Source organism: Camelus ferus, chromosome 2 (assembly GCF_009834535.1).
Source record: "Camelus ferus isolate YT-003-E chromosome 2, BCGSAC_Cfer_1.0, whole genome shotgun sequence".
NCBI lineage: Eukaryota > Metazoa > Chordata > Mammalia > Artiodactyla > Camelidae > Camelus > Camelus ferus.
The window spans coordinates 21595790-21878649 of NC_045697.1; the positions used below are offsets into that span (position 1 = coordinate 21595790).

The 282860-nt window shown below is 34.4% G+C and overlaps 1 long non-coding RNA gene across 1 annotated transcript; it reads right to left on the reverse strand.

Moving 5' to 3' along the window:
• Window positions 1-30625: 30625 nt before the first annotated feature.
• On the reverse strand, window positions 30626-209255 carry LOC116668287. Its single transcript, XR_004325406.1, has 6 exons — window positions 209090-209255; window positions 157077-157143; window positions 135628-135662; window positions 51098-51152; window positions 32384-32442; window positions 30626-31137 (listed from the first exon to the last, which is right to left on the reverse strand). It is a non-coding gene; the product is annotated as an uncharacterized LOC116668287 (long non-coding RNA).
• Between the last annotated feature and the right edge of the window lie 73605 nt (window positions 209256-282860).

Genomic DNA, 282860 nt, shown 5'->3' on the forward strand with positions numbered 1-282860 from the left:
TGAAAACAAATTAGAGTGTAACTTGTTAAGAGAAAATAGAATGGATGTATGAAATGGGAGAGGGTTTTTATTTAAAGAGGAAGATACATGCACCCCAATGTTCACAGCATCACCATATACAATAGTCAAGACATGGAAGCAACCTAAGTGTCCATCAACAGATGACTGGATAAAGAAGTTGTGGTATATTTATATAATGGAATACTACTCAGTGGTGAAAAAAGAATAAAATAATGCCATCTGCAGCAACATGGAAGAACCTGGAGATTGCCATTCTAAATGAAATAAGCCAGAAAGAGAAAGAAAAATACCATATGATATCACTCATATGTGTAATCTTAAAAAAAAAAAAAGAAAAAGAAAAAAAGAGGACACTAATGAACTCATCTACAAAACAGAAACAGACTCCCACATAGTAAATAATCTTATGGTTACCAAGGGATGGGGGTGGGAAGGGATAAATTTGGGAGACTGAGATTTGCAAATGTTAACCACGATATATAAAAATAGATTGAAAAAAACAAATTTCTTCTGTATAGCACAGGGAACTATATTCAATATCTTGTAATAACCTTTAGTGAAAAAAGAATATGAAAATGAATATACATATGTATGCATAACTGGGACATGATGCTGTACACCAGAAACTGATACATTGTAACTGACTATACTTCAATTAAAATAATGAAATAAAATAAAAAATAGGAGAGCCTCAATGAGAAGATAAGGGAGTTAGCCAAGTAACTAGATGAGAAAGAACTTCAAAGGGGTCTGCAAAGGTAAAGCCTTACTGTGGGATGTGCTTCCTGTGTTCAGGGCATAATCAAGAAAACACCTTGGATGATCTGCAGATGGCGGATGAGTCAACAGAGTGAGAAATGACCAGATCATGTCAGACTTTTGATTGCAGTATATTTTTTATGAGTAATGAAAACATTTTGAGGAACTCTGAGCAACTAAGTAGCACATTCAGATGAAAAGGATTAGTTAGCCTGGGAAATACCATATAGGCACTAAAAGTGAAAGAAGAAGAATCAATAAATATTTGAGCTTTAACAGCAGAGGTGGTGAATGGTGGTCAGTTTTTTTTATATTTGTATCACAATTTCCTGGACACTGGATATGAGGGGTGGAAATAGCCTAGAGTTAAGTCTGACTTCAAGTTTTTTGACCTTAGCCCACAGGCAAATGACAGTGCCAGGTACTGTAGTCGGGAAGCCTAGGAGAGAAGCAGATTTGAGGGTAGGGTAAACATGCAATTTGTGAATCTGTAACTTTGAGACACCTGTTTTTCCTACATTGTTTTATGTGGTAGCCTCTGGTACTTAGCAGAGACCAAATTTTACATTTTATTTAATCTACTGAAGTTAAACTTAAATTTAAAGCTGCTACTCAACTCACTGAAAAATTTTCCTTGTATTTGGATCAACTTAGCTTGTGACTCTACTTTCTGAACTGCAAATTTTATAAAATCCAAATACAGATCAAGTAATTGATGAAAATCTAGTATCTGAATTGGGATATCTTTTAAGTGTAAAATACATGCTAGTTTTCAAAGATTTGAGTTGAGTACCCCATAAAATATATTGTCTTCCATTCATTAGAGATATTGAGATTGGAGATACACATTTTGAAAGCATCAGTAAAAACATGGTGTTGAAGCTTTGGAAATTAATCATTTGATTAAAGAGTGTGTTTGGTTAGCAAGGAGTAACATCTTCCTATGGGTTGACAATGTGATCATGGTGAGCACCTGGCTTCTTCAGAGGAGGTCTGGTTTGCTTATTAGTGTTCAGGAGTTGGGGGATGGGTGGGGAAGGAAGGGAGAGGAAGGAGAGCTTTTATCCTCTTTGTTTTCATACAATCTTAGAAAAATAGCTAGATGCTTAGATTTCAGTCCTTTTCACCCACCATTCTTCAGTACATCTAGACCAATTTTGGCAAGATAAAACTAACCCTCAAATCATTTAGCTAATTTTCAAAAATTTTCCCAGAAAAGTAGTGATTAATTAAGATTAGGATTTAAATACATTTCAATGTATAATTCAGCAATGATTCCATTATCCTCAGGGTGACCAGATGCCCAGGTTTTCACAAGCCTGCTCTAGTTAGAAGCTTCTTGTTTGATTTAATTATCAATAGTGTTCCTTTTCACCCTAAACTGTTTCCTGATTCAGATGATAAATTATATATTCACCCAAATTATTCTACTGTTTTTCTTTAGTCTGATGAATCAAGGGTTTTTTTGTTAGTTTATTTCATCTGGTTTTCTGTTTTTGCTTTTATTTTGTTTTTTGGTTTTGTGCTTTACTTTGTTTAATTTCATATTTTTATTTTATATTTCCTAATACCTGTCTTATTGTTTTCTGTTCATCTCCACCACATTACTTTAATTAATTATCAGGTCAGCATCAATTCTTACTTGGATTATGCAATCAGATTCTTAACTAGTGTTCCTGCCTCCTCATCTCATTACTCTAATCCTATCAACACTGCAGGACTGATCTTTCTAAACTACTATAAAGGAAGTAAATGTGAAGGATTCAGAATGGCAGAAAAGGAAGAGATTGATAAAAGAAAGACAGAACTGGAGGTGAGACCAGCCTCACAATGTGCTGACATTTAAATTTGACCTTGATAAAGAGACAGACATTTCCCCATGGGGGTAAAAAATGAAAAGAAAAGGCAGAGACTCTGATAAAGAAGAAAAGAAGGTAAAACCAGGAGAAGGTTGTAGACCTCCCTGACATAGGACTGTTCAGTTTATGCTTTCCTGCTACAAAGCTCTTAAACTTTTTTTAATCTCTTCTCAGAAAACATTTTTTGCAGAATAATGTTTATTTTCTACATAAATGCATACTGAATGCACTATAAAATGTGATAATTCAACAATATGATTCCAAACAAAGACACACTCAAAAATGAAAAGAGGTTTCTAGTGACAAATTGTCTAGCTTGTACAATGTCACATGGGGCATCTTTGAGTCACCTGCCATGTTTTGATGGACCCCAAGCAATTTACATTCCCCTACCTATGCCAATCAAGACAAGTAAAAATGTAGCATTTTCTGCAACTCCTCTATCTGTTTTGCATATGCAATATTTCCAAGTATTTTAAAATCCTCTCTAATATAGCCTTTATCTTTTCCTAAGCATGTTTTCTGTGTTGTAACAATATTTAAGGGCTGCTTGTTTGTTTGCCAGAATAACTGGCACACTAAAAGACTGGAAACATAAACAAAGAATAATGTAACTTTCTAAGAATGATCCCTTTGCTGCTTTTATCTACCAACCACAAGTCATTTATTCTTTTTTTAGTGAGGCCAGCACACATTCAGTAGAATACATGTTATGGAAATAATTTTCTAATTAATAATTTGAGTGTTTTAAATAATTACTTTTAGGACCAGAGATTCTTAGCATGTTAAAATGCTAAATGTAGCCACTTCTTCCAAAAATACACACCAGGCTCATGGCATCAGTGAGGTCACTTTCACTAGGGCATGGGTGTAATGAGGTAGGCAGAGTAATTGGGAATTGGGAAATCAGAACAAGAATCTTAATTCTGCTAAGAAGATCCCCAGAATAGGGACTTTCTTTTATTTACTGCTGTGTTCTAGCATCTAGACCAAAGCCTGACTTTCATTAGCACTAAATAAACACTGATGAATGAACTCAAGGATACCAAGCACAGCAGTTCTTCAGTTTTCTCATCTGATGTTAAAGGGTCATATCAAAGAATTCTGATGTTTCTGTTGCATCCTATATTCTATAGTTTAGCTAACAAAACAATGTTAAATGTTATTTTTGTTGCCTATCATTTTCCCTATATCATTCTTCCTTCCTTCCTTTCCTTTCTTTCCTTCTCTTCTCTTTGCTTATTTCTCTTTTGTCCTCTCCATCTTTGTCTTTTTTCTTTTTTTTTCCTTTCTTATTAACACCTTAAAGATAGTAGAACTGAATCTTTTCAAGTTTAAATAGCATGAGTGATCTTTGCTTAGAAGCAGATGATAAGTAGTGGTCCAGAAAAAAGGAAACAAGGAGCCCTTCTCTGCCTTTCAGAGAATGCACAGAACATAGGAAACACTTCTTTTCACATAGAAAAGGAAAAGCTGTCAGCCCTGAGACACAGGGAGGTGCTGAGATACAGGTACCCTTCTGCTTCTCGAAAGTTTGCTTTATGCCACTGAGACAGGAAGGGGGCAAGTCACAGCCATTCCAGGAATGATACAGCAATTAACATCAAAATGGTGGACGGTTCAACCTCCAGAAGGCCTTGAGGCTCAAGATTTGATTTCTAGTAGACCTTGAGCTTCATTATACACTCATGGTAATATATTAGCATGGTAAATAACATGCCCACAGGCACCATGGAAGTCCCAAGGCTAGCCACAAAAGGTCAAAGAGCGGGAAATGACCAACTTCCTAGGAATCCCAGCCCCTTCCCCAGGCTACTTAGACTGGTCCTTCCACTTTTTAGCATATGGAGGCACCAAGCCCATAAAAACTGGCAACATGGTGCTTCACAGCCACTGCCCCCTCCCTCTGCCTCTTCGGAGACGGCCCACACTCTGTCTCTGGGATGTGTACCTACTTTTAATCTGAGCACACAACCCCCACACCTCGTGGCCTTTCTCTTATCTTTCAATGTATCTCTCTGAATAAATCTACCTTTACTCAACTGTGGCTCGCTCTTGAATTCTTTCCCGCACGAAGCCAAGGACCCGCACTTGGCGGGGCACGTCCCAGGGGCTCAGCCGAGAGCTGGGACACGGCCCTCCTCACACCCTACACCCGTTTTCCCGCATCACCACTTTCACTTTCACGGAAGGCCTGCCTTGGTACCCGTTTTCCCCAGCCAAAAGAAACTTGAAGAGGATTTTTGCTTTTTGTAAAAAGGCAAAAGTTGAAAACAGTGTTCAGCATTTGTTTTGCAGGGAGCTGTTACAGAGGCAGCGTACACCCCAGCAGAGAGGGGCACTGCCAAGCTTCTTCCCTGGGACCCACACTCAGCATCTCAGCATCAAGCTGCCATAGCTTTGAACTGTGTCTGAGAGCATCTATGTTCTATCTGGATTTATTTTGTGCATCCCTTAGCAAGATGTGTCCTAAGGTAATTTGTTTGCTTTACGCCATTTCAGCTTAGGAAGGTTTCAAAGGAACACTTTATTTTAGACAGTGGGGGAAACCTGTATTACTTTCTTATATTTTTATGTTATCTATTTTTGTTCTAAAAATCTCTGGCAAGTTTTAGGTCTCTGCCATGAATGCAGACTCTTTCCTGACACATTTTCTGTCTTTGATTCATTCTATTACTACAAAACCATTTACTTCATAGAGAACCCTGCATTTGGGTTCCAGATTATCTTCCTATTTTAGTTTTTATCTAGAATGGAATTTATAGCACATTTCTGTACCTGTTTTCCCTTGCCCACTTCAAAGTCAAGCAGTTGATGGCATGTATACTTATAATAGGCATTCAATTTATAGCAATGTGGTGAAAAATAGTAACTGAAAGAAATTCATTGTTAACAACTGAGTTTTAAATTTTTCATTATTTTTAATTTGGGGAGGTATTTTGGGAGTATTCATTGTATCCCTGAAATCACACTGTGTAGTAAAGGTGTGCCTCTTTGTTTCCTAAAAATGAGTATTGTTTCTGCCCAAATCAGATACGTGGACCAGTTTTTATTTGCAACAGCATCTGATTTCTCTTCTATTCATCTGGTTATAATTACACCTACCAACTTATCTGTGCCTTTTAGTGCACTTAATACCATAGCACACCAACTTAGAAACAGCAAAAACAACAAAATGTTTGAACAGAAGGGCAGACAGGCAGTTGATGAGTAAAGGAAGACTTTAAAAACTCAAATGATGTCTCAGAATAATGGCAAAATAATTCCTTGTAAGTGACTACATGTGACTGACAAGCTCTACACCCATTAATTTCCTGCTCTTTTCTGTAATTTTGAAAAATTGTATGCTTTTTATCCTTACTTCCATTTTTTATTTCAGTAGAAAGTTTCTTCACTGTTTTCTTAGAAACAATTTATACATATAAATCACCACAAAAGATGATTCCTCTGCTCTTTTATGTCATTTAAAAATATATATTCATTTATTCAATGTCTTAATGGTCACTATTGCCCGACCCCTAACATTATCAATTTGCAGCTAAGTCATGTTATTTCCTACTAGCTGTTTTTTCTTTTTTTCACTCCTGTTTCTTTAAGTCTGTTCAGATCCCTATCATCATAATTTACTCAATTGTAATAAATTCCTAGATGTCTTCCTCTCTCTAGTATTCCATATTTTCACTCCATCTTGCAGTCCCCCTCTAAATTCACCTCTTCCCAAAGCCATTCATATTATATCACATTCAAAATTATTTTATTTTTATGCACTGAATAAAGTCCAAATTCTCAGATTGTGTGATAGTGATTAAAGCTATATTTCCAGTCTCTCTTATTCAGTATTCTCAGCAGAGGACCTTGAAACAAAAAGATCCAAGTGCAATGCTTAGGAAGTGATCAAATTAAAAAGAGTAGAGAATGAGACATGGATTCAAATGGAAGGCAGCCAATAAAGTACACATTATCCAGCAAGTTGCCACTGTGTGCACTGGGGCTTATTAATCTGTGTGGAGGTCTTTGGGGATGAGTGTAGGATATTTCTCTCTGTGCGTTTCCATATAAGGGGCAAGTGATGTGATCTTTATCCATCCAATGGATGTAATAAAAATAATGATAAATTTAGTGAGTCTTTACCTCCAGTAAATAGAAAGTAAAAATTACATAAAACCAGTATGGAGATTTCTCACAAAACTAAAAATAAAACTACCATATTCCACTCCTGGGTATATATTCAAAAACAAAAACAAAAGTGCTAATTCAAAAGATACATGTATCCCAATATTCATAGCAACATTATTTACAATTGCCATGGTATGGAAGCAACCTAAATGTCCATCAACAAATATTTGGATACCGAAGATGTGTTACACACACACACACACACACACACACACACACACAATGGAATACTACTCAGTTATAAGAAAGACTGAAATTTTGCCATTTGCAGCAGCATGGATGGACTTGGTGGACATTATGCTAAATGAAATAAGTCAGACAAAGACAAATACTATATGACATCACTTCTATGTGGAATCTAAAAAATAAAACAAACTGGTGAATAAAACAGAAAAGAATATCTATATTTCACAGATATAGAGGATGAACTAGTGGTTACTATTGGGGAGAGGGAAGTGGGGAGAGGCAATATAGGAGTAGGGGCTTTTAAAAAAAGACTTTTGGGATTATATGGACTCATGGTGTGAAACTTTTGAAAATTTTAAAACACTATAGAATTTAAAGAATCATTTAGTTACATTTAAGTTAAAAATAAAAACTAATAATAAAATTAAATTTGCTTTCTTGCAAAAAAAGATAAATTTAGTAGGTATTTAACTTTTTTTAGGCTCTGTGTTAGGTACAGCCATATGCATTAGTTAATTTAATATCACAGAAAGCCTGTGAAGCTGGTATTGTTATTTCTGTCCCCATTTCACAATGTTTACAGGTATTAGGTGATGTTCAAAGTTCAGGCACACATTCAAAATTTGAACTCAGATGTTTGTCAACAATCATGTCAATATTTCATCACTGTTCGCTGTGCACTGCTTTTGATAATGGGCTTTAGCTCTTCACTGGAATCATAGAAAGTACCAAAAGTTTTGTGAATTCATATAACATTCGGTGGCTATGCATGTGATCAAGCAGATGACTTACTGTCTCCTCAATTTCTGGAATTAGTTCATCAGTCTTGGTTTTGTCTATGTGTATTGCAAGCTTCCTTAGGACACTGGCAATTTTTCCATATTATTGACAAGGTACAACAATTTAATATATAATTGTTTTCTAAAATGTTGTTCTATGATATTAATGATAATTTCATATTTCATATGTTACTGAAAAGTTGCATCTAAACCTTTTATATCTGCCACTGTTAATGCAATTTTTTCTAATATTACTATGTCTACTATAACTTTTTAAAATTTCATATCTATTGGATTACATATTTTTTATAACAGTTTTCAACTCAGTGACCCTACACTGTATGTGCACATAAAAATACATGCATCTATAATGTTATGCATCTATTTTATTAAATATATGAAAATTAAATTAGAGTGCCCTCTTAAAAATGCTTATTTTTAAAAAAATTTTTGAAAGCTTTACTAAAGTATACTAATAAAAATATACTATAATAATTCTATGTCAAGGAAGTTCATATTTTATTTTTGGCAGCAATAATTCACTATGTATCTTTGTAGCAGTCATTTATTTTCTACACATATAAAGAAGCAATACAGCAAGAGCATGAAAAGACACAATTGAATGATTAATAGATATGTACAAAATTTTTTAAGAACTTGGCTTCCTTCCTCTGTTTAACAATGCTTATGTTACTTATAAGATAATGCAAATATTCCCACATTAATTCACCACACTATCCTTTAAAATATGAGAAATTGTTAAATGGGGTGAAAAATGCAAGACATTTTAAAATTAAGCTATTATGCTAAGTTTATGCAAATATGAATATTACTAGCTAAAATAATTTTTAAAATATTGCTTTTGAAATGTTCATTTCATTAGCATGCATATTCCTCTAAAAATCCTGCACTTAATATTGTTATTTGGAGATAACACAGTGATTTTTATATATACATGCAGTAAATGCTTCATTTAAGTTGCACTTTAGCACATGAGACAAAAGGGAAATGTTCTCAGATTTGGAGGCATTTTCAAGTAGAAATAAAATATCCATAATATAATTTTCTTTTGTATTTGTTCAGTTTGGATGGTCAGAAAATATTGTGATTTAAATCCTGAAAATAGCAAATAGTGTGGGCTCTCTGGTTTAAATCTATTTTCAAGAAGAAATATTTTAAAGAAAATTACTCACAGTTAATTGCAATGCAGTTGGTATAATATCATTTTACTCCCATCCCCAAATCCTGTTCAGACAGCACAATGATATCATCATAGTGCTGGAGAGAGAGCTAAAATGTTATCACTATCAGACCAGGGATTTTACCTAGTTTGTTCAATGTTGTCTGCTTAATGTCTAAAATACCACCTGGAATACACTAAGTGCCAAATAAATGTTAGTGAATTCTAATTTATTTGAAAAGATACACTCAAATGTATGCTTGATTAATACCACTGGATGCATCTTCTTTTAAAACTGATCCTGTTGCTAAACCATTTGAGACCACTTTTTCCCTCTGCATTCATGCATTTTGAAGCAAACATATTGAACATTTACTTCATGAAATGCACTATTACAAGGCCTGGAGGTATAACATATTGTTACATTGACAAATATCCGAGTTTAAAATCCATTGAAAGTGCATAGAAAACAAAAGCAAAAAACCAAAAAAATGGTGATAATACATCTAGGAAGAAAAATAAATCAGAGAAAGAGAGTTCCGGGGACAGGAGGTTCCATGTAAGGATCTTTGGAAGGCTAGACAAAGTTTCACGAAAAAGGTGAGCACTGAGTAAGTACCTACATGAAATAGATCTATCCACAGTAATATCTTAGCCAAGAGCATTCTAGACAAAGAGAAACAGAAAAATATCAAACTCTCAGGTAGGAACATGTCTAATGTGTTCAGGGATCAACCTGAAAACTCCAATGGCTGGACTAGAATGAAAGGGTTCCGGAAATAGAAGATGACAATTGACTAAGGGTTATACCCTTAACACCAGCTACTGACTTTGGAATTTTAAAAGAATAGGCAATTTAATATGCTTAAGTCTCCAAAAGAGAGAATACCTGTTTGCTTCGCAAGGTGCCGTTAGGTCCGGATGAATACCTGTATACATGAAGAAATTCCAGGCGGCAGAGTTGTAATGGCGATCAGGACTACAGACTTTGAAATCCCAGCCATGCCAGCTGGTAGTCGTGTGACCCTGAATAAGTGATTTAACCTCTCTGGGCTTTAGTTTTCTCAATCCCAAAATGGGGACGATGGCCATGCCTCATAGATTGTTGGAGCATGAAATGAAATATGCACATGCTCTCAACACTATGTCTGGTAAAGAAATGCTCTAAAAATATGTGAGGTTTAGTATTATTTTAGAATTTTAAAAGTGGCAATAATAGAGTAGTAGTTCTGGTAGCATATGATTACAGAATCAGAATGGGCGGTTTTAAGAGTCATAAAAACGATGAAGATGTAAGTCATTTATGCAAATATTCTCTTAGTATTCAGAAAAAACAATGTTAAGTGAATCCCATTAACTACACCTGGAGAAGCACATTGACGATATACAGGGGGTGTGGGCTTTTCAAAGAGACGACAGCGACTCCTAGGCAATGGCAAGGATTGAGGGAGAACAAGCCATGCTAAATGAACCACATAATGGAATTATTTATTACAGAGAAAGTTCTAAGAGATGCTGTAAGAATCACGTATCTTAATTTTATTGAAGTGTTAACAGATCTTTCATAGTATTATCTTTATGAGTGGACAATGTCAGCCTATGAGGAGAGTAAGAGTCACAGAGTTGTTTTAGGTTGGATTATCCCGGAAGCATTCTGAGACAGAGATTTCCTGCGGAGTGTTTAGGGAGAGCAATTGCTGCAGAGTGGAGCCAGCAGGGGCCAGTGGAGGAGAAGGCAGAATTCTGGTAGAGTCGCACCCGGGGCCTCAGCCTGTTTCCACAGGGAGCTTTCAAGCTAGGATGGCCATTCAGGATTGATCTGACTTGAGACGAGAGGGCCAGGCCTTTTTAATCCCACATCAGCCAGCCATGGGTGTGGGCTGCTCAGGAGGGAAGGTCCTAACCCTAGGCCAGGCAGCTCCTTTGGGCAAAGGCAATTCCCAGAGAGGGACTCAGCTCAGTCTGCAGCTGAAAGTCCTGGAAGCTGAGAGAGGAGGGGCTGGTGAGCGCTCAGGTCCTGAAGAGCTTATGGAAGAGACAGTCTCTCCACATCCTCCATTTGGCCTCCTGGATTCTGTCCGGGCCTTTTTCCAACATCTCATTTGGAAAACATTCTCATAATGCAGAATTCAGATAATTAATTAATTAATCAATCCTGGACTTACTGGATAATATTACAAGAAAGCAATTATCTTAGTAGTAAGCTGCTGAAACTAGTCATGTAACCATAAATATGAATGCAAGATATAACATATAGATTGAAAAACTAAATGACAAAAATAAGATAGCTTAATGGCAAAATACACAACAAACCAAAGCAAATCTCCTGTAGAAGTAAGTATAGGATACCAAAATTCCAGACTACAAATTTACAATGCATAATAGCAATATAGCATCCTTGTTAAAGAATGCTCCTCTGCTTATAGACCCTGCCCTCGTCAGAGAACATGGAAAAGCCTGTGTGGTTCAGAAGGAACTGGATCTGAAACTGGAAAAGTCACTCCAGCGCCTGCACATTTAACCCAGACCACACAGCCTTCTCAGTGTGAACAATCCAAATCTGTAAACTTTGCTGATACAACCTTGACCAAATTACCTAAGAACCGGTTTGAGATTTCCTTAAAATTTCTGTTTGTATTCTACCATACTTGTATTTCTTATTTTGATGAAACAATATATGCGCTTTAAGTATATTAAGATTATGTTACTTTTATTTTACATTATAATCCCTATTATGCTAGCAGAGTATAATATAAAGAATATGTGACTTTATGTTATTATTAAATTTGGAGGTGAGTACATATGTTTTCCTTTTGTAATTGTTCGACAGACCATACATGTACATTTTAACTTCTTTTTCATATGAATACTATGTTTAATAATAAAAGAAAATAAAAGAAATACGAACAAGTAAAACAAAGAACATGCAATTTCCCATAACCCCAGGTTGTAGAGATAATCATCACTGGCACTTTGGAATAAATCTTTGTATGTGTGTATCAAAAAATGTGCAGTATTTAGACTTTATAACCTGCTTTTCTTTTTTTTTCCACTTTGCATGTCATGAACCTGTTCTTATGCCAGTAAACATTTGCTAACAGCCTTATCTTAATGACTGAAGCATATTCTACTCTATGAATTTACCATAATATATTCAATAATGGATGTGCCATTTATTCATTCTGCTGGACATTCAACTTATTTCAATTTTTATGTCCACTAGAATGCTTTAAGAAGCAATCTTAAATTTAAAGATTTTTGTGCATCCCTACTATTTTCTTAGGATACACTTCTAGGTATGTTAATTGTTGAGTCAAAGTGGATCAATGTTTTCAGGGCTTCTTTTTAACATCTGTAATTGCTGGTGTTGTTGGTAAAGTCTGATCACTCCTGCATCTCTGTCAGCATTTTAACTCACTCTTACCTAATAGAAGTCCACTTGAACTAGGAGTAAAATAGCAATCCCTAATATGAAACAACTAACATTCATTGAATTCTGTAGTTGGTTGTGTGTAGCATCTCCAAGAACTTCCTCCAGGACTTCAGGATTTTCTCCCTGCTGGGAATGTTGCTAGTAACATCTCACGGCTATCAGCCTGTTCTGGAAATTGGTGGTGCTGAAGGCTGTCTTTGTTCAGTGTCGTATCTATGTCCCAGGAAGAGCTAACCCCTGAGGACTAGCTGATGTTGGAGTATAAAATACCAGTCCTTACTAGCGTGATACACTGAGAACCTTTCTGACTAAAAACCCTTCTCTCACTTCTCCCCTATGTGTTCATCCTCATAGTACTTACTACCCGTCCTGCACATAGTACTTACTACCCATCTTGCATGCTAACCCCTGTCTCAGAGCTGGCTTCCTTGTGAATCCACCTTGCATCATGGACCTACCATGGGCGGGTACAGTGCTGCGTTTCATATCCACTATCTCATTTAATCTATTCAATAATAGATAGACGGTATGATAGGTGAAATCGGCAGTATGATTACTATGTTCACTTTACAGGTAAAATAATCTCCAGCTGTTTAAACAGCTTGTCCTAGGACAAGCCATCCAGCTAGTGAAGCCAGGATTCAACACCAGATATCTGACCCCAAAGCCCATGTACTTCACGGTACTTCCTCTGGACTCACACTGAACAACACAAATTGATAGTCTTAGTACTTCAAGAACAGTGAATAATGTTTGTGCTCCATTGTCCTCCAGGCTAATTTAGAGTCTTTCCTTGCTTTCACATCTCCTCATTTTGATTTACATTTAACTCTTTAAATACCAATCACTCTCACTAAATAGTAAGTTCCATAAGGGCAGTTAGTAACATCACTCATAATACACAGTATGCTCTATGAGTAAACTGCATTTGAATAAAAGAGTGAATGTATTTGCCCATATTCATTTAGATTTATTTATGCTAAATCAGGTCTACAATCTGGTCTAGACAGATTTCTATCTGATTTGGCCACCAAAGAACAGGCTGTTAAATAATTCTTCCTTGATCTCAGCTCAGATAAAAAGTATAATTATCTTACAATTGGAAAAAAAATAATGGATAATAAATTTTATTGTGTTACTAAGTCTTGTGTAGATTAATATTCCACCTTTTCCCTAAACTTCCCACTCTCTAATGTCAATGTAGAGTTCTTTATAAAAATTGGTACATACTGTCTTATCATTTTCCACTTCATATACTTTGATCACATGCCTTTTCAGCTTTTGTCTTTTATCTCAAACATACAACAAATAGATTCCAGCTGTCTGGAAATTGCCAACACAAACTAATGGGAAATTCAAAATTGTAAAAATTATACCATTACTATAAAATATGTTATATTTTCTCTTAAGTTTTTCACTTTTTATTCAAATGATTGTAAATCTACCTTTGCAATAGAATATCATGCCCTATGTGTTGTTTCTGATTTACCACCAAATTTTATTTTGGCGATACTTAGAATATAATTGCTATATTTTCAACAGTACATTTTAAAAATATTATTTTATAGAAACATATAATGATAAGTTAGTCTCACTTTGGTAATATTACTAATTTACTCATAAGACTTTAAAACAACATTAACATTTTTCTGAATGAGTAACTGCTACTCAAAATTTGTAATGACTGCTCAATTGAGGGTGTTTATATATGAAAAAATTATTATTTGACTATCAAGTACAATTTGATTCTAAATAAGATTTCATTTATAAGAGAATTTGAATGTGAGTTTGAGGTAACAGGATTTGAAGCAGGAACAAACTAAGAAGAGACAAAGAATCCAACGCAAATCAGTAATCCAGCAATGGAGTAGGTCATTAGAATTGACCTTGATGGTGAACACTCTTCCAGTTGCATGACTGGAAACAGTGCTGCCATTTCCACAAGGATTTGGTTGCTCAACTTTTCTCTTGATGCCTGATCTCATGACAGAGATTCCACTTTTCCTTATATCCACGTCTATTTTTCTAATAAATGCCCTATTAGTTTTGGTAATTTTAGCACTCTATGTTCCCTGCAATCAAAACAGCCCTACAGAAGAATTCATGTCATAGCAAGTGTATTATTAACAGCTATCACTTTAGAATGTGATCTTTTATTGCAACAGTAGATTTTACATATAAATTATGCTGCAACAGTGGCAATGGTTGCATGCATATTTTCTCCCAAAGGATAAATCTATGTATATGTAAAGCTGGATTCTAATTGGAATCACACGAATTTAACAGCTATAGAGTTATCAGCAATCACGGTTGATGAAGAGCAGTGTATCAGCTTCTTGAGGCTGCTGTAACAAATTACTACAACCTGGGTGTCTTAAAGTAACATTAATGCATTCTTCCACAGTTTTGGAGGCCAGAAGTCTGGAATCAAGGTGTCTGCAGTGTCATGCTCCCTCCATAGTTTCTAAGAGGGCATCCTTGAATCTTCCAGCTTCTAGTGATGGCAGAAGTTTCTTGTTTTGTGGCCATCTCTTTGAAATCCTTGGCTCCATGGCCACATTGCCTCTCTTCTCTCCAAAATTAACTCTGTCCCTTTATTTATAAAGATGCCTATAATTATATTTAGGGTCCGGCTAGATAATACAGAATAAATTGTTCCTCTCAAGATCCTAAACTTAACTCATGTCTTTTGCCATAAGTGATGTGTAAAGTTCACTCTTTTAACAGATAAAATAATATTCACAGGTTCCAGGGATTAAGATGTTGGACGTCTCTCTTTAGTGGCCACTTTTCAGAAATAATAAAAATATCACTTCCATTTAAACTTTGAAGTTATTTTGATCAATGTGATTTGAAAACCTTGTCTCTTGGCAATGTTAACTAAATCACAAAGCTAATTCTGAAAGATGCATGAAGGTTTGTCCACTCACTGCTCAAATCCTTTATTCTCTCCATTTCATGCCACACTTGGACTAAATCCATTAAGCTAAATGACCATAAACTATCTTAGGTTTGAAATATTAATTTGTGATTTAAACTCTCTTTGATATGAAGGATTTCTTCCTAAAGTTAAAATGAACATTTAGAAATATATTTTAGTAATATTGAAGAAATTATTAAAAATACAAAGTGGCATGTCATGATTTGTTAATTACTTTTATATTAGCAAAAATTTAATGTACTGGTCTTAAGATTTTATTTAAAAGATGAGAATTTAAATGCTCACTTTTATTTAAAAATTTTTTTTGATAAAATAACATGATGTTGAACACGATATTGACGATAGCCAACATTTATGGAGTGAAAACAAAGATATTGTTACATATCTGGCTAAAGAATTAAATCCTCACAGCAATTAAGATAGTTACATCCTATGGTTTTCACCATTTTACACACAAAAAAAAATACAGAATAGCGCAATTAAATTATTTGCTAAAGGCTGTGAAGTAGTAAAGTGGTTTGGCGGGGATTTGAAGTCAAGTAGTCTGTTTCTAGTGTCTGTGCTTTTAGCTACTATGTTATGCTGTAAACTGATTTGTTTTCAGACATCTGTACTTGCAGTTCATTTCAATATTCCAGAACTGGTATAGGAAAGTCCATGTGAAAAGGAGTATTTATTCCTTCACAAAGGGATTCATCCTAGAGCATAAATAAGTTATATTAGATATTTTATATATTAATATATATCTGGAACTGATAGCTGGTGTGCGTGCATGTGTGTGTATGCATATAAGTGTGTAAGGACACCGCAGCTGTGTTAAACACTTATGTTTCTCCCTAGAAATCAATTTATGGCTATTTCACCATAGACCATAGCCAGAATAAATCCTAAATCTTTTAAGTAAACTGCTATACATGTATGTATCATTGTTGAGTTTTCAACTGGCCAAACCACATATTGACAAGAAGTTTAATTTTTTTACTTTATGATATATAAGAAATTCTGTTGTATAATTTTATTAATAGCTTATAATTCAATAAATCTAATAAATATGGACCTTTTATATAATGAATTATAAATGTAAGGAGAACATATTGATTCATTATTAGTTCTTGCCAAACCAAGCAGATGCTTTTATGTCAAGAATATCGATAATAGAAAAAAATCAACTTGTGTAGTAGGAAGCAAATATAAAATGATCAGAATAAATAAAAAATTAACATTATCATTGAGAATTTCTCCTTTTTTATATTCCCCACTCTTTACATTGGTTTTATATCTGTATCTTGATCACATTCTCCATTCAATTTTTACTTAAATAAAAATTTTATTAAGTTTAAAAATAAAAAAATAAAAATAGGAAAAAAGTAATTAGTATTAGAAATCTACAGAATGTTATTAGAAATCATTTGCTACATTTATTTAAGAAGACACATCTAATTTCACTTATTCTCAGTGTTAATTTGGTAAATTAATAAAATTATAAAAGTCCCTTTTCTATGTTAAAAAAATCAATCAAGGTATCAATTTATCAAAGAAAGGTTAAATAACAAACATTACATTGTGCAGAAAACTACTTGATCTCAAATCCATTTTTCAGATCTCAGCTGCTGCAAAAAATTATTTTTCAGTCTCTCGAGGAAAATATAGAAAAATTAATTGTGGTGGTTAGTTATTGCATTACAGTTTTGAGTACAATTTGAGGTCAATGAGTAACAATTTCTCAGAAAGATAAATTTCATATTCTTGTTAACAAAAGGATATGTAATATTCCTAAAGTTCTTATGAGAAATATTTGTCCAAAAGTCCTAGCTGTTTAATGTAAGAACAAGAAACAGAGGCAATCAGCCCTTTGAACCCACTGCAATTAATAAGGGAAGTATGCTTTACCTCAGGAAGGGCTGTAAAAGAAATAAACCACTGCCTCACGTGAAGTTACCCCTTTGACGGAAATGCAGATTAACCCTGTTTTTTATATCTTCCAAAGTGGCAAGGGGTCATTCGATGTTGTGAGCCATTTGTAAAAAAGAAATCTCACAATAAAAGGGGTGAAACAGTTATAGCATCATCTGAATATTCTAGTCCTTGGATGTTTTAAATAGGGAAAAGAAAAAAAAAAGTAAGCATCAGAATGACTTGATACCATCTCAAAGTTTCTATGGTAGTAGAATACTAAATTTGCTGTTTAAAAAATATACATCAATAAAACAAGCCTAACCCAATTAGCTAATACACAAAAAATGTAACATTATTAAAAAAATAAAATATTTACAAAAATATAATTACTTGGCAGTTACTGTATCCCAGGAACATGTGTTATCCTGTATTCCTACAACAAACTTCTGAGAAGAGCAGTATTCTTGCTCCGACTTTGTAGCTATAAATCCAGGCACTGTATGATTCATTACTTGCCCAGACTCACTTACTCATTAAATGGGGAAGGTTTTGGGTGGGTGTGCAGAACGTGAACAGACACATCCTATCAATGCACCTGTGCTTTTAACCACTGCATCCTCCAGCAAATGAAAAATAGCCTCACATGCAGATAACACAGAGTACATAGAGGCTGCTGTTGGCTCCCAAAAGTTAGAGGACAAAGACTTTATTGAAGGCAGCTTTATTACATGTTGCTTTTTTTTCTCATGCCTTTTTTTTTTTAAAGAATTATTTTGGTAACTTATAGAATTATTAATTTCAAACTTCTTATGTGGCTTTTTTTTTAACCAAAGGTGCATAATATGTGTCTCCAGTAAATAACACTATTTTTGGAGATTTGAGATGCCTACTGAATTCCATTTTCAGGTTTGTTTTGGGGAGGTAGGGTGATGACAGGTCCTTTGAGGCAGGAAGCAAAGGTTACATTAATCCTAGTTCTACAAACTGTGAAATTAGAAATACCTAATTTTTCAGAATATGTTCTTCAAAATTGTTGAACACTGAGACTAAACTGTTACTCTGTTTATTATTCTACCAAATGGAGGTCTTACTGATCATTCTTCACTTTTAACCAATACCATTTCAATTGACGTCCATATTTACAATCAAGATGAGCTGTAGGACACTGGCACTCATGCTCCCCATCATTAAGGACGGAGTTCTCAGTATGGTTAGATGGGAAACACAAGGTATTGTGATATAAGAAGTAAAAGTGAAAAAATTATGTATGACTTTATTGGTTAGACCAAAGACCTCATATATTTTCAAGCTTCATGACTAAATTTTAGCAGTTATTGGCATTGTCTTAAATAATATACTATTTATCTTAGGCTGATATCTCTGACTGTTAATCCTGGGAAGATGTGTGCAGGAGAATTATTGTAGAGTGCTTTGTGGAAAGAAACCTAAAGGAGAGCAAGGGAAGCAGAACTGAGCTGGGGAAGTGGGGGTTGGATTTGAACCTCACTGAAGTTACAAGGGAGATCTCAGCCAATTCCATCAGATTTGTTCTGAATTGATGCTTTGACAGTGCCTTTTTAGCCAGTATGGACCCAGTCACTGAACGTGAGCTAACCCCAGGGCCAGCAAATAGATGAACTGGAGTTGTCAACTACCAACACTCCTGGCAGCTGGAAAAACGAGAGCATGGGTCTTAAAAAGGAAATCTGGGCAGCACCCAGCAGCATCCACTACTACATTATGTTTTCTTTTAAATCCCCCAAAGATTTTTGTAAACATTTTTATGGACAGGGGCAGCCATATTTCTTTGTCTATAGAACTCAAGAATATGTTAATTTCTAATTACTTCAGGCATTTGAAGTGGGTGTTAGATGGCAGTTAGGAGGAGGTGGGTTGTGAGACGTGGACAGTGCTCAAGACCATGGCCAATTCAAGCAACGAGGAAACTAAACCTATCCTATCCACTAAATACTACACATTCAATGATCTTACAATGTTTGACTTATGATCCATATGTAATGTATGTCCTAGTAGTTTTTGTTTTTAATTAAAAATTAAAGTTATCTAATCCAGCACTCACATTTCTACATGGAGAAAACTGAGACATGGAGAAGCTGAGTCATTTGCCCAAGACCACACTATTGATTGTTGCTAGTGGCAGAAATGGTATCAGACTCTCTAGAACTTCCTAAGTGTGGTCATCACAAACATCCCCCCAGTTTTTCTTTGTCAGTTTTTTTCTGCTTGTGGCAAAATATATCTTCTTAAAAATACAGAGTGAGGCCAGAGAGATCATATAAGTTCCTCAGTCATTAATTTACGTACTTGAAAACTTTATGTCAATACATTTAAGAAACAAGTGAAGAAACCTGTCTTAGAGGATAAAGGCAGCCATTAATTACAAGGTTTCTTTTAATGTCAGTGTGAAAACATCCATTTAAATCTCACTCTCTCTCTTTCATATATGTATGTACATATATGTACACTGGTGTACATACATAGTATATATGTATACACATATAGTAATATACGTAGTGCACTATAATACAAAATATGGAAAATAACAAATGTTGGCAAGAATGTAGAGAAACTGGAACCCTCATACGTTGCTGGTGGAAATGTTAAATGGTGCCTCCCCTATGGAAAGCAGATTGGCAGGTCTTCAGAATATTAACTCTAGCATTATCATATGATCTGATAATTCCACTCCTAAGTATATACCCAAAATAATACAAAATATATACTCAGATACTTATACACCAATGTTCATTGCTCCTTTATTCACAATATTCAAAGGTGTAAAAAACTCAAGTGGCCATTGACAGATGACTAGGTAAACAAAATCTGGTATATACATACAATGGAATATTATTTAGCCATATAAAAGACTGTAATTCTGAAACATGTTGCAACATGGACTTTGAAAACATTATGCCTAAAGAAATGAGCCACACAAAATAGGACTAATATTATATGATTCCACTTACATAAAAGATCTAGAATAGGTAAATTCATAGAAATGGAAAGTAGATTAGAAGTTTTTAGAGAGAGAGGGTATGTGGGAGTTATTGATTAATGAGCACAGAGTTTTTGTTTGGGGTTATGAAGTTCTGGAAATAGATAGTGGAGATAGTTGCATAACATTTTAAATGTAAATAATGCCACTGAACTGTATGCTTAAAAGTAGTTAAAATGGGAAATACTGTTATGTGTATTTACCACAATAAAAAAGTAAGTAACTGTGACTTGCTTTTGAAAGTAGTATATAAGATCCTGAAATTTCTGAGACCACATGCTTGGTATTTAATGTAATAAAAACCTTCCATTATAATTAGATTTGACCCTTTAGTCATTTTGACCCTTTAGTAATTCAGTAAAATATCACATCCTCAGTATATTTTTCTCCTTTATGATGACTATTTTTCTTTATTTTTTTCTCTTTTGTGAATAGGGTCTTAAGAATGCCTTATTGTAAGTACATTATAATGTATCAGGTTTTAAATGTATATACATAAATTTTCTGTCCTAGAACTTCAAATTACAGGCATAAATTGCTGAATACACTTAATATGTGGAAATGTTTTATTTAGATATAAATGTTTTATTTAAATAGAAACCAAGAAGTAGAAAAGCCTAATTTATTTTACAAACTCTGGATATTAGATTTTTCCCCTTCTCCTCACACAGTCTCTGACCAGTCTCTAATCCTATTGTAGATCTTATTTATCCTCTAGCTTTCCCACAACTCTATTCAGCCATCGCCACACATCAGACTTGAAGCTTTCTTGGGCAGCCTTACTGCAGAAGACTTGTCCAGGTCTCCTGCTCCAGAGCTTTCTCCCCTGTGCTCCACTTACAAGTCCATAACTTCTAGTTACACACAGCAATTAGGCAATCCTTTCTTAAATAAAATTTTAGAGTGTCTCCAGTCTTCTGAAAACCTCTCAGGTTTTCCTGTTGCCTCTAGGATTAGATTTCAACTACATAAATTGAAATACAAATCCTTTAGACTCTCAACTAACACTCCAGTCTCATTTCTCTTCCAGCTTCCCTTTAAGTGAGACACTCAGCTGTTTTCAGTACTTGAATGATGTCAAGCTCATTCTCTTCAACAGTCATACTATTCGCTCTCATTAAATACCTTCTCCTAGGGCATTCTTCACATCTCAGGTTAAATAGCTCATCCTCTTAGGTAACTGTGATGCCTGATAGACAGCAGTGTGTGTTTCTGCTTTGTGTTCCCATTTATATTCCATTTTATTGCAATTACTAGTTTAATTGTTTTTCTGATCACTAGGTGGTAAAGTATGTTAGGCCAGATACATAGGCCTAAGTGTAGCCCATGTCTCTTGTTAACCTTTTATACCCATGGCATATAATTCAGTAATTGGGAAATACTGTGTTCAATGAATCTTCGTTTAATGAGAGATTGACAACAGGCAGGCTGGTTTCATACAAATTGGCTTGGTATATTTGACTGAATGATATAAAATTTTAAAATCCTTATAATCCAAAGTTTGTGTCCCCCCTCCCCCCAAAATTCATGCCTTGAATTTCTACTGCCAAGGTGATGGTATCAGGAGGTTGGGTCTTTGGTAGATACATAGGGCATGAGGGTAAAGCCCTTACGAATGAAATTAATGTCATTATAAAAGAGACCCTGCAGAGCTCTCTAGCTCCTTCCGCATGTGAAGACCCAAGGAGAGGGAGAAGTCTACAACCTGGAAGAGGGCCCTCACTTGACCCTGATCTTGAACTTCCAGCCTCCAGAATTGTGAGAAATAGACATTCCTACTGTTTATAAGCCACCCAGGCTGTGATACTTCACTATAGCAGTCCAAACAAAGACAATTTTTAACAGTTTTTGGTTCACAATGAATCTATTTCCATGGTCTGGTACCTGCCTTCTCTTACCTCACTACAACTTCACTACATATCTGTATCCAGGCATACTACAATTATTTCAGGTCTTTCATGGGGCCACATTCACTCTTGACCCCAGGCTTTCCCACAGGCAACTTTTTATACATAGCATGTTCTTCAGTTTCTTTGCTCCTCCAATCTTTTAGCTCTAAAGCATCATTATTTGTCAAGTTCTTAATACTGAACACACTTATAACCACTAGGACACCATATGTCTTCCCATTTATATTGCAGTGCTTACCTATTTTGCTTACCAATATATTTAGTGCCTTCTAACATAGTGGATGGTAGAGAGTAAGACCCCAATGATTATGTATTGATTGGAAGAGAATGAAAAGAATCCTTGAGATAACTATATCCAAAATGTAGAGAGTGATGGACAGCATAGGATGTATATTTTACATGATGGAAAATAAAGACTGTACCACCATGTGGTATCAGTCTCCAATCCCTTCTCACTAAAGACATAGTAATACTGTTTGATAAGTGCAGTTAAGGGCTGATTTCTATAATTGTTAGTTCCAGAGATTCTTTCTAACATTTCTATTTTCCTTTGTGCTATATTGACTGGTATGGTAGGGAACAATTTCTTCCTAATTTGTAGCTCTTGTTATCAATTATATATAATTCTATTTCTTTCCCTTGAGCCCTCAGAATAGTTGTATAATACTCAATTTCTTTTTAAACGGTATAGAATATATTTATATATGTTCAGGGGGTAATTAATTTCCTTCTCAGGATGCTCTAAAATTTTAATGTTGTTTTTGGTGGTATTATTATGGATTTTTTTTTTTTTTGTGGTAGGGGAAGACCCTGTTCTTCACACTGCCTGACTTACAAAATAATGGATTTGCCGTTTTTCCAGATTCATTATAATTCGTATTTACTGCCACTAATTTATTAAGTATTCATTTAATTCATAATGTATTGAATTGACTAACTTTTAAAACCGTTCATTTACTAATTATAAATTTACTAACAGTTTCAAACCAACATAGCAATAACTATTATTTGTTTAGCCTTTTATGTGGAAGCAACATGCTAACTGCTTTACAGCATTATCTTGTTTGTCATCAAATCCAAGTGTCAGATACTATTAATTGTGATATATTACTGATGAGGAACTCCCAATGACGTGATGCAGTGGAAACAAGACTAAAATCTGGATATGCTCATCCTTTTAATCATTGTACTATGTTGTCTCAAAATAAAAGGAAAAATTAATGAAAAAATGTTAATTGTTAAAATAAGATAGATTTGCAAATGTAGTCCTTTCTAAAGTATACAGAACACGTGCTGTGGGCAAGAAAAATCAGGGTCATGCAGATAGAATAAGAGGGCCCCAATGACTAGAAACTCTAGATATGCACTGAAAGGAATTTATTCTCAAAAAATCTTCCTGTTCCTTATATACTGTCAACCTTATGGTGGTTTTTGAATATACATTTTAATAATTGCAAGTAACATATAATTCACTAGGCTTTGAAGCATACAAAGCATATAGTTGGTTTACATTTGCTAAGTATTTTTTTTTTACAGATTGATTTACAAAAAGAGAACTAAATATATTAAGTTCTAAATAAAGTATGACCCTATTTGGATATTCCTTAACTTTTCAATATAATGAATTTCAAAGATCCTTTACTCCTCTTGAATTAACTTACTACATTAAAATCTACTGTTTGTGCTGAAATATTTAGCTTTTCAAATCTCCATCTGTATCTAAGATTCTTAACAATGATGCTTTTGGTAAGAGTAATTATGCATAGTCAAGACAGGAGACCCAAAATCATAAACCAAAGCACACATCCATGCGATATGGATTTATTTTTTAATGTTCTAGACAGGTTGAGGGCAAGTAACACCAAATGGGCTTTGGCTTGGAACACAGATTCTGAATTGAGATGAGTGAAATGATGGCTGGGTTTTAAAACAGAACTTATTAGCTAATGCATACTAATCCACCTAGAATGCTGCCCCATTTCTGATAATGGCTCTGGAAAAATTGCTAGAAGTGTCTTTAATGTTTATGAAAAACATTTCCTTGTTACTGTCATAAAAATCAATATCTTCATTGATAATATTTCTAATGATGTCAAACAATAAATACAAAGATATTGAAAGATTAAAATGATAAACGTTAAGACTTTAGAACTTCCTTTAAAATAACATTTGGTCTCAACTATCAACTTTTGTACTTCAGTAGCTTAAAATATATACTCAAACAGGAAAACCTACACTGGATTTAGCATAGAACATAAAGGATATAGGAAAACTCAACTGGGATATTTGACACAGCATTATGGAAATGCTAGAATTCTTTACTTCATTGTCTCCTTAGATTTTTATTATTTTCCTTTTGTATTCATTTGCTTTTGATGTACTTGGTATTTTTTTTTACTGTTCTGACTAGCTTAAGTGACCTTGTCAACAGTTCAGTTGTTGAATAAGGCAAAGTGTTAGTTATAGTGTGAAAATCTGGTGTGCTGTCAGAGAAGGGCAAGCCATTAACTTTCAGATTTCAACTTCCCGTGTTCCATTGCTCAATGATGGCTGAAAAGCCTCTCATGTGAATTACTACTAAGGGTAACATGGCATATGCACTTACGAAGCTTTGTAATTATGCATGATACAAACCTTCATCATGCAAAATCACGCTTTCTGTTTGCAGTGGTGTTTTTTTTCTTTTAAAAAATATCAAACGCCCTGTTAATTATAAAGTATATGTTATTTTCAGAGATATAATGCAGGACAGGAATGCATCCTATAAGAAATGACCTAAAAATCCCAAGTCAAAGAAGGCTATTTTCAAATTTTTGAAGTCGGGAACAATCAGAGTAAATTGTGTTACTGATACAATCCATCTATGTCAAAACCTTTGTATAAACAAAATACTGGCGTGTATGGAGGTTCACAACCTTGCTTCAGAGTAGAGTGGCTGAAAACAGCACTGCAGTAGTCATGCAAAATATTACGTAAAGACAGAGTGATTATGTGTTATTGTTCTGTCTGTCGAACCAAAGCATTCTCATTAGATTCCGTGGTTATAGGGAAAGTATTCTAAGCACTCTTAGAAACTTTGCAACATCTGTGGAATGTGTAATTTCTGTCATTTTAGTACACTTAGGTATCAAATGTTATGTAGTTTTCAGGATTATTTTGAGATCCTATTTACATAATATGAGAAGGTATGGAAAAAAGATTGTTTCCAAAGAGTTTTGAGTAGAGAAACATAACAATATATAAGTTTTGAATTTAGTATTAGTGGCCTAATGCTGTGTTTCTCAACCTTGGGACTGTTGACATTTTGTGCAGCAAAATTCTTTTTTGTGGGGGCTGTTCTGTGCATTGTAATATTTAGTAACATCCCAGAAATTCATTTACTAGGACCAGTAGTACTGTTCCCTTACAGTTGTGGCAATGATAAATGTCTCTAGACACTGCCAAATGTCCCACTGGGATCAAAACGATGTCAGATGAGAACCACTGGACTAAAGCAATGTGGGATAATTTTGTCTGTAAAGCTGAAAAAGATGTAAAGGAATCTCGATTCTCGTTAACATATGTTCAAATACGATCTCTTTGTCTCTCTCTCTCTTCTGTCTCTCTTTTTGTTGCTTCACCTGGAAGAGAATAACACTGAACTAGAGAATAGTACTGAACATCAACCTGTGTTCTTCATATGTTTAAGTTTCCCACAAATATGATTCAAATTTTTAATATTCTTTAAGTAATACTAAAAGTGTAAAAGCAAAAAGTTTAGAAGAGTTTCTGCTCAACTCTGATATGTGCCAAATACTGACATTTTGTAAACACTCACTTATGCCATCATTTTTGTGCTGACTACAGAAATTAGGCTTCTTCTCCTGATATCTCTGTGCATGTGATACAACTTCTTATAAACATGTAACTGAAAAGAAAGGGTAACATTCTATATTTGGCTTTTTTATAAAGACAGGTGCATGTAGGCCCAATTATATAAACTTGCACTGATCAGCTCAGTACGAAGCACATGAGAGCCGGCTAAACTCAATGGCAGTTAATTCTCAGGGATCTATGCTCTTTGCCACCTAATTGTTAGCTGAAATTAAGAATTTTCTTTACTCTTTTTCTATTGATAATATTAAAATATAATTGGTGTGCTTATTTGTCAGCTTTGAGAATTTTCTGTTATGATTGACCAGGCATGAGAGAAGTTATTGAATCTTGAAATCGAATATAAAAATCTCCTACTTCCATTTCAAACTTCTCTATTTGTTTAAGTCTACAGTGCCTCGAGGGTGCCAAAGGTCCTATGAGAATGATTTCCATTTGCTTTCATTTATCTATGTGGATTCCTATTTTTCAATATTGTGTAACTGGAAAAATAAGAAATAAACTGGATGCTGAAACTGATAGAAAGCTACAATTGTCTGCCATAACAACCACGGTTAACATGTATTCACCAAAACGAGCTCACTGTTTTCATGGATTGATTTCATATGCATATAGTTTAAACTTGAACTTATAAAGTAAACTGATTCTAATGAAGCACCCACTTATCTGTTTTTTGATATTAGAGGACTACTTAAGTTTAATGTGAAAAGTAGTTCCACTTTTAAAAATATTTGAAATTCACATCTTTAGACTGCAAAAGTTCTAAGTTTCTATTATTTCTGTGCCAGGAGTTTATAAACTCTGAAAGGCATTTGAAGAACAAAAATGGTTTTCTAAGATGTTGGTTCTTATATAACTATTTTATTAAAATAACTACCAAGCCATTCATCTGAAATTTTGTGTTGTTGTTTTAAAAAAAAATGGTAAGGAGTACAGATATCGCATTTTTATTCAATCCAGGGTAATGGGTTTTGGGGCATGACTGATACCAGATGGACCAGTGACTTAGGTTATCGTCTCCTTTGCCACAACCTGTAAATACTGACTGTGTGTTCAGAACTTAACTCCCAATTGTAAATAGTTGCCAAAATAAACCATTGTCACATGTTATATTTATATAAAGCTCTAGCCTAAAGCCAAGGATGGTGAGAATTATTTTTCTGCAGGTGTCTTAGCAAGTACAGATGGTGAAATCTACAACTTGCTCCTTACCACTTTCTTTCAAGGGAAACACACCCTAGTGGAGTTTTCACTTTAAGATGTCCTTTAGGAATTGAATAAGTTGAAACCGCCTGAGGGAATGGATTATTGAATGTTTTCTTCACAAGATATTAAAAACAAAAAGAGAGAGTCCTTTCAAGACACTGCAGTAAACAGTTTTGGTCTCTTAATGGAACACCTATTTGCAGCTGTTATCCCCTGCTTTCCTGCAAAAGACACAGGAAAATAAAGAATAGAAGCAGTACAAAAATAGACATATGTGTATGACAAGAGGAAATCACTGTGAGCTGCCTGGAAAATAATGTAGGTCCCATTGTGTGCAATGGTTTAGTGTCTAGGCTTTAGAATTAGACAGATCTGATTTTGAATTCTAGATTTGTTTCTGCTAACCAAGAATAGTGTTATCTGCTTTCTCTGCTGAGTTGTTAATATATGATTGCTAAATTTTTTGAATTTTCTCATTTACCCATACATTCACCAATACCATCGGTGTTATTACTGCCATTTTACAGATGGTGAATCTGAACGAGCCTCAGAGAGGCTGCCTAACATCACAAAACTAGTTAATGGAAAATCTCGGTTAAAGATTAGCTTTGTTACTTTCCCTTTCCCAAGACTTAAGCAAAGAAAGATCAAAATAATTGGAAGAACAAAGCACAAAAAGTTTTATGGTGCAAGCCCCCATTCTGGGGGCATATCCAGCTGTCTGGTACCCTCCCTCCCCACTTCACCTCAACATTTTAAGGCTTGATCTTTTACCTGTTTAATGTACCTCTACTCAAATAATCCCTTTCTAGCATTGCTTTCACTAATTAATTTATTTTAAAAGGCACCACCATCATTAAAGCTTTCCAAATGCTCCATTTCCAAAACCTTAATCAGTTTTAGTGTTTTTTTCCCACAGGAATTTTCACTCCACAGGGAAAAAAACATTTTGTGCCATTTTACTAACACCTAGAACAGTTCCTTCCCTGTTGTTGGTGTGCAATCAATATTTGCAGAATCAATTCTGAGTTCTAAGAATAGTGTGTTCTCGCTATCTCAGAGATCATGCTCATATAAACCATTCAGAATCAACACAGCTAATCGGAGTGCTTTCATTCTACTTAAAAAGAGAATGGGAAGAGTCACGTGGAAGCTGTTTAGTGGGTACAGTATCCCTGGAAAGAAAGAGGTAAGCTGGGGACTGCTTTACTCCCTTAAAGCCAACAGAGTAAAACCTTTAAGAGAATCACTTGTAAAGATTAGTTGTACTTGTAAGAATTAAAGACCAAAGACTGGTATTTGGCTCCTATGTTGTTTATCTATTTAGCCAACAGCCCTTCTGATGTGTCCCTGTAAAATCTATGGAACCCGAGACAAGTGGGGAGACATGCTGGGGCTGACAGGGTGGCAGAGCTGAGCCGCCATGAGGAAGATGATTGGCCACCAACACTGGCTGGGAAATTGTGGGCAGGCGAGGGAATTCAGTGTAGTAGTGCTGAGTTCCAAAATGCAGGGAAACTTACAATGGGAGGGGGCCTACAGAGCCTCTCTGAACCACCCATGCACGTACCATCAAAGAGCTGGCATTTGGGCATTTCTGCCAGGAAGGAAACTGAGTACCAGGGATGATCAAACAGGGGAGAGCTGTCACTTGAACTTGTTTAGTAAAGAAACGTTTGCATTTTACATCATTCCTTCACCACGTCACAATCAATGGAGGAGCCAGAGATTAGAAGAGGGAGTAAAGTCTGTTTTACAGCCCAAGGATCCCTTCTTTCCTCCATTCCAAACAGCAAGGACTTCCACTTTCGGCGTTAGTTGGGGGAGAGAAGGAAATAAAACTTTAGAGATTGAGACTGAAATTAAAAACAAAACACATTTAAATAAGAGGGGTGGGTCTTAATCATCATACTGAGATTTGCGAATTCAATTCAGATGTCATTATAAAGCCACCAATTGTTGCTTTACTAAGGATAGTTGTGATAATGATGGCTATTAGAAGAAATAGACCCTCAATATTTAAAAACTACTGAGTTTAATATTATAGCTACAATGAGATCAACATATTAGTTAGACACCATCTCTCTCAGTAATAAAACAGCTCCTTGCATCTTTGGCAGATATTTTGTTTTGCTTTGTTTTGTTTGTCTTTCAAAGGAGATCTAAAATCACAGCCTGAAACATTGGTTAGAGCTCCAGTCTATTTTATCTCCTTAAAAAGAGAGTAGCATGATCAACACTAGAAATAACTAAGAATTTGTTTTCAATAAACCAGGCTATCACTGTAAAAAAAAAAAAAAAAAAAAAAAAAGAGAGAGAGAGAGAGTAGCCATTTTAATGTTGATGGATAAAAGAAGTTATTTCTTTGTTAGTATGCCTTAGAGGATATAACAAATCAAAAAAAAATCGAATAAAAAATTCAAATACAAGTTGATTCTTCCATGAGCCATGTTGCATTTTAAGATCTGTTATAACTATATTGATGATTTGTATAGACGTAGAAAGACAATTTTATGGGGTATCTCAGTAAATTTTTCTTGAATGAAAGACAGTTCTCCATACCTTTGCATTCTTAATAAAGCAAGAACTGCTTTAATTGAAGAAAAACAAAAACAAAAAAAGCATTGATTTTAGGCTTTATGTTGTCCTATGATTAACATTACTCCCTGTGGTCTCTTTGTCTGCCACTGAGGTCGCTTAAGCCATCAGAATTAGCCCAGAACACCTGGACAGCATGAGGAATGGCCATCCCATCACATTTAAAATGTTTTTTAAAATACAGCAATCATTTAAATGGACACTTTACTCAAAGAATAATTTTAATGCATTAAAAAATAAAATGGGTAGGGAGGAGGAAGTACTGAGTAGTGGTAAGTGGAATGAACTTTTTCTCTTGCATTTATGTGTAACTATCTGACATTTCAGTTTTGAAGTTTCAAAGTGCATGCCTTCTTTCTAACCAAATACTGTTTCTGTTCGAAACAGTAGTGATAATTTCAAAGTTATAAAGTTACTCTTTCATGATGGACATCTTATAATCAATGTGTAGTTAATAATAGTATTTTATACTTGGCAATATTTATCATAAATCATCAAAGTGGTTTAAAGACTTTTATGTATAACATTGAGGGGCAATGGTTGGCATTATAATTCTTTTTTCTTTAACCTTTGGGGAAAAAATTGAAGTTGAAAGATGTTAAATCTTTTTTAGCTTCACAGAAGAAAGGTGGCACGTAAATACAAATTATCAGTGAGTGATTTATTTTTAATTCACAAAATGAATCAGTAGGGAACAGCTGTTAATAGAAATAAAATATCTGACTCAACTCTCCTTACTTTTACGAAATGAGTTGCTCATAGTTATTTCTTTGGTGGCAGGGGTGGTGACAGTGGGAGGGTTGTTCCAATTTGGCAAAGTCAACACTCATAAAAGAAAACATCAACTTCTTTCTCTTCATTTCAATGAGACATCAGTTTCTCAAAGAAACTCAGAGTATTTAGAAAATTTAAATTAGGTTAAATGTTACAGATTTAGTTTCTTTATTCATAATACTAATTTTATAATAGTAAATTTGCATGTTTTAATAAACACATTGCTAAGTTCTAAATTTAATTAGTATTGAGTATAATTAGAATGGGCCTTTTAAAATATATTTATAGGCCATTTTATCCCAACTATCTCCCATCTTGCTAGAAATCATACATTTTGAACCCTTCATTAAGCTTTTGAAGTTTTATTTATTTTTGTAGATTTTCACATTTCAGTAGAATTATACCAAGAATATATTTGATAATAAAAGCTAGAGTTAATTCTCAAATTAGGTGAATTATTGTCATTTAAAGTTGACAAAGGGAAAGAGACTTGTGGGGACATCAGTGAAACTTGAAATGGTGGAAGGGTTCTGAAAGAGAAAAAAGTACATTTCTATGACAAATTTGCCTAAACTCAATTGTAGACTCTAAAGGACATCAGATGATCTTTCTTATTCCCTACTCTATTTGTAGCAATTAGTAAAATATCTGTCACCAAATAAATACTTGTTGTGTAAACTACAAATGAATTCATACATACACTTTGCAATCAGGTCAGTCTCAGTATATGATTTCTTCCTCTAAGTTGTTTATTAAGTCCACAGTGGAATTAAATTTAGTTTAGCATCTAGCTTAATAACTATGTTGAAGTAATCTAATAATGCTAGAACTCAGTTTCTTTATGTCTAACTCTTAATATTCAGAATCTTTGATTCACAAAGAAGATATTAGCACTCCTGTTTGTTTGTAAAGCACATAGAGTTCAAAAATACATGAAACTTATAGGCATTGTAATGTATTCATAGCAGGTTTACTCTTTGGTTAATCTATTTAGAACTCTAGAATACAGGAGAATAGACAATGCTATTTCCATTTTTAAAAAATTAGATACAGTGAAATTGAAAAACATGTTGATTCAGAAAACTTTTCATTTCTTATTTTTACTTTACATTTTGAGATTGAAATTTGTAGTAATACATTTCACAAATTTCCATTTAGTGACAAGGAATTTAAAATTAGTGCAAGGAGCAGATAAAATTACCAAATCTAGAAAACATTATAGGGAATGGATACCCCAAACAGAAAACAGTTCAAGGAATAGAGGCAATTAACATTTACTGCATGAGTATAGTATTTAAGAAGTCTTCACTAACAGGAATAATTAGGTATGTGATGGATCCAACATACTTCCATGAATCAAAATAAGCATCAGAGATTCTACTGTTACAAATAGAATAAATTCCAAAAATAATATTCAATCTTATTTATCCAGAGTTTCTGAAAATTAGTTATTCCATACAATGAATATTCAGTATAACTGAAGAAATTCATTTAAAGGACTAAGGAAACTGTTTTGTAGTAGGTAGAATAATGTTCCCACCCAACCTCATTGGCTCCAAAGTAGAGATCCTAATCCATGGACCTGTGAATCTGTTACCGTACATAACAGAAGGGACTTTCAAGATGCTACTAAACTTAAGGACATTGAGAAGAGAAAAATTATAATGGATTATCTGGGAGGGACCAACCTACTCACATGAGTCCTTAAGAGAGAACTCATTTCTGGATGTAGTCAAAGGAAAAGATGTGACTATACAAAAAAGGTTAGGGGCTTACAGTGTTGCTGGTTTGAAGATGCACGATGAGCTCCATGAGTCAAGGAATGCAGGCTGGCTCTAGAAAAAGGAAAAGACGAGAAAACAAACTGTCCCCTAGGGCCTACACAAAGGAACACAGAACATATTGATCTTAGCCTGAAAAGATCTGTATCAGATCTCTGACCTACCAAATGGAAAAGTAATAAATTTGTGTTTTTCTAAGCCACTAAGTTTGTGGTACTTTGTTACAGCTGCAACAGAAATCTAACACAAATTCCAAAATGGACTGCATAAGTTCTTGCTAGTTATTGATCATTGTTTAATCATTTTGTCAAAGATTCAAGGTCAAATCCATGCTTAGTAATTAAAGCACTAAATAAAAATGTAAGAACAGTTTTTTTTTCCTTATAGTTGGTGATACTAGATGGTATCCCTCAAGAAATTAAAAAAAAGGGGAAAACTTTGATAGTATTTCCTGCTATTTGTTAAACTGAGTACTTGTCAAATGCTACATCATTAAGTGCCATAATGGTATTATGGTTTTCCATTAAACAAATGAGAAAAATAAGTCTTGAAACATTAAGGCCAATTCCCAATCTCCAGAAGATTATTTGTGATACAATTTATATTCTAAGGCAGGTTTCAAACTTACCACCTCATGGCTCTGTAATAATTGCCATTCTGAATGTATTTCTTGAATTCCTTCCTCCCCACTCAATTTGCTGCTTCTAATCATCTATGGAACAGGGGAATCAGAAGAACTAATTTTCTTAGAGTTGGATATGAAAATAGAAGAGTGATAATGAGGACATGAAGGTCAATCTGAGAATGAAATTCATGAGCTTCAGTGGATGAACTTTTTATATCCATATGCATGATATGAGGACTATGCCAGGTTTTAGACTTACGTGCACTATTGCACTATTATTAGTGTACCTGTAATGGCAGAGACAAGTCTGCTGAATAGGCTAAAGGTATGGTGTTATGGGCTTCATGATTTGTCCCCTCTAGATGCATATGTTGAAATCCGAACTTTCAATATGATGGTATTAGGAGGTGGGGCCTTTGGGAGGTATTTAGAATGAAGCCTTCATGAATGGGATTAGTGCCCTTATAAGAAGAAACATAAGACCTTGCTCTCTTTCTCTCTGATCTCTGCTATGTGAAGACACAACAAGAAGAGTCATCTGCAAATCAGGAAGAGTGCCCTCATCAGACAACATATGTCAGCTCCTTAATCTTGGACTTCCCAGCCATCAGAATTGTAAGAAATGAGTATTTGTTGTTTCAGCCACCCAGTCTTTGGTATTTTTGTTACAGAAGCCCAAACTGACTAAGATAGTCATCAAGCTCAAGATAGAGTGTGTATTAATAAAGCCATGCACATTGCCTGGTTGTAGTCAAAGCTTGTTTAGTTTCTTAAGGTTGTCATAACAAGGTACCATAAGCTGGGAAACTTAAAACAACAGAAATTTATTGTATCACATTTCTGCAGGCTAGAAGTCCAATAATAAGGTACTGGCTAACCACACTTCTGAAACCTGTAGGGAAGAATCCTTCCTTGCCTCTTCCACCTACTTGTAGCCCCAGTTTTTCTACTTCTTGTGGCAGTGTAACTCCAATCTCTGCCTCCATCTTCACATGGCCATCTTCCCTGTGTGTGCGTGTTTCCACACAGCATTCTCCTCTCTGTGTATATTTGTGCCCAGTTATGCCTCTTCTTATAAGGACACTTGCTATAGTGGATTAGGGCCCACCCTGATGGTCATATCTTAACTTGATTACATCTGCAAAAAGCTTAGTTTTGAATAAGGTCACATGCACAAGTATGAAAGTTAGGACTTCAACATACCTTATCGGGGGACACAATTCAATCCCTAGAAAGAGTGATGGACAAGTTCCAGGGAAAACTGAGAAGAAATATTCTTAACGTAGAACAGATTCCAAATGACCAATTCCTGAGCAAGAGTTTTGGAAAAAAAATTCCAAAAGAAACCCTTTGGATGGTGTTTGGATATGGTGCTCGCCATGGCTCCTAGATTCCTGATATGGTAGATGTCTGAATGAAAACTTTGGCAGCTCATTTGTATTTTGTATTTTGATGCTGTCCTAGTTTTTGATAGTTGGTTTCATGATCTCTAGATAAGTGAGAATGACATGTATTTCACTGTAACAATAAGAGAAGGATGAGTACACATTGAACTTAGCTCTAAAAAAGAACTTCACAGTTTTCTTAAGGGCTGAGGTTGTAATTAGAAAAAGAAGGATGGTCACAGGTGAAAAACAGGAAGAGTGTATGTATCTTAAGCAAAAAATAAACTCTAAGCAGAGTGAAAGGACCAGAGGCACACATAAAAAATGAAGTTTAGGCAAAAACTATAAGTAAAATCCTACTTTTTAACTTCAACAATGAAGTCATGGATTTTTCACAGAGCACAAATTGTATCTAAGATAATCAGGTATTTAACTACACGATTATGAAAACATCACTCTGAATTCTTAGGCCATTATCTCAGCATGAAATATAATCCCAGAAAGCTATCAAGAATTTATGTACATTTGTCATCTTCAAATCAATAATGATTTCCTAGTGAGTTTTATTTTTTATCAATAAAAGGTATGTGAAAAATCATGGGAGTAAACAAATTCAGAAAAAGAGAAATAAGTGAGTAAGATTTTATGTGTAAACCTTGATCAATATTTAGAATACAAAGGAAGTGATACACAAAAGAATTATTTTGTGATTTTATTTGTAATTCTTAAACAAACAAGTCTAACAAGCGTATTTTTTCTGTAGAGAAACCTCTCAGAAAATAATCAAAATGTTGGCCTCTGGAAAATCCTAAATATTTTTTTCACCTATGAAATTTGCTTCTACAATTAAACATGAGAATTTAGGAGTTACTTATTTCTACATGCTACTAACTATGCACTTGCAAATTCATTGTTCCCAAATTGCACTACCCTTATCAGAAATTTGGAAATTTACAAATTTCCTTTCATATATATTTTCATAAGATTCAGTAAATCTTGTATTTTCTGTTTAGCATAGTAGTTAAAAGCTTAGTAACCGAAGTCAGAATGCAGAGTTTCCATTTGACTTCAGAACCTGTTTTCTCCTGCTATGGAAGAGGATAATAACGTTGCTGAACTCACAGGACCCTGGTAAGGACTCAATGAGGTAATACGTATGAGGCATGTGTACCAGTGCTTATCATATAATCAGCAGAAAATAAATGTCACATATTAAAATTATTGTTAAATACATTTTCAGAATCAATCAAAACTTCAGTTTTAGAATTTATGTTTGAGAAAAACAAGTTGAAAAACAGAAAATCAATAAGAGACCAACAGAAGGAAGGCAAAAATAGATGGAAGCGAATGAGTAAGATTTTTGCAATGGACCATCGTTACTTCCATTATGAGCAACAGCTCTTGCTTCCTCTGGAATACCCTCATGTGATACACGTACTTGAATAGACACAGCCCTACAAATATAACACTTTTTAAAATAACTCTTGTTGGCTTATTTTACTCCATAAATGTAGTACATAGTAATATTTCTTAAAACTCGTCTTTTTCTCTGTCATCTATTTCCTGCACCTGCAACAGCTATACATACACCTCTTTCTTCAAAAACGATCTCACAACACCCTTACTCATACAGTTGAATAGCTCCAGTCCTGCTTTTATCACGGTAAGAAATTAGCTGGCAATAAACAAATCCTCTAGAGGTCAGGGGAGTGGAAGAAACCCAACTGGCTGAGCCAGAAGTCCCTTTATTCCACAGTGAAAACAGAAGATAGACTCAAAACATTACTCATTTTATTCATACTGCGTTCAAAAAAAATTTAGAGTGAGGAAGTAAATGTTTAGGTTGCTGTGTTAATCAGGGTCTAACTAGATAACAGAAACTTCCTGAATACAGAGAATTGGTTCTACAAGTGACAGAAAAGATACAGATCTAAATTAGGAGAGTGGAACAGACCATAAATCAGCAATATCAAGTAGCTGCTATCACCTCTCAGCTGGAGACTCAAGAGAGGAGGGTTATCTTGTGGGGGGAGGGGGAATCTGGACCCAGGGTAGATGGAGGAGGTAGAATACATAGTGAGTTTACCTGGGAGAAATTGCATCCACAGAGGAAAGAGAACCACTCCCTCATAATCCAAGATAAAATAAATTCCATCTATTCATTTCCTGCCCTTGACTATCTCCCAACAACACCTTCCAAGAGTCATAGCCGGAAGTCAGCTGATTAGAATCCTTAGAAAATACGGCACCAGTCACCACCATGATGCATGGCAGAGTAAAGAAAAGAACAAGGGTAGATGCAGAGATTCAAGGACAATCAAATGCTGGAAAAGCACAGTAAATGTTAAGGAGATTGATCATGTGGGTTGAGGAAAAAAAACAATTAAATTATATTATACCAAAATCTTGGATTGAAGGATGGATGAATGGATGGATAGATTAGAGGAGAGAGAGAGAACAGGGCAAGAACGGAAAGAGAAGAGAGAGGAGCAACAAACCCAAATCTATCTTGGGTGATAACTAGCAACCATCAATGTAAGGTTCAAGGAGGAGTTTAATGCTTTGATGTGGGTTTGGTGACTGTAACTGTTATGTTAATTTATAAATGATAAATATCCATTCATTTCATGACATTTGTGTTTGTTACCATTTCTTTCTGAAAACTTTCTGATAAAGAATATTAATCAGCATAACACTTTTTCTCCCCATTTTGGGATGACTTTAGAATTATAGCTATTCTTTCAAGTTTTGTAATGTCTTCCTTTGCAAAAATTGTAGTGTCTTTAAAAATAAACAGTAGCATCAGCTGCAGCTCTTTGGCTCACTTTTAGTTAAAGACCCAATTTGTAATCTATGTTGTTCCATTACAGTGAATGATGTATATTCTTTGTTTACTTGTGGAAGAACATATTCCTGCTTCTCAGTTATTCATTGGACAGCCAGCCCCATTTTCCTTCATACATACATTGTTTATTTATAGCTTTGAAAATCTGGATTATTACAAACCGGACATTGTCATTATCTTTTCTCATAAAGGAACTAGGACGCCAGCTCAGAATCTCTGCTCTATCTAAATGTACGTTTGACTGGGTCAAAGTCATTGGGAGTCCATCCCAACAGTTCGGGATCTCAAACTGATTCTCAAGGTGGTTTTCAAGGTGAAAATAAATGTGCTTTTCAGAGAATATCCTTAGTCCAGCTTGGTCACACAGTAAATAATCCAAACCAATATAAACTATTCTTTTAGCCATTGTCAGCCTCAGTTTTCTCACTTGTAAGGTCATTACGGTCAATATTAAATATAACGCAATACATACGTGCTCACTCAAGACTCGCATCTGTAGAGTCTATCTTTATTAACATTTTCTTAGAGGCTCTGCGTTCTGTTATGGTTTTGACTCTCTTCTTGTGACTGTCACACTTTCATAGCCTCTCTCGACTTTCAACTTATTCTTTCAATTCTATATTGGATTGTGAAATAATTTAAGCATGACAAAAAACATCTAAATAACAGTAGGTTGGTTCTGCCTGAGGAATAAGGTGTTTAAAAAAGAATGTGTTTAATGTGTTTAATGTGTATCAGCTTTACTTCATTGGACTTTATGACATTACTTTTAGCTGGTTAGACTCCATTTTTTTACCTTTCTTTTACTTGGCTGAAGATTGCATAGTTTAGGTTGTCAAGTTAATGATCTCAGTATGTGACAAAATATTGTATTTTCTTTATTATTGCTAAGAAATAATAAAAGTGATTCCATTTCCACACTTGGAAAATAATTTAATTATTAAGATTTTTCTCCTGTTTACACACACTTAATTATAATGGTTCTTTGAATAATTCATGTAGTCCTTAATGATGACTTCCTATAGTTGTATAAATAGTAACAATGCAATTGGAGAGAATGAAGTAAGCATTTAATTATTCTCTCTATTGGTCAGATAATAAGTTTGGGGAAGCTATGAGCAATTCTAAATCTGGTCATTTACATAGGAAAGATGGAGCAAATTAGAAATTATTAAAAACCAATTCCCTGTCCCCTCACAGTATAATCATAAGAATTGCTCCTCTTTCGTGATATAAACTTATTTATTGGCTTTAAATAATGTTTATACACACCAATAAATGCATGATTTAATTACTGCACTCCTTAAATGTTTGGTTGGTGTTATATCCGTGATATTTTCTTAATATATAATCATAATGTGTCAATCTCTAAAAGCAAGAAATAAAAATAAATGCATGATGTTAAAAATGAGGGTGAGGATGATTATAGCTGTGGATTTCACAATTTCTCCCATGGTACCAAGCACTGACTGGGGACAAGTAGGGGTGATTTTTAAAGTATAATAAAGAGTTGTCTACAATAATAGAATGATTTTTTAAACCTGCATTATTCATTGCTTCATTTTACTTCTGTTCAAATACTCTATTTGTTCAGTTGAATGAAATGATCATACAATGCTAATCACCTATCATGTGCAAGGTGTTTGGAGAATAAAAAAGATAAATGATGTTTATAGTAATACTGTTCATAGTAACACTGCAGCCTTACTTAAAAAAAAACAGGCAGATATAGCAGACTATAATACATTCTAGAATTGTAAAATAGTTATTGATTTCCAAAATATGTGATGGAAGCATATGAGAAAAAAATAATTTATTTTAACATTAGGAAAATTTCATGGAGGAGAGAGTAATTGTTTTAAGTGTTTCCGGTGAACGATTTTAAGAACCAGAAAATGAGAAACCAGATCTTCTCAGACTGAAAGATAAGCATGGGTAAAGATATGGGGTGGGAAAAAGACTTTAGCAAGCAGAAAATAACTGAAATATTGGAGAAAAATGCTTGAGGGCAATGAATAATGAGGCTGGAAAAGCAGTTTGGGACAAAGTCATCGAGAGATTGGCATACCGTTGAAAGGGATCTCATCGGTGTTCTCAACTTCTTGCTTCCCAGCACGTAGCTGTGTGCGTAGGAAAGGCTGGCTCTAAGTCTAAGCCATGTAAAGTCAAACTGGGTTCTCAGATTTGTAGCATGATTTGCAAGTGCCCAGATAGAGCCCCTCTGAAGATATGTTTCAACTACAGAAGCGTAGTTACACTTTCACTTTTGCATCTTTTTTTAATCTATGAAAATTGTCAAATGTCGTGGAAGAGTCAAAATTTAATTCATTATTAACAAATGCCTCGATAAATTAATAATAGCTTGAATGTCAAATAGACATCTCATATTAAGGTGTCAAATGCAACTCTAGTTCTCTTCTCTCCCAAATCTGCTTACCTAGTTACTATAGCAAAGCAGATCATGTCAACTCCATTCTTCCATTTTTTAAAAATAAAAACTTTGGCATTGTCCTTGACTTCTTTACTTTTTCAACCCATATCCAAATTCTGTTGGCTCTGTCAATAGATTCAAAATCTATTAAGATTCTTATTACTTCTTACTAGCTCTACAGCTGCCATCCTTGGATTTTTCCTTGGATTTTTTACCTCCCTCCTAAAAGGCCTCCCTGCAACTACCCATACATTTCAGTCATTCTCAACACATCACTAGATCATTTTTTGGCACAGGTGAATCATGCTTTGTTACACCTTGGTCAAAGCCCTGAAAAATGTTTCTGATGGCTAATTATCTATCAACTTGCCAAGGCCATGAGGTGCCCAGACTTTTGGTCAAACATTATTCTAAATGTGTCTGTGAGGGATCTTCTAGACAAAATTAACATTTAAATTGGTAGACTAAGTAAAGCAGAATGCCCTCCCTAATGTGGGAAAGCCTCATCCAATCAATTGAAGACCTAAACAGGAGACAAAGGCCGAACAGGAGGAAATTCTCCTGCCTGACTGCTTGCTTGGAGACATTGGTATTTTTCAAGCTTTTGCACTCAAATTGAAAATGAGCTCTCCTTGGTTCTCCAGCCTATAGGCTTTCAGACTTGAATTGACACCATTGATTCTCCTGGTTCAGAAGACTCTGGACTCAGAATAGATCTATCCCATTAGCTCTCCTGGTTTGCAGCTGGCCAACTGCAGATCTTGGGACTTTGCCACCTCTATCATCTCATGAACCAATTCCTATTTTTATATATGTACACATGTATATGTACACATATATAAAAATAGGAATTATATATATACACACACACATATATAAATTAGGAATATATATATATATGTGTATATATATATATAATCTCATGAATACAAAGCATTTAAACAATGCACTGGAAAACTTAATCAGGCTATATTTCAAAATCTAATCTAAATTAATTTTTATCTCCTGTATGTAAGTTTGGATTAACATTCAAAAAGATATTAACATTATTCTTCCATAAAGTGATTAAAGAGAAAAAACATGTTCAAGTGAATAAAAATAGATAAAGCTAATATATCCCATGGAATTATTTTTTTACTTGAAGTGAACAATAATATTTATTCCAGGGTTGTTTATAATAGGAAGGAACTCATAACAGCCAAAAAGTTTCTAAAGTAAAAGAATGGGCAAAGCAATTCTATATTTATACATTAGAATTAATTACAGGAGTATAAATGAATGAGCCATGGTCAATCAAATCAAAATATATCAGTCTCAGAAATATATGTGACTTAGCAACAGCACCAAAAAAACTGCCTCAGGTATGGCATCCATTACATAAAAACAAAAGTATACAAAAACTAAGGATATATATATAAGTATTTAACAAAACTTCTAAATGTCCATCGACAGATGACTGGATAAAGAAGGTGTGGTATATTTATATGATGGAATACTACTCAGCCATAAAAAAGAATAAAATAATGCCATTTGCAGCAACGTGGGTGGACCTGGCAATTGTCATACAAAATGAAGCAAGCCAGAAAGAGAAAGAAAAATACCATATGATATCACTTACATGTGGAATCTTAAAAAATGACATAAATGAACTTATTTACAAAACAGAAAGAGACTCACAGACATAGAAAACAAACTTATGGTTACCAGGGGTAAAAGAGTTGGGTGCAGGGATAAACTGGGAGTTCAGGATTTGCAGATACTAACTACAATATATAAAACAGATAAACAACAAGGACCTACTGTATAGCATAGGGAACTATAGTCAGTACTTGTAATAGTCTATAATGATAAAGAATATGAAAAGGAATACACACACACACACACACACACACATATCTATATAAAACTGAATCACTATGCTATAGTGATTAACCAGAAATTAACACAACATTGGAAACTGATTATACTTCAATTAAAAAAAAAAGGGTCATAGAGGGAATTTTAACTGTACTGGTAACACTCCTCGATTGCTCATTTTATTATTGTTTTACTATTTATGTCCTATAACATTTATATAACATATAGAATTATATTTATGAGGCATTTCATAATAATAAAAAGTATTTTAAAAGCTCAGTCTGCTTTTGTTCAGTGCTGGATGGGGTCAGTTAACTATGGTTCATGGGTATAGCCACATTCATGTTTCTTTTAGAGCATGACAGTCAAACTATGGCTCATGAACCAAATCCATCTGTTTTTACAAAGTCTTATTAGAGCATAGCCTGCCCATTTGTTTATGTATTTTCTGTGGCTGCTATTGGGCTACAAAAGCAGAATTAAGTAGTTGCAAGAGATACCTTATGGCTTGCAAAGCCTGCAATATTTATTATTTGGTCCTTTACCAAAAATTTTGCAAACCTCTAATTCAGTGCAACATCTTAATATCCACCCTAACTGGTAAGAACAGCTCAGAAGTCACGGCCACAATGAGCTATGGAGAAAAAACCTAGAAGAAATTTTTTTATATATATAACAAAGTGGCATAAGCTTTTGAGATTCTGAGACAGCCATAATACAGCAGGTGTAGGGGATGGGAGCAATATGCCAGCAAACAAAACTAAAACTAAGCCAACAAAAAAACTTGCAAATAGTAACTCATGCAATCCTCTCAATCTCCATGTAAATCAACTGAGGCACAGACAGAGTAAGAAAATCACCCATGTTCACAGATGTTGGATCTAGTGAACCCAGAATTCCATACAAACTGACTTCTTGTATAGAATAATTCATACTCAGAATTACCATAATCTATTATTAAGGTGATCCCCATGGTAAACTATATGCTGTGAGAAAACTCTTCTTTCAATATCTCACAGCTTCTGTAAGTTGTGTTATTTTGGAGAGTGAAGGAGGCAGTGACATATTCAGTATACCTCTTGGGTGGGAATAGAAAGATTCAGTGGACTCCAGATATTAGAAATAAAGAGAAATTTAAGTCTCTTGGTCATCTATAAATTTAGGAGGTACTGGGTTTCCAACCATATGTAATATGGAGATTTGATATTTAATATTTACATACTGAAGGACAGGGAAATTTGCACATAAAGGAATTGAAATCACCAAATTGGCAGATATCCTGGTTATGTTTTACAAATACAATAATCCTTGTTTTGTTTTGTAATTAGTCAATTTACAAAAAATGAGGATGTCATGTTGGGAACATATATTTGCTTGTCTGTCTTTAAAGTAGCCACGCAGAATGATCGTCACGTGGTGAATCGCCACTGACTACAAGGATCAACCCAGTGTGTGGCTCTTAGAAGAGGGGAAAAAAAAAGAATGGCTGTTGAATTCAGCTGCCAACAATGAAGTAAGTAAGATGGGTATTTCCCTGTGTTTTTGTTTAAAATAATTACACATTTATTAGAAAATTAGAATGTATTGAAAAATTTTTAAGATAATTATAATGTCAAAAAGTATTTTTGAAGTATATTGAGATAATGTAATAAATGCTATTTCATATAATATGCAAATATAAGACCTTTTTAAAATTATTTTTTAGTTTAATTGTATGCTATATAAAATCAATTTTGCCCTACTACAAGTGAAAATTCATGGGAAAGATTGTAAGTAATCAGAAAAAAATCTTTTTTATAATTTTATTTTCTTAGTGTCCATAGGTCAAAAAAATATAGGCCATAGAGAGATTTGAGAATTAGGTTAAAAGCCTTCTGTGCCCCCAGATATAATTGATGCTGCACAGCAATTAAAGAAAATTACCTAGAATTCTTATGTATAATGGCTTAATTTATTTTTATCATTATGCTTTTATGTGGAGCAACACATTTATCATACAGACTTGAAGAATTCTGATTTGGATTGAATGAAGCACATATATTACATTGACTCTTTTTTAAATTATCTGAAATTGGAAAACAAAAGCAATTGTTATAGGCTTACACTTTGAAAATATTATTTGAGCAATATGACATTTAATGTTTCATTTAAATTCAATTAAGCTTTGATCTATGGTTTCTGAAAGATATAAAGTCAAAGCAATTGACATAATTTGGATATTTTAATGTAATATATCTTGTTACTTACCGCAGAGGTTGTCACATTTGTCATCCCATTAATTCCTATGTCCTTATATAACCCTTTCAGGATTTCTTGTAGGCAGGGATCTTTCCTTTGTCCCTCACATTTCAGCATGTACTTTTCAGAGCCCATTCACGACATCTGTGTCTGGTACTCATTCCCTATCTTATTAGGATAATGGGCCAGGACACCATTGCAAAACCCTGCTTTGCAGGTCGAAGAAGACTCTTGGTCACTTGCCGTGTGATCATTCTTACTTCTTTAGGGAAGCCCACATTCCTCCTATTGCTGAACTGTCAGTAGGTAAGCATGCTACTTATAGGATTGGGCCCAAGAGACCATTTACATTTTACAAAATACAAAAAAGAAAGTCATGAGAAAATTAGCAGGCCTTATTTTCCATATATTTCAATGACAAGTCATTAAACATCTACTGAGGATTCCCTAGGAAACAGGAAAAATTGTATTTGGAGGTCAGCGCTGGACAGAACTCAGAAGAAAACTTCTGTAAATACAGGCTTTCAGTAGTGTGGTGGTGAGATGGTGAGGCGTGTGGTGGGGAAGTGTTCTATAGTGCTGTGATTAGGTCTCAGTCATTCGGTGAGCCTGTGCTTCTGGGCTGTGAATTTCACATGTGTCTCTCAGGTTTTTTCCCTCCACACTTAGGTGGAACAAGATGGCTAGAGCTGGCTGGAGTTGAGTATTTCTCTTCCCCCAGGTTAGTTAGGGCCTGACAATACCCCAGCAGACTACACTCTGGTTAACTAGTTTCTCTTACGGGCAGGACTTGTTAAGAAAAGAGTGTACAGTTGACTCTTGGGTTTGAACATCAGTTTGTACCTCACGGATCCATTTTTATGCAGATTTTTTCAATAAATTAATAGATATACTGTAAATGTATTTTCTTTTCCTTTGATTTTCTTAATAACAGTTTCTTTTCTCTAGCCTAGTTTACTGTAAGAATATAATGTATTACACGTATAATAAACAAAATATGTGTTAATCGACTCTTTATGTTATTGGTACAGCTTCTGGTCAACAGTAAGTCATAAATAGTTAAGTTTTTGGAAAGTCAAGAGTTATACTCAGATTTTTGAATGCGCGGGAGGTTTGGTTCCCCTTACCCCCTTGTTGTTCAAAGGTCAACTGTATTTCAGATGGGTTCCTTTTCCCCCTATGCAGGAAGCTGGAGGAGATTTTTCTCTGATGTTCACCAGATTAAACTCCTGGAGGAAGCACTCACAAAATTGCGGGGGCATTTCTATGATTGGGGTCACCCAGGAGTTGTTAGCTCTCAGACTTGTCTGCACTGAGCCTCTACCAATTCATCAATTATAGTTCTGGTCTTCCTGCCCCAAACCCAGTTCTCTGAGAGGTTTCTGCTTGTGAGCTCCTGCTCCAGTAAGCTAATGACCTGTATTCATCTGTTGGTCTCTCCAATTTGAGGGTAGCTATTTGATCTGTGTCCTCTCTCTTCTTACAGATCCTAGAAGAGTTGTTGATTTTTTGGTCTGTTCAGCTTTTTACTTGTTAGAACAAAGTCATGACTTCCAAGTTCCTTACATGTGGAATCTGAGATGGGTAGTCAAGGTCATTATTCTAATTTTTTTTCAGTAAAAGAGGGAGAAATATAATTTCAACACAGAGCATATGAGGACCAGATCATGCCACAGAAATTAACCATGAATCAATCTCTTATAACCTCCCCTGAGATAGCATGTGTATTGTGAGTGTGTTTGGGGGAGGAGTAAGGTGGGCAGGGCTTTTCACTCCTTCAGATCATGGAAGAAACTCTAAAAGAAACCTCACAACACAGTTCATGTGAAGGAGAAATAATAAAGTGGCCATATTTAGGCTAACAGATTGCTTATTCTTATGTGTGCCCTTAAAACGGCCAACAAACCTGACCGACAGGTTACTGCTCACAGCTCCAGGCCCCTTGTTGAAACTAAAGCTATTGATCTTACTGTTTCTACTTTATTCCAGTCATCAAAAGCTATAATCATGCTTGGCTTCTGAGTTGTTCTCCAGGAAGAAGGTCACAGAACTGCAACCCTACAAAATAGGCTGAATTATCATAAAGAATCACGCCGCAGGTGTTTGCAAGATGAAAGGATTAAAAAAGTGACAATTGCTAGTCTCTACAGAATTGGTCTTCTGGAGACACCATGACACGATTCTAAAACTTGTAACAAGAAAATGATTTTGCTGATTGTTATTGGTGTTTTATTGTTAAGCTATGACTATGTAATCACCCTACCCCATCCCCAAGGTGGAGTCACAATTTTGAAGGCACTAGCCTGTTGTAGGTCCCCTTTGCCCAGCAAAGCAATAAAGCTGTCTCTTTTCTTCTAAGCTCCAAGACCCTGTCTCTGAGTTATCTGGTTTATCAGGGACAGAGGTCGATCTTTCAGCAACACATGTCATACCTAAGTTTGACTTAGAAGTGTTTTGACTAGAATGAGAAAGGGACATTTTTGAAAAACATTTAAAAAATGTTTGGTGTTCTAATTCTTCAGCTTCCAAAACAACCCAATTAATTAATATAGAACATGATGAGAGAAATTAATCTCCAAAACATCAACAAGGATTCCACTAAATCTAGAGATAATGGCCAAGTTTACTATTATTCCCAAGATAGTTTCTGGTGGAACGAGTATATTAAAAAAAAAAAAAAACAACTGTAGGTTAAGGATAAATATTCATAGCATATGAAGTTGCGCAAATTGCTAATGCCCTGCCTGTATCCCCACGCCCTTCTCCCATTGCCCTGCTCTTTCTCTCTTCTATTAACATTCAAACCATCGCAACATTCGAATAGCTGCTGTTGTAAGAAAAGGATGATCTCATCTCATTGGCTTTACTTCTTCATTTGACATTCACACTCAAGCCAGTGAAATCTTGTTTCATCCTCTACTGCTCAAACTATCACTAGTGTCCTAGTTAAATCTGGTGGATTCTTCACAGAACATTTCTTACCACTGCAGCGTTTGATATTGAAGGCAATTTTCTCCATAGTTTGCATTCTTGAAACTTCTTCCTTGATTTCCGTGACACAACCTTCTCCAGGTGTTTTCTTATCTTTCTAGTTGCTCTTTTATTCTTAAGTGAGCTTTTCCCCCGTCACAGCTCCTAAATTTTGGTGTTCCGCAGAAACCGTGTTTAACCTGGGGAAAACTTCATTTTTTCCCTATGGTATCTCAGTCGCTCTAACAGCTTTATCTATATAGTGAGGACGGACTTTTCCCTTGAGCTCTATATTTATCAGTAAACCCAAATTGCCTTCTAATTATTTCCACATAGGAATTGTTCCATTCCATAGAACAACTGTCAGTTTGTAACTTGGCTTGTTATACCCCTAGCAAACATAGATCTATTTTTTCCATCTCAGAAAGTGGCACTCTTAATCTCCTCCTCCCTGACCCATCATACACTTCTTAGTTGTACTTGTCCCTGCTGGGGTCAGCAAGGGCTAAAATGGTTTTTTCATTGAAAAGCAATCAAAGTAGAAATCTACCGAATTTGCTAAAATCACAAGCGAATTTATAAAGATTCAGGGCCAAGAAAATGAGTTCTAAATCTTCTAGTCTGGCACCACTTAGCAATAATGATGGTCAGACAAGGGAGACTTCATTTAAACTGATCACCTCGTTTGGAATAGCTATTCCCTGTGCACGTGGAGACAGAATAAAGCAGTACCACCCGGGAGAGTCCTGGACGCACCGCTGCTTGTACCAGAAGCCTCTGTGGCCCCACCTCAAGTATCACATTGGACTGCAGCAGCAGCAGCAGCCCTAGTGGACAGCTCCGTGCCGCACTTACTCAATCAGTTCTCTGTATTACACTCTCTCTGTTACAATAGCAGGTGTGGTTTCTGTTTTCCTGCCTGAGCCTAACTGATCCAACCAGCAAAGATGGAGAATAAAGGCACACCCAAGACCAGGGATCTATGCTAGAATGCACACCTGTCTCCTCAAGGCTGTCTTACTTCTCACAGGGGCACACTTGAAGTGCAGAGGCTAGCCGTGTACGTGGCATACGGAGTCCATCAAGTGTAAGAGAATGAAGACAGGTTCACTCTTTACCATGTATCACACAGGGGCGGGGGGTGGGGGTACATGTCAGCACGTGAAGATCCACGTTATTACCATATAAGAAGTTTCTCACTCTGCACCGTTAAATAATCAGGTACAACTTCTTGTAGCTTTAATGGGCCTCTCTTGAAATATTTATATGTCAGGCTTGGCCACCCATGACCCACTTCATCCTGTGTGGTCTGGTCCGATTTTTGTTTTTTGTTGTTTTTTTTTTATTCTGACCTGATACCATCCTCTCTCAAATAGTCTGCAATAAAGCTTTATGACTATTCTTCAAGCACACAGCAGTTTTTCCTGCATCAGAGCTTCTTTCTACCCAAGCAATTTTCTATACCCAAAGTCAACTCCTCTTCCGCCCTGATGCCTTTCATAGTGGTGATCCCTAACTTTTTCCTACCTGGATAACTCACACGTACTTTTCAGGAAACATTTCTTCAGGGCAGTATTTTCTCGTCACCACTCTCTCCCACTAGTCTAGATTGATTTTTTTTTTTTTTCTGGCTTAGACTCTACCACTTTATAGGTCATCATATCCTGTATATCATTGTCAGAAATAACAGAAGGAAAACCGATGAATCACAGAAGGAGCAATTAGTAAAAGTTTATTGTTCAGACAAAGAAAAGACACTCTGTGAACTGGGAGAACTCAAACCAAAACACAGAATGAGGCTCAAGGATGTATTGGTGTAAAACAGCTTATATGGTGAGAGAGTAATGACTATTTATTCGTCACAGTGATTGGTTATACTACTAGAATTTTCTTAAGTGATAGGGAATTGGTTAGTGGTTACCTCATATCATCCTTGGGAAAAGGTTTAGATTTTGCCTGTGATTTCAGGAGGGATAAATAAGAAATGACTCAAGTCCACTCAGTCTTGCATAATAAGCTAAATTAAGCTTTACTTTTATGACTAAACCAGTGTTTCTGCTAAGGGAATTTTCAAGGCTGGTCTTCATTTGCTTTTGATTTTAACAGCATACAGTTTTGGTTGGTTAATATTTTATTTCTGTCTCAATTTCGAGAAGGTAAGCCTGATGAAAGCAGGCACTATTCATTTTACTCATTTCCATACCCTTGGAACTAGAGACAGTGCCTGATACACGACAAGTATTCATTAAAATATCAGTTAATGGCTGCATAAATGGATAAATGATGATTGAATGTTATTGTCTTTATCAGTCCCGTCCAATATAACTTTTTGTGATTTCAGAAATGTTGTATGCCTGAATTATCCAGTATGGAAGACTATAGACACACATGGCTGTTGAACACTCAAAATGTGGCTAGTGTGACTAAAAGAACTGGACTTTTAATTTTATTTAATTTTAATTAAATTTAATTTTAGATAGCTGCATATGTGGATAGTTGCTAACACACTGGGCAGTGTTAAGTCTATGAGACAGAATTCACAGAGGGATGTTTAATGAAAATGTGATTGAAAATATTTGTAAGCAAGAGATACATTTGGAGGAATCATAAATCTTAGACTGAGATTCATATATGGAAAAATATTAAGTTTTTTGATCAGGGAACATGACAACGTAGAACACAGAGAGAACTCTGGTTTGGAACAGAACTCTCCTCTAACATATTAAAGTGCAAGTTTCTTGTACTTGTTAAACTAGAGACATAATGCAACCAATATTTGAAAACACATAAATTATGTTCTGCCTTTTCAGAAAAATACGGAAAGACTAAATCTCATTAAATGTGTACCTCTTAAGTGTGAATATGATCCAGCTTCAATCTTTTATTAAAGTTTTATGCAGTATCTATGAAGTTAACAAAAATGAAAAATTTGGATATATATTTAGTGTAATAATGACTATTTAAGCACTCTGCCATGTTGGCTGTATAATGAAATGAGATAGCCTATTGATTATATTATTAGAAGATACTCATATTCAGATTTTATGATCAAAATTTTACAGTTTGAATACTTTGCATATGTTCATATATACTATATACATTTCAGTCATTAGTTGATTTCCTTCTCATGACAAATTTCATTCATGACAAGTATGTAAGTTTGACCATTTTTATTAATTTCTTGAACTATTCTTATTAGAATAATATATAGCTGTCCTTTGTAATTGTATACTTATCATTTGAATAGAGAGAATATCAAAGGTTAAGAATGGATGAGACATTGTTAATACCTATTTGTATATTCAAATATAAGCCAAATTGATATTTTCATGTAAATATGAATGTATTCTCGTAAACTTGAAAATATCCTACACTTTATCTGTAGAATCAGCTTTAAAAAAATATTTCTAACTCTAATTCTCTTGAGCCATACAAATGGTCCTAAGTTCTCTGAATGTTCTGTTCTGCTTGATTTAATTTTGTTTTTGTGGAGGCTAAACTCACATAATTCCATCTGAATTCAGAGTTACTACTTGAAAATTAAATTGCAGATTCAAGATAATATTTATCCCAGATCTTTGTTTCCTCTGCTTTGGGAGCAGTGATGATTTTATTCATTTCTGGTAAGGTAGTACCATCTTGGTTAAAGATACTTTTGACATATTTTTAATTTCAAGCCATGTAGTCACAAAACACTACCTCTAGTCACTTCATACCATCCCCATCACCCTAGAGATCTTCTCAAACACAATCCAATAAAAAATAAACTCCATTATCTATACAATGGCAAATATATTTTTTGCTAAATATAACATTCTCAAATTAGACCAGTAATTTGTTTTAGAATCCACTTGTGGCCAAATGAAGCACTTAAACATGTTCTTGGGTCCTATTTTCTCCTGAAGACAGATTTCTAGCTCTAGAATAATAACATATACATTTTCAATAGTAGAGAAGAGTGAGGAGTAAACATTAGCAAATCCCACCTTTCAGTTATTCTGAAACCATCTCAGCCTCTCAGAGGGCATTTCGTCATAACTCTCTTCATTTCCCACATGCACAAAAACGCAAATAAATATTACCAAGATCTTTTCTCAAGGCAGGCAAGGAATACAACTCAGCAGTAAGGAGCCAACTCTGCTGTCCTTCCAGACATTCTTCCCCACTCACGTTTCCATTCCTGAGCCATCACAGCAACGAGGGCTTTCCCTCGCGCTAGGATGTTTTCCCACGTAGCCTCCCGTGAAATGTTTACCACCTGAGCACCACCTTCTGTCAGGGTCTATTTGTGCCCCATCTACCACACAGGATGAAGCCCATTTCAACTGCCAGGGGGTGATGAGCCAGTTCCATCTTACCACGTGTTTTCTCAGATCATTCCCAGTGCATCAGACTGCGATGCAAGTCTCTCACCTGTGGAAGGAGAGAGGTAAGGAAGAACGATTAGATAAGGAAAGTATTAAACTGCAGCAAGTTCCAAGAAAGGTGAGACCAGTCTAATGGGCTGTCCTTGGATGAAAGGTGCCTGTTGGAGGAATTCCACATCTCACATGAATAGGCTTTCCTTTTTTTTTTTTTTTTTTTTTTTTGAGGAGGGAAGTAATTAGGTTTATTTATTTATTTATTTATTAATAGCAGTGCTGAGGATTGGACCCCAGACCTTGTGCGTGCTAAGCGTGCACCCTACTGCTGAGCTATGCCCTCCTCCCTTGAATAGGCTTTCTTTTTTACCCTGACATGCTCAGTTACTGGCTAAGAGAACCCCACAGCAAGCATGGCCCTAGTGTAAACACAGTAGTGAATGCAAAGGGCACTGGAAGCTGCCAGACACATTCCTGCAAGAGCAAATCTGTGAAATGCATTTTCACAGCCTCCGCGCTACTCTAACTGCAGTCTGTCCCAGTCATTCCACAAAAGCAACTTTGGAGGTCACCTATAACTTCCATGTTCTCATAACCAATGGTTATTTTTCAGTCCTTCTCTTACTTTGCCATTCAGCCATGCATGGACTAGTCCCGACTATTAGAGTCAGTTAGTTCCTTGAAAAGCTCTGTCTTTGACTTCATTGACACCACCCTTTTCTGAAGGCCCACCTTCCTCTCTGGTTGCTCAGCGCATGTCTCATTTGCATGCTTATTTATCCTCTTCTGCTAAGCTACTAGATATTTTCAGTTTCCCAAACACAGGTCGATATGCTTTTTCTCATCACACTGTGTACTCCTTCCATGGTTTACCTCATTTATATTAAAGGCCTCAGTTTCTACTTAAATGCAGGTGACTCTCAAGTTTATATATACCCAGCTTAGATACATCCCCTGAACTTTAGACTCAGATATCCAGTTAGTTTCTGACATGTCACTGATGTTAAAACACACACCGAAGCCAACAAATAAAAACTAAATTCATGGACTTCAGCCCCTTCAATCCTAGTAAGTTACTTCTTCCACAATAACCTGTTACAACAAATGGCATCACCATCCTCCCAGTAACATAAGTAATAAAACTCCAAGTTATCCTTGTCACATCCTTCTTTCTCACACCCACATATCCAGCTCTCACTCAGTGCTGTGGTATTTACCACATACGTGCCCTTAGAATCTGTCTACACTCTTCTCCTCTTCACCTGGGTAATGTCATTTAATTCCTCAGACCTCAGTACAAACATGATTGGCTCACAGAAGCCTTCCCTAATGTCCTAAACTAAATGAAAAATCACTAGTGAATCTTCAAAATACTCCTTACATATTCAATTAGACTGACTGTTACAATTAGTTGACTAACGTCTATCTTTCCCATTCTAACAAAATATCCATAAGCTCAGATAACCTGTCAGGATTTTCCTCATGTACCTAACATTTATTTTTAAGATATAACTGTTTAGATTTATAATGCTAAACCTGATCCTAAAGAAGCAAAATGTATTTATTAATATTCAATATTAAAGATCACCAAACTATATAAACAAACATATAAATATGACTGAAAAGTAAAATAATCTGATTACCTTTAGTACATATTATGAAAGCTTCAAAACTTTACATTTTCACTATGTTGGATGTTTTCTTTTGTATAATATGAAAATTGCACTGAATACAATAACTAAACCATATGGATAAGACAAATGAGAACTTTTATAAACTTCTATATACAGACATCAGCAATATTAAGTTGGTTAGCTATTTTGTGTGGGGTGGGGAGGGGAGATAGTCCATTTACACTGTAACCAGAATCAAATAGTTTTCTTTATTGTATTTAGGTGGTCCAATAAATACTTTGCTCTTGAGCGTAATATTAAATTATAGCTTAAGAAGGTCTAGGGCAACAGCTAGCTTCTCAGAAGCTTATTACAAGTTAACTAGAATAAGAGTCTTCAGAGCTACATCTAATCCCACAGCCTACAGTTTTGTCACAGGATGCTAAGCTGGAGCTGCTCTGAGATAAAACACTCTTTCTTAGAGGTCCTTCTCCACCTTGTTGTGACACATAATGCATATTTCCTCTGTCACTTCATTCTCTATATGTCTCCTACTTGTTGTGTAGGAGGAGAAGATTGTCTGAGCTGGTATTTGGGTGGAAATAGCTTCATGAGTTATTTGAGACTGTAAAAGAAGCAAGGTTTCCTAAGAAAAGATAAATCTAACTTCACACGTATAGAAGCAATAATCTAAAGTGATGAAATAAGGACTGTTTTCCCCAAGTATCTCCCCTTTCTTTTGAATGAGAGCAGCGTATCATTTTGCCATATTATTTTTCCCATAGAGATAGGAAATGCGTCAGTAATAGCCAGTACAGTTCAACTGGATTTCCCACACTGCACCTGGAAATATGGTAGATGAGTTCTCACGAGTGGTGGGGGAATTGACAATACATATTTACAGTATTATTTAGTTTGTGAAGCCTCTAAACTCCCAAGATGGAAATTTTGTAACTATAACACACCAGTGTAACAAATTGAAGAGTATTACATTCAGGTGGCTTTTAGGCAGGGAGGAGGTGTGAAGTAATTATATTTATTTACTTAATTTTTAATGGTGGTACTGGGTATTGAACCCAGGACCCTGTGGATGCTAGGCATACACTCTACCACTGAGCTATGCCCTCCCTCTGAAAAGTATTACATTCAGTCTAAAGAGGTATTTGGCAATATTTTGACAATAACAGGTTGTTTGCCTGAATTCAACTTTATTTTACTGATCTAAGTATGACAGGTTTTGTGTGTTCGGATGGACTGCCAATATATAATTACGGAAGATTTTGTGTCAACCAGAAACTTACTGATATGTGATTCTATTTTATATTATGAATTGAAAATCACTTCTGCACAAGATCTTTTAGAGGTAACTATAGCTTACCCTTCCTAAAGGGGACTACTTTCTTCATGATCAGAAATGATCTCTTAGCAAATGACTTAAATGATTGTATTCAGTCTTTACTAACCTGACTATCCTGCAGTATAAAATGCAGTTGACCTCTCCCTTCTAATTGAAAAACAACCAACAGACTTTGGTTTCTATGAACTGGCAGTCCCTTGATTTTCCTCTGGCACTAATTGGCCTCAATTGAAACTTGTTTTTCCCTGCCTGGTCCTTTTATGCAGGTTTCTCTCAGGATTCTGTGATCTGTGCTCTGTTCCATTATCACCTTTTGTGCTCTGCTTGAGCAATCAAATTTATTGTGATCTTCCTAAGTACCTCTATGTATTTATGACTTGAAAAGCCTGGATTAATCAGGATTCTCTAGAAAAACAGAATCAATAGAATTTATATAGATACGTAGAAAAATACATATATTATGAGGGATTGGCTCACACAATTATGAAAGCAAAGAAATTCCACAATCTGCTTCCTGTAAGCTGGAGGCCGAGGAAAAGCTGTGGTGTAGTTCCAGTCTAAACCAGAAAACCTGAGGACCAAGGGAGCCAGTGATGTAAGTCCTAGTTCAAGTCTGAAGGACTGAGAACAAGGAGTGCTGATGTACTGAGGCAAGACAAGATGCAGGACCCGGCTCAAGCAATGAGCAAATTAGCCCTTTCATCACCTTTTGGTTCTATTCAAGCCCTCAGTGGATTAGATGATTCCTATGCACATTGTTGAGGGAAATCTTTACTTAATCTATCAATTCAAATGCTAATCTTTCCTAGAAACATACACACACACACACACAGAGAAATATATCTTACCAGCTATTATACCTTAGTCTTGTCAAGTTGACACATAAAATTAACTATCGCAAGCTATAGTACTACCTTAGCAATCATTTCAGAGCTTTCAAATTTTTACATCTATATATTCCACTGCAGATGATACCTGCTGTGCTTCAAGTTGACATAGGCAACATAGGCCCAATTTGAAAATATAATACTTTCAAAATATACTTTACATCCTAAAACATTTATTTTTATTGAGATAGAATATACCTACAATAAAGTATACAAAAGTTACGTAAAAAGCTTGCTAAATTTTTGCTATGTACTTGATATAAATGCCTCAAAGATGAATATACAACAGATTTCCAAATTCCTAAATGTGGATTTACGATCCTAAAGATTCCTAAAGGATCCTCCCTGTTCCTTCCCAGCCAGTACTCCTCAAGGAAGCCATTAGTTAGACTTCTGTCTACATATATAAGTTTTGTTTAATATTTTTAAACATGATATAAAAAGAACCCTATAATATACGTTCTTTTGAGCTTGGCTTCTTTTGTTCATTATTGGACCAGAGATGCACCTGTATTGTTTTGTGTAGCAGCACTTCATTCTTTTGTATTGCTAGATTCATTGTACAAATAGAACAGATTTTATATATCCATTCTCCCCTTGGTGGTCATTTGGTTTATATGTGAGTTATCAGTTGCTGTGTAACAAATTTTCCTAAAACATAGCCACTTAAAACAACATTTGTTATCTCACAGTGTCAGTGGGACAGGAATCCAGGAGTGGTTTAGATGCAGTTTGGCTCAGGTCTCTCATGAGCTTGCTGTCAAGCTGTTAACCAGGACTTCAGTCATCACAAGATTCACTGGGAACAAAGGACCCACATTCAATTTCACTCATGTGGTAATTGGCCGACCTTGTTTTGTCACTGGCTGTTGGCTGGAGACTCCAGTTTTACATATTTCTTTCATCATGTCATACATAGATGTCTATAATTTTATCTGTTATTCCTTACTAGGTGCTATACAAATATCTTTACATTCTTTTTTTTTATCAGAAAGTTTTTAAGAAATGGATCTGCTCCCTGCTTGATTCTTCTATAGCCTCCTCTCTAATTTCTATCTTTCATGCTCAGTTATTCCAGTTACCTGAAGTTGTGAAGGCCCAGCCTATAACTTTCCTTGATATCATTTATCGCTTTTAGTGTTGTATTCTGTGTATAACAGATGCTCAGTATATTAATTTTGAAAAAAATAATAAATGGCCCTAAGACTTTGATATTTTCAACTCCTCTGTGAAAATGACCATGAAATATGAATATCCCCCTCATATATACACCTTGTAATCAAGTAAATATGTGATTTGCTGTGACTAACAGCTTACCAGTTCTGATTTTCTGCCTTCCAATGACCAGGATCCCAAGACAGACCAAGTTAATCTAGTGCTTTAGTATAGTGCTTTAGTCTAGTGTTTTAATACAGTTTTCAAGCAGTGTAAGTTAAATAAAGCTTGTAACTTTGGTGAATTTAATTACAAAGATGCATGGCTATTAACCTATTCAAAATGGTAAAACTCCAATAATTATTAAGTTGATGCTAATAAGTCATTCAAACTCATTGTTTACTTTGATAGCATTTCAGACATTTTAAACTTCCTAAAACTTTCTGTATGCTCACTTTTCTTTTATACCGCTAAGATCAGACTTGCCCATCTTAAAATATTATTTTCTGAAGAGGAATTTTAAAATTGAGAAAATTCAGTGTGCTATTTCAGTAACGTAACTGTGGCAATAGAAAAACAAGTGACAATGAGATTAGAGATTACCTGGCATAAAATATACTATTTGTATCCAATGTGTATCAAGCAAACAAACAAAAGTTTATATAGTAGGATTTTCTATATAAACAAAGTTTTAAGATATATTTTTTCCTATAATTGTCACACAGAAAGGAAAAAAAATGCATAAGCAGAAATTATATTCCTAAATGTGAATCCTAGGGCCAAGTAAATTAAGTAAAACATCAATGATTATTAGTGGATTAATACAGAAATGGTGACATTATTTCTACTGGGATAAAGAAAGATTTTCATTGTTCTTTGCATATAGATAGTATTTTACAAACCCCTTTTCTGTTGTGTTTTTTAAAGAAGTTGATATTGTCAGTATACTTATAAATAAAGAATGTGTTATCCAAACAACCACAGTATTTCTAAATATTTTAATATTAATTATGGTATAATTCCTACATAAAGATTTTCTTCTTACTCTCTAAGGGAACTCTTCTACTACTGTCATGTTAAAACTAGGTCCAAGTTTGTTAATTTAAATTTCAAGAGGTTTTAAAAATTCAATAGTATTGAGTAGTGTGTGGCCTGAACACTAGGTTGATGCATCAGACATTGTTTACCTGATATAGAGATTAATACTTACTCATTTTTAGAAATATAAATAATAGATATTTTAAAATAAATAAACAAATAATGTCACCTAAGACCAGGTGCTATAGAACATTATCAAACACCATTAGTAAGAGTCAATATTACTAACTGCAAAGTTAGTATCCAAAGTTTTTTATTATTATTATTATTTTTATTATTATTGGCATGGCAAGACTAATTCCTTTCCCACATCAGATGAAATGATTTTTTTGAACAAAGTAGCTGGGTTACTAGCTCTGTGAAATTTCAATATCAAATCAGATGTGGAAGGGACATTCAACAATATATAGCCTGATATTTATTGTACATATAAGAAAACTGAGACCCAGAGATTTTAAATGATTCACTTTAAATCACAAGGTCAACCAGTGATAAAGCTGTGACTGGAATCCAAGACCAAACACTTCATTTTAAGAATTCTCCCAGTACTTTTCCATTTGCTTACATTTGGAAAATTTTTGCTTTATTGCCTTGGTTATTCCTTTTTAAGCTGAAATATGTTACTAAATTTACATAAAGATGAAGCATAGAACTGTAATTCACGATAAGCTGTAGAGAACATCTAGTACAGTTCTCAAAATGCCCTTTTGGTTTTTCAGTAACTTCAGTCAGACTTCCTTCAAAGAGCTCTAAGTGTTTGCAGGTTTGCTATACTACAGAGTCTTTCCAACTTAGATAGGGGAACCATTTACCCGTGATAAAAAATATGAACTATTGCAACTACTTTGTGTTGAGCATGATAATCTAACTAAATTTAAAATGAACATATCAGTACTTCTAATTCTAGATGTTTATCAGACTTGCAAAAAAGTATAATAAAAGAAACAGAAGTAGCTTATATATATGAGACTTATAAAATACAAATGAAATAAATTATAAAGTAGCATAGTACATTTGATAAATAGAATACTATACAATTATTAAACACAAAGAAGCTGTTCTAAGTGCCAATTTCAAAAGACTGGATTTAAGGGAAAAATGAAAAGTGTAGAATATTTATAGTATAATCTTATTTAAAATTATAATGTATATAGTATGTTGTATTATGTATATATAAACTATATGTATATTTATCTATGTAAAGATTTTTGTAATGTTGGAAATAAGATTATCCTTATAGTTATCTCTGAATTAGGAAGTGGTTTGGGGACTAGAGGAAGTGAGATTTAAATTTTTAGCAGTTGTAGTTTCATAGCAAAATGAAGCAGAAAGTACAGAGAGGACCCAGATATTTCTGAGATTTAAATTTTAGCTTTTACTTTTTTAAGATGTATTAATTTACATTTTTACTATGTGCACAAAACTTTTTTCTTAAAATCTGGTTGAAAGATGAAAAAGTTTACAAATATGATTAATGGATACCAATTAAAATTCAACTAAAATGTATACAATTAAAGGGCACCAGCATCAACTAAAACAGAATCAGTGCATATATCCTGTTTTGTTTGCTTTATGTATGATATTTGAATCATTATTTTTTGGTAAAAATTCACTGTATTGTCCTTATTTCCATTTCCTCTTCCCATTTGTTTCTACCTCTTATTATTTAAGTTTTACATGTACAAGCACAAAAACCCTTTGATTAAAAAAAAAAAATGAAGCAGATGTCACGTAACTTCCCAGAATAGTGATGATGGTGAAGGTAAGGGGGTGCATGGATTAGAATTAGATATCCCAATACATAAGTATTATGCTCAAAATGCGGGTTTGATGAGTTCCATTCAGCCGAGCTAACTTTTTAACGTAAACTTGCATTCACTTCTAAGATTCATTTCAAATACCACCCTCTCAGTGATGTGTGATCCATTACCTGTGGATGAACTTTATTCACTACTCTCTCATTCTCAGGGCATTTATAATCTCTATCAAAATGTGCTACTTATCTGCTGTTTCTTATTTTTTTTCCTCTGGCTATTTCCTAAGTATAAGCTCAACTATATTTGAAGTTTTCTTCTTCTTCAGTACAGAAATCAGGACTTATATAATTTTCCTCAAAATTGTTAACATTACTATCTTGATTTCCAAAATCAACTCTTGTTTTCTGAGAATGTCACCTATATTTCCTCTTGCCGATCTTCCTGCTTCCCTGTAACCTGTTATTACATGTAGTCTAAATGGGAACTACACTTAACTTGCATGCTCTTCTTCTCTGGTCATCAGAATATATCGAAAGGTGGACATCTGTCTCAAGCTTTCACTTTATGCCATGGACAAGTACAGGTTTTAGCATGTAGCTGCACCCATGCCAAGTAAAGACCTCATCTAATGCTTCTGAACTGAGTTTGTTAAACCTACAAAAATGGTAACCAAGAATTTAGTGTTAAAAAAAAAAAAAGGTATCGGGGGGGGAAACACTGAAAAAGAAGTCATAAGAAGCAGAAAGAGAGGCTAATGATGGCTAACTATTCAGCTCTAGTCCCTGAAATTCTGAGGATTATCTTCCTCAGGCTTCTACCAACTTAGTTGATTGGTCTGCCCTTCAATTCTTTGAATTGCTCCAGTATCTTTCAAACTAATATCTTTTATATTTCCTTCAGTAGTTTAACTTAGATTTTTGTCACTCTGGCCAAATTTGTTCAGTAATGATGTTGCCTAATTCATAACATACACTGCATGACAACAAATGAATTTTCTTTACTTTTTTACTCTTTCATTCATCATAAATGATGTCCTATGAAAGATCATTTTTCAAATGCCATTAAAAGAAATCACTTGGAAATTTTTGGTGCATCAATTCAAGTGTAAGTTAGAAGTTATTGCCAAAAAAAAAAAAAAAAAGAAGTATTTTGACACATCGAGGAATTTGATTTGAGGCTATACATACTTTTTAACAAAGAAATTAATTGCAATACCCTCTTAACTAAAGAGGTTTTTTCCTAGGTAATTTAAAATATATTTTGGTCCACTATTAATATATTAACACAATACTAGACCTGAAAAGTAATATCAAGTTATTTTTAGTTATACTTACTTTCTTTTTAACTGGAACTATTTTCAACAGATTTAGCATTATCAAATAGCAAAATTTATCATAAATTAAGATAACTTTTTCTTTTCACTTCTGTTTTTCTCAAAGTTCTATAGCATGTCAATACATACATTTGAAATACTGTTTTTACATAATGGACAAATTGTATTACATCTTCCCTTTTGCCTAGCAGTATCTTTGAATCAATACCATAGTGATTCCTTCTAAGTAAACATAACTAAGTAGCAGTTTTTGAACATTTTCCTTAACATACACACACACAAAATGATACACTAATTTGACTTTCTTTAACAATATCTTTCTGAAACATGATACAAACATGATATAAATATAGACCACAATGGCTAGTGAGTTTTATACTATTGTTTTTGTACTTTGATTTGTTTTTTATAATTAATATAGAAAGGAGCATGACAAGACATTAGTAATTTTGAATATAACTTTATATATTTTGACTGCGGAAAAATTCCAAGGAACCATAACTTTCTATTTTACTTTGCAAAGGCATAAAATTTGTATTGCTTGATGTTTATTATTTTCATTGATTTTATTCATATTGTTTATAAACTGACATTGAGATGTAAACTTTATAAGTCTCTTTGTCAAGACAGAAACAGTCAGGATTAGAATTAGGGTAAATCAAAAAATACCACTTGGTGTAATACCCAGAGTCTAGCTCCTTTTTTCCTCAAATGTCTAAAACCAAGTGACTTGTACTGTCTGTGATGTAGACTAGAGAATTCTTGAATGTCCTTATGAAAGCAAACAAACAGATAAAAAGCATAAATTGTAAAACCACAGAGAAGTGATGGCGAAATATTATTATAACATAAGAAAAAATCTCAAAGATTTTGTGAACAACAAGAAAGAATTATCCTGTTCGCTTTCATTTAAATTCTGATTGAGACTAATTATTATTGTGCCTTTGCCAATATTAAGGAATTGAATTGAAAAGAACAATTTATTTTTTAAACTTAGTTATTAATTTGAACATTCTTTAGCTTCTCCATGTAATCTTATATTCTATCATATTTATTATAGAAAGGTATATATTTAAATGTTGTAAACAGATATTATGAATTTCTTTATTCCCCTAATTATGACAGTTTAAGGTTATATCTTGAAAGTATTTTGTGATCATATATTTGAAAATTCAAAAGTAATCTCTGCAAAATATAAAATTGTTTCTCTTGTGTTTAGTAAAGTTTGAAAATGAGTAGTTAATGTGGGCACTTGAGTAAAGTGAAAGTTTGGAAACCTGTGGATAAAACCAACTGATGGCAGGCAACTTACTTGGGTAGTTTAATGATGTAGCCTAATGTTCCAATTTTGTGATTTTGTACATCTTCTGAATACTTAACTCTTTTGAATGACATCTTCCTAGTTCTAGCATGACAAGGGAAGCAAAATGAGGCTATTTTGGTTGTAGCACAGTTTGTCTTTTGCCAGAAAAGGGAAGAGTAAGTTCTCCTGCTAGCATCATGAGCACAGGATGTGAATGTTTCATTATAATTAATACAATTTTGCAATTCTGTATAAATTCAAGTAATAGAAATAATGACCCACTAGAGTCAAAATCCTAATGACAAAATTTGTTTTTATGAAAGAAATTTTTATTTAATTCTATTGAATGAATGTAGGGAACATTGTTTCAGTTAAGCATTTTGGTTAAACTAAATATTAAATATATATATATATAACATGGAACTTCCTAAGGTTCTACCTACTTGACTAAAAGAGCCAAACTCATCTTTTTCATACTCTTATATAAGATTAAAAACACATTCAACTTACAGATTTGCTATAGCATTTTTTTTTTATAAGTTATATCTTCCTCACCACCATTGCAGAATCATAGATATGTTAGGGATTTAGAGACAACTTAATACAATTTCAATGCAAATTTAAACACACACACATACACATACATACACACATTTCTGTTAATTCCTTGAGAGCTGATAAGAACTGCTTGATCAATTCTAGTCATGAACAGCCTCCTATTTTTAGACAATGAATTTCATTCTTAAGAATATCTAATTGTTTGAAATTATATACTTACATTGATTAAATATTTGTCTCCCTGTAAATAGTATATTGTTGATCCTAGTCTATGTATGTAGGGAAGAAGAAATAGAGACTTCTTTCACATGAGATATCTTTAAATATTTTAAGACAACAATTTTGCTCATCAGGTCTTTATTCAGGTTAAATCTCCCCCATCGTTAACCCTTGCTATACTGAAAGTACAGTCTGTGATCAGAAGTATTATTAGTATGATCAAGGAGCTTGATAAAAAGGCAAAAAGACCCCACCTCAGAAATACAAATTAGAACCCGCATATCAAGATCTCCAGGTGGTTTATATGCACATTATAGTTTGAGAACCATGATCCTAAATTAATCTTCCTATGTATGTCAGCGTCTTTTGAACTTTCTAAATTCCAGTTAGAGACACACAAATTCCTTTTTTAAAATTTGCATTTGGTATAATTTTCATATGGTTACATGCACAGATCTCAAGTGCACAGTAAAATCAGTTTTGATACATCCATACGCCAATGAAACCCAAGCTTCCACACTCCATATATAGAATGATTCCATCACCAGGGAAAGATCTCCTGCTTCTCAGATGACCACTGAACTGAACTGTCACTGAAAGCTAAGTTTTGACTGTGATAAACTTCATGTAAATGAAATCATTTGGTAATTGGTGCTAGTCTATTTTTACCCAACATAATGTTTTTGATATTCATCCATGTTGATACATTATTGAGTAGTTTGATCATTTATTTCTATTGCTCAGTGGTGTTTCATTATGTCAGTATGACATAATTTGTTTATGCATTCACCTGTTGATGGATACCTGGGCTTTTTTTTCTTGTCTATTATGTATAAGGCTGCTATAAATATTCTTGTGCCGCATTCTTGGTGAACATATGTTTTCATTTCTCTTAGGTAAATAACTAGGAAGAGAATCACTGTGGCAGTGTAAATGTTATGTTTAATTTTTTCAATGTGTTATTATGAAAATATTCAAGCATACAGCAAATTTGAAAAAGAGTCTGCAGTGAACATCAATACCCACCACCTAGATTCTAAATTAATATTTAAAAATACTTGCTTTATCACATATTTCTCCATTTAGGTATGTTCCTATCCCAGCATCAGTTCATTTAAATTTTTAATAAATTTCAAAGTAAATTGCAGACATAAATTCAGTTCTCCTTCAAAACTCAGCATACATATCACTAAATAAAGTCCTTATTTACATTTATTTCTTTTGATATAAAATTTACTCACAATGACACGTGCATGTACATTTGTTGTGTTTTGACATGTCCAACTATCTATGTGACTTAAACCCGTGTGACATTAATATTGCTCCAGAAAATATTCTCATTCTTCTTTCCTATCAAACTTTTTTGGCATCCTAGCAAATGCAATCACTCTTATGTTTTTTTTTTTTCATAGCATCAATGAGATTTTCCAGTTCTGGAAATTCGTATTAAGTGAAACCTTACTGTTACGTCACTATTTTGTGACTGGCCTTATTTATTTTCATTTCATCCATTTCAAGATTCCCCTATAGTGTGTTTGTTCCTTTTTATAGCTAATGTTTTGTTATATGAATAATCATAGATTTTTAGTCATTCTTCTACTGATGGAAACCTAGGTTATTTCCAGTTTTTAGCTATTATGAATAAAGTTACTAAACTTATCCATGTACTAGTTTTTTCATTAGCATGTTTTCATTTTTCCTGAGAAAAGAATTCTTCAAAGTTAGATGTATGCTTAGTTTTTATTAGAAGCTGCTAGAATTTATTTGAAAGCAGCTGCAACATTTTACTTCCTGAAAACCAATTTGAGGGATCAGTTGCTCTACATCCTTACTAACATTTGGTGTTGTCAGTCTCTTTTCTTTTTTGTCTGATGTGAACCATGGGTTGAGGTTCACTTCCTTTCAAAATGAATATCCAGTTTTTCTAGCACCATTTGTTGAAGGGTTTTTTTTTTTTTCCACTCTTGGACTGCTTTGGCTCCTTTGTTGAACATCAATTGAACATATAAATGCATGACATCATCTTGGTTAATTAATAGGCATGTTAAAATAGTCATTGGTAATGGCAACATAACAAACAACCACTACCACAGTAAATATAGTAGAAAATAAATACTTATTAGATTTTTCTTAGTCATCTTCTTATCTTTTAAAACCTCATAATTATAACAAGTAGGTGCTATTTTCACCAGCATGTATTATGTGATTTTTGCACTATGACTCCTATGGGTTGGTTAAAATAAAAAAAACACACAGTCCTGGAATCTGAACGTTATTTTCCAAACACTGCAGGCCACTTGTTTGTGATACGGAAGAGATATGGAAGAGAATAAAGGAAGAGAACACAGGCAGACTCAGAGGTATTGCAGGTTCGGTTCAGGACCACTTCAATAAAGTGAATATCAAAACAAAGGGAGTCACACACATTTTATGGTTTCCCAGTGTATATAAAAGTGATGGTTACTGTTCTGTAGTCTATTAAATGTGTGATAATAGCATTATCTGTTAAAACACAATGTATGTTCCTTAATTTAAAAAACACATTATTGCCAAAAAATGCTTACCATCACCTGAGCAACTCAGTGACTGGTAATCTTTCTGCTAGTGGAGGGTCTTGCCTCAATGTGGATAGCTACTGACTGATAAGATGGTGGCTGCCAAAGGCTGGAGCGCCTGGGGCAGTTTCTTAAAATAAGACAGCAATGAATTTTGCTGCGGTGGTTGACTCTTCCTCTGACTAATGGTTTCTCTGTATCATGTAATGCTGTTTGATAGCATTTTACCCAGAGTAGAACTTTTCTCAAAATTGGAGTCAGTTCTCTCAGATCCTGCCACTGCTTTATCAACTAAATTTTTATAATATTCTACATCCCTTGTTGCCATTTCAACAATCTTCACAGCATCTTCATCAGCAGTAGATTTCATCTCAAGAAACCACTTTCTTTGCTTGTCCATAAGAAGCAACTCTTCAGCCATTAAAGTTCTATAATGAGACTACAGAAATCAGTTACATTTTCAGATTTCACTTCTAATTTTGGTTCTCTTGCTATTTCTACCACATCTGCACTCACTTCCTCCACTGAAGTCTTGAATTCCTCAAAGTCATTCATGAGGGTTGGAATCAGCTTCTTCCAAACTCCTGTTAATGTTGATACTTTGACGTCTTCCCATGGATCACATAAGAACAGTGGATCCTTTCCAGAAGGTTGCAATTGATTTTGCCCAGATAAATCCATGAGAGGAACCATTATCTATGGTAGGTACAGCCTTACGAAATGTATTTCTTGAACAAGACTTGAAAGTTGAAATGATTCCTGGACCCATGGGCTGCAGAATGGATGCTGTGTGAACAGGCATGAAAACACTAATCTCATTGTACATCTCCATCAGAACTCTTGGGTCACCAGGTGCATTGTCAATGAGCAGTCACATTTTGACAGGGATCTTTGTTTCTGAGCAGTAACTCTCAAAAGTGAGCTTAAAATATTCAGTAAATCATGTTGTAAACTGATGTGCTGTCATCAGGGCTTTGTTGTTCCATTTACAGAACATAGGCAGAGTATTTAGCATAATTCTGAAGGGCCCTAGGATTTTCACAATGGTAAATGAGCACTGGCTTCAACTTAAAGTCACCAGCTGCATTAGCCCATAACAAGAGAGTTGTCTGTCCTTTGAAGCTTTGAAGCCAGACATCGACTTCTCCTCTCTAGTTATGAAAGTCCTGGATGGCATCTTCTTCTCATATCTTGTCTTGGTATCAAAGTTTTACTTGCTTTGTAAAATAAACTCCATAGTATTACCTCTTTTTTCAATAAACTGGAATAGTTTATATTTTAGAGGATATATTTTCTTTAAAGATTTAGACAAGATAATTATTAAAATTATCTGACTCTAAGGATTTGTAAAGGAAATGCTGATAAATTTGCATTTTCCATGGTTATTATTTAATTTTATTCAATTATTTATAATTTGTAAGTAAAAAAACAAGGTGTTCAAATTGGTTTCTTATTAAATTAATCATTGATTTTTCTTTTAAAAAACCTCTTCTGATATTACATTCCTTTGATCTGATTTCAGGTTTTTTTATTGATTTGTTTTAGTTTCAGTCTTTTCACCACTTCAGGTGTTTATCTATTTATGCATATACGTATGTATTTATTTATTTTAGTAATAAGAATTGCCTGAAGTTTGCCTATTTTAACTTTTTAACAATTAGGACTTTTTAATATTTAATCTTTATTTCAATAATGCTATTTTATTAATATTTCATAAATTAGTATTTTGTGTTATTGCTTTTAATTTTTATCTTGAATTTAGTTAACCATGCATTTTGCATAATTACTTCATCTTAATTATTTTTATGAATAACCTAGCATGCTTCTCCGTTATTTCTATTTGCTTGCCCTTTTCTTCTTAATGCTGGATAATCTTTTTATGTTTATATGCCAAGTCCTTATTAAATATTCTGCAGTATTATTGCTGTTTCCATTAGTTATTTTTAAATCTATGCTTAACCTAATCCATTTTAATATTACTCTTTTGAGTTTTTTCTCATCCTTTTTTTTTTTTTCAAGGCTTCCTCCTGTTTTAAAGACGCCATTTGCCCTCACATCTATTTCAGACACTAAGCAATATACTTTTTTCCCCCTATTTTATGTAATATCTATTTTGTTGTTATAGGTGTTGTTTAGGTGCTTAGAATTGCTTTGCTTTTTCTTAGTGCTGCAGTATACTTTTTTAATATGCCTTAGGTAGCTCATTATATACTTGAATATATATTGATATAATATATAATGGAGGTATCTGATCTGACCCAGTCTTCCTAGAGTGTGAGGATTGCTCTCACTCTGTGCTTGGTGTTAGTCAAATGCTCTTTCTCAGATCAGTAACTCTGGAGACGTGGGAGTGTGCAGGCCCCAGAGCAATAACTGGCTCCACAGTCTCTCCATAGTGTTGGTACCTTTCACTTCACTCTTTTAAAAAAGTGGTGATCATCTTCCTGCTTTCGTTCTTTTGGCAAATCCTTATTCATTTTTCAAGTATCTTTTTTTTTGAATAATTATTTACCAACATTGGTGAGGCACCAGTTGTAATATATGTCCCTTCACAGTCCCTTTGTACTTTTTTAAAAATTAGTTTTCACTAGTTTTCAAGTAAAGAATATAATTATTTGTATGTTCCCCAGACTGACCATGAGCAATCTGAAGAGCAGGCCTAATCCAGTTCAACAGGCAAGGTCCAGTAGCAAACAGAATGTATGACTTAAGCAGCAGGTCACTTGCATAGATGAGATTTCAGGAAGGGCCCTGGGTCCTGGAAAGATGTGTTTCAACCACAAATGGAAGTGTGTGAGAAACCTATCAGGAAACAGAATAAAGACACAAACTACACTGAGGGGCTACGGAGGATGAGTTAGGATTTAATGGTCTAGTTATAGACAACCTCCTATATGCCTAAAGGATATTCACATGATTGTCTGTAAACTACTTACTGTACTGAAATGCTCCTCATTGTATAAACAGTCTGAGTTCTATAAACATAATTCTTTGAAATTCCTTACTCTCTTCCTCCATCATTTTTTCTCTTTAATGGCAAGAAGAAATTTTTCTTCTTATTTTACTTCATGTTCTGACTATAAAACAAAATAGACAAAGGGCTTTGGGACACTGGCAAGAAAATGAGATTAGGTATTATCATTTTACCTTTACTCAATTACATTATGAATTGCTGTGTTGGAAGTAATCTGAACAGGTCTGCTATTTATAAACGCATATTTCATGAACATTACTTGTTAAAGTTAAATTAATTATTCACAACAATATTTAAAAATAATATTTTGACAGGGATTGCAAATGCACTACCTTGTGAACTGTGGAGAATCTATTTCAGTTTTCATAACTATTCTAATGAGAATTATTATAATGGAGTTAACTCCTGGAAGAATTAGATGTGAAAACTTGCCAACACTGCATCAATCACAATTTTAACTTTAAGCCTGTAAAATTCTCTTTAAAATATATAACAATGAAACTTCTTTAGCTCTAGGGTTGAAAATGAACTCTGGCTGCTAAGTCATAGAGCTTAAATTGAAAACAAGATTTAACCATAATTAGCAAATTCCAGATTTGTTTCAAAGCTATTTTGCATGACTTGAAGAAAGAACCATTGTGTGGTGACTCTCTACACTCCCTTTTATTACCCAGATGGATTGCATAATTATCCCACTCTCTACTTGATTGAGTCCTTCTAGTCATTGAACAATCAAGTAAAAACAACCCAGCTATTTGCATTACGGCCTGTATTTAGAGCTAGAAGTGCCAGGAGGCAACAGACAAAATAAACATTATTACTAGAAAAGTGAAGGGAAAAAGCAGAAAAGATAGCGAGTACTCTATTTAAAAACCACCTTATCATTGCCTACACCTTAATTTAGATTTTATTAAAAATTGAGGGCAGGTTTTTAATTTTTATGGATTGCTTGTCATCCTGACTTTTAATACTATGTATTGCATGTCATTCTAGACATTCCAAATAGGGTGAAAAAAAGAATTAGATATAATTCATGCTCCACAGTACAGATTTTAGAGAGGGAAGAAAACATGTAATCAAATAAATACAAAACAAAATGGCATGTTCTAGAATCAAAAGGTAAAGTCTGGCATGGGAATTACAGAATAGAGGTCAAGTAAATATGGCTATGTAGTTGGGCTGTCTTCAAAGCAAAAGTGAAATAAAACTTCATTCTAAGTGAAGTAACCCAGAAAGAGAAAGAAAAATGCCATATAATATCACTAATATATGGAATCTTATAAAAAAAAAAAAGACAGACTTATTTATAAAAAGAAGGCTCACAGACATAGAAAACAAACTTATGGTTACCAGGGGTAAAAGGGGTGGGAAGGGATAAATTGTGAGTTGGAGATTTGCAGATACTAATTAATATATATAAAATAGATAAACAACAAGTTCATACTGTATAGCACAGGAAACTATATTCAATATCGTATAGTAACTTATGGTAAAAAAGAATATGTAAACAAATATACGTGTGTTCATGTATGACTGAAGTATTGTGCTGTACACCAGAAATCGACACGTTGTAAACTGACTATACTTCACTAAACATATATATACACATATATGCACACACACACACATATGTACCAAAACAAAAACAAAAACAAAAACTTAATGAGTAGAATGTATTCAGTGGTTCATAGATAGAATCAACAGCATGTAAACTTTCAGAGGTTAGTGATTAGAAAAATAACTCATCACCAGAAATTGGCACAACATTGTAAACTGATTATATTTTAATAAAAAAATAAATACACACAACAAAAAAAAAAAACTCATTATTTTAAGGGAAAACTAGAGAGGGCAACACAGATTTCAGTTTAGTTTTGTTTTGTTAGATTAAATTTCCAGAGTACTACCTCTAAAAAACCCTACACCAAAGTATACCAGAAGCATTAGCCAGGTGAGGAGTGGGAGTGACAGCATTCCAAACAGACGGAGGTGGCCACAAATGATGGCAGTACTGGCTTCACTGTAACAACTTTCCATGGACACACTAAAGGATTTTTCTCCAGTATGTATAGGAATGATTTTTCCATGGAGTTTATGTGATACAATATTCATAAGTCTTTCTTATTAAAATACATTATCATTGTAGGGAAAAAACTTGAAGCACATTCAAAAAACTGTAAAATAGGTTGCCCTTAGAAGACATTTTTGGACTTTTAGAAATTATTTTAAAGTTGCAGTCTTTAAAATCCTCTTTTTTATGAATGTTTTAGTCACTGCGCATTAAATGACCAACTACCTTCTGGTTATAACTAACAAAACAGGGAATTAGAATTTTAAAAAATAACTTAACCCTCAATGACTTTTATAACTAAAGACACAATATGACAACTACTCATCTTGTTGAAGAACTGGCATGCTCTTTTTTAAAATTTACAAGAAAAATAATAGTCTCATTAGAGGCTGGACTTTGATACCTAGCCTGCTCCATGCTCAGTCCCAGCTGTTAATACACCTGCTGCTGTAAACTGAAGATTTAGAGTTAGGCATAGACATGATAAAATAAAACTTAGCCTGTGGTGCCCATAATGAGTAAGAAGTCCTTAGCCACATAATTCTGTTTACTGTTCAATAGTGTGAGTTAAAATCATCTTTTGTTCTAATTTCTATATGCATTCATCTCTGTTAAGGCCATCTAGCTGTCTTGTTCTCTTTTCTGTATTTGTCTTGGTTTTCTACTCTTTATATAAGCCAAAAATAAGTAATATCTTATGTGATCCTTGTACCTTCCTGCTTTTATGTTTCCATCCTCTACTGTGTAAATGAACTCTAGGCCATGCTAAGGAAATCTGAGTTCCAGAAACTGTAAACCAGAGGCACCTTCAATGTTTTCTAGGAGGTAATGTTGGTCCCTGATTTCTGTTGGGTCTATTTCAAAAACTATCTTAAAAATAGTTGATTCTCATTATCTGCAGATTATATAATTGTGGATTTGCCTTCTGGAGAAAATTTATTTGTAGCCCCAAGATCAATTCTCAAGGACTTTCACAGATATTCACAAAGAGACGAAAAATTAGAGCCACCCATGTCCATAGCTGAGGTCAAACAAGGCTAAGCTCTGCCTTCTTGTTTCAGGTCTCATCTTGTAAATGAGTATTTTTTTCAGCATCTGGTTAATGTCACATTTTTTGCATTCTGGTGCTTTTTGTCAGCAAATTTGTTGTTTAAAATGGCCCCCAAGGATAATGCTGAAGTGCTGTTTATTGTTTCTAAGCCCAAGAAGGCTGTGATGTGACTTCTGGAGAAAATACAAGTGATAAGATGCATTCAGGCATGAATTGTGCTATTTGAGTTCAATGTTAATGAATCAACAATATGGTGTATCTGGAGAAAGGAAGAGGACTTTAAATAAGACTGCTTTGAAAAGTGTTAAATTAACATGTATAGTTTCTGATGAAGCTATGGAAAAGATGGACACGTGGCTAAATTTGTGGATTCATGAGATGATAACTGATTAAATAAGCGTAGCAGACAGCCCTGTGTGAGGTGAAAAGCCAAATATATTTGTGACCATGTTATCCAGGATCTGTTAAACTGTTAAACTCTTTTCAGCTAATGTTTCCTCACAAAGAAACACAGCACATAATTAATCATTTCTTTGAGATGTGTATTAGGTTGGGCATGTGTAACTAAAGCACACACAAGCAAGCTTATGTTTGATTGGTTGATGAACATCTGATGAGAGGCTCTCAAGAACCTAACCCTGTGTCTCCGCTAGGAACAGTGGCTCTGGATTCACTAAGTCAGCACTCGCTGATACTTAATAAACATAACTACCATGGAAAAAGAGGATTAACTGTATAGAAAATGTGGTCAATTTCATTTTTATGGACAGAAAATTTTAGTTTCTTTACAGTTTCTTCCCTAACACTCCTCTATATAATCAATATTCAAGTATGAAAGAATCTGAAATCATGTAACAGAAAACACAAGATATGAGATCAAATGAAGTTTTACTCCGTGTTCGTAAAACAGGACTTCTAGAAATAGACGTCATTTGCGTGTCTTTAAACTTAGAGAAAATATATTTATCTGTAACAGTATTCATAGTTGACAGATAGTAAGATTTCCTTATTTAATAGATTATTTTACAACTCAGGAAATTCAAAAAGGAATATGATGTAAAAAATGATAAACTGAATAGACATAAATATGAGAAAAAAATGGTATGAATGAAATGACACAGAAAAGTAATAGACCATTTCTTAAAACTAACTTGTTTGGATAAAAATGTGTGCTTATTTCAATTCATGAAAGCAAACATTTTAAACTCTATGAGAACATATACCTTGTACTTCTTTTTTTCATGGCCCACGTCACTATGCTAAATTTCATTCAGAACAACAATACATGTATATACACATTTGAAGAAAGCCAAATAGTTTCCATCTAACTACTGCTTTCATTACCAACTTTCTTTTTCAATGGTAGTTCTTTGAATTCAAATAAATTATTTTAAAATAGGTGGAAAATATATAAGCTATTTTCAGAGGTATTTAATGCTCATTTATATGAAGAAATCCTGTGCTTTGTAACTATGTTTTAGAAAAAACCAAAACGTAGCCTAAAAACAATAAGAAAACAATGTCAAATATTATTTTATGGAACCTAATGCATATTTTCCTGCCCTAACTCATGCTTAATATGTTCTTCAACATATTTCTTTGGGGTCTGTTTCTCATATGAAATTTTGTAGAGATGAAAGGAGAAAGAATGACCTATATTGCTTTAAAGTGGTAACTCGTTTTTTTTAAATTTCAAAGTATGTATCTCTTTTACACAAAAATGTATGAAAATGATTTGCCTCCAGGCAGGGACATCATAAGTCAAGGTTTTGCCATTATGAAATTTTTTCTTTTGAGTTACAAACCTATACAAAAGCTATAAGCCCTGAAATGTGACAGACTTCATAAGTGTAGAACAGGTGGTGCTGTCATACTATAGCAGGCATTTTAGAAGGTACCGTAAAACTAAATTACAGACGCATGTTATTTTCAGTAAATACAATTTCAACAGGAACCATATCCAAAATAGTAATTTTAAATAACTCAACTAAAAAACGTACAGCTGAATTTTGTCTCTCTTAAATAATCTTAGAAGAATAAATATTTCCAGAAGCAATACCCATGAGTAAACCTGCTATTATGTCTGGATCACTCGATGGTACCCAAAAACTACATGAAAATGTTTCACAACTCCACTTTTTTTAATATGGCTAATGCACAAGTAAAAGGCTCCTATTTTTAAAATTTAATTTCAAGTTAATTAAAGTTAAACTCTTACCTTTAGTGAGGAATTTGTTCACTTTAGTATAACAAAATTAGTTATAAAGCTCCCCAAAATGGTTTATCTATCTTTGTAGTAATTTGTTTATTCACAAAAGCAGGTGTGTGTGTGTTTTCTCTAACACCTAGAGTACTGCAGAGTATAGGATACAACTTGAGAAGCTTTCACATAAAAATATTTGATACTTCCAAATGACCATAGAGTGTTTTTTTTCTAATTTTTTTTGTGAAATATTTGAATATAATACCTGAGGAAGTTAGGATGAGTTCATTCAAATAAATGTTTTTAGGAAAATCTGTATTGCAATTTCTTTTGTAAACATTTTGATTTCTTGGTATAAAAAGAAGGAAAAAAATGAAATAAGATATCTAGTATGCATTTGGTGATGAAATTCCCAGTGTGTTGTATAAATATGGATATTGCCTCAAATTGCTTATAATTGAGAACTAGTACGGCTGGTAGTAACAGAAAAATGCTTGGCACAATATGTTAGTGTTCAGTCATCATAAATGATAAATGTTTCTGGTCAGCAAACTCTATGACCATGAGACTTCATTCATTTCATGGCCTATACAAGTAACTTATAGCACAAACTCCATCTCAAAACACAAAGTGTCTAAAACTTATTCTGCTTTCAAGGCACCATTGGTACTGATTGAGATTAGGCTAATATCCATTTGTAACAGGAAACAAAATATTGAATACTATTTCTGAGTTATCAGTATTCACTGAACTAATTTCCAGAAATTTGCACATACATGCTTCATACAAAAATGTGACAGTTTACTGGTAAATATGTAAAAGTATATGTTAACAATACTATTTTATAATTTTATCTGAGAAAGATTACATGTAAGAGTCTGCATTGATTTCATTAATTTAAATTGTATCTGAGGGAGATTTCAGAGTTAATGTTAATCTAAATACAGAGAATGTGTGATAATTTTTAGGATTCTGTATTTACTGTTTGGTCTCAGATCAACTGGAAGTCCATGGAATGATGTGGGTTTTGAGTATGAAATTTAGGTGTCTGTTAAATTAGCCTTGAAATGAAATTGCAGACTCTGAGTACTAACATCTAACACTTTAGCCCTACACATTAACACAGATTCAACATTTTGAAGAAGGCTCAGTATTTTAATAAAGATCTTTATGCAGAGTGAGGAGACTGATCACTAACCAGAACTCAGGTTCTGTCAAAACTAACTTTTTCACACGTTGACGTTGCAGGCTCACTTGTAAACATCCCCACACCTAACTTCATTTCTCTTTCTAAAACAATACATTCAGTATGCTGATGACTAGAGAGGGCCGTGTATTTTCAGATAAACAAAATTCTTCAAAAGGAAAATAAAAATACCTGAAAATATGTTTTTGAAAAGAAGGAGAGTTAGTAATTACTCAGAAGAACAAGGGGAGAAAATCATGGAGAATATTTAAAGGTATCAAGATGACGGTTAAGGGGCTGAAACATTAGGGTATTTATTGTGATTTGAATTGTTTAACAATTAGAATATGTGACATGAAGTTCTGCTGATCTCCTCACCCTATTTCAGACCACCAACTCCCTCACGTTCTCTTCCCGTGCTCTGCACAAAGGAAGTTCAGGGGCTGATCAACAGGTGTTCTTCCTCAGCAGATGGCCCTCCAGGTCACGCGACACTGAGTCTCCTTAGTATAGGCACCTCCACTTTCTGCAAGAGATTATTACAGACCATCCCGCAGTGTGGGTAAGGAGCACCAGAGAAAACATGCACACCTCAGTCTAAAGACTCTGTACACTGAAGTTTCTCCTTGACTTTCTCTGCTCTGCTTAAACAGGCAGGGAGGAAATGGAGGTGGGGCACGGGGGAAGATGCTAATGTGGACCTTTTTGCCCTCTCTTTGCAAGGCCGATGGCAATTCCTTTTAGGACACAGCAGGTACTAATGAGCTACGTTGTTTAGCTTTGGAGCGTTGGCCTCAATTGCAAGGCAACACCTGTCACGTTCCCCAGCACCTGGAAACTAATGACTGACAGTTAACTTGAGATGAAACAAATACCCTTTATCATCTCACAGTGTATTAATATTTCTAATACTCTCATTCGGGGACAATTAGTTCAGGTTAATGTGTTGCTCACTTATTCCTAAAGATTTTTCTGTAAGTGGTAGGTATCACAGTACAATTTTTAAATGATTGCAAATTTTGTGACGTGAAGGGTTTTTCCAGGCATCCAGGAACTATGAGACTTTTTACAGAATTGACCCAGAACTTTCACACCTCAGATTACTCTGCAATTCAAAGACTGTGATTCTTGTCACAAGAAAATTTCACTTGTATACAAGCACTTTAAGATGTATTTTCCTAAGAAACAACCATAGAAAGTTCCTTGAGAATAAGTCAGATCATACTTACAGAGGATTTGATTTGGAAAGCTGAACAGTCTACTGTTGCTTAATTAAATCCATATTAAGCGATACGGTCACTTCTTGATGAGAAAAATTAAACTCAGCATCAGGTATACACTGTATTTTTTTAACAAAAAGCTTTGAAAACTGATTATTGTGTTTCAGTTTGTTCTCTCTGAACAAAGTTAATCTCCCAAGTTCTGTATGAGTAAACAATAAAAAATACAGCAAGTGTAATATTTTAATACAGTACTTAAATTGACCAGTACTTCTGACTATTCCAGTTTCCTAATGCAATTAAAAGACTGTATATTGATATTGTCATCTTCAGTTATATACAAACTATAGCAGCAATATTCACCGTAAGAAAATAAACATCACATTAAACTCCCAAAGCAGTGACGATTTAGTCAGATTATAAAATTGTACAGGAGCAAGTTTTCAGATATTGCCTGTGTTGATAAGCTCATGTGGAGTTAAACTTTCTTATAATTGTATCAACTCACTATACTTCAACCATTACTGTCTAATATAAAAGATTTCCAAGAAGATTGAGCCTTATTTATAAATATGAGTATACACAAAGAAAAATATAAATTCCCTATGATAGAACACACTGCAGTTAATAATAATATATATACATTATGTCTGTTTTTAGTATGTGCACAATCCCAGCCATTAAAGAGTTACAATGTCTCAGAAAAAAGTGAATATTTCAAATTCTAAATAAATTTGATTTGTCATGTTTTCACTAGAAAACAAACGCATTTTGCTGTGAATTTATTACAAGAGCACAGCCTATTTGTTTTCAAGTTCATTTCCCCTGGGATAAAGTGGCAGTAAATGGATAATCCATGGCTTGATTTCGCACAGTTAGGCATCCCAGCATGCACCAGAAAGAGAGCAAATGAAAGAACTGGGACATTTATAAGAAAGCTCCCTGCAGACTCATTATTGGCAGTGCCATGAACCATTACAAACCCACAGCCCTGAGAGCTCCAAAATGCATGCTGTGGTATACCACATTCATTGAAATATAGAATAATATATTTTCTAACTCTTTAATTTATATTTAACCTTTCATTTCTACAGCTAGAGTAATTGAGTTTCACATGTAAACAAAATTTAGATATTTATTATATTTTTGTAAACTAAATCTAGTTGGAAACATGTAATACACACATATATGAATAATTGAAACTTTTAAGAGCCTTCTTATTCCTCCTAATACCATAATATCTGGTACTTCCAGTTTCCAAAAGCACATTTAATATAAATTTTGGTTTTATTTTTTTTAAAGTCAAAGTAAAATGTTACCAAATTTTATATAATAATCAAAAAGTACATACATTCTATCTTTTTTCACAACAAAATATAATTGATGTTAATATGCAGAAACTCAGTTCAGAGCAAAATCATTGTCACTTGTCAGTTCTCCCGGCCAAATAACATACATTTAATTATTTCACTTGAGGAAAAAAATCTCATAAAACATAATGCAAAAACGTTGGAGCACCAAAAAAAATCTGACACTCATTTTGATACATAACTACCATAAATATGGAAATAGTGCATGGGGATTATGCTTTTTACAATGATAACACAACTATAACTACCTGCAGGGTCAAAAAATTAAGATTTGGCATGGTTGATAGTTTATAGCTATCCCTAAAATAAACTGAAAAGCCAGAAGAAACCAACAACTTGAATATTAGAAGAAAGAACAATTTACAACATACACCTACTTATTACCAAGAGATGTCAGAAAACAGATCCACAGATAGATAAGATGACTGTGTGGGTCAGTGTAGATAATCCAAACACTGAGTTCTACAGCTTTTTATGCATATATCTCAGCTCCAGTTTTAAGACTAAATTCACCATGGGTAAGTTCTTCCTCTGTTGATAACTATAACATTAACAATAATAATCATATCTGCCTTTTAAAAATTATCCATAATGTACCAGGCATTAACTGAGGACTTTTATATAATTAGATAAGTATTCAATATAAATCATTTTAATTTTAAGTCATACAGTTTATACGTTGAAGAATGCTTACTTGATAACTGTTTTTTTTCACATTACTCTGTTAAGAAGGTTAACAGAGTTTTGATAAGTAAAGGAAATACTGGGACACGTTAGCAGATGCAGACTTATTGCCTAGAAGGTATTTTGAACATTATGAATCTCACTTCATGGTGAATGTGTGAAAAAACATTTTCAACATTGAAAATAGTCATATACACACAAAAAAATTCCAGAGTCTAGATCATCAGTTGGTGGCATATGGCTAGCTCAGCAAATATAGCTGTTGAGATAGTTTTTAGTAAAGACACTCTGGAAAATCTATGGATAAATGCAAGGATTTATTTCGAGGGAAAAAATTACCAGCCAGCAATGTTGGATTTTTTACGGCTTTTTCATCCTCCAGCTGGTTATGTTCATTTTCTGCATCTTCTTTTAGGGACATCTTTCTAACCAACTTGTTCACTCCCCTAATGCACTCTCTCACTCTCCTATAGTGGGAGTTCCCTCTTCTGGAATCTCTTCTAAGACGTTAACCAGTGGCTAAAGATTTATCTCACTGATAAACTAAGTTAGCCTGGAGTGATAGTTTTAATATAAGCGTCACCTAATTTTTACCTATTCAAATATTTTATTGACCAAAGGATTGGATTAGGAATGAGGTTTCATAATGAGTCTTACAAATCCTTCCCCCCACTGCCTTCGCCCCAAACTTACCTCATATGCCCTCTGCAAGGGCCGTGCTGGCTGCTTCTTCCTGGAACATGCCAGCCACGCTGGATTTTAAAATCCTGATATTTGTTTTTCTTTTTGCCTGGGATACATTTCCTCGATACAGTCACACTCCTTAGGTTTTATTCATGAGTCACTTAGGTGTCCCTCCTGACCAGTTCTGGCAACTGAGATAGGTACGTGATTGTACGTTTAAAGCTTTCTACAACAAGCTTTCTGCATTTCTGCTTGAAATATCTATTTCTATCACTTTTAATCCCAACTGAAACAAATTGGAGGGTAGTACCTCTGATAAATAAATAAAAACCTAACTACCTCCACCCTCCTCCCCAAATATATATATGTTAAAAAAGAAAGAAATTGGGGTAAATCACTTCGTAGAAATTTTCTGTTTTGTATTTCAATTAGAAAATTTCTTAATTTCCATTGATATTCTGATAAAAATTATTGCTCACTATCAATCAAATATTTCCACATCTTTAATTATCCTATTGATAAAAAGTACTGCACCCCAATTCAACCAGCTTTTAATCTCCTTTATGGCAAGGATCATGACCACTTTCTTTTTCCTTGTATGTCTATGTATTCCACCCATTACTCTCTTCTCTGTGCTGGGTTTGGGGTGTACAGGCATGGTGAGTGGACCAGTGCTTTTGAAGAAGGCTGTGTTTATAGAAATAGATTTGTGTTTGTAGTACAACTCTCAGCTCAAAAATAATTAAATGCTATATAGCATACAAACTGCAGGTTACATAGCTGTTAGTAAGGACATTACCATTTCTTTATTTGATAAATATCACTTTGAAATTTTGAACATATATATGTGGAGACTGAGCCTTTGATTAAAGCTTGAGTGCCCAAACTACTTTGTTTTAATCTGAAATCACTTAAGCATAGCTTTTATGCCTTTACAATTTCTAGTGTGCACAGTGAAGAAAATAAAAAGAACCCTGCACAGTTTTAACATGTAAATCAAGTCAACCTAGCCTATCCCTGACTAACCAGAAGCTAATGAAATGAAGCACACTGATATCCTAATGACTCCTACCAAGCCCTGAGGCAAGTTACGTCTTTTGGTCAGAATTCAAAGACATTGCATAAGACTTATATCTAAGCTAAATTTTGTTTAGAAGTGTTAAAAAAGCAGTTGCTCAAAATTCACCTTAAAAGAAAAATTTACAAATTGAGGAAACTGGATCAGAATGATCTACTTTCACACAGCCTTGCTGTTTCCGTATTGTTTGTAACTTTCTGGCAGGAGTCATTTTATGACTTAGTGTCTGTTTATAGAAAATTAGAAGGAACCTCCATCACCTGTGTCTATTCTCTTAGAAGCTTGACTAAAGGAGAAAATACTGGAAACCCCTGTGGCCTGGGCTCAGTAGAGTCATCATTAGTTGATTGCGCAGCTAAGGAGTTTTACATTCATCTAATTTTAAAACATGTAAATAATGCCCATTATGTGACAGACACTCAGTATCTGAGTATGAGGTCTTAAAGATAAGTATCATCAAAGACCCTCACAGAGAATTCCCTCTCATGCAAATTCACACTCAAAAAAAACTACAGGATGTATTAGTTCCTACTATGTCTTTAGATCATACATATTAATTATATTAACTTCTTCCCTTTACTGTAAACTCAAAACTAAAGTCATACATTTCATGTTTTACACATTCATATAAATTAAATTATATTATTACTATAAGATACACCTAAGAAAATATGTAAACACCTCAGTATTGTGTCATTAAATAAAACTGTATTTAAAAGGTTTATCAAGATGGAAATGGTCTAAATGTCCATCAACAGATGACTGGATAAAGAAGATGTGATATATTTATACAATGGAATACTGCTCAGCCATAAAAACCAACAACATAATGCCATTTGCAGCAACATGGATGTTCTTGGAGAATGTCATTCTAAGTGAAGTAAGCCAGAAAGAGAAAGAAAAATACCATATGAGATCGCTCATACGTGGCATCTGGAAAAACAAAAAAAAAAGAACATAAATACAAACCAGAAACAGACTCATAGACATAGAATAGAAACTTGTGGTTGTCAAGAGGCAGGGGATGGGAAGGAACAGAATGGGATTTCAAAATTTGTAGAAACTGACAGGCATATGTATAATAGATAAACAGGATTACACTGTATAGCACAGTGAAAAAAAAATGTGACAGTGAATATATGTATGTTCATGTATAACTGAAAAATTGTGTTCTACACTGGAATTAGACACAACATTGTAAAATGACTATAACTCAATTAAATGTTAAAAATAAATAAATAAATAAATAAATGTTTATCAAGGTTTATTTTCAATAATTTTTTTTATTTACTGATTTATTAATGCTTAATTGTTGTTACCTAACTTTTTTTCATTAAGAGACTATTTAAAAAAGAAAAATGTTAAGATTTTATTAGAAAAATAAGTAAATTCTCATCAGGCTATTTCTTCATGTTTCCATTTGGTCATAAAACACCTCTGGCTGGAGAATTTCTGTCTTTTTCTTCAGAGATAGGGATAATAAAACAGAAATCAAGAAAGGTAATGAAAACCTGTAGACTTGGACAAGGGTATCTCCATGCAGAATACTGAAAATGTGAGGTGTTTACTTGCATATATTTAACTACTACTACTACTACAAAAAAAGATGAGCCTAAAAAACAAACAAACAAAACAGGGAATTTATATTCAGAATTTAGAGGATTAGGACTTTCTAACTTAGGAAACAAATCTATTTCTTACCTCTAACTTCCCTAGCCAGTAGAAGATTCTCAGTTTAGGACACAGCTCAAGGCCAAAGAAAATTCAGATAAGACACAGACTCAGAATAAAGGTCAAATCTGTAATATGGCTGCAACACTGTTATGACCTCTGAAAAGAACATGGTTGTGTGGTCTAGAAAAACTTACAAGTTAGAAAATGGGTTCTAGAAAGCATAAGGGAAAGATGTTTGCTATGTTCAAAGCATCAGTAATCAACTCAAGAGAAAAGACCGTCTTAAAAATGTGTGGTGTAGCTGTTTGCAGAGATAGTAGCTACAAACTGGAATCAAATACATAGAAAGCCTAAAATGTGTTTGAGAGAGCTTTATTAGTAAGAGTACTGTCAGTCTGCACTGCCTGAAATTCAGACTTTATAAAAAGACTTTTAGGACACTAACCTTCCAGAGGCAATGAGATTTGATCAGCTGCCAAAAGAACATATATATCAATGCTCTTTTCTGAATTAGCCAGGGTGAAGGGCAGAAAAAGAAAAACAAATACTGCATGATATCACTTATATATGGAATCTAAAACTTACAACAACTAGTGAATATAGCAAAAAAGAAGCAGACTCACAGATATGGAGAACAAACTAACAGTTACCAGTGGTAAGAGGGAAGGGGCAATTACAGTGGTAGGGAAGTAAGAGGTACAAACTATTCTGTATAAAATAAGCTACAAGGATATATTGTATAACACAAGGGATTATAAACAATATTTTATAGTAACTATAAATGACGTATAAACTTTAATAACTGTGAATCACTATATTGTATACCTACAACTGATATACTATTGTACATCAACCATCTTTCAATTAAAAAAAAAGAAAAAGAAAAAGGTTCTAGAGTGTGTAACTCACATCTAAGCAAACAAAAGTCTGGGAAACCCTCTCAGGGAGCAGAACCAGGATCTACTTAAGGAGCACCCTTTACCCAACAAGTGTGTGGAATTGGCAAAAAATGCCCAGTGGAATATCAAAGTTCACATGTACCAATGGGTATATTTATCGACAGACAGTACCGTTTCCACTGAGACATTAAAACTCATTTCAAGGGGAAATCATCAGATATGCAAAAAGTGTCATGTGACATGTTACAACAACAGTGCCCTGTAAACTAATGGAGGCAAAGAAGGAAGGAAAGATGAGAAAGCAATGACAAGGGAAGTCTATCCTGCAGTATGCAGGCCCAGGAATGGCTGTGTAGGACCTCATCCACTAGGCTGAACCAGAATTGCTGTGAACAGTTGGCCAAGAAAAACTAGTGAAAGATAAGGAAAGAGAGCAAGTTAGAAATGAAGCAAGGAAAGGAAGGCAAAAAACTAAGGGCACAACTATTAAACACTTAATATATGAAACCTACATGCTCAGTTTTCAATACAGAGTTATACATAGGTATCAAATGTCCCGAGTCACATGGTATATATCACTTATATATGCCAGACACTTATGTTCTAGGTACATTACAAATATTAAATCAATTAATAATTACAACAATTATTTGAGGAAGGACCTGTGTAATCCCCATTTTTCAGAGGAGAACCTGATGCCAGAGAGGCTTATTAACTTTTTGATGTTCACTCAGCTAGTAAATGACAAAGCTGCTATATGAGCACATCATCTTATTTTATCTTCTCCATTATCCTGTGCCAAAATGTATTACTATTGTTTTACAGTTAAGAAAACTGATGCCCAGGGAATTTAAATAATTTATGTGAGGAGATAACTAGAATTCATTGTAACTTATATTTGAAGCCAAGTATAGCTAGCTCAGGTACCAATGCTCTCACCACTACATCACTTTCTCTTTGCTTATATAAAGAAAAGAATCAGACAGTGTGTGAGGGAGTGAGAAATGAGTCAAATATAAGGACTACGCTTTACTGAGCAAGAAGTGCAGAACCACAAAGAACAAACTAGAGGTTACCAGTGGGGAGAGGAAAGGAGAGAAGGGTATTGCAGTCGTAGGCGAGAAAGGGTAATGAACTATTAGGTATAAATGAAGCTATAAGGATATATTGTACAATGGGACTATAGCCAATGTTGAATAATAATATAAATGGAGCAAAACCTGTAAAAATTGTGAATCACTATATTGTACACCTGTAACTTATACAGTAAAAATTTAAAAAGAAAAAAAAGAAAGAAATAGGAAGTATTTAGGCAAGTCTTAGACATCCAATTTTTGTTAAATAAATCAAATTATAGTTTAAAAAAGAAATTAAGAAACTTTATAACCTCGATATCCAGGTAATATAATGAATTTTTTGTAAAAGTCAGTCTCATTAGCACAAAATGATGTTAACTTCAAGCACATGGGAGGGGTGGGATGAGAAAAATATGACATTAGACACTTGAGATAATGAAAAAGCAACTGCAAATGCCAAAATTCTATTAAGAACCAGGACATATCTTGCGTAGGTTGAGTTTTTGTTAATAAGAACCATTCAATTTCTTAAGAGGTTAAGCAAAAGTGTGTGTGGTAGCCATGAAACAGAGACTAGACAGAGTGAATGACAGACAGAGACACACAGATAAACAGAGAAAAAGAAATACAGACAGAGAGAGACACAGACAGAAAGAGACAGAGATAGAGAGAGAATGAAAAATAGGGAGAATTCAGATGATAAAAACGTCATAAGCAGAATCTCTAATTGCCAGATCTTTGTGTTAAGAATATTAACAGAAATGATAGTTTTAAAAATGTCCTTATTTTATCCTTTTAATTGATGTATCCTTGATATTTTTCCTTATAATAAAAGTTACTGATTTAGTATACCTTTATGTATAAAATAGTTTGAATGAAATAAAATCATTGACAAGATGTTATTAATCTGAATATATTTTAAATCAATTTACAATGGTAACAGAACTCTGAAGGATGTTCAAGATTTTAAAATAACTGACACCTTGAAATCCTTAGAACCCCTTCCAGAATGAATTGAAATGTTTTAAATAATCAACAATACACCGAAACTGTCAATATGATGCTAACACAGATACCAAGTCAAATTGTTTCTTCTTAAATTTTGTTCTCTAATGAGTAAACAAACAACAAAAATAGATCAAGGAACATTTAAGAAATTGATAGAAAAATGCTTTAGGACAGGGTTATAGTCTGAATATTTTGTCCTCCTAGAAATTCATATATTGGAACTCTAAACCCCAAAGAGGATGACATTAGGAGGGAGAGTGTTTGGGAAATGCTTAAGCCATGAGGGTGGAGCCCTCATGAATGGAATTAGTGCCTTGGGAAAGAGGCTCCAGAAAGCTCCTGGCACCCCCTCACCTTGAGAGGACACAGACAGAATCCAGGAGAGGGCCTTCACAAGAACATAACCAGGCTGGCACCATGATCTTGGATTTCTCGGCCTCCAGAAATGTAAGAAATATTTTCCTGTTGTTTATAAACTACTCAAGCTACCCAGGCTGGTATTTTGATATAGCAGCCTGAATGGACTAAGGCAGACTAATGCCAGTGAAATAAAATTGCTTACTTTCAAGGTTAGCTTTTAACCTTGATACATACACATACACACACACACATGCACACACACACACACATGCTGCATACTGACAGTCATATATACATATGTTTATATACATATATGTTTATATACATATATATAAACGCTGAGGATATCCAGGTCCAGAATACGAACATCAATAGACCTTATAAAATGGCTTCTACACCAAGTGAGCATGGTATTGGTAAAGTGATGGAGGGAGAGAGGGAGGGTTGTTCCACTGGCTTCTCTGATATAATAAACTCAAGTAAATTTTGTTCTTAAATCTTTTAGAAATATAGATCAATATATCATTCTTCATTTATTCTTTTGGAAATGTAATAGTTGTAATAAAATAAAAATCAATTTGTCAAGCAAATCTTGATTGCATCATCCTCAAAGGAAAATGCAATCCAGCAATAAAATATCCTGACAAGAAAATAGTAATAAGCTTAAAGCCTCATCTCATACTTGTTATCCTGACAGCAATATCTCTGGAATATTCTCTTGACAGGAAAATTCCATTTCATTATCTTCAAAAAGAACTATCCAGAAATTTTTCCTCCCAAGGAAATAGTTATTATGCTGACAGAAACATTTCAGTTTCAATGCCCAGAAAACAGCATCACTCTTAACCTGGAATAGAAAGGATTTCAATGAAGGGTAGCTTGTTCCTTTGGCTGCTGGAGATATGGTATGTATTTACTTAAAAGGAAATAAGAAAGACATAAAAATATCAAATCGAAACACAAATTCAGATTGTCATCTTATAATATGATTGGCATATTAAAATTTTAAAGAGACACACAAATAGAGGCATATATTGATCTACCACTTTCAAGCACTCAAACTGTTTTTGTATGGCAACATCGTATACCTGATAGCCATACTATACAAATAGTGTGGTTGGACAAGGAAGGAGATTCTGTATGCAGAAAGGGTTGGGTGGAGGCTGACATACAGTTTCCTTCCATCCCTGGGCATCAAAAGATCTTCCGTAGACTTGCTTACTACATTACTCAATCTTGTGACATAGCCCATGAGCAATTATCACAATTCTAATTCCAGCTAAATCTCATCCTATGTGTGTGATCTTGGAGCAGTTCATTTAGAGATATGAGCCTAATTTGTAAAGTGAGGATAATCAAACTCTTAAACATTTTATTATTTTCCCTAAGGATAGAGTTATAAAAAGTGTGGAGACTGATAACATGGAAACATCTAAAACAGCATGATGTGACATATCCCACCTCCCACCAAAATCCAAAAGAAGATAAAAAAAAGTAGTAAAACTTCAAATGATAGTGAAGAAAATGATGTATTCTTTAACTTTTGCAAATTATTTGGGTGCAGTAACAAAAACACACACTAATCATATCCTATCTTATGTGCCTAAATAGTACCTAAGATAAGAGAAAGCTTCTGACTCATCACTGCTTTCTATTTTATCTTTGGGTTGATGGTTAGAGATAGTCCTCTCAAATTTAATAGTTAGACCAAATTAATTAGGAAAATTTATTTCACAATGAGACTTGTGAGTTTTAACTGGATATTATTTTATCTGCATCTGTTACTGCATTCATAATATATATTACGTATATTTTGTGGTTTGTTTAATTATATTACAGACAAGTGCATTTTAAACACAAACCTAAAATGAGAAACCTAAAAATGACATTGACTGCTAAAAATAGAAACTAGTGTCCAATCCCACTTACGAAGAGAAATGCAAAATCCTTAAATAAAAGAACAGCAAGTTAGTTTGTAGAAAGTTCTCCATCATAATCATATTTGATTTTGTTTTTATTTCATTACTGTGAGGATAGATGAGTGTATTGGAACCAATTTATATTGCACAGACATATATATATATACACATATATACAGATAAATATATATAAACATATAAAATCTCAATGGCTACCCAATAAATTCAACAAAATCTCATATTAAAAAAATAAAATGATATATAGCCTTAAAAAGTTACTGCAGAGAACCTATACTATCATGAAGCAAACATTTACTCTAGAATAATAACAATTATTAAACTTAGTGTGTGTGTGTATATATATATATATATATATATATATATATATATATATATATATATATATAACTGAATCACTATGCTGTACACCAGAAACTAACACAATGTTGTAAATCAGCTATATGTCAATTAAAAAATAAAACTTAAGGATAAATATCTGACAATTTATCCTAAAAAGTTAAGAAAAATCACTAAGAGGAACTAATCTCTACCATAAGTATTTTAGGATGCAATTATTTATTCAAAATATTTGAGACAAAACTATTTGAAATGAGGGGAAATAATTTTGTTGACAGACATATGGATTAATATATATATACATATATTAGATATATATTATATATACAGTGGCCACTTTGTCACCATAGAGAGATTCAGTCTCTGGATGAAATTGACAGTCTGGCAAGGGGAAGAAACTGGATTTGTAATGACATTACAGTGTCTCTGAATTAAAATCAACTTTTAATCGCACTTTTCTCTAGAATTTCAGATGCTACTGTTTTAGAGTTAGAGTTGAGTATTTGTTACCTAAAACTAAAGGTTTCTCATTAATATAATAAATTTCATTAAATCTAAGCATTTTTCTTGGGTTTTTAGGGATAGGTAGATAGACAGAAAAATGATAGATATAGATATTGACATTGATATACATATGTATCATGCTATACACATGAGGTCAAAAGAAAGGAAAATGATGCTCTGCTAGGTTCCAGTCATATTATACCACTAGTCATCAGTGCAATACTTAGTTACAACATGAGAACCATAATAATTGAAAAACAAGTATGCATACAGAATGACTTCAACTTTATCGAACTATATGCACATGAATAGAAATAAGTAACTCTTTTTTGTTTACTGTATGGATAGTGGCATAATTTGTACTTTATAAAGTTGTAGATTTTTTTTTAATTCCCTATATAGATATAGATTAGGAAGAAAACTAGGGTTACTTCAATATATTAAAAATATACACATATAGTTTATATTTGCTGTATAAACATATACATATATAAAAACACTGTGAGATAGATGTGTGTTAGTATGTATACATATATTCCTTTTAGTATTAAATAAAAATAATGAGACATACATAATATATTTATGTGTAGAAAATGTATGTATGGATAGACAGTAGATGGTAGATAGACAGATACAATAATTTACCAGCAGACATTGTTGTTTAAACAAATCATGCAACCATACTACTGTTAAACATTATTCTTTTAGATACTGGAACAGATATAAAGAAAGTCAAATAAAAATATCAATTGTCTATGTAACAATACAATAATAAATATAACAGCATGACATTTTGAATAAATAAATCACTCAAATCAAGCAAAATGCTTAATTTTTGTTAAGGAAGATACATGTGTTACTTCCTTTCAAATGAATTCATTTTAAAGAAAATATAAGAAAAAACAGGACAGCTAACAAATCCTTAATTTGTTTTCTATATTGAACTAATATGAAAAGTAATGTTCCATAATGCCATGTAATAGCTTCAGTAACACTGGGAATATGTGAATGAACCAAAAAAAAAGTGTGTCTGTACTTATATGAAGCACAACAGAATAAGGATTCAAAGGTTAGACTGTATACATAGAACAACATTACTGAAAATTTTAGGTTTTGCCATATTTAAGAAGTGGAATTTTCCAGTACTATTATCTTCTCTTAAACTGAAACTGGCTAAGCATTTATAATTTCAGTCCAAGTATCATGTTTCTGGCATTAGTAGGCCTCCATTTGGAAAACAATGTCATAGGGTTCTTGTAGACAGATGGATAAATGAACAAAAGCAAAATAACATCCTAAGTTTTCTCCCTTTTATTTGATCTTCTGCCAAATGGAACTATATTTCTGTACAAAACAAAAAAAATATATCCTGGCATAAATTTAACTCTTCCTATGTCAGTTTTCTCTCTGAATTTATCTTCTCTGGCATATCTCCATTTAATAGAACGATTATATTAAAAACTTGTTCAGAGTGAACATTTCACCAGATTCTCTCAGTGTATAAATTAGTCCTTGGAATAATTAAATCTGTATTTAACTACGACATTGTTTGTTGGTATGGGCTGAATTGGGTTCCCCCAAGCTTTCTATGCTGAAGAACATCATGACACGCCTATATATGGAGATAAATTGAGATCATTAGGGAAAGCCCTAATCCAATCTGAATGGCCTCCTTGCAAGAAGAGAAGATTAGGACACAGGCACCTACAGAGGGAAGACCACGTAGAGACACAGGGAGCAGAAGGCCATGTCCAAGCCAAGGAGAGAGGCCTCAGAAGAAACCAGGTCTAAAGATATTTTGATCTCAGACTTTCTAGCCTCCAGAATTATGAGAAAATATACTTCTGTTGTGTAAACCAACCAGTCTGAGGTACTTTGTTATGGCAACTTAGGAAATTTATGTATCTACAACAAAGTAAGTTTGCTATTTTGAGCCTTTCTGGTAGCTGTTTTCAATGTGATCAGTCCACTTACCTGTGTGTACTCCTAAACTATGAAGTTTCAGTAACTAGGTCAGCAGTATACCAGTGTTTAGTTAGTTGTATAGACAAAGATGCGCTCAGGGTAAAAGAGACAAACAGATCAGTTGAAAGATATAAGACTTTTATTCCATGAATTAAAAGTACAATACTTCACCATCACATCAAAAAAACTGATTCTCATATCTGACAAAAAAAAATGCATTCTTTTTTGTAAACCAATAGAAATGATACCTACTTCATGAGATTATTGTGAAAATGAAACAAGGTATTTGTGCAAACGTCTAGAAGATTACTGACCACATAATCAGTATCATACTGAATTGATTTGAAAAAGATATTTTCCTATTACCCAGACTACTTAATCAGTAAATGAAAGCTATCAAGAGGGGGATGTTATGAACAGATTCTCTTATACAGGAAATTCACTGAACAATAGCATAGAAAATAGGGTGGAGGAAGTTGATACCAGAACACAAAACCCTAACCCTAACCCTAACCCTGTATAATAAAGGTTTCACTCATAATATGTCCAGGGAGCAGTAAGAAACCTTTATTCTTAGACTGAGAGCCATGTGTTGGGTACTGTTAGGACCTATGGACTAGGTGGTTAGAAGCTAAATTGCAAAGGCAGAAATAGAAGGATTTAGAAACCATGTGGGAGTGCTGGGAAACAAGCCGCTGGAAAACAAGCAACTAGAAAACACGCTGCACCTAAATTTCCATGAGCTTAAAATATTATATTCACACTTACTTGCTTAAAATGCACCTACTTGCTTTGTTTTAATGTTTTACGCAGCAGATGACCTATAACACGTATTATGTTAAAGAAAATTCGTTAAGGGGCAATCCTGAGATTGACCATAAGGGCACGAAGGAAGGCAGATATTTCCTTAGGGTAAAACAATGGATGGTCCTGGAAAGCCAGATCATCCATTGCCAGAACTTTGTTCTGGCGTGAAAGCATGCGATTTAACCCAGGGGAAATATTTGCTATCTCAAGATGTTCCTGAGGCAATAACAGGATAGACTTAGAAATTTTGCATACCCCGAGGAGGGTGATTGTTCCTGGAAGGGATAGGCCTGAAATTAATCAGTTAATCAGCAAGCAGAACTTAGTGCTTATCGCATGGAACATCTAAAGCCCCACTTCTTTGATCACATTCTTTTCTGAGCTGTAATACTTCCAATAAATACGATGTTGACCAGGCTTTCGGCACTCAAGATTTCGGCACGAGATCTTGAGTCCCCTGGTCCCATCTTTGCTCTTTACTTTGTCTCTTTGGTTTCTTAAGTCTTGCGTTGCCAGTCCTCAGACAGGGTCCCAATCTGCACTGGACGCAGCATGGGAGAAAATACTGGGAGAAAATACGAAGGCTCCTGAGAAGGGGAATACGTGTTGAACGTAGTGCTTAAAAAAGATTTGTCTGACAATGCAGGCTCTGCATTTCCTTGATATTTTAGTTTAATGCTTGTAAATCAAGGATAATGAAATACGACTTATGGGGAAATTGGGAGGATTAATTACAGATGCTAATGTTTGTAAAGAGCTTTAATAATGCTGCATTCAAAGTCCTGTTGCATCTCAGTTCAGAGCATTTGCATTCTTTCCGTTGTGAATTTCTATTCACATTGTCTGAAGCTGCTGTAGACTGAGCTCTAACAAAAGTAGTTTCTGAGAGCATTTAATGAAAAAGGCACCCGAGAAGAGCAACTGGCAGGGTCAGACCACCCCAAGCAGCATAAGAAAGGCTGGGTTCCCAAGATGGGAGGTCACTAGGAAGAATTTCTAAGAGAAGCAGACAGCCTTCCGCAGACAGCCTTCCACTGTTCTTCTCATTACTCATTCATCCCCTAACTTTTTTCCTCAGATTTTGAGAATCTCAAGTCACTCCATATGATAATTAACAGTTAACCACAGGGATAATCTATAACTGATACCAAAAATTTTCATTAAGCCTTTTCTATAAATTTGATTATAGTCAAAAGTTATACATTCTTTTGTAGTGACCAAATCATTTCTATGAAGCAATTTAGAAATGTGTGATATAAGGTGTCCACATGAAAAATTCTTTATATACAAAACACATGAGGCCCTAGAAAATCACTACTTATTATTCCTTAGATTTTTGCTTCACTGTCATAGATCATATTTACCAAGAAAATGTTCTCTGGGAGTGCAGAAACTTAAATCCCAGCTCTGCCATTTAATTACTGCTATAATAATACTACCAATAATAAAATTCCTTTAGGCAACTAATATTATGAACATATAGCATTTGTTAGGCAGTATTCTTGGCATGTCTGATAGTGAGTGGATAAGTGAGACTAAACCGGAAATTAAAATTTTTTTCATTTGCACACACGTCTCTTATTTTTTATGTAATATGTTTCTATTACATTTATGACAAAAGCGTTAAATCTGAATTCAATACTCATCATTCTTGGCCTCATTAAGCCATTTTTCTTGGAATTATCCTCTTCTTTCATATCATGGACTCTTCCAACCAAACTACCCCAAAGTATTTATTCTCTTAATTCTTGCCTTTTCATCATTAGCATGTCTCAAAAAGTCATCCTTCTGTCTCTGTCCTATCTCCCACTAATGTAATCAAGGCCCTAAATCAGGCATAACTATGTCAAATGGCTTGGTGAGAGGGCTGTCAACTTTTATTTTCTTTCCTTTATTTCTCATTCTACTCAGTCTGCGTTACTGTGCACTTTGCTAAATGTAAAGAACAGTGGCATGGTGACATTCGATTCCAGGTGTCAGCTCTATCACTTACTGTTTTTGTGACCTTGCTAATGGCACCTAAAAACACTAAGCTTTAGTGTCATCAGCATGAAACGGTAGAGCTATTACCAAGATACCGTTATCTTCTCTCTTACTATAAACATTTTTGAAGTCAATTTTTTAAAATATCTAGACTGAATTCACCACATTATTGCCTCTGGTTCTTTCCCACCACTGCTCCATTAACTGTGTGCTTTGTGCTAAGAGCTCCTTCCCCATAAGACTTTCCTCTAGGTAGGTATTTTTATATATATATATATATATAATTTATATATAAATATATAAATATAACCTCAAGTTCCAACACAATTTTGGCTTTTTTCCTTATAGTCTTCTACAGTGATTCAGATCATTGTTCTCTCTTTAAGAACAAATATTTTTTCCCCCTTAAACCTCTAATTAGAATTCAACCATAGTGAAAAGTGCAGTGTATTCCCATTTCAAAACTACTGAGATGGAGAATGGAATCATCTGGCTGTCTTTACTAACCTTGATTCATAATACTGGGCTAAGGAGGGACATAGCTTCCCCTAAAGCGCAAGACTACTGAGTACCTAAAAGCAAGTATGTGATGTTCTACTAAAGAGGAAGGTGAGGGGATTCAGAATAGGAGTAATATGATCTGTTTATATGGCACCAGATGCTATGTACCACAAGCAGGATCCCAAACACTGTTTTCAAAATTCTAGGGAGCCAGAGGGGAGAAATTGAATTTATATCTGCACAACTGCTTAGTGGAAGGAAAGTTGGGCTACATATAAAAATAAAGGGCTTTGTTTCTGACTCTGTACCTAATGCCTGTCTACAGTATCATTGCATCTCTTTTGGTGTAGTTTCCTTGTGTATTAATAAAGGTCTTGAGGAAAGGGAATTTAGTAACGCATAGGTTTCTGATTTGAGTGTCTGTAGGAGGAGTGAGACTATTCTTCAAGATAGAAAATGTCATGGGAAGGTAAATTTTAGGAGATAAATGAATATGTGAAGAACTACTGGATGTGAAGAACCTACTCAAATGAGAGATTCAGTAGACTGTTGATTGGCCTATGCCAATACTGCCTGGCATAGATACATCTGAAAAGGAAATATTTGGAAGTCATTTATTATATATTACAGATATATAATATTTGAAGCTACAGGGGTGAGGTATTAATCCCTTAACTAATTAATCCCTTAAGAGATTGAATACAGAGCTCCAGCTAACACCAACATAGAGCCATGGGCATAGTTAATGAAGACTACAGACTTTTTTGTTGACTATATTATATATATAGTCAACGATTTTGATATTTTTAACTGTGTTTAATCTTTTTGTTTTATTCATCTCTTGACAAGGGTACACAACTGATACTTGGAGAAATGTTTTATCCTTAATAAATGCCAGAAATGTTTTTGAAAAAAACACTTACATGTCAACAATTTTGCCAATTACATTTCTTAATGTAAATGATCTTTTGATTGTATCTCATATTTTGCTTGCTTTTAGTTTCTGATTCCAGCATCCTTTATTTGAGGTCTCAGTTGCAAAATGTAATAAAGACAATTACACAGTCAGATAATTTTATTGTCACTGAAATAGGCTGCCTCTACAGTACGTAGAATTAGGGGGAAAATGAGTATGAAGACAAATCAAGTAGTTTATAGTGATTGTTATAAATTAAATAAAAAAATTAGAATAAAATTTTGAATTCTATGACTGAAAGAAAATTCCAAAATGTCTACTACTAAATTTTATGGGAACTAAATAGTTATGAGTTAATGATTTCATATTTTAAGTTTGAGCTTTCTGTCATTACCCCTTCATTATTGGAAATACAAAATTTTGTTAAACAACAACAACAAAAAATCCACTTTTCTTCTCTGTAGTGACTACAAAAAATAAAACACTCCATATTCATGAAGAAAGATACTAGGTAGTGGAAATTTGCTAATTAATTCATCCATCTCTCTGGACATTTATTCAAAAACATTATTACAAGTTTACAAGTATTAGGGAGGTGAATTGTTTGTTTTTTCTTTTATTCAAGAATTTTCCAGGAGTCTACTTAACATATAGTTCATACAATAAATGCTTATAGAGTGGAAGGATCAATAAAAATGATAATTAAGAATAAATACACTTTTACACTATTAACTATAATGTAATGTGATCAATAATAAATGTTATAATAAATTACTATGAAAATACTGTTGGTTATAAGGAGGCTTCACAGGAGGATATGACTGCTAAAAGATCAAAAAGTCAGTCATAAAAGGAATACATTATTTAAAGATGTGAACAAGAGTAAATATGATGAATTAATAACTGGATATTAATACTTGATTCAAAATGGTTTGAATAAGAAGTTTTTTTGTATCAACTTTTTATTTTTTAAATGTATATCTGCTTCAATTTTATAAGTCTTGCATTTCATGAAAAAAATCATGAAATGTTTATTAGTCAACAAATTCACTTGGAGAGAAATCTACAACAAATAAAATAGATTTTCTATAAAGGAAAGGATCCAATAAATGTTTCCAACAATACAAAGCACTTTGTAAAGCATAGATGTGTTGCGTAAACAGGAAATAGCATTCATTACTCAAAGGAAATAAATACTTGGAAAATCTTACTACAAGAGGAAGGAAAACCTCTTACTCATCTCATGAATATGCAAATTATCCTTGCAGATACTTGAGTACTGGCGTGGAGGCCTCCCCTTCATTTTCCTTACTTTTAAAAATCTGAGTTGATATTCCTTTGTGTTGTGACTGTACATAAGATATCAACTCACCAACTATGCTTGGATATCATTAAGTAGATTAAATTGAATGATGAAAGCTCTTTCTCATAAAATGAATGTGGTCTCTTTCTTGTTAATTGTATTAAACAAAATCCTCTTTTGGGATTGAGTCATTAAATTTATCCTCTCAACCTATAAAATAGAGCCATTAGACATTCAACTTGATCAATATAAACGTCCAATTAAGGCAATTCAGAACTAAATACTTTTCCTGTTCAAATGCTATTTGGTTTATTTCATCTACCAAGATGGCCATAATAAGAATGGGCACATATTATTTTGCTTTGTATGTACTGCGAAGAGAAGCAAAAGTAAGACTCATAACTATTTCTTAATCCTATTTTGACCTATTTTATTGACATATAACACTATATTAGTTTCAGTTGCACAACATGAGTCAGTATTTGTACAAATTGTGAAGAGATCACCACAATAAGCCTAGTTAAAAATCCGTTACCACACATAGTTACAATTTTGTTTTCTTGTGATGAGAACTTTTTAAGATTTACCCTCTTAGCAACTTTGAAGTGTACAACACAGTATCATTAACTATAGTCACCATAGTGTATATTACAGCCTCAGAGCATATTTATTTCATAACTAGAGGATTCTATCTTTGAGTACCTGCACCCATTTCGCCCACCCCTACCTCCCACCTCTGGCAACCACTAATCTGTTCTCTGTATCTATGTGTTCATTTTGTTTGTTGGTTGGTTTGGTTTTTAGATTTCTTATATGAGTGAGATCATACGGTATTTGTCTTCCTCTGTCTGAATTACTTCACTTAGCATAAGGCCCTCAAGGTCCATCCATGTATTCATGAGTGGGAGGACTTCCTTCTTTTTTATAAATAAATAATAATAATAGATATGAAAACATTTTCTTTATCCATTCATCCATCAATGGAAACCTATGTTGCTTTTATGTATTTTGACTTACTTTACTTTCCCCAAGATGGGTAAAATTGAATGCCTAATCCCCAAGGAACTTAAATATTACTGAATGATGATAAGAAAAAATACAAATATCTACAATCCAGGTAGATAAAATATAAGGTTATAAAGGCTCTGGTGGATCAAAGAAGTGAGTTTTTTGGGGGGGACTGTTTTTTTTGGTGAAAGCAGGGAGAACATGCAAATTGATGGAAGTCACTGTTCAAACTTATTATAAACAATACAATCAAATCTTTACAAAGCATAGCTATTAAAACATGTCCTTGTCCAGTATTTTTTTTTTAAAGAAAAAACTCTATTGTTCCCCATTAACCTCATAACTGAGTGAAAAGCATTTTTAAAAGACATAAATCTGGTGAAAGTTTTCTCAGGCAGGAAAATCTTCCAAGAAAAAGAACCAGGAATGTAGTATTAAATGAGTGATGAATTTTATGCTATTTCAAAGGTAAATCAAAGTGCTTGAAACATTTTTAAAATGTTAGACCACTGCATATATAAGAAATGCACAACAGTAAACTTCCTTCCCTGTGTGCTGTTGTTGCCAGTCATTTTACTTCTACATATTGTCATTAAGACCCACAATACAACTGGTCTTTTTTTAATTAAGCAGTCAAGTAAAATTTAAATAAAAATTTCAAATGAGGAAAAAAATTAAATAAATCCACATAGATACCAGTTCTAGCGCTCTCCATTCCTTTTTGTAGATCAAAATTTCTATCTGAAATGATTTGCCCTCAGCCTGAAAAATATCTTTAAACAGTGTTTGCAGTTTAGTATTGAAAAAAAATCTTACTTTGGTAGTATTCTATTTTCCACTAATTTTTGAAGTATATTTTGAGCAGATATAGAATACTCATTAACAGTTTTTTCTTCAGCACTTTAAATATGCCATTAGATTGTCTTCTGGAATGCATTTTTTGGAGGCAAGGAATCCACACTGATTTGTTTTTATTTCCCTCTATATAATGTGTAATCATTTATTTCCCTCTATATAATGTGTAATGTAACTATGATTCCTTTCATTGCTGTCTTTTTAGTGACTTATTATGTGTTTTGTGTAGTTTTCATGGAATTTGGGAAAAATTTTGGTCATTATTTCTTCAAAACTTTTTCTCCCTAATTTCTTTGTAATTCTGAAACTCGTATTACTCACATACCAAATAACCTGACATTTTCCCATATGTCTCTTAATCTTTATTCGTTTTATTAATCCATTTTTACTCTCACTCTTCCTGAGTTTGCAGTTTCTATTGCTATCTTCTCAAATTCGCTGAACTTCCTACCAAGTGTCTAATCTTCTCTTCAGCCTAACTAGGTGTTTTTCTATTGCAGGTATTTTATTTTTATTTTCATAATATTTATCCAATGACCTAAAAAAAAATCTTTGTAATTGACATTAAAAAAAAACTTATCTGATTATTCTTTTATTTTTCTCAGTTCTAGATCCTTCAAATTGATTGATTTTTTTCTTTTGGTGATAGGTCATACCTTTTGCTTGTCATGTTTAATGATATATAATTGAATGCTATACTTCATAAATATTTTACTTCCAATGTCTGGATTTTTGTTGAAAGAGTGTTGGGTTTTGTCTTTTTGTTTTTAAACCAAATTTCCTAACAGATTGGATGAATCTTTTAAAATTATGTTTTTGTGAGTCTAAAGTAGATTTTAATCTAGACACTCGGGATACATAAACCTTTCTCTTAAGCTGTGGCTTAATTGATGTATCTACTGAATGCATGAGGTGAATCCTTAAGACTTTCCGCTTGTGTAGGTCAGAAATGAAATGTCTCTCGAGCTTGTATCCGCTCTCCAGTAGCCCTTTCCCTGGTAGCTGTCTTTTGCCAAGCTTTATGGAGTCTTAGCTATACATGCACATCTTTGTATTCATCCAAGACACCAAAGGACACTTACACAGATTTACAAGGTTTTTTCATTGTTTGTTTTTTCTGACTAGAGCCCTTATTTCCTGAAACTCTAAATCTTTGATTTATCTTTACATAGCTCAGGAAGGTCATGTTCTTAATTAAATATGCATTAATGGATATATTTACTTCTCCAATGAAATTTATTCTTTCCTGTGTGTTCTTGTTACTAAATAGTGTCCTTTCTTTTCAGCTTAAAAGAAGTGTCTTTAACAAAACAGAAACAGACTCATAGACATAGTAGAAAACAAACTTAAGGTTACCAGTAGGGGAAGGGGGTGGGAAGGGGTAAATTGGGAGTTCGATATTTGCAGACACTAACTACTATATATAAAACAGATAAACAAGTTTCTACCGTATAGCACAGGGAACTAAACTCAGTATCTTGCAGTAACCTATAATGAAAGAGAATATGAAAATGAATAGATGTATGCATACTTACTGAAACATCATGCTGTACATCAGAAATTGACACAACACTGTAAACTGACTATGTTTCAATAAATTTTTTTTAAAAGAAGTACCTTAGTGATGATGAACTTTAGCTTTTGCTTGTCTGGAAAATTATCTTTCTTTTAATTATGAATGGTAACTCTGCAGGCAGAATATTCTTGGTTGGAAGTTGTTTGTTTGTATGTTTGCTTTTCCAGCACTTTGAATATATTATGCCACTCCTTTCTGGCCCACAAAGCTTGTGCTAAAAAATCTGCTGGGTCGTATAGGGGTTCCCTTCTATGTAGCAAGTTGTTTTTCTCTTGCTGCTTCTAATGTTATCTGCTTGTCTTTAACTTTTGCTATTTTAATCATAATATATCTTGGTGTGAACGTCTTTGAGCTCTTTTTTTTTTTTTTTAATTCTTTGAGCTTCCCAGGTCTAGAAGTTTCTTTCTTTCTCCAAGTTAGGGAGTTTTTCGGTCATTTTTTTCACATACAATTTCTGCCCCTTAGTCTCTTTCTTCTACTTTTGGGAGTCCTGTTATTCTGTACCATTTAAGTGATGCTTAGCTTCCTAGAAAGATGTCAATGATTGTGATGAAAATATTTTGAAGGACATACATCCAAAACTAATGCAAAATTTAAAGTTTTGAGAATGTGGTAAAAATTAGGTGATGTGTGTTTGCCATTTTTGAAATATATGCTAAAGTGAAGGTTGTCGTTCAATTTCATTTTTGACATTTTACACACAATAATACAGACTCAGAACATCCAACCTGTATTTTTTTAACCTCCTGTTCATAATGTGAAGAAATTTGACATTATAAATCAAAATTAGTATTCTCTCTTCCATTTGTTTCCAGAAAAGCGTTTAGCTAAAAACATAGAATATTTTCCTTTTCACTTACCAAGTAAAAATAAATAGTTTCACTTATTATTCTTAAAAGGAAGAATATTACCAGTTTAACTTTGCCTAACCTAGCCTAATATTCAAGACTGTCCCAGATATATCATTTAACAAGCCCATGTTTTACTTGTATGTATTTTTATTTATTTAACAAACACATACTACATACGCCAACTAATGACATAGACACTATTATTTTCCACAATTTCAATGTGAGGAAACTAAGGCATGAAAAGTGACATGCTTGCCCAAGGTCACACAGGTAGTAGTTGGTAGAGTTAGCAACTGCATCCCAGCAATCTGGCTGTAAATTAAATCCCCTCAACTATTATACCACACAGGTATGAACTGTCAATCAACCTCTCAAAGCAATCTTTGGTTACACAGGCACACTCTATGTTTGCATATGGAAGAGAAAAATGAGTAAAAAAACTGGATGAGCAATGTTCTCAAAACTTTTTCTAGATTAGATGTGTGTGTGTATGTTGACCATTCAAGGACACTTTCACAGACATACTGTGGTGTGCTTCAAAAGATGTAAGTTCAGACTTCCATTTATTTCTTAAAAAATGTATTGAATTCTATCTCTAAAGATATATTCTCTTCCAACATTTTTTCTTTTCTTCTCTGAGGACTACAAATATTTGTACCTGTTATTCACTTTGTCTATTTTCTCTATATATAGATGTTTATTTTACATATTTCCTTTTACTCTCTAGACCTCATTTGCATATTTATTGTTTTGGGGCAAGGTTAGGCTTTTAAAATGAGTTTTAATATTTATTTGCCCTACCGGCTATCATATATCTTATTTATTAACAACAAAGTAAAGTATTTGGTGAATTTAAATCTCACAAGTCTCATTTCTGGGCAATTAAAATTTAATAAAACAAATATTGAAGTACATTTCAACTTGGTCAAAGACGATTTTAAAACTTTATTTATATTTTGGAAAGTCAATGCATGCTGTTCTATGTAATAGTGTTTATAAATTTGGATTCTCTTTTTATATGATTAATAATCATTCAATCTTTTTCTTATACAGAGTTAAACTGGAGGGACTATTTGAGAAGTAGTATTCAAGATAATTTTATTTTATCAATTTTATGAAATATTTACAATTATAAATACTAGGTCTTTTCTGAATTTATAATACTCAAAGCTTTTATTTTATTTTTATTCAAAATTAATTACTATATTTACTTATTCAAAATCAATATTCTCTAATTTCCACCTTGTTTTTCATATCTACTTCATATATATATATATATATATTAGCCTTTCCTCATTAATCTGTCACTTTAAATTTATAGACATTTACGTTGCCTATTACTTCACCCAATTTGTCATCAACCTTCTGTCATCTCTGATGGATATGAGTGTTTTATTTAAAGTGGTGAATTTTAAAGAAAAAGACTAAGTGGTGCAAAAATGAGTTTAAGGTTCTGCCATAAAATTTTGTTGACGTTTTTCCCCTTGTTATTTTGTAGTTGTGTAGTTTTTTTTGCTAACCTAACATGCAATATAAGTCTCAACTTCTGTTTCAATTTAACATTCAGGATCACTGATATTCTTTCAAATACTCATACTGATAATGTTGGAATTTCAAAAATATTTTTTACATGTTAGCAATATATCTTATATAAAATGGTAACAATTAAGCATACATTATGTGCATAGGGTTTAAACTTTGCATATGCAGAGCTTACAAGTGAAAAATTAATGTCATGTATGGAAGTAAGTAGCAGAACTAATAAGTTTCATCAGAAATATTAAAAAAAGAATCTCAGATTAGAAGTCTCCATGACCTTTAGTCAAAACACCCTACTAATTTAGGCCTCTGCTTGAATACTACTTTTGCTGAGAAGCTGATTGCCTCTTTACCAACTTTTCCTTGACCAGCTTTCAAGAAAATGGTCATGGAGCAATACTGTCAAAATGGCAATGAACAGGATTCAGAACTACAAAGACTATCAAGAACCAAAGCTTGGAAAGCCGACTTTTATCTCTGGATCAATTGTTCATTAGCAAGTGTGTCAGAAAACATCCCTCCACCCGATAAAGCCCTTCAGTGAAATTGTCTGCCAGGAAATTCTCACTGTGTTTTTATTGTAGCCATCCATTCTTATCACCCTTGGTTTATTTCTCTTGAAACAATGATTTAAAACTCATGTAGCAGTGTCTTCAATTGAAAATGTCTTCATTCCCCTTGGGACCAAAAATAGGACCTCAGACCATGTCAGGCTAAATTATGTCCTCACACTATTAAACATCCCAGAACGACCATTGTGAAACATAATTTGACTTGATTAAGCATAAATATCAAAGTTGTGCACAGATACCAACTCTTACAGGGAAAGCCTTATTTACAATTTTTTCTAACCAATCATCAAGCAGCAGAATCTCACAAAAACCTTCAGTATACAATCCCTTTTATTATCAAATTCTCCAGATTAATCTAACAAAATTACTTTTCCCATTGCCCTATCTTACCTTTATTCAATTGTTGTCTTGAACTGTTTATGACAAAAGCTGAAGGTATCTGACCTCTTATTTTAATCATTTTATTTTTTTAACTAATTTTATTTTCAAATTCCACAGAAACACAAAGACCATAAGGAAGTATCAAGAACAAAAAAGTTCACTAGCAAATTGCAGAATCAATAGTTCAAGAAGTTACTATTTTTTTTATTTTCTCATAATGTAGTCATTGCATATGTAAATTGTCTGCAGATGTGCTCCTCTCTAAAAAATGGTAATGCTAAAATTTTTAAATATGTGTTTTGGATGGAATTACGATCTTGAAAGGTCCTTTGTGAATATCAAGTGTCTAGCTTGCTGAATGTAAATCCATAGGAGTAGTTTTTGAGGATTACTGTGAAACACACAAACTGAAAATGAGGTTTACATTTATTTATTTTACATTACTTAAAAAAAAAAGTTTGGCAAGTGAGTATGTTAAAAGGATGTGTTGTGGGTCTGGTGAGAAGAGAGAAGAAAGGTCAGAACCAGATGGATTCAGTTACAGGGAGCAAGTAACACATCTTTAGTTGTCATACGGTAATTCAACTTTTTTACTACTATAGGCAAGAGAGGATAACCTGGATATTTTCTCACTTTATTTTACCAGTCTAAATTACTACACTGTGACAGGTCTTAAACTAGTCAGGTACCTGTGCAGGAATTGATCATGCGGCCCCTACTCCTTGTGTGCACAGCCTCCTCCCCACAATAAAAGACCCTTGGTGCTCACCCAGGCACCTCTCGCCTATGTGGCCTATAGCAGTGTACCTATTAAACTTTCCTAAACTCTTAAAAAATAAATATAAATAAATGACCACACTGTGTTACTTACTCAGTCACAGTGCTTGTGACAGCAACAAGGCTCTACCACTTACTTTTGAATAGAACACTTTGTAATCCAGAACTGTTAGCAAAAGGGCACAGTATCAGACCAAAGCTTCATTTTAAATCAGCTCCTTTTGTAATGTTTCTACAGTTAATTATCATCTAAAGAAATCTGGACAAAGAAATCCATATTTCCAACATGGCTAAATCTTAATCATTGGCTAAAAGCCGTATTATTAATAGATATATTTGACAGAGGAAAACAGTAGCTGAAGAAAACAATAAAAATTATTGTTGGTAAAATGAATCCAAATAAATATTTGATTCAGAATATTATCAGTAATTCAATAGGAAATGTTTGATTTATATCAGTAGTTACAAAAGGTGAACTGCATCTAAGATTCTTCTAAACAGACCAACAATTATTTTCAGTTAGGTTATGGTTACATGAGAGGCCGTAATAATAAAAATAAAAATATGAGATTTCCACTTATTTTTATCTGAGCTGTTAAAATGCTCTATTATTTAAATTCAAATCAAAATTTTACAATTGGGTGAATATTTTATTTGAAAGATTGTGATAGTAAAAATAATCAGACAGTTTTGTGGAGGTTTAAATATTAGAATTGCAGCTTATACCGCAAAATCTATCCAATACATTCTTGTATCATAGTAGATCATGCATTCAATGAGTTTTATTTCAGAATTAAAGTATTTTAACTTAAAATGAAGTATCCATAATTATTTGTATCTTTATTCACAAATATCCCACATAAATTTCTTATAAACTGACTTGTGTCCCCTCCAAATTTATATATTGAAGCCCTAACTTCCAATGTGGCTGTATATGGAGACAGTGTCTACAGAAAGGTAATTAAGGTTAGAAGAGGTCATAAGAGTGGATCCTTAATCCAATATGATTGGTGTCCTTCTAAGAAGATAAGAAGAGGAAGAAACACCAGGAATGTGTGACAGAGGAAAGACTAATTGAGGACATAATGAGAAGGTGGTCATCTCTATGTCATGGAGGGAGCCCTCCTCACACCTTTATCTTGGACGTTCAGCCCCAGAACTGGGAGAAAATAAATTTCCATCATTTAGGCCACTCAGTTCATAGTATTTTTTCACAGCAATGCTAGAAAACAAATACAAAATTCTAAAGACAAGTTTTGTAACTTTGCTAAATAAGTTTTGGGACAAGGCAAACAATACATATAGAAATCTGTAATTTCGTACTTTCGCCTAAAAGTTCAAAACATGTATTTACCTGAAACCTTAATTGGATTAAGTTTAATTTAAAATAAATGGCTGAGATGGGGAAGCCAGATGTTTTAATTCATTCTTCAAAAATGCAGCAGGCTGAGGTATGGGAAATACTGGACAATAACAGAGTTCTATGCGTATTATCAGGGTTGGAAAGTAGAATGCAGGAAAACTTAAAATCACGTGTATGTAGTTCTGAGAGATATCCGTTCCTGTTAGGACAGTGACTGGTCTGAATATAAGGAGGAGAACTGGTCTGGGAAAACATAAGCATCTAAGCAGGATATCAGTAATTTAGACAAACTAATCAGAAACAGACCTCAGGGCCAAGCAGCACAGGAGGCTTTGCAGTAAGCTGGGTTGGGCAAGGTTGAACAGCAGGATCCACCCCTACTATGTTGGGGTGCTTTTCTGCACTGCAAGAGCAGAATGCTGAATACTTTTCCAACATTTCCATGCTCCTACTGGGTGTAAATTAGGTCCTATCGGTTAGATGTACTTATATAAGTCTTTTTAAGGGGATGATTGAAAGGAGGCCATCTTTCTGCTGATGTTTGCTGGTTTGCTGGTATTGTAATCAAGTTGTGAGGTTGTGATTTTGTTCTGTGGCTTTGTTCTTAGAATCCATTCAACAGCTTCATTGGCATTTAAGTAGAGTTCTGGGGTGGCAGCTCCTTCCTGATTCATCAAGACAGTATGTCAGACTCAGTGGTTCAGTGGTGGCCTCCTAATTTTTCACTTTTCTGATTGTGTCAGAGGTCAACCCTTGGTTGATCAATTTGGTATGTAACGGTCTACAATATAGCTCAGAGCCTACTCTTACAATATTTCTCTGGATTAAATCCCATTCTCGTCCTAATATTTAGTGCATTCTGAGTGTTAGAGAAACCAAGAATAAATCATCAATTTTCTGTACTGAATTAATTTTATTGTTGTTTGAAAGTAGTATGCTATCCAAACTCTAAATCTGATTTAATAGAAAATGTATACAATTGTAGCCCATAGATATCTCCAAATGTACATATGAGTAGGTCAACATAACTATCCCTCAAACATGAAAATGCCTCTAAGTTCACACTTTAGGTTTCTTTTTTCCTTAATCTACAGATACTTTCTTACTTTTACTCCACCCTCTCAATGTCATATACATTTATTGAACTATCATGATTAATAATCTAGTAGAAAAAAAAACCTATTTTGTCAACAAAGGAATATCATTGATTTCATTACCAATGAGCCAAAAATTGAGTCAGCACATAACCACAAATGTACATACACAGAAGGTATTAAATCTTATTTTCTCACACCTAGTAACAATAGGAAAAGTTTATGAAAGAAAAGTTATACTATTCTTTGAGACTTTTATTCAATTTGATTACCTCCCTTCTTTCCTCAGAGCCTAAAACTACATTGAGCTACAAACCCTTGGCCTAAGAATATTTACCTGAGCTATATCTTAAGAAATCTTTTAAACAACATTTCTTAAAATTATTTTATTTAATGGGAAGGGAACTGACAGGGAGGGAGGAAAAACTTGAGTTCTCATGGCTGTAGCATTAACTAGTGAAGAGCATTTCATTAGATCCCTCTGGGACTTAGGTTACAACCCAATTAAAAATCAGAGGTGAATGATACAAATTCTATTTACATACCAAAAACAGACTCACGGACACAGAAAACAAACGATGGTTACCAAAGGGGAAAGGGTGGAGAGGGATAAATTAGGGGTTGGGGACTAACAGACACATGTTACTATATACAAAACAGATAAACAACAAGGACCTACTGTATAGCACAGGGGACTATATTCAATGTCTTGTAATAACATATAATGGAAAGGAATCTGAAAAGAAAAAAAAAATATATATGTATGTATCTGTATAACTGAATCACTTTGCTATACACCTGAAACTAACATCATAAATCAACTACACTTCAATAAAAATTTTTTTTTAAATCAGGGGTGACCTAAATAATCCCTACAACTTCCTCTAGGTCTAAGATACGAGGTTTCCCTTCTGGCTATACTATTCCATGAAGAAGTATTTAAACAGTGTTTAAAATGGACTATTAAATTACAGAAGGAAAAATGCTAAATTAGAACCTATTAATTAAATACACAGAGAAGATATAAGGTATTTCCCAAAGGAGAATCCATAATTTAATGCATATATTTAATTAACATAATATCACAAACCATCAATAAATATTATGAAAGGTACGTGTCTCTCCAGCATGCCTACTACCCTCACATATGTCTTGCTACAGTCCCCTGGGAGAAATGCTAGCACATATTGTCCTAAATCTTAAAAATATACTTATCTAGAAGGTTATCTAGATAAAAATATACTTATCTAGAAGTGAAAATATCTGGAAGTTATAATTTTCAAAGTGATTTTTGGAGAAGCACAAGAATGAAGAAATTTTGCCTGTTCAAAGATATGATCTTTGTGATAGCAAATTATCCCTAGGATATTTACTTTTATTAAAACCTGTGGCTTCACTTTCTTAATATCTGGAGGGGTAAGACTGTTAGATGGTAGGAGAAGACAGCAATGGCAAGAATATCTTAGAATTTATCATCGTTTTATCTAAAAGGCCTTTATTTTCCTTGAATTTATTGCACAAAGACTATCTACATAGTATGGTACTTTTGAATACTAGAGAGCTGAAAGACAGAGTTTCCAAGCCAAGAAGGTTTTTAAATACAAGGAGCGTAGAGGTATTGGATAGCCTTGTTAGTATTTGCCTTGTGTAGAGATAAATCACACACACACACTCAGCAGCACAGAGGAAAGCACACTGGCTTTGGGTCTAACAGAGCCCCTCATCACATTTCAACCTTTTTTACTGCATTTGACCCCACAACAAATCATGTGTGGTATAAAGGTAGGATGTCTTCCTCACATGGGATAAGGAAACTCACACACAGAATAAATAAGTGACTTGCCAATGATTACATAAGTAATAAATATCAGAGCTAGGACTAGTACCCAGATGTTCTTACTCTTAATTCATCGCTTCTATTTCTATTACACAATATTAAATCTTACATATTTCAGTTGCAAATGACCAAAGTGTCAACTGTAACAAAAATAAGCCCCATGCCCCAAATGAAGGTAAATGGAAGATTTACTGGTTTTACACCACCAGGAGGTCCAGAGGTAGAGAGAGGTGACTTCAGGTATTGCTGGGTCCAGAAATTCAAAACAATAATCTGCTTGGGTATACAACCTCTCTCTGACTCACTCCCTCTCTCATCATATTTACTGGCTCTTCCTTCTTTCTTTCTTCCTCTGATTCTGTCCCTATATTGGCCTCATTCTTTTTTACTTCAGATAAGGTCTCTTTATCTTCCTACAATGATAATAATTTCAAAGTAATATTTTATTCTTTCCAGGACTGTGATTCTCCTCCATTTCTTCCTCTTTCTCCTTCTTCTTTGTCACTGTTTGATTCCTGACTTGGATCACAGATCAATCTGCAGACTCATCATTGCTTACAGGGCTCTGAGACATTTTTATTTCCCAGACCTGAGTCATATTTAATCTCCCAGCTGAAGATAATTTGACCAGCAGTCTTTTGGAAATCACATGAGGAGGTTAGGTGACTCTGTCCAGTCTGAGGCTGTCTAAGGTCTTGGTCTCTCTTCAGCAAGGATCCTGTTAGGTCAGTTTAGCAAGAGCTCTCTACCCTTGATGCCTCCTCTTAGAAGTTTTCCATCATCTGACCCCTTCACTCTGCTCTTTGGCTATAAATCACCACTTGTCTTTGCCGTATTTGGAATTGAGCCTGATCTCTCTCCCTTATTGCAACAGTCTAAATTAATGAAGTCTAAATTTACCATTTTGGCAAGTGTAACACACAGTCATATAGAAACAATCATATATAAAACAAAATCCTAACTGCAACACTAAAGAATCATCTTGTTTTCATTCACTAATTTAAAACATCTGAATCTCTTCCACCATTCATTCCAGTCGCTCACTTACACTCGAGTTACTGCAAGCTGCTTAAGACAACACCATGTGTCCTGTTTTTTGCAGTACCCAGAAAGGCAGTGCAGGGGATTTAACAACACAAACACACTGGACAAACAATCATATGTAAAACCAAGTCTCTGCCCTTGAGGAGCTTACACTGTTACAAAGGAGACTGGAAATAAATAACCGTACAGGTACTATACTGTCAAGCGGAAATGGACGCTATAATCAAAATAAAGCATGCTGGAGGGAGAGCGTTGGGAGTGTGAGTGTAGCTCGGAAACATGGGGGAGAGCCTTCTGAAAAGCTGACATATAAGCAGAAACTTGTCTGAAATGAGAAGAGCAAAAATTGTAAATATTTCAGGAAAGACAGTCCAAGGCTTAGCATCAAAATTGGTAAGGCCTTGAGGTGGGTGAGTACCACAGAAGTTCAAAGGGTAGCAAGAAGATCAGTGTGGCTGCAGTGGAGTGAGCAAAGAAGTCAAGAGGAGAAGATGAAAAACAGAAATGTAGACAGAAGCAGATGACACAAGGTATTTTCAGTTAAAGGAAGGACTTTGAACATAGTGCATGTGCTTTGTGAAACCATTAGCATGTATGAGGATGTTTTGGTGGGAATTGATGTCATCAAGAATTCACAATCCTCATGTCACACTGGACAAACTGTGTGGGGCCAAGAGTTGAAACGAGAAGCGTTGTGTGAAAGGGGAGCAGTCAGAAAGTTGCTGCAACACTCCAGGCAGGAAAAGAGGGTGACATGAACTAGTGAAGCGATACAGGGGTAGTTAAAAAGGTCAAATTCAAGAGTTTTACAACTCAGAAGCAGTAATATTGGTTGATAGATTGTATGAGGGGCATAAACAGATTGTGTCTGTTAAATGTGACTCCAGGTTTTGGTTGGAATTACTAAAGTATAATGTGGCCTCATTCACTAAAATGGTGATTGACAGAGAAGATTTTGAAAAAAAAAGTCAAGATTAAGAAGACACAAAATGCTGTTACTATTTTAAAAAGATTGATTTCCACAGGCAACTTTGTGTGTATTGGAAACAGCAGCACACCCTCTGGGAAGGCTCAGTTCCCACACTAGGCTACCAAGCTGAGCTAAAAGAATTCCAGCTGAATTGTAGCTCCCAGAAACCCCTTTGCCTGAGCTCCTTTGTGTAGCACCTGAGCTGCACAATCATAGAAGACAACCCTGCAGGTCTCTACCCAAAATTAGACAAAAAATTAACATCTTCGGTGTGACCATCATTACCGATAAAGCAGAAACAGTATTCTCCCATGAGGTAAATAATAAACTTGACAGATTAATGTAAATATGAAATTAATCTGATCTATTGAAAAATTACACATTTCCCCTGCTTTTAATAACATTTGGTATTTTGGAAAAAAATAAACTATAGCTCTTTGTGTTTACTTGGATAATCTTAGTATGCAAATATCTGAATGTTCCTGTATTACCTAGTTCAGTCAGAAAAGTTGAGTTGTGTGATGTGATCACTTTGGGTATTATTTTTGTTGAAAATAAAATTTAAAAAAATTTTAATCCAGTATATCATTGGACTTAAAGGAATTGAAACTTGCTTAATGTTTAGAGATAAGTAGCAAAACTTTCTTGTGTGCCCTCTAATAATGGAACTCTGTTATGCACTTGGACAGTTACAAATTATAATAATTATGTTATTTTCCCTGAATTGATACAAGGTAATATAAAATGAGTTTTTGTTAAAGTAATATTCAGGTTTATGTGGCCTTAACCAAAGTTTTAAAAATATTTTTATATATAGTAAGCAGCCTTAAATATTTTTATACACAGAAGTAACCTTATTCCAGGCAACAACTGCTACCTACAACAAATATGTTAGTTTCTAGTTTTACCGTATTTATGCTGTTCCAATATGGGGGCAGTTGATTCACTTCTGATGTGACAACTTTATGTATAATAGATTATGCAAAGCAAGATCTATTTCTGATGAAAGAACAAGAAAAACACTCCAAGAAGATGATACTTAGTAAAACTTTTGTTCAAATGAACATGCTTTAAGAGGAAATTTCATTTTTAGTTTCCCTGAATCAAGATGGATGATGGAAAAGGATAGAAAGAAAGATAGTGGATAGATGATAGATCATAGATAGATGATAGATAGATAGAAAGAAAGGAAGGAAGAAAGAAAGAAAGACAGACAGAAAGAAAGAAAGAAAGAAAGAAAGAAAGAAAGAAAGAAAGAAAGAAAGAAAGAAAGAAAGAAGTTAAGTCAAGGGCTCAGTCATTCCTCCACAAGAAGCTACTATGTGGAGCTCCTAAAAAATGTTCAACTCATTTATTTAAGGAGGAGGCTCTGACAGTTTCGGGTTCCTGCCCGAGGCCCAGGGTATAGACGGGCAATTAGTGCAGAACACTGGTTAGGGACCATTGTGTGTGTAAAGTGTTGCCATTGATTCCTATTCCATCCACTTTGATAAACAGATTTCTCGCCTGAGAAGTCATTGTTAATAGCTCTTAACTTGAGCTGCCACATAGAAGAGTACTGATATATATTGATATATATTAGCCCCCTCGTGCCCCACCGACTGCTTTATTTCTCAACTTAACTCTAAACTAACTTATAACAGCAAATATCAGAACAATCTGAAGTACCAGCCTGACTTTGAGTCATATCTCCAGATACTTTGTAAAAATTAAAGATAATGCATGTCAAGTTTTTGACTTGGGCCCAGACACATAGTAAGCACTCAATAAGTTAAATTTTTCATTTTAGCTACTAATCATTAAAAAACTATTTGTCATTTTTGTCCTTCCAGAGACATTAATTTCTTATAAGGTTTTCAGATACAGCATTTATAATTTAAAGGTCTACTCAATATTTCACAATAGTAGTATTTCCATAGTTGCAATATTCATCCTATTCTGTATTAAAACTTTTGCTACAACTAAGGGATTTTACTACATCCAGTGAACAGTTAGTTAATCCAAGAATGAATCACACAAATCTGAACTTTTTTGAAGCTTATTAGCCAAATCTTCAGTAACCTTAATGGTTCATCAAGATATCAGTTAACCATAGTTGGATGAAATGCTTACTTCTGATGGACAGGCAGAAAACAAGCAACCCAAGGAATATAGTCTAAATCTTAATATTTCTTTCAGCTGAGAAAAAAAAAAAAAAACCTCTGCAGTCAACAGAGCATAAATATATAAAAATTCAGGCATAAAGTTTTAGGGTAGGCTTAGAAGATCTGTGCTTCTTTGTTCTGAACAATTCCCCAAATGGAAATGTATATGTTACTCTCTCTCCCTCTCTCCCTCCCTCTCTCTCTCCCTCTCTCTCTCTCTATATATATATAGTATACACACACACACACACACACACACACACACACATTTGCTGAACAGGAATGACCCTAACTTTTAAAATCACAAATGCAACAATTGGGACCCATGGGGAAATGACGGTTCCTAACTCAGGAATACCCTCTTGAAGAGGAGAGACGTAAATCTACCACTCAGGAGGAAGATTCGATAATCTGGGTACAAAGATGTTCTATAACTGCCAATCAATCATCATTGTTTGACACTGGAGAACAAAGATATAGCAGCAGGTTTTCTCCACCAAAGGGTCAGGGAAAGCTAGGACAGTGGTCAAAAGCATTAACAAGAATAGCAAATATTGCCTCAATGAGAGACCTAACAAAAAGTGTTACATTCGACTCAACAGACTGAGAAGCTTGATGTCTACCCAGGGACAGTGGAGTCTGGGCAAACAGTGGGCCCAAAGTGAATGTTCAGAATTCTATGATGGAGCAGAATATCTGTGGACAGTTCAACAGCTTCCCCAATTCCATCCACTTCACCGCTTATGACTCCTGATGTGTATATTGAAAATGTATGTGTGCTGGGAAGGAGGTGCACACTAAGTACCACATGGAGCTAGAAAGACACAGCAGCTGGAGCTAAGAGGAGAAAAGCACACAAATGGTAAATGCTGGAGAGGATATGGATAAAAGGGAACTCTCATATACTATTGGTGAGAATGTAAATTGGTGCAGCCACTCTGGAAAACAGTATGGTGATTCCTTAAAAAACTAAAAACAGAGTTGCCATATGATCCAGCAATCCCACTCCAGGGCATAAATCCAGACTCTAATTCAAAAAGGTACATGAAGCCCAATGTTCATAGCAGTGTTCTTTACAATAGCCAAGATGTCCATGGATAAATGGATAAAGATGTGCTATATATTTATGTATACACACAGGAATTTGTATATATCACTAGCCATTAAAAAGAATGAAGCAATGCCATTTGCAGCAACATGGATGGATCCAGAGATTATCATACCAAATGAAGTAAGTCAGACAGGGAAAGACAAATAGGAGAGGGTATTACTTCTATGTGGAATCTGAAATATGATATGAATGAACTTACAAAACAGAAACAGACTCACAGATACAGAGAACAAATGTATGGGTATCAAAGGGGAAATAGCAGGGGAAGGAAATCAGGAGTTTGGGATTAGCAGATATAAACTACTATATATAAAACAGATAAACAACACAAGGTCCTACTGTATAACACAGGGAACTGTATTCAATATCTTGTAATAAACCATAATGAAAAAAATAAATAAAATATTGTATTTCCTAATCTCTCCCTTAAGTGACAGTTATTCAGTCTTTTGTTGTCTTCATGACCTACATATTTTCAAAGAGTACTGGGCAGTTATTTTACAGGATGTCCCTCAATTTTTAAATTGTCTGACATTTTCTCATCATTAGGTTGATGTTATATATTTTGTGGCAAGGATACCACAGAACAAATGCTGTGTATTTCTCAGTGTATCATAAGAGGGGGACTGTGATGTCAATATATGCTATTACTGGTGATGTTAATTACTTGGTTAAGGAGGTATTTGCTGGGCTTCTCCATTATAAAGTTACTCTTTTTTCCTCTTAATTCTTAAGTATCTTGGCATAAATTAATTTGAGACTATGCAAATATCCTGCTCCTCTTCAAAATCTGGTCCAACAATTTTGGTATCTATTGATGGATCCTGTTTGTAACAATTTTTTTCCTATAGTATTCCAGTGGTGATTTTTTTTCTCTGTTCCTTCTGCATTTATGAATTGTAGTTATTCTGATAAGAGGAGCTGTCCCCTTACTTCCACTTATTTATGTGTTCCATTATGTTTATATTGTTAAGTGCACATGGATATTTATTTTATTCTATGGTTTCTAATGCCAAATTATTATTATTTATTGTATTCTTTAAAATGTTCTAGCTTTGGCCATTAAGAGCTATTTCAGAGTGGCTCCTATAACCTTTTGAAATGTGTCTTTCCTTTTTGAGCACTTTCTTATGCTCTGGCGCTACATAGTACTCCAGACTCATCTTGTATTTCCTATGCTGAAGCTCTGGAATCAACAATTTCTTCAACAAGGCCTTCCTTGTTACTTTTATTGGACAATTATATTTATAAACCAATACCTTGTATTTATAAATATAACTAACAAGATGTCCTTGCTTCTAGGTCTTCTAAATAGATAGCTCTTGGAGAATATAAATATTTATTTCTGTATGTGGATAGATGGATACATGGATAGACATTTGTATCTATACCTATATATACCATGAGCTTATAGTATATATTTAATTCTAATCATACACCATGGAGTTCATTCTAAATTAAAAACCTGTCTATAATTTTCTACAATGTATTTACTTATTTGTGTTACACTAGTAAACACAATTTCAGCATTGATGATACAAATCCTTGGGAGAAACAGATTTATTAACTAGAGTACAGTATTTGTATATAGTATAGTGATTTTTATCCTTTTGATATCCAGTCAGAACACTATTTTCCAAAGTAATGTAGCTCATTCTGTATTTCTCTACATTTTCCAATATGGTACATCATTCACATGTAGTCCAGATGGCCTCATATGTTACATTTTAGCTTCCTCTCACATGTTGCTCTATTTACATACCTACAGAGTATGGCTTATAATAATGTCAAATTATGTTTATAGAAGATGGATGGATGGATGGATGGATGGATGGATGGATGGGTAGATGAACAGATGGATTAATACATAATTTTCTTTCAGGAAAGTTTCTCTGGTCTCTCAGATAATATACCTATTTTTGTGATTAATAGATGTGGTTTGTTATATACTTTGAACATCATTGGTCATGTAACCTCTCAGTTGTGTGTGTGTGTGAAAGAGAGAGAAAGAATGACAGAAAAAGACACAGACAGAGAGAAAGACAGAGACCAAGACAGATCAAAATGTCACAAGAGACAGTGGGAGAAGAAATACTTCAGATTCTGGTGATTTTCTCACTCACTGCAGCCTCTGGCCTAGTGTCTCCAGAGTCTCTTTACTGCCTGCTTCTCAAGAGCATTTAAAGTTTTCTCAGATAGTATAACAGTTTATCTGTACTTTTTTACAGAGTCATACTCTAGAGAGTTGATTGTTACCAGGTTCCTTGCCCTGTTATCCATATTAAACTTCCTACTAAGGTTAGTAATATAAACTTCTGAAACTAAATTACAACATTCAATGACTTCAGCTGCTAGCAAAGATAACGTCTTGAGTGTAAAATCCTGACTAAGTAAACAAAAGATTAATTTTGCTACTTCATGGCTTAGACATCTAAAGTTTGCCAGGAGAATAAGAATTTAGATCTGGCAATACTAATATGAGGAGGGTGAGGCACTTGCCTTGGGCATAAAATTTAAGGAAGAAACAAAAATACTCAGTAATTGAGGTAAATGCTTTAATGTAATATCACTGTCATTTGCCTCAGGCTCAAATAGGGTTTATCAAGTTAGAGTTGCTGGTCCTGCCTGAATTTAAAATGTTGATACTTTGTTCATCATTACCTATTTGCATTAATTTTCTTTTAAAACATGCATTCAATAATATTTATCTTGATTACTGAGTTTTGGGGATGCATCCTTAAATTTTGCCCCTGAGGTAAGTTCCTACCCACCTTACCCACCTCACTGTAACTCAGCTCTGCTCAGTCTCCATTTTTGTCTGGAATCAAGATAGTAAATGTTGACATAAGTTATAGGTAATCCAGAAAATATACAGGAGTGTTTGTGTGTGTGTATGTGTGTGCAAATATATACATGCACATATAATATTCAAGAGGAATAATATCACCATAAACCAAAATAAACTGTTTTTCTCCTAATAATCTGCTTCCTCTTAGAGAATATGTCAGGATATCAAATATTCACAAAATATTTGAGTTAATTCTTCCCACAACAGCAAACGGCAAATTCACAGTCTCTCAAATCAAACAATAATCGTAAAAGAAAATTTATGAGGCTTTTGTAACTTAGCTGACAGGAACATATGAGAATTCTATTATAGAAGTGAAGACATTAATTATAGATTTCCTGTCAGGAGAGATGAATGCATGTCTAACCATGATATAAGAGAGGTTCTGCATCAGACACATTCCTTCATCCTCTCAAGCAGGGATTTTCTATTAAGTTTTACATTATTAGATATAAAAAGAATACAAATCCCTCACTGCCCAGATTGCTAAATCTTACTTTAAATACCACCAGATATTTTGAAATCTCAAGTGTCTTATGATTAATATCTTTCTCAGGTATAGTAAATTAAGAAGTTGATACTGACCCATTCTGCTGTGTGATGTCCCAGCTTCCCTCTTTTCACAATCCAACAATCTTGTCTTAAATGAAATCATATTTACTCTACTAAATTGGTTGCCTAAAAATACCTACAGAGAGGGGGAAAAAAGCATTTTTTTCTGATCCTGTTGTCAATCACATCTCATATAGCTGAAAAAGCATCTACTCTGAGTTTCAAATCCAATATCAAAGACTCCCATTTTCAATTTAGAAATGAATTAAAATGAAAGTAATTTTTTTTAATTCCCAAATTAATTCTAAAAGAGAGTAGTTCAAAATCAAAATTACTTGACACCTGGACATCACAGAAGATGGCAACCTAGGAAGCTCCAAGGGTTGGTATCTGAAGCTATCTGAAGTGACTATTTGAGAATGCTGGAATCTAGTCATATACTTGCAGCATTCAGGGAAGTGCTTAGTGAAGAAAGACTCACACATTTCAGTGAATTTTGAGTTCCCTTTTGCAGCTTTGATTCCCCAGCCCCCATCTCCTGTCCTGTGGGTACATCAGGCCACAGTGCTGGTGAGATTTCCTGGAACCAGAACGGGAAGTAGGAATCTTCTTCTCTAAAAATCTGCCTTTTTCTCTGTGATTGTGGCTATTGATACTGAGGAGCTAGCACAGAGGTAGGACGTTGTTTTAATACACATGAGCCAATGGTGAGGTTAAATCTAAAGGGAACAGACTTTTAGTTGTTTTTTGTTTCCTTTTTTATTGGAACCAGGCATTTAAGGAAATTTCCATTGAGTTATTGGCTAAATAGAGAGATAATGGAACAGAGACCGCAGCGACCACACACAACAAGGAACATAATCATTGTAAAAGGTAGTCTGGAAAAGTCACTGAACAAACTGATGACTGCAGCCTTCATCAGGTAACAGTAGCAATCCCAGGGGACAGAAGGGGTGTGATGTCCAGAGGTGCCTCATCACAATATTCAAAATGTCCGGTTCTCAACAAAAAAAATTACAAAGCACATAAAAACCATGAAAGTATGACCCAGTCATAGAACACAAAGAAACTGACAGAAACTATACATGAGGAAGCCTAGACATTGGACTTACGAGGCAAAGATTTTTAACTTAACAGTTTAAATGTGTTTGAAGATCTGAAGGAAACCATGGACAAAGAAGTAAAGAAAATCAAGAGAACAATGAATGGACATCTGTGGAATGTCAATAAGTAGATACTATAGAAAGAAACCAAATAGAAATTCTAGAGCTGAAAAGTAAAAGAGCTTAAATAAAAATTTCACTGATGGGATTAAAAAAACAGACTTGGGCAGACAGAATACAGAAGCAGAGAACTTAAATACAGGACAATTGAAATTAATAATCTGAGGAGCAGAAAGAAAATGAGTGATGAACAGGTACCTACAGAATACTACCAAATGTACAATCACATGCATCATGGAAATCCCAGAAAGATAAGAAAGATAAATAGAGTCAGAAATGGTGGTCACCAGCATGCCCCAGGAGAAGCCCCAGCTCACAGCAGACTCTAGCTCTAGCCTTTGTGGTTCAGCCCCACCCTCCACCAAGAAAACAGCCCTTGCTTGCCCCAGGGAAAACATTAGCATTTGCCAGGCTCCAGCTCTAGCCCTCCAGCTTTAGCACAACTCCCTGGCACGGTGACACCTGCCAATATGCCCTGGAAGAAGCTCCAGCCTGCACCACACTCCAGCTCTAATCACCCATCTCCTAGAATCAGCCTCCATCCCTGCCAAAGCAATAGCCTCAGGATGCCCCCACAAAAGCCCTAGCATCTGCTTGCTTCAGGTCCAGACCTCTCACCAAAGCCACTAGGCACATGCGGACTACATAGGGACGCCTCTATGCAAAGACCCACCTTTATGACTGGGAAAGATAACTGCTTCAACTAATTTCACAGAGACAAAAAGAGAAAGTCAAATAAATGAGAAGGCAAACATACAGTTTTGTTCTTGGTTTTGCTACTTACTCTGCCCTTGGCTTTCTCTACCTTGAACAGAGCTTATGATGTCTTTGATGGACTTTGATCTCCTCTGAGAAAAGGTGATGGAGGAGGCATCATTTTCCTCAGTTCCAGTAGACACTTGACAGCAAGAGCTATCAATTTCTCATATGAAGTGTTGGAGTATCCTTTTCTGGAAATCTTAACAATTGACTGGTCAAATCATAAGAGAATATTGTGAGAGAAATTGAAAGAAACAGTTCTGTGCCTTTGGGAAATTAGATTGACAGCAGTGGCAGACCTTTGAGGTTTATTATATTCTTTGTTTTAGTAGTGCTACAATTTTTAACACACATTTTTCTTTTAAAAATATTTTAAAATAATTTGAAAGAAACAGCATCTGTTACTTTTCTCAGAAACCTATCTTTCCAAATTTATAGTGCATGCTGTGATTTTTTTTTCCTTTGTGAACAGCCACTTTCCTTAGATTCTTGCAAGCTTTTATGAGCACCACCAATTCAGTCTCCTTGGGGTTCTGATCTAAATTTTCCCTCTATCTTCTGTGGTGTACTGGATACTACAATTGCAATTTCTACAACATGTGTGTGTGTGTATGTGTGATCAAATGTACTACATCACAATTCCTATACTTTATGGTACTAAATATTTATATAATAAAATCAAATGGCTTCTATATTTTAATATTAATTCAAAATTAATACTTTAAATGGAAGATTATATAATGTTATAAGACACACTCAGTATTATGTGAATAAACATGACATTTCTTTTAGCTCAAATTAGTATGTCTGGGGAAAATTAAAACCTTACTTCAGATTATCTGTGAATATATATAAACAGAGGAAATTTCTCAAAATGTCCTTCATGTTTATTATACTACAATAATATTAGTGTTTCCATGAATAGCTACTCCTAATTGAATTTTCAACATAAACAGATATTAAACCTGTGAGGTTTTGGAAAAAAGACAAATTTATTTGGAGATACTTCATAAGTAATGTTATAAAACTCCTGGTGCCAAAATTCAAGATGCTTATTGTTTCTTAATCTTTTAAATTGATATGATTTTTAAATATTTTGCTGAATGATTGTTTTTAAATGAAAAAAGTTTTTTGATTAAAAAAATGGTCACTTAAAGAGCTTCTAAAATAAACTAATTATATAATTTTTAATGAAGGAATCATAAAGTCTTCTGAATTTTATATTTAAATAATCAATATTTGAATGCTGTGCCATTGATTACCTATACAAAAATTCTGTTTTTACAACAATGAAAATTGTATTCCTAAATTATTATTTATTCAATTTAAAAATATAATTTCCAATCAAAAGCATAAATTTACATGTGTAAATTTAAATAAACTAGTAGAAACAATTTAAAAGCAGTGGAATAAGATAGCGTGGACTTTTCAATGTATTAGAGTATGGTCATATCAAATATGCAACATTTTTATATTTATAATCTATCAGTCCTGGGATATTTATTCTGCATTGTGACGGTTAATTGTATGTGTCAACTTGGAGGGTGTTTTTGCATGAGATTAATGTTTAAATGAGTACATTTAGGGTAAAGCAGATTGCCCTGCATAATGTAGGTGGGCTTCATCCAGTCAACTGAAGGCCTGAGTGGAACGAAACGCTCTGCCTTCCAGAGCAGATAAGAGTTCTCCAGCAAATGCCTTCAGACTTCTTCATTTGCATCATTGGCTCTCCTGGGCTTCCAGCTTGCTAGCTTACACTGAAGACTTGGAACTTCCCAGTCTTCATAATCATGTAACCCAATTTCCTGTAATAAATCTTTTTCTCCATATGTACTACTGGTTCTCTTTGCCTGGAGAACCCTGACTAATCCAAATGTTGACTGTATCACTAATTAAAGTGTCATTTGGGCATCTTACAAGAACTGGCCAGGAAGAGATCTGGTGAACACCATCAGGCCTATGCTCTGAACTATGGCATACACTATAGCGATTAAAAAAAACATTAAATTCCTGTTGTTAGATTCATATTTAAAGAAAGTAAGAGACCATCAGAAATACATAGCAATACAGTCAGATCCATTTCCCTTGTGTTTACAAACCTTGGCATTGAGCAGACTACCCTCTCCCGGTTTTCTGCCTGCATTTAGATGTGATACTTTGCTCCTTCAGATGTGATACTTCTAGGTCCCCTGGGTCAGCAGAACCCTCTGCTAATCAGAGAGAGCTCCACAGGCCTCTCTTGTGAAGATCAGGACAAAATGAGAGGAGAAGCCCTCCTTTCCTCTCTCTTGAATATGCTACCACCTGAATCCCAGTGTACAGAGCTCATATTTGGAGTGACTCTGCATATATTTCAGCTCATCAGGAGTCTTCATCTACGATATTATGCCGATGAATGGGTAAAAGTGAAAGTGTAAAAAATTATAACATTTTTTGCTTTCTTGTGGCAACATTCTTCTTAATTCCCCAATTCTAAAACACCTCCCTTTGGTGGAAAAAGGGATTTTGAGATATAAATGTCCAAGTGCATACACAGCCAAATTTTTTACATGTTAAGAGAGATGTTCCTTGATTCATAGTAACTAAAATCCATACTCTTCTTTCACACTTTTGCCCTAAAGGGTATGAACTTCCAGATACAAAATGAATAAGTTCTGGGATATAATAAATAGAATGGTGATTATAGTTAACAATATTGTATTGTATATATGAAAGTTGCTAAGAAAGTAGATCTTAAATGTTCTCACCACCCACACAAAAACTGTAATTATGTTAGTTGATGAATGTGTTAACTAACCTTATTGCGGTAATCATTTTGCAATATATACATACATATACCAAACCATCACCTTGTACATTTTAAATTACATAAGTTATATGTTGATTATATCTCAATAAAGCTAGAAAAGTAATAATATCTGGAGAAAATAATGGATAATTGATTATTACTCTGTTTTATTTTGATCATAAAGTGTTTTTTAGCCATGATAATCGAACTTTACTCACAAAATTGCTCCCTAGGGGGCAAGGTAAATTGAGTCATTGTTACAAGGGTAGTTGATTAAGGTAAGTAGGCCTTTAAATCCCCTGTGTAGACACAGCAAAGGTATGATTAATATAAATGTTGAGAAGTAATGCTTTCTTTTCAAATTATGGAAGCTCTCCCCACCCCAAGTAATTTGAACACTAATCTAGGATGTCTTTGTGGTTGATTATTTGTTTTCTTTTTAGATTGTTATTTATCCTTTCTTCTCTGATTCAGTCAAGTACATTTATTTATTTATTCATTTATTGCTTTTTAATGCATCAGAATTCTGAAACTTCTCAGATTCTACACCTAATCATTGTAGAGTTTTAAACATGTGAAACATACAGATCAAGGATTAACAGAAATATTGAAGTATCCAGACTGTTAATCCTTCCCCTGTAGTCCACCAGGGAACAGCAGCAGACATATCCAGTGAACAATTTGCACTTCAGTTCAAGCTCATTGCTGAAAACATGAAAATACTCCTATCAAGGGTGGGCGTGTCAACTTGTTTCAGCTTTGCATGGACACATAATCTTCTTATAGAACTAATCTAAATTGTAAAATATGGGCAATTCACGATTATTATTAATGTATGGTCATCGCCATCTCTACAAATACTGAGTGAACTTTGGAACTGAATTTAGCATCTTGACCGTTCCACAGCAAGCATGGTTTCAAGAATATGGCCAATTTGGTAACCACGTGAAATCACTATTCCTACCTCCAAGTTATCCCGGGACTCTTTCTTACTAATTCTAGTGTATATGACCCTTTCTAGTCGTCCTCTCTACAACTAGAGAGGAAGGAAAACATTTATTCTGTCATAACATAAAACATCAACTATATTGTCCTATTTCTAAAGGAGAAACCTCTTGCTCTCTCTTAAAATGAAAATAAACCTTTTTTAATATCAACAACACAAAGCAACAACAACAAAAAATTAGACAAGGTTTAGTTCAGTAGTGTCCAAAATAGAACTATACTGGGACTTTTCTTAAAGATCATTAGTGTGTGATCTCCACTGCCCAGAAAGCTCTCATTGGTACAAACACAGTTCTGGAATAGACAGACCTTCCTGACCCCTCACTTCTTAAATGTGTATTTTTTTTTTAACAGAGTTTTTGGTTTCAGGTAAAAACCTACATGAGAACATCTTACAAAAACATAATTTTCAGGTTAATATTGCAAGTATGTTCAACAAAGATTTAAATAAGTTAGCAGGCGTATTTTGTACATTCATAAGAATATATTGTCTAAGTTGATTTTATCATATGCTAAAATAGAAATATACATTCTAGAGATAATGTTTGTTCATGAATTGTGGGTATTGCCTAAAAGTGGAGGTCTGAACCACATTCTAGGATGCAGAAGTTCTGGTCAATTAAATGGCTCTATAGTAAAACTCCAAGTCACTTTTAATTCATCAGTGTTCAAAGCAAACCTATAAAATTCATTTCCTTTCCATATGGCATTATCTTGGTCACAAATACTAAGAAAATTTTTAAAAACATGAGTGACTCAAAATGCAAGGGATAATGACTTTAAAATGCATAATGTAAGTTTCTGCACTGTAGATTTCTCCATACTTTGTTTTTACCTGCATTTACTATTAAAATCAGTTTGCAATTCGTAAACATACAATAATTGGTGCAGGCAGGCAGAGGGTCCAGAGATTCGTAGAAGAAATATTCCCAGAATTAAAAACAGACTAGAATAGATCAGTGCAGCCAAATTCTCACAAGGATAATTAGGAATGAGCAAGATATAAAGCACACAGTAAAGAAAATCTATATAGGACCCATTTCCATTTAAATTAGTTGTTTTCTCTCCTAATGGGAGGCAGTAATAATGATGAAGACAAATGATAAGGGGAGTAATTGTACTATTAATGGCAACTAGCACTGAATTAAATGATCACTCTGCAAATAGTATCTCATTTAATTTTCTTTGCAAATAGTATCTCATTTAATTCTCATAAGACTCCTACATGGATATATTATAACCTCTATTTAAGAAGAGAACAGTCTTAAGTATATTAAGATATTTTTTCTGTGTAATATATTTAGAATATGGCAGAACTAGGTTCATACACAGATCTCTGTGAGTCCAGAGCCTAAACTTTCAGTGACTGTATAATAACAAGTAGTGCTCACATCCAGATTTATTTGACAGCTTGTTTTCTTACTGTTTACTTTTTTCTCTGTGGATAATACCAAAGCAGTAGTCACGCATCTCTAGCAAGTAAGAACTAGAAATTTGAAAGTATTTTTCCAACTATCTCAATGAGATGACATTTGCAAAGGTTTTATATCATTTCATTTTAGTGTCTCAGGAAGACACTGGTTGAAATTCTGAGAATTTGGTCAACAGCTAGGACATCTGGCAATGTTCTAATCTTGCTTGCATTTACTTGGAAAACTGTGTTTTCTTAAACATAGGATGATAAATTATTTGTGTAATTTCTGCAGGATAAATTGTTACTTTGGGCATTTGATGCAGCAGGAGTGACTTTTCTAAAACCTAAATGTGATTATATTAATCCTCAATTTAAAATACTTCAATGCCTTCCTATTAGTTATAAAATGCAATCAAGACTTTTAGCATTGAATATGTGATCTTGCATTAGTCAATAAACATCTATTGATATCTAGTATATTAATTGTTATGGTTTAAGGAGCAAATATTTATTGATTTCCTACACAAGAAAGTCCAGAAGTAGGCTGCTCTGGGGCTGGTGCAATGGTTCAATGACATCATCAGACAAGATTCTAGGTTTTTTCATCTTTCAGGTCTGTTCAGTATATGGTTTTCTGTCCTCATGCTTATCATCTCATTACAATGAGATGGTTACAGGATGGCCGTTTTTCTCCAGGCTCATGCCTTCACAACAATCTAACTAGCATTGGGGCTGGTGGAAAAGGGGAAGCTATGCTTATACAAGGAAAAAATATAGGCAGACTATATATTTCATGAACTGCCTGTAGTTTCAAGGCAGGGAGCTGGAAAATAGACTTTTGGCTAGGCACACTGGGAACTCCAAATTAATTAAGGTTTGTATCTTTAAGGAAAAATACTAAAACCGACATTGGGTTGGCATCCATCAGTACCTGACTATTATGAAAAAGAAAAGTGTGTTGGTCATTTGGGTTAGAAATTATTACAGTTGCTCCTGCTTAGAGTACTTCATATAATCTAGCCTATTTCAACGATCAACAAAGAGCTATCTCTAGTCCTGATCTACCTCTTTGTTTACTCTGGACTCTATTTTAGCTGACCCACCAATTCCTTGAATTGTCCATGCACTTCCCCTGTTGTCTTATCTTAGCAGTTGCTGTAACTTTGATTTGCAAAGTCTGTCTTCTTGACATATCTGCTGAGTTTCTGTTTTACCAAGATGTCAGTTTAAGCATTTTCTACTGGCTCAAACATTCTCATATTCTCTTAAATGCCCATTAAAATACAATCTTCTGTGTCACATCCACTGTGAACATTTGTATATACTTACATGATTATGAACAAGTGATTAACAGATCTGAGAATTTACAATAGATTCAGTCTGTGGTCATAGGAAAGAATTGACAAAATTTGTTTTCAAATGGTTAAGTTATAATGTGACATATATCATTTAACATTTGCAAGCAAGTTTTGTCAATTTTATCCTTGTGGCCACGAGGATATAAATACATATACATATATAGTTCTGTGCTGGAAGTTTATTCTTAATGAAAAGAAAGTGCTTTGCTCAGCTAAATTACTAAACTTCAGCCATGGTAGAAGAGATAGTAGTGGAGATGTGAATAAATAATCTAGATGTTGTCATGTGCTATGGTGACACACATTAGTGACCAAGTAATGTTGGATAACCGTCTATAATTTTGAATATATCATTCAGTAAATAACATTAGTATAGCACTTTAGTGTTTCCAGTTTGCTTTTATATCCTATCTTAGTTGATCTGTAAAAAAATCTGGTAAGGTAGAGATGATAAATATCATTATCTCTCTTTTACAGAACAGGTATGTGTGTGGTTCAGAGAGGTTCACAGATGTGCCAAGGATCAAATCATGAGTGGTAAAATTGGAAATTAAATGCAGATCTTTTTATTCCAATTTAATATTTAGTTAACTATATAATTCTGACTTTTGTTGTGAATATGATTATATAAAGATTATGTACTTTTGTTCTCCTGAGTGTTTTCTATTTGTATATTTATTAGTAACGAATGATATTGAGTTATAATTATTTTTAAAATGTTATATAAACCCTAAACATCTTGAACACAACTTATTTTTCTATATCGCTCATTATTGGAAGTCTAAGTTGCCAATCCTTGGAAAAGTAAACAACTTGTCAAGGTTTGCCAAGGACTTTCCTGTTTTTAAAACTAAAAAGTCCCAAGTCCCAGTAACCTCCTCAGTCCTGGCAAAATCAGAACACTTGGTCACCCTCCTGTCAGTGGGGAAAACATAAAATGCTAAGCCCTATATTCTTTTGAGCAATCTTAGAATTATTGATGCTTCAATCAATAATTTAATAAGGAATCTTGAAAGATGGGAAGTTGTTGACAGTTTAACAAAGAGTTCAACTAGTCATATCTCATTAGTCACACAAATTTTAATATTTATATTCTATGAATTATTAGTTAATTTTACATATCTTATCAAAGTATCATAGCATTTGACTTTGAAAGAAATTTCATAACTAGTCTAAGCTTGCTGACTTTTATATTTGAGAGTAAAAATATTTGGATTCAAACGTTTTTGAAAGAAATGATGTATCTTCATTTAAAAGGGTAAACTATGTCAATAAGGGAACTAAATTTTACCCATCACTATTAAATGATAAAGCATCATCACTTCATTTACAGAGTAACTATCTTGATCATAAAAATACAAAAGGACATGAAAGAATTGCAAATATAAAGCTCACGGACAGAATAAAAATAGCATTTTTCATTAGAATGGATTGGACTATAAAAATATTTAACACATACTGAAGAGAGGACTTCTGCAGCATAGAATAGTAATGGATGATAAACTAATGATGGTAATAGTAATAGTATGGCAAACTGTCTTTAAATAGTTCCAAAGATGAGAAAACCCACCAATTACGGTAAAAATAGCTAGCCATTCCCTTCTTGTAACCAGATGCTTTTTTTTTTAGGAAGACTGGGTATCCGTCCTGATCCAGGAATAGTCTGAGGGAACAGAAACCTGTCAAGCCTTTAATAGCTGAGAAGTGGTAAATTCTTGAGTGATAGGATGAAAACTAGTGAAGACCCCAAAAGCTGTTTGCGTATGTAATATTCGTTGAGTTCCAGAGCTGTGATGGAGGCTAAGGCTCTGAGTTAAATGCTTCTAAATAGAAAATTGAATAAAACAGTCTCCTAATAACTTGTGAGACAAAGTTCTGATGGAGTGCATGAGCTTGTCTCAAAAACGTGGCCATTTTTCCCTCAAAACATTTGTCAGAGATTGAAGAGTATGGGAGGCAGAGAAGACACAGATCTAAAATAAAAACACGTCAAGAAGGGGACTAAATTTCCCACATGCTTCTGGGACTCAGAAGGCAGAGAACCACCAGATTCTCAGTAAAAACACAGACGAAATTCGAGGATGTGAAACTCATGGATGAGAAGGGTCGACCCGTGCATGGTACTCAGCTATGTTATATAAGAGACTTGAGCAGCTTCAGAATTTATTATTTGCCAGGGCTCCAGAAACCCATCCCCCATGGATACCTAGGGATGGCTGTACATAATCTCCTCTGGCATTTAAAAACACCATTCTTACAAAGCAGAAACAGACTCACAGACATAGAAAACAAACTTATAGGTACCAAGGCAGGAGAGGGATAAGTTAGGAGATTGGAATTAGCAGATGCAAGGTACTATATATAAAATAGATAAACAACAAGGTCCTACTGTATAGCATAGGGAAGTATATTCAGTACCTTATAATAATCTGTAATTAAAAATATGAAAAATAATATGTATGAAAAAGAATGTATGTATGACTGAGTCACTATGCTGTACACTAGAAACTAACAGAGCATTGTAAATAACTATACTTCAATAAAAATAAAATAAAATAAAAATAAAAAATAAAAACACCATTCTGTTCTCTTGATCAGAAAAGGCCTGAACCCTACATAAATCTCTTGATAGTGTGGATAATTTGAGTCTCTCATTGTAAGATTCTTAGGAATGCCTCTGTACCCTGTGAATCTTGATACACCCTTCTTGTATATATATGGTTGTGGGTCTTTCTTAATATATCTACCACCCCCAGAGGTGGGGCTTTCTATCTGGAAATACTTGTCTTTCTTTAACTTTCAGCAATTTTCCTCTATTTTTCATTTTCCTATTGTCCCTTTGTCCTTTTCAATCAACAAATTATTTTAAAGCATCTGGATTTATTAAATTCTCTCCTGTTCTCAATTGCTTGGACCACTCGTGCTACATTCTTTGTCTCAATCTTCCACTCACTGACTTGATCTTTAGCTGTGTCTATGCTCCAAGCATCTCAACTGTTAGAATTATGCTTTAATAATTTAATATTTCTGATATTTAAGGACTACAACTGCGCCTATTTCACTGTATCTTATTTTTAAAGTATATAGTTGCAAAATCCAATTAAGTCTATGTAAGATTTTGATCACAGCAGAAATAATTTACTACATGTGGTGAATGATTTACCAAAATAGTAGAAATAATTTACCAAAAGTTTAATGAGAGGAAGCAGAGAGTAGACATACTTCAAGGAAAAAGTCTTTCATCAGCCATTTCCACAGCAGGGCCAGGACAATAACTGAAGAAGGATTTGCCATTCTGTGTGGATTGTGACCGTGTGCGAACTGCCAGGCTGTGAATGGCCAGTCAGTGCTGGTTGATCCACACAGCTTGGACAGCAGTGCTGATTGTAAGAGGATGACTGAACATGGCTCTATCAGAAAAGATTTCTTGCTGTAAAAATACTATAAATGCCATTGAACCAAGGCAGTTTACCACTAGCATGAGGTGTCATAGATGGACATGCTGAAAGAAGTTCGAAAAACAAAGGTGTAACAGATACTATCGCTGGAACTTCGGAAGAGATAGTGTGTCTTTCCTCTTAGATGCTGAGCATGCCATTACTTCAGTGACTACAACTTCTCAAGGAAAATGTTTCTGAGCATGGTATTGGAACTAGGAAAATATTTTTGTTAAATAAACATTTTAAAAAATGATGTCATGACTTAATATGTTTGGCATATTAGTTCTTGTCATTATATATTTAATACTTTATGTTATTTTGGTCATTATTCGGGTTAATTCATGTGATTTTAAACCACGCAAAGTGATGTTATATATTTAATGAATGTTTTCACTGGTTTCAACTACATATGTACATAGAGATATACCTTTGATAATACTTTTTTTGATTTTTAAAATATAAAATTTCAGGCTAAAAATCTACATATTATCTGTGGTAAAAATTTGTTGCACTTTATTTCTATATTATCACTATATCGTCTGTGAACACATACAGAGGGAACACGAGGAAGACACGCAGCTCAGATCACTCAACCTCTTTTATCCTTACCTACTCTAAGTCAGTAAATCACAGTGGAAAATCTACAGAGGCACTTGCCCAGGCTCCCTTGAAGCCAGGAGTGGCTTTACAGTGAAATGTCAGCACAGGTCTGATGACACTACCTCCTCCTTCTCTGCTTCCCTCTTCTTTCTTGGAACACACAGACATGCTGTTACCAAGAGGATAAGGAGGAAAATAATTGCACAGACTTTGGCAAAGACATTACGGCGTCATTAGTTCAGCAGCTGCCTCTCTCCCAACTTCTTTGTTTGTTTGTTTGTTTAATTGAAGTATAGTTAGTTTACTATGTTGTGTCAATTTCTGGTGTACAGCATAATGTTTCAGTCGTATGTATACATACATATATTCCTTTTCATACTCTTTTTCATTATAGGTTACTACAAGATATTGAATATAGTTCCCCATGCTATAGAGTAGAAACTTGTTTATCTATTTTATACATAGTAGTTAGTACCCGCAAATCTTGAACTCACAATTTATCCTTCCCCACCCTTTTCCCCTCAACTTTTTACTATGAGAGAAAGAAACATTATTCATATGTTTAATACAACAAAAGTCAAGTTTTCTGTTATTTTCAGCTGAAATCTTATTTCACTGACATTAAAAGATTGATTTGTAGATGAAATTGGATTTATACTATCAATGTCATTTGAATCTCCGGTATGTTAAACTGAATTTCCTTTAAGAGTTAGTAAAACAATAAAAATAGAAGTGAAAGGGAAGAAATTACTGAAAAATCAGATCATATTTTTACAAACGATATGTTTGTAAAAAATGATACCAAACTTAAGAAATATGTTAAGAATAATTATGCTGTTAGAGACGTTATTTTAACAATTTAAGCTTCTTAATATTCTACTGACTCTCCTCTGTGAAAAATGAGGAAGCTGCTATACTGGGCGTCCCTGCTGACTCCCATTCTTCTCTCTCATTGTTTTGTTAATTGAGTTATTATTTTACAGTGATAAGATTTATAATATTCACATTTTATCAATATTTTGAAATAGTAGGTTTCTTTATTTTTTTAAGAGACATAATGCCCACACCTTACTTCTCCATTCCTGCTTTCTGCAATTATTTGGCTGATTATTTGGCCATATTTTGCTAAGGACCTCAAATATGTTTTTTCCTGAGATTCTGGCATAATGAAAAATTTTTGTCTGTTGCCTTTGTAATTGAAGGAAATTTAGCCTTGTATGAATTACTGAGCCGCTTTTTGTTTTTCAAGAACTACACAGATATTACTCAATTGTAATTTTAAAACAATCTTTATTTCAGGAAAATTTTTCTTTCCATCACACCTAAATCCTCATATCCCATTTAGTTCTTTGTCAGAAGCCACAATTTTGCTTATGTTATTATTCTTAAGAATACTGCATATTCCAAATCCTTTATCTTCTCAAAAGTCATCCATTAATCACTTTACATTTCAATATTTTATTATCCATTATGAGATAATCACTCATAATCATGGTAGGATTTTGAGTTGCATTTGTTTTTATGTCCCTTGCTTCTAATATGAAGATATCTTTTTCTGGCCTATTATTTTCTGCTAGATGCTTTTCATCTCTTTCACATTTCTATGATCTATTCTTCAATCATATCTACCTAATCTTTGAGCTTCTTTGAAGCTATGTTTCTTACAAATGTTACTTGTTTTCTTAGATAAATGCTCTTGGAACATAGTGTCTTCACTGCTTCAGCCTTGCGTGCTTCCTCTTTTTTAATGGACAGGTCACGTCTTGTGTCTTTCCTGATTATCACTCATCCTTTAGTGGAGTAAACTGTTTGTTAGCAAAGATTATGGAAATTAGAGAGTGCAGTAAGATGGGGCAGCTCTCAGCTTCAGCTACGGTATGTCGTATCAACATAACATTTGTTTTGTTCAAAGGAAGAAAAACATTCCTGCATTTTTGCTGTTTAAAATCTGTGAATCACAGATAAGCCCTTTATAGCTCAGGCTCTCTGTGTTGATAGTTTTCTTAGCTTTTCTTCCATCACCCTGCCTTACATCTGTTCATCTCCCTCGGTAAAAGTTGGACTGTAGTATTTATCAATACAGATTTTCATTTGAGTCCACCTTTCAGTCCATTGTGCAGAACCTAACTAGGTCATTCCTAGGACACAGTTCTAGAGTTTATCACTCTCACCACTAGTCAATTTCATATCACTTTCAAAACTATGATATTTATTTTAGGGGGAAATTTAACTTTTGTTTTAAAGAGTAATAAGCTACAGAAGACCCCCAGAAATAATAGCCTTAAATTTTGGGTGAGACTTGACTTTACCATGTAAATAAAGTAATGGCAATTGCCTACCATGTTTAAACAAACTGTGTTCATTCTCTGAAATACAGAATGCCTGTCTATAAAAGGAAAAGAGATCATACAAGCTGTAAATCTCCTATTAAAAGTCCTTCTTGGTTTAGAATTCATTTATTTACTTCTGATGGCTCTATTAAAATTTGATGTGGGTTTGGCAAGAAAAGCAATCCCTCGTTGTCTTCAATGAGCTAAGACATTTTATGTTTGACTATCACACAGGGTCCATGGCTTGTGCATCTAGGAAAGCAGTTCAAGCCAGAACCTCTGTTCTCCACATGTGTTCTCCTGGAGGGACTTGCTGAGGACTGGCTCTACATCACAGGAAATATCTCTGCCATCTTCCCCCACTGTTGAAGCTCCCATGTTTACTGCCTTTTAGACAGGTGAATAATCAAACCAAATTATCAGAGAGAGGGCAGAAGTATGGCAGGTAATATCTAGGCATTACTAGGGTCTTTGATGGAAATTGCTTGAAATTTATACATAATGGGATATCCTTATTAATTCTAGCTATATGCTACTTTAAAAAACTACCCTGGTGGTTGAACTTTTTATCTAGGGAGTCTGTTATGGTATTAAGCAAATTACAACTTCTGTCATAACTATCCGTATGCTTTGTTATTTTTGCTACTATATAGATAACACCTTAAAGGCAAATACTGCTATACTTCAGCTTGTGGTCATTCCTGTAAAATCTTCATCCTAATTACTCAATAAAAGCTTGATGAATAAATAAAAAGACAACATATTTCTAACACAAGGAAACTATAAGCCAAGCTGTAATTATTGGATGACAGGGGTAAAAAAATGTACCATAAAATATAGCTGAAAAAAAGAGAATAAGTATATTTACATAAACTCTATTTTTATGGCAAGATATGTGTTCTATTTTGTTTGAACATAGAGACTTGAGGAGTATTATTAAGAAGCCTATGTTAAACCACAGTGGCAAATCAATCATAGAGTTTTAATCATTTAACACACAAAGATTTTTATTTCTATCTCTCAACATACAGCTAATGTTGGTCAGGATAGGAGAAAGTTTCTCTGTTCACACCTTCACTCACAGACCCAGGCTGATTGAGCCTCTACCATCCGATAATTACAAAGGGACCTCGTGACCTCCTTTTTCATTCTAATGAATGAAAAGAGGGCATAGCACACTTGCTACCTTACACTTCATTCCTTTACTTCAGAGATGAATACCTTCTGCTTAGAACCCATTGGCTAAAAGTAGCCACGTCACCTCTCCTGAATGCACAGAGGCTGTAAAACATGGGGGGCCATACAGCTATTTTGATAACAGTAATTATTTTTCCTGTGGGAGAAGAGAGATAAAGCCCAATTAAATGCATTTTGTGGTGTGTGTGTGTGTGTGTGTGTGTAAAGTTTAAGTGCATCAGTCAACAAACATATTCTAACAAATACTGTGTCATCTGTTTGGGAATATAGAATATACTAAAATGTATAAGGCGTGCTACCTGCCTCAAAAAGTTTTCATTCTAATTGTGGACAAATATGTAGTTATTAAATATCCTATCTATATAAATTATCTTGTCATTTAAGTATCTGGGGATCTTTTAGCGGGGACCAAAAAGTAACTATACTAGATTTAAATACTGCCTGTTATTAAATAAGCTGTCTGTATTCCTGTCAAAAATCACTATGGCATTCACCGAACCACATGCAAGGTTTAGGAATTACACAAATGCTCTTTTCTAAATACAAACGGGTGGGTCTTAGAAATCTACTGCAGATCCTTTTATCTCATAGTATTATTTTGGCTTTTTTTAATTTTGCTTTGAATATAAAAATTAGAATATTAGATTAAAATTTCATATATTTCTTTGGTAAAATAGCTTAGAAAATCACATCTATGTTTTATCTGTTTATAAAAGAGATTACGTGGCAAGTAAGAATATTTTCAGCAATGTGAAAACTCAAGTCATTTTTCTTCCCTTATTTTACTATTTTCCCAAAAAGAAAACAAAATAATATATGGTGAAGCAAATAACTTATGATGTATTGCAGTAATACTCTCACTACAATCACCAAAAAGTTCAAGAACTAAGCGGAAGTTCAAGACATGAGATGCCTGGGTAACTTTGTACTAACTCAATAATAATTAGAAAATAAATAAAACTTTCTGTTTAGGTTATAGTCCTGACACTTTCTAGTTACCTTTTTTATCTCATGAAGTACGTCTAAAGAAGTTTTCAATAAGTAGATTTAGAAAGCATTAAAGATTAGGTTAATTGAATAAATGCATATATTGATTTGGAGATAATTTATATATTATGACATAATTTCCCCCCATCCAAGAACATGGGATGACTTTTCTCTCATGCAGATATCATCTTGTATTTTAATAATGTGCTCTCACTTTGTTGATAGACATTCTTTGTCTTCTTGTGAAACTTATGGATAACTATTTCATAAAGCTTCTTGATTTTCTTTTGTTGAATTTGTTGCTGCTGTTTGTTTTGAATTGATTAATTTTCCCCATTTATTTCTCTAGATATTCAGTGCTAAAGTCAAGACAACCTTCTGATTTTTTAACTATTAATTTTATATGAAGTCACTAATCAAATTACTTAATTCATTTCAGTAGTTTGAGAATAAAGTTAAGGGTTGTACATATAAATCATATCATCACAAGGAAACATAATTTTATGTCTTTTTTTCCAAAATGTCTGATTGACTGATTTTTATGTTCCTATATTTGCTAAAAACTCAAGAAAATGTTACCTAATATGGTAGAAGTTGGGTACACATTAAGTTCTTTATTTTAAATAATTTTAGAATTTTGTCCTATAGGATGTTTGCTAAAGGATTCTAGTAAGTGGTTTTATTAATTTTTTCCTTCTATTCCTGTTATGCCCATATTTTTCATTAGGAATGAATTTTGTTATTACTTTATTACTTCCAAATGCCTTATTGGAACCTACCCACAGAATTTTGCATTTTTTTTTTTCTTTTTGAAGATGTGAAGGTAAAAAATACATAAAATTTTTGACACTGAATCACACTTTGGTTAATGGAATAAATCCTGCTTAGTAATTTCACATTATATTCTCATGCATTGCTTGCATCTATTTGTTCATATTTTATGTAGGATATGTTTTACATATTCATAAATAATTTCTCTTTCTATCTCTCTCACTCTTTCTCTCTCTTTTCCCTTTTGAGATTGGAAATTTAAATCAAGCTAGTTTCACAAAATAAACTGGAAAATTCTTTCTCTCGTTTTACATGTTGAAATAATTTAAATGAAATGAGAATGAAGTTATCTAATGGTTGATTAAAACTTAGTTGCTCTAGTTTTTAAACACATATTCTGTTCCTTCTGCTGTAATGCATTCTTTCAATTTGTCTACTTCTTGGATCAACTTCAGTAATTTGTATTTGTTAGAAATTATACATTTCCTCAAGGTTTTTCAAATGTGTTCTGTAAAGTTTAATGTGGAATAATGGTTAATGCTGGGCTTTCTCCTATATTATTTCTTCTTTTTCACTCCCATTCATGTATAAGTTTACCTTCTCCCCTTTTAAATAAATTTCATTTGACTTTTAAAAATATGATCTTCTGAATTTATGTATACTGACTACTATTTTCTCTTTTTCTTAACTTTTATTCTACCTTTATTGAATTCATCTTCCTATTTTACTTTGGTTTATGTTATTGAATTATGGTGTTCATTGCCTAATTGTTTAAAAGAAGTAAACATTAAAATTGGGCACTCTTTTGTTTTTATCATGATGGTATGTAAGACTATGAATTTATCCTAGGTTGATAAATTCCTAGGTTGATAAATTCATCCCACAGGTTTTGATATGAAGTGTTCTCATATTTACTGCTTGCTATATATATTTTTTATTTTCAATTGGAATTCCCTGTAGTTCCAAGAGTACTATAAAATTATATTTCTAATTTCAAAAGTACTTAGAATTTTACAATCATCATATTATTTAGTTCTATTTTCTTGGGATGACCAAAAACTGGGACCTAAAGATGTTATGCATTATGGGATTTGTAAATAATTGTTTTGGGGACTTATTTACGAGTTCTAGTATGTGAGCTACTTTGTAAATTTTCCACAGACAAAAAAAAAAATCATTCTGTATTAGATAGTCATGAGTCTATGTATTCCTATTAAATTGATTTTATTAATTGCATTTGTGTTCTGTGTTAATATTTATCATCTTTTGTATCAATCAAACTTTAAAAAATTATTAAAATCTACAATCCTAAATTTACTATTTTTTTCATTTTCATGTTTTTCTTTTATAAATTTGGCTGCTGTTTGCTCTGTAAAGTTTTTCAACTCTTTTATCATCTACATGTTTTCAAGTCATCAAAAAATAATCCTGCTTGGAAGATTAATATTGTTGAAACGACCATGCTACCCAAAGCAATCTATGGATTTAATGTGATCTCTATCAAATTACCTGTGACAGTTTTCACAGAATTAGAACAAATAAAATTCATAAGGAATGACAACAGACCCAGAATTGCCAAACCAATCCTGAGGAAAAAGAACAAGGCAGGAGGCATAACCCTCCCAGGCTTCAAACAATACTACAAAGCTACAGTAATCAAAATAGCATGGTGTTGGCACAGAAACAGTCATTTGGATCAACGGAACAGAATAGAGAGCCCAGAATAAACCCATACACCTACAGTCAATTAATCTTCGATGAATGGGGCAAGAATAAACAATGAATATACAATTCAGCAAGTGGTGTTGGTAAAGCTGGACAGCTTCATGTAAATCAATTAAGTTAGAATACTCCTTCACATTATACAAAAAAATAAACTCAAAATGGCTTAAAGACTCAAACATAAGACATGATACTATAAACCTCCTAGAAGAGAATATAGGCAAAACATTCTCTAATATAAATCATAGCAATGTTTTCTTGGATCATTCTCCCAAGGCAATAGAAACAAAAGCAAAAATAAACAAATGGTACTTAATCAATCTTACAAGATTTGCACAGCAAAGGAAATCATAAATAAAACAAAAAGACAACCTACAGACTGGGAGAAAATATTTGCAAATGGTGCAAACTATAGGGCTTGCTTTTGAAAATATACAAATAGCTCATACAACTCAATATCAAAAAAACCCAAACAACCCAAGCAAAAAATGGGCAGAAAACCTACAGAAACCTTCTTTGTTTCTCCAAAGAAGACATACAGATAGCCAAAAGGCACATGAGAAGATGCTCAACATCACTAATTATCAGATAAATGCAAATCAAAACTACAATAAGGTATCACCTCACACCAGCCAGAATGGCCATCATCAAAAAGTCTACAAATAAATGCTGGAGAGGGTATAGAGAAAAGGAAACCCTCCTACACTTTTGATGGGGATGTAAGTTGGTGTAGCCGTTATGGAGAACAGTATGAGATTCCTTAAAAAAGTAAAATAGACTTACCATATGATCCAGCAATCCCACTCCTGGGTATATATCTGGTAAAGACCAAAAAAATAAAAATAAAAAACCTTTAATTTTAATTTTCCTCTTTTTTGCTGCTTTTCTTAAGAATATATAACTCAGTAGTATTTTTTGAACTACCTAAGAATCTCTTTTTTTAAAAATGGAAGAATTCAATGTATTCACAATCAATGATGATGCACAATTATATTTCTTACATCTCAAATAATTTTAAAAAATCTGTTAGTTGTTTATTTTGTTTTTCTATATTTTGCTGGCCAGATAATTTTCTTAAGGAAAAAACCCTTGTGTTTTAGTCAACTATATTTTGAAGGGGTTGGGAGGTGGTAATAAACAACCTAATATCCCCATGTTTTCTAACAATAAGCAAAAAAAAGTAATATAGTTCATAATTTCATTATACATCATGTTCTTAGTCTCTGTTCCCTGAACCATGTTCAAAGAAAAACATTTAATGAAGGCCATGTTAATCCATTGAAAGGGTTTGCCAGAGCATTGATGGACTTCCCAATCTAGGCTATTTCTATTTCCATATTATGTTTACATAAGTGAGAGTCTACTGAATATTTAGGACTGCAAAATATGAGTGATTGTTTTCCAACTTCTGATTAACTGCCACCACCACCATTTCGTAGTTTAGTTCTGTTTTTCTTTTTTTAGAAATAATTCTGTTTTACCCAGCTTTGCTGCAGCACAATCACAGATACTCAGTGTCCTCAATAAAAAACATTTATTTCTCATGCACAACCTACGTGGAAAGTTACACATCAGTTTCAGCAGCTCTACTACATGAGTCTGCTTATATTATTATCCAGGCTGAAGAAATAGCTCTTATTTGGATATGTTATGCTAGTGGCATAAGGACAAAAGCAAAAGAGAGAGCTGAATCTCACCCCATGCTTAAAGCTTTCATTTCCAAGAGGGTATGTTCTATCTACTTTGATTCCATTGGCCAAAGCTAATCAAATGGTGAAGTAAACGGTCAGTGGGTCAGGGACATAAAAATCTACCTACAGAAGGAACTGCAGGTCACATGGGAATAGGAGGAGATGGTTAATCCTCTTATATTGGATAGAAGGACTGAATACTCAAGGACAATACTATGCTCTATGTCCATCCCTCTTATTAATTTTGAAGACCTCTTTTACTTTATCTTTCCTTCAGTGGCTACCTCCACTCTTAATCACACATACTTTTTTACTAATATTTTGTAACAAGAGAATTATGTCTCTCTGCCCACCACTACCCTCTGTCCCTGACTCAGACTCAAGACAAAACTACAATAAAATATTTGAGACACTTTCTTTTGCTATATAATAGAAACAGTATCATGATAAGATTCTAATTACTTTTTATTAGTTGTCTCTAGATATTAGTCCATTAGTTTTTGGTTTTATGTGCTGCAATAATTCTATTATGATTCCTTTTCATTTTAGATAGCACACATAGTTCTAGAAACTTGTAAGAAACTTCCTGTACCTTTAGGATGGAGAGATTTTATCATATGCTTTGTTTTATTTCTTTTCTCAATACTCATTCTTAAAATTCAGTGAACCATTTATTCTGCAGGCTTAAGCCTTTCTTTATATCAAAATAATTTTATTCTAGTATCTTTGATCAAATATTGCTTATTTTCCATCTGTATCTTTTCTCTTATGACTAGCATAATTATGTAGTGCCATTTGCTACACACAGCCCTAGTTTACGCCTGTGGTTTTAGCAAATTTATTAACATCCATCCCTTTTTACTATGAGAAGTGTCCAACTTTGATAATAAATTATATGGTCATTCTACCTATAAATCTTACTATTTGCATATTGAACTGGAACTATTCTCTAAAAGCCTTGCTTTTCCCTCATAATATTCATATGCAGTTGAACAAACTATTGCCTCCAATATGTAGCTACATTATTTTCCATGCAATTGCAGTTAGCCCACCAGAGGTGGAATAAAATTCCTGTCTCTTGGCTTTGGGCTCAGTTATACACTTCTTTTGTCCAATGGGGTGCCAGCAGATGTGATGAAAGCAAAACATGAAATCTGCTTGTGCAATGGGGCTTGGACTCTTGTTCCTCTTCAATCACTATGAGAAGACTATGTTCCTACTAGCACACTAGTCAAAAGAGAATGAATCACATCAGGATCAAATTTGGACCAATCTGTCATTTGGAGCCAAGTTCAGGTAAGCTCTGTCCACAAGAGTCAACGACTTCCAGGTAACTGACAAATACAGAAACAATACTAAATATCAGCAAAACCAGCAGATATACTCTTTTTATATTTTCACTTTAGAAATACAAACAAAATCTGAACATGGCTAACCTCGCCATGCTTGATGTGGGCTTTCCTGCACCACTCATTCTGCCTCACTTTGCTACATATTTCCCTTTGGTCTCTTCCATGCAGCTAAGAAATAACCATAAACCTAAATCTGTTTCTTTTTCTTTCTTAATTTACAATGCAACCTGTACTTATTTCTAAGGTATCCGCTCATGTTTCACTTCCTTAAAACAAACAAACAGAAAGTTATTTGTCATACCTGACCAGAATGGCTCAAATGGCTCTCAATGCTTCTTCCCTTCATGTTTCCTTATTTGTTATGAACTAATATATTGTTTGCAAAAATTTATTTAATGTGCATCTATAGATAGTCTTAAGTTTCCCTGAAGCAATAAATCATGTATGTTCTATGCAGCTCTATGTTCCTAGTAACGAATATATTCAATAAATATTAATAACTAATTCATATTTGACTACATATGATTCAACATTACAGTATAGATTTGTATTTGTGGGAGAACAATGATACTAGGAAATAAAACAGTGTGCTTTATTGTGTTTTTCAGTTCTTCTCCATCAGTTCCTTATTCCTGGCCCACTATTTTATTTGTCTCAGCTGTTCAGTATATGGAAGTAGAGGTTTTTTTCATTTGTTATATATATTGTACACATAATTATCTCAAGCTTAAGTTCTTAAGCAAATGGGTATTAATTTCTTGAAGTTAAAACAACTTTTCAACTCTGGGTGCTTGCACTAAAAATATGGTAGCAGAAAATTTATTTTAGGTATGTCTTTTAATTAGTTTAATTTTCCATATAAGTCAGGATCATTTTAAAATAAGAAAAGATGGGAAATTTCTTTAGATGTATTCTATTAATGAATTATTTTCTTTATGCTTCAAATCTGGATAATGACTAGGCCATACCAGCACTGAGAAGATTAAATGAAGAAAATATGAAAATACTTTATGAAATACATAGTACTATTCAATTTGTTATTATTATATTAATATTAGCCTTGTGCAGACGGTACTAAAATCATACATCTTTATTTTGTCATCTTATTTCAACTAAACATAAAAAAAAATTCTGCTTATTTTTCTAAAATACTTTTTTGTCTCACAAATAATTATTACCCACAGAGTGCAGGTTATGTTCAAAGTCAGAGTTGTCAGAGAATGAAACTTTATTCAGAATCATTTCCTCATAAGTCAGAATCTAATTGGCTGACAGAATACTTGAACTAGGGATTCTAGCTAATCATAGTTAAAATTTACTATCACTGTAAATCTGTGAGGGAAAAGCAGTGCTATGCATTTGAACTAGCAAAATTTCATCTCCGTTACATGTTCATTTTACAAACTGTTCTTTAGTTAACATTTTTATAAAAAAGATTCTTCCACTCAAGATCCTAATTAGAAACTATGACATTCCACAATCAGATCTGCCACCATTTTTTTTAGTCACTCTTCCTTTTTTTCCCTGGCATTGGATTTTAATAGTCAGATTCCCCCATACTTTATGATTATGCAGGTAGGCTCTGAGACACACAGTGCTTAAAGTTTCGTACCAAATGAGGCTCTCTATCACACATATCATTTGTAGGATAAAGAGAATAATAATAGGATGGATGCCTATTTGCTCCAGCAATGAACTGGTCTCTCGATAGCCACATGGTTATATCCTATTGGAAACTTACAGCTTCAGTAAATTGAGGAACATATTTTAATATTGCCAAATAATACATTTCTTTGCAGCTAACATTTTATACTAGATATATAACTTTTATTATTCCTGTTTGAAAAAAATAGAGTAACAAATTATAATTCTCTTATTTAAAATACTGTTTAAAGTCCTATGTAATAAAATCTTAATTATTCAAATTACTCATTATGAGACACACTAAAATATGCAAGGCATTTTAGTGGTATAAGTTCCAAATTCAACTTTAAAATATTCATTTCCAAGCTATGGATGGTTGTCAGAAAAAGCTAGAAAATAATCAAAACAGTCTTTGAGCTCTTTTAAATTTTACCACTTACAATATCAAATTAAAACTTACTATTTCTGCAACTTTTCATAGTAAAAATGAATGATTTTGCTTTCATTTACATTCATGCATAAATAATTTCATTCTGCTTACTGTTTTCACTTAGCACTTTGCACAAGAAAATTAAAGACCTTGCTGAACTCTGAGAAGCATTTAGCACAATCAGCCATTTGCTCTTAGGACTACACTGCTATGCTAAGTTGATTTTTACTACTGTTGCATTTTGGAATATAAACATTACTGTATTTCTAGTCTAAAAGCAATGTTAGCTGAAATAAGAAATAAGAATAGTCAAGAAAACTGGATTTTTTTATTTTTAAAAGGAAAAATGGAAAGTTATAAAAATCTAAATAATGCCAACATAATTGCGGTGAACAATGCAGGGAAAAAAACAAACATTTTCACAAGACACTTGAATCAAGATAAATACCACTAAAACCCCCAAATTTATTGAAAATTAGATGCTGTTGAAAAATTCATTGTGTGATAAACAGAAGCAAAATGCTTTGTGTAAAAGAAAATCTTAAAGAATGTTTAAAATCAAAGTGTATAGAATTATACAGAAATTTTCTAAGGTACTACGAAGGACTTCTGTGAATTTGGATTACATATCCAGAGGCATCGCATCATGAAGCTGCAAGGTAATAGCCCCTTGCTATCCAATTATTTGTATTGCACTGTGAAAACTGCATACAATTTTAGGCACCTCATTTCTAACAAAATATAAAAAGCCAGACAGATTTCTGAAATAATAAAAAAACAACAATAATGTTCAGAGATCTGGAGAGAGTATTTTTAATACGATAATGTTCACAGTGGTCTTTTTCTCACATCTCCAAACGTGATTAGATGTATGCTCATCATGGATTCTAAGTAAGCACACAGTTTTTTGATACAGAAGAAAAGAAGAAATTTGCTTAAAATAAGATTATTTTTGTAGAATCTTCTAACCAGAAAGAAGCAATAAGATCACCTTATCCAACACCCTTATTTAAAAATGAGGAATTGGGGCCCAAAATTGTCACCCTAAATGAGTCCCTGGAGCCTGGTAGTGTCAGAACCAACATCAAAACCCACATTTATGATCATAAAAAATTTTTCCTAACTTGCTGCATACTTTAACAAGCTCTAGTTAGTGTCATTTTACTGAATTAAAAGAAACACATTATTAGATATTTCCAAACACATTTTGGGCTTTCTTTTCTGTTAGAGCACACGGGCTTTCATGTAAGACAAACTAATTTCAGTCCATGTTCTATAACCTAGATGTTTGACCTTGGCCTAATAACTTACGTTTTCATTATTCTCTTCTATAAAATGAAATTATTAATAGTGATAACTTTATAGGTTTTTCTTGAGTATCATATGAGAAAATTGAAGTGACATGCTTAACCTAGAATCTGGCACATGATACAGTTTTCATCATTGCTGACTATTTTTATGAACTGTGGAAGAGAAGCTTAAGTAGGTAGGTGAAAAGTATTCTTTACACTTTACAGAAATTCTCAACTAAATAAATACAAAGAAAACCAGAACTGGGAATATCATAGCAAGGTCATTAAAAACCATGCACAAAATAAACTTTCTAAAAACACACTACCTTCACATGAGTAACAAGAAGACTGGCAACTGATTTCTCAATAGAAATCATGGACGCCTGTTGACATTAAGGTGACATTTTTTAATGCTTAAGAAAAAATATATGCCAGTCTAGAATTCTATATTCAAAAGAAATACTCTTCAAAAATAAGATTAAATTAATAAATTTCCAGACAAGCAAAAACTAAAACAGCTTATCTTGTTGCACAAAAGTAGATGGAGGTATTCTTCACATAGAAAAAAGTGATCCCCAAAAGATGAAGGTGATAAACCAAGCAATGAGTTGTAACGGAATACTCGATAATTTGAGAAAATGTAAATGAATAGTGACCGTTTAAGTTTATAACAACAACAAAGTTTTGTGTGATTTAAACATTTAAAATTTAGATGTATTGCAATAACAATATAAACAGTGAAAGAATAATAATAGGGATTATTTATCTTGTATGAACTGTGTGTGGCAGGAAAGAAGTAATTATTCAAAAAAGCATTTTGTAACATTTATAGTAATCACAAAAGAATAATAAAAGAATGCATAACTAGAAAACAAATACACAGATAAGGTTAAAAAGGAATTAAAAAAACAGAAAAAACAGAAAGCATAAGCTGTACAAGTTATATAATAGATTTACAGTCAACTAGAGCAATAATTAAATATTAAATATACATAAACACAAAAGATCGAGTAAAAAGCAAAATTTGTATATAGAAGTGAAAGTCAAGCATATGCTCCTTGCAATAGACACATCTGAAATATGAGACATAGAAAATTTGAAAATAAAGGTATGCAAATATACATAACATGCAAATAGCAATCAAAGAAAGTTGGCATAGTTATATTTGAATCAGAGAACCAGAGTTAAAGGAAAGATTATTTCTATCAATGTAAATGAATATTGCATAATGATACAAGAATTCATTCAATAGGAACTACATGTATTCTTAATTTGTATACACATAAGAACACAGCTTCAAAATATTTAAACACTGACATAGCATAAATGATAAGTAGTTACAACTATAGTCAAAAGAAACATTTTAGCAAAATTTCCTCAGTAAATGATGGAGCAAGCAGACAAAACCATCAAGAACTATAAACTTCAAACAGCATGATTAACAAATGTGTCAAATTGAGATTCATAGAATACTTCCTCCACATTCTTTATAGGTATATATGGATCATTTTCCAAACTGCCATAAAACAAATACCAACAAATTTCAAATGATAGAGATTATTTAGTTTGTTTTCTGCCTACGGAAGAACTAAGCTAGAAAAACAATAAAAGAAGAATGCTAGAAAATCCTGGAATACTAGAAAAGAAAGCAGTGCACATCTAAATAGTCCATAAGTCATAGGCAATATAGCAAAGAGGAAATTTTCTATACTAAATGATAATAATATTACATCAAAATGTGTGATGAAGCTAAACACATTGGAAGACTGAAAACCAAGGATTCAAGTATCCATCTCAATAAACTAGAAAAATAAAGAAGGGATTGATAAGGTAAAAACAGAAATCACTGACACAGGAAACAGAAAATAATAGAAAATAATAGAAAAATCAATAAAACCAAAAGTTGGTTGTATAAAAAGTTGAATTAGGAAAAAACAACATGACTGATTATGAAAAAATTATAAATTATTAATATGAATGAAAAACATAACTCTAGATCCTATAGATATTGTAAGTAATACCAGCAACATTTAAACATTAATTTGAAATTTTAGATGACATAGATAAAAATTTTGAAAGGCACAACTCATAAAACTTACACAAGAATAAACAGAAAATCTGAATTCTTCTATATCTATATATAAATTAAATCTGTAACTAAAAACCCAATCAGGAAGAAATTCCCTGAGCCAAACAAATTTTCCTGTGAATTACTTTAAACTCTATGGAATAATCTGCAGCAATTTTAAATATTTCCAGATATTATAAACAACCTGAGAAGTCCACAATTCATTTTATGAGATGAGCATAAATTTAATTTAAAAATCTATGAAAAATACAAGGAAACTGAGAGATATATAAATGAAAAAAATAATACTTGAACCATCCCCATAATACACAAAAAATGAATTCCTTGTAGAAACTATATAAAATACTTGTTGGCACTATTTAAAAGATAAATCAATGGAACAGAAGAGTATCTTCCTGACTTTGGTATAAGTAAAAGTCTTAAGCAAGACTTCTGTTATGTTAAGAGACACCATTAAAAAAGTGAAAAGGAAGCCCATATTTAATACCAATTACCAATAACAGACTTGAAGCCAGAGCATAAAAAAGTATTCCACAATAGGAAAAGACAGACAACTCAGGAAAAAAGTGAAGAAGCCTCTTGCAACAGGTAAAAGAGAATGTTCAAACAGTCAATGAGCAGGTGAAATGCTATACAACCTTATTAGTGGTAAGAGAAACACAAATAAAAACCAAAGTGATACTAATACACAGTCACCAAAATGGCTAAAATTAAAAAGACTGGCATCACCCACAAATGGTATGGATGCAAGGAACTAGAATGCTTATATGCGCCTGTGGGAGTGTTAATTGTTTTAACCATTTTGGAAAAATATTTGGCAGCGTTTACTAAAACTGAATGTAAGCATTCTAGCATTCTCTATTAATCAGTAATTCTCATATTTGCATCATAGGATACATACAATGTTTATAGCACTACCATTCCTATCAGTGTGAAAATTAATAAAGGGAAACCTCGCTTAGAGTGGAGTCAGGAAGCCCTGAAGGGGGATCTCACACTACCACTCTTTGCTGTCTGCTGACCCCCAATAGGACGAGGTGCACCCTGCATCTCCAACAAGAAGAAGATTTCTACTTTACTACCTCAGAAGGAGCCCAGCAACAGCCCCAGCTACTGACTTACCACCACCGCTTAGCCAATGAGAAACCATCACCACCCACCATTCTTGCTATCATGCTCAGTGGACTTTCGATCAAAGCAGCCCCTCTCAACTTTTTATCTCTTCTCCAGAGAGTAACAGTTTTCTCCTATGTTTGCTGGAATTGCCTATGGTTTTGCCACAGTTTTCATGTCCTGAATTGCAATTCCTGTTATTCCTGAATAAACCCATTTGCCAATAAAATAACTGGCTGTTTTATTTTAAAGATTGACATTAGCTACAAATTAAAAACACCCCAAACACCCAGCATTATGGTTTGATCTTAATAAAGTCATGAAATAGTATGCAATACAGCAAAGAAAAGATTCTACTGCAACCACAAAAACATGTTGAATTAGACTTCATATTCAAAGAAAAACACCAGCACACACACTCAGATGCAAACTGTATAGTCTCCTTGGGGGTGTGTGTGTGTGTGTGCACTGAATGAAATTATTGAGCTTTACATTTTATAGTGTATTCTTTTATATGTATATGTGGGTACATTTTCAGAGAAAGGTGTAAATTATGTGAATACAAGCTTGTGTTATTCTCTTGAATGTCCTTTGGATTCTTCCTTCCTAAAAAGTTTGTATTTTCTGTTTTTTTTTTTTTCTGGCCTTTTGATATCCCACTTCTCATAGGTTAGTTTATAGTTTTGAGCCTCTCTCTGCCAACTTTTCAGCAGACATTTAAAATATCTATTCAAAGGCTACTGCCAAAGAATTTCTGCTCATGATATTCTACTGAGAACATGATTCTTTTCATTTGCTCTAAAGAATACATCTCCCATCTCATCTGTTCAAAGCTTTTTAAAAATGCTTTTCCAAGAAACTCATGACTAACATCATTATTTTGATGTGAAAACAGCTAACATCTGTGGCTGAGAAAAAATAATAAAACATGCTTCTGAAAGAACTTGTTCTGTGTATTATACAAGTTCTGTATTATCAGTGCTTGTACTTAGAGTCTGTTCTACTTATTTTTTCCAGCTTGGGCCAAAAAGAAGTGAAAAAAGAAAGTATTAACTCTGCTTATTCGTAGTTCGTTTTTGTCACTGATGACAACTGACCTTCAAAAATTGATATTGGTTTATTTGGAATTACTTATCATTTAGTTTTTGTTTGTTTGTTTGTTTTTTGTTTTTTTTACTAAAGTCAGCCTCCTGTCAGTCAGGAAGCTGTGTAGTCTTAGATCAAGTGAAGCGTTAGGTAGGATCCACGTGTCTGTATCCTTAATAAATTTTATTTTAGTGTTTTATGTGTTTAATCTATGGCATTTTATGGGAATTTTAATACATAAATGTTTTAAATTTTTTTAATTTAAAGCATTTTTAAGAAATAATTCTCTCTTCCAAAGTCCATTGGATGCCATGCATATTTTAATTATGTGCTGGGATTTGAGGATAGTACTTTACAATTAGAGGTACTTTATATCATAGAATCTTATGAATGAATTACTTTCACTTCATTGTAGTCAATAGAAAGTGTAAGCCTTATACGTTAGTTTAATTAATCAATCCATCATAGGATACGTTATATAAGCATTTTTCATGAATACTACAGCAAAGACACATCTGAAATTCAAATGACCATTTCTGTTTACCCAGAACTGTATTTGCTATGGGGGCAAGACAATAACTTAAAGTTTACCCAAGTTATTTACAGCTGTTAATAATCCATCTATCAAATACACTAAAAGAAATGTATTCGTTATCTTAAACATTATCAGGTAAACCACGTTTTGCTGTCTGGGAGTTAAGTAAGAAGGAAGCAGAATTAAGTCAGATCAACATCATTTCTCCTCCAAAAGCTTTTCAAAAGCATGAAGAGAAAATTATTAAGAAGCTTTTTCTGGTCTGTTAAATAGAAACGCTTCATCACATTTATGGGCCTAGAATGTCATGTCTTCTGACTGAATAGAGATAATTTTAACAAGCTAGAATAGGATTAGAGAGAGTGATGAGAAATCTTTCCTTGGGATTGTGCTGGAAAAAGCTGAGAAGAAATGACTTGTCAGAGGATGTGCTCCCAAGGCTAATTTCTATGGCACATCCATTAAAGAAAGAAAACTAGAAATAAATTCTATATAAAGAAATATTTTTATTTTTTGAACAGACTTCTACCAGCCAAATTATTTCAAAATTGAGTATTTCAGGTCTTTCTGATAAAAAGAATTTCATCAATAAATAAATAACTGTGATTTTGTTAAAACCAGTTCAAGGAATATATAGTTTTAGTTCAGAGAGGATTTGAATACGGTGAAAGCTTCCACATCAAGGCATCCTACTCTATTTATTTATTAATAATTGAATGTTGAGTATCTACATTGTCACTGCATATCCTAGCACTTGGGATACAAAGAAACATAAACAGTGGTGTCTGCAGTCAGAGACTTTACAAGATTGGCAGACAGGGGCAAAAAATGTGGATGACAACACAGGATAAGTGAAATAATAAGGATGTGGAAAGAGTATAATGGGGAATAACAGGGGGGAAAAGCTGTTTTATTTGAATCATAAAGAGTTTATTTTCACGTGTAGAAAAAATTAATGCCAACTAGCAGAAAAAGAACATAGAAGAGTGGTGAGATGAGAAGGCATGGTTTTAGGGAATTACAAACAGTTCAGTCTGGATAAAGCACATGTTACGAGGGGAAAATGTGAAGAGATGAATTTTGAGAAGGAATTAAAGAAGACATAAGATATCTTTGTAAGTACAGTAAGGAGCATAGATTTAATCCCATTTGCAAAAGAGAGAGCCTTTGAAGAAATTCAAGAAGAGTGATTTGTGCCAACTTTTACATTAGAAAGATCAGCTGGGCCACAACGCAGGACATGAATTGGATGACAAGAGAAATAAAAGGGCAGGGCAGCTGTTTGGGAAAATCCAGTGATCTGAGAAATCATTAGATCCTGGACCACAATAGTGGCAATGGAAATAGAAATAGGATGACGGTTCACACTAAAGACTTAGAATCAGCACCACTTAGTAATCATCTGGATGTGCGTGGTGGAGAGAGATGAAAGTCATGGTAATCTACAAGTTGAAAGGGTTGCCAGCTAAGTGGGTAATACTGGTAATATTCATCAAGAAAAAAAAAATTACAGTGAGAAACATGTTTAACAGAAAGTACAAGTTTACTTTGGACCTGCTGAGACTCAGATATAGGTGGCGATGATGCTCAGGTCACAGTGGACTTAGTTTCGGGAACTCGACAAAATGATCTGGACTAGACATGTTAATTAAGGAATGCCCCCAACGTTTCCCATTTTGGCATCATTGAAGTTAGGTGCTATTCCCAGAGGAAGCAGACATGAAAGATTTTAGAAACTTCATGAATACTAAAGCTTTAGGAATGTGAAATGGAAGAGAAAATGATGAAGGATCCAAGAGAAAGCACAACAGGAAAACATAATCCTGTCACAGAATCCAGTGAAGGAGGGAGTTTCTGATAAAAAAAATCCAATAAAAATCATGTAGCAGCTATGTTAATAAGATATGGACAAAATGCCTTCAATGAATTTAGCCATAATCAGTTTTCTTGTGAACTTAATGGACAAATTTTTACTGTTATAGAATAATGGAAGCCAGATTCCTGTGGGACAAAAAAACCAAAATAGTGAAAATTTGGAAGTAACACATATAAATCACATTTTTCAAAACCTGACAGGGATGAAAAGACACAAGATAAATAATGCAATGGTCAGAAGATACTTAATTGTGCTGCAGTAAACAACCCTAATATCTCATTGCTTAAAACGCCAAAAATTTCTTTCTTTCTTAGGCTTCATGCCCATCTCTGGGCAGCAGAGGATTCTGACCCAGATTGTCCTGACTCAGAATCCAAGCTAATGGAACCTCTGAAATTTGGAGTTATTGTGGCAGGGAAAGAAAAAAAGAAAGAAAGAAAGAAACAACAGAAAACTGTGCACTCAATCTTGAAGACTTCTGCTCACATATCAGAACCAAAGCAAGTCACGTGTTCACGTCTGCATTCAAGGAGGTGGAAGTACAATATACTCTCTTCCCAGACTGACAAAGACAGAAATATTTATGAAAACTGTAAATACGACTGCAATCTATTCTGGTCACCCAATATTCTGTTCACTCTCCTTCCTGAATCCAGTGTTTACTCACCTCAGCCATAAATCCCATTCAATCAAGGCATCAAACTAAAAGTGCCAGTCTTCTCAGTGAAAAGATTTTTTTCTTAGAATGATGGATGAGAGATTTTAGATAAACCATGGCTGTGGCTATTCTTGTTTTGGAGATCTCTGAATTCAGAAAGACATGTTATTTCCTCCCACAAAGACACCTCCATAAATATTGGAAGAACAGGGTCTGGAGAGTCAGAGTAAAGGCTCCTTTTTGGAAAACAGAAGGACGCAACCCAAATCAGAAACCTATTATTCTTTTCCACTATCTTCCTTGGCCACGACTGAAATGGACATCAGGGAATATACTTTCCTTGGAGGCAGCAAATAGTTCTCAGATTACTGCCTGTCCATAGACGGCTGGGGCGAAGAGTCATTTCAAGTCTCAAAACAGCAACAAACTCCTGTGGTCCGAGCTGGGTTTTTTGCTGTTGTTGTTGTTGTTGTTGTTTGACAGTACATTCTTTTTGAAAACCTAATTAGTTCTTATCAGTTTGATTCCAGTCAGCTTTATCTTTATATATCAGTGTTCACAAGTGGATTTCCTTTCTACACTTACATCCATACATACTGTATTTCTTTCTCTCTGTTCCTCTCCCTCTCTTGCTTTCTCTCAATATCTTGATTTATCAAATACCTGGAGGTTACCAAGCTGGCAATGTTAGGCAGTCAGTCAGACATGAGCGGTGAGGCCCAGGAGGACAGTATCAGGGGAGGACCCAAAAGAGACCCAGCCCCACCCCTTGTGGGTAACACCTAAGGAATAACCCACCGCAGAGAAGGGGCTAAAAACCACGGGAGGAAATTCCCCTGGCCGAGCACGCACAAAGCCTGCGACCCTTTGTCCAGGCGACCCTACCATCCTGAAACATTCATTTATCTCCTGTTACATTTTCTACCCTTACATTAATCTCATTATAAAGTGAATTCTGGGAAAAACATGTGCAGTTCAGGTATCTGTTACATAACTCTCAACTGTCAATCAAAAGGGATGTGGTTCCCCAAGCAAAACCAAACCTTAAAAAACTGAACTCCTCTGCTTCCGGGGCCATTGCTTCCTTTGACTTGGCCCGCGTCTCTCTTGAAGTGTATTTCTTTCTGAAATGAACCCAGCCTGTACTCTGCTACTGTTGCAGCTCCTCAATTCCCTGCTGTGCCAACAAGAACCGAGGTCGGGGCGGGCCTGCCTCTGCTGTGTCCACAGTGACAGCGAGGTTGGCAAGTGCACACTCTTTTTCTTAGTCTCTGTTTCCTGAGCCGTTTTGCCCATTTGAAGATATTTATTGAATGTCATCACCTTAATTTGGATTTTCTTGCTGGTGGACCTTAAGCCAGGTGGTTTTAAGTATGACTGTCACAGACATTTCCTTAATTTGATTTTTGCTCAGAGGCAAATTAATTGGTTGAAAATTGTCCATATATATATATATATTTTTTATTTGCCAAACTCAGTTTCAATCCACATTTCATTTATTCTTCTGAAGTTTCCTCCGTTTTCTCCTCTACTGTTTGGGTCTAAAAATAGTTGTCTTTTTAATAATACAAAGCTTCAAATTTCTGGAAATGGTTTTTTCCCTTTTATTTGTTCTTGAAAACTGGCCGATTTATTTCCAGATCCTACTTTTCCTGTAATGCCTTGCTGAATACACTGAATACACGCCACTTCCTCCTGTTTTTCAACCTTTTCCATTAACACTTCACATCCACTACTTGCATGGTCTACTTTCTAAATTATCATCAACAATATTTTTATCAAAAGCTTTGTGATTGTATAACATAGTACTACTTTTTTTTTTTTTAGCTTTAAATAACAGTTTTCTCTTTGCTGACCACATGGGTAGTGAGACATTATCTTATATTTTAGGTTTTTGTTATGTTATCACCCAAATTCTAGGAATCACTTTCTATATTAAGCAGGATAAGAGAGATTATGCTTTGGAAAGAGCAAACCCCAAATCTCAGGGCTTAAAAATAAAGACTTATTTCCTACATTATTTTTATCTCAAGTCAGCAAGGGTATGTACTCAACATTATGATCACTGGGAGACCTAGCTGATAACCAGCTGGCTCCTGGACTGTCCCCTGTTGCATGGAAGAGGTATGGAAACACGGAGAATCTTGAGCTGGCTCATAAGGCTTACTCAAAAGTAAGGGACATCAAATTTCACTGGCAATCTTATCACTTGCCTGGTCAGAGAAGATTCTTAATGTAGGTGAACTGCCCTATTGCCTAGCATAGGCAATACCTAGGGAGGTTAAGTGGAATTAAAATACAAACTTTTACTTTTATTTTTAAAGGATAACTGATTAAACATGTTTATTTGCTGAGGAAGAAATTATGAACACTGGAAAGAACAGTGATTATTGTTGGAGCACTGTTGCTGCAGATGTTAAGAAGACAGGGTCTGTGTAGAGGTGAAGTCATTATCCTTAAAAAGGAAATGACCATTTTTCTGCCCTTTGAAAATCAGAGAAAGAAAATCACATGAATGCAGACAAAGGTAAATTTGAAGGTGAGGAAAAATCATACCTGAGAACCTCAAGGAAGATAAAAGTCAATGCAAAGAAACCAAAGTGTGTAGAGTCTATCCCAAACGCCTTCTGCAGTCTAGGGTGATCTAAAGATACACAATAGGAGAACATTTTACCTGAAGTAGTTTCTATTTTGTAGTATAAGCAGGTATTTTTTCTCAGAGCTAAAACTCAGAAGATGAAAATACACACAGTATTGGACTTCTTGGCCTAAGCAGACACATAACCAGCAGAGGACCTGTTTACAAAGAGCTTCTCACTTCCCTTCTAGGCTCCCCAGGAGAGATACGCCTACAATAATTCTCTTTCATATATTAAAGAGTGAGGAAAAGAGAAGAAGATGGCAAATAAAAGAGAGAACAATTTACTTGACCAAATGGAACCCTATGGACTCACCCGCTCCCCAACACTGACAATTTAAAATAGTTAATATAGCCCAATGTAAATTAAAACAGAGGCTTTAAGAATCGAAACACATTATACAAGACCTGTTTAGAGAATGGACTATTACGCCCGCTGCTTCTACATTTAACAGCCCAATTTAAGTTGTTCTTAAACTTGGAAAGCATGAGCCATGCTGAATTACTGCTACCTTAGTGCTATGCCCCAACCATTAAGACCTCATACCCCAATATTATGGAAATCACTGACTCCATCCAATCAGCAACTGATAAATATTTTACTACTATAGACTTACTACTATAATATATTTTGTTCAATGTCTTTTTCAACAGCCTCTCAATTGCAGTTTGCTTTCACCTCTGAAGGAACATAGTACACTTTTACCAAGCTGCCCACAAAATAACAGCTGGGCATCACACACAATCTTCGCAGGCAAAACCTCAACCATGTCTGACGTTCTCCAGGAGAACAGGTATGACATCAACTTAATAATATCCTCCTTCAATGAGATTCACTTGACACATTCATCCAGGACATACAAATATTCACAAAGGAATCACAAAAGGGGAGTTGCCCACCCATAGTGTGCAAGGCTGTGCCACCTCAGTTAACTTTCTGAAAATTATTTGGTAAACTAAGGGCCACTCCATCCCTGACACTGTAGAAACAGCAATTGATCCTCTCAGCTCCCACAACTTCTTTTAAGTTTCAGATGTAATATATTCCTCATTTACATATTTTACTTGAGCCCATTCATGGTGTATTTGCAAACTGGCTTACTTTGAATGGTACCCTTTCTAATAAAACACTCTCGAGTCTGTCCAAATTATAATACAACAAGCATTCCCATTGGTGTTCCCCAGAGATTTCTTCCCTGTAGAGGTTTTAGCAACGTCCTTTCATATTTTCTGAAGCTTCTGGACCATCTGTGATGCCCATAAGTGGTTCTTAAGTTTCTGACACATGAAACTGCATCCTCAGCCCCTCATCACATTCCATTAGAGTGAAAACTGCTGGTTGCATACTGGGCTCTCTCAGAAATAGAGGTTCTCACAGGTCCTAGGCCTGTGACCCTCCAAACCCAGGTGCTCATCATGCTCTGGGTCATCGGAGCAGCACCGTCTAAGCACCACCTTGGCACAGACACCCCAGGATGTCTACAGGATAGTCACACCTAGACCTTCTAATGCATCCCATCTGCAGGAAGTCTTGCCTCAGTCACTTGTTAGATGTCACAGTACTGAAGGAGATCATTCCTCTCCCAGACCGCTTGGCTTCTGAGAGCCTTCTGGGATTAACAGAGTAAATAACAATGAAAATTCTTATTTTACATAATTGTCACAATCACCTGGGTTGGAGCTCAGTGGAATGTGGCTTCCTTCTGTCCCTTATCTAAGATCCCCGATGAAGGACAGGAATCAAGACTCAGCACAACTGACTGCACTTCAGGCAGCTATCTTAGTACTGGCAGCCCTGGTCCACAATCTTCCCACCTGCACATTTTTACAAACCCTTGAGCCAGTGTAATTAGCCAGCCAATAGCAGCAACAGCCATTACTTATCTAAGATTGTCTCTTTGGGATAAGGAACTCTAGGAATCTCTGACCTCACCAGTACCCAAAATATAAAATCAAGGTTATACACATCTCTGTATCTACAAAAGCCATAATGGAAGGCCTCGCCATGACGCTCTTGATCCATTCCAAGTCTGAGATACCACTGACAGTGACCAAGGCAACCATCTCTCTTCTCAGAATGTGAATACACAGTGCTGGGCTTGTGCACCAGGTATTTGATGGAACATTTGCCTCTCTCACCAGCTTCAGCTGCTGCCCTCATAAGTCACCATAATAATTTACTTAAACAGCTACAAATTCAATTAAATGAAAAATGATCAATTTCAGTCACTAAACATCAGAAGTGTTCCTGACTCCATTTTTTGTTGGAGCTTTTAAGCCTCCATCAAAAAAGCTGTTGTTGACAGCTTTTAAGCCTTACCCTGAACTTTTCCCCTCCACTCCACATCTGATAAGAAAGGAACTGATAAGAAAGCTGGTAAGAAAATGCTGATATTCCCACCTTTGGACCTTATGTAAGATTCAAGCCACACCAGTCCTTCTTTGAGTGGGAACCCTGATCCTGACCCTACATTCTGACCATGATAAAAACCCCAAGCCATTCTTCTTTTCCTAAGATCTCAAGCTATGTTTAAACCAGGTTTGGAGGTGACCTGCTGTTCCAAGAAAATTTCATCATGTGACTAATAATCTTTTCATCACCTCTTAGGGTGTGTGTGTGTGTGTGTGTGTATGTGATATCAAGAATCTCAAAATCGGAACCAAATTTTGGGTGGGGCTTCATCCCACTTCTGTGCTCACAACAGATAGATAGGTAGGCAGATAGGTAGTTAGAGAAGAGACAGAGACTAAAGTTGAAGCTAACCCACACCACTCTAAAGACGGTCAATGAAAAATTAATCAATTGATCTAAGAAAGAAATGCAAAATTTTATTCAAGCCAAATTTGAGGTTTATAACCCGGGAAAAGCATCTCAGAAAGCTCTGAGAACTATCCCACCAGTCAGAAATCAAGGCACAGTTTTAAAAGTTATTTGAGACAAGAGGGTCCTACATCAAATGACGTATTATTGACAGTTTACATAATTCAGGTCTAAGCATCATCCTGGTAGGTCATGTGATCCCTTACAAGATCAAGAAGGAAGGTTATCTTTGAAGGAATTGTGTTGATGCCAGGAGAATGTTGCTCTTTATGGCTGGGCAGGTATTCCTGCCAATGAGGAGGTTTGGTGGATGAATAACACAGATACACAATGTGCAGTAAGGGGAGAGGAGGCCAAAGGGCAGAGAAGAATTTTTTTTATGTTTATATTTTTCTTGGTTTGCTGTAAAATATGACTTTTATTTCACAAGATAATGAGGAAATCCCATCCTGAACTTCATAGCTTGTGTTTTAGAATTGAAATACTATGTGTTATTGACTTACTTTAGATCAGCACTTCTCCATTCTAATGTGCATAAGAATCACCCAGAAATCTTGTTAAAATGTAGATTTTGATTCAGGAAAGGTAGAGTGAGGCCTAAGATTCCGTGTTTCTAACAAGCTTTCATTAGGTTTCTAGTCCTTGATTAAGGTGTATGGTAGGTATTCTGAGTTACAGTTCTATCAACATCAGAGACACAGAGAGGTAGCTTTCCCCATAAAGTTGGGAATTGTAGCCAAAGTTAAAAAAAAAAAAAAAAGAGAGAGAGAGAGACAGGATACAAGAATGGATGCTGTGCACAAAATGACTAATACTCCTTGTATTTGGAGAGTGAGTTTTTTCAGCTGAGCAGTGCTTTGGTGAACTGATTTATTTCCCCCCGAATCTTCATTTTCCTCACTTGATAGCAGTTACCCTTTCAATACTCAAAGCTCATGCTTACTACTACCAGTGTTGAGAAAAACTAGACCAGGGTATCTAGACGGTCCAGTGTAACAGAGCTTGTCTCACTGTCACGTCACACAGCCGAGCCAAGAAATAACATCTGAAAGCTGGGAGTGCACATGTGTGGGTGATTGTTTTGGTGTTTGTCAGTTTCAGTTTCCCTTTCTTGGTGATCTTTCCTTAAAAATTTCAACTTCTATCTGCCTCAGCCTATACTTCTTGTCAAACTTTCAATATCCCAAAGTCAGTTAGTATCTTTGAGAAAATGATCACAGACACAGGTACACGGCAGCATGCATATATGAGATCTATTTTTATTTGCAACTATATAAGCAACATCAATACAAACCATCTGATTTTGCTGACAGTCACAGAAGTTTCTCTTCTGCTGCTGACTTACTAAAACAGGTGGATTTTTTTTTTTTTAATTAACGTTTTGTTGTTCCACTCATCACATTTTTCCTCTGCTGTTGCCATTGTTGGTACTTTCACCATTGCTTGTTCGAGTTCCCCATTTTGATCCACACTGAACAACTGTCTACTTCTAGATCAGGCTTTTGCTCTCTGCTGTGTCCAGATTGGTAGGGTAGCATTTTTAATGAAGTTGCTTCCTGTTTACTTTTACTTTATGCCAAATGATGAGGCTTCATTATAGCAATTCCCTCGCCTGCCTTAAATCCTGTCATCCTGCACAGCCTGTGTGCTTGTTGGACCACAAGACTTCCCCAATTGTCACAAACTTGAAATTACATGGTTTGTTTATTAAAGCTGCTGGGTCTTTGTTCATCTTTGAGCTGGTTTCTGGCTATTGGCATTATTCATTCTGTTGGAGCTCTTCATCTATACATGCTTTTAAGTGCAAGTTTCCAGGAGGGTCCTCAACACACTGATACTAGAAAGGCATTACTTTGATTTACTTCATAGGCCTTCACTTTCTGATTTGCACATTTTCTTCTCTCTACTGCACGAAGTTCATGGTTAATAAGTCATCCTTACTTGATGACATAACTGTATGTGAAGACACAGGGCTGCTTGTTGTCTTTCAGACCTGGCTAAGTGCCTATAACTGTCACTTCAAAATTACAGACAAACTCAAAGTATTTGTTTTTCCTTGTGTATCTATTAAGAAGGATACTGGTGATTCTCATTCTTTCATTCAGGACAGATTTCTTTGTTGTAATAGTAAAATAAAGAGGATGGTATCTCTTTGTTAATTCCATCTAAAACTGACACTAAGCATCTGCCTATAGATGTTTCCTTGATATTATTCATTTAAATATTTCCTGGTCATTAAAACTCATGCTGTAGAATAGAAAGAATCTAGTCTTGGATTTTGTCTTGTTTCTTTCATACACTTTTATTTCTAACACTTAATTTTTCTCTGTTCCATTTTAAAATACTATTAAGTGTTAAACTCAACAATGGCCACTATTAGTGAAGCCAATGAATTGGGAGTACTGAGATGTAGAGTGAGAAGAGAAACTGGTTACATAATCTCACCTCTGCATGCTGACGCTATGCCTGAACATAGAGCATTGTTTGTTATTAGTCTTCAGAGGACAGGATATTACAAGAATCTCTGTGAGGGAAAAACATCCTTTAGAGCATGCATTTGTGCTAGCCCTCCTCTGTAATCAAAGGAGAAGAAATCTCTACATTTTCAACTTAGAAAGAAAATCCATATAGCAACTTGAATTTTCCTAATGTACCCATATGTAAAAATATAGTGAATCTGTCTCATGGCTATGACTCCAAAAATGAGGTCTCGGATCTAATAAAACTTGGTAGAAGTTATGGTAATCCATCACTTACTCTTCCTCTGTTCTGGATTCTAACTCTTGGAAGATTCAAATATACAGCCAACTAATAATCAAAACATCAGTCTAATTAGTGACATTATTAGGTAAAATAATAGTTTACCTAAACAGTCAATATGGAGAGCTTTCTGAAAAATTCTGGATGAAACAGTACTGCTTAGCCTCCTTTCACTACACTAAATACATTCAAGAATCTAAGAGTCAACCTCATTTTACCCATCCATGTGAAGCAGAAAAAATCTTACCTAGTAGCCTTTTACAGGAAAACAGGAACTGTTAGAATTCACGGTCCCTGGGCTCAGGCAGGTCCAGCTGAAAACAAGAGCTGAGTTAGTAGAGAGCTAAAGTCAATACGTCTTGTCAGTGTATGAATATTGACCTTTCACTCATAAACCCAACTGAGTAGAGAAAGGGAGCCAAGAGTATGTCAGTTTTCCAACAATTAGGAAAAATCATTACTTCTCCCTTGGTGTCCTCACAAAATATAGATGGGTCAAAACACTGGGAAAATTTTCACTCTTCACCAAGGGAGAGGCATCAGTGGAGAAACAGATGGGGGTGACCCTCAACAACACTCTTTTTTTTCCCTTAATTTAAAAGTACAACATAAAAATTTTTTTTCTTTAATTTGTTTTTATTGATGCTGTCTCTCTCAGAGTTTCATTTCAAACTATATAATGCTCATTGTATGTAAGGCATCATTCTAGGTGGTGCAGATACAGCAGCAAATGAAACCGAAGAGTGCTTGTCTTCTTGGAGCTTCCATCTTAAATCGATAACTTATATGCCACTTTTTTTTTAGTCTTTCAGAATCCCAGGGCTTCAGCTCAGAAAAGTCTAAAGGCCAAGCTATTAGAAGTGATCTAATGCAATCTCGTCATTTAAAATACAAAGAAAACAAGCCATAAACCACTAGCTGGGTGTTTTCTTCAATTTGTTTTTAATTGTTATTTATTCTGCAAGTCTGACAACCTCAAAGAGAGTGGTCTTCTATTTTTTATTCTGCAATACCCCTACAAGTTTGTGGCAGCTTAAAATACACTAATTATGTTGATGTAAGACTGATATGAACCAGCTTTCCAATCCAAATGGCATTATAACTCACGTAATGTCACTGCTGTTGGTTCCTGGACCACACTTTAAGAACTAGCAAGACTTTCAAGTTTAAAAGAAGGCCTGGATCTTTCACAGGAAGAGGAATATTGTGAGATGAAGAGGAAGAGGATGGGTACAGGTGAAATCTGGACCATACAGATCTGGTGATGGGAAGACGGAGAAATTCCAATTTGTATCTTCTGACTTGTCAGCACAGGTGAGGCAAAACCACTTGGGAGGAGAGAGGAGTGGGAAGGATAGATTTAAGAACAAACTAAGCTATTTTCTAAGCAGGGTTAGATTCCATGTAGAGTTAATATTCACTAATTTTCAGGACAGCCAATCAGCCTCATCCATTTGATATACTGCATCAGTTTTCTGCTGCTTCTCTTCAGGAACAGAGAAGGCATTTCTTAGTCTAAACAACGGTTTGAGTTTTCTCAAGTGTATATGATACAGGAAGAAAGAGAATAGTGAGGAGATGATGTTGGGACAGGAATGAATAATAATAATGAACCATGAGATCCAAGCTGCATAAGAAGCAAATGAAGGGAAGTAGTGGGGTAGTTAAAAAAAAAAAAAAAAAGTGACCTATAGAGTTCTCAAGAAGTCAAAGAATTGTAGGGCTGGAAGTTCAACAGTAATAGAGGAGCAAGAATAAGAGTTTTAGGTAAAGACCATATGTTTTACTTTGTTCGTACATATATTATTTAGACACAGGGCCAAGAATTTAGATTTAAAAGAAAATGCTTCATTTCCATTAGTCAGTAAGAAAGTGCCTTTAGATAAAATGATTGAATACTATGAATTCTGAATCACATCTATGTTGTTATTACAGATAAGTAATAGATGGGTACTAATTACCATTCCTCCAACTAAAAAAGGCTAATTCAAGATGAACACACTATTGTAGTAAGAGCTAGCAGTTTATAAGTATCTGGTTTGCGGAATCTTGACACTTTCAACGTACTATTTTCTAGCACTCTAGATATTCACTAATAAATAGCTACTGAGTGCCTAATCTATGCCAGATACCATCCTTGGCGCCAGCACTATTACCACATTTTATCTGCATATGAAAACAGAAACCCAGAGAATTTTCAGTTTTGATTCAGAGTACATATTTTTTGTGGTTTTTATTATGCCATTCTGTAGCCACTTAAGGGCTACAGTTGTTTCTTAGGATAGTAATGGGATTTCTACAGCTCATGTAGTTCACGTCTTATGCATTTTATGGCAGTATTCTTTAAAAACATATTATTTGAGCATTTCTATGTACACCTTATTTTGTTGTCATAGAATGAATGTATTAACATTAAAAAACTCTAAGTGCAGTAATAAAGTGGTCTTCTTTCTTCTTTTTTTAATTTTTTAAAAATTATTTATTTATTTATTTATTTATTTATTTATTTGGGAGGGAGATAATTAAGTTTCTCTATTCATTTGTTTCTTTGTAATGGAGGTACTGGGGCCTGAACCCAGGATCTCCTGCATACTAAGCATGCACTCTACCACTAAGCTATACCCTCCCCCTGGTCTTCTTCCTTCTTAAGAACCTTTAAGGAACGTGCAACTTTCTTTACGTGCCTGTAGTCCTGTTTGTCTCGTCCATGCCCCTGCTACAGAGCTCTCCTTCAGAGACTCTGCTGGAGGGAAGGGAGTTAGACCCAAATCAGTTCATTCAGATTTTAAAGTTGCTAAAGGAGTAAAAGTCTAGTCAAAAAATGGTCCAAGTGGGTCTAAGCAAAAATGCTACTATTCCTCAAAAATGATATATATACCAGGATGTTGTTGCCACATTATTTGCAATGGCAAAGAAAGAAAGGAAGAAAGGAAGCCAGCCTCAGGGGTGCTCATCAATAAAAAGCTATTTGAATTAAAAGTGTATGTTCAAACAGGAAATATTGTTCAAATTTTAAAATAATTAGGCAGAATTCTATATATTGGTACAGAATAATGCCTATGATAGACCACAAACTGGGGAAAAATAAGACAAAATAATACATATGATAAAATCTGGTGTGTGAACATAAGTGTTAATAATGGTGGGCAAAGAGTGAAGGAAAAATAGTTCTGTCAGTTACACAGTCATTCTGTCAGTCAATCGATAAACATTACTTTCTGAGTACCTGGCACCTCTATTTAAAATGCATACGTTGTTATCAGTGATCAATTCAGACAAAAAACCAAAAAAATAAATACACAAAAATACCTTCCCAACCTATTCCTGTCAAATGTATGGTGAATTTTATTTTACACATGACTGCATTTTTTTCCACATATTACTTATGCAAATCTCATGACTCAAATGGCCCCCAGGACCTAAACCTGTCACACTGACCGACCCTACTCACTGCACAGCTATGTGCCTAATTTACATTAACAGGGATGACAAAGAAGATGACTCATAGTAAAGAATAGTTTTTGAATATCTCTTCTTTTATTTGGGTGGGAATCTTAATGTAATTCCCAAAGTAATTCCAGTATCATTTCAGACAATAATGTGTTTTTTGATTATGTCACATTTGGCTGATCTCAGACAAATTCTGGTTTGTGGATTTTATTTTCTCATATTGAACACAAACAGCATACACTTAGCAGTAGAAAAGGAATTTCAATAAAAAGTCCTATCCAAATATGGGATCTTTATGTTTTTTCGTCTTAAAAATATCAGCAGATAGAGAAACACTCTTCTCAGTAATGAAGTCAAAACTGCTTAGTAAAATTTAATTAATATGCCATGCTTGGTGATATAACTTTGATCGGCTACACTTCATTGGTAACACAGCAGTCACAGACATGTCAAAGGTTTAACTTGGTCAATTATTTGAAAAATTAGATATCAAGTTTATTATGATCGAGTGGCAAATTGATTTTCTATGATATATGCAGGAGTGGGTTAGTTTCATAGGAAAACAGCTGGAATCATTGTAGAAATTAGCATTCTTTTTAAGATTTGTTTTTTTCTAGACCCTCTAAAAGAAGTTAATGCTTATCAAGTAAAGCCTTAGATTGTAGATGGAGGAATTTGATATTTACTGGGAAGTTCCACCCAGTAATAATTTCATGCTTCTCTTTGAGTGATTCAGAGTACTTTACAGCAGTCAAGATATTATTTAATCTTACAACCAGCATAGTACTCAATGGTGAAAAACTCAAAAGCTTCCCACTAAAATCTGGGACAAGACAAGGATGCCCACTATCACCACTCCTATTCAACATAGTCCTGGAAGTCCTAGCCACAGCAGTCAGGCAAGAGAAAGAAATAAAAGGGATCCAAATTGGAAAAGAAGAGGTAAAAGTGTCATTATATGCTGATGACATGTTACTATATATAGAAAACCCTAAAAGGTCCACACAAAAGCTACTAGAGCTGATTGAAGAATTCAGCAAGGTAGCAGGTTACAAAATTAATGTTCAAAAATCAGTTGCATTTCTTTACACTAACGATAAATCAACAGAAGAAGAAAGTAAAGAAACAATCCCCTTTAAAATAGCACCCAAAGTAATAAAATTTCTGGGAATAAATCTAACCAAGGAGGTGAAAGAATTATACACAGAAAACTATAAACCATTGATGAAGGAAATTAAAGAAGACTTTAAAAAATGGAAAGATTCCATGCTCTTGGATTGGAAGAATCAATATTGTTAAAATGGTCACACTGCCCAAGGCAATCTACAGATTTAATACAGTCCCTATCCAATTACCCAGGACATATTTCACAGAACTAGAAAAAATCATAATAAAATTCATATGGAACCATCAAAGACCTAGAATTGCCAAAGCATTACTGAAGAGAAAGAAAGAGGCTGGAGGAATAACTCTCCCAGACTTCAGACAATACTATAGAGCTACAGTCATCAAGACAGCATGGTATTGGTACCAAAACAGACATATAGACCAATGGAACAGAATAGAGAGCCCAGAAATGAACCCACAAACTTTTGGTCAACTCATCTTTGACAAAGGAGGCAAGAATATACATTGGAATAAAGACAGTCTCTTCAGCAAATGGTGTTGGGAAAACTGGACAGCAGCATGTAAAACAATGAAGCTAGAACACTCCCTTACACCATATACAAAAATCAACTCAAAATGGATTAAAGACTTAAACATAAGACAAGATACAATAAACCTCCTAGAGGAAAACATAGGCAAAACATTATCTGACATACATTTAAAAAATTTTCTCCTAGAAGAAATAAAAGCAAGAATAAACAAATGGGACCTAATGAAACTTACAAGCTTCTGCACAGCAAAGGAAACCAGAAATAAAACAAGAAGAAAACCTACGGAATGGGAGAAAATTTTTGCAAGTGAAACCGACAAAGGCTTGATCTCCAGAATATATAAGCAGCTCATACAACTCAATAAGAAAAAACTAAACAACCCAATCCAAAAATGGGCAGAAGACCTAAACAAGCAATTCTCCAAGGAAGACATATAAATGATCAAAAAGCACATGAAAAAATGCTCAATATCACTAATTATCAGAGAAATGCAAATCAAAACTACAATGAGGTATCACCTCACACCAGTCAGAATGGCCGTCATTCAAAAATCCACAAATGACAAATGCTGGAGAGGCTGTGGAGAAAGGGGAACCCTCCTACACTGCTGGTGGGAATGCAGTTTGGTGCAGCCACTATGGAAAACAGCGTGGAGATTCCTCAAAAGACTAGGAATAGACTTACCATATGACCCAGGAATCCCACTCCTGGGCTTGTATCCAGAAGGAAATCTACTTCAGGATGACACCTGCACCCCAATGTTCATAGCAGCACTATTTACAATAGCCAAAACATGGAAACAGCCTAAATGTCCATCAACAGGTGACTGGATAAAGAAGAGGTGGTATATTTATACAATGGAATACTACTCAGCAATAAAAACCGACAACATAATGCCATTTGCAGCAACATGGATGCTCCTGGAGAATGTCATTTTAAGTGAAGTAAGCCAGAAAGAGAAAGAAAAATACCGTATGAGATCGCTCATATGTGGAATCTAAAAAACAAAAACAAAAACAAACAAACAAACAAAAACAAAGCGTAAATAAAGGACAGAAATAGACTCACAGACAGAGAATACAGACTTGTGGTTACCAGGGGGGTGGAGGTTGGGAAGGGATAGACTGGGATTTCAAAATTGTAGAATAGACTACACTGTATAGCACAGGGAAATATACACAAAATGTTATGATAACTCACAGAGAAAAAAATGTGACAATGAGTGTGTATATGTCCATGAATAACTGAAAAATTGTGCTGAACACTGGAATTTGACACAATATTGTAAAATGATTATAAATCAATAAAAAATGTTAAAAACAAAAAACAAAAAAACAAAACAAAAAAAGATATTATTTAATCTTAATATAACATAAAATCCTTTTTGGATCAGAAAAAAAAATGCTGACTTTAAAAGAAAAGGGTGAAAGTTTATGATAAGAAGCATACTTACAAAGTATAAAATGCTCATGTTTGAAATAAGACTAAAATTGGAATTCAGACTCTAGTCTAATGGTTATGACTTAACCCATACCACTTAACCAGTGCTAGCTTCGATTCCCTCATCTGTAATGTAAGACTGAAATACATGAGATTAAATATACAATGTAATTAGGGAGAAGACTAAAATATTATAATAAAAATCACTAACAAATAAATACTACTGACTTGTCTCAGGAAATGTTCTAAGGACTTTCTACATATTACTGCTGGATATATATATATATATATATACCTATCATAACCTATCATACCTATCATATCCATATATATGTATGTATCTATCATATCCATATATATGTATGTATATATTTTCATTTTACAGATGAGGAAACTCAGGAACAGAGAGGTTAACCTATCAGACCAAGGTTACACAGCTAAGAAATCAGAGAACCAGATCTGACTTTATAGAGCCAAGAATAGTAAATTGCCTCTGAAAGAAGTCAGTGATCAGTAACTATTTAATTATCACCTTTGTGAAACTAAAAGACTATCTTCCTATAAATTAATCACAGAATTATAATATTAAAAAGCCATTTCTGATTTCTTTTATCAGATGGCACTATTTTGGGTATATCCAGTTGTCAAATAAGAATTTATTTTTTTTTCTAACACAGAAACCAAGACTTGGCAGTTATTTGTGAAATCTGTGCAATACAAGATGGGAGAAAAGGAAAAAAAAAGGTAAAAATTAATAATGTTTTTGAACACATTGTTTTATAAATCCTTCAAGTCTACCATCTTTTATCGATGGAACACTAACATATTCATATCTTACAAAATGCTACTTTAATCAACATTACTCACATTATTTTCTACTCAGCTCAAAGAACTGTTTTCCTAATTTGACTGTTTGAACCCATGAAAATCATTAATTAACTATCATACAGCCTTCTCTCTTTCAAGGTCTAGAATTCCTCTTCTCTCCTTTTCTTCAATTCTCATTATAGAGAATTAATTGCATGCCATCCCTTTGATTTCTTTCCAAGTCTTTTCCAGCTATCATTATTGGTCGTGTCCCATACTGGACACGGAACAAATGAAAAAGAATGCTTTTGCTACAGAATCAGGAGATGATTTCAAGAAGCAAATCAGACTGAATTATTAAACCATAAAGGCTCTTGTAAAGAACAAATACCCTCATCTCCATCCGCCATCTTCTTCATAGTGTTTTCTTGCTCCGGTTTTGATATTCAAAGAATCTTTGCTCGTATATTTATTTATTCACTTACACATTACTCACAGTAGATAGAGAATATTTATCATATATCAAGCACTGTCTTAGATCTGAGGTCACAGAGAAGTAACTGAAGGAGTTCCTGACCCTGAGGAACCTGGAATTCAGTGCAAGAGAAAGATGGGTAGGAGATGATGTTTGTCTGATGACATATAAACCTCCATACTCCCCATCTCTTATTCCCCAAGGGAGTTAATAACATGTGCTCTCTAATTGCAAATGCTCAATTCTAAGTAAAGTAATAAACCATCAAAGGAGTTCAGAGAATCCATAAATGTACTTTCTGACTCTCTTATTGGGTAGCTTGTAGTACTATCACTATTCTGTTCATAGAATGTCTATTTTCCTACTTAATTGAATTTGCTGGCTATTTTTTTTTAACATTTTACTTCTTTAACAAATTCCAGTTAACCAGATGAAATACTTATTTTCAATTATCTGCCCTAATATTTATGATAAATGGTTTCACAACATAAACTTTGATAACCTGGTAATATATGAAGTCATTTTGTTTTTAAATTATGAACTTAGTAAAAAAAGCATTTTGATTTATATAAATTTGCCAAACAAACATTTTAGAAATTAAAATACCTGGGTATATGCCAAAAATAATTTTACTTTTAGTCTGATTATAAATTTTCTCATTAAAAATAATATATAAATCCAAATATGATATAAATTTAAACATATAAAACCCATAAAAACTAAAATATTGATGTATCTGCATTTTCTAATTTAAAAAGTATCCATGAGTATACCCAGATACTCTTTTATATATATATATGTGTGAAGATAGTCTAAACACTTTTTAGTGACCTGCTTTTTTCATTAAATGGTATGTAATTGATATAGTTTCATTAATAATGAAATGTAGTAATAATGTCAATAAATAAAGGCTTTGTTTTATAGTATTCTATTATATGGATGCATGTAATTTATAATCCTTAGTGGTTTGGCAATTACTTTGTTTATAGTTTTCCTATGCACAAATAACTTTCCTAAGGGGTAACTCCTTGCATTAGAATTGCTTTGAAATCTTTATCATGCACATTGCTAAACTATTCTCTTAAACAGTTGTACCAACTTGTAATTCCAGCTGCAGGTTTTCGATTGTTATTGTGTTTGATTAATAAGCATACAAGGACATACACACACGTATACAGTGACTACTTATAAGAAAATGCATATGTTTATGAATTGTTAAAACTTCCAGCACAACAGTGAACGGGTAAGATTGGTTTTGTTTCTTGACTAGTCGTATAAAGTCTGCATTAGACAACAGAATAAAATGGATCATGTACATGAAGTTACCAAAACGAAATCGTCTCCTTTCAGAAACATGTACTACACTATTAATACGAAATTTTAAGAAAATGGAAGTAAATAAAATCTAATCCCAGAATCATTTTTTTTCTATCAAATAGCATTCAATTACTCTATGTGTCTTTAAGCAGCTCCAATTTAAAATAAAATCCATTTGTTTTCCTATGAGGGAAATAGAGATTAGTGTATCCATCATACAATTGCTTCTTCTTATTCTAAAATATAGACTCTATTTCAAATCTCTCTTAATTCATATTCTTCATGTTACTTTATTCATGGCTGCAAGAACAAGTACCAAGAAAGAGAGAGCAGGCCCTTGCAAACAAAAACAAATTCATTAAACGCACTGCTTCAGTGTAAGGGAGCACCGTTGTTAGGCAACTAACTTCTAAAAAATTCGTAAAATAAAAGGACATCACCTTAGGAGATGATTTAAGTCGTCATAGCAACTACTATTTTAAAACCAAGTGTTAGTGCCCAGTGTTTCCTTTCTTCCTCCTGATTTAAGATTTGTAAAATCTTGTTGTCCTCTTTCCACAGCTTTTATTTTTATATCATAAAACTATAAATTTTAGGTGTGCCAAGCTGTCTCCAGTAGTCTTCCTGGCAATAGACAGATATCACCATCATGAGGATGATGCTGATGGCATTATTTCCTCACAGATTTTGCAACCAGTACATTTAATATTTATTTGCAACTGAAAAGGTGCTTTGGAAATATCAGCTACCACAATAGAAATGGTGAAATATCTTTTAGAAGTTTAAGATTTTTAGTAGTTAGATGTTGGTTGTTTGTAAAGCCAGATTTACTGCTAATAATAATTTCAGCATTTGGTTTTCTGAGATTTATTTTTTTTTCCTTCCTCTTCCTTCTTCTTCTTTTTTAACAGTTTTCCTGCAGCAAATATTTCAGGCCTTTTCTGAGATTTTTATTCCTAATCTTAAAACAACAGTGATCCGTTAGTTACATACTGTGCTCTGTCTAGCGGGAGTTCAACCCCACTCAATATCCCTGACCCATTAAACCCCTCTAATAAATGAAGCTGAGGTCAAAAATATAGTTTCAATGCTCTAAAGTGAATTTTTGCTTCTGAGAGGTAAAAAAAAGTTAAAGTATATTTTGTGATTTCTCCTTCCTGACTTTTGGTATCTTCTTTAGATTGCGTTTCACTGGTCTGATCTTGTAGGACCCTATTCCTTAACATCTGGAGTCTCCCTCATCCCTCACAGGACTGCAAGGGACAAGGGAAGGACTAGGAGAAGAAGAAATGAAGTAGATAAATTAGTGTAACTACTCTGCATCTCAGGGAGAAGGACTTTTCCCATGTTTCACTATCCTAAGATTTGCCTCTCTACACCCTTTTACATGTCACAGAGTGAATAACAGGGGGGAACTTCACCCAGGTGCTGATTCCTTTTCTTCCACGACGCTGCCCCCCTCCCTTTTGGCAGGAGGGTGCCAGTTAAGTATTGAGCAAGGAAGTGCAATCCTAGATATTTTAATAAGCTTCAGCAAAGTCTTCAGGCATGGATTGGACATTACTTTCATTAGAGGATCTCTAAGTGATGATTCCAAAGGAGGACACATGGTGTGCAATGCTTGCTCATGGGGCTACTGATGGACTGAAGCACTGGCTTAGGTCCTTTCCTGAGTGTTTTCCAGGTGGCAGAATGCACTGTGACAGGCAGTCAGGACGTGGTGCAGTGCGTCTCCAGCTCTTCAATATGGTGGCCCGGGTCCGAATCCTTCATGTTGGATCCAACTGATAACATCATTTTGGGTTCTAACAACTATCCTACTACCCTTTCGTAGTCTTTTCCTCTATTTTTCCAGGTAAGGTCACTCTACCTAGTCTTCTCTGGGGTCCAGATAGGTCTGGATCTTTTCATGACTACAGGACTTTCAATCTCATTCTGTACCACTATTCCATTTGGGGCTTTGCTTTTATTCTTTCGGGATTTTGTTTGTTTTGCTTGTTTGTTCTTTGAATTTTTTTGTTTGTTCATTTATTTCTGAGACTGTTTTTACTTCAAGTCTTAATGTTTTTGTTTCACAGAATTTCGTTTTCAAAACTGCTGTGTCTAGGAATGCTTGAAGAGCCTATCATGGCTATCCTAAAAGCATCCTCATTCTTCAAGGAGAAATGCCTCCATCTGATTCAGGGAATGGTCACTGACAGAGAAATGAGCAAAGGAAAATAATACATGTGATCATTTAAAATATTATCTTCATATAGTTGCTAAGCAGAGAGGAATCAAGAAGCCTTTTGTCTACAAAGGCCCATGAAATCCTTACAGTTGAGTTAATCCAGCTCAATTCACTGAGATGGGAAACCACTAAGACCAGTGGTTTAGGCTAGTATCTTCTTAAACACTTGCTTCTCAGGACATTGATGTTATTTTCAAGTAAAATAAAATAAAAAGCGAAGGTGTTGTTTTGTGAACCAACATTTGAGGAATGCAATGTTAAACAAGGCTTAATAGGTTCCAGTACCTAAGGTGTTAATATAAATGGAAATTTCCATTTATATTATAGATTTAATTAATAGGATTTCCCAAAAGAATTTTCCCTAAGAACCCTGTGTTCAGGGTTCATGCCTCTACCTGAGTCGCACCTACATCATGCTTCTGTGGAAGAAAGATTAAGGTATTAAACAGATATAAAATACGAGCTGTCATTTTGAGACATGCTGTTGTAAACTAATGAACAATGGACAATTTCCAGAACATTTTCCTCTTCATGTCTTTCTCGGTAATTTGTACTCATGATCTCTTGGCTAAAGGTACAGAAATGTGGAATCCTTGCCCTCTCTTCATTATTCTATGTACCCACACATTTACTTAATGCTTAAATGAAAAGAAAAAAATTGAATATTAAATAGATATTAAATTGCAACATTAATTTTAGTTGTTATGTAATCTGAAAAGTATTAACATGAAAATTATATAAAAAGATGTATGAATTTAGTTTCTATTTTGATGGAATAAACCAAAATCTATAGGATCTTATATGAAAAACACAAACTAAATAAACAATACAAAATATTTCACTCTTACTCTTCACCCCCTTAAGGCAATGATTTTACTGTGTTTAATATGCAAATACCTCTCATTTTTATGAATGCCTGCAAAATAGGTATGTGTATATAACAATTAAGGTGTAAGTATTATGTGTATATAATAATCTTAATGATTTATTAAAATATATACAAAATATTACTAATTAAGAAATGCTGAATTATTTTCCCATATGAAGAGAGTTTTTAAATCACTATCTTTTATGAACCTTTTCTAATTTTGCTAATAACAGAAATTAAGAAATACTGTTTTCTTTAATTCCATTTCTCTGATTACTAATTATTTGGACTATCTCTTAACATAATTGTTAGTTTTTGTATTTCCTTGTTTGTAAATTGCCTGTTCATAATTTTTTCTATTTGTCCACTGAGACTGGTATCTTTTTAACTTTTATTTGCAGGAATAAATTGTTGATTCCAGATATTAATTCTTTCTTGGTTTCAAACATTGCAAATATTTTTTCCCACTCTGTAGCCCACCTATTATCTTTGTCTACAATATTCTTCATTTAGCAACAGTGATTAATCATATGAGATAATTTAACCATTTTTTGCTTTGTGGCTTTTGTACATAAAATTTTTTAGATACTTTCCACCCCTAGGTCACAGAGATACTCTGCAATACTTCTTTTATAAACTATGCATTTTATTTTTCACCATTTTGTGTTTAATTCATTCTAGGTCTATCTTTGTGTGAGATATTATGTGATGATTAAAATGTAATGTTTTTACATTTAACTGGCGCTGAGAGTCTATTAGAAAGTGATATTTTCTAAACACTGTTTTCAATTCACATACAGCCTTGCGACAGTGTATACATAGAACCTGACCTCCAGAGAAGATCACTTTTAAAAGTCCTCTTCTTCCATATGTCAAAATTATTTTAATTAATACACTAAACAAGGATAATAACTGTTTCCTTGATTAGTCAATGAACAATTAATAATTTTCAAAGAATAAATCTGTTTTTAAAATATTATTCAAATTTAGTGAAATATTGCTTGCATGAACTACAATTTGACATACCAAACAAAAATACCACACCATATATTTTGTATTCTGTTTTTCTGAGTTAAAATTTAAACACAAATAAAAACTTCAAGAGGTCACACAGAAAGATGAAATTAAAGTAAGAGAAGTTCTGTTTCTTCGTCATTATTTTTCCTGGCTATCAGATTATTTTGAAGCTGCTGTCTAAACACAGAAATGGGATGCAGCACAGAGAGTGGAGACAAGACTGACATCCAATGCAAGTGCGAACGATTCCAAACTGTTACTGAGTCTTTAAATAAATGTATGTAACCGAGTCCCAGAGTGTCACAAGCCAACTGTGTAACTGGAGGTTCTTTGTATTAACTTCCATGCATCATCCAATGTTAATTAAAGAGTGAGTAATAAAACATAGACTGATTTGATGTTTACATAAATACTGAAATTCACAATAACCACAGCAAATGTTTACAGCTCAGCCCAAGAAAATATTTTTAGGAGACATACTTTATCACTGATATTATTCTGGATCACTGGTGCATGGTAATGGAACACAGCAGGACAACATTTAGAGGGTTCGATTATAGCTTTTGAATTCTAACAGATAATGACTGTACCTACATGTTAGGAGCACTTGTGGACAGTACCCTCCTGCCATGACTTGGCACAGCAGTGCTTCGAGATTAGAATCTGAGGTGCCAGTTCCAGGCCAAAGCATCATCCTATGTATGTCCCTATGGTCCCCAAGTTTAATTTCATGTTGATTGTGGAAGGTTTTGATCAGCAGTAATTTCTGTCTGTGACTCCAGTAAGATGACTCTCCCTGCTTCGGGATCTGTACGATTGGGAAGAGGCAAGGAAAGTAGACACCTCCACTCATCTCTATCTGGAAAGTTGCACCCCAAAATAGGAGTGTCACTTCATTTGTGATGATGTTGCAGTCTAGCCTGGCTGCCAAACAAACGAAAGTCCCACCTGGCTCTGTGGTGGGACTTCACAAGTTAAAAAGCCACAGAACATCTGGATTGGCTTAAGCATGAACAAGCAAAGGACCCCTGTCTAATGGAATGATTAAAAGTTTAAAGTGCTGTTTTAATTCAATCAATTAAAAGCATAAACAGCATGGGTCTGATTGAATCAATTTGAAGAATTACACAGCAGTCAATGTGCTCATCAGCAGGAGTGCAAAATTCATGTATCACCTACAAACAGCTTGAAATCTGTATCCTTCAATTAGACGTAGCAAATAATCTTTTAGCACATTTCAGAAAGGTGACTGTTTTTGCAGAAGCAAAGGAAGGTGCTACACCAGAGGAATATGCTATTAGTTACCGCTAGCCCAGCTGGCATCCAGTTTGAACTATTTAACAAATACCGTATCTTGGTTATGAATAACTTTGTGCCCTTCATATTCCTCCAAATTTGATCTGAAGCATGCAAATATATTTCTATTACTTTTATGTAAAAAAATAGTATTTGAATATCAAGATGTAGTCTTAAAATACAACAACATGAAATAATAGCTGAAGGCAATGATAGTTTAAGATAATCATAAAACCACTGAGGTAATTGTTGTATACCTGCTCACTATAGCAAGAATTTGCTAAAATGGATATTAATATTTACAGCTATAGCCAAATAAAGATCATAGAGCCAGTGATAAAATTCAGCTTCCTAAAAAAGTTAATAAATATTCCATATTTCTAATGCACTCCCTTTTTTAACAATTCTGGGGTCTGACTATGATGAATAGAATTGTTTGGAGAGGAAGAGATGGTTTCTATATAACTCTCACCACTTTAATTGAGCCAAGAACATCATACACTCAGGTGGGGAGGCCTGTTGGGGGGCAAGAGGGGAAACTAGTATGCACGCATTTTCAAGTGAAAAATATAAAATAAAATAAATCACACTAACCTGAGCACTTCCATTACACCAGCACAAAGCTTTATATATTCTGATTTCAAGGCTTGTAACAGCTTGTGTTCCCTTAACATATATCTGATTTAAAAAGCTTTAGAATGTAGGTACAAGTAAAGAAATGTTGGGTTCTTCTCTCCCTGTATTAAGTAAGACTACGCCAGTCTTCACCCTCATTTTTATTCAGGATGCAAACAGAAACCGTGATCCCAGATGGACTGCCAGGAGAAAAGTCTGTCCTAGAGTAAGAGCTCGGCTAATGTTACAATGTTAGTTACTATCTTTCAGACTTTATATCAAATTAATTTAGGATCATTAATTTCATTATTACAAGTCCATAATAATTTATTGCAAACCCCTAGGGGTCCTATAAGTATTTATCTATTCCAAGTATCTGGGGGAGTTGGATTTTATGAATTTTGGATTTCAGAAAGCTAATGAAGTTTGTGTGTGTGTGTGTGTATGTGTATACATATATGCTATAAACTGTAACATCTGCTTCATGCAGAGGTAGGGTGTAACATCCTAAAATCAAACAGACTGATGCTTCTGAAAAAAGAACATGTTAATAGTCAATCTATTTAGAATAATTTGTTTTTGTCACAAAATAAGTTGAATTTTTTTTTGAATTTTGAGAACATTTTGTGTTCTAGAGATATGGATCTATACTCATGACAACCTTTTAAGTTAAAATGATTCCACATGTACTGGAGCAATGCAGAAACAGGTCTGGAGAAGTGAAATAAAATCACTCAGCTGAGTAGTAATGAAGACAGGATTCAAACCCAAGCCAATTGGCTCCAAAGCCCACATATTTTCTCCCTCCTCATCCTTCCCTCTCTGTGGTTAATACTACCACGATCATTTCACCTCTAAGGTCACCCAATCTCAGGGTTTTCTGACCGTAGGAGGAGGTGTTGTTTCACAACATAAGTAGGAAAGAACAGGCAGCAATGCGTGTGGCATGTGCCCCAGCACGGAGCTCATCCCGATGATGCTCCTGCTGCACATGGTCTCACAGGGTATTCTCTCAGATCTGTAGCCCTGACATCCCAAATAGGCTGCACCGGAACTTCATACAGTTACCAATCATGGATTAAATGCACTGTTTGTGCCAGAAATGAGTGTCATATTTCAAAACACAGATGCCGGGATAATGTGTTCATGTCTCATTTATACCAGCAGCACTTAGTCTGCTGCATTGACCTGCACGAGAGGACACACTAGAGGGCACAAGTGAGTGCCCATCAACGGGAAGAGGCAGGTAAACGAGTGCTGAGACGAATCTCTTCATCTGTGGGACCTGCTAATCGAAGCAAGGCTGTAGGAGCTGTGGCAAAATCTGATGACCTGTAATGTAGATGGTTAGAAATCAATGACTTGCAATGTATGACAATGCTGAATCTTACTGTTTATTTGAAGTAAATGATAGGGGGGGAAAAAACACATGTAAATCTTCAAGAAAATAGTGTCAAGTAATTTAGAAGTACTTCACATCTTGTCACTCAGGATATTTTTGAGTCGTAATGCACAAATTATAACTATATATTATGCAGCTAGTGAAAGCAGTTTTATTTAAGCTCATGCCACTACACTACTTAGAACAGCAAAAGGCCCTCCCATCCAAGATACAAAATAAAAATCATAAAATATCTATGCATACTGAAGTATCCCCATCAAGTTATTTAGAACAAAGATCATCACTGAAAACAATGTAAATGTAAATAATATTTTAACAATAGAATGCAATTGTTAATGAACAGAACATAAATTTCTGCCAAGACATTCCACCATAAACAGGGTATGAATTAGGCTTTTGTAAGTAAGAAAGGGTCTACAAGCACCACTAAAGATCTTGCTTCAAACATTCTGAAACCACATTTCTCAAAGGTGCTATGAGTTAAAAGAGTATTTATTCCCACTGTGTTAGGTGTTTAGTATACTTACTGGTTTAACTGACTATTGAATAAGATTTTATTCTTAGTATAGGTAATCTTTTTATCAATAATCTCTCATAGCATCAAATAATAGAAAGCTGGGCCATTCAGAGATAATTAAACACTTCATATTAATTGAATACAATAGATGTAATTATGCGTGGGACAATAAAAATTTTTTACATCACTGTGTTGTCGAATCAGAATGAATGAGTTGATTGTGCTTAAGTGTTATTCTTTTTCACCTATGTAAGACACAATACAAAGGAATCTTACTATCCTTTAGGGGTTTTATTCATTTTATCTTATAATCAAAGGGGACTGTCTCCTACCATGGTACTTTTGAGAGGCCAGAAGGTACGTTTATTGAACATGTGAATTAATTCACTATTGTTCTTACTATGGTGAGATTCCATATTCACTATGGTTCTGTTTAGTCATGATAGCTCTTGGATTAGTTTTCATAGATGACTAATCATCAAAGGTTTAGATGGTAAGAGTTACCTACTCTTCACATTTTCAATAGCATGATACAATGAGAGCACAATCAATATTTTTTAAACAAATAATTAGCAAATCAGGCACAGAGAAGAGCCTACAATTTGTTCTGTGAAGTTTTAGTTCTCTGAATTTTTAAGTTCCAGCCACACCTTGACAGAAAAGTTCACACAAGGCAAACACTGTAACATTCCAGAGGAAGGAATCTCTATCTTCTAGTCTGTATCAAGAAATGTAAATTCTTCTAAATCAATGGCTGGTCATGGCTAGAGTTAGGTAATAAGCTTTGGATTACACCCCTAAGATTGAAGGTTACTAACCTTTTTTCAATCCTTCTCATGAAAGATTAACTTTTTTTTTTAACTTAGTAAGTCATTAGTTTAAAAAAAATCCATTTTTTGACATTTAGCATGCAAAAGAGTAAAATGCTAGTGGTTGTTGGATATCTACACAGTACCTGCTGCTGGATGGGGCCCTTTCTGATATGATATCTGCTGACAACCTCTTCACTGTTCTTTATTAGGAACCAGTTATGACTTAGCCTAAGTAACACACATAATGTTTTACTCCATATACTCTGAAGTCATTCAAAGTAAGTTACAGACACTATAGGATCCACATGATACTTTTTCTAATGAAGCTTATAATATGTACCTAGATAAGTGAAGTACTTCGGGAATGGAGGTGTGATTTGCTCCCCAGAAAATCAACCATAACTTGTGAAAATTATAAAAATCAACCATTAAAATCTCTGGGAACTTCCCTAAGGGCATACAGCAGAGACATGTTTATGCAAGAAAGCTACTAAGTGTCTGGAAGAACAGAGACTTGGTGGCATTCAAGCCATGGCCCACTCTCTTTACCAGCTCCCTCAGGTCAGTGTGATGAGAGTTCTACTGTGGGTAGTGAGCACAAGAAGATGGGGATCTTCCTCTCCCACTTCCTCCTAGAATGACAGTTTCCCCCTAGAAAGGGCAGGCAACTGCATTTCCACTGCCCCCAGCATTATGCTGTAGAAGCTCTATTCCAGGCAAGCACAACTGAAAGATCTGGGGCTCCTTTCTGATGCGCCATATCCACTTGTAGGGTGGAAGCTCCAGTCCAGCCATGGGAGGGCAAGGATACTAGGCCCCAGTCTGCCTTTCCCTGATTGTTCATAGCATAGATATTCCACACCGGGAGATACAAGCCAAGAAGACAAGAGGTTAGCACGTCCCCGCACTGCCCTGTGTTTAGAGGAGAGTTGTCACTCTAAGCAAAGCAGGCCTGTAATTCTGAAACACTGCCACAGAGATTCTATCCAGGGAAGCAAGCAAGTTCTAAGAACAGAAAGCTCTGTAGTTCTCCCAAAGAAGACTGATTTTATTTAGAATAGAGTGTGGGAAGTTTCACCCTAATGATTCTTTCAGAAACAATGACGATTTTGGTGGTGAAAAATTAAGAAGAGACTAGTAGTTCCATGTTATCAAGAAGTGAAACGGTTGACCAAAAATACATTTCATAGAGAAAAGCAGGAAAAGAGACAGCTAAGAAGATCCCTCCTGTGGTCGGAGAACACTGCAAAGACTGGCTACAAAAACCACCTCTGCAAAGAGCTTTGACTTTAGTTGGGCTAGAACATAGAGCAACTTCCACCGCAGGTCATTACTGGAAACAATAAAGCAGCCAACCACCACTCAGTGCGTGCTAGCAGCTTGGTGTGATGTCAGTGAAGGTTGGCCAGCGGAGGCTTAATAGAGAAATCAGAGAAAGAGATAAAGGGAGCCCAGCTGAAATCTCTCATTCCTCTGAGGTAAGGTGAGGAGGGGAAAGATGATTAAGATCACTGTGTGCATGCTAAGGCAGTGCCCTTTGACAAGTGATATCGGAAGCTGCACATCGCAGAGGAAATAGACTGCATTGAACATGTCAAGCCAACACAAGCCAACGTAAGCGAGCTAATGAATGACAAATTCAGGTCTCAGAGGTGGAATCACTATCTAGAATTGAAATAATGTATTATCTCAAATGTTCAATTTTATACAAGAAATACAAGTCATGTAAAGAAAAATGACATTGTGACACATACATAAGAAAAAAACGGGTTTGAGAGAAATTGCCTTTGAGAAGGCCCAGGTAATAGACTTAGCAGACAAGAACTTCAAAGCAGCCATTATTAAATGTGTTCAATTAATTAAAGGAAACAATGCTTTAAAAATTAAAGAAAGTTACAATAATGATGTCTCATCAACTAGAGAATATCAATAAAGGGAAGCAAATTATTTTAAAAATCAAATAGAAGTTCTGGAGATGAAAAGTACAATAAAAAGAACAAAAAATTCACTAGAGGGGCTCAATAGTATATTTGAACTGGAAGATGGAAGAATCAGCAAACTTGAGTATAGATTGATAGAAATTATGCAATTTGGAGAACAGGGAGAAAAGAAGGGAGAAAAATGATCAAGCTTCAGAGAAATGCAGGACACCATTAATTGTCAAAATGTATATGTAATAGGAATAGCAAAATGGAAAAATGGAAAAATATTTTAAGAAATAATTGCCAAAATTTCCCAAATTTGATGAAAAATATTAGTCTGTACATCCAAGCAGCATAATGAAATCCAAGTAGGCTAAATACAAAGAGAACCACACCCAGCCACATCATAGTCAAAATGCTGAAAGACAGAGAAAATCTTTAAAGCAGCAAGAAAAACGGAACTCATCAACGACAGGGGACCTCAAGAAAAATTAACAGCTGACTTTTCATCAGAAACAGCTAAGATCAAATGTAATAATATACTCACAACAGGGAAACAATTGTTAACAAAGAATCATATCCAGGCACTTTATCTTTTAAAATTAAAGGTGAAATGAAGATTCCTACGTAAACAGTAAGTGAGAGAATTCATTGTTAGCAGACCAACTTTATAAGAAGTGCTTTTCTTTTTTTTTCTTGAAGGAAGCTTTTTAGACTGAAAGCAAATGACATCACAGTAATTCGACTTACACACACACAAAAGAGAATTAGCAAAGGTAATGATGAAGGTAATGGTAAAAGACTGTAGCATTGTATATTTCTCCTCTTTTTTGTAAATAATTTAAAAATAACTATTATAAAGCAACATAAATATAACTGTATTGTTGGGCCTATAATATAGACAAATATATATATACATATATTTGACAATAACAATATAATATATCTGACAATAACAAAATAAGATGGCAGGTGGAGCAAAGCTCTATGGTTTAAGAAAATGATAACCAGACAGTAACTCAAATCTACAAGAACAAGTGAAGAGAATAAGAAATTGAAACAAGCAAGTAGATATTAATACGTGTGTGTGTGTGTGTGTATTTGGTCTCCCTTCTTCTCTAAGCTTCATTAAAAGGTATAAAATAAATATACATAAATTAATTATAACAGTATATTCAGGGGTTTGTAAAATAGATACAGGTAAAAGGTGTAATAATAGCACAAACGCAGGAGGAGGACATAGAGTTACATAGGGGTTTCATTTCTAAATCTCACTGAAATTAAGTCAGTATATATTTGAAGTAATTTCTGACATGTTAGGATGAACACTGTAAACCTTAGAGCAACCAGAAAGAAAATAACTAAAAAAAGTAGCAAAAAATATTGAAGGAATTAAAATGTTACATTAAAGAAGATTTACATGAAGCAAAAGACATCAGTTAAAAAGGAAAAAAAAAAAGAAATGGAGAGAAAAATTCAACCATATCAATAATAATATTAGATGAGAATGAATTAAATGATATAATAAAAAGGAAGAGACTGTTAGACTGGATATGTAAACAAGATATAATTATATGCTTCGTGCAGGAGACACACTTTATCATCAAAGAGTCAAATAATTTTATGTAGAAGGATGGCATGCTACATATAATGCAAACAGTAAGTATAAAGTTGGAATAACTATTACATCAAAATAGAATTTGAAACAAAATGTGTTAGTAAAAGAGAAATATTTATAATGATCATTTACAATGATAATAATAAAAAGTTCTACCTATCAGATGGAAATAACAACAATAAATATATATAAACCTAATAACCAGGCCACAAAATACATGGTACAAAACTGGACAAATTAAAAGGAAATATAGACAGTTCAGAAATAATAGTCAATATCCCACTTTCAACAATGGATAGAACAAATAGCAGATGATCAACAGGGATATAGAAGACTTGAGCAACATTGTAAACCAACTAGTTCTTTCTGACATCTACAGAATACTCGACCCAAATGGCTGAACACAGTGTTTTTCTCATGCATGCCTGAAACATACTCAAAAGAAGACCACTTGCTAGGTCATGAAACATTTAAAGATACTTAAATCAAAAAAATGGGTTCTTTTAACAATAATTGAAATTACTTAAAAATATATAAAAGAAGAAAATTTTTGAAACAGCACAAATATGAGAATACAAAACAATACACTCCTAAGTAATAACTGATTCAAAGAAGAACTCACAAGGGAAATTATAAAATACAATGAGATGAGTGAAAATGAAAACACAGTATATCAAAACTTAAAGAATGCAGTTTAAGCTGTTCTTAGGGGTAAATTTATAACTGTAAAAGCAGCTATTAAAAAATGAAAAAAAGAAATAACTTAAACTTAGTAACTTAAACTTAAATCAATAACTTAAACTTCTACCTTAAGATGCTATAAAAAGAAAGGCAAACTAAACCTATAGCAAACAGAAGGAAGGAAATAATTTTAAAAAATAGAACACAAATTAATGATATTGAGAACAGAAAAGCAATAGGGAAAATCAATGAATATAAAAGATGGTTCTTTGAAAAGATCAACAAATTAAAGAATTAAAAAGATTATAAGGGAGTATCATGAATATATATATGCCAACAAAGTAGGTAACTTAGATGAAAGGAGCCCATTTCAATAAAAATGCAGATTACTAAAACTGACACAAGAAGAAATAGAAAATCTGAATAGATCGATAACAAGTAAAGTGGATTAGTAATTTAAAAAAATTTATCCTAAATAAATAATAAATAAGTAGCCCAGGCCCAAACTGCTTCACTGGTGAATTCTACAAAACGTCCATAAGATAATCAATATTGATCCTTTACAAATTCTTTCAAACATAGAACCGGAAGGAACACTTTGCACCTATTTAGAATTACAGTGACAACAAAACCAAAGATATCACAATAAAATAAGCACTCAGACCGATAACCTTTAGGAATGTAGATTTTTAAATCCTGGATAAAACGCTACCACTTTGAATCCAGCATCATATAAAAAGTATTTAACAGAGAAGAACAAACCTGACTCCATAATGAACCTGTTCCTTTAGCTCTAATCTTTGTGCTCTGTCGCCTGTGCTTAGACATGCTGGCTCTGCACCTTTGTCTCTTCAATCAGTAAAAGAATGTTGCCTATAGCCTGCAATATACATAATAGTTCTTTCTCAAGACTCTGCCTCCCAGGCTTGACCTTTAAAGCCATAGCACTTTTTATTCATATAGAGATCAAAAGCTGCAGTTCAGAAAATAACATTTGTCTTCTTAAAGGTTGTAAGGAACCTCTGCGAATGGCTGCACGAACAAAGAATTATCACATACAGAGTCTAGCCAGCACCAAGAGGTCTGCAACAATCAGCCACACCCCCTTCCTTTTTAATGTGAAAGAAGCCCACATTCTACCTCCGGTAAGATGGTTCTCTGGGAAATTACTCCCCTGTCTTCTTGCTCTGCTGGCATTCTGAATAAAATTGATATTCCTTGATCCAATGCCTTATCTCTCAATTTATTGGTTTGTCATGCCACAAGTAGTCCAAGCTTGGACATGGTAATAGTATTATACACAGTGCCCTAATGGGATTTATCCCGTGGATGCAAATTTGGTTTAACATCTGAAAGTGAGTTAATGTAATATGGTACCTTAAAGACTCTTATGCTCCACCTATTCATCCCTCTTTCCCACTAAACTCTGGCAACCACTGCTCTTTTTCCTGTCTTCATAGTTTTGCCTTTTCCAGAATGTCATACAGTTGGAATCACACAGTAGGTAGCCTTTTCAGAATTTTTTTCTAACTTAGCAATATGCATTTGTGGCATCTCAATGTCTTTTTCGTTGATAATTCACTTTCATGGCTGAGAATTTCATTATATGGATGCACCACAGTTTGTCCATTTCCCTATTGGAGGATGTCTTGGTTGTTTCCAATTTTTGGAAATTATGAAGAAAGCTCCTTTAAAGATTCATGCTCAGGTGTTTATATGGATATACAGTTTCAATTCATTTGAGTAAATACCAAGGAGTACAAATGCTGGGTCATAAAGTAAGAGTATTTTTAGTTTTGTAGAAACAACTCAATTGTCCTTCAAGCTGACTGGACCATTTTGCATCCCTAGCGGCAATGAGACGTAGCGTTGCTTGCCAGTGTTGCCACTGTTTTGGATTTTAGACATCCTAAGAAGTCTGTACACTTTTGATACTCACCATTAGGTCTTTATATCTTATTTAGCAGAATATAAGGTACTTTAGCATTTATAATGCTAAAATTCTAGGGGGAGTTTCAGTAGGTGCTTGGTACTTTTTTGAAAAAAATATTATTCCCAGCTCCTAGTGTATACATTGAATAAATGAAAGAGACTGAAAAACTTATTTAAAATATCCTTGATATTTCAATCTGATGTTTAACATCTTTCATTGCAAGAGAAAAAAAAAACAAACATGTATCACAATCTTGAAAATTGTTGTTTAAACCAAAGTTTTCCTCTTCATCACTAAAGAAACAAAAAATATTGATTTTATTTTTATTTCCTATTTTCTCTTTTTAAGATCATTGAAGAGAGTCCATAACCTAACATTTGGATATCTTCTATTCTACTGTTTTTTTTTTTTTTGGAGGGGAGAGACTAATAAAGATAAATGACTATCTCTCTTATGACTATTTACATTCTTAAATATGCTTTTCTTATGATAAATAACACTCCGCATGCCTTTCCAAAGGATTTTTCAACAAATATGCAGATGTTAGGGAAAACTTCAGTCTGTAATTGTAATCTGTCATGCTATATCTATAAGAATTACTAAGAATATATTATACATACCTTCTAAAGCAAAATTTTCCTAAGTGCAGGGCATCTTAAAGTTTGCAACACTAAACTTTATAATGATTTCTTAGATTCCAAGATTTTCACTAACAAATCATGCAAATCAAAGCAAACCATAACCCACCTTGATTGAATTCACTGTTCTGTCTTAATTGTGAGAAAAAATATTTTAATTTCAAAGCTTTTGTCAGTTACCCTTGCAAACTACACATTTCCATAAATGTGGCACTTTTAATTTAATTATGTTCAAGACAAAAGAAAAGTCTAATTTAGTAACTTCTGTTACACAGACATCATGTTTATATTTTTTTCCCGGACAGCAATAGCCACATAGCTACTTATTACTAAGTATGACAGGTTATTTCTTATACTTGTATACTGAGGTAAGGTTTCTTTTCTAGTATTTTTTAAGGTAAGCAGCTGCATAACAGATATTATGAGAATGCAGATATATTTTAAATTAATCTGGAGGTATTAGTTCTTTATGTGTATAATTTTATGTAATTAAAACTATATACATATATACACGTACATATTCATCAATAATATATACAAATTTATATGAATACATTATAGACATTAATAAAAACTGCTGTATATACATAGACATTCTTCAATCTAATTGATTTTTAAATTCTCTGAAAACATAATTATCTGTTTTGGTGAATGGTTTTGCTTCTTGAAGTGGCCAACTGATGTGTAAAAATCTATAATGAGTTTATAGAACCTGCCCTGAAAGGTGAGAGGTTGGGTACAAACGAAAAAGAGATGGTTTCAAACTGATACATTTAGTGTTGACTGAATATTTAATACTCTAGAGTAAAATTAAAACAAGTATAATATATTTTAAAATCTTAAAATCAAAGTGCCAAAATATTCAAACTGTTAAACCCTAAAATACCAAACCGAAGAACTTCATGCACCACATCCTATGGGGAGAAAACTGACTCCATCAGACTGTGGGAGCCACTTCAGATCACCAAATTAGATACGGACAGGTGTGAGTACGTCATTCTCACAGATGGAGAAATTCAGACACAGAAGGATTAAGGAATTGTTTAGGAATCCACAGCTGTTCAAGTCAGTGCAGACATGATGAGAACCCAATGCGAATGGGATCGAATTCTGGGGTTTGTTTGCTTAATTGACCTGCCTTTTATTTGGTTGCTTTAGATTCATATTTTTGACTTCTTGTTAGTAAAATGCTATAAACAAGTTTGGCATATAAACAAATAGGATTTCAAATTAATAGGTATCTATAAAATCAAGAACTTTACCTAGATTCATTTTTGTCTTCATGGGAAACTAATTACTAAGCTACCAGATCAATTTACCTATTTAGTTATAAATAGAGAGAATGCTTTTCTCCTTCATACGTAAATTTTCATCCCATTTCTCTTATCATATAACCAGTCTTGGAATTGCAGTCTCCCTCCTCCTGCCAACCAACTTCCAGGTGAGCACAGCACAGGACCAGGAGAGGTACATTTGCCTAATCCTGGCCCAGATCTCAGTCAATTATGGTTCAAAAAATGTACCACTACCCTCTGTCTCTCCTCCTTCTCCACCTCAGCAGATTGTAATTATAATTAATATAGTGTAATTTGTTTAACATCTGCACCCTCTGCTAATAGACTGATAGGAGCTGAGTCTGCAGCTAGCACAATACTTGGCATTAAATAAACTAAACTTTATTAGCTAAGATGACCAGAATTTTATTAAATCATCACATTCTGTTCTTATGCTCCTTCCATTTTACCTCCTTCCAAACTCAACTAGCATGGCTTACATTTTATGTTATTGGAGCAAGGGGATAGTGTAATTAAACTATGCTTTTAGGAATTTATTCTGAGAAACATTAGGTTATTGTCCAGTAAATTACGTTAGCCTAGCCAGGTGCTTCCTGAGAAAAATACATATCTAGACCAAAGCTCAACAGAATATTTTCTGTATAAAAACTTGAACATTCTGTGTTGGCCTCTGACTACATTCTAAAACGGAACATAGATGATTTTATTGTTTCTTTACTATGTAATATACATTCTACTCACTCCCTGGAGATAGTCCATTGTTGACTATTCCTTCCTTTGGACTTGAGAAAAGGCATTCAGGGGATTCAGTCCAAACTAATTTTTGCACTGATTAACTTCACTGGCATTTCTCTCCACCTGATTCAAAATATATATGATACTTAACTGAACTGAATAACGGGTTTATAATCCTCTATGAGTATAACACAATGGCTTTTGTAACTTTTATTTCATTGTGAAAATAAATTTACTGTTTTCATCATTTTTATTCTACAATTCTACTGAATCTCTTCCCTTGGAACTTGGTATTGCTCTGAAAATACTGACTGACATCAGTTAATCCTATAGCGAAAACAGAAAAACACACAAAAGTATACCTCAGAAACAGCTAAAAGAATACATAAGACATAAATTTGGTTATTGCCTCTGGGTAAGGAAGCAGAGTAGGGGCTGTGAGGAAGAGAGATTTTCTTTTTGATGCTATTCCATGACATACAACATTCTGAGTATCTGAAACTTCCATGCGTGTATGTGTGTGTGTGTGTGTGTATATATGTGTGTGTGTGTGTATACATATATATATATTTATATATATGTATACACACACACACACACACACACAGAGAGAGAGAGAAAGAGAGAGAGAGAGAGAGAGTGTACTGTAGTAGTCCACTCAGGCTGCCATAATAAAATATCACAGACTGACAGATTGGGTGTCTTATACAACAGAAATTTATTTTTCAGAGTTCGGGAGGCAGGGAAGTCCAAGATCAAGGCTCCAGCTAGGTAGGACATTGAACTTAATTGAATAATGAAGCCTATTCTTTTGGCTTCTAGATGGCCTCCTTCTTGCTGTGTGCTTACATGATCTTTACTTTGTCCACACGTGGGAAGAGAGAGAGAAAACAAGCTCTCTGGTGTCTCTTATAAGGACACTAATCCTAACAGATAAAACCTGCAGTCTTATGATTTCATTTTACCTTAATTACTTCTTTAGAGATCCGATTTTCAAATATAGCCACACTTGGGTTTAGAGCTTCAGCACCAGAATTTTGGGGAGAACACAAGCATTCAGAGAGAGACATATATATACATACATGCACCCACACACATACATATACACACACATAACACATATACACATATATATGAATCTATATATGTATATATATTCACACACATATATTCAGTCATATATACAATACAATTATATATTTATGTAGTTTTTATGTGGCCATACATAGTAACAAAGTTACAGAGTTAAACAACATTTTTTTAAGCGATCATATAGTTAGCCACCCATATAAATACACAGAACTGTACCATACAACCTAACTGAACAGTGAGTAACACCACTTAGGAACACTTCTAAGTAACTTCTCCCTGGAGCTGCTTACAGCAATTGAGCTCTCAGCATAAATGTGAATCCTCTCCTCTAAAGTTTCCAGTGGGCAGTAGAGGCATTTTTCCCTGACAGGGTAAGATAATGGAGAGGGAAAAGAATAGATATAGTATTGCTATGACAAGCACAGAAATAATAATACTCTCTTCCTCAACTAAACTTACTGAAGAAATTTTAGGGGAGCATGTTCTTGGGCCAAGAGTAGGCTAGATGGGTGATTGCACAGACAGGAAATCCCATCAATTTCCAAAAGGCAGAAATTAAAGAGAATAAACATTCAAATAAATAGAAAGTAGCAAAAACAGTTACAATGACAAGTGATAGTTTCAGGGAGAATGGGATGAAAAGATTCTTCCCTCTTTTTTCAAGAATATTCAATCCCAACATTCTAGTGCCAGGAAGCAGAAGATCCAGAATTGTGAAAAGATGGTAATTGCCATATTAATTACTTCCAAATTAACTCTGAAGAAAATGTACAGGAATTGATGTTCTATAAAAGTTCAACTGACCCTTAGAAAGACATGAAAGAAAAACAAACAAATGCAAAAAATGGTAGAAGTTAGAATCTCTGTGGGATGAGGCCAGTTTGAATGAGTGTTACTGCTATACACAATCTATATGATCATAAAGTGTTTTTACCCCAAAAAGCAAAAGTTAACAACAAACAAACAAACCAAAGAGACTCAGAGAAACTTGGGGAGTGTTGACTATGGCTATTTTGATCCTGGGGATGGTACCACAGTTTTTGATGTATGTCCAAACTCATCAAATTGTATACATTAAATATGTACAGTTCTTTGTATATCAATTATACCTGAATTGAGCTGCTAAATAAAACTATTAAAAGACCCTAGGCATGCAGAGACTGATATACCCACCAACTCCCTTCCCACCATGATTTTCACATTTGCCCATGACTACATAACAAAAAGATTTCACATCTCATTCCCCACAGGTTTGTGATTTTCATAATTGTCATGTTATATGTTAAGAGCCTTCAGTAAGGTAACTTTTCCAAAGCCATATAACTAGTAACTGAAGAATTCCATTCCATAATTAATGACTTCCAGGTTCAGGTCTCTTTTACTTCATCAAAGATACCGTTAGTATCTTTGTAAAATCCAGAGTAGGAACAAATCAAAAACTTTTTTAAATAAATAAAGTTTTAAAAGAGTCAAAATAATAATAACAGTAAACATGAAATAAGACTGGTATTTGTGAAATCAGAGAGCCAAAACCTCTTGTAGGCTTGGAGCAGGGATGCCTGTTTCTATCAGTGGGAAGGGGTAACACTACGCATGAGCCCTAATGGCCAGTGAGAAGTGCCCAGGGTACTAAGGAGACTGAACTGTACCTTTATTCCTGGCCTGACAAATGCCATTCTTGAGCAACCAATATTTTAAGAGTTCAAACCATAACTTCATATATTCTATTACTTATCAAAATTCCCACCACAGAGTCAATTTTAAAAAATAAAGAGGGGAAGGGCTTTAATTTTGAAAACAAGAAACACAGGTAGGCTTACCTCAACATTAATTGAAGCACATAAGTTGTAGAGTGTTGCAGGTTCTGAGAGAGAATAATTAGCATGCACGACTACTGTCAGAATTACTACTTGGGGGAGAGGTGAAGGGAGCAGGGTTGGGTGGTCAGGCTGTAATGCAGTCCAGCAAGGTCTCGACTTACCCTGCAGGAGACGCTGGAATGGCCCAAGCTGGGATAAAGGCTTTGAGTAGCTATACCCTCCCGTGACTCAGACATTAGATGCAATATGCCCCTTGGAAGAAATGTGACCTTAGTTAGATGTGTCGATTCTCTTCAGCCAAGTGCCGTTGTGGGGAGGGCTGGCATAGGAGACTGCCAAAGTAGTGAACTCCTTCAGTCATTGAGGGGGGTCTGTGACGTGCAGCACAGTATCTACTACACAGTGGCTCCACTTATTGAACACCTATTAAATGCCAGGTGATTTACTTCCATTATATCTGAATTTTACAAGTTCTCAAGAGAGACATTTTCTCAGTATGCAAATTTCCCAAAGACATACAGCTAATAAAAGTCCAGTTAATCCTGGACTTCCAAGCCCTTAGTTTAGACCAGCCACAGTCAGGGCAGAATGCCCAAGGAGAGGCAGACCATGTCTCTGAAAAGGAAGACAATCAGCAGTCAGCAGCTTTAGGTAGCCCTTCTAAAGCCCGTGGTTCTTCTCTCATGTTCCACACAAGGTAACAGCCAAAGAACCAGATCTCTCCCACTGCCCAACATTTCATAAGGAGGAAGAAGTTAGAATGATAGCCTTCTTCCTCAAAAGAGTTCATTTTTTTCTTTTTCTGTTTTTTTTTTTTTTTTTAATCTTTATTAGTTACCTCCAAACCAGGTCAGTTGAAGGGGAATGATAAACTATATTACATGGAGGAAAGTCTCATCCAGATAAACTTATAAGTGCCAAAAGCAAACAAACAGAAAATGCTGAAATTGCAAGACAGATAGAAATCATTTTTCCTGATAAGAAATTGCTCAAAGTGAAGGTAAACGTTATTTAGAGAACTCCTATATACATTTTAACAAGATATCTGTTTCCCACTGTGACATCAGCAAATACTTTGGAAGACAATGGCTGTTTCCTCCTTGATATAGAACTCATATGGTCAGAGATGTACATCTAAAACTTTTTTTTAAGGTTCTATTATCTTTTAACCTGCCCAGACATTTCTTGTCTTAGCATATTTTTTAGCAAAACCAAAAGGGGTTGAAAACACATTTCAATTCAATTTCAATTTCAAATACATGAAGTGTCATGAGAATCTACATAACAGAAGGCAGTGGCTGTTTTGTAGGTAATTGGGAACAGCTTAAACCATGTGACTTTTTATTACGGTTCAGGTTGTTATTAACTGAATGAGCTAGATAGGCAATATGCATTTTCTTTTCTTTCTTTCTTTTACATAGTCATAATTTGGTCAGTCCATCTCGTAAGTCTGCTTCATCCAACAAGCTAACATGTATGAAAATATGGTGATGATCATAAAGTTCTTATAATAGCATTTAAAAAATGGCAACCTTGGTGAATCTACCTATTGCTTATTGTCTATTCACTGCATATCAATTTATGAAAATGTTAGTATGCTGTCTTCTCCAAGTCTGAGAGGAAACTTAGTGTGGTGGTAAGATCATGGGCTCTGGAACAGACTGACTGCATCCAGATCTTATTATTAATACAAACTTGAGCCAGTTACTTAACCTCCCCATGCCTCAGTTGCCCTTGCTGTAAAATGGGGGGACTGCCTCACAGAGCTGTAAGCTTAATGAATTAAATACATGCAAACAACTTGGTGTATAGCTAATAATAAAATATCCATAAATGTGAAGTATTATTATCATTCACATATTTCATACTGCATGTTAAATACCTGGAGACTCTATTCAGCATTTTGGACATTAAAAACGTTCATACTTAATAAACTCTTATTTATCAAAATTACATTTTCGTATGCTGTTGAGAATTCTTTGGGTGCCAGGTGATAGCTAGATAATACCAGCTCTCTTTTTTTGCTTCCTATTTTTGTTGTTTGCACAGGATTGTTCCAAACAATTTCCTTCACAATGTTTTTCACATTATGGAAGGTTCCAATTGTTATTTTAAACTTAAAGAGAGTGAAGAAATTAAAATGTGACTAAAGGTAACATGATAAAACATAATCTATAATAAATATCAGACATCGTGAATGACCAACTTATTATAAAACACATATTCTTCTTCAGTAAAGAAAGAAAAATACATACTTTACTAAACTTACTTTGTTTAAAAAAGTTTCAACTAAAACTGATAATTTCAAGTTGTAAATTGAAGGTATTAATTGGGAAAGTTATTTTCTACTTAAAATATCAACATGTGGTCCAACATTAAAAATACGTGTCTATTTGTAAGGCAGGTTTTCATCATTTTTCAGAATTTCTACTTGAGACTGACCTGACTGATATCAGAGATTCATAGGGCACCTTACTTTTAAACTTTCCTTTGTTTTCCTGCACTATCCGAATCTAATCTACAGCTTTTCTTCTGAATGCTTTAGAATTATGGTTCTGTTTTACTTGAAAGATGTTAATTTATAGTTGACAAATCATTTGAATTTTAAGGCATAAATTTGAGTCCCCAGTAAACTCTATAAGAAAATCACTGTTCTAACCACATAAAATGCTTTTAAGAAAGTCATTTTCCAAGTGGAATAGCTTCTATTGTATGACTGGCACCAAATTAGGATTTAAGAATCGATAAATTGATAATATATGGTCTGAAATTGCAATGTAAGGGGGATGGCTTTTGCCAGGGTACAAAACACAGTTAGCTTGATGCCTGGTGAGTAGCATTTTAAATTCAAGCTGGAGAACATCTTTGATTTTTCCCATATGAATATCTTCTCTTTCCCACAGTATGAACAAGACTCTGTAGTGTAGCTACACTCGGACCCAGGTGAAAGGAACTTTTTAGCCTAGCAAAGGTAATTTTTCCCAAGATGTAGTAGTATTCAAGAACTGTCATCTAGGAAATGGTAGGGCAGCTAGTGAGAACTGCAGTGGCATCCAGTGGTGGGGGTCTCCAGCAATAGTGACTTGGTCCACCTGGACATGCTCCCTGTGATAAAAGTTAAGAAAAAAAGATGTTTTTTCTTAACTCTGTGGAGCTGCTTTGATTCTTGCAAGATTTCCAAATCCAACTCTCTAGTCAGTTATTAATTTTGTAAGTCACTGTTTCTCTTCCATTCCATTCTACTTAAGATAACAATAGTCAGTTTCTGTTGCTTACATCAAGATTTCTAAACGATATATTATTAATGAAACATCAAAGTGCAGTGAAAGAAGATCAAGACTTGGAGTTATCCAGATCATGCGTCTTGGTTGCACTATTTACTACCAATAAATATTAGATTACTTGACCTCTCTGTGTCTCATTCTCCTCACTTACAAAATTGGATTTAGATCTTTTAGACTGCAGGGTTGTTCTAGGCATTGAAATAATGCTAGCACCTAACACAGTTTTTAGAAGTTTGCTAAAGGTAACCAAAAAGTGATATTCAAACTCCTTTTGATCATTTCTCTTTGCATGCAACCCTTCAATCACTGGAGGAATTCACCCTGAACTTTATTCTGAACATTTATTTGACAACATACATTGTGGTGTAGAATCTAAAGTCTTTCTAAAGAAAAGTTAAATTATTTGTATTGCTTGTCTTTTTCACACTTGAAGACACCTTGAACTCTCCGAGTGTGAATCAGAGCTTACGCTGGGTAAAAATATAATTAGCTTACCGTTGGAAGGCAATGTCTCTTATTCCATCCCTGGTTTTCACGAGGAGGAATTTCTTTTCCCTTAGCCTTTCTCTCCCTACTTAATACCTGCTTTTTTGCCTTTTGCTTCCTATATGGAACAAATGTCTCCTCACCCCCACCCCCACTCCCACAGTAAGAAGCTGCTGCAGCTCAGTCTTGCCTAGAATTGAGTGAGCAAGTCTCCCTAAATCTGACACTCATATAGGAAGCCAATCTATCGCTTACCCTAGTGATTTATCCACTTACCTAGCCTTGCCAGTAGCAAATGTAATGTTTAAGGCTCCTTACCACTCTCCTTTGTTTTATGTTATGCTATTTTTTTATTTTAAAAATACACTTTTCAGGAAAGTTTAATAATACAACAAATTCTTAAGTTAACATCAATTCTTAAAAGTTGCACCAAAATATAAATACAATATAAACTTATTTTTTAAAATATAAATGGTACTCATTCAAATAAACATAGTAAATAACTGGAAAGAAGTATACCAAAATATTAAAACAGATTATACTCCACAAAAAAAATTGCAGTGGCTTTCTCGGGTATTCTCTACATTTTTCTGTATTTTCTAAAGTTTTGAGAATAAGTATGTATTTGAAGAATCTTTACCATAAAACTTGCTTATACTGTGTTAAGTGAAAAAAGTCAGATGTAAAACTAGCATACTGTATGAACCTAGTTATACAGCAAAAGATTGGAAATATTAGTAAAGAATTATTATTAATGATTTTAATTATTTTTTAACTTTTCTATATTTACAGAAATAAATAGGTAAACTTTATTTTCTTTAATTGATTGATCTATTATCTCTTCTAACATAGAAAGGTGTTTACAATATATTATTTTTATTGAGGTATGGTTGATTTACATTATTGTAATAGTTTCAAGTGTAAAACATAGTGATTCAAAATTTTTATAGCTTATACTCCATTTAAAGTTATTGTGAAATATTAGCTATATTACATTTGCTGTATAATATATCCTTGTAGCTTATTTTATATATAGTACTTTCATACCTTTTAATCCCCTACCCCTATGTTGCCCCTCTCCATTCCCTCTCCCCACTGGTACCATTAGTTTATTCTCTGTATCTATGAGTCTGTTTCTGTTTTGCTATATTCATTCATTTGCTTTATGTTTTAGATTCCACATATAAGTTACAACATACAGTATTTGTCTTTCTCTGATTTATTTCCCTAAGCATAATAGCCTCTAGGTCTATCCATGTTGTTGCAAATGGCAAAATCTCATTCTTTTTTGTGGCTGAGTAATATTCCATTGTGTGTGTGTGTGTGTGTGTGTGTGTGTGTGTGTGTCTGTCTGTCTGTCTGTCTGACATTTTCTTTATATATCCATCTGTTGATGGACACTTAGGTTGCTTCCTCAATTGCCTATTATAAATAATTCTGCTATCAGCACTGGGGTATACGTATCTTTTTAAATTACTGGTTTTGTGTTTTTTCAGATAGACACTCTTTTTTTTTTTTTCCCTCAAACTGCTCAGAACCATGGTGGGGAAGAGAGAGACTATTTCTTAGGGAGTCCCTCAGGAGTCTAAAACCTCAAAAGGAGGCAAAAGAGTGTCTGATTTGCTTAAAGATTCAATTGTCCTAAACCAATCTACTCAGACCTGATGGACTATATTTAGAAGACTCCATAGACTCAGAGCTGCTTCTAAAGCAAAGAGTAAAGATGACTTTGACTGTGTACTTCTGAGGGGAGTGTGGCTGGCAGGTGATTCTTTGTGGATAACTCCACAGTGAATTTATAGAAAATAAATTCTGCATTATTTATCAGGAATTGCACTTTTAATACTCCCAAACAATATGTCATGAGAAAATAACAAAATTAAAGGAACTGAACTTTTCAAGTACCTAGCATGTGATAAGTCCTTAGCAAGAAAAGTGTCATTTGAGAGATGAGGAAACTGGGCCTCAGAAGAGTTAAATAAACTGTGCAAAGACAAATATCAAGGAATCAGTGGAATGAGGATTAAAGCATAAGGTTTTTGCTCCAAAATGTGTTCTCTTTATGGCATATACATAACTTTTGTAACCCTGATAATGTTCATCCTAATTGGAAAGATAAGATTTACAGTCTCAGATGCATATGCATAATTGTCCATCTTTCCCACCTCCTAAGAAGAATGATTTTTTTAATGTGTATCAAAATAGTGACAGTGTAAAGTTCAGACTCAAGGAGCTTAAGTTATAGGAAAAAAATGAATAAGGCTAGTTAGGGATTAGATGAAAAAAATAAGAAAAATTATATACAAATGCATAAATATAGACACATATATGTGTGTACATATATATATATATATATATTTTTTTTTTTTACATTCCCTTCTCAATAGACAGAACTTCCATTAACTTGAGTAGGCAGCTGCTTGAATTATACCCATTATCTGTATAAATATATAATGTCCCAAGTGTGCAATTATGTTATTTCGCAGTGAAAAATGACTTGGTTTTAAAATCTGTGTGCTGGGAACCTGCCTGAGTCTGAAATATTTGCATTTGAAAGGATAGAGACTCTTCACAGAAACTGTCAGTAGCTCCATGCATCCTATTAGTACACATTTTATACCAAAGAGAGAGCATTATGGCCGGGGATTCTCTCTTTTCCCAGCCAGAGTGATACACTTTTCCTATCACAGTTTGTTGAGTCTGGGGTTAGTTGGTTCACTGCCCATTCCTTCAATGCAGAACACTCTTTCCATGCACATTTGGGCTTGTAATATGTAAGTCTATATTTGAAACATAATATGGGCAGTCCATTTGCTATTCAATCAATACTATCAGTCACAGAGCTAAATATACATGTTTATTATTTCATCACAACTGCATTACTGTCATTAAAAACCTTCCACAATCTTTTTTGTGAGTGCTTGACTAGACACAAAATGATCAAATATTTCCTTAGGAAGTTAAAAATCTAAATAAAATTGCAAACCTTGTAAATGCAATGTATTACTCTGTATATAAGAGAAATGATCTATTCAATTTTAAATTTAACATGTTTTATATAATCTTATCATTAATATTTTCCATTGGAAAATGCATCTTGAATGAAGAGGATAACCCATTAATGAAAGAATTACTATTCCCTCAACACCTACTGAATTCTGCTAAGCAAAACTAAGTCATTTATTCACATTATTATGCTAACTATTATACCCTAAGGCAAATTCTAAAAATGTTGGAAAGATAGGACACCTTTACATGTGAAAATTAACTAATAGTATAAGGCACTGTATGGTAAACATGTTTTTAAATGGTAGTTGAAGTGAACTAAGGGAATTCTGAGAAATAATTGATCACAGCAGATTAAACTGAACATGGAATATTGCATACAGGAGTTAAATTAGTCCTTGAAGATGTGAAGAGGAAAGTAATGCGAAATCCCCAGACCCTAGAGAGAAGGCTCATGTTTATGCCGCAAAATAGACCTGAGGACATTAACAAATGAAACATGCCTCGCAGAACAAAGGAAGCTGGTTTCAAGAAGTAAAGAATTTGAAGCTGGGTTGCACCTTGGTTTCTAGCATTCCCTGTGCTATGTCATACATCTGAATGGGATAAAAAAAAGAAAAAGCACTGTGAGTGTGGACTCATTCTCAGACGTCAGGAGGGAATTGTACGCACACAGCCAAACAGCTACAAGAGAAGGGAGCTTAAGAAAGTGGAAAGCAAAGGTACCACTGCCAGTATGGAAGTTCCATCCAGCAAGGGGTTCAAGTAGTATTTTTTAGGGTGAAAGAAGTTGGGGTTCCATAAAATTGTTATTCTTTTGAGTTTGTGGGATCGTCAGGCATTCACCAAATATTTATAAACAATATACTACATATTTGGTATTCTGCAAGATACTGAGAAAATAAAGATAACTGGAATATAGTACTGCTTTCTAGGGAGTGTAAATTCCAACAGGAGATGATAGATTGGATAGATAAACAGACAGATAGACAAGAGAAGTAGCAGCCTAATGGATGGAATAATAGAATAGGGGAAGGTGATTTTAAAGGAGTGAGTGCCTTACTCTGCTAGAGAAATACGGATGGCACTTGAATAGATTCAAAGTAGCTGAAGTATGAGTCCCTAAAGCCAATTCATAGTCCAACTAGGTTGTCTCTTATTACCTGCGCTTTGGATGACTGCTGCACAAAACACCTGTGCTGACCACCTTGGCCATCTTATACTTTGCTGTGATGGTCAGGCTCTCAGTTTTTGACACTCCAAAATGTAAATACAACTTCTTCCCCTTAATTCTCTTAGGCAGAGATAATACAGGACCACATTCATTTTTTTCTTTCTCAAAGCCTTGAAAGCAGTAGGGGGACATATAAGATAGTAAAGAAAAACATAGAGCTGGCACGATCAGACTTTGCTTTTAGAGCCCAGTGAATATACTTCCTACTGGATATATTTCTCCTTAGCTCCAACAGACATCTATATGGCAAAAATGCCTTATTTTTTTCCAGGCAGAAATTAACTTTTCTTTCTCTCGCTTTACTGCTACCAACCTATTTGTCTTTATTGCTAGCCAGCGAGAGTTAACGTGAGTTGACAATAATATATTACTCCCTTCAGACTATAATCTGGGCTAACGTGCTAAAGCCAGATTCCTGTGTTTCTGTTCTGTCTCTGCCATTTACAAGCTGGGTGATATCTGGGGAATACTTAACCTCCCTGTGCCTCAGTTTTATGAGTAAAATGAAGTTAATAATAGTATTTTTCTCATAGGGTGGCTATGAGAATTAAGTGATTATAATGTTAATTATAAATTTCCTAGCAGATAATGTTCAATAGATGTTAAAAATATCATTACTATTACTCAAAATTACCCAGTTCATATTTACTAAGATATCTTTCCTGGATTAACTCTTTAAAAACAATGGTTTAGAACCTATTTACAATTGTTTAACTAAAGGATCTGTTCTAGAATAATGGGTTTCTGCATCAAATGTATGCAGTAACTTAACTCCAGTAGCTTAAAAGGCTGGTAAATTACAAGCAACCAGACATTTGCAATTTGGTCTTTGTTTTGATTTTAACTTGAAGGACTCTTCATCAGGCTCTCCCCTGCATTAGAAAAGTGAAACAAGGCTACGATCTGAGAACATGCAGAAGACGATAATGTTGTAGTCTGTGATGAATATGAGGACCCTTTCATAAAGTAAAAATGTTCTCAGAACCTCACAAGTTAAACTTTATACTCTCAGAATTTGAATGTAAAATGCATAATAACAACACACTACTTTGCAAAGCTTTTAAAGACTCTGTATTTTATTAATTACAACTATGCATCCAAAGTCGGATTTCCTCTGCCTCAGAAACCAAAATGTCAAGGGACGCCCAGCCAGAAAGTAATACAGCTGGGCAAGCAGGTTCACTGTTGATTGAATCTCCTGTTTCAAATGTGTCTTCAGCCCCACCAAGGACCCCTATTTGAAAGTGAAAAATAGCTCACTCTGCCACCTGTCTCACAATCGTTCACTCTCAACTATGCTCAAACCTCCAACTCTCCATGGCTTCTCCTTCCACTCGCTCTTTCTGACCTCAAATCCTAATTTCTGGAGAAAATAGAAGCCATCAAACAGAAAATACCTCATTTTGCTGATATGAAAAAATAAAAACCTATGTAGATCTACTCCCATTTATCTTCCACCTGCATAGTTACAAGTAGACATATACATATTCGTTTTAAGGACAGTGTCTCCAACTATGTTTCAGATGCCATTCTAGTCTCAATTTTCTAATATTACAATATTTGGCAACATAGATAAATAGAATTTTTCTTTCTCCCCTTTGTATAAAAGTCTCACTCAACTGAGGCTTTCCTATGGTTTTTCTTTTTTTTTTTAAAATTGAGGTATAATTGACATATAACAATATACTAGTTTCAGGTGTACAACATAATAATTTGATATTTGTATATATTGCAAAATAATCACCATAAATAAAGTTAATGTTCATCACTACACACAGTTACAAATATTTTTCTTTGTGATGAGAATTTTGAAGATCTACTCTTAGTAAATTTTAGATGTAAAATATAGTATTACTAACTATAGTCACAAAGCTGAACATTACTTCCCCAGGACTCACTGATTTTATGATCGGAAGTTTGTACTCTTTGATCAACTTCACCCATTTCCCCCAACCTTCATTCCCCCACCTCTGGGAACCACTGATCTATTCTTTGTATCTAGAAGTTAGTTGTTGTTGTTTCTTTATTTTAGGTTCCACATATGAGTGCGATCAGAGTATTTGTCTTTTTCTGTCTGACTAATTTTACTTAGAATAATGCCATTAAGATCCATCCATGTTGTCACAAATGACAAGATTTCCTTCTTTTTTTATGACAGTAATCTCCTACAGCTTTTCAATGTGGTCAAGTGTCTCCTAGCATAAAAAAAAAATCCTCCTTCAAACCCTACCTCAAGCTACTTCTTTCTCTTTCTTCCCTTCCTCAGGCAGTTTTGTTAATATTTATTTTATTCATTTCTACATTCTTCATTCATTCTTCAAGCCACTTTAATATGGCTTTTTTCCTTTCATTTAAAATACAATACTGCTAAATTTGTCTAAAGACTTTTCTTTAAGTCTTTAGAGGAAGAGTTATCCATAATTTAAATATTTTGTATAACTTCCTCCTAAAATCATTTGGAATTGGTGCTATTTACCGAGCAGATTCAAAACTTTTTTGTTTGTTTTTGGTTTTTATTTGGGGGGGAGAGGTAATTAGGCTTATTTATTTATTTATTTTTAGAGGAGGTACTGGGGATTGAACCCAGGAACTCATGGATGCTAAGCATGTGCTCCACCACTTGAGCTATACCCTCCCTCGCAAAACTTTAAAATGATTACTGAATGATTAATTTTTTTGTGTCTTCTTGAATGAATGTTGGCAGGCAAGTATCTTTATCCTTCCTTTTGTTTTCTTTGGGTTCATTTTCCTATTTTTCTTTAAGTTTTAAGATGAACGCTTACCTCATTGAGTTTTAGCCTTTCTTTTTTTCATAAACAAGCATTTAGCTCAATTTGAATATGGAATACTTTCATTATTTTTTCATTCATATTTAAACATGTTGTATTTTCTTCTTTGACTATTATTTAGAAGTACAATATCTAATTTCCAAATATATTTTAAATTATCTTTTCATTATATTTATTTTTAATTTGATAGCACCATAGTAATTTTATATAATTTGCTTGTTATCAATTATTTGGAGTTTGATTAGATTTGCACTACAGTTTATTTCAAAGTCAATTTTATGTATATCTTTTGTGTGCTTGAAAAAAATGATTTGGTCTTTAATTTTGGGATTCGGAGTTCAATGTACATTCATGAGAACAAGCTTATTAACTCTATTGTTCAAATCTTCCATATCTTTACTAAGTTTAGGTTTAGGTTTTGGATCTCATAATAGCAAGGTGAATGACATCTCCCTGCATGATAGTAAATTTATGATGTTCCGCCTGCCATCTGTTAATTTTTTTTCTTTATAGTACATCTTTGGTTATGTTACTATGTGCAAAAAAGTGTAAAATTTCTCTATATTCCTCATATTAACTGAAAGCTTTTATCCTAAATAATGATTTTTGCTTTAAGGTCTATTTTGTCTGATATGATAAGAACTTTAACAGTTTTATCTTAGTTGGTATTTCTATGCTTTTTATTTCAACCTCCCTTGGTCCTTATGCTTTGTATGAATCTCTTATGAATTACATATAGATTAATTTTTTTAAAATAAAATCTGATAATCCCTACCAGTGTTTTTCAACACATTCTATGCTTTTTAGTACTACTAATTCATATTTTTCTCAAATTGATATTTAATCTTAATATTTTAAATTGATATTTTTCCATTTATTTCACATGCATTTTGATATCAAATGATTTAATTGTATATTTTAATGGTTAAATTTAAATTTAATACACTAAATAAATCATAAAGGAAGAGAATATACGTCTCCCCCAAACAAACAAAATTTCAGTATGTTTTAACTATGATCACAAAGTACCCAACACAGCTAAACATGTGTTCTTTGTCAAATATTTCAGTTCTGTATTAGTGAAAGTCTCCTTTATTTTGACTTATTTAACAATTATAAAATGTTAACCATGTTCATAGTATGACATGAAATACCTTAGAACTATTATCTTTTTAATCCTCAAAATAATCTAAGAATATTATCCCTTTGTTTCAACATTTCTGTTTTAGTTTTTATTTCTGTATGTTTACCATTTTATTTTGTTTATCATATATTTCTAGACTGAAGTCTTTTTTCTGTATTCAATTTATTTGTTCCTAAAATACATCATTTAGAAGTTCTTCTAGTGAGAATGTATTACTGATAAACTTTCTACAACTTATCTAAAAAAATGACTATATCCTACTCTTGTTTGTAAATGATGGTTTCCCTACCTAAAAAATCATACTTTGAAGCTTATTTAAATTAACTCTTTTTTTCTACTTTCTATACAATTTTCTAAATTCATTTGGTGCTCAAAAGAATTCTGCTGTTGGTGTCATTGCTTTTTCTTTATGCATAATTTTTGTTTCACTTTGGATGCTTTTAAGATCTTCTCTTTATCTTTGGAAACTTAAAACTTTACCAATATTTGCTTAAATGTGGATTGTTTGTTTATCAAGTTTATTTTACTGTGTTTCCTAAATCTGAGCATTTCTTTCATATTCTAGAAAAGTCTAATAAATTATCCCTTTAAATATTGATTATCCAAAATCTTCTGAGTTTCTTCCTTTGGGATTCCAATTAAATATATCAATCTTTCCTTTATCTACCATCTATATAACTACTGTTCTTTCATTCTCTTTTTCTTCATGCATTTCATTATTTATCAATTTCAGACAAGCCATTCTCTCGAGCTAGTTACAATATAATTTTGACCCTTTCCTTGAGTTTTTAATTGAATTATTTCTACTTTGTGTTTTATAAGGTTTATTTTGTTCTTTTCGAAACTTGCCTGTTTACTCTTGCTTTTCTATTGTTCCTTTCTCACATTAATAATGTCCTCTTTTACTTCCCTAAACATTATATATATAATTATTTTACAGTCTCTACCTAACCATTCCAATATCTTTTGTCTTTGAGGGTTTAAAATTGCTGTTTATTGTTTTGCTCTATTTCACGGTGGCCTGTGTCCTCATGCGTGATGTACTCTTTGGAATTACGAGCTAGTATTTGAGTAAGCATAATTTGTAAGAATTCTGAGAGACTTATTCAAGTTGTTTCTTTCCAAAAAGGATTGGCACTGATGCTGTGTATTGTCCCAAAGTGCTTGTGATCATATTAAGTAGAACTTCTTGGCCAGAGATTTTGCAGACTCCAAAAGAAGTAAATATTCAAACTCCTCATATAAACGAGAGCAGAACTCTGGTTATTGATTCTCAGTACAGAGTTTATTTTTCCAACAAGATCAGAGAGTAACAGGGCAAAATACCTTGTTGTCTCTCTTTTCTGGAGAGCAGGATTTTTGTTTGTTTTGTCTTCACTGGTGTAGTCACTTGAAAGTCTGGCCTTTATTACAGGATCTCAGTTCCAACTCTCCACTTTGTATATATCCAAAGCCTTATCTTCTATAACGAGCCTTGCTATTAAAGTCCAAAGTTTTAAGTTCAAAGAAAAGAAATTTTCTCACAAACTCCATCATTAATTCAGGTTCACCTTGAAAGTTTTAAGCTTCTCAAGTCCCTCCGAAATGTGGCTCCTGGCAGTTGTCTTACTTCCTTTTGGACTTAGTTACGTATTATTGTACTTATATACTGGCATTAAGATTTATTTTAGTGTATGTGTTGTGTGTGCATGTGTGTTTAATAGTCATTTAACTTCAACAAAAATAGCTCAAATCAACAATAATCTCCATGTCTTTATAACTAGGGCATAGTAGATTAATTCTTCTACAATCCAACTTCCCTTTCAACAGCGTTGAATACTCTATGGACTTATAATCCTTATATGGCCTGCCTTCCAATATTCTGCCACACTCCTGTTTTCTCCTATCTTGCTGGGTTTTCCTTCTGACTCCTTCATACCACATGTTCCTTTAATAGACGTTAAACAATAAAATTATCTAAGCTTTACCCCAGGTCCTCTCTTCTTCAACTATACTTTCTTTATGACAGTTTCTGCCACTTTTGCTATGAATAATTAGCAACAGAGATTGCTTTAAAGTATAAATCTGATTAGTTCACCCCCACTGCTTATACTTATTCAGTGATTTTTTTGTAATACTATAAGAAGAAAGATAATTTTCATTAGCATGATCTACAAAGGTATCCGGAAAGAGCTCTCCACACCTCCCTGCCTCTTCAGTGCCAAGCTTTCTCTCCTCCTTCCTGTCACCATGAGCCTTCTTTACTTTGTATTTACTATGTTTAATTCTAACACAGGGCTTTCATATAACATTTCCCTTTTGTACCATCTCTTTTCATCTAAATAATGCCTATCCATTTTTCAGAAAACACAAGCCAGTTATCTCAGAGCTGTTCTTACTAATTGCCTTGAATATCTCAAATTTATCAATTTATTTTCTCTCACTTATTCATTTAATACATATTATTAACCAACTACTATGTGCCAGAAACTGGCCTATATGTACGAATATATTTAGCAGCAAATAAAATAGACTAACTCTCATTGCATATAGTTGGGAGAGGCAACAGGGGAAAATGATAAGCAAATAGGCAAATACAGAGTATTCAGAAAATGTTTGTTAACTGAGAAATGGGGAGTCCTGCTTAGTATTTGCCACAGTTACTAGTTCACATTTATGTCTGTGTTTATTTAAATCAATGACACATGGTCCACACAAATTTTTGTTCATTACTAGACCCCCACTATTTCCCATGATGCCTATCACACCATAAATTTTCATTAAAATTTTATATCTATATCATACTTAAGTGCAAGGAGATATTTTGTGTTGCATTTGCAGACATCTTGGTACAAGAGCATTCTTTTCATTACACAACAATTAATTGTTAATTAGTTTAAGTGTAATCCTATGTGTCCTGCACTATACATGATAACGAAGTTTGTATTCTACTGAGTTTAGGAAATGAAACAATGAACAGATTAACAAAAAATAAATATGAATTCTCAAATCCATCACAGTAATTTTATATCTTTTAAAAAAGGGGCATCAGTCATCAGTTGGAGAACATGAGTATTGTGATTTTAAACTCTGAAAATCATATCACCTCTAATATGCTCTGCATTAAAAACTGATTCATCCAGAGCCAAAGCTAGCATGTGTCCTCCCAACCATTCAAACTAGGTCATTTTGCACCATAGTTTGTTATGTCTTTCATGCATAATGTATCCAAGGATAATCATGTTTAACCAAAAAGGATTATTCTAGGCTTAAGATTCCCATTGCATAAGCAAAGTACCTAGCACAGTACCTAGCATGATGCAAATATGTGTTCAAACAACATTGGGCCCCTTAGCACAAGTACACGAGTATCCAAACAGATCCCACTTGCCTCTGCCTTTTTTTTTTTATTATTAGGTGGGGATGAGGGATGGAGGTTTGATTCAGAATGTATTCCAATGTTTTTCCAATTGGCTATAGGAAAAGGGACAAAAATGATAAAACATATCTTAGGAGCTCATTACAAAAGTATAATTGAGTAATTTCTAATCTTTTCCCAGCATCTGTTTCTCAGGAGTGTTACTGTCCTCATACTGACTTCCCTTGCCCAGGGTTTTCCAGTGCATATTCTACATGAGGTATCCACTGAAGTTGGAATGAATGGATATTTGTTCTACTCCCCAAATGAGACCAACAGAAATAAACAAATAAGCAAACAAAGGAAAAAAAACAAACTAAGAAGGAAATATACATATGGGTAATAAAAAGCAAAGTAATAAAATACAATATACTCTGAAATACAAGCACCAGAAACCATACAATTTAGAATTAAATCAAGTGGTATCTCATGACTCTATATGCCTCTCCCCTGTCAGGAGAACAGCACACGTGGGAGTAGAGAGTCCAACAACTCTTACTTAAAGATTAAAGGAGGGGAACAACAACAACAACAACAAAACAGAGGAGCAAGAGAAGGGCACAAAAAATCGCAGAGCGAAAACAAAGCAAAAGGAAGGAGGAGTAAAAGTAAATGGATTTCATTTTTTCTCAATCACTTCCTAACTGTGAGGAAAGAATGAAGGGAATTGAGTTCAAGAAGAGGCAGGAATTATTCATCCGGGAACATGACTTAGAGCAGCTGAGCAAATACAAGGCAGGAGAAATAAAGGACAATCCATCAATAAAAGAGCCCTTTGATGCAAGTCTTTACCGTGACCTAGACTCCTGCTGGGTGATATATACTCAACCTAAAGCAAGGAAAATAGACATCCACAAGCCCCTTTAACCTCTCCCCCTCTTGGGAAAAGGCTGGGATTCACTAGAGTGCAGGGGAAGTGCTGTCTGATGTACCCCTCTGGATCCTCTGAAATACAGGATTAATTGTAAGCTCATAAATGAGAAGCATGCAGTTCCCAGCCTAAACGCTAAAGCGATGCTTTAAACAGCACCCAGATAAGCAGTTGGAGTGAAGAAAGAAAATAAAAAAGTGGAGGAAAATGGCCTAAATCATTCTACCCTTTGACGATAGATGAAAATCAAAAAGAGGAGCAAAAACCAGAGAAGTGAAAAGCACCTAACTTGGGGACCATTTTCACAGCAGACTACTTGAATACTGAAGCTGAAGAACTGAGAAATGAGATTGGTCATATGATTGAGTGTTATGGAGATAATTATAACCAAATACTGCTTTTAAGGCATGTAGATTATCAGAACAGATGCTCACATCTACTATCTCACAGATCCCAAGGGTCAGGGTTCTGGCTACAGCACACTGGGGCGCCCTCTGCACAGGGTCTCAAGGTTGGTGGAGGAGGTATGATCTCATCTGGGGCTCTGGGTGCCAAGCTACTAGTGGAGCTTTTTCCAGGCTCCCTGGTAGTTGGCTGAATTCAGCTCCTTGCAGTTGTAGGAGTGAGGCCCTCAGCTACTAGAAGCTGCCCACAGTTCCTTGCCATCTGGCCCTCACAACATAGTAATTTGTTCTTCAGACCAATAGGCTAGTGTCTGCTGCTGCTTCAAGTCTCCTTTAAAGGGCTTGTCTGATTGGATCAGGTCCACCCAGAATGATCTCTCTTTTGATTAAGTTAGAATTAACTGATTGTGGTCTTTGATGATACCTGCAAAACCCCTGGACCTTTACCATTCTGGACCCCAGTACCCAGATGCTGTCAGTGCTTGAGATCCTTTGGCCATGCGAGTGCACACAGTTCCTGGCACAGTGCTTTTTTTTTTTTTTTTTTTTTTCCTCAACGGCCTGTATTTGTGGGTCTTCCTCAGTGGGCTCCTCTCAGGCTGATGAGAGAGCCCACTCAACCTGCAGACACAGGGATTCATGGCTCCCGGTCTCAGTTCTTAACTCACAATTGACAGCTGTGAAGGACAGGGAGCTTAATACTCGGCTCTCTTGTTCCCATGTGGGACAGCTATCGGTGTGAGCTTCACTGCGGTGTTGTCTCTGTGCGCCGTGGCCTGGTACTGCAGCCTTGCTTGGTTTCCTTCCCTTCTCCCTCTCACTCCCCTAGTCTTTTTCCTGGGAAAACATCCTCATAAACTTTTTTTTTTTTACTTTCACATGAATCCTCTTCTTAGGGCTGCTTCTGGAAATCTTAGCCCAAATCACCACATTAGAAGATCTTTTAAGTATCCACTCAACTTGAAATTCAGTCATTTTTATAATCTTATTTGTGCTAAAGTATTAGAGACTGCTAATGGGTTATTACTTCCAGATAAGTTATTTGTGTGTTTATATCGTGGCATTCTGTAAACAAAGCCTCAGTATGAAGGAAAAAACTGTTGGTTATTTCAGGCATCCATAGCAAGCAAGCCAAAACAGAAACACACACACACACACACACACACACACACGAAGACTGATTTCTTAAAAATGTCTCATAGGACAGAGTTACCTTTATTATTCAGTTTTAATTATTTGGTCATAACTCACATTAAGAGCCTTCAGTGACTGCTACTGGACCAAAGCATAGCTGTTTCTATTTCATTCATATGAGCATCAGGTGAGTACTGAAGACAGGTTTCAGCATGGGGATGGAGGGATGGAGAGGATGAAGAAACAATAGAACCCTATTTCAGTTCCTTAGTACAGCACCCATAGCCTAGAGAGGACTACCAGCAGAGATCCAAGATGTATCCCCAGTCCACCCAGGCATCTCGACTGTGGCCACCTAAACCAGGCCAGCAGCACTTCGAAATACATTCCAAACCGGTCTTGTTTCCTGTCTTGAAACACAGCAAGCTATTTTCTACATATCAACCAAGGGAAGCTGCTTTAATCATAAATTACATTATACACTTCACCATTTAGAATCTCACAGTGGCTTCTCACTGCAGTAAGAAAAAAACCCAATTTTTTTAAACAATGGCCTGCAGGGTTTCAAACCGAGCCCTGCTGACCTCCAGTGCGAACCAGTTAAAGGCAATACACTCCAGCCACACAGATGTCATTTCAGGTCCCTCATTCCTAACTCAGGGGGATTTCAAGATTTTGACAATCTTGTTCATTGCTTTTTCCTCTATCTCTTAATAGTGACAAGGAATCTGTAAAGACTAAAATATAAATGAATGAATGAAGGCACAAATTAAAGAATCAATAGATAGAATTTTTCATTTCCTCTCTTCTATTGGTGGGAATTGCACAATTTACATCCAAGTCCCAGTTAGAAACTTCTTGATATTTTGACCTGCCAGCAGCTGTTGTCATGATTTGACCAGGTTAAAACCAGTCAGATACAATTTTCTTCCACCAAATTGGCAAAGATGAAATGAAATTACATTATGAATATACAGGAATTTTTGAGAACGTAAGTATACTTTGAGTACAGCAAGTGAGTAACAATTTGATTGGGCATATTAAAAATAAGTTTTTAAGTAAAATGCCCTACCTTGGCATAGCAATTCTCTGTTAAGATATTTAGCCTAAGAAAATGGTGTGTGTGTCAATAAACATTTCAGCATTAAACCACTGAGCTAATAAGTACAGAGATACACAAAGGAACCATATTTGACTGGTAAAAATGCTAAAGGCAAATATTTATTAGAATGAAAGATATTCCTAATAATACTGTTGTGTCAAAAAAAGCAGTTACAATAAATATTCAATACTTCTCAATTTTTATAAAATAATATGTGTGAGCAATAAATAATCTGAGAAGATGTATAAGATACATCAATGGTAGCTAACTCCAGAAGGTGAAATTTTAAGTTTATTTAATTTTCTTCATTTTGTTGATTTATATCCATACTGCATTTGTTTTTTTTTAAAATACATATTTTACATTTTTTTAAAACGTAATCACAGATACTCTAATACTGAATCCTCTGCATGCAGACAGAATAATGCACCACCCAAATACGTTCATATCCTAATTGCCAGAACCTGAGAAGATGTCACATTACATGGCCAAAAGGACATTGCAGATGTGATTAAGTTAAAAATCTGGACATGAGAAGATTATTCTGCCCATTAAATTGTTCAGCTGAATGTAATTGTCATTAACAAGGGTTCTTACAAGAGGGATGAAGTAGGGTCAGATTAATAAAGAAGGAAATATGAGGAAAAAGCAGAGGTTGGGACACAAGCTAAGGATATATTTGTGAGCAGTTCCTAGAAGTTGGAGAAGGCAAGAAAAATGATTCCTCCCTAATGCTTCCAGAAGGAACACAGAGCCCTGGCAACCCATTCTAGACTTCTGACATCCAGAAATGTAGAATAATGTGTGAGGTTTTTTTTTAAGTCACTAGGTTTGGGATAATTTATTAGTACATCAATAGGAAACAAATACACCCTGCCATACAAACGTTAAGACAAATTAAAAGAATATTTAGTACAATAACAATATTCATAGAGACCCATACGGACGAGGGTACTAAAATCACGTCTTGTTGATGTTCAGATACAAATTTTTGAGCCTGTTTCTTCAGGTATCCAATACTCACACCAAGATTTATACAGAGATATCCCAGAAATAGTACTGAAGCACCCATGTCAGTAACAAAAACATTTACACTACTCAGACACAGATGTGAGCACTCTAGAGCATCCTCTACCACATCAGCAGAGCTGTTCCCTTCCAAGATTTTCCTTCAGGTTTGCTTTACTAGCTTATTTTAATCATTATTTTTAGCTTGAATAAAAATGATAAGGGGAACAAATGAGTAATTTACTCCTGGACCTTCCAAGTAGAAAATGTGGTCATTACCTGCTTTTTGCAAAACACAAAGGCATGGGTTTGTGATTTGGTAACACTTGTCTCCCCCAAGATATGTAAATCTAATAGCATGTAAGTGGAAATATTTTTAGCCTACTTCAGAAACGTGGTTGTTTAGAAGTATTCTTCTCCAAACCCTATGATCACGGACAGCTTAGGGACTTTTTTCTTTCCACTGCTGGCATGCAGAAACAGCATGCCAACTTTGAAGCAGGAGGAAGTGTATATTTTTCATGTTTTTCTTCTTTCAAAAATTATTCAACTGATTACCCTTATGGCATTGAAAAAAATTCTACTTTTGGGCTGAAGTCAAACATTTTAAACTTAACAGTATTAATGTTTGAGTAACTAAAAAGGTTTTGGATAAAGTGCTATTTACTAATCAGCTAGTTTTGGATGGTTGTTATTGCTTTCCTTCATTTTATAATCTGTGCTGTCATTCTGGATTCAAAGCTGCAGCAGTTGATGGGGATGTGGTCCAAACTGCAGAGCAGTGCAAAGAGCCCTGAACAACTGAAAGGTAGCCTTGGACTAAATTATGAAATTGACAAATGTGTGTTGTTTCCACCTTATGACCCCCTTGATCTGGTTACTTTGAAGCAACCCAGCACGCACGCTCATATCTCTGCCCTGTGGCTCTCCCAGGACCCACAACTTTGTGCTCCAAGTGGCTTTCGTGCTTTTATCCACAGAAGAGAATGTGCCTTCTTCCTTTCTCACTTAGGACTTTGTCAAGTAATTTGTCTAAAAAGACTGCTGAAACTTCCAATTAAGGTGGTTTTGTGAGCACATACTTTGTCATTCCCCTTTCACATCAAACACTGAAATCAGAAGAATTAGCACTGTATAAATTCAAAACAGTGTCTCAATGCATATGAAGGGGAACAGACGCACAGAGCAGCAAGCAAAGGTTGTAGGACCACAGGACCCGGGTCCAGGATCAGGCAGACACAGAGTTTATTTCCTTCAAGTTTCCCCATTTGAGGTAAACATTTCAACCATGTGCATTGCAGAAAAATAGGTAACGCAGATTAGGTCTCTACAAACGGGAAGTCCACCTACACATTTTTATCTTTCTGCTAGGTTAGTATTTTTTGTTTTGTTTTTTGTTGAAGTATAGTTGATCTACAATGTTGTGTTAATTTCTCGTGTACAGCATAGTGATTCATTTATACATATATATACACATTCCTTTCCATATTCTTTTTCATTATATGCTATTACAAAGTACTGAATATAGTTCTCTGTGCTGTACAGTAAGACCTTGCTGTTTATCTGTTTTATAGATAGTAGTTAGCATCTGCAAATCCTAAACTCCCAATATATTCCTCCCTACTCTCTTCCCCTGCTAACCGTAAGTTTGTTTTCTGTATCTGTGGCTTGGCTTTTTTGTGCTGTCCAAGAAACCTTAGTTTATCCCATGATTACAAGGATTTTCTCTGTGTTTATCCATACATTTTACAGTTTTAGCTTTTACATGTAGGTCTATGATCCTTTGGAAATTAATTTTAATGTTTTGTGAGCTTTGGCATGAAGTTAATATTGTTTTGTGTGCTAATCCAGTTTTGGTAGTACAATTTCTTGAAAAGTTTATACTTTTATCTTTAATTAGTACAGTGACTGTCAAAAATCAACTAAATTGCATACATGTGGCTCTATTTCTGGGCTCTCTATTCAGATTTAATGACATTTGTCGTTACACAAATTCCACACTGTCTTGATTAATGTAGCCTGGTAAGTCTTAAAGTCAGGTATGATAAATCCTCAGATTTTATTATTTTTATCAAAAGTGTTTAGGTATTCTAGATCTTTACATTCCCATTTATTTTATAATTAATTTATTCATTTTTATTAAAAATTTTTCCAGGATTTTGACTGGATTTTTAAAATCTATAGATCAATTTGAGGAGAAATGATAACAATATTGAGACTTCTATAATCTATAAGATATATATATATATATCTCCAATTATTTAGAACTTTGATTTCAACAATAGCTTGTATTTTTGCAGTGTGGAAGTTTTGGATGCTATTGTAAATTTTACTGTTTGTTTATGTTTCTTTTTTCCAACTGTTGCTATAATAAAAATAAAACTGAATTTTGTATATTGATTTTGTATCCTATAGTCTTGCTAAGTTCACTGATTAGTTCTAGAAATTTAGTTCCAGTATTGTAGTGGATTACTTAGAATATTCTATACAGACTCTCATACTGTCCATGAATAAAGACAATCCTCAACATTTTTTTTTCCTTTCCTTATTGTACCAGCTGGGTCTTCCAATCTCATGTTGAACCAAAATGGTAAGAATTAACATCTCTGTCTTTTTTTTTTTTTTAGAGGAAACATATTCAGTACATCACTATTTAGGATGAGGTTACCATAGACGTTTATAGATGCTATATATGTGGACTTGGTCTCTGTAACAAAGTACCACAGACTGGGTGGCTTAAATAGCAGATCTTTTTTAACTCACAGTTGTGGAGGCTCGAAGTCCAAGATCAAGATGCCAGCAGGGTTGGTTCCTGGTGAAGCCCTTTCTCGGCTTGCAGCTGGCACTTTCTCACTGTGTCCTCACACAGCCGTTCCTCTGTGCAGAGAGGGAGAAAGAGAGAGGTCTCTTCCTGGTCTTATAAGGCCAACAATCCTAACTGATTAAGGCCCCACCCTATGACCTCATCTAGCCTTAATTACCTCCTAATGGCACTTTCTCCAAATACAGTCACATTTGGAGCGTGGACTTCAATACGTGAATTTGGGCGAAAACACAATTCAGTCCATAACAAATGTCCTTTAATACATCGGAAAGATCTCATCAGTTTCTGGTTAGCTGAGATATTTGATCATAAAAGGATGTAGAATTATGTCAAATAACTTGCTTGTATCTATTCAGATGCAAATTATATTGAGATGGTAAATTACATTGTTTGATTTATGAGTATTAAAAGAATTTTGCATTTCTGTGATAAATCCCACCTGTTCATGATATATTTATTCTTTCATATAGGTTATTGAGCATTTTTGTATCTATGTGGTTGAGCAACACTGATTTGTAATTTTCTTGTAATGTCAAGAAATACCTGGCTTTGTAATATCAGGTATGGCTATCATCATGTGGGCTTTATAAAATAAATTAGAAAAGATTTTGTCCTTCTGAATTTTCTGAAAGACTTTTTATAAGATTGATATTACTTGTTCCTGAAACTTTTGATAGAATTTATCTGTGAAACCATCATGGCCTGGAGTTTTCTTTATAAGAAAGTTTTGTTAGCAATTTCAATTAGATATGGGGCTTTAGATACAGATATTAGATATATTCATATTTTCAATTTCTTTTTTAGTCAGCTTTAATATAGGTAGACAATGCTAATAAGAAAAACTTAGCAAAGGTACACTCACAGAAACATTAAAAATATGTAATTTAAAACAGTATTGCAGGCAAAAGGTTAAGAAAAAGCTAGTGTAACTATATTTGTATCAGTAAGTTAGAATTAAAGAAAATATTAGTACAAAGATGTTAAATGCATTAGAAAATATAACAATTTTATATTTTTTGAGCCTATTATAAAATATTAAAGTATATAAGATAAATATTAACAGAACTTCAAGGAGAACTGACACATTTATCACTGTAGTAGATTTTGGCACACCTCTCTTAGAAGTTGATTTATCAATTAAACAAACAAGTAGAAAGATTCTGAATGGCAAACAAGCCTAACCTAATAAATGTATGGGGAATTTGTTTTCAAAAATATAATAATAGAAAATGAGCTTCATGATACTTTTATATATACTCCAAAGCCTTGCTTTCAAATTTAGATCCTAGAATAATAAAATACAGTTCTACTGTACCTTCGCCACAATATGCAACTTTTCAGCAGTCACTATTTTATGTTTTCTACTTCTTAGGAAGCGATAAAAATGCCATTGCTAAGAACCGTCTGTAAATTTAACTGCATATTTATAAATATAAATGGGACATTAATGTAGAGAAAGAATACTCATATATTAAAATTTCATAGTTCATCTATATTTTGATAAAGTTTTTATCATCAAAATATATTTTCTGAAAAAAATCAAGTAAAACTTTAATGCAGCTAATAAGCAGCATGTAAAAATAACACTGGAACAGAACACATGCCATGGCACTAGAGTTACTCAAATTTAGCTAAGAAAAGAACAATTTTTATTCTGTTATAATACTGAGTGTATTTGAAGAGAAAACAACTTACAAAATACTATAATGCAGTGCATTCCAGCAAGAGAGAGCATGTTCCTTTGTTTTTAAACAATTTGCAAAAATGTTAGATGTACCAGTGAAATATCTTGCTACTATATCAATACAAAATGCTTCTAGTAATGTCCTAAATGATGCACAAGACAGCATATTTATTGGTTGTAAAAGTATGTTCGTAGGCTTAACTTTACAACTTTAATGGAGCAATAATTTACAGGCTGCTGCAACCTGAAAAATAACTCGTGGTTTAAACCAGATTAAAGCCACAACTGATACTGAGGACTGCTGGCAAATTTCCCAATCCATTACTGTTTGCAGATATTGAATGGTTGTTGCCAATATTTATCATAAAGGAGATGCAAAAATATATGGAGCACTGTTCTCTTCATTTTTTGATGTCTGCTTATTGAACAAATGCTGGGAATGTGGGATTGATGTTCTTAACTGAGAAAAGTACATTATCTTAGCATTTGAGAATCAAGTAGGATTTCACTTAATGAAAATAGTATAGCAAGAACCTTATGATTTCTAACTGTTACTCATTAACACTAGTTCCTATTCATATAGATAGCATAGGACTCTAGAGTTTATGTCTGCATATTTGCTGCTTCTCTTATCTCTTACCCATCAGTTTCTTTTTTTTTTTTTTAATTTTTAAAAATTTTTATTGGGGGGAGGTAATTAGGTTTATTTCTTTTATTTTTTAATGGAGGTACTGGGAATTGCACCCAGGACCTTGTGCATGCTACCACTGAGTATACCCTCTCCTCCCATCAGTTTCCTTCAAATCTCCAAGCTTTGAGTGAGAAAATGATTTAACTCCGAAACAAGAAGCCAGAGCCGTTCTGCTGTGCTGCCCCCACTTCACCTTGTGGAGGGCCTGAAGAATAAAAACTTCCTTCTACCTCTTTCTCATAGGGTGAGACTGTGTCACAAGACCAGCCCTAACTGCAAGGGAAACAGTCTTTTTCAAGCTGTGCACTTAGCCATCCCAAACAGTAATCAGTTTCTGTCAATGAAAAAAAGAGCAAATGAATATTGGGTAGGCATCTACCAGTATCTGCCTTAGTAATCATGATCTAACATTATTAATATTTGACTTACTGTCTTCTTGTTTCACAACAAAAGTCCTCCCCACCCCCCCATATCACCTACTCTTCAACCTGGAAAAATTTTGGAAAAGTCAGAGACCTGTCAGCAAGAGGTAAGGGGAGAATCTACCTTAAAATCCTCAGGGCATCTATCTCCAAAGACCCTTTCTTTTCTTAGATCCAAATGATTTTTAGGAGTAGTTTTAGGATTTCTATGTACATGACATTATCAATTACTTGAAGAACTGTGAGAAATAGTTTGTGGTTTTCTCTGAATTTTTATAAAAATAGAAATTAGTTTTATTATTAAGCCATTGTAATATAAAATTAAAATCCACAGTTTTACACTAGATCTGGATTCTTTGTTAAGAGGCAGGGCTTCATTGGTAGTCAATGTCTCTGTTTTGTTCATTTCATTTACTTATTGTTTTCATGTGGCTTTTTGTTTGTTCTCTTGCGTTCAGACATTTCTTATAAGAAATTAAACTTTACAGCTCATTTGAAGCATCCTTTGTACTCTTTCCTGGTTTCTCCTTTTCTACCTATATATAGACTGGAGCATGAATTTGGAACAATTTTGATGGTAAACTGTTGTGATTACTGAATCCCCAGGTTTGGAACGATTTTCACATGTTTGTGGAATATCCTATATTATGTCCTCATGACTCATCCAACTGTAGAAGTTTAAGCTCACTTGCCCAGCCTTCCTTGTCTCTAGGGTCTGTCAGTCAGAAGTAATTCTGTAAAATGGGTTTGAAAGTATGATCAAACAAGTGTTGCAAGAAATGCATTCTGCAAAGGGTGCGTAGCAAGATCCAACTTGTAGTGACTGTAGCAGGAAAGGTTCCAGCAAGAGCATTGACAGATGACTGGATAAAGAAGTTGTGGTATACAACAGAATACTACTCGGCCATAAAAAAGAATAAAATAATGCCATTTGCAATAACATAGATGGACCTGGAGAGTCTCATTCTAAGTGAAGTAATCCAGAAAGAGAAAGAAAAAATACCATATGATATCACTTATATGTGGAATCTAAAAAACAAGACAAAAATTTACAAAGCAGAAACAGACTCACAGACCTAGAAAACAAACTTATGGTTACCAGGGGGAAAGTGGGTGAGGAGATAAATTGAGAGTTCAAAATTTGCTGATACTAACTAATATATATATATATATATATAAAACAAACAATAAGTTCATAAAACACAGGGAATTATTCAATATCTTGTAGTAACTTATGGTGAAAAAGAATGAAAACAAATATATGTATGATCATGTATGACTGAAGCATTATGCTGTATACCAGAAATTGACACAACATTGTAAACTGACTATAATTCAATAAAAATATATAAACAAACAAACAAAAAAGAGCATCGAATTTCCAGCTTCAGCAAGTCAGGAACTTTTTCCCAGTGTTGGTGGCAGTGCCACCTTCACTGCATCGTCCTCTAGTGCCTGCAGCCAAGTCTGAATATCTTGATTTTCAGATATTTGTAAATTCCTAATCATCCAAACTAGGATGTTTTTTAGTGAAACAGGAATAATGAGAACTTAGTCCAGACAAATTGACACATATGGTCACCCTATACAGAAAGCAGTTGTGAATAAAGTGAAGCATAGGAGAAAAATCAAAACAGAGAGATTTTAGGAAGTGGTTATAATTATGGTAATTAAAAATTAGGAGTAGCTTAAAAAATTAACAAGAAAAATTACCAGTAACAACTAGAAAGAGAGCGATTATTAATATTGGCCTTATTATTGTTCACTCTAGGTTTACAGACTCTTCTAGCCCAAAGTTTGAGGAAGAGAAGAAATTAAATATGGGATAGATTGAGACAGTGTCTCTACAAATGACATTGGTCTTGAGTACAGAGTTAACACCATCTCACATATGTCCCTCATTATCACTAGAGGCTAACCAAGGGGGAAAATGTGTTTCTTTTCTAAACAAACACATGGTCACTGAAAGGAATGGTTGTAAATGGTCCCTTTAAAAAAGAAAACTATCGTCCGAAAATGCCAGTGACATAAGGACTACATACTTTACTGAGGGTGAGATCATTAACCAGGACTCCATTTATGGAGCAGCTTTTGTCTGCCTTCTTTTTTTTTCCCCCCAGGAGAGCAACAAGTCTGGTCACCGTTCACCTGGACCGAATTCAATCCATTAGTCTACAAGCCAAGATTCAGTTTAGTAGCTTGATCCATTGCTAACTAAAATATTAATTCCTTTAAAATATTAAATGACTTGGAAGCTATTGGTTGTGCGTGTTAAAAGAGGAAGAGCCCGGGGTGCTGAGGAATGAAGTGAAGACAAAAAGCACAAGATAACACCTCTTTGAGGTTTCCCACCTCATCCTCCCCATGTGACACAAATAGCTGAGCAGGGGAACCAGTAGCTGCTCTTTTTCTCATAACTTTAAAAAAGCTGACAAACACTTCTCACTGCCGTTCTCTTTTCAAATAATAAATGTTTCACCTGGTGAACCACGAGGAGTATTTGGGGGATCAGATGTCCGGAAGAAAACATCGATACGACAGGGTGACATTTTAGTGTGTGGCCAGTTCAGGGTTATTGAACAGAACCCTTCAAATTAAGCACTGCTGTAGGATTTTGATTTTTTTTTTCAATTTTCAATTAGGGTATAGAAGAAAGGAATTCATAATCTAACAAGTGAAGTAACAGCCAAGCTGTCATGAGGATTGTAAAATTGAGCTAATACTTAAAAATCCGTAGCAGGCACATAAAGCAGGTATAAACTTTGACAACCTTCAGGTAACTTGATATTAACATTAACCTCTGGTAACACCCAAAGAGTTTTGACAGTGCCCAAAGTTCAAGATTATGTTCACCTATGCTAAAGCAAGAATGAAACATCCAATACATTCTTTTCTCATCTGTTGACTATGGCAGAGACCTTATTTCTTAAGGGTTCTGGAATCAGTGTCTGTCTAATCTAGAACTAAGTGGCCCCAGTAGAGCTTGGTACACCTTTGGAAACCTTTTGTGGTAACTGTCAATTTTGTGCCCTGCCAGATCATGGAATGACTCAGTCTAACCCTTGTGTCAAACAAGTGGTTGCATTTTATTCAAACCTCTTTTTTCTATTCATGTCCAAGCATATAATTTGTGAAACGACATCGCCCTTAACTATGTGTCTCCCATAATTTTGTCATTAATTTCCCTTTGTTCATTACACCTAAGCCATTTTGGTTGCTATTTCTTGAAGTCACCGTCGCCCTTCCCACCTTAGGGTCTCATATGACATTTCCTTAGTCTAAAATATTCTTCCCTTCTCTCACCTGCCGGCCCCAGCCCCAAACCTCACTCACATGGCTGACAGCTAAACAACATTCAGGTTTGAATGTAAAATTAACCTAGTCCCTTCATTACAAGTTCTCATAGCATTCTGTATTTCTCCTTCAAATCACTTGGCAATAATTATAGTTAATGTTCTGTATGTCAATCTTTGTTAAAAGCCTGCCTTCTAATATCACTATCTTCTGGACCTAAAAAGAACTGGGCTAATAGTAGGTATGCAACAACCTACTTGAGAGGGTAAGTGATGTGAGAACTACTTCCTCACAGGTATAAATAAATGCCTGTAGGAAGATCCCTGAGTGTCACCAAGAGAACCTTGATGACAATGTTGTTCATCAGCACGTTAGCACATTCCCGAAATAATGGGGAAAAACTGGACCACTTTGCAGCTCAACGATGTTCCAGTCTGCTAAATTTCTTCCTATCAAGGATAGCATTAAGTGAAAGATTATTAACCAAAGCCTTTTGTTTAAAATCGGCTAAAGACTCAAAACATCAAACTAAGTATAAGGAGAGTGGAGTTTAGCTCTTTCGCTCAGGAGTCTCAGGAACAAATCGCATAATTTCTGTTACCCTTAACATTTTCCTCTGCATACTGGAGAAATCCTCAGTTAAGACTATCAGAGTTAACTCTAGAGGTCAATCACTGCGAAGGTCACTATTGCTGAACATAATACAAATGTGAAGAATTATTATGATGATTGGTTTGATGTCTAATGAATATAGAATTAGAAGGAAGATGTATGTACCTCTGACTTATCTGTAGTTTAATAGGTACACAGAGACATGTATGTTCCATGCAGAATAAATTGCTGTAGATTCAAATGTACTTGTAATTTTTATATTTATGCTTCACGTAAACCCATATTTTCCTTCTCATCCTGCAAAGTAGGTAAGAATATTAATGTGGTGTCCTGAAAAGAAGCCAGACCCAGATTAATACCTGTCTCTCTGACAGGTGTTTATAACTAATTAGCAGTATAAATTTTACATATATTTGAAGTTTTCAAGCATAATAAGTAAATATGCAAACATGATTCAGATATACTGCTTTAATCAAGACTACTAAAGATAAAGTAAGCTTGTACTGATTGAGACAGAAATTTCTGTCAAAGGTCTTACTAGTACCATTCTGCAAAATTTTGAAGTTTATTACAGCTACAAAGAATGTGTTTGTTTTCTGAGGTGAAACATATTGCTGGCTGAAAAAGCATGCCAATTGCATTTTCTTGGTTCATTAACTCCGAGTAGAAAATTATGTGAATATCATAATTAAGTGTAAAGAAAGAAATATATTTTGCTGAGTTAAATTGGAATAATGCAAAATTAACATTCATTTTAATTTTATCTTATATTTCATACTCTTTACATTGATAATTTGAGTTTTTCTCATCATAGAAACTTAAGAAAAAAATACAAAATTATATTGAGAAAGTTCATATATGTGTGCCATATGTTCATAAACAGAAATTAACATTTCTTTCTATGACTGTTCTGGGTGTTTCAACCATCTTTCTTTTGGGATTATAATGCTTTTCTTATTGAATCATAAATGTACTTTATTTATGAAAAAAAAAACAAAACTCTTGACTTGCTTTATTTAGGCAGATATTTTTCCTAGATTTGTTTTTTGACATTCTATCTTATTTATTATGTGTATTGATAAAACAATATTTAAACATTAAGTCAGACCCACCTCTTTTGTTGTGGTTGTTGTTCTCAGTACTTTCTTTCATTGCTGTTATGTATGGAAACAACTTTCACGTTCCAAGATAAGAGTCATCAACTTTTTAGTTCAGAACTTCTAGGTTTTCAAATTTTACATTTTAGTGTTAATGCTCCTGCAATTTACATCTGCATACGGAGTGAAGTGTGGCTAGAACCTGAACTTTTCAAATATTTATCACAATTCCAAGTGTCAATTATCAGTTAATCCGGTTTTCCCCCACTGATTTTATGACCACTTTCATCCTATACTCAATGAAATACATGTTAGGCTATGTTTATACATTGTATGTGTGTGTATTTGTGTATTTGTGTGTGTGTGTGTGTGTGTGTGTCTGATAAATTGATTTTTGGTTAAATATATTTTAATATTTACTAGAATAAGTGTTCTTTAGATATCTAAACTATTTATACTTCCAGGTTAACTTTATTTAGTATGACTTCATCATGTCACCAAAAAATCACATGGGGCTTGTGACTAGAAAATTATTAAATTTAAATATTAATTTGAAAAGATTTTAAATCTTTATAATATTCAAAATTTCCATCTAGGAGTTTCTATTTTCCTAGAAAATTTTCAGTTATAGCTCTGAAAAAATTTTTTTTTTCTTCTTATAAATCCCATAATATTTATTATTACTAAATTCTTGCATACAATTTTTTTAGAAGCAGTTGATAATTATATAACATATAACTTATATAACTATAATTGTCCATACTGTATTTAGTAAACTTATGAATGTTTCTCTATGTTTATTTTTACTGCCTGGTCACCTTGGTGATAATTTTTAGTACATTAAGCATTTCTATCTATTCCTTAAGTAAAGTTCCTTAAGTAAAGTTAAGTTAAGTTATATGTGTTCCTTAAGAAAAGTTAGTATATAAGTGTTCTTCCGATTTTAGTTCTCTACTCCCAATGTTATGAAACACAAATTTAAGATTTCATTCAGTTTTTAAAAATTTTGTATTGAAGTATAGTTCTTATTTTTATTTTTATTTTTTAGTTTTTTTGGGGGGGGTAGTAATTAGGTGTATTTATTTATTTTTAGAGGTGGTACTGGGGATTGAACCCAGAACCCTATGCATGCTAAGCATGCGCTCTACCACTTAAACTATATCCTTCCCCCTCATTCAGTTTTAAAATTCTCATATGAAATATTTCCTCTAGAAGTTCTTCTACCAGTTGTAATCCAAATAAAATGAGTTTGGTAATATAAATTGTATATCTGATTAACGTATTTTTGTTATATCAGCAAGGAGCTTGTTTATATCTTATAGCAGTGTCTTTTAGTATAATTACAATAAGCTGATGTGTGTAGCCATCAAAGAAGTTATATTAATAACTACCAGGTAAGTTTTCTAGCATAGCTCTTGATTTGTTCCAACATAATGTCTTATTCTTATGGAGGAATTATACTTGTGGGTCCAAATTCTCAGACCCTAGACTTTGGCTTCATTAGACTTGCCTTCTAATCAACAGAGTTTAACAGATAAATTTAGGATGACAGAGATCAGACTCATTAGAACCGCAGATGTAAAAGCCATCTCCCTTAATGCCCTTCCCCAACCTCTAATTCCCATTTTCCATTCTACATGAAATTCTTCCCCCAGTAACCTCACTGCTGGGATATACAGCCTTTAGTTACATATTTGTTCTATGCTTGGGTGGGAACTAAACTCACATCTTGGAGTTTTCTCTCTGTTCCTTGGGTTATATACTTCTTTGGGATTTTGAAAGAGAACTGAAAGATTCTTACTCCTTATTTCTCATGTAGACATCTCATATATTTCTGGTTAGACTAGGCAACAGCAAATAAACTTGCAGAAATCTGTAAGAGAATGCACCAAAATATTTAATGGGTTGGAAATGAAAGGTTAGGAGTTTCAGTCTTTTAGATGTTTTGAGAAGATGAGATTATGCAGATTTTAAAATGCAATTAAAATTTATTGAGAATCAGCTATAATTTTTAAATCAAAAGTAACAAGTTTTTCAGACTTTTAGTTTATTCAAATAACTATAATATTATTAAGTGATCAAGAGAATGAAGATCTGTGTGTGAGAATTAAAACTTTCTAAATTATCTAATTTCTACCCAAGCAACATTTCTTGGGGGGGGCATTAATTCTGAAGTACTGGCTACCTATGTATTTGGTAGGAACAGTGTGCCCTAGGTCTATTAAAGACTTATTAAATGCTTCATTAAATTATTCTTTATTGGAATTATACAAAGTTAACTTTTTTTTTTTAATACCATGCATCTGCTATAGAAGTGTGAACTAGTAACCAATGGAGATGTGAATGCTGAGGATTCCTTAGCTAATGTCAGGGATCATGCTGTAAAGTCAGATTCACACAAATCAGAGGACTTAGTAGCAAGCATTACTAGTAATTTCAGAGATACAAGTGATTGAGGAGCATGGGTCATGAAAACTTTGTACAACTATGTCCTTTCTGTCAACACGAGGCAGGTACTCCATGACTCAGTAATGTAAGAGGTGTCCCATGAGGTTTATGGGATACCTTAAAGAGTGAGGAGGATTTAGTTTATGAAAAATCTCCGTTTGATACTCTCAGATAGTTACAGGGCTTACATGACATTTTCTAGGAGGCCATGCCTCATAAATTCCTACAACACAAGTTTGTTTACCATAAACAATCCTAAAGCAGAAATGTCTTGTTAAAAGCACTTCATAGGTAACTACTACCCTCCTGGCAAGCACTGCTTGTCTATTTACTAGGAGGTCCACTTACCAAGATGTTTACAAGAAGATTATGCCAAGTAACCTACCTTCTTTCTTTCCCTAGAGGTGATTACAAGCCAACTTTTTAAACTACTTTTCTTCTAATTAATAACTTTGTGTGTACCTAAACAAAATGCCTATCAAAAGTCATTATAAGGTTTGATATTGATCTCTGGGTTTAAATCTTTCAGAAAGATCCCCTTAACATTTTCTGACTACAGAAAAACTAAATGTCGGCAGTAAGAATAATTCATTTGAGACTTTTTTGGAATATATTTGTCTGAAGGTTAAACACAGTAATCAAATATATCTAAATTCAGTAATGCCTATGTTTATTGGAATGGTATGTGACTGGAAAGTCTAGATAATAAAATATTAAATTAGTTGAAGGCTGCTCATTTATGTGGGCAAATTTCCCTGGGTGAAGAAAGCAACAAGTATGTAGGAATCTACAATCCTGGGATTGTTTTTCAAATATGCATAAGTTTAGTGTTTGATTTATAGTCTTATGATTGCATGTTCCCAGGATGTGCATCAACATGGATAGAGGTATTTAACATGTGACTACCAGCCACTCAACTTTATTCTGAACCACAGAATCTTTAACAAAATAATACATTCTGTAGGGATAACAGAAATACATGTCCAATGTCCCCAAGTTCCAGAGTCCAAACATTGTACATACATGGAATTCGAGTTTCCTAGGAAGTTTGCAACCTTTTACTATAAATTTTTGAAAGCAATAATATTGTATTCATAAAAAGTCACAGCTCTTAATATATGAGCCTCAAGTTAATCAAAACAGTTTAACAACTATCCTACACTTTTGGCTTTCTTGAGAAAAATGTCTTTTATCTGAGTCCTCAACCTCAGTTCTCTCCTTTCATTCCACACAGGCATATGGGTTTAGATTAAGATTTGCATAGTTAAACTTGATGTAAGGATTTCTCAAACATCCCATCATAGTGCACCATTGGTAAATAGTTCCGCTGTGAAATGTAATTGCGTATTTATCTAACCTGCATTTCTTAAGCAAATATTTTCCAAATTTACAACTGTCAAACAGGTCAGCATGCTACCTGAGCTATCATTTCTTCCTTACTTTTGAAAGCTATAACTAGCATATGTCATCCTGTAAAAGGTGATTTTTTTTAATCTGATAATTTCAGAATGTGAATATTTGAAATTAAATCATAATGACAATATAGTTTCCTCAATCTTTTCTATCGCTTTCAGTCTCACTGCTGAGAAGCTCCACGTGGTTTTCATTGTATTTAGATATATGGCATTCTATCAGATTAATACTAGGTTTTTCTTTCCTGTCCAAAAATTTGAAGTCACACTAGACATGACCTAAAAAAGTTTGTTAAAAAAAATGGGAAACTGAATTGGAGCTCAAATTCATGAGAAATGTGACTATAACCATTTATAGGAAAGAAAATTACTTATTTCAGAAAGCCATCTTCAAGTAACAGCAGCACAGGCATTACAGGGAAAAAAAAAAGCAACCAAATAAATAAGGCAGTTAGTGAATCCTCTTTAAGGCGGACGTCACAATGATTTCTGGGCCACCGACATAAAAAGCCTATTGTGAAGGAAGCTCAAGACCTATTATAGAGCAGCACATTGTCACTTCTGTGAGTCCAAACAAAGCCCTGAGGAAATCGGTGCATCCAGTACATTCCTCTGTGAAATATTAAATTACTTAGTTCTGAAGTGCCATTTTTGAGTTGCAAAGCTATTTCCTAGAAGCATTTCTCAATGTGTCATAGATTGCTTTAAAAAAGAAGTTGATGACAATAGAAAAAAATAATAATAATAACACAATAACAGTATCAGTCGTAGTCTTGACAAATCCATACTAACCATTTCTGAGCTGGATGAGCAGCATCTGTCTCACATAAGGAAATGACACTCAGCCACATGTAAGAAAGCATATGTGCAAGAGGAAAGATACTTTCCGACTGCTCCTTGAGTGGTTATACAAGTGGTAATATCATGGAATGGTTAAAGTGGAATTTCAATCCATTCCATACAGACCTGGTGTTGACTCTGGGCTCTACCACTATACAAGCTGTTTAAGCCTCATCGAGTATCTGCATCTTGCAGAGTTCAGTGGTCTTATTTATAGACACTTAAAACATAGATAAGTGTCAAATTAAATTATGTGAAAGAGTCCCTAGGCATCTAGAAAAACACTACCAACAATTGTGATGGTGACTACTGTGATGACATTATTTTTCTCTGTAAACTTATTCCTAAGTAAATGTAAAATGAACACATGTTATTTCAGGCATCCACTGTGAGACTATTATATGAAACTATATTACTGCTGACTCAGTCATTCATTTACTCAAAAAATTTGAATTTGAACATCTTTTATGTGCAAGACATTAATCTAGGTACTTGGGATACTCAAGTAAATAAAACAGACATAGATCTCTAGTCTTGTGGAGTTAACATTCTATTAGACAATAGTAAATAAATACCATAAATACAGTAACATATTGGAAGTGGAGCAGTGATATGGAAAAATATAAACAGATCAGAATAAAAGGGAACTGGGAAAGGAGCATGGTGCAATTTTAATTACAACTCACGGAAAAGGTGAATTCTGAGCAAAGGTTTGAAGGAACTGTGGGCTTGACCACACATCAGGAATCGCTGGTACAAAGACCCTAAGATGGCAGAGACAAGTGTAGCTAGAGAAGAACCAGCAAAGCAGGGAGAAGTATGACAGGAAAAGATGAAGGAAGGACACCCAGGTCAGCTACTACCTCATCAGACATTGTAAAGGCTTTGAATTTTTCTCTCAGTAAAATGTAGAAAAATCTTAAGGTTTTGTTCAGAAGAGTAATGTGATTGTATTTGTTTATAAATGATCAGTCTAGATACTTTGTTGAGAACAGAATAAGGGGTTAGAGGGTAGAGAGGCCAGTTAGGAGGCTACTGAAGTAATCTACGAGAGGGCTGTTGATACCAACCAGGGTGATCGCAGGAAACAGAGAGACAGGGTTAGATTTAAGATATACTTGGGATATAAATTCAACCGGATTCCCTGTTGAATACTGTGTGGGTTGTGAGAGAAATAGATAAGTCTCCAATGACTTAAAGTTCTTAGAATTGAGCAATTGTAAAGAGTTGCCAAAAAATAGACCTGGGATGAATACAGAAAGAGGATAATTTATGTAGTCTTCTTCTGGGGTGAGCTGGGGTGTAAGGGAGGAGAAAGAGCCCAATCTGAGAGTTCAGAAATACTGTTTTTGAGATATTTATCAGATATTCAAGTGGAAGTACCAAATAGACAGTTAATAAACAAGTCTAGGGTTCAAGAGAGAAGTCTGAATTGGATGTATACATTTGAGAGTCATCAGCGTATAACGGGTATTTCAAGTCATGAGCCCAGAAAAAATCATCATGAGTGATGAAATAGAAAGGAGAAAAAGACCAACCTCTAAGTATTGTGACATTAACAGGCAGGAGAGTCGTGAGCAAAAGAGATTTTAAAGAAAGACCACTGAGTTAGGAGATAAAACAAGGGCATGTAATTAATCATGATAAATGCTCCTAAGAGATAAAAGATATTGAGGACAGAGAATGAACCGCTGGAAAGAACAGCATAAAGGCATCAGTGACCTTGAGAGGGCAGTTTCATTATATCGGTAGGAGGCAAAAACCTGACTAAAGTGGTTTTAGAGAGGATGGGAACAGCGGGCATAAACCATTACATGTTTTGGAAGCTTACCTTTCAGGTTTTAGCAAGAAAGGAGATTGGAAATTATGAAAAAGAGAAGAGCTGAGGTGGGAAGGTACAAAGAGGATAAGGAGGGATTGCTCAAAGATAAAAGGGACTCTTTCCTGTGCATAGGAAACACAGGGAGTTAGCTGAGTAATGAAGCAAAGACCACTGCAGAGTAAAACAACCATACTGGTCCAGACCCACTGTCCTCCAAAACAAATATTCACTGCATTTTCAGAGAGAGGAATATGTTTTCAGAATGAGTCTCACAGACCGACAGAGTAAGCTGTAGTATTTGTGGCTGCTGTGATTTGAACTGTGTCCTCCAAAAAGATACGTTCACGTCCTAACCCCTGCTGGTGCCTGTAAATGTGAACTTATTTGAAAGCAGGGTCATCGCAGATGCAATCACATTAAGATAAAGTTATATTGGATTAGGGTGGCTCTAATCCAATAACTGGTGCCCTTACAAAAAAGCCATGTAAAGACACAAATTTAGACAGAGAAAAGAAGTCTATGTGATGACAGAGGTAGAAATTAGAGTTATACAGCTTCAAGCCAGGGAATGCCAGATTGCCAGAAACCACCAGAAGCTAAGACAGGGAAAGGAAATTTGCTCCCTCAGAGAGAAAGGGGATCTGCTGACACCCTCATTTTGGATGTCTGGCTTTCAAACTGTGAAAGAATAAATGTCTGTTGTTTTAAGCCACCCAGTGTGTGGAACATTGTGACGACAGCCCTAGGAAACTCATATAGTGGTATTATTCTAAGGATGTTGGAAAAAAAAAAAAAGAATCGTTTAAATCCCTTCTTCTTCACATGATTTCTAACACTGAATAATCCTAGAAGATATGCTCCATCAAAGAGAGTTAGCATTTTCAAATAAACTCAAGATTACTGGTTACACATACCTTAGTAGAGTTGCATCTCAACTTATTTTATCTTAGTAGAACCTGATAGAAGGAACACCAAAAGTAACCTGAAATAGTAATGAAAGCAACTCTGAAGTCACTAAAGATAAATTAGTATAATTCATAATAACTGCACTCAACACTAGTTTCAAAACTTAGACTGACCCTTCAACTACCTTAATCACTCTGTCATGAGTTAGATGTGTACTTTGTGCCAGTTCTGCACTGATATCCTCAAGCTTCCAGCATCCCTGGTCGAGACCCGCAGGAACAAAGTGTGTGGTTGGTTGTACCAACTGCGTCCCGCCATATTCCCTCCAACTCAGAGGGGAGGTAGGGAACAGGGACTGAAATTTATCTGAATATATGCTCACCTATTTATACCCCTAGGACCTGAAGAAGAGGTGCTTTTCTCCAGCTAATTTTCTCCTAAGTTCCACTTGTGCTAGCAGAATTTGTTGGGTTTAGTAGTAATGGATCACCATGCCTACATTTATAGTATGTTACACTACATAGTGCCTACATACTATAGTACGTTAGAGAGCATTTTGGTGCTGGGACCACAACAGTGACAGAGACAGAGTGCTTGCCTTCCAACAGTTTATACTGAAAAAAGAAATTTAAAAAAAAATTTCTAGATTTATAATAATTGCTAATACAGGGATAATAACAAAGTTTTGGAACATTTTTAGGACAGTCCAGTTTCCTAGAAGAGTTACTCTTTAAATCAAAGCTCAAGACTGAGTAAGAATTAGCCATGAGAAGAAATGGAATAATAGAAATTTCAGTTAAAGCCAAAACCATAAGCAAATTCCAAGAAGCCAGAAGCAGTAGCTTATTCATAAGACTGCAAAATGTTCAGTTCATTTAGAGTAGGTGGAGAGGGCAGGAGAAAAACTGTAGGTATAAGCAGGGGCCAAATCATGAAAGACCCTGAATGTATCTTAGAGAAAACAAATACAGCCAATGACACGTTTAAAAGCAAGAAAAATAATCAGATTAAATATTAAAATGATGACTTAATAGGTAGTGGGAGAAATAAATTGGAAGGCAAGGCTAGAAACTGGAAGAAGTGAATATAAAATCCAAGATTGAATATATGGCCTGAACTATGATTCTAGAAGGAAAGAAATGAACATATGTGAAAAATAATAATGAATAGCTGTGGCTGATTGCATCTGGAGGTGGAAAATAAAGGAATCAAGGAAGACTCGGGATTTGGGGGAACAAGATAGAGAATAAGGGAGGAAAATTGGGAAGGACAGGGTGAAGATAGTTTCGTTTTGGATAAATTGGATTTGAAGCCATTATGGTATGCTTTTGGTGGAGATGTTGAATGATACATCGTATATAAAAGTTCATGAGTGAGATGAATCTTGGAAATTTGTAATGTCATCTGCACCTATGTGTTTGCTGAAGAAAAGCAGCTGGAGTAGCTGGGATCCACAGAGAAAATACAGAAGAAAGAATTAGAATAGGGCTCATAACAGCACCTTGAAGAACAACTACATTTTACAGCACAGACGGAAAAGAGGAGACTATGAAAGGAATTCAGGAGTAGGCCCGAAATGTTATGCTCGTGTGTGGAAACTAACGGGAAAGAGTGTTCCAAGTAAAACGAGGTCAACAGTTTCAAATGAGGCAGAGGAATATAGTAGATAAAGACTGAAAATTATCTTGATTTGGCCACAAAGAGAGAATTGTTCAGTGCAATTACTGGCCTAAAAAGTGACTTATCTCTGAGCTGGCCCACATTTTAGCTTTAAAATGTTTTAATTAAGGACATAAGGCCATTCATAGTATTAGTAAGTACTAATAAACATTAGTTGATTGATCAATTAATCTTTCATTTTCATAATCAGTTAAGTTTATGTACATGAACTTTGTACACTGAATACAAACCCAGCAATCCCGTGAACAAATCAAAAGAGACACTTTTACAACACTGGACATTGTCTCTTAATTAAAGTCATTTTCTAAATATAGCTGAATACCAACCCTTAGATTACATACAGGGACATGGAATCCAAGTAATCCATGCCTCTTTATTTCGTAGATACAGCAGAAAACTGAGTTAGTCTTAGTATTCTGAATAAATAAGAACTCTATATCCTGGAGAATTATTTGGCAACATGCAGAGTTGTGTCCTAGGAAAAACTGTTTCCCATTCATGTTTGCATTACCTTTGCAATAAGTCCTCCATGGATGACTGCCAGTGGAAAAATCATGAAACACGTGGATGAATGGAAAAGAGTACACGTTATGTAATGGAAAGCAGATTGCAAAAGCTAATGGGATTAACCCAGAGTGCCCCAAAGAGAAATATTAGACCATAAGTAGATCCATTAGATTCATCAGTAAATACTTTCATGAAACAGAAAAATTACAGTATGCAGTTACCCTCTGTAGGTGACACTTGTTTGTTCTTACCCAGTTTTTTGCACCCTCTCTTGAAAATATGTTCACTAAGAAATCTCTCTTACCATCATGTTTCTGTTTTGAGATTTGCTCTCTAACTATACCCGTAAGTCAGTACCATTTTCTTCCCTCACTCACCAATCCAAGGGAATCTGTCCCTTGTTCTTGTCCAGCAGGCCAGCTACTCAGATGAATTACTCTAACCTGCGGTGTACTGGAGATATTCTGACCCCTCCCCCCCAGACTATATGTGTCCTTAATAGGCATTTAATAAAGTATTTGTAGACAATTTTAGTGTCTCCCCACCCTTAAAGCATGGAGGAGATGTACTGTGTTGTTAAACCAGTACCTAGCAGAATACTGATTATAAGTGAGTTCTTCATAATTTGATTTCAGCACAGTGTTCCATTGATTCAAAACATGGTTCAAGAGGAAAACAGTTGTCAATCAGCTTTTCAAAATTTATGTTCCCAATGTCATCATTTTGTTACTCAAGGCAATTGTTGATATGGCTATAAGAGGCTGAGATACACGCGCACAGATACATGCTCACATGGTGTCCTCAGAAGATAAAAATACTGCAAAACCTCATGAACTCATTGATGACATAGGTCTTACTTCAGCTGAAAGTTAAAGTTACTGAATAATTATGGAATGTATATAAAACATTTAGATTCAGAAATAAATATTCTGGTAATTCCATTCAAACATATGCTTTGATTCAGAGCTGTATTTTCAAAAAAAAAAAAAAAAACTGGGAAGATTGGTTAAGGAAAAATAATCTCTCTCCTTCTTTCTCTCTCAGTCTTTTTTGGTAAAGATCTTTTCAAAGGACATAAAACTCCTCAGGGATGATGTTCTTCTTTCCTCCTAAATAACCCTTCACAGTGTTGCTTTATGTTAACTTTTCCAGAGCTTTTAATTTTCAAATATAACATTCTGAAGATCTCCTCCTGACAGCAGAGCTCAAAAACTAGTCTTCTCACATTTAATGATTCTTTACATAATTGCATTTTTCTTGTTGGATAACCTAGAACAGAATTTTAACATAATGTAGAATTTGACTTTGAAAATACATATAATTTATAAATATCCTTGAAATAAATATAATTTTGGTATAGTATATTCTAAATTTGACTTTGTAACTTCTTTGTGAGCTTTCAAATTTCCCTATTACTTCTGGTGTTTTTCTTTCAATTGACATCATGTTGTAAAATAACGTATCCTATAGTAATGCAGATCCTAATGTAATGGATTTTTCTACTTGGATAAGATACTTCCATTAAACCTTCAAAAGGACACCAGGGTAAGTATTTGAGTTCCTACAGCATTCCAATAAAGAATATTTTAAGCCTTGCAAGTTTCTAACCCCCAAATCAAACTAGATAAGTAACAGACCACTCCATCCCTGCCTAAGGTGCGTCCTATCTTCTAGACTGATCAGCAGTGCAACAGACAATATGAAATACTGAACCAAGATCACTTAGTACTCTTGGAACTATACCATCAGAATCTGTATCAACATCTAGCACATGGTGTTTTGAAGTATATGTCTGTAATTTGACCTGAAATGTCCTAATCATTTTTGAGTATCTAGAGCCACATCACCCCTTCCAATCCACAAAAAAAAACTAATCTTGGAAAGTCTTCAAAATTAAAAAAATGGAACAAAATCTCCCTTTTGAAGTTTTATCTAATCTTCACTTCATATTTTATAAAATATACGAAGTCATATATTTTAAATATTTAAATAGCTAAAACAAACAAAAAAACAAGAATAAAACCCCACCTAATGCCTGTAACTACTTTCAAAACTTGAAATAATTTGTAAGTATATAATTTTTTTGAATCAATTAAACATTTAGTTGAAATACTTAAATGAAAAATCTTAATAGCTGTCCCTTGACCACAGAATAAAATCCAAAGCCAATTAAATGTCATACAGGGCCCTGTGCAAATTGATTCTTAATAAACTTCTAAATTTCATTCTTACCATTTACCTCTTTGCACTCATTTACCTTTGGGCCTTTCCACATTCTTTTTTTCCTCTGAATCTGGACCACTATTCCCTCTAGGTTTTATATCTCATCCTTTGTACCTCTAGGAAGTATTCTACCCCCAGTTCCTTTCTGTCCCCTGATCTCCACACACATATGGTAACATTTGTATCAAGATCTTCTCTTATGTGGTGTCACAGCACAAGGGACTTCCTCCACTGGAACCCCAATTATACTGCATTCTAGTTTTCTGTTGGAGCTATTATCCTGGAAGGGAGGAACCACAGCCGTCATACTCAACACTTATATCTCAAGTGCTTAGCCCAGTGACTAGCATATAATAGGTGCTCAATATTATGTATCCACAAATGGATGAATTATTGAAGAATCAGTGTAAGAATTAATGAAAATATATAACATCAAAATAGACAAGAACCCATTTATTTAATTCGGGGTATTAAAACAAAAAGGCTTTGCTGAAAAGAAAGAAAACATAACAAAAAAAATACATAATACATTTGTCCTGAAAGTATGAATTAAAACTTTTTTCCCCTGTTTCTGAGAAAGTATTGTAACAAAATAAATTTCCTTTTGAAGTAAATTACTTTAAAGGTGCACACATTTGGCCACTCTAAAATTACAACTTTCCCATTTGTTCTGCAGTTAATTCCTTCTTATGCAGGGTAATGTGTGTTTTAGTCACTCTGCACGACACTGTTATGACTTATTCTACATTTATAAAATAACATTTCTGTCTTTAACCAAGCTATTCAAGTCTTCAAGTTAAAAAGAAAAAAATAATAATAATTTACATTTTTTTAAAACAGGTTCAAGACAGACTTGACCCTTAAAGAATGTCATGAGTTCTTTTCTGTTTCTCAGTGCCTCTAAAAGTTCTTTTGATTTAAAAGCAGCAACTTTTCTACCAATTTTACAGTTTTAACAGAAACTTTATTTTACCCGTTAACATGAGAATTTTTCTGAAAAACTTTAGAAAACAGAACTGCATTTAAAGACAATGAATTGTTTCTATGTATTTATTATTTATCATTGTAACATTACATGAAACTTCAAAACATAATAATGAAATTAATCATCACTATAATATTGTTATTTATTGCTAAGTATTTTATATGTGAGGCTTATTTTAATCACTACCAACAATAGATTACATTACAGGTACTCTAAAATATGTGCTTAAGGAATCAGCATGCCTAAATAACTCCCTCCCTAAAGAAAAAAGGGGAAATTATTTGACATTATTTTTAAAATGACATAAAATATTTTCATCATAGGGAGAATAAAAATACTGTTGGGCTTTTTTCTAATTAATCTATGGTTTAGAAATATTTCCATTTTGACTTGCATATGAAGAAATTTAATAAACAGGTCAATGCTTGGGCTTCTCAACTTCTTAATTTATCCCTATTTGTTACAACAGTCTTTTAAGATAATTGATATCATAATCTCTAATGTACTGATAAAGAAATGGAGCTTTATACTACCAAAAGCCACATAGATTCAATGCAATCCTTATCAAGATACCAGTGCTGTTTTTTTTTTTCACAGCAGTAGAAAAGCACTCCTAAAATTTATATATAACCACAAAAGATCCTAGATAGCCAAAGAAATCCTGGGAAAGAAGAACAAAGCAGGAGGCATCACACCTGATTTCAAGCTATGTTGTGAAGCTATAGTCATCAAAAGAATATGGCACTGGCACAAAACAGACAAACAGACCAATGGAACAGAGTTGAGAGCCCAGAAGTAAACCCAAACATATACGGTCAACTAATATTTGACAAGGGAACCAAGAATACTAAATGGAGAAAAGACAGTCTTCAGTAAATGGTCTGGGTTAATTTGATAGTCACATGTAAAAGAATAGACCTGTATCTTAATGGATTAAAGGCTTAAATGTAAAACTTGAAACCATAAAACTAGAAGAAAACAGGAATAAATCTCCTTGACATAAGTCTCAGTAAGAATTTTTTGGATAAAACACCTAAAGCACAAGCAACAAAATGAAAAATAAACAAGTGAAACTACATCAAACTGAAAAGCCTCTGGACAGTAAAAGTAACCAGCAATAAAGTAAAAAGACAACCTACAGAATAGGAAAAATATCTGCAAACCATTTATCTGATAAGGGCTTAATATCTAAAATATATGAAGAACTCAAACAATTCAATACCAATCCCCCTTCCACACCCGGCCAAATAACCCAACTGAAAAATGGGCAAAGGATCTGAATAGGCATTTCTCCAGAGAAGATACATGAAAGCTCAACAGCTACATGGAAAGATGCTCAGTGTCACCAGTTATTATGAAAATGCAAACTACTTTTTATTTTTATTGAAGTATAGTCAGTTTACAATGTTGTGTTAATTTCTGGTGTACAGCATAGTGATTCAGCTATATATATATATATATTTTGAAAGTGCAAATTAAAACCACAATGAGATATTACCTCATAACCATTAGAATGATCCTCATCAAAAAGACAAGAAATAGTAAATAATACCATAGATGTGGAGAAAGGGAACTCTTGTGCACTGTTGGTGGAATGGTAAATTAGTGCAGCCACTATGGACAATAGTAAAGAGGAGTCTCAAAAAATTAAAAATAGAGCTACCATATGATCCAGCAATTCCATTACTGGGTATTTATCCATAGGAAACAAAAACACTAACTTGAAAGTTATCTGCATGCTCAGAGCATCATTATTAACAATATCCAAGACATGGAAACAAGCTAGGTAGATGCCCATTATGATAAAGTTATGATATATGTGTGTGTATACACACACACACACACAATCACAATGGAAGATTATTCAGCCAAAAAAAAAAAAAAAAAAAAAAAAGAAAATCCTACCATTTGTGAGAAAATGGATAAACCCTGAAGGCATCATGCTAAGTAAGTATGTCAGACAGATTTATGCGGGATCTAGAGAAAAAAAAAAACTTACAGAAAAAAAGATCAGACTGGGTGGTTACCAGAGGTGAAGGGTGGGAGGAGGGAAAACTAGAGGAAAGTGGTCAAAAGTTCAGATTTCTAGTTATAAGATAAATAAGTGCCAGGGATATAATATAATGTAAAACATAATAAATATAAGCAATACTGGGTGTATGATATATAGGAAAGTCATTGAGAGTAAATCCTAGAGTTGTCATCACAAGGAGAAATTTTTTCTTTCTTTTCTTTTTATTGCATCTATATGAGATGGATACTAGCTGCAACTATTGTGGTAATCATTTCACAATATATGTAAATCAAACCATCATAGTATATGCCTTAAACTTAAATAGTGATATATGTTAATTATTTCTCAATAAAACTGGGAAATATAAAATACATTAGCAAAAACCTAAAAAAAAAAAAAATAGAGGGTTAAAGATATTTTGTAAGAATTCCAGATCATATGACATGTAAGATTCAGGATCAAGACAGGAATTCAGGTAGTTTAACTCTATTGTTGATCTTTTAGAACAATAATGACCTGTCTCCTTGAAGCAGAGATTCTCCTCCATCCCTGTTTTTATTTTTCCTAAAGAAGTGGAAAATGATTCAGTAGTGAAGAAATCATAAATGATAAGACTCTGAATGTGGCCAACTCATAAAAACTCAGGTATAGAATAGAGCCACTGGCATGCAGAAACCTACAAAGAAGGTGATTGTTTCATTTTACCTTCCCTCTGGCAGAGCCAAATTAAAATTGAGTATTTTCTGATACCTTCTCAGTTGTTCAGAACAGAACTGAGCTTAGAGTCCGAACATGCAAATTGACAATGGCTAGACTATACAAAAAATTGGCATGCTGACCCACAACCTGCAGCAATCTGCCCAAGAAACCAACCTTTAATCTGTAATAAGCAATCTGGGAGGCAGATTGCTATCTCCCGTGACAAACCAGGAAGCTAGACAATGACTTCTGTTACAGTCACTCAGAAATGGCCAAGACCTGATTAATAACTGCAAGTTTCCTAAATTTTGTTCCCGCTTCCAACTTGAGACCAACCAGAGAGAAATGAATATGCAGCCCTAAAGCATCATGCGGCACCCCAAACTTCTAGCTGTCCACCCACAGCTTCCTGTCAACAGCTTCCAGCCAGGGCTTACCGAGTCTTCCTCTTTTTCCACTGCAAAGCTTTCCCTTTCCTCTGCCTTCCTTTGGATCTGCAAAACTCAGTTCAAGGCGGCTGACTCCCTTGCTATATTAGTAAGCTCAGAATAAATAACCTTTGCTTTTCTCATTTCTGTTTCTATTTCTATAGTGCTCAGTGGTGTTGGGGATACAAAACAAGTCAAAGATACGTCCTTGACTTTGAGATGCTGATAATCTGCTTGAAAGAAGATGTGCATATGAAAATAATTTAGAAAAAAATAAGAATCCACATTTAAGTAAAATGACAAACTATACAATTTTAAAATAATTTAGAGAGTGTTACAATGTTTAGTCAAGTTTGGGCATTACACAGGCCTGAAATTAAATCCAGCTATGTGCCATATGACCTCTGTAGCTTTTGGATATTAGCTCAGATTCTAAGCTTCAGCATTCTCCTTTCTCAGATGAAGATATATCTATATCATAGAGAGTATGTATAATTGTGTAATATACAGTAATAATTTAATACATTAATGTCCTTTTTGTTTCTTTATTGTTATTGTTTATATAATTTAAAGAGGAAGTATACCGAGGTAATATGGAACTTATTTCATGGATACAATGAAGTATGAATGAGATCACTTTATGAACTAGTAAAGAGGAAAACGGGTATTCCAGATGAAGAACAACAAGAAAGAACTATTCATGAATATGTTTTATTTTGTTGTTAAAAATACAGAAAGCAACTCCTTGGGTGTACAAAAAAAGATACATAAATAAATTTTAAAAGTTAAAATAATCAATAAACTTAGATATTTGGATACAGACTAAGCAACTGACCCAAATGACAACAAAGAATAGTTATTGCTCTTAAGCACAGAAGTGATCAAAGACAATTTTAGAAAAATAAGATTATTAGTGAATGTACTGGAGAAAGGTATTATTAGATTCAGGGAGACCACTTAAGAAGCTATTAAAGCAACACAGAAGCAGTAATATAGCCCAAATTAAGTCATCTGTTAGCAGTGCTTCTCAAATGGCTTCAAGTTTTCAAGCCTGGTAATCATCAATGGAAATGGGGGGAAAACGACCATACAGGAATTACAGTATGTGGTGACAGCAGTTCATAGAGGCAGTTTAAACTAACTTGAGTTATTTGAATTTATTTTATTTACTCCCATTGGTTTGTTGGTACTCCATATTTTCCCCTACCATTTCTACATCTTTTCTGTTGCCCGAATTCTAGCTATTTTAAAAATACTCAAGTGCTATATACAACCTTTCATGATTATTCATGTCAATAATTGTATGCTATCAGTCCTATTCACCCTATTTCCACTAATTCACACTCTTTCCAGGCACATACTAGGCATAGAATTGGATCTTACTTTCAGTTCTCTCTGAAGTTGGGTGTTATCGTATACTTCGATTTGGTCAGTAAAATGTGTAACTATAGGTGGAATTCTTTAAAAGACAAAGTGCAGTGCTTTATAATTTTCACTCTATCATAGATCACAGGCTTCAATAGCCTACGTCCCTGAAAAAGAGTACAACACTTAAGGAATTGAGTAAATGATAACTTTGCAAAAGAGAAAGCCAAAGTTCTGATGGGTTGACTGGGGAATTTTACTAGACCCTTAATGCAGAAATTAAATCAATGCCATGTATAAATAAATCCCTCTTTCCCTTCCTACAGCTGGGCAATTTGTGCAATCTGCGTGGCCATTTGTAGACTCTCTTACTATTTGAACTCTAAAAACACACAACATAGTCTCACACAAACAGTAGATGCTTAACAAACATTTTTCCCCCTAAGTAGTTAAGATGTTCCATCAGCAGTTAAGAACTTGGAACTTGAGCTTGACAGGTGACTGGTACTAAGAATTGCTATTTTGATGCCCCAAGTATTAGCTCTTCATTCACTGTGAATTGAATTTTCTGGTACTGCTCTATCCATATCTCGTAATCACCGACTACTTATCAAATGAACCAATAAAAGTAGTTTTTAATCTTTGCATTACGTAAAGGCTTGTCTCATTTTGCAACATGATTACCCTTAGGAACTCAGATCTATAGATTTATTTTTATCATTTATCTTTAATGATGTCTTTCATTTGACTGAATTCATCAAGCACTTACTGAAGACCAAATATGTGTGCTCATAGTATTAAGTGTGTAGAGAGACCACAAAGAGTATGGCATAAGACAGTTAAAGGTGTGCCATCCAAAGGGATGGGAGGGTACAAAATAAGGGTAAAATAAACCTATAATAAAACAATAAAGTTTGTAATTACATGAAGAAGGTATTCTGAGAGTGTGTAGAAAATAAAAATTAAATTTTCACAAGGGGAATTGGGAATAGAATTTAACTAAAAGAAAACGTTCAGTTTTTCAACAGGCATCTTACAGACATCCAAAAAACAATAAAGACTTTACTGTAAGCCTAGATACTAGGGCTGTTACAATCCAAGATGTAGATGGCATTATCAAGGAAAGATGAGCACATGTATTGTCCCTTTACAGAATTCTGATTGCAAGCAAGCCAATCATCTCCATACGCCTGCAATTATCCATAATAATTTCACATTTCCTTTGATTAATTCTTCTGCTTCCCTACATACAAACATGTAATGAAATGGCCCTCCCTTACCTTGCACATTGTTCTAATTATTGTTTCATTTCCTTTAGTACTGTAATGAAAATGGAGCATTCAATCAAGAGATTATCGCTCATACATTGAAGAGAACATTACTAATTATGTAGTATCAAACCTACCACTTCAGGGCCATGCAGAAGGTTGCCTAATTATCCAGTGATTTCAGGACAATTTATACTGTCAATCTGAGTAAAAAATAAAATAAAATAAAATAAAATAAAATAAAATAAAATAAGGCTGTTTTTTCACTCCTTCCTCCTTTTTGCTTTATCTTTCTCATTGATACCCTTGGCTTACAGGTAGAAATAAATTTATTTGGTAATTCTATAAATTTGGGACCCTAGGCCTGGATTTTTTTTTTTCTATATTAAAAAACTTACTGGTTAGTTTCTTGTTTGCTATTATGTATAAAATAAATAAGCTACAAGGATATATTTTACAACACAGGGAATACAGCCAACATTTTATAATAACTATAAATGGAGTAATAGCCTTTAAAATTATAAATCACAATGTTGTATACCTGTAACTAATAATGTACATTAAATATATCATGATTTTTAAAAGTATCTAAAAATAAAATAATTTTTTAAAATGTATTATTTTACCCCCACCCTACCTCACTCCCTCCACAAACAGTAAACATATTTACTAGCCTTGTTACTGGAAAGACTAATCTGGAATAATGTTTAATGCTTTATTTTCAAATTTTCCAAAACTCTCCAAACTCACAGTTTATTACTTAAAATCTACTACTTCCTAAAGCTAGTGTTAAGAAGAAAAACAAGGGCATTTGTAAGCTCTGGAAAATAAATGTCTGGATGTAAAGCGTGCTGGAAATTTTGCTAATATAGGACATCAAGAACCATGTTCAAAGATTAGCACCATGTTTCTAGTTTCTAATTCCTACATATTACTTTGCAGTAAACAACCAAAACTAAAATTCTCATACCTGATTCGATAATTCTCATTCTTTATGGAATTAAGATTCTGCCAAAAGCAACTGAGGTAACCACTGTGCAACAAACATGTAGCTGAGTATAGGGTTAAATGTGATGACAATACAAAGAATAAACATCAAAGCTTATTAATTAGTATCTAGTTAAATCAAAACCCTAATAATGTTTCTTGGTTTAATTCTTTTAAGAATATCTGTATTATAATTAACTGTGATGACTAAAGAAAGGTAAATTTTTTAAAAAAAAGTCATGACATTATTTTCAAACAAAACTCTACAGGTAACACAGATCTCAGACTTATGACGGGGTTACATCTGAAAAAAAAAAAAAACTCATCACAAGTTGAAGATATCACAAGTCAAAAATGCATTTAAAACCCCAACCTACAGAACACCATAGCTTAGACTAGTTTACATTAAGTGTACTCAGAATACTTACATTAGCCTATGGTGGGGCAAAATTCTTTTACAATAAAGTGTTGAACATCTTGTGTAATTTATTGAATCCTGTACTGAAAATGAAAAACACAATAGTTGTATGGGTACAGAATGGTTTCACCCTCGATCGCTTAGATGACTGGGAGCTGCAACTTGCTACCCCAGCCCAGCATCCCCAGGGGGTATCACACCACACATTGCTAGTCTGGGAAAAGGTCAAAATTCAAATTTTGTTGTACGGTTTCTACTGAATACCTGTTGCTTTCACACCATCATAAAGACAAAAAAATGTAAGTCACACCATCGTTAAGTCAGGGACGATGTGCATTTCTATTCACAAAACTTAGAAAACTATGGAGCTTAAAACTGGTTCTCAACACTGGCTGTATAGAGGGATCATGTAAAGATACCAGGGCTCTATACTAGATCAAGTAAATCAGGAACTCTAAAGATGGGGCTCAAATAGTAGAACCCTCCAGATGATTTCAGTGTGTAGCCAGTTTGAGAACCACTGGGCTGCAGAATGGATGAAAAGGATGCTTTCTAACAAGTGGCACATTGTTTATGTTCATGAGCTTAAACTACAAAGACAATTGAAACACATGCAGGGCTTAAAGTCTAATTTTCACTGGGACCAGGCCCTGTACTTTTTCATCTTAAGTTTAGCTTTACATTTATTCCTTCACTTGCTGTAGATACATTGAAAATCTACAGCATCAACCTAACTCTGCTAACTGTGAAGCTCTCCTTTCTCCCTCATTTCACCTCTTCCCTGTCTTGTCTAATATAAAAAAAAAATTCTTGGTCAGAGACAGGTCACAAGAAAAAATCAATCCTTACAAATTTTAAAATTATTTGTTCTAGTTCTGTGAAAAATGTAATTGGCACTTTGATAGGGATTGTATTGAATCTGTAGATAAACTTGGGTAGTGTGGTCATTTTAACAATATTGATTCTTCTAATCCAAGAACATGGGACATCTTTCCACCTATTTGTGTTATCTTCAGTTTCTGTCATCAGTGTCTTACAGTCTTCCAAGTACAGATATTTTGCCTCCTTAGGTAGGTTTATTTCTAGATATTTTATTCTTTTTAACGTGATGGTAAATGGGATTGTTTCCTTAATTTCTCTTTCTGATAGTTCACTGTTAATGTATAAAAATTTAACAAATTTATGTATATTAATTTTGTATCCTGAAACTTTAGTGAATTCATTGATGAGCTCTAGTAATTTTCTGGTGGTATCTTTAGGCTTTATTATGTGTAGTATCATGTCATCTGCAAACAATGGCTGTTTTATTTCTTCCTTTCCAATTTGGATTCCTTTTATTTATTTTTCTTCTCTGATTACTTTGTCTAGGACTTCCAAAACTATGTTGAATAAAAGTGGTGAGATAGGATATTCTTGTCTTCTTTCAGACCTTAGTGAGAATGCTTTCATTTTTTTACTGTTGAGTATGGTGTTAGCTGTGGGTTTGTCATACATGGCCTTTATTACGTTGAGGTCCATCCCCTCTACACCCACTTTCTGGAGAGTTTTTATCATAAACAGATGTTGAATTTTATTAAAAGCTTTCTCTGCATCTATTGAGATGATCATATGGTTTTTATTCTTCAATTTGTTAATGTGGTGTAGCACATTGATTGATTTGCAGATACTGAAAAATCCTTGCATCCCTGGGATAAATCCAACTTCATCACGGTGTATAATCCTTTCAATGTATTGCTGAAATCAAATTGCTAGTATTTTGTTGAGAATTTCTGCATCTATATTCAGTGATATTGGCCTGTAATTTTACATTTTTGTGACATCTTTGTCTGGTTTTGGTACCAGGGTGATACTGGCCTCATTCAAAGACGATGGGAAAAGACAGAAAGGCAGAAAGAGAGAAAGAGGGGAGAGGGAGAAGAAGACAATGTGGAGGGGCATAAACAATCAGCTTCAAAAACACATTTGAAAATATAAGAATATAAGAACAATACACAACTTTGTCAGTCTTTCTTATATGTTGAAGATTCTTCCATTGCTAGAATAGAAATCATGTTTTTTAAAAAAAAATTCAGATTACACAGTAGAAACACAAGCAAAGATACAGTAGTTTTTATGGGTGATTAGTGATAACTAGAAAAAATAATGTATTTAATAACATAAAAGATAGGTTCTCATTTTCATACTTTCTTCCTTCTTTTATTATTTATGTTAGATCATGGGTTTACAATCCAATAATAAAACAACTAGAAGGGAGAAAAGGGAAAAGACATACCTGCTACATAATGAACTGTACTAAAAAGAAAGAAGATGAGTATCTTTTTTTCATTAAATCAATTTTCTCCATAAAGCAACAGTATTTAACTTTCTTAAAGTATGGGTAAGTTTGCTATCACTGCCTTTGCATGGAAATTTATATTTATGTCTTCTTCACAAGGTCAGTGTTATTATTCCTATTCAAATTTAATAATCTGAAAATAAAAAAAAATTTATCACCAACCAGAATTGTACAGAGAATGTAAATTGACTGCTCCACTCTCCTTTCTAAGAAATGCAAAATTAATTTCATTTAAGGTAGCAACATGCCCAGATAAAAGACTGAATCTCCTGTTTTCCTCCCAACTAGACGTGGTAAGGGAGATTTATGAGAAAGTTGTTGGACGGAGCCCCAAGGAAGATTCACTGATGTAAGGACATGTGATATATGATATGGGGTTTTTTGATCCCTTGTCTCACTGGTATCCCCCACAGGGATAGGAAAGCTAGACTCCCATCGAGCATTTGGTCCATAAGACAGCACTAAGAATGAAGCCACTCTAGAATGAAGATGGGGTAGATACAGATAATGTGAAGCAACAGTATCAGTCCCAGACTATCTGTACCCTGGCTTCATTAACAGAGACAGACATATATTATTACCTTTAGTCACTGCTATTTCTAGTGTATCATTTAGAAATTAACACATGATACAAATTTTTAAGAGGAATGTAAGTATACTGAATGCAAGGTTTATTCCTAAAGTTTATAAAAGACAGGATTTTTGTCCTTAAACAATTTAGAAACTAAAGTTGTAAACAATAGGGAAGAAAAAAAATGTAGCAGGGATGATGGGTTAATATAGGTACATTCAATATAATGCTTTTTATCTAAGACACATACACTTCTGAGTCCTTTAAAATTTTTCTATTTTGAAAAATTTTAAATTTATAAAATTATAAAGAAAAGATGTGTACCCATCATCTAGATTTAATCTTTAACAATATATTGAATTGTAAGATCAATTACAAACTTTGACAGTTTCTTCATCATACTTCTATATATAGATCTAAGAATAAAAACATTTTCCTTCATAACGACAATAACATCACCTCTGGAAATTTTAATAATTTTACAGCACTTTTCAATTACTCCGTCCATATATAAATTTTCCCAAATGTTCCTCAATGGCTTTTTTACAGTGAGAAGCACTCAGTATTGAAGTTGAGTATGAGCTGAGTGCCACGAGAGGAAAAAGTTGGGTATGAAAGAACACATGGAGAAGAATCCAATGGAAGGAAGGAAGGGAACAGAATGGAGAGAGTGACTTGGGAATGGGAATGGGAGATGAACAAAGGAGTATGTTTATATGAAATATGGGAAGTGAGCAAAGCACTGGAGAGTTTTGGGAAATGCAGATAGTATCTATAGTAGTCTGGTGGATGCAAATTTTATAAGCCAACAAAGAGATGAAAAGAGTAGTTGAAAATAAGCTCTTTAAAACAGGGGAATCAAAATAATCAGCTCAGAAGGCATTTACTCAAGCAAACTACTTGGGTAACTTACACTAGTCTCTATGTGTACTTTATAAATATTTTGATTTTTTCAGTTATATTTTGTATTTTTGCCATTTAGTCTAGGATCAGAAGTGTGTTAAACGTAATTTGCCACAAATGAGTGAAAAAGGCCCAGCATAAGACGAACAATAGTACAAATACAATGGTAAATGGCACTCACATCACTCCTGCCTTGAGTTGACAGCAGAAAACAGGAGTTTTCACTCCTGCCTTCTACCTAAGCCTTCCTAACAGAGGCAGCTGCTGCTCAGAGTCATCTGATCTTTCCACTGTGGACGTGGAAAGTCAAAGCACATCTTTTGACTTTTTAAGTGAAGGCAGAAATCTCGATCTTGCTAAATGCAAAAATCTCATCATTATTCAAGACTGGCAATCAAAGCTCAGTTTAAAAGTGGTGCAGGCAAACAGTGTGTGTATGAAATGAAACAAGCACCTCTGTGGGCAGAACTGGCCTCTGTGCTGTAGCGTGTTACATTTCCTCTAACAAAGGTGACGAAGCAAAACTGCTCACTGGGTGCAAATTTATAAGATACTTTTCGAAAGCATTAGGAAGTCACCTCAATTTACATAGTTCCCTCAATTAGTTTCCTTCCTGCTTCAGTTTCTCCTACCTGAGTAAGAAGATAGTCATTGTCCTGGATGACTGCCCCCTAAGTATACAAGATAAGAATGTAACTGATTCAGTGACATCTTGAACAAAGACCTTTCTGGTGGCAGCCTCCTTTAAAGAAAAGAAAATAAGAAAATTCTTTGAGTTATACTTCTATTTCAGAAAAGAATGAGCCAAATGTACATAGTTAACTGATCAGGAAGTATTTCATTCCAAATCTCTGGCAGAAGAGTTAGATCCAATCTAATCACATTATTAAAGAGCAGTACTTAGATTTCAACATTTTCATTGTAGCAGGTTGAAATTTTTACTAAGGATTAAATCCAATCCTGAGAAGAAAAACATAATTTACTTTAAATTTTGTATTTATCTTATACACGGCATCCTGCAAAAAGCAAAACTATAGCGGCAGTACAAAGATCAGTGGTTGCCAGGGATGAGTGGAGAGGGAGAAACACATAGGGTAGACCAGAAAGGATTTTAAAGCAGTGAAACTTCTCTGTGCGATAATACAATGGTGGACACATATTATAAGTCTGTTCACACCCTTAGAGTGTACAACACCAAGGGTGAACCCTAATGTAAACCAAGGACTGTGGGTGATTATGATCTGTCAAGGAAGGTTGATCTGTTGTAACAAATGTACCATTCTGGTAGGACTTGATGATGATGGATGAGCTATGCATATGTGGGAGAAAGGAGTTTGTGGGAAGTATTTACACCTTCCTCTCAATTTTGCTGTAAACCTGAAACTGCTCTAAAAACAGAAAGCCTTTAAAAAGAGGAAGAAAAAACATCACATTTTAAAATTCTAAATAAGTGGGTCCTGTTTGGCCAATACCATGAGATTTTGTCCTCCCTTTGATATTTGAACCAGCACTGTGTGTGAAGATCAAGCACATGGAGAATAACGGGAAATACATCACTGGATATACTATTAGTAGAAAATGAATCTTTAATGTGGTGAAAATTTTGTAAAATCCACCAGTTATTGCTACACTGTTTCTTGGAGAGAATGTGGCAAGACAAAAAATATCTCCAGAAGAAACAGCCTTTAACACAACAAAAAACTATTACTGACATCAAGCTACGTATATTATCATAAAACAATGTCAGTTTTCAGTTTGAGTGTTAGTATTGGAAGGCATTGGTGTGGAATCAGCAAAACACATCAAAGCATACGGAAAGGAGAGATAATATAATCGGGATGAAATTTATGAACCAATTCTTCAGAAAAATGGAAATATATGTATGTAAATAAAAACTTTGGTGTACAATTAGGATAGTTACAAAAAAAATAAACAAATCCCTCAGACAGACTTTCTGGGCTTGCGTGAATCTCCAGTAAAGAACCTCTAGGTTAGAAGAGATAATTTTGGACAGGATGAATAGGAACAAAGGCCCAAAACCTCAAATTTGAGACAGAAGTCTGGAAGCAATTATGCAGACCAAAACTGGGGAAAGTCCTCATCTTAAAAACAAATACATGAATCTGAATTATGTAGAAAATCAGAGTGTACAGTGGACCCTCCATTAACACAGGTTCCTCATCCATGAATTTTAAAAACTGTGCATCAAAAAATTCAGGAAAAATGTTTCAAAAAGCAAAACTTATATTTGGGATGCACTGGCAACTGTTTACGTTACATTTACATTGTATTTATAACTATTTATATAGCATTCACATTGCATTAGGAATTATAAGTAATCTAGAGATGATTTAGAGCATACAGGAGGATGTGCATATATTATATGCAAATACAATGCTGTTTTATATATACAAGAGCATCTATGAATTTTGGTATCCACGGGGGTCTTGGAACCAATCTCCTTCAGATACCAGGGGATTACTTACGTATTAATTTCAAAGTATTTAGTTAATGCCCATTATGTGTCAGATATTTCAATACATGCTAAAGATTTAACATGAAGACAAAAATCCATGCCATCAAAAAACTCACAGTTTGGGATGGTCTATTTGTCAAGATCAAGCTAGGTTCAGATCAGTAACAAACAGACAGACAGTAATTAAAATATGCATATTCAGCAGATTAGAGCAATGGGCCAAGGAAGGCTGAATGTCCAAGAAGATACTCAGGCACCAAGACCAGAGTGTAGAATGAAGAATCCAACAAAACTTATTGCACATACAAGAATTATCAGAATAGGTGCAAGAATTACAGGAAGCTGGATCGCAAGAATGATGCCACTAGTGTCAAAATCCTTTGTTCACAGAATCAGATTCCCCAAATTGTAGAATGGGTAAAAGTTTAGAATTCATCCAAAATAACTGTGCTCCCATTCAAGGGGTCCTTCTACATTATCTCTGACAGATGGTTAACTTCAATAGTTCTACCAATATTTTCTAAATGTTTATGTGTATGTAAGAAAGCTATTGTTTTTTATATCTTAATCTTGTAAATAGCTCCCTTATTGAATTTGTCTGTTGTTTCTGAGGATTTTTTTCAGCTTTCTCACGTTTTCCAGGTATAAAACTAATAACATCTGCAAATAACGATAAGTTAGATGCTTTCCTTCCCATGTTTATAGCAATTAGGTCTTTCTCTTACCTAATTGCATTGTCAAGTTCTGCCAGGAAGTGTTTATAAATAGTGGCAATATTGGGCATTACTGACTTCAATGGTAATGACCTAGTATTTCACATGTAAGCATAATTGTGGCTTTGAGTGTGTGTGTGTGTGTGTGTGTGTGTGTGTATGTATTTCAAAAAGACTCTATCAGAAATGGATATTAATTTTTATCAACTGCTTTGTAAACATCCCTAGAGATTTTTTAATGTCACTTCTCCTTCGATCAATTTTGTTGATAAACTTAAAACAGTAAATTTCTAATAATAAATTCTACTTCTTATTACTACAATCAATCCCATGTATTTTTTCCTATAGTGTTTCAGATTTTTATTTGCTAATATTTTAAAATACTTTAGCATTTTTCAAGGGTAAGGCTAGCATATGGTATTTTTCATTTGCATATCATAGTGGAATTTGATACAATGATACAACACTTGCTTCTGTAAAAATGATTTGTAGTTTTCCCTATTCTCAACTCCTAAACAGTTTAAGTAGCAATGGGATCTTTTATTTCTGAAAGATTTGAAGGAAGTCATAGCGGGGCAGAAAGCTCAGGGCATTTTGTGTTCTAATTTTCTTCCAGAATGTTTGGTCAGTTAACTATTCCAGTATTTTCGGAGTCCATTCGTGAAATTATATTTGATATAAAATATTTCATTTTCTTTAGTTTTTCACAGAGTTTAGAGCTTATCATTTTTTTTCATATATAATTTAATACCACTTTCCCCCTTATTTTTTCTTGATCGGCTTGGCTATTTTTCATTTTCAAAGAAGCAATGATATTTAAAATGTGATTGTTGTTTTTCAATTCACTAACCACTGTCTTTACCTTCACTATGCTCTTTCTGCAGGTTCCTTTGATTTGTTTTGTTGATCATTTTTCTAATTCTTTTAATTGATTTGATAATTCAATCAACTAAATTATTTCTTTTATTAATATAAATATTTCAGCTAAGGATATCCCTCTGAGGGTTGTTTTACTTAGTTTTCAAAGTTTTAGATATGACATGTTTATTATTGTTTACAAACTATATGGCAATTTAGAATTTCTTTTTATTTTTTGCTAGAAAATAATCATTAAGGGTAGTTCGTGTTTTTTAATGTTCATTTTTCTGATGTTCTTATTGTCTAGGTTTCTTAAAAAGATTTGGTTATTAAAATCTCTATTGTATTGAAGCTTTATAAAGTTCCATGAACCGTTGAAAACAAAGTTCACTCCAGTTTTCAGGATGCAAATTCAATATGTCTTTTGGATTTATTCATTAATTACATAAAATATATATTTTATAGGGGTTTTTGGTCTACTTTTTAACTGTTATGTTTCTATCTCTCTTTAAAACATTTTATTAATTATTGTAATAAATTATGATGTAAATTGTAATGAAAGTTAGAACCTTATTGAGAATTACACTCTTATTATGAGACATTTAGCACAAATTATACTTCCTTTACCTTTCCTCCATGTTCATTTTATTTTTCTTTAGCTAACACTGGACCTCCCCAATTTCTTCAACTCTGCCTTACATGAAAGTTTCCTCTGAATACAGTCTTATTTGGTAATGCTCTTCTAAAATATGATGTCAAAAATAAAGTAGAATTCTGTATGTTATCTGACAATATAGATTATCACAGAATGTTTCCCCTCTTAATTTAGCCACCATGCTTTCACCAAGTCAGGCTAAGACTGCATACAGGCAGCTGCATCTCCTAGGTGGCTCCCAAAGAGCATGAATTCAACATGAATTCTGTAGGGAAAGGCAATTTCCTAAGTGCAGTTTTTGCATTTCCATTCGGCCACTTAAGAATGGGCCTGAGGCCAGAAACACTTCTTTACCAAGAGATAAAGAGACCTCACAGCTTGTGCTGAATTTATCACCTTGCGTGGGAACAGCTTTCTCTGTTCAGATTCAACGTGCACTTTGTTTTGCTTAAGCATGTGCATCATATGGCACCTGGCCAACCCCACTACTATTATCTGTTCTCTGCCAGGAGGGGATCAGATCCTTCTGCTGCAGCACAAGAGGGGCTCCTATAGGTTAACTGCCCTGTGTTCACTGCTGGTAGGGACCTGGTGGCCAAGGGGGCCAACACCCACTAATGAAGTTAATCTTGCTCTGTTTCTTCTCTATGTGAGTAAATCATTGTTCTACCCAATGCTTGACTTACATTGTGTTTTCTTTGGCAACTCCAGTATCAAAACGCAGTGGACAGAAGTGTTCAGACTACTACTCCTGATAATTAGCAACAGATGCCACTTGCTTGACAAATTCACTAACACCTATTACATTATATTGCTGGTTCCATGGACTTTTCTGTGTATGTTTCCTTACATATATTAGGTACTCAAGTCATTGAACAAAAGAATATGTGAATGAACACAGAAGGGACAGATTACAAAATTTACATAATTGAGGTTTTCTACAAAGGGCAGTATTTATTAATTTTATGTCTGAAGAAAAAAAATTCATTTGAAATTTACTTCAATTAAGTCAGTGAATGTCATTCTTGAAAGTTATGTGTTTATAATTGCAGTTGCTTACTATAATTATGCAACACTTGCTTTGAGAAAGGACAAGCAGTTTTGAACTCTGTAGCAAATGATACCTGATGTAATGTAAGCAATTTACAACTGGGTAACTTTTTAATAGTCTAAGAGCTATAATAAATACTTCAAGTAATGTTTTACCAGTACAGAAATAATTGTCTAATTAGTAATGCACCACTACAAAATGACAAGAGCTTTATAAAAAAGAATTATGTGCTCCACAATTTGTAGGATAAATTCTGGGGGTTAGAGGAAAGGAAAAGTGATATTATTAATACAGAACTTCTACTAAGTAATACATTTAAAATTTCAAATATACTTTAAAATATGTAGAACTGATTATGTGGTGCTACTGTCTTTAAATGTTAATGAAAACACAAAGATTTGATTTTTAATTTAGTTGTAAAGCCTACCAGTAAATACATATACAATCTCCATTTACTACTTTTTTGGAATCACATATCTTTAAGCCAAAAGTGATTATCACAATGTATTTGGTTGAATTATGAACATACATTATTACTCTTAAATGGCCATTGACAGGAGGAATCCAAGGATGAAAAGTACTACAACAAATTGTTTTCTATCTTGCTACTATGATTTATTGTCAAGGACTCTTCATCACTTTCTGAAATTTTAATATTTGTTATTTTAATTAGCTCATTCCTCCCACAATAAAACAGATCAGGGATCGTGTTTTCATCACTATTCTATCCTTAATAAGTAGATGGACCCTTGACACTTAGAAGAACTCAAAAAATACTGTCCCATGCAAGTATGAATACATAATCATATCAGTTGATTGCTTTTATCCCTGGTAACTTAGCTGACTACATGTTCAGAGACCTTAGGGAATCGTTTTGGCTAGGATGGTTGGAGAAGTCATCCCTAAAAAGATGATCCTTGAGTAAATCAGAGAAAAAAGAAGGAGCTAGCAATGCAAAGATCTGAGTCAACAGAATTCCAAGCAAAAAGATGTAAAAGTACTGTCTTTGTAATTAGCTCAGTGTGCCTTATTTTCCCAGTACAGTGCCAAAGACAAATACAAAATTAATTGTAAAACATGGTTCCCGACAAAAAGAAATTTCAAGTTTGTAAGGACATGGAGTATCATACGAATAAAGCAGATTTTTTAAAAAATTCATAGATGTGTGTGATATATTCTGAATGCTCTTTTATAAGTATAATTACTGTCTTAACAGTTAGCTTCTATTCCTAGTTTCCAACAATTTCTTATGAATGGGTCCTGAATTGTATCAGTTTATTTTTCTGAATATATTGAAAGAATTATATCATTTTATTATTATTAACATACTGAACTGCATTGATAAATTTTCAAATAGCAAGTCATTCTGGAATTTCTTAATACTACCTTCTTGGTTCTTGATATAACAGCCTCTTAAAATCACTGAGTTTTGTTGCCTGATACTTGCTTAGGATTTTTGCTTCTAAGTTTGTGAATGAGATTGGTTTGTACTTTTATTACCATGACCTTGTCAAGTTTATTTTTAGCTGAAATATATTTGATTTACAATGTTGTGTTAGTTCCAGGCATAGAGCAAAATGATTCAGGGGTGTGTGTGTGTGTGTGTGTGTGTGTGTGTGTATTCTTTTCTAGATCCTTTTCCATTATAGGTTATTACAAGATACTGATACAGTTCCTTGTGCTGTACAGTAGTAGGTCTTTGTCACTTACCTATTTTGTGTGTGTGTATAAATATATTTATATATTATTGCTTACATATATATATATATACACATATATATAGCATCTGTTAATCCCAAACTCCTAATTTATTCCTCCTCTGCTTTTCTTTCCCCTTTGGTAACCAAAAGGCTGTTTTCTATGTCTGTGAGTTGATTTCTGCTTTGTAAATAAGTTCATCTGTATCATTATTGTAGATTCCACATATAAATGATATATTTGCTTTTGACTTACTTCGCTTAGTATGATAATCTCTAGTTCCATCCATTTTGCTGCAAGTGGCATTTTTATTCTTTTCTATGGTTAAATATATACACACACACACACACCATATCTTTATTCATTCCTCTGTTGATGGACACTTCAGTTGTTTCCATGTCTTGACTATTGCAAATAGTGCTGCTATGAACACTGGGGAGCGTATATCTTTTCCAGTTAGCTTCCCCCTGATAACATGCCCAGGAATGGGACTGCTGGATCACATGGCAAGTCTATTTTTAGTTTCTAGGGAGCCTCCACACTTTCTCCTTACTAGTTGCACCAATTTACATTCCCACCAACAGTGTAGGTGGATCCCCTTTTCTCCACACCCTCTCTAGTATTTACTACTTGTAAACTTTTTGATGATGGCCATTCTGACTGGTGTGAGGTGATACCTCACTGGAGTTTTGATTTGCACTTCTCTAATAATTAGCGATGTTAAGCATCTTTTCATGTGGCTGTTGGCCATCTGTATGTATGCCTTCTTTGGGGAAATGTCTATTTAGGTCTTCTGCCCATTTTTTTGATTGGGTTGTTTTTCTCTTTTCTGATATTGAGCTGTGGTTTCAGGTTTCAGGCATTTGCTAGTTTTATTGGTCTTTACAAAGAACTAACTTCTTCCTTAGTCACCTCTATCATAGGCTAATTTTACATTTTTATAATATCTGTTCATTTCTGTATTGTTTTATACCTTTTGCTATCTCTGGGTATGATTTATTGATTTTTTTCTAACTTTATTTAGTATAGTCTTAGATCACTGACGTTGGCTTTCTTCTTTTTAATTTATGAATTTGTGGCTCTTAATTTTCTCCTCGTGATATATAGCTGCATCCTCCAACTTTTGATATGTCAAATTTACTCATTCACATTGTGATGTCTGCTTTAAAACTAAAAGTTATGAGAAATGTGTTATAGTAATTCAAATCATCTGTGGGATTTCTAGCTTTCTTTTGTCATGATTCCCATCATAATTCTACTGGTTCTGAAACATATTCTCTATGATTTCACTCATTTGAAATTGTTCATACTTGCTTTATGCATCAGCATATGTTCAATTTCAGTAAATTATCTTTGAGCAATCTAAAGAGATCTTTATTCTTCATTTGTCGGGCACAGTGTTGTTTATATGATAATCAGAGCATGTTTGTTAACTTCATTTTTGTTAAACTTTTCTATATATATTCTAATTTTCAGTCTACTTGTTCTATCTGTACTGGGAATTATCTGAAAATCTCCAAATATAATTGCGATGTATTTATTTACCTTTGTAGCTCTTGGTTTCATATATGAGGAATCATGTTAATAGGTCCTTAAAATTTAGAATTGCTATACGCTTTTCCTATCTCTAAACTTTTAACATTATGAAACATCATTCTTTAAATATTTTACCTTATTCAGATATTAAAAAATTTTCCAACTTTCTTCTTTCTTTTAGATAGGATAATGGGAAATACATATGTCATGCAAATGCTAACTTTTATTTTTCTAAGCATGTCTCTTTTTTATTGATGTATAGTCAGTTACTATGTGTCAATTTCTGGTATTCAGCACAATGTCCCAGTCATGCATATACATACATAAACATGTCTCTTTTAAGCATTATATAGCTGTTTTCAAATCTGTATAATCTGATGGTCTCGGACATTACAATGCAGTATTTAGGGTACTAACTGATACATACGAGTTTAGAAGTACCATTTTACTATTAGCATTTGTCTTAATCAATGCTTCTTTCATTATGTGGCAACTTTCAGTGGATTGTTTTTATTCCTTATTTTGGACCCAATTAGCTTTTTGATATACTGTGGAATCTTACAATATTCTTACAGTGTTTACTCTAGAAAGTGTAACATAGATCCTTGACTTACTCAAATTTAACCATCTCATTTGTTGGACCATGAAGGGCATAAAAATATTAATTGTAAATTTTTCTCAGGCTGCATTTAAGATTTTATTTTGTCTTTGTTTTCTAGTAGCTCTACTATGATTTACCTAGGTTTCATGGAAGATCCATTGTTCCTTCATAATTTCTTGCAGACATTGGTGACTATTAAATTCAAGTACTTTTTTTTTTTAATCAACCTAATTGAGGTATAATTTATTTGGAATAAAATGTGTCCACTTAAGTTGTGCAATTGCAATAGCATCAACTTTCAGTACAATCTGCTTAGAATTGTGGAGAAAAAGTATCCTTGCCTTTTTCTCTACTCTTAAAGGGATTTCTCTTTTAACCATCTCTTTGGAGTTACTTGAAAGTTTTACATATATGTTATTCATTAGGTTGATAAAGTTCTCTACTGTTCCTCATTTGCTGATTTTTTAAATCATGAATGTGTGGATTTTTTTCATCACACAAAAGCACTTTTCAAATGCTTTTTCTTCATATATTGGGATGATCATCTTTTCTTTTACTTTTGTCTTTAAATATGGTTAAACTGAACAACTTGGGATTTTGTCCTATTTATGAATAGCATTGATGTAATACTAGCCTCTTTGTATTGGAAAACTGACACCGAGGAAGATGCAACAGGAGAAACCATGGTACCTTTAATTTACAGCTTAGGCTTGGGCTGAGAGGATAGCTCCAGCATCATTCCGGCTACCACTCACTCTCCACTCACTCTCCACGCCCTTAAGTAGAGTGTTTATATTGTTCTGGGTTCTGTTATATGGCTTTGAAAAATATTTTTTGTTTTAGCTGATAATTAACTTTGTGAAACTCAAACTGCAAGTTCTGTCGTGTCTGAAAGCTTTGGATCTCAGTTTAGAATGCTTTCTGTTTACCATGTAGCCAAACAGTAGTAATTAGGTAGACACAATGGTAAAGATTATACACTAAATTTGGGATTTACTCTCTCTGGCTTTATTTTTTCTAAAGTTCCCTGTGCACCGTTCTGTGGCCCATATCTGAGGCTCCTTCCTTTGGTTCCTCAAGTCAAAGATATGGCAAGCTTTTCCTTCAGAGTTTAGTCACCATAAAATGTGAAACTCACACTATGATTGTCACTTGCAAGAAAATCTGCCTGTGCCATTTTTTTAAATCTTTAAGTATTTATTTTGATGACTTATTCATTATAAATCTAAACTTTCAAACCAAAAGGAGAATTAAGTTTGGACACGGTTTGAATGGCTTCATAGTCCTAAAGGGTTTTCAATGCTTGATATCTTTCATCAATTTTAGAAAATTCTTTACTATTATCTCTACAAACATTTATTCTCTCCATTTTCTCAATTATCCCTTTCTGTGACTTGAATTAGACTTTGAAAAACGTTTGGCCTTTTAAGTATATCCTCTGAGTAGAGTGACCACGTATCCTGGTTTGACCAATCAGTCAAAGTTTACACCTATGGATATCAATTACTATCTGTTATCTGAGTGACTAATTTTACCCTCCAAACTCTTCCAGTTTAGAAATTAAATTGGATTACAATTTAACCTTATGTATTTTTTATCTTTTTGTCTCTTCAAATTTCAGTCTTGATGTTTTTTAGACCCATGTTCCTATTCACAGGCTTCCTCTCTTTATCTGTGCCTAATCTATTACTTAAATCATTGAGTTAGTTTTTAAATTCAATTACAGTATTTTTCATTGAATATTAATCAAGAATTTACATATAGTTCTTAAAGTATTTTATACTTCTATGCCAATATCAGTAATCTTTTAAAATTTTTTCCCTATCTCCATTACTTAGAGTCTCTATAGGTCTCTTTCTATCATCTGTTGTTTCACTTGTTTTTCAGTGATGTGTCACTGCCTCCTGGAATGTCTTACTATTTTTAAATGCACACTAGAAAATACTACAAAGATAATTTAATGCTGACTTTTTTTTTTCATAAGAGATAACTTATAGCTACCTCTGATAAGTGACTATGCTAAAGAAAATGGCAATCTCAAAATATTCTCATTTGATCATTTTACAGTGATTCAATTCCGAGTCAATTCCTTTGAGGATCCATCTATTTCCACTTATCCTCACTTCAGAGTTTTAGCCTTTTAGTATTTTTATCCAAAGACTAGCCAGTTCACCAAGGCTCCTCCTTGGAAATCTCTCAACTCCAAGTATTTAGCTCAGAAAGCCCCCTGAGTTTGCCTATTAAGTTGAACATTTTTTTTCTGGATGTCTTGGGCCTGAAAAATTAACTTGGAACAATTTAGTAAGAGGACTTTTCTTCATTTTTTTAGGAAATTCCCTAAATTGTCTAAAACATGGTACACCTATTTTCAAATTCTTAAATTTCTCCACATAAAGTAGGTAAAAATACACAGATTTGGAGTTTAAAAAAAAAGGAATATTAATTACATTGGATCCACAGAGTTGACTTCAGTTTACCTTTAAAAGGTAAAGTTACCTAATCTGTATAGTTGATCAAAGGAAAATAATGGTTCATTAGGTCCAACTGTAGGAAAATGAGACACCTAGAATTTGTTTCTATTATGTCCCTCACAAGGTTTCCAGTTACAAAACATTTTAAATATGTAATAACTCCAGAAAGATGAAAACAAACAAACCAAAACAAAAACAAGGACTTACTTTGGTGACTTCTTAACAATAAAACCTCAAGGATAAAAATACTGTGCAAAGAATGTTAAATTTAAACATCCAGTGATTTAAGACTTTAGCAGATTTGATTATTTTAATATTATTCACATCACTTTCATATCATTATATTTTCATATCATTTATATAAGGACTTTGTGACTCATAAGAAAATTACTTACTCACATGTGTTCCATAAGCCACCCTATCAAATAAATTTGAAGGTAAACCCACTGTTCCCAACAAGATATTCAGGAATCCCTTGGGTGATCTCATATATACAACAATCACGTAAGTTTCCCAAAACGTTGTTGTTGTCATTCTGTAATTAGGAAAACGCAAAACTTGTTATCAGATCCAAATGAAGATGACCCCTTAACTTCTCCAGTACTTTTCATTATTTACACATTTCATTGGGCAATTGCCATACATGATCAACCACCAATGCTTCTTTACATTAGTGGAGATTATGCAGTTCTGCTGATATTGTGGTAAATTTGCTGCTGCTGGACACTGTGATATTTTGGGGGGCTATATTTGAATTACTACAAGATTTATCAACAGTTATATTCTCTATTATTAACATTATCGAATTATCATGCAGAAATTCACTATTCTATCTTCTACACTATAGAAGATGGTATCCATTCTTTCAAACCTACAAAATAATACTTTCATAAATCAAGTATAGCCTATATAATGACATCAATTATTGAATTATAGATGGCATAAAATACCACTTAAAACTAGAATCAGATAATTAAAAGGAATAAAAGGAATTGAGAACCAATGTTTTTATACAGTGTATAGGTATGCTGGGTATTTACTCTTACCTCAATTAATTCTCATAATCACCAAGTAAAGTAGACATAATACCCATTTTATATATGAATATCCTGAGGCTTACAACATTTAAGTAACATGACAGTAATTATGGATAATTGGTAGCAAATCCAATGTTTTAACTCAGGTCCGAATGACTCAAAGCCGTGGTTTTCATTTCAAAAGCTCTGCTTCACTGAATGATCTGTTTCAGCACTGATATAAATAATCCATGTATCACACATTTTCAAATTATTAGCATTCAGTAGAATATGAATATACTGATTACTCCAAACGCATACTGATAATTCAATAGGCAATTTAGGGTTTTACAGAACCTCAGGTTCATCTTTTTAAACAGAAATAATTAAGACTCATACATACATGTAGGACAGTTCTGACAAAGCTTTCTAATTGTGTCAATTCTATTTAATAGGATTCTGCTTTACCTAGAAATGAGTAGCACTACAAACCTCATTTTGAACATTACAAAAGCTCCATGGTTATTGGTACAGAGCTTTGAGGCAGTGACCCAGAGTTCAAAGAAGAAACGTCAATAAAACAATGTAACTGATTGACCAGAAAGTATTTAAAATTCCCTGCTATTTCTACAAGGGCCCAATCATACTGAGAACCAGCAGATGGGGGATATTCACTGGGCTGATAGCCTTGAACATGGGAGTTAAAGTCACCCATGTGGTTATTTGGAAAACTAAAACTTGCTGCAAATCAACACTGATGGTAAACATTTTGTTCAACATTAGTTTAGGTTATATTTATTTTTAATACTTTTAGTTTTCTTGGTTCTGTAATTACATACAAGGAAAAATGATTTTAAAATATTTTCATCCAATTTAAATAACTTGACAAAACTGTTGCTGCATTGATTGATCAAAACGATGGTTTTTCAGTGAGACTGAAAAATAGATCCTATATTCTGTTTTCAACAAAGGAGTACCAGTGTCTCCCTGGATTGGCCATGACTTTAGTCCCTTTATAGCAGCTCCTGCCTGACAGGTGTTGCTGTTACCCATTACAATGCTGGCTCTGTCCCTGGTGTATGTAAGAGGGGAATTTCCAGCTGTTCTTCTAAGGGTATTTCTATTTACTCATATTATATGTAAGACTCTGTGATATGAGGACTGGAGGAAAATAAACCTAACAATCAGAGCAAACACCAAGCTGAATCATAAAAGAAAATTCATCTTGTCTTTTTTTTTAATTTCAAATAGCCACTGGCTTATCTAGAAGCACACTCAAATCCCTTTGCCCCAGCACAATATGATCCAAATACGCTTAGGCCACTGACCACTCTTTACCAAAAAAAAAAAAAAAAAAAAAGTAGTAGTTTCATAGATTCTACACAGGTGACTTATATGCCATTTGTGCTTCTGACCAGCACTACAGACGTCTGAAAACACCACATAGGAAGCTTTACAGTAAATATAGTCAGTTCTGCAATAAAACCCCACATAATGTTCCCAGAAATCACTGGGCTATGCAAAAATCAAGCCATAAATTCAACTAAGGAGCTTAAGGGTAAGATTTGACTATGAAACAGCATTCAAAGACTTCATCAGTGACACATTAAAAGAGAAACAACAGAAAAAAAAAAGTAATGGCATTTTACACATGTTAAATGATAAAGAAGTACATAAATACTACAATACTACAATTAATATGGTGTTTTCTGCTTCTCACGAAGTGGGAGAAGGTAGCAGGAAGCTGGTCTGAGGTCAGGTGGAGTTGTAATGATGTGGATGGTTGTGGTCCGCAGCACAGACAGTGAACTGAAGTAACTGACAGATGTCTGAGGCGTGTGCATGTGTGTGGTCTGTATCTCCTGCCAGGCTCACTGCATCTGGGGATGGTTTCCTTTATCATTTAGTGTTTCTCAGGGACAAAACTGCCATAAGTAAGTAAGAAATTAACATTTCACCCAAATTGTTCCCAGTACATCAACCACATAGGAATAAGTTTACATTTTCAAAACAAGCGTTAAAGAAGAGCTGACTGTATGTAGCATTGGTTAACTGATCCGTACCCTGCTTGGGACTGAGAAATAGAGAAATGAACCCACAACCACATAGAGAACTTTAATGCTGGCAGCAAGTTACTTAAAAACCCTTCAGTGTAAGTAAAGTGACGAGTATGTGTACATTCACTTTCATCTACACCCAACTGGTAGTTACTATCTGAAGAGTTCAATCAGGAGGAGCTGCTCAGGGTGATTGGTTTTCATTTGAAATACTAAAATCTTAAACCCATTTTTGGAAATGTTTACTGCTTCAGATGCCTTTATCAGCAATTAAGCTCACTGCAGAGACTTCGTCCATTGACAGAATAGGTAATAGAGGTAGTGGTCATTGGTAGAATGTGTAGAAGATGTGAAATAGCAAGAAATACTATAATAGATACCTCCTTCCTTGCAAGAAGAAGGTATAAGAACCAAACATGTTAAGCAGGCTAGACTGTAAGATAAAATTTAGCAGTCTGATAGATCCTCTGTCCAGAAAGTTCCAGATAGATTTTATCACCTCATTCACTCATGAAATTTAGCTAGATTACTGTTACATATAACTTGATGAGGCTTTAAAGAAAGATTTTGCTCAAAAAGACTAAAGGATGAGGAACCTGAGGCTTTATAAAACTGTGTGTGCTCTAGCTGTTTATGTGTTGTATGAGGGAGAATGAATTTGAGATTTGCCTTAATCTCTATACAGTATTAAGTTTGTGGGAGAAGAACCTATATATAGCTAGATACATATATACACCAATAGATACATATATACACCAATTTTTATATATATATATATATATATACATATACACACGTATCTTCATAAACAGAAACTTTTACTTGTAGTCTTATTTGCAAAGACTGTCATCGCCTTTCCAAACCCTTTAGTATCCATGATACCATTTTATTGCTTTAGAGGTGCTATGAGATAGGACTCTTCTCTATTTTACACACGAGGAAACCATGGAAGCACTGGAAGGTCAAATGGCTTGCTTAATGTAACTTAATTAGCCTGAGGCAGAAACAAAACCATTCACTGCTTACAGTCTCCTGCTCCATCCTTTCAAGGCCTAGCCAGAAATAACACCCATGTTTCTCATGCAGCCTTAGAATTTGAGTTCACCCAGTAAATATTTTACTTCTAGGTAGTAAGTTAGGATTGGTGGAGTTTCAATTTTTCTTTGTAAAGTTAGGTTTTTATTTTTGTTCAGTGGTGATCAGGATCCATTACCACTACTTAAATGACCAAGAAGAATTAAGACCTGTCCCCTAATGACCAACTCGGATCAGAACTACAGGGCACAGATGAACCCATCATATAACCACAAGATGTGTTTTCTAAATTCCCTGGAGACTCTCTTAATGGAACCCTTCTTTTCATATTCTTACCGCACTACTTAGTCATTTAGCTGAGCTGTAGTGAAATGGACAAGTGAATTTTCAGCCCTGATTCTCTCTCTCACACAGTCACACATTTATTCCCAGGGAATAACCTACCCCCTGGGAGTCTCCAGCTGACCGTAAAGTGATTTTTCTCACACTGAGTTTTCTGTAAATCCAATACAAAGCCCTAAGTTGATGAGTTGGTTTGAGAATACAAATGACACCTGTGGAGCCACGTTCCCGTCTTTGAAATGTGTAGAAATTAACTGTAGTTAGTAGATCCAAAATTATAGCTGTCCAGGGCAGGTAAAATATGAGAATGAGTAAAAGGACATGTTTGCAACAGTGCCTTATGGCTATATTTAAGACACACTTGGGGATAAAGTTCTCACTCATTCAAGCACATACTCAGTAAATTACTCTAGAAGTAAATTACAGTAAAGTGTTGTACAATGGTAAAATTATTGATTTAGTTTGGCTTTTATCCTGAGTTAGATGTGGAAGATCAATTGTTAATATTGTCTTGATCATTTCTAACAGTGCTCAAAGGCATATGAGCAAAGACACATAGTACAGACAAAAACATAAATAAAGAAAAACAAATCGAGGAAAATGGCTCTTTACCCAAATTTCTTTTTCCTTTAGAATTTACCCTTTGTCATAATCGAATTGCTATGTACTTTCATTTGGGCAACAAGGACATTGTATTAAAGAACACTTTTTCAAGAAATATTATACATTTTAAAACTAAATAGGTTTTTAAAAGTTATAGCATCCTGATGAGTCATCTTTTCCTAGCAACAGTGATCTGAATAATAACAAGACAGCTTACTAAATGTATTTCCCAAATGTTACATATTGGGTAAAGAAATGAGAATTAAATGTACCCAGAACTACCTCACTCATGTTCTTCTATTTGTTTCCCTCATTTCTTTTTCTTAACTATTGGGGAAAATCTTAGCAGTTGTACAATAAAGATTCATTTATTTTGGTTTTATCCATTCCACTATTTATCACACCAATTTGAATTGCAACTAGAAGACTAGGGTGAGAGAAAAAATATACAAAGCAAGGAAAGTTAGCTATCAAGAAATAAAATATAAAAGCAGACCCCTAGAAAAATGGTGAATCCACGCTCCATTCAAGCAGTTGGCTTGCACCTTCCCTACTTTGGTATCTTTTAAAACTCAATTCTGATCACTCTGCCTAAGTCTAAGGGTGGGTCAATGTGTGAGCTGCATGCTTTGCTGAAGGGCAATGCCTGCAGTAAGCACAGTTAGTGATATATTCATTTATTTACTCAAGAAAACATTTCTATTGAGCACTTACTATTTTCCAGATACTGATCCAGATGCTGGTCAGCAATGAGTAAAGAGATAAGGCCTTGGCCCCATGGAAATTATATGCCAGTACGTATATTAGAACATTACAACTATATTACAATTTTTTAAAACAAAGAATATACAATCCTGAGGGGTAACCAGTGCTATGAAGAAAAAAAAAGTGGTTTAAGTGCCAGAGGTTGAAACTTGCTATTTTACATAGCATTTTCAGGGGAAGCTCTCTTAGGATGGGATGTTTCAGCAGCGAGCTATATGCACTCATGAAGCAAGTCAAAATGACAGTTCAATAGAGAGTTATTTAAAGACCTCCAAAAAATAGTGCCTGGGAAAGCAATCTACTATCCAAAAGCTTGCATTTGACTAGATCACTAGGATTCTAGTATTCTGTTGCTAAGAGTGTCTTTGTTTTTGAAGCCAAAATATATTATTTTAATAAATTCCTGAAATTAAGCAGAGCAGTGGGCAGCCTCCACTCTGTATCACTGTAACTGGACCAGTATCCTCCAAATAATTAAAACACACACAAATCACATGCATTTCAGTCATTTGCATCCTTCACGCACTTGTTAGAAGCTAAATGAATTCACATTAAATGAATTAGAGGTATCTGGGAAGTCACTAGTTTGATACAATTAAGAATATGAATTTCATAAGATAGCAAGTAACTTTATGGATTTTATAAGATAGCAAGTGACTTTATACTTATTGGACCTAATTGATTCCATTTATAATGATAGTAAACCAAATCCCTTCACACTGATGGAATCATTTTTGAGCTTAATTGGTAATAAAATTACAACTTCATATATTTAAAGGTTATTAAACTGTATTATTTCATCTAATGAATATATTCATAACAGAAAAAGAGAACCTTGGAAATGTTCATTGTAACATAAATCTGTTAACCTTTGAGTATTTAAAATTTTATTCTTTGTCATCTTATTACTAAATCTTTTAAATTTTGAACAACTGTAATCCATAATCATCCTAATATTACATCAAAATCAGAATGTAAACTTTGCGGTAGCAAAGTGATTTCTGTGGTTTCACCCAAACTTGTCATAAACACTGCAAGAGATAACGATATTAAAAGGTAGTTGGACCCAAATGTAAAGTTCTAGTAATTAGAGATAACAATCAAAGAAATTAAAAGAAACCATGGAAAAAAGCAAAGTGCTTTTTTTGTAGAAGCAAACCTATCTTACATTGTTTTATTTTGGTTCAAGCCCTTTATTGGAAATAAATGTCTATTAGTTCAAGGCATTGCAAACCTTAGGCAATGTTTCATTAGTACAGAATATCTTAACTTTAAGAATAGGGAGTCTGAAGAATACTGGATAAACAGACCAGATACAAGTGTGAGTTGAATAAACACAGACCTGTTAGAGGTAAAATGCTTGCCCACATGAAGTAAATAAATTTTTCAAGAGATGAGAGAATTGAATTTTTCAAAAGTAATTAGTCTTGGAATTCTACTGTTAAGGAACATTTAAGTCTCTTCTATGGAATATGCTGGTACACTTCTATCTTTCAATTAAATATAAAACTGAAAAATTATTCATTACTCCTAAAAATCTTTGCCTTAAAATGTTACTGACTTGCTCTTTTCTAATTCTTGCTATTGAATTTATGTTTTTAGAGATTTTTCTTGGGTTCAGGTATTTTCTCAGCCAACATGTTTCTGATTTTTTTGTTTTTTAGACAACATGTATATGAGTCTGTTAGTATCAACTGCAATAGTTCTGTTGATTACAACTTTTATGGAGAGTGGGGAGAAAGGACATAAACTTTGGATATTTTATAGGCAACTTAATTATTTTAATGATTTTCTAAATGATCCAATTTTCAACTCATTATGTGTATGTTATAATTATGTAAAATCAGAAGGTTGCCTACTTTATCTTTACTTCCTAATGGGTATATATTTGGTAGCCAAGTTCTAAAGTAGAATATGTCATACAAGTAAAACGATCAATGGGATGAAATCAACATTAAGAGAAACATGACATCTAAGAGGTATATTTTACTATTGCAATTTATATTAAAAATAAAAACCTCAAAACCACAGAATATGTTCCACTCACACGTGTAAGAGATGTACCTGTTGTCCAATAGAGGACTTCAAAATAGCTAAACAGCTTTAATTATTAGCCTGCTATTGCTCTAATTCTCCACGTCTTAAAACCTTGCTACTCACAGTGCGATTCAAGAATGTGCTGTACAGACACACTACCTGGAACCTGGCTCTACTTGAAGAAGCTCAGACCCTACTCAAGACTTTGATTCAGAATCTGTACTTTCACAAGATCTGTAGGTGATTTTCAGGCATATTAAATTATGAAAAGCACCAGGTGTTCTCTGCAATCTTTATTTACAAACAAGCAACATCTATTCTTTACTTAGCCTATTCCCATGGTCACTCACTTCTACTGTAGTAGATTAAATAAATACACACCAGTGTTTCAAAGTCTGTGAGTCATCTGACTCTTTTACCTGTAATCTAGGGCATCAAGTTTACAAAAGCAGTTCTGTAACAGCCACTAGGTCTGTTACCTCTAACAGCATTCTGCTGCTGCTGCTGATGGCATCAAAAGATGGGGTTACATGGGTAAAGCATCTAGGCTTTCTAAAGAGAAAAGAACCCAAAATTTAGTAAATATTTCAGATTTTTTTAGTTTTTTGTGTTTTAAGTAGCTGTAGTAAATATAAATTTGTACTATAATAAAAGTATAGTCAACAATTTTCAAAATATATCTGCATAAATTTTGAAATGCTGATTATTACAAATTTGTTTAGCACTTATCATGCACCGGACAGTTATAAGCACGTTTACATATATTAGTCATTTAACTCTTACATGTACCTGATAAGAGAGGTACCATAATTGTCTTTTTTAAATAGAAGACAACTAAAACAAAGAAAAACTAAGTGTTTTTCCCAAACTGACACAGCTAGCAAATCATGGGCAAGGATTCAAACCAGGTAACTTGCCTTAAGTCAGCATAACACAAAATTTAAAGAATTTTTAAATCTTAGGAAAGTGATGTAAAATGAAACTTCAATTTTATCTCATTCTGCAAATTAACTTCTGTGTGAGTTCCACATTTTAAGTCCAGGAAGATTCTAAAGGATGGGAAAAGTCCGTGGACCAGATACAGGCAGGAAGTTACCATGATAGGTAGCATGACAGAAGTGATCAGAGGACAAAAAGCAGTGGCTCAGTCACAGCTGGATGGAGTTGAGGTCAGATGATGGGGGAAGGAAACCCAAGATGAAAGTGGCAGGGTTTGTGAAGTCCTGTGGCTAAAGGGCTAAAATTATGAATTCTAGACATTCAGTACACACCGTTTTCTTTTTATGTAAGCCCCAGAGCTCACTGGGGAGATGGTGTCTCCATCGGTCAGGGGGCTGGAGCAGGCCAAACAGTTTTGGATTTGCTTTGAAGTTAATTAACCTAATCATCCTAAGTATTTTCTTTGGAACAAAAGACTTTTGGCTCTCAGTTTTGGCTCAATTCTAGCTCAGTCTTGAAACTAAAGGATAGTTCCAATTTGAAAAACTCTTACAGACAGTTCAAGTCTCGACTTTAACTATACAATATCATCTACCGTATAAAAATTTACAATTGCTTCCTTAACACTCCAGTTGTCATCCAAGAGCCCCTTGCTACTAACCAGTCTAAACACTCCTTCTCCCTTCCTGCCCATTTTTAAAACAGGAGCTGATAGAACTTCAGCTTCCAGAATTCCTCTGTTGCCTAATACTTCACTTTCCTATTAGAAGACATTATGAATCAGGAAATTTACATTTATTAAATCCTTACTACGTACCCAGTATCAGGCAAAGCTCTTTACATTCATAATTTGCTTTGCAACAATCACAGAGCATCACCCCTGTCTTTCAGATGACCAAATCAAGGCTTAGAGTAGTTCACGTCTTACTTCACTACCAAGGAAAAAGAAGTACAATCAGGAAATGAACTGAAGTCTGTCTCCAAAGCTCTTTGCCTTTCCACCATACTATTCTACTTCCACCACAGGATAGTATGAATTTCGCTCTCTTTTTCTATTAGATGAAGACATCATCTTTATGCCACTTACTTTCCCTACTATCAATTCATTAACTGCACAAAATTCATACACTTCAGAAAACTAGCTTTTATCCCTAAAACAAGCAACTCCACACATGGGTCTTTAAGGAATTAATCTTTTTTTAATTCCCTGAAAATTACAAAACATATTTCCATTTCCACTTAATCCAGATAAAGGAACAGGGATCAATTTACCCTTCCCCCTGTAATAGCCAAAAGTAAACAAACACAATATATAAAATAACAATTTTTAAGGCACTGAACATCAGTGATCAAAAGACACTGATCCCTGAAAGATGTAAAATATAATAGCTTCCTTTTGTGCTGTAGTACACTACTGAAAATTTAGTGGCTTAAAAGAATAACAAATTCTCTTACAGTTCTGGAGGTCAGTTTCACTGGACTAAACTGAAGGTGCTGGTAGGATCAATTCTTTCGGGAGGTTCTGAGTGGAGAACCAATTTTCTCGTTCTTTTTAGCTTCTAGGGTCCTCAGAATCCCTTGGCCTGTGGCCTCTAACTGCATCTTCAAAGTGTGCCATTCTCTTCCCTGCTCCCAGCATCACATCACCTTCTCCTTGGACTCTGATGCTTCTTCCATTCCTCTTCTAAGGAGCATTGTGATTACATTGGGCCCACCTGGTAATGTAGGCTAAGCTGCTTATTACAACACTGACTCTTAAATTAATTATACCTGCAAAGTTTTTTGCTTTTTTGCTCTATACGGTAATACTCACAGGTTCTGGAAGTTAGGAGGTAGACATTTTGGGGGACTGTTATTCAGCCTACCACAGGAAACCAGAGGCAAACCCTGTAATTGTCCAAGCCATTTCTTTAAAAGAATGAAAGAACCCAGGTGGAGGCTCACAGTATTCTTGAATTAAGGAGACAGAGCTGAGAGTCCAGAGAGAACAAAGCAGCTAGAACTACAGGACAAATTGCCACAGAGGCCAAGTTTAGTTTTGATTTGGTTGCTTGTTCATTTGTTTGTCTTGGTGGGGGGACTTGGAAGTAGACAGAAATGGAATTCTACTGTCCTAAGATTTATATACTCTTTGAAAAGAAGTATATCACTTGAGAGTAGACTGTGATAAGTTAAAGATATATACTAGAAACCTTAAAGCAATTACTTAAATAAGTACAACAGTTAGGCTAATATTTGAATTTTTAGAAAATTCAATATTATTTGATTCCAACTTTGATGTTGGAAACTGCATTGTTTCCAATATAAAAAATGATTAAGTATGTAGGCCTAAACCTGACTAAAGATGTGAAAAACTGCTATACTGAAAATGAGAAAATACTGTAGTGATAAAGACCCAAATGAAAGGAGAAATTTAGTTCAGAAGATTTAATATTGTTAAGACATCAATTTTCCCCAATGAGCTATAGATCTGATTTAATCCAATCAGAGGTTGGATTTTTTTTAAAAATAAAAGTTGATAAACTGATTCTGATATTCACATAGAAATGCAAAGAACCTAGATTAGTTTAAAAATCTAAGAGAAAAATTGAGAACATTATGTGATTTCAATATTTATTATAAAACCACAGTAATTAAGAAGCTGAGGTTTGAGCATAGGATAGATTAAAAAACAGAATAGAGCTCAGAAATAGACCCACATGTATATGAACAATTGATTTTTGACAAAGCTGCAAAAGGTAATTTAGTAAAAATGACAGTTTTTCTACAAATATGTGCTGGAACAATTTAAAATTGGATATATATATACAAATCAAATCAGAGCTTTGATTCATATCTTATAGCATATATAAAACCCAACTCAGAATGGATCATAGACCTAAATGTAAAACCTCAAACAATAAAGCTTCTAGAAAACACATACAAAAATCTTTATAAACTGGGATTAGGCAAAAATGTCTAGATATGACAAAATAATTGAGGACATATTTTCCCACTACCTTACAATCCTGTAAATATAACAGAGAAACTTTAAGGGTGAACCAAAATCCTCAGTACAGGCCTTGAGTGCAATTTTGATAGCATTGTCCAAATAGGGAAAAAGTAGCCTCTTAAGCAAAAACCCTACAATATCATCCAATGTGATTTTATGTCCTTTGACTCAAATTCATATCTCCTATTTATACTGATTGATTTATAGGACTAAACAAAATATGTAATACCAGTAATGCAGTGTTTAATATTAGGTATGCACTCAATAATTCTCTGGTTGTGTTGAGAATGATTTCTGCAGCTGTAAACTAGATTAGACTAACTCTTCAAGAAAATATACGACTTGTGTAGAATACAAAGAAAGACGGTTAACATAGGTTATGAACAACACAAGCCTTCAAGTATCTGGATGTAATTCTCCATAATTCAGTTTTCTACTATAAGAAAAAAACATTTCAAATAATGAATAATGGTAAGTAAGGTTTGGCAGAGCTGCAGTGGTCTCAATGGACACGTAGCATTGGGGAAAACAATCTTTAATCTTTCAGTCCACTGAGAATAGCACTGTTTATTACTGCAGCATAACCCAGCCCATCCTGGCTGATGGTGGTGGGAAACAGAATAAGTGCAACTCTGCATGAACTTTTAGTACAAAGGGGCTAAAAGGAGTGGGCAGAAATGTTCTCTTTATTGATCTGAGAACTGGTTATGTGTGTTCCATTTTGAAAATGTATTGATCTGTATACTTACAGGTACTTTTCCATATCTGTGTGTACAGATAAATACATATATACATACATACATAAAATCTTCAATTCTAAAAGGTTCTTTTTTTTTTTTTTAAAGTGATAGGTGGAGCAGTTTGAAGTCATTTACTGTTTTATGGAAGTTGGATAAAGTCACTAAAGAAACAGGCATGATGGGACAGGAGGCACTCCAGGTGATGTGAAAGCTAAACACAGAACCATTTGGGACAGAACAAATAAACATTGAGAAACCAGTGGAAGGGGATTATGGCAATACAGTTTTGTGCTAATCAAAAGGGAGTTTTTTGGGTTTTTTTGATGGAAAAAGAGAGGATTTTGTGAATCCTAGAGGGAATTCTGACAACAGAAGTGACTAAATGTAACATGACAGAGAAAAATGAATGTATTTTGTTCCAAGATGTTAGACATCAGGCAGCATTTAGATAGTCCTGAAGCACAGAGTAAAGGAAAAGTGATGCACAGAGGAGATTTCTACAAAACCCCAGTGCTCTCTCTTCATTGGAGACAGTTGGGATAGACACATACATCCAAAGCAAGAATCCTGAAGACGGTAGTAATCCTGGGCCAGGAAAAAGACCAGGCAGCATTGACTTAAGGATCATTTTATTTCTTTCACGTTCAAATAATAAACCTAACACTAAATCTTTATCTTCTATCTATAACTTTCTGAATGACCTTTATCATTTGTTTTCTAAAGTTTTGTAGATTTTCTTTTTTGCCAAAACTTCCATTTCATGTAATGAACTAATAATAACAGCTCTTAGTGGATTCTGAATAAAATGTCTAAAATGCTCCAAGTTACCACATTTTTCTGAGTTCAGTAGTTTTGAAAATCAAATTCTTGATTATCAAAAACTGATAGAATATAAGTATCAGACAGCTAGACACACAAACTGCAAGTTCACAGTTAATATGCACCTTTAGAAAATTATATCCATGTTAACTGATTTATTATGAGTTAACCTGCATTTGTTATTCTATTTTGGGGCAAAGCAAAACACAAAATTAATGATCGCATAGTTTACCAGAACTGGCTATTGAAGCCAAGTGGTAGAATGTATGAGTGGGCAGGAGCCAGCAGGAATTTCAAGAGGCAAACCATAGGCAGGCCCATAGGTCAACAGGTACCAGGCACCCAAAAGGATAAAAACAAGAAAAGAAATACAAATCTTGAGAGAGAAAGATTCATATATGAGACATTAGCCTGAAGACAGAGGAGCAGTGAATAAGAGAAGCCAAGTTATGTAAACAGCAGGAACCAGGACAGCACTTGGGAATGACCTGAGATTAAACCAAATTACAAGTCTGGAGTCGTTAAAACATTCTTTATCTAGGTAAGGGTTGATTCCAGAAATGAGAAGCAAGATGAGGGAGTCCTACAGATGGAAGTCAAGTGATGTCAACTGTTAGGGAAATAATGGATGACGCTGAGAACCAGGGTGAGGCTGACAGTTGATTGATTAAGAAATTGCATCTGTTCCCATTTGGAAGTATAGGCAATATCAAAATAGAGTTGTTGATCCTTGAGAGACTGTAACATTTGTGTCTGCTCTCTGGTTCTCAAGACTGTTTAAAAGCATTCTGATGGCACGCTAGGGCAGTGCGCCTCAAACTTAATGCCTGTGAATCAGCTGAGGACCTTGATAAAAGGCAGGTGCTGATTCTATAGGTCTGGATGAAACCTAGAGGTATGCATTTTTAAAATGCTCCCATAAAATGCCCTTGGTGCTGGTCCTTGGCCTACCTTAGAGCAGCAAGGCGCTGGAAGACCTCACAGACTTTAAAACAAAACTGAGCAAAATAAAACAAATAAGCCTAAAAATTGAAGCATAGATATGAAAAAAATCTAAAAATATATGCTTGATTTTTTTCCTCCAATTTTTCAAGATATTAGCTTTCTGTTGAAACAAGAGATATTTGATCCAAAACATTTCAACCCTCTCCTTTGGTTGTGCTATTGAGATATCAAGAAGAGAAAAGAAATCTTCATGTCGTTTATACACAAAGATTATGTGGCATTGACAGAATCTCTTGTAAGACTTCCATGGAGAATTCTGTTAATCGGAGGCACCCCCCGCAATGAGTCAGCAAAAGGGAATCTGAGTTTGTATTCTAAGAAGCACCTGTGTATTAAACATGACGTGTAGCACCATGGTTTACAAGTATAGGCTGGGACCACGCAGTCCTGGCTCAGTGCTCAGCTCTACTTCCCATCATCAGTGTGTTGTTGGGAAAATTACTTCCTCTCTGAGACTTGTGACCCTCACAGACAAAAAGCAGACATTTCTTTCAAAACAGATTATATATTAGATGATATCAAGTATGTAAAATTGCTGTCACAATACATGGCAGCTGTGCAAACCAGAAACTAACACAACACTGTAAATCGATTATATTCATTTAAAAAAATAAAAATTAAAAAAAGGAACTATATTGAGGAAAAAAAACGGCAGCTGGTTTTTCATACCTGTTAGTAATTGCTGATTCATCTTTAAGGTAAAGACAGGAGAGACATGTCTTTACCTTAAAGAAAAACCACATTTCTGAATAAGGCCTTCAATTTTGTGTGGGTACAATCACACCAAGAAATGAGTTTCTCCATTACTTGAACAGATACAAGACAATCAGAAAATTTGGAGCGACCTCCAGAGCCACATAGAATCCATGCATGGCCAAGAAAATCAGATGGGTTCTATTCATTTAGGTATTTTAGTGTTCATCTCCACATTGATCAACTAACTGTCTGTGAAAACAAATTCTATTTACATTATTTGATTAAACTCTTAACCATGGCCAGTCATCCTGTCAATGTTATATAATAATTAAAGCATTTATTTCTTGCTGGGAGTGATATTATATCTAACACTAAGACACAAGACGTCGTATTTCAGAGTCCCATAGTATCTCAGTCATCTTGAGAAAATTCCCTTACATAATTCTTCTAGAGTTCAATCACTGTGGTTAAGATTTAGTGGGAAAAAATAAATGCAAATATATTTGATTAATAAATTTAATTTCCTGTCAAATGTATAAAACTAATATACAAAATCTTGCTCAAAACAATGCTAAATATTCAAAGGTATTTCAGAAACAACTATAAAGATGGATAATAGCTTGTTCATTTTATAATTAGTTCTGAGGCTGCTATGAAATTCTTTAGTCATTAAATATCTGAAATCTATTTAACATAATTGATACACGTGCATATGTAATACTTCTGATTGTAATCGATTCTATAAATAATGCATGCCACTTACAGCACACATCTTTTTGATTTGTTTTCAATATTTATTTTAAAATATATATGGTTTTTATTTCTGTACCTGACTTCTGAAAGCCACAGATTAAATATGCAAAGAATGTTTGCTATTTAAACACTACCTGATTCCTATTTAAATATCAGTCCTCAAAGCATTCAACCTGGAGGTATCATTAATCATCAAAAACCTGTTAAAAACAAGGAAGTTTAGTTTAAAGTTAGTTTAAACATCATTTCACTCTTAAGAAACAGATGAATCTATTTTGCAGAAATGTAAGCAGTCTGACTACTCATACTGAAGGCCCATATAGTGTAGATACTTACTATGTATTTTTATTTTATTTTGTTGTTATTCTTTGTTTCCATCTTTTTGTTCATTCAATTTTCTTACTATTAGCTTTAAATCACTCATAGTAGTATATTTTTGGCAGTGCTTTTTAAATGAACTGGAAAATCCCTCAATAACTAAAGGGCAAAATAAAACCCTGAATGAGGACATCTTAAAGTCAATATCCCTAGAATTAACTGTCCAAAGCTCTGAGATCTATTTCCCGACCCTTTCTTCAACTTATCTAGGATTTTCACAAAAAAACAAATTGTTCATTCGTAACTCTGAATATGCTTGCCCTGCTATACTCACTCCCTTTCTCTTCTGTGTTGTGTTTCATCACACAGGAATAATTTGGAAAGTAATCCAAATGGAATTAGAAATACAGTAAATCTAATTATTCACTGTTTCATCAAATATGTATTGGATATCCACTGTGTCCTGGAACATTGCTTTATATGATAAACCAGATGTAGTCCCTATTATATACCAGAAGGTATATTATATATTATATATAGCATAGACCAGAAGGTTCCCAATCTGGTAAGGGCTATGAGAGGGTGAAGTGCCTACCACTCTGGGTCCAAAGAACGGGTTTCCATTCTAATCTCAGAGGGTTGGGGAAGTCTCCCTAAAGAAAGTGATTATCTAATACCAGTCCTAAAGCACGACTGGAATTGAAGTGGAAGGATTAAAAAAAGAGAATATCGGCAAAGGGCAAAACACAGGTCAAGGCTCAGAGGCGGAAGAGAACACAGTCATCTCAGGGAATTCTGAGTTATTCTTGGCAGCCAGATGGTCTTATGTAACACTGAGGAGTCATGGGTAGATTTAAGGAGCATGAGTTCTTATTAACCTTGGAGAGGTAAGCAATGTGAAAAGCAACGTGAAAGGTCTTCCTTATGAAATGAGTTAATGTATGTAAAAATCCTAGGATGATACCTACTATAAAGAAAGCATTTATAGATGTTGGCTATCATTATGTATAGTAGTACTGCTTTGTTAAATTATTATCATTTTGATCACCAATGTTAGACTGGGTGGTTATGTTCCCCATCCCATTAATACATATGTTGCAATCCTGCCCCCTAATGTGATGCTGTTAGGAAGCAGGGCCTTTGGGAGGTGATTTGGTCATGAATTGAATTAGTGTGTTTATAAAAGCGACCTGAGAGAGCTCCCTAGCTCCTTATGCCATGTGAAGGCACAGAGTGAAGATGGTCATCTATGAACCAGGAAGTAGGCCCTCACCAGACACTAAATCTGCTGGCACCTTCATTTTGGACTTCCCAGCTGGCAGAACTATGAGAAATAAAGCCACCCAGGATACAATGTGCTGTCACAGCAGCTCAAATGGACTAAGACACCTCCCTACCAAAAGAAACTGAGGAAAAGAAGGGGTAACATAAATAAATTGGTAACCTACACTTGGAAGTACATGAGAAAAGACAGACACTATGCAATCATTTACCAAAATTAATTTATGGAGATGAATAAATACAAAGATGGAATGTGGCCTTATTAATTAGGACAAGATGATAATGTGGCCTTTTTAAAATCAGCTTCCCCTTACCTTAGGACCAATTTAGCACAATTATGGTTGATGAGTTTATTTTCACTGTATGTTTAAAAAAAAAAAAACACAAAACTACAGTTACCTCATGAGCGAAACCAAGTTCAAAAAGGGTGATTTAATTTGATATTGCAACCACCAGGTGTTTAACTCAGTCATACCTCATTATAAAATATTTCCCCATCACAGGAATCCAGCTTTACCGCAGGTTCAATCATGTCTCCTGATGGGTAGTTTTGTTCTTCACCTCTGTCTCACTGTTCTTATTTCAGAAGTAGATAGCATGATGGGGCAAAACTCATTTTTGTTTAAATGTTAATGTGTTTTGTTTATCTTCTAAGTATCACTTATCTGATGGATGGTTCTAGCTCAATAACATGCACATGTGCACTTTTCGAGAAATTGGATTTTGTATGAGTATAAAAAAAGAACAAAATATGTACATGGGCCTTTAAAAATATAGAGAAACTTGAAATCTGCCTCAGTCTGATGGAAAAGCAACAGAGCAGTCAGATTTCACAAACAAAATCAGAGAATCTCTCTGGCTGGCTGAAATAAATGCAAACATCCCTGTCACTTTTCATAACACATGCTGCATGTTGAAAAAGAGGGTCCCTGTACATCGCTAGCTAGTAGCAATTATTTCTTGTATAAAACTGTGCATACAAGGCCAACTTTATCCAGAAGGAAATATAAAACTCTTCAGAAAGAAAATAAGTTCCCAAGGACTATGTTCAGTTCTGCGCACCTACAGTGGTGGCAGATTTGATAAACTGCTGCCTTTTAGGTTCTTGATTAACATCACAATAACATTCTTCAAAAACACAACTTATTGAGCAATTACTATATACCACAAATCATACCAAGTGTCTAATGTACATTGCTTTAATTTACTGGATAAGCTATACACTATTATTCTTCTCATCTTACATGTGAGAGAACTGAGATTTGCTCAAGGTTTAACACCCATAAAAGAATCACTGTCAGGAGAGCGATTTTCTAGACACTAGGTCTTCGTTTCCTACCCACACCCATTCTTTAGTACAGATAACTGATTACTTTTTCATCTAATGTAAATCACTCTGCCAACACAGATTCAAAACAAGTCCCCCTGCCTACCCCTTTCCTACCAGAATCATAACTCCTTCCTCTGCAGAAATGCTGGAGCGAGCGATCTTCACAGAGGCTGGGTGCTCATTCTGGGTTGTTTCTTTAAAAAAGACAACTAGACTTACCTTCTAGTTGGAGGTTTGTAAGGACTTCCTCATAACGCCGTTCCTCCTGGGGCAATAATTTCCTAAGTTTTCTGTATCCAGTGTCTACCCACCCTGAGCTCCAAATTATCCACTTCATTCCACTGTTGCTGTATGGTTAAAATGATGCCAAACTCAACACAGAACGTATAACCCTGAGGTAATCAGGCCACTGGACTGGAAGCATTATTTGTGAAAAAAATAATTGATGTAAATAAATTTTCTATCTTTATACATATATAACAAGGTGACAGCTGAGAGAAAGCTGTGCTCACATTTCTCATGGACCAGAGATTTGGAGAAGTTCGTGAAATACTGCCATAGGGCTATGCAAGATACATATAATAATGTGTTGTAATTTGTAATGTCACTAAAATGAGACCTAATGCTAGTCTCCTTGTGTCACTTGTGAATTAATTTAATCCAGTGATAGCCCAGCTTATTCAAAGGTCCTAGCTTAACCACTCCCAGCTAGCAGGCCACATACTGTATTCATTTGTGAAAAGATGAAAAGGGAAAGAGATAGAAACATACTCCAGCCCTACTGACTGTCTGACCAACTGTGTACTCTCACAAATGAAATATGAGGAGTTCTTCTTGTCTAAGTTTCTCTGAAATTCCACTGCAAGAAATAAATCTTTCCTGAACCCCAAAGAAGATCAGCATGCCTACCTTTATATAACTTCAGAGAGCCACATGACATATCTTCTGGTTTGGATCCCCAAATATCTTTCACCTTGAATCTTATGTAAGTGTTAGACGCTTAACCACCACCTTGACTCCCCCAAAGATCAATGACACACTTGCCCTTGAGTTATAGGGAGCTCCTGCTAGGCTACATATAGCTCTGTCAGGGAATGAAAAGAGGTGAAGTAGAAAACAAAAAAATTTATTAATTCCTATTATATGTCATACCTTGTGGCTTTTACATGCAGCATTGATCCTGTTTTATAGTAGAGAAGACAACATTTCAAGAAATTTGCCCTAAGTCCCACTGTCACATAAGCAGCAGTGACAGTGCTTAAAATCAAATCTTCTAACTCTAAATTCAGAATCCTTATTTCACCATGGTCTTTAACTGTGGTGCCTTTTTCTCTCTACAACAGAGTGCTGGTTTCAACAAAAACAACTAAAATTCCTGATTTCCAAAACCCTTATGCAACAAAACTTAGATGGCAATTTTCTTTTCTGCCGACAAATAAAGAGTTTTAAGGAGGCAATACCACATGTATTAGTTATCTAGTGCTGCTAAAAAAAAATTCACAAACTGAAAAGTGATAAACTTTAAAAGTGGCTTGAAAAAATGTTACTGAGTCCAAACTCATTCTGCTTGTGACATGACAGGCCAACAAATCGGGAGATGAAGTGCTGGGGCAAGGAATAACGACTTTATTCAGAAAGCCAGTAGACTGAGAAGATGGCAGACTAATGTTCTGTAGAACCATCCCCAAGTCAGAATTCAGGCTCCTTTTATACTAAAAAGGGGAAGGGCAGTGTGGTTGGTTGTTGCAAATTTCTTGGTGTCAGAATCCTTTCTTCTTGCAACTGTCCACATAGGTGTAGGTCAGGTCATGATGTTCCTGTAAATCTCCAACAAGAGAAATGTTATTCTGTTTTGAAACTTTTTTATCTCTATGTGAGCGGAAAACTGTTATACCCTTAAAGGTCAGGGCCTTGAGAATGGGTTCTCCTGTATATTTCAGGCTCTAGGCAACATTCTTTTACAAAAGGTGCAGAGCCAGCATGACTAAGCCAAGGAAACAGAGCACAGGGTTAGAGCTAAAGGAAGAGATCTCATATGGAATCAGATTTGTTCTTCCCTGTTACAAAATCACATTTATTATCTCACAGTTTCTTTAGTCTAGGGTCTATACTTGAGCTCTCCTCAAGGTTACAATCAACATGTTCACCAGGGCTGGGTTTTCATCTGAATTTCCCCGAGGAAGGATCTGCTTCCAAACCATAGTTGTTGGCAGCATTCAATTCCTCACACGTTGCCGGAATGAGAAATCTCAGTTTCTTGTGGGCTATCGGCGTGAGGCTGCCCTCAGCTCCTTGTCACATGGTCCCCTCTTTATGAGAGCTCATGACATGATAGTTTTCTTCTTTAAAGTGAGCAAAAGAGAGAGCATCCTCTAGTAAGATGTTACAATCTTATGTAGCAGAATTCAGTGCAGATGATCAACCACGTAAGCCCCATCATCCTTGTCGTAATCTTTTGGGTAGGAGTAAACCACAGGCCCCATCCACAATTAAGGAGTAGAGATCACAAGAGAATGAACATAGGGAGGTGGAGATCATGCAGACCACCATCAGAAACAGTTTATTATATCACCTATTAATGAGATTTTTAGACTCAATTTCTTCACTTATAAAGTAGGAATATTAACTGTACTAGTTTCCAGGGCTGCATTAACAAAGTACCGCAACTGGGTGGCTTAAATAACAGAAATTGGTTTTCTCAGTTCTGAAGGTTAAAAGCCCAAGATCAAGGTGGACAGGGCTGTTTTTCTCAGGTACTGGAGGGAGAATCTGTTCCATGAATCTCCCTTAGCTTCAGATGTGTTGCTGGCATCTTTGGCATCCTTGGCTTGTAGAAGCCTCACCCTGATTGCTGCCTTCATCCTTACAGAGTGTTCTTCCTGTGTTCCTGTCTTTCCAAATTTCACTTTTTTATAAGGACCCCAATTATATCAGATCAGGGTCCACCTTAATAACCTCATTTTAATTTGACTTCACCAAATAAGTCACATTCTAAGGTACTGGGGGTTAAGCTTCAACATATGAATTTTGGGAGGACACAGTTCACTTTAATGCTAACGGTACCTGTCATCAGCCTGGTCAGGAGAATTAGAGATTTATGTTAAGCCTTAGTACATGGCCTCTCATGTGGTAACTTCTCAGAAAATGTGGATTATGATATGATTATAATTAATTTTGGTTCTCCTATTTTGAGAAAAGACTCCTCATTTTTCAAAGAGGATAACAGGATATCCTTCAGTATCAAGTTCTAGGCATGGGGACAAAGCTGCTGAACTGAGAATGAAATGTCATTAAATCCCTCAAAACTTAAGAAAACCACCAGCCACCTCCACCCAAAGTGGCTGAGAAGTGCCCTTCCCATAAACACATCCTCACCTCCCCCCAAGATACAACTCTAGGACCCAGAGGGGAAAAGTTTGCCTTTGAAAGAATACAATGTTCCTGAAGATTGGAGGAAGAAGGGATGCCTTCTCTCCCCAAAGCCAAGAGCATCCTCCTGAATAAGCAGCACAGGTCAGTTAATGTCTTAATCTTCTCGAGCTGCCAAAACGAAACAACATAGCCTGGGTAGCTTAACAGAAATTTACTCAGAGAAGTTTTCTTTAAGTTAACAGAATACAAGTTAAATTATCTGACCTTAGTTTGTGACCTTAGTCCAGTCAAATAACTGCTATGTTTCTTCACTTTTAAATGTAAGTTGTTTGAATAAGGGAAATATATCTTCTCACAGTTCTGGAGGCTAGAAGTCTGAATCAGGGTGCCTGCATGGCTGGGTTCAGGTGAAGGCTCTCTTTACAGCTTTCAGAGGGCTGCCGTCACACTGGCCCTTCCTCAGTGCTTGCAAGTGGAGAGAGCAAGAGACCAAACTCTCGGGTGTTTCTTTTTACAAGGGCACTAATACCATCATGAGATCCACACCCTGATGACCTCATCTAACTGAGTACTTCCCAAAGTCTGCATCTCCAAGTAACATCACCTGAGGGTATTTGGTATACTTTAGCGGTTAGAACTTTAACATATGAATTTTGAAGGGACACAAACATTCAGTTCCTAATGGGTAAGTTTTGCAGAGTGGGGACCTTGAGTGGGCAGGGATTGAAACTCCTGTAAGGATTTTGTTTGGCTCTTTCCTCCCTGCCTCATCTTCCAATGTCAGTGGTCCACCACAGTAATGAATAGCCCTCTTGTGGAAGAATGTTCCAGAAAAATGGCCCTCTTGTGGAAAAATGTTCTAGAAAAATTAAAGTTTTGGAAATGGTAACTTTCTTTGTCAATCACTTGATGTTCCCACCTTTAACTTTGGAGAGTAAAGTACCTTTAATCTCAACAGCCATGAGTTGAAGAAGGGAGGGACACTCTTCCATGGGAACTGCACTTCTGCAACACGTGACCTTCCTCCCACACAGGCCCCTCCTATGTCAACAGAAAAATAATTTGGTAGCATGTCACTTTTCTCCTGTTTGGTGCCTCTCAGCAAGCTAAACAGTGACGTGACAAAAACAGCTGGTGTTTTATCTGACAAGAGTGTGTGGGATACTGAACAGCTTTTGTCCCCAGATGTGGGCCTTAGTCATCAAGCCATGCACTTGGCAATTAACACTACCCTTGTATGAATTAGACACAAGCATAGAAAAATGGCCTTAAATTTTAGCAAGCATCAAAATGCATGGGGTTTCTTAAGCCACAGATCTCTGGGCCCCACCCCAAGATTTCTGATTTGGTAGGTTTGAGGAAGGGCTTAAAAATTTTGCCTTTTTAATCAGTTCCTAGGAATGCTGCTGTAACTAGTCCTGGGACCACCCCTGGAGAACCACCAACATATTCTAAGCCCGGTGCATGGTACATTCTCCTATAAAATGGTAAGTCTTCTGTCAAGTTGGTTTATTACTAACTATCTTCAAAAGTTAAGATTTCATCAATTATATTTTATACTCAATAAAATTAATGCCTTACACTTTTTTTCTACTCCCTTACACAGTGAATGTTTAAAATGCATGTGGGTTTACTGACACTTACAGCACAGGATTTAAGGGTAATAACCACAGGGTTCTGGAGGGCATTTCATGATCACTTGCTGTTAAGACCATGTATCTTTTATATTATAGCATCTCCCTCTTCAAAAGCAAAGTATAACAACCAGAATGTTAATAAATATCCTGATATGTTCTCCATGAAGTCAATTTTGCTTAGTCAATTCTAGAGTCAAAGGCACCAGCTCTTCATTCAAAAAAAAAAGCCAATGAAATAGATTATTTAACATCTACTTTTGCTTATAAGACTAAAAATGCATTTTAATTATGTGAGGAAATGTTCCTGATATGCACATCCAATATTCTCTTTTTCTTTTAGTCTGATTTTAGCTATATTGAATTGGTAGTGATCTAAGTATTTTCTTCTTCTAAATATTGCAGGTAAGTCCTGAACTTAGAGGAAAGGCTATCAGAACTTTAGCTACAGCAGTAGTGGCAAGAGGGCTCTGTTAGCAAGTGTGTTAATTATTTATTCACACCTGGTTCACCACTGATTAACAAAACCTATTAAGGCCTTCCCTTGAAGACCTTGCTGTTGACATGTATTTGCAGCTGTTGTTGATTTTTTTCCAAATTAGCACATTATGTGTTTGTAAAACAGACAAAAAACAGCTGCAGTGTCTGAATGCATTTATTATGTACTCTTCTCAAAATGCTATTTGGGTTTCCTAGGAACTGATGAAGTCAGAGTGAAAGGCACTGTTAACTTGTGCTTCTAGTACTTTTAGGTCTAGCAGAAACAAAGTTGAAGGAGTCACACTAAAACTTCAGCCTTCACTTTGGAAACAGATTCCACAGATTTCAGAAGACAAATGTTTAATAATGTGCATAAAAAGAAGTGTCACTCCACAGTAGTTTCCCTTTCAAGTCAAGAAAAAGCTAAAAGTGATTAAAAATGTAGATGGCTTTAGATGGACTTAAATGTTTATTAAAATAGCATTACCTTGACTTTCATATTATGCTATGCTGAATGCTTTACTAGTTTTATAGTCCCTCCTAAAGCCATCTAGCTTCAGGCTGTAGTAGTAAAATATTATTTTTAAAGGCTGGATTAATAACTGAAAAAATATTTTGATATTTAAGATCTTGATTGTTGCCACTATAAAGCAGCAACAAGCAAAATATCTTCCTGAAGTAAACTAACTGGCATTCAGTGGGGTTTAGAAATCATCCCATCTCCAAAGGGGCCAGCAGCCACACGGACACAAGACAACTTTCTAAAAGTCAAGGGACTGTTTGCTTTCCTCCCCAGATACTGTGCAGACTCATCCCTCTTATATGAAAAGTAAATAAGACAATGAGAGAAGAGAAGGCATATTGAATTAAATTTCCAACTGCACCTGCTTCTCTCCTCTTCCCTATACTCCAAAATCATGGAAAACTGCTTCCTCCTGCTGATCTTTCCACTATTCCAAGTTCCACTTTCCAGTAGAGAAGCTGTAGCGTGGAGGACAGACTTGTGTAACAGGCAGATGTTCTGTTATCGTTGCCAGCCCTGACAATACAACTTCCATGAAGCTGTACAAAGCTTTTTCAAATTTTAAGACCAAAAATATGCACATTCATCTTTATCAGAGACAGGTGTTGTCTAATTAGCATTCTCTGTTTACTTCATGGTTCTTGTCACAGATATGCTTACTAGATCAGACATACACATCTGTCCCTGTTATTAATTATGCTGAAAAACACTAGATCATTTTAAATAAAATACCATAATATATTGCAAGGCCACAGCCCTTTGTTCTTGCTGTCTCCCTACCCGGAAACAAACTTCACATGGTTCTTACCTACATGACACTTGGCTGTGTGAGCCAAGTTAATGAATGGGAACATGATAAACAGATGTCTACCTTAAGCAAAAAAAAAAAATGTATGAGTAGCCCACAGAGTTACTGGGAAAACTAGAACTAGAAAACCAAGAGAAGTCAAAGTAGTTCTCGTAGGCCCAGCAGCAGAGAACACATCCCCAGCACGAAAGAATTTATTTATCTTTGTCTAATTTGCCTGGTATGAAAAATTCTAGGTAGAAACTTTTGATAGATTCATTCCCAGCACACTTCATTCCAGCTGGCATGGAAATATGTACCTTGGGAAGTAGGATGTTTCTTCTTGCCAAAAAAGACACAATTGGGAGTTCCCCAAATGTTAAGAAGTGATATATAATTGTAGGAAGAAGAATGACAAATGCACCCACCAAATGACAAAGGCCCAGCTTAAGCCTGAACTGCCAAATAAAACCTTTCTTAAACACTTCAATTTTATCATTTTTTTTCCCTTTTGACAACCTCAGGATTATCTAGATTTGCTGTCAGTTTACCACTTGCATGTATTAAGTCTATTTTAGAATTTTCTCACATTTATAGGTTAGCTTTTCAACCAGATTATTACTTCCTTGAAGACACAGAACATGTTCTAAATTTTTGTATTTTACCACAACATACACACAACTCCAAACAGAGATAGCAGGGTGATTAATGGCTACACTGAAGCTGGGCCCAAATGAATATTAACAAGCATGACATCAATGAGACAATACATAAGTAAAGTTATTTTTTAAGTGATACTGTTATAGCAAAATACTTATTTAAGGAAACTTTTCTAAGATACTCCTTCACAATGACTATTATTTATATCTCAGGGATGAATTCCACTTGAATTCCACTTGATCATAATGTCTGAAGACCCAAATAAATACAATTATAAATGAAGGTAAAGACATAATACCTGATACCACAGAAATACAAATGATCATAAGAGACTACTATAAACAACTATATGCTAACATACTGGACAACCTAGAAGAAATGGGTACATTTCTATTAACATACAACCTACCAAGACTGAATCATAAATAAAGAGAAAATTGGACAGACCAATAAAAAACTGAGAAATTTGACTCACAAATAAAACCTTCCCAAAATAGAAAAGCCTAGGACCAGATGGTTTCACTGGTGAATTTTACCAAATATATAAAGAAGAATGAATGAAGATCCTAATCAAACTCTTCCAAAATACTGAAGAGGAGAGAACACTCCCAAACACATTTTACGAGGCCAGCATTACCAATACCAAAGTCAGATAAGGAAACCATAGAGAAATAAAACTACAGGCCAAAATCCCCAACAAACAGAGATGCAAAAATTCTCAACAAAATACTAGCAAACCAAATTCAACAGCACATAAGAGGCTCGCACACCATGATCAGCTAATTTTTGTTGTGTGTGCAACTCTTGGTTGCACTGCATTATTAATGCAAGACTAGATTTGTTTTTTTCTGTGACTCATATCATTGTGGTAGACTTAAGTTAAAGACATCTTCTAAATACAAGTGTATCTGATGTAATCAATAGATCTTTTAAATTGTGTACACAGAGAATATTCTAGCCTGAGTTCCTTAAAAAAATTGAGTATAAAAGTTACTGAAATAAGGAAGGATGAGAAGGATTTCTCTGGCTTCTTAATCATCCATGAAGCAACCCAGAAAGTGAATGGCAGATGTGTCCATTCAGCCGAGTGGTATATATACAGATCTGCTAAGTGGAGAGACCATGTCTTTGGCAGGGATACAGAGGTACCTCTACCCAGACCCCTACTGTTGCCTATTTCCATTAGTCAAATTTCTCCTGACAGTCGTCTAACTCCACTGCATTTCTGATCACTGCTGGCCAATGTGGCCTCTCAAAACCTGGTTATACCTTCCTGCTGGGTATGGCATTCTTGGAGGAGGACACAAAAACTCTCGAGTATAGGGCCAGCTATCCTAGGTGGAGGAACCCCAGATTTGGGCAGAGGAACTTACTCAGAAAGCCAGTGTCTGCAGGTTCTAGAGGCAATGCCAGGGGATATCTGAAAAAGTGCATAAAATGTATTATGAAATTTTTGTAAACAAAGATTATTTGAAATGCAATAAAGCAATGACTATTTGGTGTGTACATGCATTAGCATCACCTGTGGATCTTGGTTAAACCCCGCATAAATGAATTAAGTGATTATGACACTCGTTGGGGAAATCACAATTTAAAAAATACACAAGGTGGTCTTTAGACGTGAGTCATCATCTCATAGTTTTCTTGTTTGAAGAAAAAATGATTTAATTATAATTTTAAAAAAGAGGAACACCTTCACAACATAAGATGTCTATCTTCTGTTCAAATATTTGTTATTTTGTTTAGGTCTTCAAAAAAAATTCAAATAATACTAAACTTAAATGAGCAGTTTTTTACCCCATACACACACACAGACGTACATAAAGCTACACTATATTAAATAGATGTATAAAGTTATCCTAGAAATACAAGAATCCTTTTTTAGACCAGGATCATTTGAATTGTAATCTCATTTAGCCAACTGAAATTTAATTCAATTTTTAAAAAAAATTAATTAAATATCTGCCAAATTTTCAAGCATATCCATTACACATAAAAAAGTATAACTGTGCATCATATTTTTCTAAAGTTTATTAGGGACTGAACCACTATTTTCCACTGACTCTTAAAGAAAGAAAATCAGAATGATTATTTTAATTCTAACCTGCTGCTCAACGTACCAATTAAGATTAGAACAACTGTGTTTTTATTTCTTTTGTTAGTTTTAATTTTAGCTGGTAGAATGTGAACTGAATATTTTTTCTTTTAAAAAAGCAAATTTTCTTCTTTTTTTCAAAAACACAAATATGCCACTGAATTTGATTGTATATTTATGTATATAAAAGCTGTCATTTTTACTTCAACTCTTCATTTCAAATCTCAACCCTTTTGTGGGAAAAAATACTTTCCATCCAAAAATCATAAATCTACCCACAGCAAAACAATAAAGAAAAAAGGCATTTTGATTTTTTTAAGCATGAATGTCATCTCTATATATAGGGAAACTTAATTGGTTGCAAATATTGAGTCAGATTCTCCAACATTCAGCAGAGTTTGATTGCAGATGATTTCAAGTCTGTTAACTCTTTCATGGAGGAGTTTCTCTTATATAAACTATTTAAAAATTTTAAATGTTGTACTTTTGGTTATTGGAAAGTATTAAGCTTTGATCAATAAATAAGCCACTATTTTAATGTCTCTAGTCATACACAGTGGCTTTTATTTTTTGAGCTCTTTTGCAATTTTTAAAAAAAATATTTTAATGGATTTGAAGCATCTAATTCAGTATTATGAACCCTGTATGTATAAAAAATAGCAACTGATGAAAATGATGATGATAATGATAATAATGATGATGTGTTCATGATTTCAGTAGCTCTCACATTCACATTTTTTGAGAAGTTCTTGGTGTATAATGTATTGCTTTTTCTTCTAATAAGAGCCTTTTGCTACTTCCAAGACCCACACAGGCTTTGAATCATTTACATATCCAATTATGCATTTGTATTGTAAACTTTGTTTTCTAAATCTATATAGAAGAGCTCTGAATCATTATTTCCCTATTTTAAATCCTTATTTTTAAATTTCAATCTATAAATACATGGAACTTTCTAAGCAATTGTGAATCCTTCATGTAATTTCCATTTGGCAAAAGCCAATCTGCTCTTTCTTGAAAGTGAAAAAAAAAATCACCCTTTAAAATTGTAAAATACTATCCTATAGGACTTCATAACATTTTTAATGAGTTTCTTGCAACTTTATAATGTCCTATTAGGAAAATCTCAGTTCCAGAGACAGACATCAGGAGTATGTACTGCCTCAAACAAATACTGCCTCTGCTATATACATATGTGATGCACACGTATGACACTGAGCACATCATTTAGCTGTCCTGTGTTTCAGTTCTTTCCTGTATAAAGCAGAGATAATAGGGCTGTTTTGGGAATAAATTTAATGAATATACGGAAAGAAGTTAGAAAAGTGTCTGGCAAATAATCTGGCGGTATGTTAAATGTAGGCTTATGTCTTGATTTATATTATGTCTCACTGTTATTTGTCTGAAAGTTTTTCACATTGACTTATAGTGCAATATTTGCTAGGAACACATGCCGTGCTACGTATCAGAGAGGGCGGAGAAATGTCATACTCTACTGGATGCATTGTATACATACTATGTATATTCCAGCTCTGCCTTTAAAATTTAATAAGTCCAAGTTGAAACTGAAAAGTTTAGCCAATATACTTATTTTTTATTATTTATTTACTGTCAGTCATCCACACATTCTGAACCTTAGATAAATAAATAAAAAATCACTCTTCTTGAATTGATACATTAATTATACAATACTATCATTCACTCAACAAATAGTATTTATTAAACACTAGTTAGGCACCAAGCATTGTGTTAGGCTTAAGT